Source organism: Grampus griseus (genome assembly GCF_964374135.1).
Source record: "Grampus griseus genome assembly, chromosome: 2".
Lineage (NCBI taxonomy): Eukaryota > Metazoa > Chordata > Mammalia > Artiodactyla > Delphinidae > Grampus > Grampus griseus.
The window spans coordinates 120913922-121202279 of NC_139018.1; the positions used below are offsets into that span (position 1 = coordinate 120913922).

The 288358-nt window shown below is 40.4% G+C and overlaps 1 protein-coding gene across 1 annotated transcript; it reads left to right on the forward strand.

Annotated features, from left to right (window-relative positions):
• Positions 1 to 30580: 30580 nt before the first annotated feature.
• On the forward strand, positions 30581 to 158025 carry CHRNA7 (cholinergic receptor nicotinic alpha 7 subunit; the record flags this gene model as incomplete). Its single annotated transcript, XM_082648143.1, has 10 exons — positions 30581 to 30626; positions 30900 to 31039; positions 74368 to 74412; positions 89030 to 89139; positions 140930 to 141009; positions 145223 to 145390; positions 146359 to 146553; positions 148162 to 148248; positions 151753 to 151862; positions 157507 to 158025. The coding sequence occupies 10 exons, from the start codon at positions 30581 to 30583 to the stop codon at positions 158023 to 158025; spliced, it is 1500 nt and encodes a 499-aa protein (XP_082504269.1).
• Between the last annotated feature and the right edge of the window lie 130333 nt (positions 158026 to 288358).

Sequence of the window (288358 nt, forward strand, 5' to 3'; positions counted from 1 at the left end):
ATCCGAATAAATGAGAGAATACAGCAAAATTGCCAAATAGTAGATCAACATATAAAAATGAATTTCATGCCTCTAAATCAGTAATAACTATTAAGAAAATGTAATAGACAGTAAGATTCAGTTTACAATAGGAAGAAAATCTGTAATATATTTTGGATATCCTAACAAAAAAATTCTTGAGATCTTTATAGAGAAAAAGAATCACTCTGAGGATGGTTTTCTTTTTTTTTTTTCTAGTTAAACTTTTTTTTTTTGCGGTACACGGGCGTCTCACTGTTGTGACCTCTCTCGTTGTGGAGCACAGGCCCCGGACGCGCAGGCTCAGCGGCCATGGCTCACGGGCCTAGCCGCTCCGTGGCATGTGGGATCTTCCCGGACCGGGGCACGAATCCGTATCCGCTGCATCGACAGGCGGACTCTCAACCACTGCGCCACCAGGGAAGCCCTAGTTAAACTTTTTAATTTGAGATAATTAAATATTCACATGCAATTGTAGGAAATAATACAGAGAGATTCTGGAGGCTGTGTTCTTTGCCCAATTTCCCGCAATAGTAACATCTACAAATGCTGCATTACATCATAACAATCAGACTTTGATGTAGTCCACCTACCTTATTCAGACTTGCCCAGTTTTAATTATTTATGTGTATGTGTATGTTTAGTTCTATGCAACTTTATGGCATGTGTAGGTTCATGCATCCACCACCATAGTCAAGATACAGAATAGATCCCTCGCCACAATGGCCATTCAACTTTCCCTTTTGTACCCCCACCTACCTGCCTTCTACCCTATACCCCCATCCCTGACCCCTGGCACCCACTAATAAGTTCTCCATTTCTACAATTCTGTCTTTTAAAGATGCGATATAAATGGAACAATATAGTATGTAGCTTTTTGGGACTGGCTTTTTAAGACTCAGCCTAATTCCCTTAAGATCACCTCAGGTTGCTGGGTGTTTACCAATTGGTTGTTTCTTTCTATTGCTGAGTAGTTGTCTGTGGAATGGATTTATCATAGTTTATTTAACCATTTACCCACTGAAGGATGTCTGCGTTGTTTCCAGTTTGGGGCTTTGAAAATAAAGTTACTACGAACGTGCCTGTGAGGTTTTTTGTGTGAACATGAGTTTTTATTTCCTGGGACAAATGCCCAAGAGGGCAATTGCTGGATCATATGGTAATCACATGTTTAGTTTTATAAGGAACTGCCAAGCTATTTTCCAGAGTCGCGGTACCATTCTACATTCCCACCAGAAATAAGGGCTAGTCTTAAAAATAAAAACACAATTAAAGGTATGTCAATAAAACTGCAAAAAGTATGAAAGGATACAAATGTCAAAGTCCTTCTCACCTCATTTCTAATGATTACAATTAATGCCTGCCTACAGTCATGTGACTGGCTTCCAGAACAGTCTTACTCAAATGAGGTCAGAGCATATCTACCAGTAAATTTTCTACTCTGTAGCTTCTTGTGTATATTTCCTAATCTGGAAGCATATCTCTATCCCATTCTTTTGAATGCTGCCAAGTATTCTAGTTTGTGGATATGCCATCCTTTATTCAACTTGTCTCTTAATGATTGGCTTTTAGGGAATTTGCAGTTCTTTGTGCTAATATAAACAATACTCTAATAAATATTTTTAAAGCAAATTTTAAGTGTATATATGGTTTGCATCTGTTAACCCCAAACTCCCAACCATTATATATAGAATGGATAAACAACAGGGCCCTACTGTATAGCACAGGGAACTACATTCAATATCCTGTGATAAACCATAATGGAAAAGAATTTTAAAAGGAATGTATATATATGTATAACTGAATCACTTTGCTGTACAGCAGAAATTAACACAACATTGTAAATCAACTGTACTTCAATTAAAAATTTTTTTAAATGTATACATGGCAACTGTATCCTGTAGGATAAATTAGGAAATCAGTGTATTCAATAGGATGCTAATTAAAACTTTGATATATATTCCCAAATTGCTCTCCTAAACAGTTGCACCTATTTATACTACCAAAGGCAGTATATTGGAGTGCATCTTTTCCCAAAACACCGCCCCCCAGACTTCGGACTTCATCAGAATTCTTAGTCTTCACTGATTTAGTAGGCTAAATATGGAATCTCAGCTTCAAGTCAGCATTGGAAGATAATGTTTTGAAGTTTTCCTCTTCTCCAATCATACAGGTAAAGTATACATGGAAATAAAACCCTAAAAATGTGCAGCTCTGCTGCAAGACAGGAAAACAACACCTGTGACTGAGAAACCTAGAAAAGCAGAAGCTAGAGAGCCAATAGAAGTGTCTGGCTCCCAGAGAAAGTGGGAAATGAGACATCCCAGTGTTTAAAATGAGAGTCTGCCTACAGCCTCCCTTCTTATGAAGCATGTGGAAAGAAGATGCTGCCTGGGACAGCTGCGAAGCACAGATCCAGCCAGAGGAGTCTGAGATAGGACTAGCTTTTTGCTGACCTTGGGATGACACATGAAAGTCCCCAGTTTTGCCTAGAAATGTGAAATGGGACTCAATAAGTAAAATGCAGTTTTGGACTGACAGTTCCAAGGAGGTAGGGATTGGCAATTGCAAAATCACTAGGCAGAGTAGGATGAGAGAGAGAGACAGAGACAGAGAGAGAGAGGTGGAAGTTTTCAAAAGAAAATGTGAAAACATATAAGGAATTCTAAAGCTAGGGAAGTCAACCCTCCTCTCACAAAATATCAATAAGTGGAACATATTTTCACTGAAGAAAACAATTAAAATAATGGCATCATAAAGATAAGCAAGAGGGACAACTTGTTCTGGACCAAAATGGAATAGAGGCACTCTTCCCTACTCCTGCAGCTGAACACAGCTAAAGCTCTGAACATTATGTATAAAGCAAACAAAGTTCTGAAAGGAAGAGACAACAGACCAGCTGGGGACCTTGGGACAGAGGAGGAGCACAGCGGTGATGTCCCTGGGCTCTCTTTCTTCCTCACAGATCCCAGACTGGTTACTGGAGAAATCGGCGTTTGAGATCTGCCAACAGGTGCAGACAGAAAAGTCGACAAAAAAGCCCACTCTCTTGAGCCAGTGACCAGGAAAGAAGCAACCTAGCAAGACAGAAAACTTTTAGAGAACTGCCCTGTGCCCACTTCATCAGCAAAGGCTGAGTTCTGCTCTCCAACTGTGAGTGGACACTGCTGGGGTCCATTGCCCCCTCCCCATCACATAAGAGGTTAAGCAGGGAGTTAGGACTTTCACCCGTACTTCTGGTACTGATACTCCCCATTTCACAGTGTCAGTGAGGGCCACGTGGGGTCCTGGACCTCTACCACCTCCCCAGTGGTAGCGGGCATCCCCCACCTCACAGTGCCAGAGGCTCCTCCTGCTCCAGACCAGGACGGAGCCTAGTGGAAACTGTATTCCACTTCAGTCCAGCAGAACCCTCTGGAATAATGTCATCAAAAGGATTGAATGTAAACAACTGTTAAAATCAAATTTTACATGCAGTTAAAATACCTTTTCAAGGACTCTGGGAAGACGGGGCAGGGAGCAGTATTTTTTCTGAATCTCTCCAAATCCTTGGTGAACACAAAGAGATGGGGATAGCAAAATCCAAATCCCATAGGTAATATCTACAATAAAGCTAGATAACCCAGTTTCTTAAGAACTCCAGAATACAAGGGGGTGGGGGAACCACTGGCTTCCAAAAGACACCCATAACTTCAGCAGAGGGCAACAGTGGGTGTCTGCAAGGCTGCGACCTCCAGTATAGCCACCAGGCAGGGCTGACCTCATGGGTATGTGACCAGCATATTCACACAGGGCCCCACACTCAGAAGGGGCTCACACTTGGAGAGGTTAAGGATCTGCAGTGGCTATCTAGAAATACTGAATAAGTTTTGAATTTTTATCCTGGGACAATGGAGCATGCACTGGGTGCTTGGAGACTCAGCTTGATACCGACCAGGGTTCTTGGCCTTCTCCAATCAACAGAAATTGATAAGAAGCCAGACAAGAAATTCAGGCAAAGCTTTATTGGGTCCCCTGCTGCAGCAGAGGGGAGTGAAAACAAGTAACAACTTCCCTTGCTCGCTCCCTGAGGGGGGGTGGTCTGGTTCCTTATATGGGGTGAGGGTAGGGGCAGGTCCAGGTGTTGGGCTGGAGGGGTGGCTTAGGTGGTTTGCCCACCCCTTAGGTGGTGGTGTGTGCAGGGGGCATGCACAATGCCCTGCTTTTGCTCCCTACAGCGTGGTTTTGCTCCCAGCACTTCAGAAGTGGCAGCTGGGTGGTTTTGGTCTTTTTGTATCTTGTTGTTTGCCCCAACTGCGTTTGAATGCAGTTATTTTTAGTCCCTTATAGTTTCTTTGTATTTTGTTGCTGGAGGAGGTGTTAGTCCAGGTGCAAGCACTGCAGCAAAGGGTCCCAGTTCCTGGGTTCCAGCCTGTCTCAAGCTCCCATGTAGTCTTACTTCCCACCACCTCCCCACCTCCCGAGCAAGCGTTCTCAGGAGTCTGCTTTCTCCATGTCCACCCCAAGATTGCAGCCAACGTCAACCCTGGTAGGGACTTGGCACAGGAGGGACTGGGGTTGGGCGTGTGTACCCTGTGAAGTGAATCATGGATGGGGCCCCAGGTACCTGTGAGGGTCTCACTCCTCTACAAGTATTCTTGTGCTCAAGCAAGTGCAATGTTAAATGTCAAAGAAAAAAACATCATGACAGATTGGGAAAGAGATTACAGAAAACAGGAAAAAAAACCCTTAAAACAAAGTTTTTTTGCAACAAAGCGTCCTCCATCTTCACTTTTCACTGGGCCTCCTCAAAGCATGTGGCAAGCCTTGCTAACAGTTACTTTCTGGAAATTCCAGCAGGCCAACTTTGAAAGCAGCTGAATTGGAAGGATATTCTCACTTTTAAAGCAAGTAAGCAAAAGAGGATGTCAGTAAGGTCTAAAGAAGCCAGTGCAGACTAGGTCCTCCAAACTCTCAGGAATAACGAGCAAGGCTCCCTTCCAGGACAGAGCCCCACTGAGAGGAAACTGTTAAGAGTCCAAATTGAGCTGGATAGGGACAATGGCGGCAAAGAAGAATGAGTGCTGATACAGATGGGGGAGGGGAACAGTTAGAATCTTTCAGAAAACACAACGCTATATTTTCTAACATGTCTCAAAAACAATCAAATGAGGTTACTTGTACCAGCAGCCAAGATTCAACCAGAGAAGCAGAACCTCTAGGGTGTGTGTGTGTGTGTCTGTGTGTGTGTGTGTGTGATCAAATACTGGGAGCTGGTTAAGCAGCCTTTGTAAGTCTAGCAACCTTGCACGTGAGTCTGAGGTTTGTAAGGCAGGCAGTCAGGAAGGGAGGACGAATGTGTTGTTGGGAGACAAAGAACCAGCTGGAACCTTGTCAGATGGGCTGAAACCCGTGCAGACCTTGTTGCCTTTGAAACTGCAGAGAGACTGGCATAAATACTGGTGGTATGAATTATTATTATTATACGTAGAACTAAGATTAAATATGAGATTCAAGGGAGATAGTATAGCATGTAATAGCTATAGGCTTTGACAATGTACATACAGTATAACTTTTTAAAATGAAAGAGAAAATGGAAAAAACACACAAAAAACAATTTTTAAAATATTTTTAGTAATCATGTTGGTGACAGTTGGATAAAGTGTTGGTATCTTCTGAATATTATTTTTTGTGTACATATGTTATTCTAATTTGATTATCCCTAGTGCTCTTGAGAACCAGGTTTCCTAGGAGCTGCAAATGAAAGATAGAAAATCTTAAGTAAACACCCCATAATCTTGAATTTGAACTTGAGGCATTTTACCATAGATATAGATAGATAGGTAGATAGATAGATAGTGATAGAGAGATGATAGGTAGATAGAGTATAGGTAGCTAGATGATAGAGAGACAGATAGCTAGATGATAGCTAGATGATAGATAGATAGATAAATGATAGATAGATGATAGACAGATAGGTAGATAGATGATAGATATATGATAGATGATAGGAAGAGAGAGTATAGATAGATAGATGATAGATACATAGATAGATAGATAAATAGATACCCTAAATATGTTCATTGAAGAAGCCTAAAAATAATATTTACAACTAAAAGACACCAGGGTTTCTTAGAGAAATGGTTGAAATTGCATTGCTGATTCCAGGTGTGGGACAGGAAAAGGAAAAGATGAGCAGATGAGCTTAGAATATTTTTTTGTAACAGAGAGCAAGGACATTATCAAAGACTAGTAAGGTTGTGTTAAAAAGACTTGGGTGTCGGGCTTCCCTGGTGGCGCAGTGGTTGAGAGTCTGCCTGCCGATGCAGGGAACATGGGTTCGTGCCCCGGTCCGGGAAGATCCCACATGCCGCGGAGCAGCTGGGCCCGTGAGCCATGGCCGCTGAGCCTGCGCGTCCAGAGCCTGTGCTCCGCAACGGGAGGGACCACAACAGTGAGAGGCCCGCATACTGCAAAAAAAAAAAAAAAGACTTGGGTGTCAAGCTGGAGAAACTCCCACTCAGCAAAGATAGGACAATTGGAGCATCAGTAAGGGTAATAATGCCTTAGATGGATGGAAACACACCAAAGAGGTGTACATCTGTGAGTTTATAATGATACATTGCATCATCTAGGTCCTCCAAGAAGCAGATGCTGAGGTTGAATGAAATGTGCAAGGCTTTTATTGGAGGAAATGGCTAAGTGATAGAAAATATGGAATGAAAGAGGAATCTTGGAGAGCTATCAAACTGCATTGTAAGTCTGATCCCAGGTGCAGGGAGAAGGGAGGAAAGTTGTGTGGCAGAGTCCTAGATGAACATTCAGGAAAGTTCAGCAAGGCCACTAAGAGAACTCAAGCCAAAGGTGGTTGTCAGAGGAGTTCAGTCTCCCAGGATAGGGTCTCCCAGGAATGAGGAACAGCCTATCAGGAACACGTCCTCAGCACAGACACGGAGTTGGGGTTCATAGCTCTTGTAGCTGGAACCCTTGGTGAATTATGCTACTTGATGTTGGAGGTCTGCATGCTCTCTCTCCCTCTCTATCTCTCTCAATCTCTCTCTCTCCATTTCTTTCTCTCTCACCTAATTAATTAAACTCTATAAAATACTAAGAAAACCAGTTCTTTGTTTTGCAAACTCATAAAAATAGGAAAGACTCTAACATCTATCCTGGCTTTCCTATGCAAACTACCTCTAGAAACTAAGTGGCAGATGTGGGAATATATTTAAACAAAGAAGGAACAATAGAATTAGAGCATCACCATTTTGCAACACATTCAAGATCTAAGCATGTCCAGCTAAGAATCTATGGTTGCCAACCACAAAAAATTAGATAACTAGACCACAATATGCCCCTTGACAATGAACTCAACAACACCTATGAAGTAATCTTCCTGCCACAGTAAAATCTGAGCCAGATTAAGTTTATACTCAATTACTACTTTGCAGAAAACCTAGAGGACAAATAAAAATATCAAACTAAACCATAGGAATGCAATCAGCAAAATCTTAGCTCCCCAGAATTGGCTTCTTCAGCAAAAAATGTTCAAGGTTAAAAATATACAGAGGGGTAACAGACATATTTTTGAAAATCAGGCTAAGCTATACTATCTATAGTGTTTAGTGTTCCTCAGTTAGGTAATAAAACTACAATTAAAAGTAATAAGAGGACATCCATAAAATCTAGAGAGATAGTTACTTTTGTCATGGGAAGTCAGTGCTTGCTTTGGGGAAGAGGCATGAGGCTTCTGGGGTTGCTGCCAATTTCTGTCTGATTTATGGGTGGAATTAAAAAGACATTCATCTGGGCTTCCCTGGTGGCTCAGTGGTTGCAAGTCTGCCTGCCGATGCAGGGGACACGGGTTCGTGCCCTGGTCCGGGAAGATCCCACATGACGTGGAGCAGCTGGGCCCGTGAGCCGTGGCCGCTGAGCCTATGCGTCCGGAGCCTGTGCTCCGCAATGGGAGAGGCCACAACAGTGAGAGGTCCGCGTGCCGCAAAAAACAAAACAAAAAAAGACATTCATCTTATAAAAACTCTTTAAGTGGTACCTTTTCTCTAAGCTGTTTTCTGTATTCGTGGTTTGATCAAAAAAATTCAAAAGTTGGTGGGAAAACAGAGACATTTATACATAACAACAGGAGCTTATCATACAAAGACACTCACTAAATTAAATACTAAAGATGTATATCCATAAGAATAGTAAACATAGAGGGAAAGCAATTGAACTAAGAAACAATATGTTGATAACATTAACTAAATATTGCTTACATAAATTATATTGTTAACCTTAACTAAATAGTAGGTGTGAAAATAAATTTTCCAGATCCAGCTCCAGGCAAGATGGAGTAAACACAGTCTCATCTTCCCATCTCTCTGAATACCAATTATAAACCTGAAACAGAATGAAGAGGCAGCAATCTGAGAACTCTGAAAAGTAAAAAACAGCAGGCAGATCAAAGGAAGCCTCCAGAATTCGAAGTACTAATAAACTGGCAGTGAATTTACCATTTTTCCTTGGATATTCCCCAGCCTGAATTGGATACAGTTGGAAAACCAGGTTTGAGCCCTATGGTGCAGACAGAGAGAGTCCAGCAGAAACCCTCTAGTTGGGCTCAAAGACCAGAAAACAGAAATGCATCATAGGGTTTAAAGAAGACCTAGGGTCTCATGAAACATTCAAAGTGTGCAGGATAAAATCCATAATTATTCAGCATGTGAAGAACCACACACACAAAAAAACTCAACTTGCATTAGAAAAGACAATCAACAGACAACAATAATGAGATGTTGGCATTATCTGATGAGTCTTCAAAGCAAGTATTAAAAAAATGCTCAGATGAGACAGATGAATGGATAAAGAAGATGTGGTACATATATACAATGGAATACCACTTAGCCAATAAAAGGAATGAAATAATGCCATTTGCAGCAACATGGATGGACCTAGAGATTATCATACTAAGCAAAGTAAGTCAGAAGGAGAAAGACAAATGCCATATGCTATCACTTATATGTGGAATTTAAAATATGACACAAATGAACTTATCTGTGAAAGAGAAACAGACTCACAGATATAGAGAACAGACTTGTGGTTGCCAAGCAGGGGGTGGGGTGGGAGAAGGGTGGATTGGGAGTTTGGGATTAGCAGATGCAAACTATTATACCTAAGGTGGATAAAAAACAAGGTCCTACTGTATAGTACAGGGAACGTTATTCAATATCCTGTGATTAAACCATAATGGAAAAGAATATGATAAAGAATGTATATACATCTATAACTGAATCACTTTTGTGGTACACCTGAAACTAACACAACATTGTAAATCAACTATACTTCGATAAAATAAATCTTAAAAAAAAGCTCAGATGATCAATCATAAGCTCTCTTGAAACAAGTTAAAACAGAAAATTTCTGCAAATAAATAGAAGATAAGAAGATAAGATAAGAAGAGTCAAATGGAAATTTTAAATGGAAAAATTCAGCAACTGAGATAAATTTACTGTTATAACTCAATAGTAGAATGGAGATAACAAAGGAAAGAATTTGTGAACTTGAACATTAATCGATAGAAATTATCCAACTTGAACAACACACAGAAACACACACACACACACAGAGACAACACTGCCTGAGGGACCAGTAGGGGAACAACAACAGGCCCAAATTTATGTCATCAGAATCCAAGAAAGAGAGGAGAAAGAGTGTGATGCTAAAAAAATAGTGAAGAAATAATGGCTGAAGACTTCCTCAGTTTGGCAAAAACAAAGCAAAACAAAACCCCATACACCTACAGATTCAAGTAGTTCAACAAACCTAAAAAGTATAAACTCAAAGCAACCCATGCCCAGACATGTCATAATCAAACTTCTGAAAACTAAACATGAAGAAAATAATCTTGACAGCAGCCACAGAAAAATGACACACACCTGTACAGAAACAATGATTTGAGTGACAGAAGATTTCTCATAGGAAACCATGAAGGCGGGTGGTGGGGCAAGGAGGTGGCATAGTGTTTTTAAAGTAAATTAAAGAAATAGCTATCAACCTAGAATTCTATATCCAATGAAATATTTTTCAAATATCAAGGCATGACAAAGAGTGGTTTCCTTTTACCCTGAAAGAGAGTTATTTCTTCACTGGATACAGGGTTATTGACTTACATTTACTTTATATCAGTAGACTGGAGATTATTCCTCTCTTAGAGTTTCCATTTAATATGTATACAGTTTATCATATGTAACTTATATCTCAAATTAAGAAAACAAGACACAAAACAAAAAGACCACAGAGACATACCCTCACATGCACTGTCATATGATGTAGGACAAAGTGAAATTGTAATTCTACAAAGAATAATGATCTTTTCCATAAATGGGGCTAAGATAATTAATTGTACATTAATACAGAAAAAATAATCTTGAACCCTGCCTTCTCTCAAAGCCTACACAAAAAATAATTACAGATGGATTACAGCTCTAAATACTAAAGATAACATGGCAAACCTTTTAGAAGAAAGCTTAGGAGAATATCTTTCTGAATTTAGAGTTGGAAAAGATTTATTTCATAGGACATCAAAAACACCATAAATGAAAAATACATAAATTGGACTCTATGAAGGTCAGTAAATTTTATTTGTCAAAATATGTCTTCAGAGAGTGAAAAGGAAGACACAGAGGGGGAGAAGATAATTGTAGTACATTTTTGGACAAAGGATTCATATCCAGAATAAATAGGAAACTCCTTCAAATAAATAGGAAAAAGTGCCTATTCAATAAAAATGGGCAAAAAGCTCTGAGCAGGTGCTTCACAAAAGAAGATATTTAAATGATCAATAAATAGATGAAAAGGTCCTAAACCTCATTAGTTAGCAGAGAAGCTGATAACTAATGCCACTAATACCATCCAAAATGTTTCAAATAAAAAGGGATAAAGTGCTCACAAGGAGATGGAGTAACCATATTCAATAGACATAAACCCATTCACTGAAAGATCAGTTATAAGAATGTTCACAGAAGCATTATTTTTAATTGCTCCAAACTGGAAAATACTCAGATGCCTGCCCAATTAACAGTAGCAGTGTATTTGGTATTCTCTCGATGAAATACTACACAGTCAAGAGAATCAATTAACTACAAGTGCATGCCAAAAAATGTGGATGAATATTACAAACATAAAATTGAGCAAAAATTGCCAGACAAAAAGAGTGCACTGTGTTATCACATTTATACAAAGTCCAATAATAGGCAAAACTATCTACGAAGTTAGAAGTCAAGATAATATTACCCTCTGAGGGATAGAAACTGGAATACAGCAGAAAAAATGTGCTTTTGGAGTGCTGGCAATATTCTTTTTCTTGATCTCAATGCAAGTTTCACAAACATGACTTTTTCTGTTTGTATTTTGTGCTTCCATAAAAATTACAAAATGAAATTCTCCCAGGAAAGGAAACACAAAATTTGATGGCTTCACCAGCTAATTTTTCTAATGATTTGTGGAGAAAATAACACAAAGCTTAGAAAACTCTTTCACAATACAGAAAATGGGGAATAATTCTTGACTTATTTCATGAGGCCGACATAATCTACATGCCAAAAACATGCAGCTTTACAAGAAAATCTCAGGTACGTTCCTTTAATAAACATAGATGCAAAATTCTAAAGAGAATATCCACTAAACAAATTCAATAATATTTAAAAAAATAATAATAACTAAGATCAAGTAGATGATTTTTCTGGACTAGAAGGTACGAAGGAACAGACTTTATAGACACATACCCTCCTACTTGTGAGGCAGCTTTAATTCTGTCCAAAACTCTTAGCAAAGAACAACTGATGAAATGCACCAACCATAAGATGAATAAGGATTCAACAGAGTGCTACAGGGGGTCCTGATTACTGATCTATGGGCACTTTTAGCATGCTATGCCTAGTTTGTCTATCATGCTTACTATAAATAAATCTGCAATTGATGGGCTGCCTCTGCATTGAACAATAGAAATTAGTCACATAGCCAGAACAGGGTCACCTGAGTTGCAGGATATAAAAGCTGAGTGATACACAGATGTTTCCCTGTGCTGACTTGTCCCTATTCATCACTCTGAAGCCAGAATTCATGCTATATGGGAAAAAAAGGAGCTCAGAGGGCTGAGTGTGAAGGAGTCAGGGCCTCCAGATATTGCTGCAGCATATATCATAGTTCTTGCTTTGCACCTTCATTAGTAAACTTGATGCTTGACAAGACTTCAATTTCATATAAGTTTGATCAGTAATGTGGGTCTTTGTATTAGGCACAAGGGTTAATTTAACAATAAAAAGTCAGTGTACTTCAAAATATTAGAAATAAAGGAGAAAACTATATCATCTTAATAAATGCTAAACAAAGAAATAATTCCATACCCACTTGTAATTTTAAAAAAAATCTTATCTGAGTAGGAATAGAAGGGAATTTTCTTCTTGTGTAAAAGATGATATATATGTGAAAAAAAAAGAAAAACAATAACACAAAAAAAATACAGCTAGCATTTTCCTTAGTGATTGTTGTAAGTTGAATTCTGTCCCTCAAAAAGATATGTTGAAATTCTATGCCCACTGCCCCTGTACCTGTGAATGTGGCCTTATTTGGAAATAGGGTCTTTGCAGATGTAACAAAGTTAAGATGAGAACATTACCGTAGGGCCTAATCCAATATGACTGGTATCCTTATAAGAAAAGGGAAATTTGGACACACACACACAGGATGATCATCATGTGATGATATGGGCAGAGATTGAAGTGATGCAGCTGCGGGCCAAGGGACATCAAGGTGGCCAGCCACCACCAACACCAAGAAGATGCAGGGAGGATTCTGTGCAGAACTTCAAAGGGAACGTGCCAACACCTCAATTTCAGGATTCCAGCCTCCAGAACTGTGAGACAATAAACTGTGTTTAAAGTCACCCACTTTTTGGTATTGTGTTATGAAAATCCCGGAAAACTAATGTGGTGGTAAATTATTGAAGGCCTTCTGCCTGAGATCAGGAATGAGACAAAACAGTGTGCTGCCCCTTCCATTAAATATTGAATTGGATGTCCCTACCTAGTGAAATAGGTCAAGAAAAAGACATAGAAGAGTATGGATTGGAAAGAAAAGTTTAAAACTGACTTGGCAGTTGTTATGTCTCTGTCTGTTTGAAAAAATAATCTACAGAAAAACTATCAGAGTCAATAAGGGAGCTTAGAATATTTCACTGAATATGAGACCAATATGCAGATATCAAATGTATTTCTAAACATGCAACAGTTATAAAATGAAATTTAAAAACATATTGTTTTAATAGAATAAAAACATCAGTGTTTACTATGAATGATTATTTTTTTTTAATTTATTTATTTAATTTATTTATTTTTGGCTGTGTTGGGTCTTCATTGCTGAGTGTGGGCTTTCTCTAGCTGTGACGAGCAGGGGCTACTCTTCATTACGGTGCGTGGGCTTCTCGTTGTGGTGGCTTCTCTTGTTGAGGAGCACGGGCTCTAGGTGTGCGGGTAGAGTAGTTGTGGCTCGCAGGCTCCAGACGCAGGCTCAGTGGTTGTGGCTCATGGGTTTAGTTGCTCTGCAGCATGTGGGATCTTCCCAGACTAGGGCTTGAACCCATGTTCCCTGCATTGGCAGGTGGATTCTTAACCACTGCGCCACCAGGGAAGCCCTATGAATGATTCTTGGAAAGTTTCCCAACATTTCTACACTGAGAATTATAAAATACAGTTGACATTTAAATAACATGTGTTTGAACTGTGCAGTCCATTGAGACACAATTTTTTTTCTTCAGTCCGGACTACAGTCCTACACGATCCATGGTTGGTTGAATCCTCAGTTGGGGAACTGTGGATATGGAGGAATGATTGTAAAGTTATGTATCAGTTTTTGACTGTGAGGAGGGTTGGCACCCCTAGCCCTCATGTTGTTCAAGGGTCACCTGTATTATTGAGAAAAATTAGAGAAGATCTATAATAAATGGAAGAAAACACCATGTTCACAGATTAAAGAATACAGTATCATAAGGCACCAGCTTGGTCTAAAAATTCCATAGAATTCCCCCCAAATTATAAAATGAATCATAATTATATAAAGGTAAAAAGGGTCAGGAATACCCAAGACTTATGGTTTTCTCAGGGTATATGCCCAGCAGTGGAATTCCTGGGTCATATGGTAGTTCTATTTTTAGTTTTTTAAGGAACCTCCATACTGTTCCCCATGATGACTGTATCAATTTACATTCCCACCAACAGTGCAAGAAGGTTCCATTTCCCCACACCCTCTCCAGCATTTATTGTTTGTAGATTTTTTGATGATGGCCGTTCTGACTGGTGTGAGGTGATACCTCATTGTAGTTTTGATTTGCATTTCTCTAATGATTAGTGATGTTGAGCATCCTTTCATGTGTTTGTTGGCAATCTGTATATCTTCTTTGGAGAAATGTCTATTTAGGTCTTCTGCCCATTTTTGGATTGAGTTGTTTGCTTTTTTGATATTGAGCTGCATTCAGAAAGAGTCATGTACCACAATGTTCATTGTAGCTCTATTTACAATAGGCAGGACATGGAAGCAACCTAAGTGTCCATCAACAGATGAATGGATAAAGAAGATGTGGCACATATATACAATGGAATATTACTCAACCATAAAACGAAACGAAATTGAGTTATTTGTAGTGAGTTGGATGGACCTAGAGTCTGTCATACAGAGTGAAGTAAGTCAGAAAGAGGAGAACAAATACCATATGCTAACACATATATATGGAATCTATTAAAAAAAAAAGGTTCTGAAGAACCTAGGGGCAGGACAGGAATAAAGATGCAGACGTAGAGAATGGACCTGAGGACACGGGGAGGGGGAAGGGTAAGTTGGGACGAAGTGAGAGAGTGGCATGGACATATATATACTACCAAGTGTAAAATAGATACCTAGTGGGAAGCAGCCACATAGCACAGGGAGATCAGCTCGGTGCTTTGTGACCACCTAGAAGGGTGGGATAGGGAGGGTGGGAGGGAGACGCAAGAGGGAGGAGATATGGGGATATATGTATATGGATAGCTGATTCACTTTGTTATAAAGCAGAAACTAACACACCACTGTAAAGCAATTATACTCCCAATAAAGATGTTAAAAAAAAAAAGAATACCCAAGACAATTTGAAGAAATTTTTAAAAGTGTAGAAAATTTATGCTACCAAGTACATAAACCTAGTTCAATGTTAGAGTAGTTGAGAAAGTGTGATATTGGTACAATATCAGACCCACACGTATATGCTATCATCTGATGCACAAAGGTGACGTGGCAATACAGGGAGAAAAAAATTACCTTTTCATTAAATGGTATTAGGTCAACTGAATATCCATATAAAATAATGAATCTTTATTCCTATCTTACCTCATAGTTAATTCCAAATGGGTAAAAAATCTCAATGTTAAATCATAAAACTCTTAAAAGAAAACATAGGACGGTATCTTTATGACCTTGGGATAGGCAAAGAAATCAAAAGGAGGGCACCCAAAATGCAAACTGTAGTTGGGAATATTAATAAATTGGACCACACTAAGATTAAGAACATCTGTTCCTCAAAAGATAACCTTAAGAAAGTAAAAACAAAGCCACAGACTTGTAAAAAACTGTTTGCAATATAGATGTCTGACAAAGGACTAATATCCTGAACAAAGAATGAATTCCTACAAGTAACTAAGAAAAAGGCAGACAATCCAATAGAAAAATGGGCAAAAGTCTGAGAAGTCACTTCACAAAAAAGGGTATTCAAAATACCAATAAATACATGAAAAGCTGTTCAACTGCCTTAGTCATAAAGGAAATGCAAATTAAACGCCGCAATGAGATCAATTTTCCATAAGCCAGAGTGTATGAAATTCTATCAAAGAAGGTGGATGAGTATGTAAAGCAAATCGATCACTCATACATTGTGGTGTGGTGGGAGTGTAATTAGAATAAGAACTTTGGGAAATTGACAGTATCTACTAAAGCTGAACGTTTGCAAATTCTGGGACCCAGCAGAACTCACATGAGAAACAGAATGAATAGGAGCTATCTTATACATATATCTACATCTATATCAATATCTGTATGCATATCTAATCATGTGAGCCTATATATGTATCATGTATCTCTATTATCTATCTATCTATCTATCTACTGAGTTTATATGTATCTATAAAGAGATCTATTATAAGGAATTGGCTCACGTGATTATGGAGGCTGACAGGTTCCAAGATCTGCAGGGTGATCCAGCAAACTGGAGCCCCCAGACAGCCAATGAGATAGCTGTAGTCCAAGGGCCTAAGAACTAGCAAAGCCAGAGGTAAGTTCCAATCCAAAGGCAGGAAAAAGCCAATGTCCCAGTTTGAAGGCAGTCAGGCAAGAGGAATTCTCTCTTACTGGGGGGGTGGGGGTCAGCCTTTTTATTCTACTCAGACCTTCAACTAATTGCATGAGTGTCACTCACGTTATGGAGGACAATCTGTGTCACTCAGTTTACCAATTTAAATCTTAATCTCATCCAAAAAACACCCTCATAGAAATACCCAGAATAATATTTGAAATATATCAAGAATCTGGGCATTTGCGGCCCAGTAAAGTTGACACATAAAATTTACTATCACAATATCCAATGGAAATGTGTACACATTTCTCCCAAAAGATATGTTCAAGAATATTCATGGCAGCATTATTCATAATAGCTTCACAATGGAAACAACCCAATTTTCATCAATAGTGGATACTGTGGTATACTACTATAATCAGATACGCTATGACAAATAAAATGAACAAACTAAAACAACATCTAACAACATGGATGGGTCTCAAACATAATGTTGAGTGAAAGAAGCCAGACCCAATAGAATACATCCTGTAAGATTCCAGTCATAAGAGAACAAAAACATTCAAACCTAATCTCTAATATTAGAAGTCAGGTTAATCATTACTTTGGTAGGGAGGGGCTAGAAACTGGAGAGGATCTTTCTGCTTGCTGTTAATATTTTGTATCTTGATCTAATTTCAAAGTGTTTTAATTTTGTATATTAACTGAGCTGTAATTTTTGATTTGTACCTTTTCTTTCTTATGTTTCCCCCCAAAAAGTTTATCTTAAAAATGGAGCTCCAATAAAGTATATTTAGAGAACAAGAGATGGAATAATTTTTAAATGATCTGATCTTAAGTGTGGTAACATCACAGAAAGGTTTCTAAAAAAGTGAAATAATCCTAGAGGATAGCCTGAGATGCAAAAAGAAATGGCATGTTTAAAAAAAAAGTAAACGTGGGAGAAACATAAACAAACATTTATGGATTATAACTATAACAATAAAATAATATCTAAACAATAATAACGATGCCTAAATTCAGGGGTAAAATGGCAAGAAAGAAACAAAATTTCCAATGATAATAACATATAATACTCATTGGGTTCAAAACATTTAAAGTGTCAAAAGCTCCTTGTATATGTTGAAGGAAGGCACATATAATGCTTAAAGTATGAACTATATCCAGAGAAAACGATAATTCAAAAAGATACATGCACCCCAATGTTCATTGTAGCACTCTTTACAATAGCCAGGACATGGAAGCCACCAAAGTGTCCATCGACAGATGAATGGATAAAGAATATGTATACATATGTGCAATGGAATATTGCTCAGCCATAAAAAGAATGAAATAATGCCATTTGCAGCAACATAGATGGACCTAGAGATTATCATACTAAGTGAAGTAAGCCAGATGGAGAAAGATAAACATCATATGATATCACTTATATGTGGAATCTACAAGAAAATGATGCAAGTGAATTTATATAAAAAACAGAAATAGGGGCTTCCCTGGTGGCGCAGTGGTTGAGAATCTGCCTGCCAATGCGGGGGACACGGGTTCGAGCCCTGATCTGGGAAGATCCCACATGCCGTGGAGCAACTAGGCCCGTGAGCCACAACTACTGAGCCTGCGCGTCTGGAGCTTGTGCTCCGCAACGAGAGGCCGCGACAGTGAGAGGCCCGCGCACCGCGATGAAGAGTGGCCCCCGCTCGCCGCAACTAGAGAAAGCCCACGCACAGAAACGATGACCCAACACAGCCATAAATAAATAAGTAAATAAATAAATAAATAAAATTAAAAAAAAAAAAAACAGAAATAGACCTACAGACATAGAAAACAAACTTATGGTTACCAAATGGGAAAGGAGAGGGATAAACTAGGAGTTTGGGATTAGCAGATATATAAAATAGATAAACAACGAGGACCTACTGTATATCACAGGGAACTATACTTAATATTTTATAATAACCTATAAGGGAAAAGAATCTGAAAAAAATAAATATATATGCATGTATAACTGAATCACTTTGCTGTACCCCTGAAACTAACACAACATTGTAAATCAACTATACTTCAATAAAAAAGAAAAAAAAAGGATAGAAAAAAAAGTATAGAATATTAAATACTTTTAAATGTTATAGGTAGGGAAGTTATCTGCTTCACACCATGAAAGAGTACCTTCCACCGTAAACAACTATAAAACTGGGTGACATATATCAGGCAACTCTTTTTAGATGTTTGACAACAGGCAGTATAGGACTGTGATCCCACAATAAAGAGGAAAAAAGGGAGCCCTGCCCTCCCCTTTGCTTTCTGCCTGAGGGAAATTTTGGGACCTTGGGTGGAGAGATGGCACCCAAGCAGAGCAAACTGGTGTTGCTGAGCTGAGGAGGCAAAGGTGGGATTTCTAGGCTGAATAAAGTGGCTGGAATTTGCGTTAGGATACCCAAGAGGAGGGTGTAATGTAAAGGGTGGTGGTTTAGAAAGTTATGAATTAACCATGAGCTTTTGGCCAAGAACTGGGCTGCACATGCATAAAAAAAGCAAAAGCAAAAGCCACACCCCCGCAACAAGGCCTAAGAGAGATTGCCTGTTATGGGGATAAAACCTGAATAGAGATGCCAAATATTGTGCTAAGTGATGTTGGTGTTTTAGACCAACCAGAGTGGAGATATCTTGCTGAGCACCATGGTTATTCATTCAAGATCCCAGAAAAGCCAAGGCCTAGGATTAAAGATCACGCCCTAGAGTGAGGGCTAGGCCCTGGACTAAGTTTATAACCAAAATAATACACCCAAAAAAGTGTAAAGCCAAGTTGGGCAGGACTAGAACAGTACCTATTAATAACTGCCTACCAGAACATGACTCAGTACTTTTTAAAGCATTCCCTACTATGTACCATCTGTGATGTTCAGCATACATTAAAAAATGACTAGACACATGACAAAGCAGAAAAAAATGAGGCCCATAGTTAAGGAAAAAAAAAAAAAGACAGTCAATAGAAACAGAATCCACAATGACCCAGATGTAGGAATTAACAGACATAGACATTAAAGCAACTATTTTGAGTTTTTTAAAAACATAATAAAAATATGTTCACAAGGAATGATCAAACTGGGAACATCAGGAGTGAAATTAAAACCACAAAAACTAATAAATATAAAATCTAGAAGTAAAAGTATATGAAAAATTTCACCAGATAGGCTTAATCACCAGATTGGAGTCTTCAGAGGAAAGGATTATGGAATTTAAGGACAGATGAATAGAAGTAATCCCACCTCAAGAACAGAGAGAAAACAGATTGTAAACAAAATAAGCAGAGCCTCAGTGGTACGTAGAATGATGGCAAGGAAACTAACATATATAAGCACATTTGTTGCCAGCAGATCTGTTCTATAAGAAGTTCTAAAAGGAAGTTCTACAGGGTGCAGGATATGAGATGGAAACTTGGATATGAAAATATAATGAGCTCCACAAATAGTAAACGTTAATTCTAAAAAATTACCCTTTTCCTAATCTTATTTTTTTAATTGAAGTATAGTTGATTTACAATATTATATTAGTTTCAGGTGTACAGCATAGTGATTCAGTACTTTTATAGATACTAATCTTATTTTTTTTAAAAATTCAACTCTCTGTTTAAATACAAAATTAATAACATTATGAGGTGGGGTTTATTACCCATGTAGTTGTAAAATATATGATAATAATTATACAAAGAATAGGAGAGGTTAAATAGAATTTTACTGTTAAAAGATTTTACATTTTACAGAGGTAGTACAATTACCACAGTAGACAGTCATAAGTTAATGAAGCATATTGTAATTCCTAGAACAAACACTTAATAAATGCAAAATAGTATAATTAATAAGGCAATAGAGAAATTAAAAGAAAAAATCAATCAATGCAGAAAAAGGGTTTCATGAAATTAGATACCCATTCATACTCAAATCAAGTGAATGTATAAAAAACCTACAACTAATATCATATTTAATGGTGAGAACTAAACACTTTTCCTTCTTTCCAGGAAGAAGACAAGGATGTCTGCTTTCATCACTTCTATTTATTATCATCCTGGAATACAAAAAGAAGAAATAAATGGTATACAGATTGGAAAGGATAAAATAAAACTATCTTTATTCTCAGATAATATGATTGTTTATGTAGAACACACCAAAGAATCCATACACACAAAAAACACCCCCACAAAACTTGTTAACTAATTAAATGAGTACAGCAAGAGTGCAGGATGTAAAGTCTATATACCAAAGTAAACTGCTTCCCTATATATAGCAATTGGAATTTAAATTTCAAAAAGCAAAACCATTTGTAACAGCACCAAAAGAAATGATGTGCTTTGGTATACATCTAACAAAATATGTTATGCAGAAAACTATAGAACATCAATGAGAGAAATCAAAGAAGGTCTAAATAAATGGAGAAATATTCCATGTTCATGAATTGGAAGGATCAATATTTTTAAGGTACCCATTCTTCCCAAATTGATCCATAGATTCAATGTAATCCCAAATAAAACCTCAGCAAGCTATAGGAGAAAACTATAAAATTATAGGAAAAAAATCTATGTGACCTTAGGTTTGGTCTCTTTTAGATACACACCACAAGCTCAATCCATGGAAAAAAAACATTAATAATCTGGATCTTATTAAAATTAAACCTTTTGTTCTGCAATGAACATTGTTAAGTGAATGAAAAGACAATCCACCAATAGGGAGAAAACATTTACAAATCACATGTCTGATAAAGGACATCTAGGCAAAATATACAAAGACTATTGATATTTAAAGCTTAACATTAAGAAAACAAAAAACTGAATTTAAAAATGGGCAAAAGATCTAAACGGACACCTCACCAAACAAGATATATAGATGGTAAACAGGCATATAAAAAGAGACTTAACATCATTTGTCATTAGAAAAAGACAAATTAAAACAACAATGAAGTACCACTCTTAGAATGGCAAATTTACAAAAAATGGTTAATACCGATTGCTGGCAAGGATATAATGCAACAGGGACTCTTCTAATTTCTGGATGAGAATGCAAAATGGTAAAGCCAGTTGGGAAGATAATTTGGCAAATTCTTAAAAAGCTAAAATGTTTTTTAAAACATTTAAAAAAACTAAAAAACTAAATGTCATGGGTTGAATTCCCCCAGTCCCCATCTCATGCTGAAGTCCTAAACTCCAGTACCTCAGAATATGACATTATTTGGAAATAGGGTCATTGCAGATATATAGTTATACTGGAGTTGTATACTGGAGCTATAATACTCCAGTATTAGTTATACTGGAGGATGATGGGCCCCTAATCCAATATGATTAGTGTTCTTGAGAAAAGGAAATTCAGAGACACGTACACAGAGACAGGCCACCATGCAGGCACGAAGGCAGAGATCAGGATCATGCTCCCACATGCCAGGGAATGCCAAAGATTGCCAGCAAACCACCAGAAGATAGGAGAGAAATAGAATAGATTCTCCCTCACAGCTCTCAGAAGGAACCAACTCTTGCCAACACTTTGATAATCAGGCTGTTAGTCTCCAGAATTGTGAGACAGTAAATGTTTATTGTTTAAGCAATTCTGTTTGTGGTTTTTGTTATGTCAGCCCTAGGAAACTAACACACTAAACATAGTCTGATCTTATGATAGTCAATCATCCTATGATAGTCAATCACATTTCTAGGTATTTATCCAATGATTTGAAACTTTATGTACACTCACACACACACACAAATCTGCACTTGAATGTTAATTACAGCTTTATTAATAATTACCCTAAGGGACTTCCCTGGCAGTCCAGTGCTAAAGAATCTGCCTTCCAATGCAGGGGATGTGGCTTCAATACCTGGTCGGGGAACTAAGATCCCACATGCCCGGGCAACTAAGCCTGCGCACCACAGCTACCGAGCTCGGATGCCTCAACGAGAGAGCCCATGTGCTGCAAACTACAGAGCCCATGCGCCCTGGACCCCGTGCACCATAACTACAGAGCCCACGCACCCTGGAGACCGTGCACCACTAGAGAGAGAAAACCCGCATACCACAATTAGAGAGAAGCCTGCGTGCCCCAACGAAGAGCCCACGCCCCGCAACTAAGAACCAGCACAGCCAAAACAAAAACAAAAACAGAAACAAAACCCAAAAAGTTAAAAAAAAATTACCCCAAACTGGAAGTAATCAAAATGCCCTTCAATAGATGAATGGGTAAATAAACCATGTTACATATTTGGAATGGAATAGTATTCAGCAATGAAAAGAAATAAGTTATCAAGCCATGCAAAAACATGGATGAATCTTAAAAGTATATTGCTACATGAAAGAAACCAGTCTTAAAAGGCTACATACTACATGATTCCATTTATATGACATTGTGGAAAAGACAAAACTATAATGATGATAAATGTATCCGTGGTTTCCAGGGATTTGGGAAGAGAGAGATAAATAGGTGAAGCACAGGGGAGTTTATAGGACAGAGAAACTATCCTGTATAATATTTTAATGGTAGAGATATTGAGGCAGGAGATAGATGGGCTCCAGGCTAGACAGTTACAACTGGCCTCTTGTTCACACTTCCTGGGGTGAGAAGAAGATGGGCTCCAGGCTGGACATTCATTATCAGCCCCCTGTTTACATTTCCTGAAGCAAGAGACAAACAGAGTCCGGACTACATATTTATGACCGGAATCCTGTCTGTATTTCGAGATCTGCACTTCCATTAAGAAACAACAACAGGAATAGTGTAGATAACTGGACATTTGACACTTTATGGCTGGGACAGAGAGGAGCTAAACTCTGTTAAAAGATCAAGAGGTCATACATTTCCCAACCTTGGGGCAAGAGAGACACTACACATGCACAAAAGTTTTCACGGGGTCAAAAAGGCAGGGGATGCCAGACCATAATAAGTCTTGCCATTGTCCCTCCCAGAGGCCTTTGCGATGAAATCCATCTTGACTGAGGGTTGCGTGACCACCCAGGGGAGAGTCCAGAGACAAATTAGCCATAGGGTCAAAATAATACGGTTGGCCAAGAAGAAGAAAAAGACCCAGAAGGCTGCCCCCTTATAAAGGATTTAAACTTCCCAAAGGTGCGGCTCTCTCTCTGAGTTTGCCCGTGCGTCTTTCCACATGTACTTTGCTTTTCCAATAAATGTTTACTTTTCTCTTTACCTTCTGCCTCCTCACCTGAATTCATTATTGACAAGGCAAGCAAGAACTGGGGGTTTAGGCCCTAGCAGCTGGCCTCTGTGGTCTAGCAGTTAGGACTCCCGGTCCGGGAAATAAGATCTTGCTTCCAGCTGCCGCTTACTGCTGCGTGCTTCCAAAATCAATATGACATTATGCTTTTTAAAAATCCACAGAACTTTATAGCAAGAAGAATGAGCTTCACTTGATGCAAATTTTTAAAAAATCACTTTGGGATTCAGGGGAATCCCATGATGGAATGTTGACTGTGACAAAAATATCTAACAGTATCAGAAATATCTAAATTAACCTCAGTGAAAGGGTTGAGTGAAAATGTACTGACCTAAGTAACTTTGGAAATGAATGGAGACTTAAAGGCAAAAAAGACTACATAAGCACTGTACTCCATTCAGCAAAGCACATGTACATCCCCCAAGGGTACAGGTTAAGAACAGGGAGATCAGCTCCGTGCTTTGTGACCACCTAGAGGGGTGGGATAGGGAGGGTGGGAGGGAGGGAGATGCAAGAGGGAAGAGATATGGGAACATATGTATATATATAACTGACTCACTTTGTTATAAAGCAGGAACTAACACACCATTGTAAAGCAATTATACTCCAATAAAGAGGTTAAAAAAAAAAGAATTCTGAAACCTTTATAGATGCATACTGAAGTTCAACCAGTAAGTAAATAGATGTAATGGTACGAGACAGGTTTCTCACTGTAGGAGATGGGGGTTACCCACAAGCAAGGGGGAGGGGGCTAAGATGATCCACGTTGCATTACAGTTGGAGAATTTAGTGTGGACTTATATGGAGTTTAGTATGGATATAGATGGGTTTGTGCATATATACATGGGTTATATAAACATATATCTCCTTCCTCTGAGAACTCCAGAGGTCCTAGAAGCAACCTCTCCCAGTAGCAACAAGCACACCCAGGATTCAGATGTTCACTTCTAATACCATTTTCAAACAAAAGGAACTAGGGATGCTTGGAGAAATGGCTGATTCTAGGACTGGGGCCAGAAATATTACAAGTCTGGAGAATCTCGTAGCGCTAGAAAGAATGCAGGTGCTCAAAGACAACCCACAAGGGAGGGTATCAAAGCAACACAGGAGCCAACTGAAAGAGCTCCCAATGACCAAAGCTGGAAGAATATGGGCAATAAAATAAAGTCAGGGGATTAGAACCCAAAGTAGAAAGTAAATGTCCATGAATCTACACTGACATAAATGACTGAATACATAAATAAATGTGGGAAGAGACATGAATCTCCCAAGAAGAATAATTTGAGATAATTTATGTAAAGACTTTAAGGAGTATTTAAAATGTATGTAAATATTTTAGTAGATAGAGTATAACTCCCCACTCCTTCAATGTGAGCTGCACATTTTGCCATCCTTCCAAAGACCACAGGACAGTGAGGGAGGTACAAAAGAGGAACTTCAGGGTACTTCCCTGGTGGTCCAGTGGTTAAGACTCCACACTTCCACTGCAGGGGGCATGGGTTTGATCTCTGGTCAGGGAACTAAGATGCTGCATGCTGCGTGGCATGGCCCAAAATTAATATAAAATAAAATTAAAGGATACCTATACTATCTCTGACATATATCAGTTCACAATTTAAAAAAAAGAGGAACTTCACAAAGGAGAAATCTGACAAACACTACATCAACACAATTGATCAAGGTCAACATGAGCAGTGATAAGTCATGTTAACAGTATGTACCCTTGAGATGATGTGATGAGAATGGCACTTTACCTCTGTGGTCTTCCTCCCCAAAACCCACAACCTCAGTCTAATACTGAGTAAACATCTGATAAACCCAAACTGAAGGACTTTCTACAAAATACCTGACAGGTACTCCTCAAAACTATCAAGATTATCAATAAACCGGCATGGCTGAGAATCTATCACAGCCAAGAGGAGCCCAAGGAGACATGATATCTAATGTGATGTGGTGTCCTGGATGGGATCCTGGAACAGAAAGATAGTGGGCAAAAACTAAGAAAATCTGAATAAAGTGGGGTCTTTAGTTAATAATAACGTATTCATATTCTTTCTCTAGTTGGAAAAATATAACATACTGATGTTAGATGTTAACAATAGTGGATCCTGGGTATTGGGTATATAAGAATTCTCTGTACATCTCCACAGCTTTTTTGGTAAAGCTAAAATTATTCTAAAAATAAAAATTTATTCAGAACAAAAACATGACACTTGCTGTAGGCTTTTTATAAGGCACACTTGATAAGGTTAAGATAGTTTTCTTCAAACCTAGGTTTGTTGTTTATCTTTTAGTCCTGAATGAGCATTGGATTTTACACAACACATTGAATTTTATTATGTCACTATATTTTGTTGACATGATATTTTTTATTAGCCTGTTAATGTGGTGATGAGTATTTTGCCTTCGTGGGATAAATTCTCTGTAGCATGCCATGCTGTTTAATAGCATTTTACCCACATTAGAACTTCTTTCAAAATTGGAGTCAATCCTCTCCAACCCTGCCACTGCTTTATCAACTAAGTTTATGCAACATTCTAAATCCTTTGTTGTCATTTCAACAATCTTCACAGCATCTTCACCAGGAGTAGCTTCCATCTCAAGAAACCACTTTCTTTGCTCATTCATAAGAAGCAACTCCTCATCCATTAAAGTTTTATCATGATATTGCAGCAATTCAGTCACATCTTCAGGCTCAACTTCTAAGTCTAGTTCTCTTTCTAAGTAATCTGCAGTTACTTCCCCCACTGAAGACTTGAACCCCTCAAAGTCATTCATCAGAGATGGAATCAACTTCTGCCAAATTTTTGTTAATGTTGTTATTTAGACCTATTCCCATGAATCACAAGTGTTCTTAATAGCATCTAGAATGGTGAATCCTTTCTAGAAGGTTTCAATTTACTTTGTCCAGATCCATCAGAGGAATCACTATCTATGGTAGCTGCAGCCTTGCAAAATGTATTTCTTCAATAATGACATTAAAGTTGAAAGTACTCTTTGATTCATGGGCCACAGAATGAATGTTGTGTTAGCAGGCATGAAAACAACATTAATCTCACTGTCCAGCTCCATCAGAGCTCTTGGGTGATTAGGTGCCTTGTCAATGAGCAGTAACATTTTGAAAGGGATTTTTTTTTTTTTTTCTGATCAGTATGTCTCAACGGAGGGCTTAAAATATTCAGTAAACCATGTTGTAAACAGATGTGTTGTCATCCAGGCTTTGTTGTTTTATTGAGAGCATAGGAAGAGCAGATTTAGCATAATTCTTAGGGCCCTAGGATTTTCAGAATGGCAAATGGCATTGGCTTCAACTTCAAGTTACCAGCTGCATTAGCCCCTAACAAGACAGTCAGCCTGTCCTTTGAAGCTTGGAAGCCAGGCATTGAGTTCTCCTCTCTAGCTATGAAAGTCCTGGATGGCATCTTCTTCCAACAGAATGCTGTTTCATCTACATTGAAAATCTTCTGTATAGTGTAGCCACCTTCATTGATTGTCTTAGCAAGATCTTCTGGATAACTTGCTGCAGCTTCTACACCAGCACTTGCTGCTTCACCTTGCACCTCTGTTATGGAGATGGCTTCTTTCCTTAAACCTCATGAACCAACTTCTGCTAGCTTCAGACATTTCTTCTGCAGCTTCCTCATCTCTCTCAGCCTTCACAAAATTGAAGAGAGTTAGGGTCTTCCTCTGGGTTAGACTTTGGCTTAAGGGAATGTTGTGGCTCGTTTTATATTCTATCCAGACCACTAAAACTTTCTCCATATCAATAAGAAGGCTGTTTCACGTTCTTATCATCCATGTGTTGACTGGAGTAGCACTTTCAATTTCCTTCAAGAACTTTTCTTTTGAATTCACAACTTGGCTAACTGTTTGGTGCAAGAGTTCTAGTTATCGGCCTATCTTGGTTTTCAACATGTCTTCCTCACTATGCTTAATCATTTTTAGCGTTTGATTAAAATGAGATACGTACAATTCTTCCTTTCACTTGAGCACTTAGAGGCCACTGGAGGGTATTAATTGGCCTAATTTCAATACTGTTGTGTCTCGGTGAGTAGGGAGGCCCTAGGAGAGGGAGAGAGACAGGGGAACAGCCAGTCAGTGGAGCAGTCAGAACACACCTTTACTGATTAAGTCTGCCATCTTATATGGGTGTGGTCTGTGGTGTCCCAGAACAACTACAATAGTAACGTCAAAGATCAGCCATTGATCACCATAAAGAACATAATTTTAATGGAAAAGTTTGAAATATGAGAACTACCAAAATGTGACCCAGAGGCATGAAGTGAGCAAATTGGAAAAATGACGTCAATAAACTTGCTCACTACAGAGTTGCTGCAAACCTTCACTTTGTAAAAAAACATCATATCTGTGAAGTGCAATAAAACGAGGTCTGCTCGTATAGCCAACCTCACAGACCTACTTATCGGCACAGCACAGACTGGAATTTATTTTCCACACTTACATTGGCTCTAAATTGTCAACTGAGTGAGTGGATTATTCTTGTTGCTGCTCCAGGCACCTAGCAGAGAACAGGGCATAAACCAATACAGACGGTCCCCAATTTAAGATGGTTCAACCTATGATTTTTTGACATCATGATGCTGTGAAAACAATATGCATTCAGAAGAAACTGTACTTCAAAGTTGGCATTTTTATCTTTTCCCAAGCTAGCAATATGTGGTACCATACTCTCGTGATGCTGGGCAGCAACTGTGAGCACAGACCCCAGTCAGCCACATGATCACGACAAGGATAAACAACTGATACCACCATTCTGTTTTTTACTTTCAGTACAGTGTCACAATAAGTTACATGAGATATTCAACACTTCATTATAAAGTGCTTTGTCTTAGATGATTTTGCCCAACTGTAGGCTGATGCACGGCTTCTGAGCACATTCAAGGTAGGCAAGGTTAAGCTTTGATGTTTGGTAGGTTAGGTTGTATTCAGTGCATTTTCGACTTAAAATATTTTCAACTTATGATGGGTTTATCAAGATGTAACCCTGTTGTAAGTCAAGGTAGATCTGTACTTACTGACCTGTTGTCCCACTGGAAAATGCTTTAATTTGAGGTTTCTGATATTATGGGGTACAAGGGAGGCAAGGAAGTAGTTATACTTTCAGAAACGTGATCCCCATGACCATATGCACATATATGAAGTCCCTTGGCCCCTCTGGGCTCATATACCTCTAGGATGGAAGGCACGGCTTGAAGGTACCTTCAGGAAATGTGTAGAAGAGTGGGTGCTGCATTCACAGGACCAGTGGAGGTGGTGTGCCAGTGGGAATCTTCCGACTGATGCTTCTTATGTCTCCTCTATTCTGTTGTTGGGTTTTATTTTCCTTGTCTGACTCCTTTTTTGCCAGTGGCCAATACTGTGTAGTTCATTCCTTCACCATATGCCAGCTCTGTGTGTATCCAGACGGCCCCAGATGGTGTGGAACTCAGGAGCCAGATGAAGTGATGAGCATGCCTGTCTGCTCACCAGGAATCCCTACTCTGGTGTTCCCGTCTCCCGGCAAACCCCTCCTTTGAGGCAAGCCCAGGTCAGCAGTCACCTCTTCTATGAACCCTTCTCCAGAAAGAATGAATCCTTCCTTCTTCTAGGATCCTGTTGCAGTTATCAAAGCCTATACGGATTATTTATTTATATGTGCATCAGTTAACAGGTGTGAATTTGCTACAGGACACTTCATTGCAAGGCTGACATAATTCTTTGTTTTTCCATATCAAATAACTGCCTTGGTTGCCCTTTACTGCTGCTGGGGTAAATTCAAGGGCAGTCACATTTTGGTAAGCCTTTCCCTAGTTTTTGGCGCCATCCAGGAATCCTGGGCCTTATGCAGTTCAGAGATGTGGGCATTGCCTCTGCTGGTCCACAGTGATCTCAGATCCTGGTGGAGCTCAGATTCTCTGGGGCCTGATGAAAGAGAGCTGCAGAACCCCCTAAGTGGGCACAGGGAACCCCTCTGCACTCAGCCTTCTGCAACATGCTTGCTGAGAGCAAAGGGGATAGTGTCTACACATCACTTTTGAAGGCCCTCGTCAGCATTCTCTCTCCCATCCTCTTCCAGAACCATGGCCCCTCCTCAATATCTAGGATGTAACTAAGCCCCTGACCCCTTTGACTGGTGTCTGCTCTGAGCTTCCTCTTGGCAATTAATTCTCTCGGCCTCAGAAAAAAAAACAATGCCTAGATCACACCAAGTTTTGACTGTCCTTCTGGCAAGCCGTGGGGAGTTAACTTTTCAACATTTTCAATCGCCTTTAAAAGAGAACGAGATATAAAGAGGATATACACTGGGAATTCCATCACACACTTTTACAGAGTCTCCTCCCTGTAGAACGCCTCCCTGGCGGACTTCGCCTCTCCTCTTGGCATCTCCAGAACTGGCTGAGAAGCAGGCTGGTGATGCCCAGCAAATGGATGCTGAAAGAACATCCACGACCGGCGGGAGGTAGGAGGGGCCTGTCTCAGGTCTGTCTCGTCTCCTTGGAGGGAGTCGCGAACCTGTGGGAGCCCGGTTCCCGGGCGCTGCACCCCGCCCCGGCGGGGGGTAGGAAGGGCCCTGGAGAACCGGACCCTTGAGGGTCCCGGCGTTCTCCCACCGACCCGGCGCAGCTTCTGAGAGCGTCAGCGAGCGGAGTGGGGACAAAGGACATAAGGGACCGGCAGAGCCCAGCCTTGGACAGCCTCTGGAGCGCGGGGACCGCTTGGTGGAGACAGAGGCGGGGCGCACCTCCCCGGGAGCGCTCGGGCTACTGTCCCCCACTGTGGCCGCCTAGGAGCCCGAGGGCCGGCGGGCGGGGTGGTGGGCCCGAAGGGACGGGTGGGAGGGGCGCGGGGGGGCGGGGGCGGGGCTCGTCACGTGGAGAGGCGCGCGGGGGTGGCCGGGGCGGGGGCGCGCGCTCGGCTCTTTAAAGGCGCGCGAGCCGAACCGCGAGAAGCGGCTCTGCGGCCGCAGGCGCAGGCCCGGGCCGACTTCCGAGACGCGCAGCTCCAGCCCCAAAATGCGGCGCTTACTGTGCCTGGTGCTGGCCGCGTCGCTCCTGCACGGTAAAGCCGCTGGTCTCCCCGCCCTCCACTCTTCGTCCGCGGAATCCCGGGCGCATCCCGGGTGGCTTGGGGCGCCCCGCGCCGGGCCCGGGTTTGGGGGTTCGCTCCCGCCGGGGACGGCGGGGGTCACTGTCGGCGGTGACGGGGGAAGGCGAGCCTTGCGCGTCTGGGCTGCGCTGCTTGGGCGGCCGGGGGTGCGGGCAGGGTGCGCGGAGCGCATCCCCTCTGGCCTTCCTTGAGCAGCCCGCCCGGTTCTTCTCTCCTCTCCTGAAGTGTCCCTGCAAGGCGAGTTCCAGAGGAAGCTCTACAAGGACCTGGTCAAGAACTACAATCCTTTGGAGAGGCCCGTGGCCAACGACTCGCAGCCGCTCACCGTCTACTTTTCTCTGAGCCTTCTGCAGATCATGGACGTGGTGAGTCCCGGCCCGGCCCTGCCCGCCGCCGCGTGCCTCGGTTTCCCCGGTCGCCTGGGAGGAGCCTGGCGCGCGCCCCGGCCACCTGTGCGCGGGTACTTCAGACCCGCCTTGCCCTCGGTTTAGAAACTCAGGACGAAAGTGTCTCCGTCCCGAGCCGGGAATCCTCAAGAACAGGTCTGAATGATCACGTATTAGTACCCCTTATGGTATAAGTATTGGCATGCAGTCCGACATTTGGAGTCAATTTAGACATTTCTAGGCTTTTCTGCTGCCCGTGGTATGCACCTTCTCTGGGTAGAGGCCTGGCCCTGGGCTTTGCAGCTGGTTCATCTGTCCAGGCAAAGGGCCAACTCTGAGCATTTAGACCCCCTCCCCAATTCCAGTAATGGGCATTCTTTGCCTTCCTGGTGAGGGTAGTGCGGGTCGTCTTGCTTTGAGGATGAGCAAAACTCCGCCGCCGGGATACACTCGTCTGCTCCTTCAGGCAGCTGCTTTCAGCCCCACGGGCTTGCGCACTTCAATTGGCAGATCTGTGTAATATCTGGGTAAGTTTGTTCTTTCGCTCTTCTAGACTGCTTTGGATATTCGGTTGTCACATATTAAATATGGATATTGGATATTCAGTTGGCACATCCTCATACGATATAAATATTTTACAAAAGTGTTTAAGTCATTATAAATGGATTTCAGTGTCTAGCTTGTACAAGGCATTCATTGGACTGTGCTCTGGAGAAGTGTACAGGTGTGACGCTGTTTCAGGGAGGGAAGAATGTGGTAGGAAGGGAGTGTGAGAATAGCTACAATAGGTAGAAAGTGCTAAGAGCCTCCAGAGGTGTGCAGATTAGAGGTGGAAAAAGACAGGTAAGATTTCATAGTCCTGAAAATAAAGAGTGCCCGTTCTCTTACACTGATGTATGTTGCATCACTTAACCTAGTTAAATTGCTGTGATGAATGGCTTGCTTTCCCACATGACACCTGTGTTAAATATGTACTTCCTTCTACAGATAGACCCTATGCTTCAAAATATTGAACGTGCGTGCGATGACGTGGGCAGGTTATCACAGAGGAGAGCTGTAAAGGCAGACAAGTGCTGTCTCGTGGGTTACCAGGGCAAAAATTCCTGTTTACAGAGCTTGGGCTTCAGGAAAGGGGAAAGGATGGAGATATGGGGTTAGGGGAAGAGGGGCTGGGAAAACTGCCCCGGTGTTAAGCGGAGCCGTGGTGGAGAAATGGAGTTACAGGGGCTTTGGAGCAGCACAGGCCTGCGGCATTTGGGGAGGCAAGTGCTTTATGGAGCAGCTTCTCTGTTACTTCAGAGAGCTCAGGATTTGTGCTTGGGACCTTTGGTAGGTTCTGGCTCTGCTCGTTTCTGGCTGGTTGTTCTGAGGAAAGTTTCTTAAACATCCTGAGTCTGTATTTTCCAGTTAATACATTGTTCTCACTGTGGATCTAGCCGGGAATGCATTTGACTTCCCAGCCCAGCAATCCTGTGAGCTCATGGAGTGGCCTTGAGCAAATTACTTTATCTTTCTAAGCCCTGTTTCCTCATGTGTAAAATGAGAATAATAATACTCACTTCACAGGGTTTTGAGAGGATTAAATAAGAGAAAGTGCTTGCCACACACTGGTGATTCACCGAAGGTTTGCTTGATCTTCATTATGTAGCTACTCAACTCAAGGGTTGGGATGTCAGTGCCTAGAAGGGTCTTGCCCAAGGTTGGTCTCTTGCCCAGGGTTGCTCATTGGTTAGAGGCAAGGCTGTGTGGAACATCCACATTTGCCTTGCAAGCCCTTTGCATCTCCTGCCTCCTTTAGAATCTGTAACTTCTTTTGCAGAAAGAAGTCAGCTTAATTTATTTAAACTGCCTGAGTGTAACTGACTGAATGTAACTATCCTGAGATCCTGGGTGAAAAGGAAGTCTCTCTATTAGAAATAATGAAATATGCAAACATTTGTATTCCAGCAGGACTCGGCTCTGTCTGGTTTTGAAGCAGAGCCAGGGCTTTCCAGCCAGACTCTTGAGACCCTGGACAGAGATACAGTGACTCATAAGTGATTCATGTGGCAGAGCCCTAACTGTTGTCAGGTTCTGTTTACAAATTTTGTTCCAGGGGTCCTTTGCCCATTCTGACTGGGCTGTTCTAGAGAACATTTTTTCTCCCAAATCTTGTTATTGTTGCCCTTTCTGCCAGCAGAGATTTCCTGGTGGGAGTAATAGGGAGATAATGTGTGATTCTACATATCTTATTTTCATGGAAGATCATTTACCTGTTTATCAACTTATTCCACACACACTTATTGAAGGACTTGTGGACGTTGCTAGGTTCTGGGAACTTATACCTGGTTAAGGGATTATTTCTACTTCTAGAATTCACAGTCTATCTAGGGAGACTGACGTGTAAATCCAAGATTACATCACGTGTAATTGAACACAAATGTCTGTAAAGTGGTACAGACACACATAGTAGGAAATATTTACTTCCAGCTAGGATGGCTAGGAATTAGATTTCTAAAGGGGAGTAGAAGTTTGCCAGTTGGAGAAAATAAGAAAGGCTTTCCAGGTGAGACGAACAGGGTGAGGAAAAATGAGAGTGGGGTGAGGACGGCACACCCTCAACAAGGTGTGTTCTGTGGAACACTGGCTCCCAGTTGATCTTCGCTGCGGGTTTTGCTGAAAAACTTTTCAGAAACTTGAATGTGCTATGTGTATTGAGAATGTTTTAAAGGAGGGATATCATACTAACAAAACTACTAACTTTCTCTTAGGTACCCTTTTGTAAGAATGATGTTCTAGAAACACACCTTGCAAGGATGGGGTTATCTTTTGGTGGGAGGCCTGAGGTGAGTTCATACTGTAGACAGAAGAGGTGTTGAATGTGAGGTGTGTCAAGTGGCTCTGCAGAGTTTACATTTTGCCCTGGACTCTCGCCTGGGTATCTCCCAGGACATGAGGCGGAGGTGGTGGTGTGCTAGAGGATTTGTGAAGCTGCAAGACCAGCTTGCCATTGCATATTTTCCTAGAAATGGAAACAGTCCAAACCATTATATTTGTATTCAATCCAACAAGTATGAATTATAGACTAGAATGAAAAAAATGTGCATAAATTTCTAAAGACAAAGCCTGTGTTTTTAGAGGGATAGTTTTACCAGGCCCCCTTGGTGAGGCACGAGGTGAAGCATGGGAAGGGGTGGTGGATTTTTAATCAAGAGGAGGGATGTTACTAGATCTGTGTTTAGATTGAGGATGCTAAGGGCAGTGTATGTGTGGGACAGATTAAAGAGAAGAGAAAGTGTAGGCAAAGGATGAAGAGGTCGAAACTAGAACGGTCACTGTGGGAATGTGGAGACGTGGACAGATTCCAGAGGCATTTTGGGTATACTATCTATGATATATAACTGTGTATGTGAACTTCATGTAGGTATATAGATAAATTTATTGAGTGAAAGTACCTAAATGCATACTCTGACTTATGGTGATTATTAATTTACCTCATGGGCTTGTATCTGGGCTGGGAATGAGATAATACCTAAGAAATCATTTTGAAGTGATGCAAGTGTAAGGTTCTTAAACTACCAACAGTTTCCATAATATTTCTCCTTTGTGCATGCCATTTAGTCATTCACCTGTACACATATATCTGAAGGCCATTCCGAGTGTTGATTTGCATAAAATAAATGTGTACAGTTATGAAAGCATGGCCAGAAGGCAAGGTATTTAAAATGAATAATAGGAATCAACACAATATTATACGGAAATGTATAACATATAATGATGCATGGATGATTTTTGTTCTTTTGTACATTTGGGATTGCAGAGTCAACTTTTTAGAAGCTTTAGTCACAAGACAGCAGAACAAAGTGGTTGTGCATTTGGGGTTTGCTACTGCAGAGGGCAGGCATGGGTGTGGAGCCCAGTGTCTGAGGGCTTGTGTGTTATCTGAAATCCCTTGGCCTCTGCTCTGGTTTGTCAGACTTATGATTTTATATTTACTGTTCACTATGTAAAATGCTACAACTCTAACTTAATATTACCAAATATTTGCTGTAAAAATTGCACACCTTGAAGACAGTTTATGAAGAAAACCCAAGGTGCAGTTATGTAATTATCCTAATAATGTTTTTATAAATGGTATTTCTTACAGCTACAGATACGTGTTTTGTGCAAGAAATCAAATTAAACAAAAAAAGGACTGCAGGGGGGAAAATCACCCAAATCACCATCACTCAAGGCCTTCTGGTGCAGTTCAGGCTGTCTTTTCTCTGTGTTTTGGGATGTTTAGAGAAATATTTAAAAATTGAAATAGCATAACACCATTATGGTGCCTTAAACAATATTAGCAGGCATTACTTTTAAAGTGACGTAAATAGGCCAAGTAATAAACTGAGTTTTAAAACAAAATTGTGTTCTTTCCCCACTATTACATAACTCTCACTATCACTGCATATTCAATCCCTGTTCCTATTTTTATTTTAGAAATCTCTCACAAAGTATTTATTGAAATGATTCATGATGTTACTTCTAAACCTGGATGCTTTTAAGTTTTATCCCAGATTTTGTATGTGAAAAATCACAGAGATAATTTGAAGATCTTGACACTGCCTCCCTCTAGTTTTATGTTTGCTTCTGACCAACACACAGGCTGTAGCTACCAGCAAGCACAAATCACCTTAATCCAGTTAGTGACTGAGTAGAGGAGGACCTGGGCTTCCGTTCCTGGGAGGGCTGGTTAGTTTCTGAATTTTGCATATATGTTTTAGGGTGTGCAAATAGAGAATTTAGCAGGGTCTTTCTTCTTTTCTGTGGACCCTGCACCCCTATTTGTCCTGCTAGCTGTTGAGTCTGCCAAGATCTGTTTAAACTTTTGGCATTGTAGGCGTTGCTTTAGAAATCATCACATGGCTCTGGAAAAATGGCCCCAGATCCTGTTATTTTCCTAAACTTCCCTTTTCTGGACCTTGGCCCTGCTGTTCATCATTGCCCTGCTAGTTATCTGGTGCCTTCATGCACATGATCATTGCATTTTTCTAATTATTCTCACCGGAGGGCTGGTGAGAACTACCTTGTTCATCATTGCTGGTAGCAGAACTGAAATTCTAAATTAAAACTTGTTTACCATGCACCTTTGTAATTGATCCAGATTTATTAAGGTAGAAATTGTATCCCTCTTAAACCTCTTTATGGCTCTGGAACATAAACGTACAAAATTCTTTTAGCTTTATAGGCTGGGGATTATGGGCACTTTTAATAAAGGAAGCTCTCTTGTAAATGTTGCCTTTCAAGTCTACCCCTGAAGATATTCCCCAGAGGCTCAGTTCTCTCAGAGCTCCTGATTCATCCTTGACATGCTGTTAAAGGAAGAGAAGTGGTCTTGTCATGGAGAGATGCCAGTGAAAATCTCTGCTCCCTTATTGATTTATCAGGATTAGGTAGTGTTTTACTTCTTAGAGAAGACGAAAGTAATTTGGAACTTTCTGATTCCCATGCTCTTTATTTCAGTGATTTCCTTATTCCCACTCTACATTAGCTATAAACTGTTTTAGCAAAAAGAGCCCTCAAAGTAAAAACCAAAACCATTGTAAAAAAGTTTGCATGTGCACATTTATTTGTGTATAAACACACACACACACACACACACACACACACCCCTATGACTCTTATCTCTCCTTTTTGAATATGTTTTTGGATATCATAAGACATCACATAATATGCTTAAGTTTCCAAGAGAAAAAGCTAGAAGTTACAGCAAAAGCCATGGAGTCATAGCTCCCAGAGAGCCAAATAATTGGCTGAAACTAACATGAAATTAAGTAAGGAATTGTTTAAAATCCTGCAGGGGAGGAGGCTGTGGGAGAGGCCTGGACACAGGGCTGACTCCATGCTCTGAGTCAGGTAGTCAGGTAGTAGAAGGAGGAGCTGACCCATCCCCCCTTGTGTGTGTGTGTCTGAGCAAGAATAAATGTGTTTGTTTTATTTTGTGGAGAGAAGGCAAGTGGTCAGGTTGAGTTCCAGGTGTTTTGAAACGTCAGAATCGTAAAATGGTTTTCTACTCTACTGCAGCCGTCTTTAGAAGCTCACACATACAGTGTGTCATATGGAGGGGCTCAGATTAAGCAAATTAATCCGAGGCTGCTCACTGATTGATTAAACTCAAATTGATAACATTTACAATTGAAATCACTGTTCTGGAAACATTCTTTTATTCACTGTTTTTTCTTAAGATGTTTTATTGACATTTGCAGTAACCTTTAATATGCTGGCTAGCTCTTAGGCAGATTTCATTTTTGAAGTCATCTTCAACTTTGAATTGCAGTGTAATATGTATCCACCGTGTAGCACAATATCAAAACCAACTTGGTGAATTATCACAGTGAACCCACGCAGGTAACCACCACCCAGGACGTCTCTTCCCCCCTTTTTTCCCACTGGAAAACCATTAACATGAAATCAAGTGCAAGGGTTTAGTTTTGCCCTTCTCCAGAACTTTATACAAGTGGAATCACACAGCACACAATATGTATTCTTTTGTTTTCTTTTACTCACTTTTATTTTTGTGAGAGTCACCCAAGTTCTTGCCTGTTGCTGCAGTTTATTCATTTTTATCAAGTGGATATAACATGATTTGTTATTCTGTTGATGGAGATTTAAGTTGTTTCTAGCTTTTGTCTTATGAAGGACACTGCCATGAATATTCTAATTGCTCATGTCTTTTGATGCACATGTATTTGTATTTCTATCACGTATGTATATATATAGGAGGGCACTAGCCAGGCCATAGGATGCCATATCTTTAACTTTTCCAGATGAAGCCAAACCCTTTTCAAAATGATTATACCAATTAACATTCTCACCAGCAGCGTCTGAAAAATTCTTCTTGTTCTACATAATCACCCACACTTTGGATTTTAGTCTTTTAAATTTACCATTCTGGTGGGTGGGGAGTGATACTTCCTTGTGATTTTAATTAGCAGTTTCCTGATTACCAATAAAGTCGAGGACATTTTCATTTGTTAATTTTCCACTTGGATATCATCTTCTCTTACAAAGTGTTACAAAGTGTTTATTCATATCTCTTGCCTATTTTTATCTTTGTGTGTGTTGTGTGTGTGTGTGTGTGTGTGTGGTTTTGTTTTTTCCTTATTGGTATTTGTATGAGTTTTTCTGTATTATGGACATGAGCCCTTTGTAAAATATTTTTGCAAGTATTTTCTTTGACTCTTTGGCTGGTCTTTTCACTCTTCATATTCTTTCCCTCTTTTGTAAACTTTTAATTGAAGTAGAATATGCTTACAGATAAATGGTATCTTTTGATGAACAGAAATTCTTAATTGCCTAATTTTGTAATTCGTTTCTTCTATGTTTAGGGCTTATGTTATCTTTAGAAAGTCCTACCCTTCCTCAAGCTCATGAAGATACTTTCCTATATATTTGCTTTTACAGGCTTTTTGTTGTTGTTGTTTTACCTTCACGTGGAAATCTCGACTGATGATTATTTTGTTTTTCAAGGATAATTTAAGGGTTGTTAGTGTAATGACTGCACAATTGGTGAACTTTCTCACATTTAGACATTGTCTTATCCACTGTGTCTGCCCCCAAACGGACATTTCAGTTATTTAGCGTGTGCATAATACGGAGAAAATGTAGGGGCTATGCCATTTTTAATATGACACAAATGAACCTATCTACAAAACAGAAAGAGACTCACAGACATAGAAAACAGACTTGTGGTTGCCAAGGAGGGGGTAGGGGAGGGATGGATTGGGAGTTTGGGGTTAGCAGATGCAAAGTAGTAAAAATGAATAAAGCAGGGATTACAAACTATAGCCCACAGATTAAAAATCTGCCCACTGCCTGTTTTTGTAAATAAAGTCTTACTGGAACACACACACACAAATAAATGTCAGCAGGGCACACACAGCATTTAAAGAGCTAACAGTAAAGGACTTCTGAAAAGTCCTGGGCCCTCTCCACATTTCCCATTGCTGACCATTTCCCAAAGACCTTCAGCTGCCTCTGTTTCTGATTATGACTCCTATTTTAATACTCTGTTTATAGTCCTCTTCCTGGATTGATCAACTTTACCCATTTTCTGTGAATTCCTGTTATGACAGATATGAACTTGGCTCATTCACAGCTCTCCGCACCTCCTCTCTTAACCTCTGTTCTCACTTCTTCCACTGCTCACTTTCGCATCTTCAGAAGGGCAAAACGGGTTAAGGGCATCAACAGGATGGTGACAGATGGAAATTAACCTTCTGGTGGTGAGCATGCTGCAGTGTGTACAGAAGTTGAAATGTAATGTATAGGTCAAACTTATATGATGTTATAAACCAATATTGTGATATCAATTATATGTGAAATCTAAAATATGACACAAACATATCTAGAACGAGAAACAGACTCGCAGACATAGGTTGCTAAGGGGAAGAGGGGTTGGCAGAGGGATAGATTGGGAATTTGGGATTAGCAGATGCAAACTATTACATATAGAATGGATAAATAACAAGGTCCTACTGTATAGCACAGGGAGCTATATTCAATATCCTGTGATAAACCATATGGAAAAGAATATGAAAAAGAATGTATATGTATAACTGAATCACTTTGTTGTATAGCAGAAACTAATACAACATTGTAAATCAACTCTACTTCAATAAAATAAATTTTAAAAAGTTACCTCAATAAAAAATTAAGAGTAATCTTAACTATATCTACAAACTAACTTGGTGAAAAATAAAAAAAGACAGTCTTAAAGCTTCTTGTTATTTCTGTCACCTGGAATTCAGTTTTCCTTTTCTGTAATCACTCCCGTTCTGTCCCTACTTCTCTCGAAGTCCTTCCATCTCCATGTTGGTAACATGTACATTCCATTCTTTAGCCATATTTAATTTCTTTGTAATTTAAAGTTGGCTTGATTCAACTTAAAAAGAAAAAAAAAAGCAGCCCTCACGATTCTGTGACAGTGTAAGCACTGTTCTCTGCAAAACCATTTTTCTAAGCCCCTGTTTCCTTCTGTGTGGGTTTAGTGCTGTGGCTTCCATGCCATTCAGTTGAGTGTTCCTGTTGTCAGCTGATCTGGGGTCAAGCTGAGACGCTCTCCCTTTTTATCTTCTTCACCAAACCTTATTGTACCTTCCTTTCCCGATGTCTTTGGTCACGCTGTCCGTCCTCTGTGTCTTCCTTTTGCTGTTCCCTCTGTCCTTTGTACATTTGCCCCTCTTTCTCTGAGGATACCGCTTGGAGGGTTGTCCTTTCCTTCTTTATTTTTGTAGTTCATTTGTTTTAAACCAAACAATGTTATTTCTTCTAGGGTAGGGTTACTTTTCTTCCTTTCTTTTAATTTTGCTTATTTGTCTTTCTGTTTATTTTTACTATTTGTTTGGCAAGACTTCCTAAAGTGCCTTCTGATTCTTAGTATTCTCTTCCTGTTTTTAAATTGGGAACAGAAACATTGATAGAAGTGCTATATCAGATGGGGGCTGTTACATTTTTGAGGACCCTAAATGCTCAAGGACTGAATGCTTTGCTTCAAGGCACCTCTTTTTTTTAATAGATCTTTATTGGCGTATAATTGCTTCATATTACTGTGTTAGTTTCTCTTCTTCGTTAGCTTCTTTGTTCCCTAATTCAGGGCTGTCCAATAGAAATGTAATATCAGCTCCAGATGTGATTTTAGATTTTCTGGTGGTCACATTTAAAAAGGAAAATGGTGCAGGGAACATTAATTTTAATAAGTATCTTACTTAGCCTAGTATTCCTAAATTATTAAAGTTGCAATGGGTAGCAAACATAAAAAATATTAATGAGATAGTTAATGCTTTTAGGGGAGGGCAGAGCTAAGCTGTGGAAATTCTGTGTGTTAGGCTCACAGCACTGGCCACACATCCACGACTCGAGCCACGTTTTGGAGTGGCTACCACATTGTACTGTACAGCGCTCACTGATCAGATCAGTTTGTTTGAGTTTTCACTCCGTGGAGTGAGGAGAAACCTGGTTGCTCATTATTGTCAGAAGGGAGTTGACAAAGCTTTCTCTGAATTCACCTGTGACAGCTCCACTCCATACGCCCTGCCCTCCTCCAGACTCAGGGCACTTCTGAACTCTATGGGTTTCTACATGGCAGACCTGCTACCTCCATCCTGAAGCCCCCTCCCCAGTGTTCAGCACAGGACTTCCTTCATCTGCTTTTGCAGTTACCAAACCTCCGTCTGTGTGTGTGTTCTCTTCTTGTAGTGTATTGAAATACCTTGTCTTTTTATGGCCCCATTCCCATTCTCTTTGTTTTGGGAAGTTCATACCTGTCGACTGAAAAAAATGCACAAGCTAAAAGTTGAGAATTATGTTTTATTTGGTGGACAGGACTGAGGACTTAGGCCTGGGAGGCAGCCTCTCAGGTAGCTCTGAGCGACGTCTCGTCTCTGAAGAGGGAAGGGAGGAGCCAGGGTATATGGGAGTTTTTGCAGCAAAGACCAAGTGGTCAGAACATCAGAAGATTACTGTTAATTAAAGAAAACCAGACATCTCAAGTTAAGGAATTCAGTGCTTTTCTATGTATGGGAAGATGCGAGAGTCTGGGCTCACTGAAATCATTCCTTTGATATGCACCTCAGCTCTCTGGGGCCAGTATCCTGTGCTTTCTCATCCTGAGTCCCCTCAGGGTGCATGTTTGGGGGTGGCTGCAGTGACCGACTGCTTGATGGCGGGCATCCTGTTTCCATCCCACGTTCCCTCAGGGCTCGCCACCCAGGGAGGCTGTAATATGATGGCTTGATGGCTGCAACATCCTCTGTTTCCTGATCTGGCAGGCAACATGTTTTCATTGACATACTGTTTCCCTTCTTTATTTTAATTTGAGTGGTCTTGGGGGGAAAGGGGAAATAGATCAGTATAAGCTGACATCTTAAGCTAGAAACTTAAAGGATACTCTTATCAGCAAATAAGCAAATGGGCAAAATATATGTTATTTTCTCTTTTTGATTTATTATTTGATTCACAAATCCATGTCAGTATTTCTGCAATATCATTTTGATATATTTTTTTAAATTTCTGAGATATACATTTTAAAGTAATAACTAGAATTATGACTTATAACATTATACCAAAACATATAAGATTTTTAGAGAATTCATGTGATGTTTGAAACATTTATATTAACATATTTCCATACAAATTACCCAAGGAAAGTTTAGTATTAGTTTTTTTATTTGTTTGCTTTTTTATACTGCAGGTTCTTATTAGTCATCAGTTTTATACACATCAGGGTATACATGTCAATCCCAATTGCCCAATTCAGCACACTACCATCCCCACCCCACCGCGGTTTTCCCCCCTTGGTGTCCATATGTGTGTTCTCTACATCTGTGTCTCAACTTCTGCCCTGCAAACCGGTTCATCTGTATCATTTTTCTAGGTTCCACACACATGCGTTAATATACAATATTTGTTTTTTCTCTTTCTCACTTACTTCACTTTGTATGACAGTCTCTAGATCCATCCACGTCTCAACAAATGACTCAATTTCGTTCCTTTTTATGGCTGAGTAATATTCCATTGTATATATGTACCATATCTTCTTTATCCATTCATCTGTTGATGGGCATTTAGGTTGCTTCCGTGACCTCGCTATTGTAAATAGTGCTGCAGTGAAGATCCGGGTGCATGTATGTTTTTGAATTATGGCTTTCTCTGGGTATATGCCCAGTAGTGGGATTGCTGGATCATATGGTAATTCTATTTTTAGTTTTTTAAGGAACCTCCAGTCTGTTCTTCATAGTGGCTGTATCAATTTACATTCCCACCAACCCTCTCCAGCATTTGTTGTTTGTAGATTTTCTGATGATGCCCATTCTAACTGGTGTGAGGTGATACCTCATTATAGTTTTGATTTCCATTTCTCTAGTAATTAGTGATGTTGAGCAGCTTTTCATGTGTTTCTTGGCCATCTGTATGTCTTCTTTGGAGAAATGTCTATTTAGGTCTTCTGCCCATTTTTGGATTGGGTTGTTTCTTTAATATTGAGCTGCATGAGCTGTTTATATATTTTGGAGATTAATCCTTTGTCCGTTGATTTGTTTGCAAATATTTTCTCCCATTCTGAGGGCTGTCTTTTCATCTTGTTTATGGTTTCCTTTGCTGAGTAAAAGCTTTGAAGTTTCATTAGGTCCCATTTGTTTATTTTTATTTTTATTTCCATTACTCTAGGAGTTGGATCAAAAAAGATCTTGCTGTGATTTATATCAAAGAGTGTTCTTCCTATGTTTTCCTCTAAGAGTTTTATAGTGTCCAGTCTTACATTTAGGTCTCTAATCCATTTTGAGTTCATTTTTGTGTATGGTGTTAGGGAGTGTTCTAATTTCATTCTTCTACATGTAGCTGTCCAGTTTTCCCAGCACCACTTATTGAAGAGACTGTCTTTTCGCCATTGTATATCTTTGTTTCCTTTGTCATAGATTAGTTGACCATAGGTGTGTGGGTTTATCTCTGGGCTTTCTATCTTGTTCCATTGATCTATGTTTCTGTTTTTGTGCCAGTACCATATTGTCTTGATTACTGTAGCTTTGTAGTATAGTCTGCAGTCGGGGAGTCTGATTCCTCCAGCTCCGTTTTTTTCCCTCAAGACTGCTTTGGCTATTCCTGGTCTTTTGTGTCTCCATACAAATTTTAAGGTGATTTGTGGTAGTTCTGTAAAAAATGCCATTGGTAATTTGATAGGGATGGCATTGAATCTGCAGATTGCTTTGGGTAGTATAGTCATTTTCACAATATTGATTCTTCCAATCCAAGAACATGGTATATCTCTCCATCTGTTTGTATCATCTTTAATTTCTTTCATCAGCGTCTTATAGTTTTCTGCATACAGGTCTTTTGTCACCCTAGGTAGGTTTATTCCTAGGTATTTTATTCTTTTTGTTGCAATGGTAAATGGGAGTGTTCCCTTAATTTCCCTTTCATTTTTCATCATTAGTGAATAGGAATGTAAGAGATTTCAGTGCATTAATTTTGTATCCTGCAACTTTACCAAATTCATTGATTAGCTCTAGTAGTTTTCTGGTGGCATTTTTAGGATTCTCTATGTATAGTATCATGTCATCTGCAAACAGTGACAGTTTTACTTCTTCTTTTCCGATTTGTATTCCTTTTATTTCTTTATCTTCTCTGATTGCCGTGGCTAGGACTTCCAAAACTATGTTGAATAATAGTGGTGAGAGTGGACATCCTTATCTTGTTCCTCATCTTAGAGGAAATGCTTTTAGTTTTTCACCTTTGAGAATGATGTTTGCTGTGGGTTTGTCGTATATGGCCTTTATTATGTTGAGGTAGGTTCCCTCTATGCCCACCTTCTGGAGAGTTTTTATCATAAATGGGTGTTGAATTTTGTCAAAAGCTTTTTCTGCATCTATTGAGATGATCATATGGTTTTTATTCTTCAATTTGTTAATATGGTGTATCACATTGATTTGCGTATATTGAAGAATCCTTGCATCCCTGGGATAAATCCCACTTGATCATGGTGTATGATCCTTTTAATGTGTTGTTGGATTCTGTTTGCTAGTATTTTGTTGAGGATTTTTGCATGTATATTCATCAGTGATATTGGTCTGTAATTTTCTTTTTTTGTAGTATCTTTGTCTGGTTTTGGTATCAGGGTGATGCTGGCCTCATAAAATGAGTTAGGGGTGTTCCTTCCTCTGCAATTTTTTTGGAGGAGTTTGAGAAGGGTGGGTGTTAGCTCTTCTCTAAATGTTTGATAGAATTCACCCATGAAGCCATCTAGTCTTGGACTTTTGTTTGTTGGAAGATTTTTAAACCCAGTTTCAATTTCATTACTTGTGATTGTTCTGTTCATATTTGTTTCTTCCTGGTTCAGTCTTGGGAGGTTATACCTTTCTAAGAATTTGTCCATTTCTTCCAGGTTGTCCATTTTATTGGCATAGAGTTGCTTGTAGTAGTCTCTTAGGATGCTTGTATTTCTGCAGTGTCTGTTGTAACTTCTCCTTTTTCATTTCTAAGTTTATTGATTTGAGTCCTTTCCCTCTTTTTCTTGATGATAAACAATTTTGTTTATCTTCTCAAACAACCGGCTTTTAGTTTTATTGATCTTTGCTATTGTGTTCTTTGTTTCTATTTCATTTATTTCTGCTCTGATCTTTATAATTTCTTTCCTTCTGCTAACTTTCGGTTTTGTTTGTTCTTCTTTCTCTAGGTCCTTTAGGTGTAAGGTTAGATTGTTTACTTGAGTTTTTTCTTGTTTCTTGAGGTAGGCTTGTATAGCCACAAACTTGCTTCTTAGAACTGCCCTTGCTGCATCCCATAGGTTTTGGATAGTCATGATTTCATTGTCATTTGTATCTAGGTATTTTTTGATTTCCTCTTTGATTTCTTCAGTGATCTTTTGGTTATTTAGTAATGTATTGTTTAGCCTCTATGTGTTTGTGTTTTTTACGTTTTTTTCCCTGTAATTTATTTCTAATCTCATAGCATTGTGGTCAGAAAAGATGCTTGATATGATTTCAATTTTCTTAAATTTACTGAGGCTGGATTTGTGACCCAAGATGTGATCTATCCTGGAGAATGTTCCATGCGCATTTGAGAAGAAAGAATCCTCTGCTGTTTTTGGATGGAATGTCTTATAAATATCAATTAAATCTATCTGGTCTATTGTGTCATTTAAAGCTTCTGTTTCCTTATTTATTTTCATTTTGGATGATCTGTCCATTGGTGTAAGTGAGGTGTTAAAGTCCCCCAATATTATTGTGTTACTGTTTGTTTCCTCTTTTATAGGTGTTAGCAGTTGCCTTATGTATTGAGGTGTTCCTATGTTGGGTGCATATATATTTATAATAGTTATATCTTCTTCTTGGATTGATCCCTTGATCATTATGTAGTGTCCTTCTTGTGTCTTGTAACATTCTTTATTTTTAAGTCTATTTTATCTGATATGGGTATAGCTAGTCCATCTTTCTTTTGATTTCCACTTGCATGGAATTTCTTTTTCCATCCCCTGACTTTCAGTCTGTATGTGTTCCTAGGTCTGAAGTGGGTCTCTTGTAGACAGCATATATATGGGTCTTGTTTTTGTATCCATTCAGTAAGCCTGTGTCTTTTGGTTGGATCATTTAATCCATTCACGTTTAAGCTGATTATCGATATGTATGTTTCTATTACCATTTTCTTAATTGTTTTGGGTTTATTTTTGTAGGTCCTTTTCTTCTCTTGTGTTTCCCACTTAGAGAAGTTCCTTTAGCATTTGTTGTAGAGCTGGTTTGGTGGTGCTGAATTCTCTTAGCTTTTGCTTGTCTGTAAAGCTTTTGATTTCTCTATCCAATCTGATGAGATCCTTTCTGGGTAGAGTAATCTTGGTTGTAGGTTCTTCCCTTTCATCACTTTAAGTAGATCATGCCACTCCCTTCTGGCTTGTAGAGTTTCTGCTGAGAAATCTGTTGTTAACCTTACGTGAGTTCCCTTGTATGTTATTTGTTGTTTTTCCCTAGCTGCATTCAATATTTTTTCTTTGCCTTTAATTTTTGCCAGTTTGATTACTATGTGTCTCGGCATGTTTTTCCTTTGGTTTATCCTTATGGGACTCGCTGCGCTTTCTGGACTTGGGTGGCTATTTCTTTTCCCATGTTAGGGAAGTTTTGGACTATAATCTCTTCAGATATTTTCTCTGGTCCTTTCTCTCTCTATTCTCCTTCTGGGACCCCTGTAATGCGAATGTTCTTAAGTTTAATGTTGTCCCAGAGGTCTCTTAGGCTGTCTTCATTTCTTTTCATTCTTTTTTCTTTATTCTGTTCTGCAGCAGTGAATTCCACCATATTGTCTTCCAGGTCACTTATCCATTCTTCTGCCTCAGTTATTCTGCTATTGATTCCTTCTAGTGTATTTTTCATTTCAGTTATTGTATTGTTCCTCTCTGTTTGTTTGTTCTTTAATTCTTCTAGGTCTTTGTTAAACATTTCTTGCATCTTCTCGGTCTTCGCTTCCATTCTTTTTCCGAGGTCCTGGAATATAGTCACTATCATTATTCTGAATTCTTTTTCTGGAAGGTTGCCTATCTCCACTTCATTTAGTTGTTTTTCTGGGGTTTTATCTTGTTCCTTCATCTGGTACATAGCCCTCTGCCTTTTCATCTTGTCTGTTTTTCTGTGGATGGGGTTTTTTTTCCACAGCCTGCAGGATTGTAGTTCTTCTTGCTTCTGCTGTTTGCCCTCTGGTGGATGAGGCTATCTAAGAGGCTTGTGTAAGTTTCCTGATGGGAGGGACTGGTGGTGGGTAGAGCTGACTGTTGCTCTGGTGGGCAGAGCTCAGTAAAACTTTAATCCACTTGACTGTTGATGGGTGGGGCTGGGTTCCCTCCCTGTTGGTTTTTTGGACTGAGGCAAGCCAACACTGGAGCCTACCTGGCCGCTTTTGTGGGGCTAATGACAGACTCTGGAACGGCTCACGCCAAGGAGTACTTCCCAGAACTTCTGCTGCCCCGACTTGTCCCCATGGTGAGCCATGACCCCCCTCCTGCCTCTGCAGGAGACCCTCCAACACTAGCAGGTAGGTCTGGTTCAGTCTCCTATGGGGTCACTGCTCCTTCCCGAGTCCCGATGCGCACACTACTTTGTGTGTGCTCTCCAAGAGTGGAGTCTCTGTTTCCCCCAGTCCTGTCGAAGTCCTGCAATCAATTCCCAGTAGGCCTCAACGTCTGATTCTCTAGGAATTCCTCCTCCCGTTGCCGGTCCCCCAGGTTGGGAAGCCTGACGTGTGGCTCTGAACTTTCACTTCAGTGGGTGGACTTCTGTGGTATGAATGTTCTCCAGTGTGTGAGTCACCCACCCAGCAGTTATGGGATTTGATTTTGCTGTGATTGCGCCTCTCCTACTGTCTCATTGTGCCTGCTCCTTTGTCTTTGGATGTGGGGTATCTTTTTTGGTGAGTTCCAGTGTCTTCCTGTCGATGATTGTCCAGCAGCTAGTTGTGATTCTGGTGTTCTCGCAAGAGGGAGTGAGAGCACGTCCTTCTACTCTGCCATCTTGGTTCCTCCCCCTCTCATTTTGATATTTAATGGGTTCCTTCAAACTGATAGTTTGGAGAAGACTTGGGCAAAATTGTGTCTGTCATTTTCTTAAATCAGTGCAGTTCCTTGGAAAGGTGTATGAGCGTGTCCTTCAAATGGTTTTTAGTGAATTGAATATATGCCTACAAGGTATTATCTAAAAAAAAATACAATTAGAAGTTGTAGTGTCCTAGTCCATGGCTACACCTTTGACTTAATCAAGAATGAGCATTTTACATACTTCTTACATTTATGATTTATTTAAATGTAAATGAATGTTTCCTTCAATGTAGCCCCTGTAGAAGGAGATGCAGTTATTCTAAGAAAGCTATTAAAATATCAAATAGTTTCGGACTCCTGTTAGGATTAAAGCCCGATTATTTGAAAATTTTTGGTAGAGATATTCTTCTTTTCAGAATGAGTTTATTTATTAGGACTGGCAGGTGTACCTCAAAGCAGGGTCTCATGATGGATGTTGATGGCTCACAAATGAGATGGAGATGGATTTTCTGTTTTTATTTTTGTTTTGGATGCTTATAATCTGACACTGGAGAAAAATAAAAATTCCCGTGTCCTAAGCAACTTAAAACAGTTCTGTACTGACTATTTTCAAAGACAGCCTTAATGAGGTAATGAACTTTTTGGTATGTTAGTTTGAAAAAATTATAGCTTATATATTAGTAAATGAAACATTTTATGGGTCTTAAAAATCAGTTGGTCCAAAACTTTAAAACTTGAGAAAACATTAAAAAACTATTTTACAAGGTTTTTTTTTTTAATCCAAAAACATTACTCTTAGATTTTTTTCATTAAATGTTGTAGCTATTCAGCAAATTATGACTGAATCGTTTAGAACAATATTTTATATTTGCCTAAAATATCTGGAGATTGAGGATCAACAGAATTCCTTGATGGCAACTAAAGAATAACAGGCATGTTGATAAAAAAACAGACAAAGCCCAGAGAATCCCGATATTTGCAGACATTCAAGTGCTTCTGGCTAGTCTTCAGGGGCACATTCTATAGACAAAATTGCATGCAGCATAGATATTTAGAAATAGGAGAATATCTCCGAATCAGGCTTATCCTCTGTATTAGTGGTCTTGTGTTTTTAAGTTTCAGAGTGAATGGAAACTGCACCAGAGGCTTTTCTCTGGAAGTCTTTATACCCGGGAGCAGTCTGTACTGACATCTGGTCTCAGGAATGAGAGGCATTGAAGGCAGCTCTCTGTCCAGGAGTTGGACTGATACCCAGCTGCAGGAAGGTCCCCCTTACCTCCTTTCTTTCCCTTGGAGGGCGTCAGGCCAGTTGGACCCCTCCTCCTGTTCCATGTATGGAACAATTAATGTGATGGCCATTGCCCAGGACGCTTCTTTGTCAATAACAATTGGGCATGCATTAGAGCAACAGTGTGCAGATGGCACCTTCATTGTCGATGACAGGAAAAATTATAGGCAGTGGATTAAATTAAAAACTGAAAGGGAATGAATACTCATGACAGGAAATGTGTTTCCTTTCCAGTGGTGGTTTGCATCTGCAGGGAGCAGCTGGTCATTGATGTGTCATCACAAACCAGCTTTCCACCGGCTCCCTCCATTTTTTTTTCAGATGTCACTTTAAAAGCACACAGGGGCTTCCCTGGTGGCGCAGTGGTTGAGAGTCCGCGTGCCGATGCAGGGGACACGGGTTCGTGCCCGGGTCTGGGAGGATCCCACATGCGGCGGAGCGACTGGGCCCATGAGCCATGGCTGCTGGGCCTGTGCGTCCGGAGCCTGTGCTCCGCAACGGGAGAGGCCACAGCAGTGAGAGGCCCACGTACCACACACACACACAAAAGCACACAGAATTAGACAGAAATACTTTTAAAGAGCTTGAAACTTAATCTCAAATAGAGGAAGGGAATAGTACGATGGGATATGTGATGTGGCTTTCTCTGGATTGGAAAGATTGCACCTATTTCAGAAAGGCTGCTCTTTTGGAGGAAAATGAGACTCTTTCTGAGTTTATCTTCATCGTTGTAGGAAATCTGGAAAGGGTGGTGGGTGTCGACCTGATCTCGGAGAGGCAGCATTGAGCGGTGGTGTGAAGAGAGATCTTAGTTCCCTGCCCAGGAATTGAACCTGGGTAGCCTGGATGAAAACCAGGAATCCTAGCCACCAGACCAGCAAGGGCTAGAGGTTAGAAGCTATTTTTTTCCCCTGGCTCTTGCCCCCAGTGAAAAATGCATTTCTCAGGGAGGCAAAAACTGTAAAAGCAGCTACAAAGTTTATTAGTAGAGACACAGCACGATGGGAGAGCACACAGAGAAACAGTTTGTTTAGTGAAGATAGGAGCAAGGCAGAGAGAGAGAAAGGGTGTGGGCGTCCTCCTTAATGAGGAGGAGCTGAGGAGGAGCACAGTGAAGAGGTGGTTAAATCATTCATATAGGGCAGTTCTTCAGGTCCTTGTTTACCTTTGGCCAATTATCTGGTTTCTTTTTCCACACTTGACCTGCCCTAGGGCCCTCCCCAACATGCGTGGGAAACTTTTTTCCCAGATGGATTCCAGCCCAGAGGCCTGTGTCGCTGCTGCCTTAGCATCACATATTATGGGGCGGTGCCTCCTTCCTGTTTGACCCCAAGGAGCCTTTCTGCCCATGTGTAGTGTCTCCTTTGCTCCAAGGAAGGGAAATATATGACCTATTGATCCTTTACTCAAACAAGGTTTAGCCCCTGTCTGTTCCTGCCATGACTTATCTTAAGGTGTCTGCAGGAGATAAAGCCTGGCTAGCTACCCTGTTTCTGTTGTTACTTTCATTTCGGAGAGCAAACAGGAGGCTGGTTGTAAATATCTAACCTGGAGCCCACCTATCTGCTGTCTCAGGAAATGCAAACAGGAGGCTAATTGTAAGTATCTGGCCTGAAGCCCACTTTTTTCTGGCCAGAAGAAATGTAAATAGGAGGCCAGTTGTAAATGCCTAGCCTGGAGCCCATCCATCTCCTGCCTCAGACCTGGGCTGGGGGGTGTTCAGGGCCTGTTTCCCCTGCTAATAGGTAGATTTTTAGGTGTATATCAGTGTCTGTATTTGAAAAGCGCCCTAAAATGGCATCATTTCTATGCGTGTAAATTTAAAGTTTTCAGACACTTTCACACACCTAATTTTTGTCTCTTCTTTGATCCTATGAATGAGGTGTTATATTATTAGGACCATTCTTGTATAGGCAGAGAAGATTTTGGGACTTGAACCCAGGCATTCTTCATATTTTTTGTTTGGGGATATTTTTGTTTGTTTTTTAATTTTTAAATATGTTATACAGTATTCAAGATAGCCAAATAGATGACCAATGAGATTTTATTATTATTTTGAATAATTTTGGGGGGTATTTGATGTGTCTTATTTCCTTCCAGTTATTTTTGTTTCTGATGCTCAGATTATCAAGGTGACTCCTGTCCTTTTGGTAGGGTCATTATGATCCTTGATAGCTGCTCTGCTTTCTAGAACAAAATAAAATGAGGTGTCCCAAGGCTGTCTTGTACCTCCCACGCCAGACCTGAATCTGATTTTATCAAGAAGCCTGTCAATGGGAAACTAGTTGGAAACCACGGATTGACAGCAGGCATTGGAATAAATTCTGACCTGAGCCTAGTAAGTATCTCAGAAAGAGATAACTGAGCAAATGGGAAGTAAAAATATAAATAAATGATCTTTTTAAAGAAGCTTCTAGAGTTCAAGGAAGACATGAAAACTTGATGTAAAAGACCCACTGAGCACTTCAATTTCAGCGCACCAAGGATAAGGGAAAAAAATCTTAAATTCATCCAGAACAGAGGGAAATCATTCGCCAAAGAATAATTGCCAAACTGGGTTTTGAGAAGACAGTAGGCTAGAATGTCAGAAATTGATAATTATCCCCAAATTTCTACAAAGCCAAGTAGAAAAATAAAATTTTCAAATATGCAAGGATCCATCCACATTTTACCACCCACAGATTATCTGAAAGCATTGCTAGATAATGTATTCCAGTTATGCAAAAACCAAAACAAACCCTAAACAAAGTAGGTGGGGTGTAAGAAAAACTAGTCAGAGGTCAGAAAAAAAATTCCATCAAGCTTAATTGTGTCAAACAACAACCATCCCTGAAATGTTAATAGCAATCTGTAACCCAAATATGTGTATTTCTCTCTCTCTCTCTGTATATATATAAATGAAAATATGTTTTCAGAATTTTTAAATAACCACTATATGAGCAGAAAGATGTTCTAACATTTTGAAATCTTGAGGGGAAACTGGAACAAAGAAACTTGAACATTCCAGTAATATTTAGAAATGGTTTTAAGAAGTACAACGAAATACTGTGGGAAAACAGCAGCACATGATGACAGAACAAGCCCAGTCTCATCCATAATCACTCTATTGTGAAATGGGTAGACACACTTATTTAAAACCAGCAGCCCCAGGTTCACTTTTAAAAAGTTCCAGATGTGTGCCACTTTCAAGAGAAGGACTTAAAAGTACTCAGAAAGGCAAAAATACGTAGACAGACAGACATACACACAGACAGTGAGTTTGGTAACACTGCAGTGAGCCTTGTCAAATGTACTGTTATTCACCTTATTCTGTTGATTGCACACCCACATTGGTGCAGTTTATGGGAGCTGTAATAGTGGGGCCACCAGGTGCTGAGAAATTGTAGATGGTTTACAGACTGTTGAGAGCTCACCAGACCCCCACATCAGGATCATGCGGTGGGTGGACTGCAGGAGCTCCATCCTTCCCCCACCCCAGACAGGAAGTCAGGTAGTGGCAGGAGAAGAGGGAGGAATATGGTCCAGGCACTTTCCCTGCCGGCAGGGAGCAGCCTGAGATGGCTCAAAGACTAGTTTAAAGGGTACTTTCTATAAAGAGATTTCCCAATCCCTGCCAATCAGAATTAATCTTTTTTACTCCTGTGATGTCAAAACACTTTACTTATTGACAGGTTGCTACTAGGAAGATTGAGAGAGAAACACAAGATTTGGAATCATAAGAACAGAGTTTCAAACTGGATCCAACCCTCCGTAATTGTGTGAGCTCAGGAACCCCGCCACATCTCTTGGGTTCTGCCCCTTAAATTATACTGCTTCCTGTGATAACATCACAGTGCTGTTGTGGGTAGTGATACTTTTTTAAAAAGTTGTATTTTTGTTAATATGATTCTTGTACATAGGTTAAACACTGAAATAGTTATACAAGACCTATTTATACGTCTCTTTCTGTTTACATTTTCCAGAAGCATCTGATTCCAGTTCTGGGTGTTTCTTTGAGATTTGCATCTGTGTCTCTAAATAAAATGCTTATAACAACTACTGCTTTTTGGTTTAAAGTTGTGGTCAATATCTAAGGACTTCCCAATACTGAAGGTGAGGATTTAGTTGTCCTTTCACCCCCCCCCCGCCACCACCAGATAAGTAATATACTTCCTTTTTTCATTCCTTATCCTCCCAATGAAGTTATATTATCATTTTTGGTTAAATTAATTTACAGTGTATATATTAAAATTGTTATGAAATCACTGTTCACACGAGCCAAGTAGTGGGCTATGATTGCATTTATCTTGTCGTATTACTTTTTATTTTTCTTCAGGGTTAATGCTATTTTCTTTTCCTAGTTGTTGAATTTTTCATATAACAATCATTGTTTCATCCCTAAACTTTCAAGTAGAAGTGTAAGTTGCTCTCCTTGGTTCAGACACATGTGGTTCTGTATCATCCACATTTTTAGTGACCTTATCTTTAGAAGCATTTGTCTTCGTGCTTGTAACTAAATTGGCAAACGTTGAACTGGTATTTTCCTTCACTATCGGGTTCTGTCAACAAATCTCAGACACCAACTGGTGTCTTACAGTTCAGTCCAATTCTGACCCTGACTACTCTGTTGGCATCAGACCCCACAAAGTAAAGGGCATGATTCCCAACGAGGTGCTCTTGCTTCAGACACCAGCTGCAAGTGGGGTCTTCAGGCTGTCTGCACGTCTGTCTGGCTGACTGCAAATTTGGGACTTCCCTAAATCCCAGTTTTTGATAATTCACTAGACTGACTCACACAACTCAGGAAAATGCTGTGCTTACAATGATCATTTTATTATGAAGGATGCAAATGAGCAGCCAGGTGAAGAGTATGTAGGGCAAGGTCGAGGAGGTCTCGGAGAACAGGAGCTGGTTTGTGCCACCCTCCTGGTATATGGTGCCACCCTTCCAGCCAGGAAGCTCTCCCAAGAGCTAATATAAACAAACAGAGTCAAAAATATAAGCAAGGCATAAAAGGGCTTTGAAGAAACAGACAGTACAGGGAGCTGATGAAAACTTCCAAAACTTAAAAAAAATAACTTCAGAAATGTAAGAGAAGCAGTTGCATCAATGTGAAAAGAACAAGGTGTATCAGGACGCAGATACTACCAAAAAGGAGCAGTCAGAGTGCAAAACAGAGTTCTTGGAAATTGGAACATTGGAAGGTAGAAGACAAAGAAACAACAAAATTCCAAGGAAAGAATTCTTTAGCTTATCCCCAACCAAACTAATCATCAAGTAGAAGGGACGAAGATAAAGCCACATAAAACCTGGAAAACATATTCTTCTATGCTCCCTTTCTCAGACTGCTCCTGATGGACACCATCCACCAGAATGAGGACATACATCTTGAAAGGAAATCACATGGGTCCCTGAAAAGGATATACCTGGAGAAAAGCAACAGGAGTTCTCTGCTTGAGTTGTGGTATAATAAAATATAAAAAAAACTGTAAAATATTATATATATATATTTTTTCCTTTGTCCCAAGTTCCTGACATAACACAAAGCTTCAGAAATGCTTGGAATTTCCTGATAGGAATGTCTTCATTATGCTAATAAGGTAACTTATGATGGGTTTTCCTGAATAGCTTCAGGATGGATGCTTTCATCAAAAAAACCCTAGAGGAGGTTAGAGGGCTGGAACTTTCAACTCAGCCTTCAGTGAGAGGAGGCAGTGCTGGAAATGGAGCCCAATAATGTGGCCAATAATCTAATCAACCGTGTTTACAAAAGAGAATTTCAATAAAAACTGTAGCTGGCAAAATTTGGGAAATAACTTCTGAAGTTATGTATTTTCTTTAAGTTTTGGAAGTTTTCATTTGCTCCCTGTTGTCTGTTTCCTGTTTTTTATGTTAGAGGCTTTCTCATAATGCTAGGTGATCCCTTGATTGGAGCTGTGTGTGTGTGTGTGTCCATGTCCATGAGGGTCTCAGAGAGAGTGGTAGTGTGGGCTTCACTATAGCATGATCTGGCTGGGAAGGTATCAGTATTATTTTGGAGACCTTAGTATGATTAGATCTTTTCTTTTAGGCTGATCAGTTTGCCCAGAGAAAATTTTTCTAGTTTGCCACCGGGGCAACCTGAGCCTGGCAATTGGAGTTCTGAGAGCCAAGAGGAGGCAGGGGCTGGAGGAGTTGGGTATTCTTAACCCCACCTCTATTTGTAGTGTGTTACTTCCGTTGTAGCTCTGCCTGTGTCTGGTGTACAGAATCCCCTGGTCTGTCTTCTCCAGAGAGTAAGATTCTAATATCCTGCCAGGCAGGGAGGAGCAGCTGCCACTCATGCATATGAGTATATTGGGGCATTTGAATGATTCTTATAAAGACTTGATGTCAGCCCTCCTGTTTTAACCTCATCTGCACTTCTGCTTTCATGGTTACCTGCTCCCTCCAACTTGTGAGCTGTTCTGGGCTTCATCTCAGTCTCCTCCGCGTGGACTTAGATCTGTACTTGGAAGACTCCGTCAGTCATCATTTCTTGTCCATTTACTTTTCAGATTCCAAGTTGTTTATGTTGTCTCCTTTCATGTTTGTTTTGGTAAGTTTGAAATTATTCCTTAACGCATTTCTTTGTCACGCACGTTTTTTTGAATTTTGGGAAGAAGAGGATGTATGCTTATGCCCAAATCACATTTTTAATAGGAATCCTCTGAATAGTGATTCTTAACCAGGACTCTGTACCAGAACCCCATGAAAAGCTTTGTCAAATATGACTGCTTGAGGGATGGAAGTGAAAATGGTGGGGTAAGGACCCCTAGAAATTCTCTCCTTCACAAAATCAAGGAGAAAACTTTTGTCAAAAATTTCCCAAACTTTTCCAAAACTTTGGAAATTAACCAAACGTATGCAGAAATCCAGGGGAACATTAATTCAAGAAAATTAGCTGACCTTTGGTAAGAACAGTGAGCTTTGTAACTTGCCCTCTATTCCATCCAGGGTACCAGCCACCACAGGGAAAAGAACTCATTGCCAGAGAAGAGTTTTCTTTGATCTGTATGATGCATCATTAGAAAACCCCACTTGCAAGGCTGTCTTTAACAGACCTAATCCAGTCCATAAAGCTTCTTCTAGTCCATAAAGCTTTTCCTGGGAGCATCTGTTGAATTTTTTCCCCACTCTGTCTCCCATTTCCATATTTCTTCTGTGTGACCATAATTTTTCTGTTTTCTCTTTTTTCTCTTTAACTTTTGACCCCCTTCACCCATTTCTTCCACCTCCCACCCTCCCTATCAGGTTTTTGTTTTGTTTTTTTAGATTCCACAGGTAAGAGAGATCATACACAGTATTTGTCTTTCTGTATCTGACTTATTTCACTTAGCATAATGCCGTTGAGGTTCATCCACATTGTCACAAATGGTAAGATTTCATTCTTTTTTATGATTGATATATGTATATATATAGTGAAATATACATATCACAATTTCTTTACTCATTCATCCATCAATGGATAGTTCAATTGCTTCCATATCTTGGCTGTTATAAACAATGCTACAGTGAACATGGGGATGCATATATCTTTGAGTTAGTGTTTTTGTTTTCTTTGGGTAAATACCCAGAAGTGGAATTTCAAATGGTAGTTCTATTTTTAGTTTTTTGAATAATCTCCATGCTGTTTTCCATAGTGGCTGTACCAATTTACATTCTTACCAACTGTGTACAAGAGCTCCCTTCTGTTCATCCTTGCCACTACTTGCTATTTCTTGCTTTTTTGATGATAGCCATTCTAACAGGTATGACGTGATATCTTATTGTGGTTTTGATTTGCATTTCCCTGATGATTAGTGATGGCACCTTTTCATGTACCTGTTGGCCATCTCTATGTCTTCTTTGGAAAAATGTGTATTTAGACCTCTGCCCACTTTTTAATTGGTGATGTATATATATTTGCTATTGTGTTGTACGTTTTTCGTGTTGAAAATTTACTTTTCCATTTTGAAAAGTAATTGCTTAAGCTTGGAGCTGCCTGAGGCAATGGATGACACTTGGGGAAAAAAGATTAAAAGGAAAAGTTGGGGAATTAGATGCCCATAGCGACTTTGAAAAAATCTCCAGAAAGCATGTGTAGGCTATGCACATGTTCAGGAAAAGACCTGAGAAGACCCTCACTTCTCACCTCTGATTGACCTTGAGGCCGCACACAAGCAAGAAGTAAATGCTAAAGCAATGTAGTCAACTGCCTGGCTGAGTGCTGAGGATGTGCCCCAGCACACACAGAAAATCCCATTGACAAAGACTGGGAGCCTTGTTGGTTCCAGGCATTTAAGGAAATTTCTGCTCATTCCATCATTATCTGAAAACTAAGCTAATCAAACAGAGACTTCAGTGGCCACACACAACAAAGAATACTCTTTACAGAATTAATTCAGAAAAATGACTACATAAATAAACAACAACAAGATCAAACCTAGGTGGAGAGAGAATATGATTTCCAGAGTTGTCATGTTATAGAATTATAAATGTCCATTTTCAGCAAAAATATATAACACATGCAGTGAAAGAAGAGTTTGATCCATACACAGAAATAAACAATAGAAACTATCCTGAGGAAGCCCACACATTGGATTTATTAGACAAAGACTTTAAATCAGCTATTTTATATCTTTTCAATGAATTAAAGGAGATCATCTATAAAGAACCAAAGGAAAGTTCAAGAATGATGTCTCATCAAATACAGAATATCAATAATGAGATATAAATTATAAAAAAGATATATATTCTGGCATAGAAAATTCCAAAAACTGAAAGGAAAACTCACTAGAGTGTTTCAACAGCAGATTTGAGTAGGTGGAAGAATGAAACTGGGAACTTGATCAATCAATGGGATTATCCAGTCTGAAGAACTTAAAAAAAAAGAATGAAGAAAAAGAAATCTCAGGGACCTGTTAGACACCAACAAATGCAAAATGGGAGTTCTAGACGGAGCGGAAAGAAAGGTGAAGAAAGAATATTTGAAGATATAATGGTTGGAAACTACCAAATTTGATGAAAAACATTAACCTACACATCCAGAGTGCTCAGTGAACTACAAGTAGGATAAACTCCAAGAGATCCACATACAGATGCTCATAATTAAACTGTTGGAAGACAAGTACAGAGAGAATCTTGAAAATAGTAGGGGAGAACTGACTCATCCCATTCAAAGAATCCTCAATCAGATTAACAGCTGATCTGTGAACAGAAGCAATGAAGGATAGAAGGCAGTGGGATGACATATTCAAAATGCTGAAAGAAAAGACTTTCAACCAAGAATTCTATGTCTAGCAAAACTACCTTTTAAAAATGAAGGATGAATTAATACACAGTCAGCCCTCTGTATCTGTGGGTTTCACATCTGCAGATTCAACCATCCTCAGATTGAAAACCTCAGGTTGAAAATGAGATTGAAAATCTGAAATAAAATTTCAGAGAGTTCCAAAAAGCAAAACTTGAATTTTCTACATGCTGGCAACTATTTATATAGCATTTACATTGTATTTACAAACATCTGCATAGTGTTTATGTTATATTAGATATTATAAGTATTCTAGCGATGAATTAAAGTATCTGGGAAGATGTATGTAGGTTATATGCAAATACTACACCATTTTTTATAAGAGACTTGAGCATCCTTGGATTTTGGTATCTGAGGGTGGTCCTAGAACCAGTTCCCCTGGATATCAAAGGACAACTGCATTCTCAAATTTTAAAACTCTGAGAGAATTCACGTCATATGTCATCAGGTAAATGCAAATTAAAACAACAGTGAGATACCAATAACACCTATGAAAATGGCCAAAATCCAGAACACCTACAACACCAAATACTGGCAAGGATGCGCCAACAGGAACTCTTATTCATTGCTGGTGGGAATGCAAAATGCTACAACCACTCTGGAAGACAGTTTGGTGATTTCTTATGGAACTAAACATACTCTTACCATAACATCCAGCAATCCCACTCCTTGGCATTAACTCAAAAGAATTGAAAACTTAGGTTCATACAAAAACTTGCACACAGGTGTTTAAAGCAGCCTCATTTAGTATTACTGACAAAATTTGGAAACAACCAAAATGTCCTTCAGTCAATGAATAGATAAACTGTGGTACATCCAGTCACTGGAATGTTATTCATCACCAAACAGAAATGAGCCATTAAGCCATGAAAAGGCATAGGAACCTTACATACATATTACTAAGTGAAACGTCAATCTGAAAAGTCTTCATACTGAATGATTCCAACCATATGACTTTCTGGAAAAGGCAAAACTGTAGAGATAATAATATCAGTGGTTTCCAAGAGTCAGGGGAGGGAGTGATGAATAGGCAGAGCACAGAGACTTTTTAGGGCAGTGAAACTACTCTGAATGATACTTAAATGATAGATATGTGTCATTATACATTTGTCCAAACTCATAGAATATACAACGCCAAGAGTGAACCGTAATGTAAACTATGGACTTTGGTTGGTAATGATGTGTCTATGTAGGTTCATCGGTTGTAATGATTCTAGCACTTAGGTGGGGGGGGGGGCGGTGTTGATAATGAGGGAGGCTATGTGTGTGGGGGCAGGTAAATCGCTGTACCTTCCCTTCAGTTTTGCCGTGAATCTAAAACTGCTCTAAAAAATAAAGTAAAAAAAAGCTGAGATAACTCTTGCTAGTAAACTTACTGTACAAGAAATACTAAAGGGAGTTCTTTAGGTGAAATGAAAGGTCAGTAGACAGTAACTTGTATCCGCATGAATAATAAAGAGCACCAGTAAGGTAACTACTTAGGTAAATATAAAAGACAATATAAATCTTTGTTTTGTTTATCACTTTTTTTCTTCCTATTTGACTTGAAAGGCAACCGAGTAAAGCAATAACTATAAATACGTGTTGATGTGCATACCATATACAAAGTTTGTGTGGTATAAAGAAAGAGGGGAGAGAAAGCAGAACTATAGAGGAGCAGAGTTTTTGTGTAATATTTATTTAAGTTAATGTCAATCCAAACAGGATTGTAATAAATTGTTAATTGTAATCCCCAGGAAAAATAGCTCAAAAAATATATGGTAAATGAAATGACGAGATTAAAACGGTAGTCTAGAAGGTTTTTTTTTTTTTTTTTTTTTTGCAGTACACGGGCCTCTCAATGTTGTGGCCTCTCCTGTCGCGGAGCACAGGCTCCGGACGCGCAGGCTCAGCGGCCATGGCTCATGGGCCAAGCCGCTCCGCGGCATGTGGGATCTTCCCGGACCAGGGCATGAACCCGTGTCCCCTGCGTCGTCAGGCGGACTCTCAACCACTGCGCCACCAGGGGAAGACCTGGAAGGTTTTGATTTAACACATCAGAAGGCAACAAGAGAGGGATTCAGGTAGAGGGAGCCACATAAGACATTGAAACAAATAGCAAAATGTGAACATAAATCCTCCTTTTATCAGAAATTACATTAAATTTAAATAAACATTCCAATTGAAAGACAGAGATTGACAGAATGGGTTAAAAAAAACGATCTGACTATATATCTCTACAGGAGTTACTCTTTAGATTCCAAGATGTAAATACACTACCATTTGAATTTCTTTTGCCCTATAGATAAGGTATTGTCTTTCTCTTGCTGTTTCAAAGATGTTTTCATTGTTTTTAGCTTCTGGAAGTTTGACTCTGATGTATCTTGGTAGGGATTTCTTTTTTTTTTTTTGGTAGGGATTTCTTTAGATTTATCTTCTTTGGGGTTTGCTCACTTCTTGAATCTATAGATTGTGTCTCTTATCAAATTTGGGAAGTGTCAGCCATTATTTCTTCATGTACTTTTTTAGTTTCACCTTCTTTTTCATCTAAGACTCCAATTATACAATTATTAGATATTTTAGTCCCATAGGTCCCTGAAACTATGTTAATTTTTTAGTTTTTTTCTCTGTTTTTCAAATTGGGTAATTTCTATTGTTCTATCTCCCAGTTCACTCATTCTTTGACCATTCTGCTGTTGAGTCCCTCCATTCAGTTATTTAGGTTATTTTGTTTTTCAGTTCTAAAATTTCCATTTGATTCTCCTGTATATCTTCTATTTCTCTGCTGAGACTTCCTATTTTTTCATTTATTTCTATTATGTTTGCAGTTGCTATTTGGAGCATTTTTTGATGTCTGCTTTCAAATCTCTATCGATAATTCTAACGTCTCTTGGTCGTCATCTTGTTGACATCCATTGATTGTCTTTTTTTTTTTTAATTCAGTTTTAGATCTTCCTGGCTCTTTTTCTGGTAAGTGATTTTCAGTAGGAACCTAAACACCATACTTATTTTGTTATGAGACTCTGGGTCTTATTTAAAATCTCTGTTTAAATAGGTGGGACCTTGGGAAACTCCTCCTGAGGGCAGAGGGGTAGGTGAGACTTATGGCATGAGGTTAGTCAGGGAAGGTTAGGGAAGGTAAGGTAAGGGCAGGTAAGAAGAGGTAGAGAATGACTCATTCTGGTACTCCATGAAAGTTCTTGAACTAGATTATAAGATGTCAAGAGGGTACTTCCTTCCCCAGGAATCTCTCCTTATTTCATAACCTAAGCCTCTCTAATAACCTGTATCTATGGAATCCAGGTTAGGGCAAATGCATTACTTCATTAAACTGAACAGAAACTGGTGGTTGTTCTAGATGATAATGAATATAAAAGTAGGTGCAGATTAATTTTGATCTACAAGTGAGACTGTGATCGTCTGTAGTCTGGGGTGAGGAGGTGGGGGGTTGTGGGATAGAAATTCAGCTGTAGCTGTTGTGTAGATATAAGCGCAGGCATCCCCTACATTGCATACTTTCTTCCTGTCTCCCAGCCCCCCCAGAGTTTATAATGAAATATTGTCCCTGACATGTTAAGTGGCTCACACTTAACCAAAGGAATGACTTGAGAACTTTATGTAAACTATTAAATCACCTGAATTATGAAAAAGTTCCCGAAGTAATTCCCTTCCTGATTTGGTGATAGGAACATTTTTCTTGGTAATTGTCATGTGCTTTATGGCCTGAGTCACTTCATTGTACTTCTCAGAAGCAAAGAGGTCTGTGAATAGTCTGAATTTGGGTTATTTAGCTCCTCATTGCTCCCTGTAAAACAGGAATCCGGATATGCTCTGGATTAGATGGGAAATGGACTTTGGGGCTGGGGAAGGTAGAGGTGTCGAATTTTCCTTTCTGAGTGTTAGAACTCTATGGTGATTAATTGTTGGTGAATTGCCAAATTATTTCTGGGCACCAGTAATTTATTAGCTTCCTACAAGTCTCTAAAAGATAGAGTCTAATGATCCCTAGGGGACTCGTTATTTATAGATTTTACAGAAAAAAAGGATTCTATAAACCCATTTAGGAAGCACAGGCTTAGTCAGATTCTCCAGGACCTCTTAGAGCCCTTGTGATAAATGGTGTGAGCTAGGAATCTGAGAGAGGACATGGTAGGTGCTTTCTCTTTGTTGATGTGTATTGTTTGGGCAGTACTCTTAGCCCAACAGGTTTCCAAGGTGACCCTGTCCTGATTTGACAAGGGGAGGACTTTATTTTTTTTTAATTTTATTTTATTGAAGTATAGTTGATTTACAGGGTTGTGTTGTGTTAATTTCTCCTGTACAGCAAAGTGATTGTTATAAATATATACTTCTTTTTCATATTCCTTTCCATTATGGCATATTACAGGATATTGAATATAGTTCCCTGTGCTATATGGTAGGTCCTTGTTATCTATTTTATATATAGTAGTTTGTATCTGTTAACCCAAATTTCCCAATTTATCCCCCATCCCTGCTATCCCCTTTGATAACCATAAGTTTGTTTTCTGTCTGTGAGTCTGTTTCTGCTTTGTAAATAAGTTCATTTGTATCCTATTTTAGATTCCAGATATAAGTGATATCATATGGTATTTGTCTTTCTCTTTCTGACTTCACTTAGTAGATTTGGTTTTTTAAATACATATTTTATTTTAGGACAGTTTTAGATTTAGGGAAAATTTGCAAAGATTTACTCATTTGCCCCACACCCAGTTTCCCCGGTTATTATCATCGTACATTTGTATGCTACCTTTTATTATAATTAATGAACATATATTGATTATTTTAACTCAAGTCCATGCTTTATTAGGATTTTCTTGATTTTTTACTTATTGTCATTTTTCTGTCCTAGGATCCCATCCGGGTACCACATTCCATTTAGTCATCTCTTTAGGCTCCTCTTGGTTGTGACAGTTTCTCAGACTTTCCTTGTTTTTGATGACTTTGACAGTTTTGAAGAGTGCTGGTCAGGCATTTTGTAGAATGTCCCTCCGTTGGAATTTGTTGGATGTTTTCCTCATAGTTAGACTGAGGTAATATGTTTCGGGGAGGAGGACCACAGAGCTAAAAGTACCATCCTCATCCTGTCATATCAAGGGCATATATCGTCAGTATGATTTGTCATTGTTGATGTTGACCTTCATCTTATGACTTTAGGTAGGTCAGGCCTCTCCACTGTACAGTTACGTTTTCCCCCCCACCCGTCTATACTGTAGTTTTTGCAAGGAAGTCACTCTGTGCAGCCCACATTTAAGTAGTGGGGAGGTAAGCTCCATCTCCTTAAAAAGTGGAGTATCTACATAAATTATTTGGAGTTCCTCTGCATGAGAGATTTGTCTGTTCTCTCCCTTTTATTTATTCAATTATTTATTTATGGCAGTGTGGACTCACGGATATTTATCTTATACTCTGGTTATACTTCAATACTACTTTATGGATTTTTGTTTCTCAAATTGTTCCAGCTTTGGCCACCTGGGTACTTGTTCTGTTTGTTCCTGTGACCCTTTGATGTACCCTCATCGTTGTGAATTTATGTATTTATTTTTTGACCACTTTCTTACTTTCTGGCACTCAAAGATGCTCCAGGTCATCTGTTTATTTCCTGCCCAACACCTGGAGTCAGCTGTTTCTGAAGGACACCTGATTCTTTTTACTGGAGAATGATTAGGAAACAAAATCTCGGTGCTTGGTGTGTGTGTTCATTGCTCCTGGGGCATGTTTCTAGGCCCTCTAAATTGACGGAGTAAGGGACAGGTGTATGTATACAGTATGTATACGAATGCATGTATATGCACATATCTATGGTATTTCTATATATAACACTGGAATCTATATTAAGCTAAATGTGAATTTTGCCTTATGTCTCCAACTCTAATCCATTACCATATAGGTAATTCTAACCTCCTCCCACCCCAGTGGTGAGAAATCTGACTCCCACGATCTTCCACCCACTTACGTAATTGTTCAATTCCAGTATACATGCAGTGGTTTTAGAATTGTTAGGCCAGACCTCTGTGGAGAACAGCTTCATCATCTAGAGTGCAGTGCTAGTGTACGGTGCCTTACAGACTCCCTTATTTTGGAATTTACTTAGGTCAGCACCCTTTTCCTCCAACTCCGTCAGGGAGGTTCATACTTTTGTGATGTATTTAGATCCATTTCTCACATTTTGCATTCCATCCTGGAGCCTCTGACTTCCTAAATGATCTTCTTTTAAATTTGCATACATTAAGGTTTACTCTTTGTGCTCTACAGTTATATGGGTTTTGACAAATGCTTTATGTCTTGTGTTCACTATTGCAATATCATACAAAATTGTTTCCCTGCTCTAAAAATCCCCTGTGCTCCATCTATTCATCCTTATAACCTCACACACAGCACAACTGATCCATCTGTTTACCATCCCTAGTTCTGCAGTGTCTTATAATTGAAATCATACGGTATGTTGCCTTTTCAGCCTGGCTTCTTTCACTTAGCAGTATATGTTTAAGGTTTATCTATATGTTTCGTGGTTTGATAGCTTATTTCATTTTATCCCTGAATAGTAGTAGTTCATCATAGGGAATGTAACGCAGTTTATCCATTCATCTACTGTAGGACATCTTGGTTGCTTCCAGGTTTTGCCAGTTATGAATAACCTGGCCATAAACATTAACACGAAGGCTTTTGTGTGGATAAAAATTTTCAAACCTTTGCGTAAATATCTAGGAGTGCATTTATCGGGTAGTCTGGTGATACTATGTTTAGTTTTATGAGAGACTGCCAAACCGTCTTCCAGACTGGCACACCATTTTGCATTCCCACCAGCAGTAAATGAGAGTTCTTACTGCTCCACATCCTCTCAGCAATTGGTATTGTCAGTTTTTTAGATATTAATCATTCTAATAGGTGTGTGGCAGTATCTCGCTGTTTTAATTTGTAATTCCTTAATGACATGTTGAGCATCTTTTTGTATGCTTTTTTACCATCTGTGTATCTTTGTTGTTCAGGTGTCTGTTCACATCTTTTGCCTATTTTTTAGTTAGGTTGTTTGTTTTCTTCATGTTGACTTTTCTTCCAATATTTCAGATCCAAGTCCTTTATCAGAGATGTTATTTTGAGAAACCATCTCCCAGTCTGTGGTTTGTTTTTTCATTCTGGTAACTGTCTTTCACAGAGCAGTTTTTAAGTTTAATAAAATCCAACCTAGCAATTTTAATGACTTTATTTTTTGCGTGGATCATCGTCCCTTTGGCATTGTATCCAAAAGCTCATCACCAAGCCTCAGATCACACATACGTTATCCTATGTTTTCTTCTAGTTTTACATTTAGTCTTATGATCCATTTTGATTTTATTTCTGTGATAGGTATTAGGTCCATGTCTATTTTTCTAGCTATTTATCCTGCTTGGTGTTCCCTCACTTTCCGGGATATGTGATTTGTGTCTGTCATTAATTTTGGAAAGTTCTCAGCCATTATTACTTCAATTATTCATCTGCTCTGCTCCTTTTTATTTTGGTAACACAACTATATAGAGTTATACATTTTGAAATCATCCCAGAGTTATTAGATGGTCTATTTTTTTCATTCTTTTTCCTTTTTTGCATTTCAGTTTCAAAAGTTTCTATGACATATTTTCAAGCATATTTTCTGCCAGTGAAGGGGCTTCCTAGTGTGTGGAAACTTTTCCTCCTTCACAGCTCCCTCCTAGAGGTGCAGGTCCTGTCCATATTCTTTTGTCTCTGTTTTTCCTTTTTTCTTTTGCCCTACCCAGGTACACAGGGAGTTTCTTGCCTTTTGGGAAGTCTGAGGTCTTCTGCCAGCGTTCAGTAGGTGTTCTGTAGGAGTTGTTCCACATGTAGATGTATTTTTGATATATTTGTGGGGAAGAAGATGATCTCCACTTCTTACTCCTCCGCCATCTTGAAGGTTCCCCCTACCCATCTGTTCTTGCATGTTGTTTATTTCTCCTTTAGAGCCCTTTAACATATTGATCATATTATCTTAAATTTAGTGTTTGATAATTTCAACATCTGTGTCATATTACAGTCTTTTTCTGATGCTTGCTTTGTCTCTTCATACTTTTTTTCTTGTCTTTTAGTTGCCTTGTAGTGTTCTGTTATAAATCAGAAATATCCTATAAGGTAATAGAAATTGAAATAAATACACCTTTAATGTGAGAATTTATGTTATTTTGGCTAGTAGTTGGGCTGTAATGTTTGCTGTAGCTTTCTGTGCCAGAGGTTTCAGATTCTTCTAGTGTCTGTTTTTGTCTCCCCTCTTGATTTTGGTCTTCGCTCAGTACCCCTCCTCAGAGAGAGTCTGCAGTTTTTTCAGTGGTTCCCACTGCCCTTATTCTGGAGTGTTAGTGTGGTGGGATGATGTGGGGGAGGGGAAATGTTCTATAGGTTCTGTAGTGTTAGGGTTAAACCTCAGCCTTTCAGTGGGCCTGTCTGTGCTCCTGGGCTGTGGCCTTTACAAGTGTTTCCCTCCTATGATGGCTTTCGTCCCCTCCTTCGCATGGGATAGAAAGGCTCCAGGGCACTGGTGTGGGAGGAATGGTGGAGATCAAGCTCTGGAAAGGTTGGAGAGTACCCTTTGCTATGGAGAAGGCTTTGGGTGGCCTGTTTCCTAAGTGTTACTCCTTCCATTCCTGTGCCAGAGTTACAAGGGGATCTTTCTTGCATATTTACCTTGAGAACTTGGTGGGGCTCCTGGAGATGAAATCCATGAGAGTGTAGGGTGTCCCCAAGGTTGTGGCTCCCTGGAGGTTTCTTATTCTCACTCAAGTTTATCCTCAGCAAACAGAGACTCATCAAAATGACCATGTGGGTGTTACTGCAAGTTTATGGCTCTAGTAGCCTCTGCCCCCGGTAAGCAGATCTTGTCTATGACTCTGTGAATTCGCCTGTTTTCAGATTTCAGTGTGGCACTTTACACTGCAACATCAAGCTCTCATGGGTCCAACCAAAGTCACTGATTTTCAGTATGTTCAGGTTTTTTTTTTTCTTGCTATAAGAGCTTAATTGTAAGCTCTTTACATATAGGAGCTGAAAAAAATGATTAAACTTTGATTTGTTTTTGAGTCATATTTATCTTCTTGAGTAACTTGTTGAGCTTCCTTAAACTGAGGGTTAGTTCAGCAATTCTGGAAATTTCAGTCATTATTTCTTTAAATTTTCTCCTTCTGAAGCTTTTTTATTTTATTTTTTTAAAGGTTATTTATTTATTTTTGGCTGTGTTGGGTCTTCTTTGCTGCCCGTGGGCTTTCTCTAGTTGCGGCGAGTGGGGGCTACTCTTCACTGTGGTGAGGGGGCTGCTTATTGCAGTGCCTTCTCTTGTTGTGGAGCATGGGCTCTAGGCACGTGGGCTTCAGTAGTTGTGGCACGTGGGCTCAGTAGTTGTAGCTTGCAGGCTCTAGAGCACAGGCTCAGTAGTTGTGGCTCATAGGCTTAGTTGCTCTGTGGCATGTGGGATCTTCCTGGACCAGGGATCGAACCCATGTCCCCTGCACTGGCAGGCAGATTCTTATTCACTGCACCACCAGTGCCCCTGACAGTGTTCTTTTTGGTTTCTTTGTTTTTGAAGATTTTGTTTTTGAAGATTTCTCTTCCATTTTTGTGAGCTTCCATTTGCATTTAAGAAGATATTTCTGTGATTTTCTCCAGCATTTCTAGGTGTTTGGTAGCAGGACAGTGTTCAGGTCATGGATTTTACTGTTTTGCTAGAACCAGAAGTGTGTCTCCTATGCATGGTCCCAGGACACTTTCTGTTTCCCACGTGCATGTTCTCCATTTCAGCTCAAGTTGTGCCCTCCTTGTGGCACTTCTGTGTCCACGTCCCTAATTGACTTAATCTCTTTGTGTTTTTCCTCTACATACTGTGGTTATCTCATGCCTTGCCTTCATGCCAGTAACTCAGTTTTCAGCTGGGTCTGTTTTGTTCCTTTCTGGCTCTAAGTTATTAGCCATGTAACCGTATTGTTTTGGTTCTCAGTTCATTTGTTTAGCTCTGCAGTCTCCCTTTTATTTCATTCGGTATTTTATAATCTCATATTTGAAATCATGTTTAATTTGATCCAAGGCTTTATTGAGTTATATAGTAGAAAGAATTCATGGGAAGCATGCTTGTCTTAATTGGGCTTTTTTCCAGATTATATTTTGTATTTTAGTTGTGTTTATCTGCTTGCCTTCCTTTCTTCCTTGCATTTTAAATTATTTATGTATTCATTCATTCATTCATTGCCAAACTATGTTTGTGAATCTGTCATTCCAATTTTTTCATCTTGCCCATGCCTTATGAGGGTGTGTCTACTCATAGTTTTTAATTTTCTGTGCTATAATTTTTTTCATATATATTCTTTCCTTTTATGTGATCTTTATTTTTGCTTAATTTATTAAACCAATTAATCTACATTGCTTGTAGAAATATTATAAATGTCAAATAACAAAAAAAGAAAACATTACTGCTTTCACTTCCAGCTCCTGCCTTCTTTCATGTATCTCATCCCTTTCCCTTCCCTTCGACCTTTTGAACCCACCTTGGCACCAGTTCCACACCGAGGGTTGTGTTGAGATCCCCTATCGCTAGCTCCTGTCTTCAGAGGACCTCGTTTTGATGGGACTTCCCACAGCCAGGTTCCCAAGAGAGTTTGTTGGAGAAGCCTGGTGCTGAAGCTCCAGCACTGGTTTCCATGACCCAGGCATTTGTAGAGTCCAGCTCTTGCGTGCAGTTGCTTACCTTGAGTCCTGCCAGAGATAACTTGTTATGTGTGCTGTGTTTGTGAAGGGGATGCTTAGACACTGATTCAGTCAGGATGATGGCTTCAGAATAAAGGGAAATTTATTGTTTCTGTCCAGAGAGAGTTCAGATGAAGCTTGAGTGTTGGTTTACCAGTGTGACTGGAGTCCACCTCTTTCCCCCTCTCTCCTACATCCATAATCCCCCGGCCCCTCCACCCTTCCTCCACTTTCCAGCGCTGCTGACTCAAGATAGAGTCTCTTCTCTGGTTCTGCTCTCATGATCCATGCCCCAGGCTTCGTTCTTCCAGATTTGGGTCCTCTTGGGGGAGACAGGGAGGCTCTTCCTCTAACAGAAGTGGAAAGAAGCCCTTTCAGTCCTAGTAAAAAGTGCACTCTCGAACCCCTTGCCCCTCCCTGGGGAGGCTGGGGCAGACTTTTCACACTGTACTTCCAAAACACAGACTCTGAGCAACCCCCAAATGAGAACAGAGATGGGGCTGGGCCCCTGGGTCCAAGAACCAGGAACGCCTTGTCTTAGGAACACCAAGCCTGCACCAGTGGCTCTCAAACTTCTAAGCTTCTGGACCCCTCTACTCTCATAACAGTTATTGCAGATCCCTGTCCCCCCCCCAAGTTTTTTTTACATGGGTTACATCTATCAATATTTATTACCATGTTTGAAATAAAAACTAAGAAAACATTTTCAAGTCCATGAATTCATTCGAAATAATAACCCCGTGCCTTGTTACCATAACTAATACTTTAAGAAAAACAACTATATTTTCCCAGGAAAAACACATTTAGTGAGAAAAGTAGCACTGTTTTATATTTTTGCAAATCTCCTTAATGCCCAGCTTCATAGAAGACAGCTGGATTCTCTGATCCACTTCTGCGGTCAGTCTGCTGCATCGTATGTCACGTGGTCTCTGCAAAGCTCTACCAACCGTTCATGAGTAAATGAGGGTGAAATAGGCTAATAACTTCTCATGATTGTGAAAAAGGTGTGGCTTCACTGATCCTCTGGAAGCATCTCAGAAACTCAGAGGTTCCCAGCCTGTAGTTTGAGAATGTCTGTGCTGTACAGATGCCAAAGGGAATCATTTTCTGTGACCATCACCAAAGTGTTTCCTTAGGACATTGGGAGCAGAGTCACCTGGCAGCTGAAACACTGGTGTTGAGCTATGAGATGAGAATAATAATAGTACTGACTTCGCTGTGTGGTTGTCACAAGACTGTAATGAATTTGAAAAAAAAGTGTGTGTGTGTGTGTGTGTGTGTATCACATTCAGAAGACTGCAAACTCTATTTAAGGTTTAGCTGTGTTATTTTCAAATATCATTTACTGTTATCCTCTGTAGTGAAAATCATGGGTTGGTTCACCTTTTGCCCATTTTTCTGTTGGATTGTCTGCCTTTTTCTTATTGACTTTTAGGCATTTATTTCTTATGCTGGATATGAGTCTTCTCTCAGCCCTAATATCTCGCTGACTCAGGGAAAATCACAGCCTCTCAATTTATTTTTCTGCCACCGTGGGTGGCAGGGTGGCGGGGACGAGGCTGGGAAGCTGTGGCAGGGGCACTGGGTGCGTGGGATCTGGCTCTGCAGACCTTGCAGGCCCTGGTCACCTGGCTTTGCCCTCAGGGGGCCAGCCCAGGGGTGGACCAGAAGGGTGGCCATCCTCTGTGCTTACAACTCAGGAACTGGTCGATAGGTCCCCTCTTTTTTTAAATGGAAAATAGATTTATTAAGCATTAAATAATGTTCAGCTAACTTGTTATCCTTGTGGATACATGTTAGGTCCCTTCTAAAGCAGCTGGACAATTGGCAGGAAGGTTCCTCCTTAGGTTGAATTGCACTCTCCTGTCCGAGGCCACAGGTCTGCCCAGGTTGCTGGCTCCCTCCCGGAGCCCCTGGGCTTGTGCAGGAGGAAGGAGGAGGGCATGGGGCAGGGCAGGCACTTGGGGGTTGAGTGGGGAGCAAGATCTAGAAGGGTAGGGGTGCACACAGTGGGCGTGAGGGGTTGTGGCTTTGGTGTTGCAGGGTCATAGGAAGTAAAGGTGATGTCTTTTCCTCAGGATCCCATCCCCATCACTCTGGTGAAGTCCTTCTTCCTGTCATCCTCTGAAGGGGCTCTGTTCCTGTCCTCTGTGACTTGTCACCATTTGTAATTATAGGTGTGTCATTGTCGAATTATGTTATCCCACCCTCCACCCATATTTTATATTCCATGAGCTCAGGGACCGTGTCTGTTCAGTTCCCACTGTGCATGTCAGGCTGGCATAATGCCCCAAACAGGAAGTGCTCCAGAAATATTTGTCAAATGAGTGAATGAATGAATACGCAAATGAACACTTGGCTGGACTGTGGGTTGTACAAAGGGCTGTGTGCTGCCCTAAGGACTTGAGACTGGATTGTTTGAACAGTACAGCTGGAGGAGGGCAGAGAGCCTGTCTGGAACTGAGCAGAGTTCAGACCCTGTGAGGGCCCTGCCTTCCATCAGCTCAGCTGCTGTAGCCAAAGTACCATAGACTGAGTGGCTTAATGACACACATTTATTTCTCACAATTCTGGAGGCTGGGGAGTACAGGATCAAGGTACCTGCAGCTTTGATGTCTGGTGAGAGCCTGCTTCCTGGTTCACAGATGGCTGTTTTCTGACTGGGTCTTCACATTGCAGAAGGCGTGAGGGAGCCCTCTGGGGTCCCTTTATTAAGGACAATAATCCTGGTCATGAGGGTGAACCCACCCTCATGACCTAAACACCTTCCAAAGGCCCCATCTCCTAATACCATCCCCATGCAGGGTAGGTTTCAACATAGGAAATTTGGGCAACACAGACATTCAGTCTTTGCGGGGAAGGACATTCTTCACAGGGGGGTGGGAAGGAGGTGGGACACCTTGTCACCATGCAGACTGAGAGCTGAGACTCAGCCAGTGGGTGGCCCTGGGATGGGGGTGGTGTGAGGGGCCCACCTTGGGAACACAGACAGTAGCCTCTCTGCTCTGCTGGTCCTGCAGGGTTTTCCCGCATCTCCGTGGAGGCTCCCCCACCCGCATTGCTGCTCCTTCCGTTGGAGGCTGGCTGCTGCTTTGCGTTGATTACAGTTTGAAATGCCTGCTCAGTCCCATGCTGCCACACACCACAGAAATCTCATTTCCCTCTAATGAGGTTTCAGCTAACATGTTGGAAAGAAGAAAGCCTTTTAATTAGATTGGTCGTAATTGAGCTCCCAAACCACAGAAGCCTTTCTCTCAGAAGATAAAGACATGGATGCAATTAAAAGAAAGCCACGTGAATGGAACACTGGCTAATTTTAAGTTGATTAAAAACAACTCCTTAATAAGTTGAGGCAAGGGACATATGTCCTATAAGAGTTTATCAGTGCTTTCAAATAGTACTGGAGACTGGACTGGAACTAGAGCCCTCTTGCAATTCAGATGCATGTCTCTGTCAGCGACTGTTATCTCTGCACAGAGGATGGAGAGAGGTTAGCTCCACAGCTTTTTCTACCAAAACCCCTGGCATGTGTTATTTTGAAAAAGGGGATGTATTTTTCTTGTACAAAATTGGCAGCTTCTTCTGGACACAGCCCCTAGCCTTGGACCCTTGGGACTTGGTCCCCTGTCTTTTCCTAGGCAGCCTGATCCCCTCTGTGAGATTTACACCCACCTTCCTGCCTCCAACTCTCACCTCTCAGAGGCACCCAGGGTGAGCTACTGGGACAGGGGCATTGATGCATCAAAGAATCTCTGCCAGCTTCTTACGCATTCAGCACATTGGTATTTGAAGGAGAAGCAGCATCCATTTCTCACTTGTGTCCCTGCCCTGAGACCATGCCCCAGTAGATGGTGTTCTTTCTGCCACTGGGTCTGTTTTTGTGACTGCCATCAGGGAGCCAGGCCAGGTAGTTCCTGCTGGAGGGGCTTATGGCCTCAGCCTCTGGGTATCTCAGCATTAATAAGTACTTTCTCCTGGAGAGGGTGAAAATTGCTAATTTACAGAGTCTTTTAGGTGGGAATTGAACACGAAATAGTGAACAGCAGTCTCAGCAGAACTATTGCATGAAATGGGCTTGTTTGTCTCCGTGTGTAGCGTGGCTTTTGCTAGGCCCTTTTGGGCTTTTCCAGCCATGCTAAAAAACCGGTTGCATCCCAGGTGGAAAGGCCCCATGTTGACTAGCATCTTCTTTGGGTGTCCAGTGCAGGGGCAAAGCCGCGGTCAATCTGCTCTCTGGAGCTTCCTGAAAAAAATGCAGACTTTGGCGCCCAGCTTGGAACCCACTCTCAGTTTGGAAATGTGGAAAGAGGGGCTGTTGACTCAGATCCAAGTGTGAATGGTTCCTTCATAAAGGAACCACCTTTCTGACCCTTAGTTTGCTCACCTAGACAGGATGTACCCTGCAGGTGTGTGTCGAGGGCCTGGGTGCTGCCAGGCTGATGGAGGATGGGAGGAAAGGCAGGCAGACCCTTGGGGCTCAGGGAGAAATGGGGCCCACGCAGCACTGTTAGCACAGGTGCCGCAGCTGTCACGGGGTGGGGCGGGGACTCCCTTCTCCGGGGGAGGGAAGCCTATTTCAATTTGCTTAAAACTCTATTCTGCTAATAAACTTGACTTTAAAAGATTGGAATCTGCATCCAGTCTTATTTTTTAAGTATACAAATGATAAATAATGTGTAAGGAAAAATAAGATAAACGATTAGCAGGTATCATCTTGGGATGGTGGGGTTGCAGGGTTTTAATTTTCTTCTCTATACTTTTCCATCTTTTGTAAGAGCTCTGTAATGAATGTGTATTACTTCAGCATAAATAGAAAAGCTGTGCTCTGGGGAAATGCTGGAGTATATTTGGAAGTGCTCCATGAATTCTATTTTCCACACATGCCAACCGTCCCAACCATCAGATTGGTATATGAATAAGGGTATCATTTCTTCTTATGTAAATCATATAAACCATATTTTTGACTTTTTTTTTTTTTTCCTTTAAAGGATGAGAAGAACCAAGTGTTGACCACCAACATTTGGCTGCAAATGGTAAGTTGCGACCATGGCTTCCTGCTCTTGCTTCCACGATGCCTGTGCTGGAATCACAGTGAAGGTCCCGTAGGACAAGCCAGGACTGTCCTCCCACCTTCATGTATGCAGTGAACCAGACCACCCCGCCTTTGCATGTCCTGCACTACACCCTGCAAGGCAGAAATATGCATAAGTTATAAGATGCAGGTCTGCATGTGCATGTCCACAGTCTGTACCCTAACTGGTCCCTAGGGCTAGGGAGTGTGTGCCCTGCTCCCCCTGGTTCCAGCCATGCACGTCTGAATGCGACAGAGTGACACCTAAGCCAGAGGCCTTCACACTTCCTGCTCCAGTGACACCCGCAAGAATTTTGAGAAGCTGTATTTTTTCATTCATGTATTTTAACCTTGACATCTAAAGTTCTAACCTCAGATTAATTAACTACAAATTATGTTACTTCCATCCAATTGTAAAATGGACATTTAAAAATAAAACTGTCAGTCTCTATTTTAAATTGAATCTATTTAAATGCCATATAATTTGACACCCATATCATTAATTAAAAAAAATATACACACAAGCCCTTCTTTAACTGGTTGGTATTTTACATAGTCCCATTTTCTCTCTGCACTTATATTTCTATTCCACTTTCCACACAGAATTTTATCCAAATGTGATATAACTTTATGTTTGAAACTCTATTATTAATCATTCTGCCTTGGTTTTCTCAAATGTAAATATTTACATAAAAATTATTCCTTCAGAAAATAAGTGTTAAGAATTTTTCGTCTGGATCGATTTAGGATTATAGTGATTAATGCTACATAATTCCTCAAGGTGACACTTAATTACAAATTTTAATAAATAATTATTAAACATAAAAAATTGGAAATCTACCTCTCTACAAAAGATGAGGCTTTGGAAGAGATTGGTTCAAGGTGGCGGAGTAGAAGGATGTGCTCTCACTCCTTCTTGTGAGAACACCAAAAGCACAACTAACTGCTGAACAATCATCGACAGGAAGACACTGGAACTCACAAAAAAAGATACCCCACATCCAAAGACAAAGGAGAAGCCACAGTGAGATGGTAGGAGGGACACAATCACAATAAAATCAAATCCCATAACTGCTGGTTGGGTGACTCACAAACTGGAGAACACTTATACCACAGAAGTCCACCCACTGGAGTGAAGGTTCTGAGCCTCACTTCAGGCTTCCAAACCTGGGCGTCTGGCAAGGGAGGAGGAATTCCTAGAGAATCAGACTTTGAAGGCTAGCAGGATTTGATTGCAGGACTTCAACAGGACTGGGGGAAACAGAGACTCCACCCTTGGGGGGCACACACAAAGTAGTGTGTGCGTCGGGACCCACGGAAAGGAGCAGTGACCCTGTAGGAGACTGAACCAGACCTACCTGCTGGTGTTGGAGGGTCTCCTGCAGAGGCAGGGGGGTGGCTCTGTCTCACCATTAGGACAAGGACACAGGCAGCAGAAGTTCTGGGAAGTACTCCTTGGTGTGCAACCTCCCAGAGTCTGCCATTAGCCCCACCAAAGAGCCCGGGTAGGCTCCAGTGTTGGGTCGCCTCAGGCCAAACAACCAGCAAGGAGGGAACCCAGCCCCACCCATCAGAAGACAAGTAGATTAAAGTTCTACTGAGCTCTTCCCACCAGAGAAACAGCCAGCTCTACCCACCACCAGTTCTTCCCATCAGGAAACTTGCACAGGCCTCTTAGGTAGCCTCATCCACCAGAGGGCAGACAGCAGAAGCAAGAAGAACTACAGTCCTGCAACCTGTGGAATAAAAACCACATTCACAGAAAGACAGACAAGATAAAAAGGCAGAGGGCTATGTACCCGATGAAGGAACAAGATAAAGCCCCAGGAAAACAACTAAATGAAGTGGAGATAGGCAACCTTCCAGAAAAAGAATACAGAATAATGATAGTGAATATGATCCAGGACCTCGGAAAAAGAATGGAGGCAAAGATCGAGAAGATGCAAAAAATATTTAACAAAGATCTAGAAGAATTAAAGAACAAACAAACAGAGATGAACAATTAAATAACTGAAATGAAAAATACACTAGAAGGAATCAATAGCAAAATAACTGAGGCAGAAGAACGGATAAGTGACCTGGAAGACAAAATGGTGGAATTCACTGTTACAGAACAGTATAAAGAAAAAAGAATGAAAAGAAATAAAGACGGCCTAAGAGACATCTGGGACAACATTAAACGCAACAACATTCACATTATAGCAGTTGCAGAAGGAGGAGAGAGAGAGAAAGGACCTGAGAAAATATTTGAAGAGATTATAGTCGAAAACTTCCCTAACATGGGAAAGGAAATAGCCACCCAAGTCCAGGAAGCGCAGCGAGTCCCATACAGGATAAACTGAAGGAGAAACACAGCGAGACACATAGTAATCAGATTGGCAAAAATAAAAGGCAAAGAAAAATTATTGAAAGCAGCTAGGGAAAAACAACAAATAACATACATGGGAACTCCCATAAGGTTAACAGCTGATTTCTCAGCAGAAACTCTACAAGCCAGAAGGGAGTGGCATGATCTACTTAAAGTGATGAAAGAGAAGAACCTACAACCAAGATTACTCTACCAGGCAAGGATCTCATTCAGATTCTATGGAGAAATCAAAAGCTTTACAGACAAGCAAAAGCTAAGAGAATTCACCACCAAACCAGCTCTACAACAAATGCTAAAGGAACTTCTCTAAGTGGGAAACACAGAGAAGAAAAGGGCCTAAGAAGCCAAACCCAACACAATTAAGAAAATGGTAATAGGAACATACATATTGATAATTACCTTAAACGTGAATGGATTAAATGCTCCAACCAAAAGACACAGGCTTGCTAAATAGATACAAAAACAAGACCCATATATATGCTGTTTACAAGAGATCCACTTCAGACCTAGGAACACATACAGACTGAAAGTCAGGGGTTGGAAAAAGATATTCCATGCAAGTGGAAATCAAAAGAAAGCTGGAGTAGCTATACTCATATCAGATAAAATAGACTTAAAAATAAAGAATGTTACAAGAGACAAGGAAGGGCACTACATAATGATCAAGGGATCAATCCAAGAAGAAGATAGAACTTATAAATGTGTATGCACCCAACATAAGAGCACCTCAATACATAAGACAACTGCTAACAGCTCTAAAAGAGGGAACCGACAATAACACACTAATAGTGGGAGACTTTAAAACCTCACTTAAACCAATGGACAGATCATCCAAACAGAAAATTAATAAGGAAACAGAAGCTTTAAGTGACACAATAGACCAGATAGATTTAATTGATATTTATAGGACATTCCATCCAAAAACGGCAGACTACACTTTCTTCTCAAGTGCGCATGGAACATTCTCCAGGATAGATCACATCTTGGGTCACAAATCCAGCCTCAGTAAATTTAAGAAAATTGAAATCATGTCAAGCATCTTTTCTGACCACTACGCTATGAGATTAGAAATAAATTACAGGGAAAAAAACGTAAAAAACACAAACACATAGAGGCTAAATAATACATTACTAAATAACCAAGAGATCACTGAAGAAATCAAAGAGGAAATCAAAAAATACCTAGAGACAAATGACAATGAAAACATGACTATCAAAAACCTATGGGATGCAGCAAAAGCAGTTCAAAGAGGGAAGTTTATAACTATACAAGCCTACCTTAGGAAACAAAATTTTCAAATACTCTAACTTTACATCTAAAGGAACTAGAGAAGGAAGAACAAACAAAACTCAAAGTTAGCAGAAGGAAAGAAATCATAAAGATCAGAGCAGAAATAAATGAAGTAGAAACAAAGAAAATAGCAAAGATCAATAAAAGTAAAAGCTGGTTCTTTGAGAAGATAAACAAAATTGATAAACCATTAGCCAGACTCATTAAGAAAAAGAGGGAGAGGACTCAAATCAATAAACTTAGAAATGAAAAAGGAGAAGTTACAGCAGACACTGCAGAAATACAAAGCATCCAAAGAGACTACTACAAGCAACCCTATGCCAATAAAATGGACAACCTGGAAGAAATGGATAAATTCTTAGAGAAGTATATCCTTCCAAGACTGAACGAGGAAGAAATAGAAAATATGAACAGACCAAACACAAGTAATGAAGTTGAAACTGTGGTTAAAAATCTTCCAACAAACAAAAGTCCAGGACCAGATGGCTTCACAGGCGAATTCTATCAAACATTTAGAGAAGAGCTAACACCCATCCTTCTCAAACTCTTCCAAAAAATTGCAGAAGAAGGAGCACTCCCAAACTCATTTTATGAGGCCAGCATCACCCTGATACCAAAACCAGGCAAAGATACTACAAAAAAAGAAAATTACAGACCAATATCACTGATGAATATAGATGCAAAAATCCTCAAAAAAATACTAACAGAATCCAACAACACATTAAAAGGATCATACACCATGGTCAAGTGGGATTTATCCCAGGGATGCAAGGATTTTTCAATATACTCAAGTCAATCAATGTGATACACCATATTAACAAATTGAAGAATAAAAACCATATGATCATCTCAATAGACACAGAAAAAGCTTTTAACAAAATTCAACACCTGTTTATGATAAAAGCTCTCCAGAAAGTGGGCATAGAGGGAACCTACTTCAACATAATAAAGGCCATATATGACAGATCCATAGCAAACATCATTATCAATGGTGAAAAACTAAAAGCATTTCCTGTAAGATCAGGAACAAGACAAGGGTGTCCACTCTCACCACTATTATTCAACATAGTTTCTGGAAGTCGTAGCCATGGCAATCAGAGAAGAAAAAGAAATAAAAGGAATACAAATTGGAAAAGGAGTAAAACTGTCACTGTTTTCAGATGACATGGTACTATACATAGAGAGTCCTAAAGATGCCACCAGAAAACTACTAGAGCTAATCAATGAATTTGGTAAAGTAGCAGGATACAAAATTAATGCACAGAAGTCTCTTGTATTCCTATACACTAATGATGAAAAATCTGAAAGAGAAATTAAGGGAACACTCCCATTTACCACTGCAACAAAAAAAATAAAATACCTAGGAATAAACCTACCTAGGGTGACAAAAGACCTGTACGCAGAAAACTATAAGATGCTGATGAAAGAAATTAAAGATGATACAAACAGCTGGAGAGATATACCATATTCTTGGATTGGAAGAATCAATATTGTGATAATGACTATACTACCCAAAGCAATCTGCAGATTCAATGCCATCCCTATCAAATTACCAATGGCATTTTTTTACTGAACTAGAACAAAAAATCTTTAAATTTGTATGGAGACACAAAAGACCCCGAATAGCCAAAGCACTCTTGAGGGAAAAAAACGGATCTGGAGGAATCAGAGTCCCTGACTTCAGACTATACCACAAAGCTACAGTAATCAAGACAATATGGTACTGGCACAGAAACAGAAATATAGATCAGTGGAACAAGATAGAAAGCCCAGAGATAAACCCAGGCACCTATGGTCAACTAATCTATGACAAAGGAGGCAAAGATATACAATGGCGAAAAGACAGTCTCTTCAATAAGTGGTGCAGGGAAAACTGGACAGCTACATGTGGAAGACTGAAATTAGAACACTCCCTAACACCATACACCAAAATAAACTCAAAATGAATTTGAGACCTAAATGTAAGACTGGACACTATAAAACTCTTAGAGGAAAACACAGGAAGAACACTCTTTGATATAAATCACAGCAAGATCTTTTTTGATCCACCTCTTAGAGTAATGGAAATAAAAACAAAAATAAACAAATGGTATCTAATGAAACTTCAAAGCTTTTGCACAGCAAAGGAAACCATAAACAAGATGAAAAGACAACCCTCAGAATGGGAGAAAATATTTGCAAACGAATCAACGGAGATAGGATTTATCTCCAAAATATATAAACAACTCATACAGCTCAATGTTAAAGAAATAAACAACCCAATCCAAAAATGGGCAGAAAACCTAAATAGACTTTTCTTCAAAGAATACAAACTGTTGGCCAAAAAGCACATGAAAAGCTGCTCAGCATCACTAATTATTAGAGAAATGCAAATCAAAACTACAATGAGGTATCACCTCACAGCAGTTAGAATGGGCATCATCAGAAAATCTACAGACAAGAAATGCTGGAGAGGGTGTGGAGAAAAGGGAACCCTTTTGTACTGTTTGTGGGAATGTAAATTGATACAGCCACTATGCAGAATAGTATTGAGGTTCCTTAAAAAACTAAAAATAGAATTACCGTATGACCCAGCAATCCCACTACTGGGCATATACCCAGAGAAAACCATAATTCAAAGAGACACATGCCCCCCAATGTTTATTGCAGCTCTATTTACAATAGCCAGTTCATGGAAGCAACCTCAATGCCCATCGACAGATGAATGGATAAAGGAGAAGTGGTACATATGTACAATGGAGTATTACTCAGCCATAAAAGGGAACGAAATTGGGTCATTTGTAGAGACGTGGATGGATCTAGAGACTGTCATACAGAGTGAAGTAAGTCAGAAAGAGAAAAACAAATATCGTATATTAATGCATATATGTGGAACCTAGAAAAATGGTACAGATGAACTGGTTTGCAGGGCAGAAACTGAGACACAGATGTAGAGAACAAACGTATGGACACCAACGGGGGAAAGTGGTGTGGTGGTGGTGGTGGTGATGTGATGAATTGGGAGATTGGGATTGACGTGTATACACTGATGCATATAAAATGGTTGACTAATAAGAGCCTGCTGTATAAAAAAAGAAAAAAAAAGAAAAAAAGATGGGGCTTTATTTTAAATTCATTAATGTATTCATAGATGACATTTTTATTGCTAAAACTGAGACATCGATACAGATTTCACTATCAATTCTATAACTTTTAAAAATAGATGTAGTAACGTATAGTTCAGAATGAAAGGTACTTTGTAACAACAGGTTTATTCAGTTCCTTGAACTTCTTACAGATTACATGCCAAAAATAATGAGTTTTCATCAACGTGTATCAGTGGACAACTTGATTAGTTTCTCCTTCAATTTTGCTGAAAACAAAGAATTTAAAGAATTAAAATGCATCTGACCTTTGAAAGTATTTGTCACCCAAATTTTTAACAAAATTGACATAGACACTGGTATTTTGAATGGACTTTTTCTTGCTTCTTGGGTCAGTGTCCCTAGGTAAGAGTTGAGAAAAGGGAAATAGGTCTTTATTTGTGAAGTGGGAGGGGGATACTTCAACATGGAGGCAAAGGATGCTCCCAGGCAATTCTTGGGCAGGTGAGTTTTAGTTGGCTACAAGTGGATATTGAGGGATAGAAAACAGAAAATGGATTTACTTCACACTGTCTGCTGTTTGTCCCAGGGGTACCCTTAGCTACGTCTCAGACCCCTTGCAGAACTTTCCTGTAGTGAATAAAGTAGGAACCTTTGAGAGTCTCCCCTGCAGGATTTAAAGCAACGTTCTTCAGTGTGTGGATCCCACCTGCACACCTGTGCCCGCCGACTCCAGCTTCCCTCCTTTTGCCAGGGGTACAGGGTCTGTGTTCCCCTGGAAGCCAGCCCTTCCTCAGTGGGCTTGGCTCTGTCTCCTGGCACCTGCTGAGAGCTGGGCTTTCACAACTGCCCCTATCGCCTGGAGCATCATAATAGTGTCTGTGAGCCACTCATTAGCATACAGACATGATGCAGTCTGTCCCCATAAATCCGCCCGGTGACTTCCTGGTTCCTCTTAACCTTTATGGCAAGGCTCCCCTGAGCAGTGACCCCTGCCCTACTGTCCTCAATCTCTCCACTTGCATTCTCACTTAAACTCACCTTCATCTGGCTGTGTGTAAGCAAAGCACTAACCCCCAGGTTACTACATATTATGAGTAATGTTTTTACCCAGTTTATTTTGATGAGAATTTTCAACTATACCAAGAAGTTGAATTTATAGCACGCACCCATATACCTGCCTCCTGGATTCTATAATTAGCATTTTACTATACTTGCTTTATCCCATATCTGGGAATCTATTCATCTAGTTTATTTTTAAATGCAGCTCAAAGTAGAATAGTGGACAGTGGTGCCCTTTCACCCACATATTTCATGGAGATCTCAAGAGTTCAGAGGGTTTTTTTTCTTTCTTTCAAGGTAAAGTATTTGCATACAATGCAATGCACAGATTCTAAGAGTGTATCTGTCAATAAATTGCCAGTAATGCCTTCAGGTCTGCAGCCCCCGCCCCCATCCCCTGCATTCAGGACTGTCATGTAAGGTATAGCTCTGGGAATCCTGGGGCATAATGCAAATGTTTCCTTTTTTACATAAAACTGCTTGTTTCCCAAGCCCTCTAAAGTGCAGAGCTGCTGTGGACAATTTTCTCATGGAGAGAGAGAGACACTGAATTTGCCCCTGGCATGTGAGGTCATGTTTCCCTGAGTCTCTGTTTCTTAGCCCTCAGTAAGTGATTGATCTTCAGCAATGTATATTATTTGGTGATTTTTACAAGGGTGTTGGTTTCCAGGAAAAATGTAACTGGATTATTACTTACTGCATTGAGTTCAGGTTCTCCATAAATAAACATCCTTGCTTTGGAGGATGTCACCAGAGGCCTCTAAATTTCTTTCAAGCACAGTGTATTTCTAATTAAGACTTGCATTTGCAGAGGCACCTGCAGCTTCATTTGTTTTAAAACTCACTTTTTAATCTCATGTACCTATTCAACTAATCTTTTCAAGCACCTGCTTTGTGGAAAGCATTGAACTAGGCCATGTAAGGGGGGCCCAGAAAAGGATGAGACCCAGTTTCTACTTGCAAACCATTTCCAATCCGGCTGTGTAATTTACGCTCTAAAGAAGATTCAAATATCAAGACCAAGTACCTCCCTAGAGAATTGGCAGGAGGCAGGCTAGCTGTGTAGACCGTGGAGTTGGCAGGTGGGAGAAATCTCTGCTTTACAGAAACGGGAGGGAGAGGAGGAAAGGCACAAACTCTTCTGAATGTGATGATCAGGGAGCCCGAGTGTCTCTAGGTGTGACCTTGCTAATTAGTGCTTCTTTTCCAGGTGGAAAACAAGTTGGGTGCCTTCGTAGCGCATGTCCTTATAAAGCTGGGTGGCACATTTATCTGGCACCTGTAGCTCATGGAGCAGTTGTAACAGTAGCTCCCAGCTGAATTTTAAGGAATCACAAGTATCTTGGATTTAGAGCAGACCTTAAAAGTTATCTAACCTCTGCCCTACCCAGTGTTTCCATCTGGAAAGCCATGGCATTCCTATTGTGGCCATAGCATGGCCAATGGGGAACTCAGATGTCACCCCGACAAGGCTTGGGAGCTGCCCCAGAGCCATGTGTAAGACGACCACCTTGATTCCTGCTCTTTGTGTTCTCCCAACTGGTGACCAGCCTCGCCTGCCCCAGCTATGGGGACAGACAAGAAGTGAGGCTCCATGCTGAAGACGGTCAAGGCCAGAGTCCCCAGGGAGGGAGGGCAGAAATGTGGACAGGAGGGGACAGAGGACCCAGGAAATTGCTCTCAGCAACTGGTTTTTCTCTCCTCTCATTTCATGTTGCTGAATTCCTGTTCTGAAAACCTGAATCCACATAATCTTTTCTCTAGGTATTTCAACTCTGAGGTCAATATTACACAAATGATGGATTTTCTATACATTCAAAAAGAGAAACAGAGAAAACATTCTCTTTGACCTACAGTTTGTTGATTGTGTTTTCCTTTCTCTTACCTGCCCTTGATTTGTAGGACTTTCCAGTTATTTAGATAACCTGAAGGAAGAGAACGTGTCTGATCTTTCTGTTTACCTCTATCTTCACAGGACGAGGAAGCAGTTAGTGTATTTTCTCGGCAGATTAGTTTTATCATTTGGGGAGGCCTGTCAGACATAATCTGATTTAATCTACGAGAAGCCATTTCAGTTTCTAAAGAGACATTTGAGCCATCCAGAGACTTGTAGTTGCTTTAAAAAAAAATCTGTTGTCTTTAATTTTGGAATTTTGACCATTCTTCTGGTTTCAGGTTTCCCATCCTTCTTATGCTTATCTTTTACCTCCTAATTCTAATGATGGATTAGATTCTAAACCATATTTATTTCTAAAATGCTTACTTCTTCATTTCTGCATTCTTTATCACTTTTCTCTGACAAATAGAAATGCCATACGTTATTCTCATAGATGAGATGTCGGTGGCTTGCTTAGGGCCATAAGAGTAACCCACAGGTAAGGGTGGTGTTTCAATCACTGTGTCCCACTGAAAGAAGAAAGTTTTAGGGCAGAAGGAAGGAGGAGGCCCACTCTCTTCCTCTGATCAAAACAGTTGACGGAAAGAATGTTCAGAGCATGTGTGTGTGAGGTGTTTCCTGACACCAGGCACTTGGCGTCTGCCCATCCAATAGCTGGTTCTGTGATTCTCGGGACTCGACCTTGGTGTCCAGCAGTTCAGTTTTATTCTGAGTTAGCGTGCAGTCCCTCGAGGTAAGGGCTCAGTCCCACAAACCGTCCCCACTTGAGACACAAACTGCAGATGGGGGAGCCAGGCAACCCACACTTCTGTCCAGCTGAGTTCAAATTGGACGTTCCCACCACACCCCGCTTGGGTACAGTATTTTCCTAGAACAGCTCCTGGAACTCAAGAGAAACCTTCATCTATGTTTCCAATTTATTATAAAGGATGCAGCTCATGCACAGCTGAAGGAGGAGATGCCAGGGCAGGTATGAGGCGAGAAGTAGAACTTCTGTCTCCCCTCCCCAGCCACTGTGTCCCTGCACCTTGATGTGGTCACCAGCCTTGTTTTTTGTTTTTTTTTTCCTGCTCCAACAGCATCATTTGTTTATTTATTTATTATTAATTTTTATTGGAGTATAGTTGCTTTACAATGTCAGCCTTATTGTTCAGAGTTTCATAACCCAGTCTCCAGCCTCTCTTCTCTTCCCAGAGATAGGGGTGGGGTGGGGATAAGGGTTCCCACCCTCTAATGCAGGGTTGATCTTTCCGGTGACCAGAGGCATTCTGCTGGCCTGAGGCTGACTAGGGGCCCCACCCTAAGACAACTCATTAGTATAAAAAATATGCTTAAAAGACATCTGATCACTCAGGAAGTTCCCAGGGTTTTAGGAGCTCTGTGCCAGGAACCAAGGAAAAAGACCAAATATATTTCTTATTATACCATACTGTATTTTTTTTTAATGAAGTAAACTTTCCCTTTCTTCTCTTTCATTCACTTGCTCTCACTCTCTGCTTTCTTTCTTTCTTGCATTAAATATTTCCATGCAAGTGTGCACACACACATTTAAAAAGAGTTTCCTGTGGGCCCAAGGCAGGTTGTAATAGGGCCAGTTCTCAGACCCCTGAAAGAGTGGGATTCTTACTGTGCATCTTAGATCAAGGGCCCCTTCCTCCCCTGCGTTTCCCCTTAAGCGTCCCATGTAATCGTATCTTGATGACTTAATGAGAAGGAATCACACAGAAATAGGGAGAGAATGCAAAGTGCAGCCTCTTCTGACGGGAAGCTCTGGGAGGGTTGGCGTTTCTAGGTTCATGCCTGTTTCCAGGTGCCCATGTGTGGAAGCCGTGCCAGCTGCTGTCTGTTTGCTCAGTGCCTCTGCCTTGCCGGGGCTTGCAATCTGAGTGGACAGTCAGTACTTTGGAGGATAGAAACTCCCCCCCACCCCACTTGTTTATGGGCCCCTTTCTACATCCATTCTTTTTTTTTTTTTTTTTTCTTTTGTGGTATGCGGACCTCTCACTGTTGTGGCCTCTCCCGTTGCGGAGCACAGGCTCCAGACACACAGGCCCAGTGGCCATGGCTCACAGGCCCAGCCGCTCCGCGGCACGTGGGATCTTCCCGGACTGGGGCATGAACCCGTGTTCCCTGCATCGGCAGGCGGACCCTCAACCACTGCACCACCAGGGAAGCCCCTCCACATCCATTCTTAAGAAATCTTCATGCAAATCCAGGACAACGCAGCACCAAGGTTCCTGCTCCATCCACCTCCTGACACTGAGCTGGCCCTTGCTCTCTCCACCTTTGGCTGCAGCTCAGTTATTACAGTTCTCATGTCCTCTGAGATTTTGTGAAAGGGAGGGTTCCCTCTTCCTTTTAAAGCCATCATGTATCACGTGCCTCCCAGGGCCATGTGACTTACCTGCTGTGACACTATCTCATTGCATCCTTACAGAGCCTGATGAGGTGTGACACATATGAGCAAACTGCAGCACAGAGAGGGTGGTTTACCTGCTAGAGCTCAGTTCTTCTCTGCCGGAACCTTGGTACAAACCCGCCTGTCTGATTCCAAAGCTCCCGGTAGCCCCCCTTTCTGCCGTGAGGGTGGGAGAGACCCAGCTTGGCTTTGGACTAAGGAAGAGCCCCAGAAGGGCAGTGCCTTCAGGGATGATGAGCAGCCCACCTTGTTGGGGTGCAGAATCTGCCTGTGCAGACAGATTGGATGGGAAGAACCAACCACGGTAGAGCCCAGGAGTCACCCAGCTTGAAGTCAAATAATGCCGTTCTGAATCCTGATCCAGTGACCAGCAAAAAATATATCACTTCTCTGGGCCTCAGATTTCTCTTGTAAATAGGGATAGTAATGCTGGCATCCTGGCATCCTGGTGAGCATGGTACACATAGCAGACACTGAGTGAGCAGGATGGCCGGGATACATGCCCTGGGGCACAGGGAGCTGGGGAGACAGGAGGGGTGAGGAATTGCCAGGGAGGCTTCCTGCAGCTCAGATCAGGTACCCTTAGGAGAGGTTTGAGTTTGACCAACAGAGTGCTCCCTCTTCCCTGCTTCCCCTTGCCCTGTGGCCATCATTTCAGCAGGCAGAGGAGATGGGTGTCTGCCTGTCACACCTACCTTCCTGGGCAGTTCTTGGGGCACTGGGGCCCTGAGCAGCATGGTGGGGAAGGTGACAGTGTAAGGCTCTGTGATAATCAGCTGCCAGAGAAGCATCCCAGGGCTGGATATGAGGACTTGGTCAGGAAAGCACAGATGTTGGGCACATAAAGGCTTATGCCCAGAGCAAGGGAGAGGAAAGAAGGGAGCGCTGGGCAAATGGGGCAGAGTTGGAGCTGCTGGAGTGGACACAGCATGGCTGGTACCCAGGCCTTCCTGCAAAACCGCTCGAACAGGTCTGGCTCTTTCTGGGTGCTGCGCTGTCCTGTCACAGCAGGGTGAGGGTGGGAGAGACCCTCCCCAGCTGCACATGTCTAATTAGAAACATCAGCCTGGTGGATCTCTATCCTAAATGCCCCAGATGATACTTCAGCACGTTAGGTAGCAATACACCCTCCTTTCCATGGTCCATGGCTGTGAAATGCTGTTACTTGCCTGCATATTCCTTCTTGCCTGACTTCAGGTAGGCCCAGAACTGGGATGCTTGCCTGCCCTTTCCAGAGGATGGTGGGATCTCTGGGACATGCCCTTTGACCCCTGCTGCAAGTTTCAGTAGCTCTAGACCCACAGCCCCTTGGCTGCAATTCTCAAATCTCAGCAACTCTGAACGTGACAGGATTTTTGGTTTGGTTTTGTTTTTATAACTTTACATCAAACTGATATTGATATGCATTTATTTTCTCAGTAAAAATATGCATGTTTTGCTGCAGAAATAATGATTGATTATAGGGAGCTGTCCCTGGACCAGCTTGGGGTGTTGCATCACATACCTTTTTAATCTGAGAAAGTTTGAGCTCCAGAGCAGGTGGCCCCAGGGGGACTGAATACAGGATGGGGGCCTTTACTGGGTCTGCTCTGATTATGCACACCTGTAGGAGCTGATGAGTCCAAACCCAGCAGCCCTGCGGTCCTGGCTGGGTGGTGCTGGTTGTCCAGCAGTGCAGGTGGGGTCCTACCTGGGCAGTCTTTACAGAGCTAGTGGACCCCAGGTAGCTCTGGGGTGCACAGTCCTGGCGCGGAGGACCCCAGACATGGGCCTTCATCTCACAAAGATCCCTCAAGAGCCAATTTCAGGCCTAGCCCCAAAGAGATGCACCTGTGTTCACGTGTTTATAAATATTTCCTGTACCCTCATGTGCTGATTCATTGTTTTACTGCCAGCACCCATGTTTGCATTTTTGAGTTGTGGTGTCAGAAGCACTATTCCTACATGAAAATAATAATTCAAATCCAAAAACAGTGCCTTAGAAATTTCTGAGAGGTACCCCCGCAGCTGCACGAAGTTGTTTCATGGAAATAAATATTCTTCATTTTTCCAGCTTGGTTCTTGTTCTAATTGCAATAATGAATTTATTTGTCCAAAGTGTCTTTACAATGGAAAACTTTGAAGGCAAAACAGTTCTTCATTTGGCTAGGAAAGAACCCATCTGCTATGGGAGGGGAAGGCTCGGGGGCATTCAGTGAACTGGAATTAACTTTAATGCTACCCTCTGACTGTGGTCATGGTGACAGCAGGATCTTAAATGTGATTTTTTTGCTATTCATGGTCATTTTGTAAGGGGTTATTTAATTCCCAGTTTCCATATATTTTACAGATAGCAACTCAATTATGTAAATAAGTGTCTGGAACTCTTTTTGGTTTTGAACTTATCTAATAATCTCTTATAAGATATATTAGCAGGCAAGGAAGCAAAGTGCTGCTAATGCCGCCCTCTGTGTTTGTCAGTCTTGGATGGATCACTATTTACAGTGGAATATGTCAGAGTATCCAGGCGTGAAGACGGTTCGTTTCCCAGATGGCCAGATTTGGAAGCCAGACATTCTCCTCTACAACAGGTAAGCACGGTGGACAAAGCAGAAAAATGAGTTTATTTTTGGACGTGTTTAACAATCAAACATATTTGAGTATTTTATAGCAATGCCAGTACATTATCTGTAACTTGGGACTGTGGATCCCCACGAGGCTTTGTAGGAAGCATCTCTGTCCCACGTCCAGCGTTCTCTGTCCTGGCACGCAGGCCTGCAGCACCCAGCACACTGCCCCCGACGGCCATGTCCACAGGGCTGTGCATTACAGGTGTGTAGGTACTTGTGTGCATGTTGGCACTGAGACATTTTTGCTTGTGGCCATACCTTTGCCCCTGAATGACAGCAGTTACAGTCACAGCATGAGAAGTTGCTGGTCAACGGGACTCATGGCTGGAGTCCACTTTCTGGGACCCAGGTCCTCATTTGATGCAGTGTCCTTTGGGCATTGGGAGAGCCCTGTGGGGCAGCTGAGCACAGGAGACTGTCATCTCTAGCCACACTCAGAAGCTTGTACCTGACAGAAGACAGACAGATAGCAGTCATGTTCTAATAAATGTAGTCCTTCTCCTGAGGTCAGGAAAGGAAGGATTCATTAGTCATCCAAAGCTGTCTGATTTGTAGAGTGGAAGCCCAGAAGGCAGATATCCAGGTAGGGTAAATTTCTAGAAGCATTAAATTATTTGCTAAACTGCATAGTCACAAAAGGGAACCCAGCACCTTTCTTTCTAATAAGGCTTAGGATGGGATAACCAGCTTAATATACAAGAAAGATATTTCCTAGTGATGGCTGCTGCCTCTGGTCCCACCTGGACAAGAAGGAAGCCAAGTACCCTTCTGACTCAGGAAACAGTGCTGCCATCGGCCACTGCCCCACGGTCACCCCCCCGGGACCAGCTGTTGTGTTTGTCCTGCACTGGCTCCTTCCAGAAGGCTGGGTATTCCGAGTCTTGTTTTCCCTTTTAATTGTTTTTCTTTCTTACTGACATCACATTTCATTTGAATCCTTGGGCCTGTCTCTAGAAGACTACACCTCTTCTGATTTGCTGCCACTCTTCAGTTTCTTAAATTAGTTCAGGCAGCTGAGCTTTGAAAGATGTCTCAGGTCAGAGTAAGTGATCCCAACTGAGTAGAAGCACAGGAGTCCCCATGCCTTCTCCTTGGCTCATCTGTTTCCTGGGGGTGGCTATGTTAGTTGCCCAGGGCTGCTAGAACAAAATACCGCAGACTGGTTGACTTAAACAACAGAAATTTATTTTCTCAGAGAAATTTATTTTCTCTTGGAGGCTGGAAGTCCCAGATCCAGGTGTCTGCAGGGTTGGTTTCTCCTGAGGCCTCTCTCCTTGGCTTGCAGATGGCCACCTTCTCCCTATGTCCTCACAAGGTCTTCCCTCTGTGTGTGTCTGTGTCCTCATCTCTTCTTATAAAGACATTAATCATGTTGGATTAGGGCCTATTCTAGTGACCTCATTTTAACTTAGTTACCTCTTTAAAGACTATCTCCAAATACAGTTTCGCTCAGAGATACTTGGGCATGTGGATTAGGACTTCAACCGATGACTTTTGGGGGAACACAATTCAGCCTATTACAGGGGCATTGCCGTTGACTGCTTAAGGACAAAGGGTTAGGATTGAACAAGTCTGGGTGTAAATCTTAACCATAATGTTTACTATGTCTGTAAGTCTCAGATTCCTCCTTTGCCCGGTGGGGGAAATGCCAGCCTCGCAGAGTTTGGAAGGATGACTGCAGATGTACATGGCATGCTTGGGTGGTACTTGGCAAAGAGTAAACATTCACTAATGGCAGTCATGTGCTCACAGGCCTGATGATGAGGATTTCTGCTTCAAGTAAGACGGGTTTGACAATTTAAAAAGAAATACCAATAATGTTTTCCATTATTCTCAATTCAGTTTTTTTATCTGAAATCAAGAATAAATACTATAATATGGTAGAATCTTAAGAATGAGGCTTTAAGAGATGGGTCTTATGGCTTATCTGTAAGACCTTAAACACCAATAAATAAAATGTTTGGAGTTCTGGGGCTTCCCTGGTGGCGCAGTGGTTGAGAGTCCGCCTGCCGATGCAGGGGACACGGGTTCATGCCCCGGTCCGGGAAGACCCCACATGCCACAGAGCGGCTGGGCCCGTGAGCCATGGCCGCTGAGCCTGCGTGTCCAGAGCCTGTGCTCCGCAATGGGAGAGGCCACAGCAGTGAGAGGCCCGCGTACCAAAAAAAAAAAAAAAATGTTTGGAGTTCCTAATATTTTGGCTAATGAAGAGTTACCGAGTATTCTATACATACCTGAATTTCAAGGAGCAAAGATACAGCGGTCTCCGTCTGATGGATGACACCTGGGACCCGGCCCCCAGGAGTAATGCTTCCCCTTCTTCCTCTCCTGTATCCCCTGAAGCTCCAAATAGCCATCTTCCTCCTGCCTCTCAGTCCCGTATCCCTATTGAATGAGTCTGCCAGCCTCTGCCACGGGATCTGTAGAGGCTGCCTCCTCTTCTGCGTTAGTTTTCTTCCGAGAAATGAGATACAGGATTTTTTACCTGAAGTAACTGCTAACTATATGGCTGCGCGTCCACGTGAGCGCAGCGAGGGCTAAGCAGGTTACGGAAGCTATTGAAGCCAGTCGTAGACACGGCGCCAGTTATCTTTTGCTGCTTAACAAATTAACACATGACCCTGAGCTTAGTGGCTTAAGGAAGAAACACAGCGCAGATAATTTCTCGCCATGCTGTGGGCTGGCTGGGCCCGCGTGGCTGCTTGTCTGCTCCGTGAGATGCGGCGGAAGGCAACGGGCCGGGGCTCAGATGAGCTGGGATGTGGGGAAGCACTGCCAGGGCTGGCAGTGGTGGTGATGGTGCCGTGGGTGGGGGCTCAGCCGGGGCTGCACCTGTGCCAGCTCGGCTGTCTCCTCCCTCCCCGAAGGTCTTCCACGTGCCTGGCAACACAGGAGAGGCAGGAAGTGGGGGCTCCAGGGCCCTTAGGGACTGAGCGTGAGAAACCAGTCAGCCCTTTACCTGGTGGTCCTGTTGGGCAGAGTAGATCTGGGCGCAGCCTGGAGGAGGGAGGAGAAATCAGCTGTCCCCTTATCCAGGGCACCAGGGAGGGAGGCGGGGAGGCTGCCCTGGGGAGACCAGCTGTCCAGGCTGAGAGGGGACAGTGATGACACAGGAAGGTCAGAGTAAAGACTGGGAGGAGTGGAAGGACCAAAACAGATGCGCATAATGAAGGAGCACTCAGCTCAGGGCGCCTTGTGGGGCTAGGAGGAGGGGGAGACGCAGGGTGACACCGTTATCCCTGCCTCCATGGGCTAGCCTCCCTCCGCTGCCACTCCTCCTGCCGCAGTTGTGTGTGGGCCCCCCGCCACCCCCCACCCCGCAGCCTCCTCTTCCACCTGCTGTCCGTCAGCTCAGGGATGTGCCCCGACTCCCACTGTTTACACGTGCCCCCTCTCGGCATGGGACAGTCACCCTTCTCTCTGCCCCCAGACCTCAACTCGACACCCCTTTGGCTCCAGACACCTCTCTCTGTCACCTGATCTCCTAGAAGGGCGTTCCTGTGCCCAGTAGCACGCAGGTTCTGCCCCCTCTCCTGGGCACCTGGAAAGCACCTGACTAATATTTGTGCACAGATGAGATGGAAGCACGGAGGGAGGGCCCAGGTGTGAGGAGGAGCAAAGGGGATGATCCTTGTGATGCCAGTGCCGCTAAGGACAGCAAAGGGAAGAAAGGAAGGAGAGAAATCATATTGGCAGCCTGGAAAATGTGAGACTGGGTGACTGAGTCCAGAAACTGACACAGGAAGTAGCAAAAACAGGCCTGAATTCAGTAAGATCCTAACCTTCCGATACTATTCTGTTATGGAGGATTTTGAGAGATGTTGAACTTGATGCTTTCCACCAGCCAGAGGGTCTCAGAATAGTACGTTTCCTCAGTGGGTGCATGTGATAGTTCATTATGTGTGTGTGATGGGGCTGGGCGTGCTTCCTTGAGGAGGGGACGTGCCGTCCTTCTGTGTGAGCCGTGATTTGGAAGGGAGCATTGATTCAGGTCAGGGGGAAACATCACCAACATGTATGTTACATTTCTGCTTCTATTCCAGCTCAATTTTGTAGTCCAAGTGCGAGCCCCACGTGGTTCTTGAGATAGAATACATTTCCTGTGCTTTGAAGAGGCTGGGTCACTGCAAAACAGCCATCTCTGCATCATTTCTGGGATGCACTGCTTTAGTTCCCTGAGGGATGGTGAACAAGTTACCACTGCTGTCCAGCTGGCTGGGTGGCTCTGAGGAGAGGATGGGCACTGATAAAACCATCCCTGCTAGATGCTGAGCCCAGTGGTTTCTTGGTTACTTTGTTCTGCTTTACTTTAAGCTTGCAGTTCAAGGATTTGTCTGAACACAGTCTTGCTCAAAGTGAGTAGCAACTGTGGATGGCTTGTTACGATTTCCTCCCCTTTTTTGGTTTTTATCTTCTGTATGATTACGCTTATTGATGTTCTAGAATAGGGGATACAAATCAATAAAATGGTTGCCTCTGGGAGGGACATTTGACTGGAAAGGGGCATGAGGGAACTTTCTGAGATAATGGGAGTGTCTGTATCTTGACTTCATGGAGATTATGGTCACATGAATGTAATCTGCATCAAAATTCAATGAACCAGGACCTCCCTGGCAGCGCAGTGGTTAAGAATCCGCCTGCCAGTGCAGGGGACATTGATTCGATCCCTGGGCCAGGAATGTCCCACATGCCGCAGAACATCTAAGCCTGTGTGCCACAACTACTGAGCCTGCACTCTAGAGCCTGCGAGCCACAACTGCTGAAGCCTGCGTGCCTAGAGCCCATGCTCTGCAACAAGAGAAACCACCGCAATGAGAAGCCTGTGCACTGCAACGAAGAGTAGCCCCCACTCGTCACAACTAGGGAAAGCCCACGCACAGCAACGAAGACCCAATACAGCCAAAAAAAAAAAACCAAAAAATAAAATTCAATGAACCACACACCAAAAATCTGTGCTTTCTTCTTGTAAATTATAGATCAATTTGAAACGTGTAATAGGTTGAATAGCAGATGGTTCACAAATAAAGAGAAGATCAGTGAACTGGAAGGCACATTTAAGTCATTTACACAGAATGTAGGAAAGGGATGCAAAAAGATGAAAAATAAGAGAAATGTCGCGACTTGGAGAATAGAGTGAGATGTCCTTAAAATGTTTAATTGAAGTCCAAGATAGAACTAATAGAGAAAATGAGGGAAAAGCAGTGTTTAAAGAAATAATGGCTGGGAATTCTCCAGAAATTATAAAAAATACGAACCATCAGGTAAAGGAACCCCAACCAATCCTAACTGGGACAAATGGTGTTTATTGCAGTTCCTGTCTTTGCAGAACAAATCATTCCAAAATTTAAAATAAGAATCCTTGTGACTTCCCCCCCTCACTGTGGGTCAGGGATCTGGGGAGGGGTCCAGCCCGGTACTCTGACTCCAGGTCTCATGAAGTATCAGCCCAGTGCTGGCTGGGGCAGCAGTCAGCGAGGAGCCTGACTGGGGCATCCCAACAACCAAGATGGCTGGCAAATTGATTTTGGCCCTCAGTTGGGAGCCTTAATTCTTATGCACATGGGCTTCTTAATGGACTGCATGTCCTCCTGGTGTGGTGGCTGGCTTCCCTCAGAATGAGTCATGCAAGAGACTGACCAAGGGAAAAGCTACAATGCCTTTGGGCGGAATGAAAGGCCTGACTGGTATCAGCATCGCTTTTCAGAGGAAAGCCTGAGCTCCAGCAACGTCTTGGCCACCCCTGCACTGTGCAACCATGGGCGGCTGCCTCAGCCTCTCCAGGCTTCTCAGTTCTTGAGCTGTTTCTTCAGAAAATCCCATGACAATAATGGAATCTTTGTTGATGAAGGTAATTTGCTGATGTTTTTGTTGGCTCTGTATTTTTAGGACAGCGAGGGGTGTCAACCATCTCTTTCTCACAGGCTGTGCAAAACCACATTTGCACGTCTGCAGGCACCTGTCTGGCTCTAAGGCTGCAGGCTTCTGGCTCCAGCCCTCTTTCTGTCACATGTTCCCTGACCCTGTGGCTGATGGCAGACCCTGGGGAGAGGGCAGTGCATGCAGTGTGATCCAGCCCAAGAGGGCTTGTAATTGTGCTGATCAGTGAGTCACCAGTGAAATAGAATTTATTCTCTTCCCAAGTGTCTTAAATTCCCTTAGAAATCAAGACAAGGATTCAAGTGCACATTGTCTGAGAGAGGACGTGAGACCAGGGAGGGAGGGAAACCAATATAGGATGCGTCAAAAAGCTACTACTGTGGGCAACAGGGCCCATTCCCACCGGGGACGTCCGGGATGTTTATCTGCCAACTGCCTTCTGTCCTAGATTGACAGCTGCTTCCAGGGGTATCATTCTGTTTGCCTGTCCCATGCACAAACCAGAGCCTCGGTCAGGGCTGCCGATTCTTGGCATGGGCAGCTGTCAGGGCCTCAGGCACGGGCAGGACAGCTGTCAGCATCGTCAGCTCAGTGCAGGTGAGTGGCCCACTGAAGTTCTAGTTGTCTTCACCTTGGCCTGATTGGAGGTCCAGTCCCAGCTCCTGGGGGAAGGGCAGCAGTGATGTGAGTGATGGGAAAGCATCTTGGGACTCAGGCAAAGTGGAGGAGGCAGGCAGGTGGCAAAGGTAACATAGACCAGCTGGGACCTGCATCCTTGTGAGTGGCAGTTGCTCCCCTGGGCAGCATGCGTTGTCATGGTATCACAGTGGTCCACATGTGGGATGGGATCTTGGGGAGTGAATCCCTTAGACTCAGTGCTGTCGCTGCTATTGGCTTCACAAGGAAGTTCCCAGGTTGATGCTCCCAGGCCCATCACACAGCCGTGGCTGGTCTGGGGGTGGGGATCAGGGCAGGAGGCATCACTGAAAGGACGTCAGTGGCAGCTCTTGTTACGGCAGGAAACTCCAGTTGAGCAAAGGTAATTTTCAGCTTTGGATCTTAGAGAAGGAGGCTTTAGGGTGTGCTGTGATAGCATCTGCATTATCAGATCTTCTGACCTAACCTGGAGGGAGGCTGTTTGTAGATAAGGTGAGGTGAGAAGAGGGCGGAGCAGTTTTTAGGAAGTGAGTGGAACCTGCCAACTTTGTCCATCCAAACCTCCCCCTTCTCACCCCTGCCACTGTTGATGTTTGTTTTTCGTTTGTCTCTTCACTCAACCAATATTTAATGAAGGCTTACATGCTGTTATCACCCAGTGTTCTAGGATCTGAGGACATCGCAGCGATCAAGATGGACAGCCCTCTAGGAGAAGGGAGAGAGGGAGGGGAGAGCATGCATCATGCTCTCATGATCAGCCCCAGGTTTTTGGGGCTTTGATAATTGGGGAGAGAGCCTCACATGTGCTGGAGCCAGAGGTGGGGTGTGAGACCAGCAGAATGGCTAGAGGGAGGCTGTGGAAGAAGTCAGAGCATCAGGGAGGCAAATGCTCTTGGCAGAAAGAACAGGTGCACAGGCCTGTCAGGAAAGGTTGTGAAAGGCTTTGAAATGCAAAACATCTTCATCATAAAATAAATAAAATGGTGAAGGAGAGAAAGATGAGTAGGAGTCTATGACATCTCCGTGTGAGGTCACCTGCACCCTCTAGGTTAGCAGATGCTCTAGTAGACTCAGTAGGTCATGGTCTTTGACTTACCTTTCACCTTTGTAAGTTCTAGAACCTGTAGTGGTGGAGATAATTCCAGTCCATAGAGAAGCAAATGGATTCTGTCTGGTGGACTCTTCTGTGAATAGACGGAATCAGCATTCCTGGTCACCAGTGTCCATGTCTGCTCTTTGGTTGCTCCTTAGAATTGGTCTTTGATGCCGTGCTGTTGCCCTCATTACCTAATGACTGAAAAAAAAAAAATCTTTGACACATGTTCATTTTATATTTGTGTAAGTATCATGATTTTATCTTTTTAAAATGTATCTTTTTTTGATCAACCTGAGGCGGGAACGTGTCATCTAGATCTGTCCTCGGAGCAGAAGGGGCCAGGGTGGCAGGAGTGGCAGGGGAGAGGCTCAGAGACACTGGAGGTGCCGCCCAAGTCTCCCAGGTCTTGGCTTTTACTTTGAATGAGACAGGAGAGCCTCTGAGCCTCTTGGTAGAATTGCATTTCCTTTTTTGCTCTGAATAACTGTCAAAATCCTAATTCATATTCTCCTTTTGACTTGCTAGCAGCTGATTCCCATCCCATGGTTATTTGTCTGGAAATTATTATCTGTTCTTCTCTGCTTGCACACTCCTCCCAGCTTACGGCAGTGGACGTGTTTGACCTCTGTCATTTCCTCCAGCATCTTGGTAAAATCAGGGGACGGAGGGCACGTGGACGTGCGTCCTCATTCAGCTGCTGGGATCCCAGAGACCCGGCTGCCTCATACTGACTTGGAGCCCAGCCTTTCTGCACAGCATGGACTGTCACTAGCCGACCTTTAGTGCCCCTGCTTTGCTCCACTCTTTCTGCAAAGGGCTGGGTGGCTTCAAAGTCTGTGTTAGCATCCACGTTTCTCAGGGCAGGAAACTGGTGCCTGGAGAGGTTCAGCCACTTGCCCGAGGTTACCCAGCAGGGCATGCTTGACTCTGGAGTGTGATGTACTTGCCTCTAGCTGTGCTTTTAGAGCTCTTGTGTTTTATTTTTCTACAAGTTAGACAAAGTGGAATCACTCCTCTCGCTTCCTGAGAATTAACTCCACTTTCAGACCTTCTCTGGCCACTCTGTCTCAGCCTTTTTTTCTTGCACTCTGGAAGGCGTGAGCCTGTCTCCTCCCAGTTTCAGAGCCGCTGGGGGATTTTCATACATCGCTTCTTGCTGATCTTTCCTCAGCATCCGACAACCGAATTTTCCTGGATCAAATCCCTTGCCAGCCAGTGTGGAATGACAAAATGCAAACTGCTGGGTGAGAGTTAGAGTAGAATTTCAAACAGAGAGCCGGGCGCTGCAGCCAGCTGGGTTTTCTAGGGATAGCTTTGTATCCAGGGCTGCCCCGGCAAGACTCTCTTCCTACCTGTGGCGCCAGGCCAGCCCATGGAGTCCCCCACCCCCTGCACCCTGAGGGCTGCAAGACCCATCCAGCCCAAGAGCCTGGCTTTGGGAGTTGAGCTTATTGATCTTCGTGATATCAGACATGGAGCCAACTCAGCTGTAAGGGTCTGTGTAGTAAGTGAGACAGGAATTCAATGGGGAGTTCAGTCATCCTCAGGAGCCTCCTGAGGGAAGGGAGAGGCCAAGGTCAGCCCTCACGCTGCCTCCCTCTCAGCCTGCTGTGGGGTCCCTGTGGGATCTCCACTGCCTACCCAGGCTGTGGGCCATCTGTACAGAGGAAGGAGAGCATAGGAAGTGGTGACTGACAGGGACAAGACATGGGGGCAGGGTGCTGGTCCTCCCCCGAAGCCCAGGACTTCAGCTGTGCAGGGGCTGGGTCAAGCTGAGTGTGCCTATGGCGTGTGTCAAAATCTGGAGGAACTGGGCTGTGGGGCAGGGTCTCTGGGCGGTGTGTAGCCGATGCTGTCTGTGCAGCTCAGGGGAATCTTCTGAGGACACACCTTCACTGCCCTTGAGTCGTTTGTAATCAGTTACACATTACTTCATCCTGGTGGGCTGATCTGATCTGATTCCTGATTGCAGTGAAGCCATGTGGAATTACTCTCCCTCACTCGCAATTAAGGAAACTGTTTCTGAGACACAGGACCAAGGCCTTGACTCCCAAACCTTTGACTTTTCCTGGCACTTGACAGTCTTGTCATGGGTGTAAGACAGGGGCTCAGAAGATCATCTTACAGAACAGATGATGTGAGTCAGGGGTCGGGCAAGATCTGGAGGAGAGAGACCCTCATCCAGTGGCGGGGGAAGAAGTTGTTCCTGGGAAGGGGGCCAGACTGGACCTGTCTGCCAGGGGCAGTCCTGGCGCAGCTGTTAACTGTGCCTCTTTCACTTCTAAGAGTGGCCCAGCTTAGATAATAATGTATGTGGTTCTCTCACTTAGGACAAGTGGCTACAGGGAGACAACAGTTAAATGAAGACCTGGAAGCCAACAGGATAGGGCACCTCAGGGGGAAACACTAGGTGAGGCCATGGCATGGAGCTCTTAGCGGGGGACCGTGGGTGACAGTCTTGAAAGGGAACAAATGTTGCAGGACCCTCAAAACATTGCTTTTATTTAATTCAAGGGAGGGGGTAAAGAACAGGATAATAGGCCAAGATGAAGTACAGTAAGGCATTCAGACCAGTCCAGCTGGGCTTCTCCTCCAGGACTCTGCCCTTGATGTCCAGTGCAGTTGTTGCCTCTGGGATGCTGTGGGCCTCAGAGGACTTGGTGGTTCTTAGCGTTACATCACGTGCAAATCCAGTTTAACACTCAGGTTCCTCCCCTCTGGCCAGAGAGCTCTGTCAAAAGAACCACGTACTATTCACATCTTTGATTCCTAAAAGTAAATGTGGCAAACAGCACATGGAAGGCATCAAATTAGAGCGAGTGGATGCAGTGTTGGGGGCTGTGACCCTGGTACAGTAGGGAATCACTGGAGGCCTTAGTGTTTGGCACTCGCAGCTCTGGATTAAGAGATCCATTCCCAACAGCAATAAACAAAAAATAAGTGAACTCTGGTTGTTTGGGGCAGGGGTGAGGGGTATGGGTCATAAAATGCAAATATCTAGAGTTTATCATTCTCTTATCTCCTTCACTTTCCCTATCAATCTATCATGAAGGATTATCCAATTTAAACTACTCAAGTTATCTTTTAGCATGATTTATGGTGTTTTATTGAAGATAGACTATACCTTCTTAATCAGATCTTTTTGTTACTCTCATTATGTATCACTGCGGCTTTGGGTTCCATACTGGAAGATTACACATGCATTCTATTCTAGTTTTTTCTCATGCTTTTTGCTTTTCTAATGCTTTTTGCTTTTCTAATGCTTTTTGCTTTTCATTTTGTGGGTTTTTTTTTTTTACTTAAATTTTTTTAATGGTGCAAGGTAAGGGTCTAACTTTACTTTTCTTTAAAGGGTAGAAAATGGTTCTAACATGATGTCCTAAACATTCTGTCTTTTTCCTCCTGAATTGAAATGGGATACTTGTATTCCTCTATTCAGTATCAGTAGCCTACTTAGTGCTAAGGAGAGAAACAAAAAGAGACATATATTTTGAATATCATGCTGAAATATTAAAATATCCAAAATACAGGGAAAACCTTTAGAATCCCTCAAAGTGAAAAACTACAGTAACAAGAAACAAATTTGGGCTAAGTTAATAAGGTCTTCCTCAAATATTAGAGGGAAATTATTATTATTTTTTAACATCTTTATTGGAGTATAATTGCTTTACATTGTTGTGTTAGTTGCTGCTGTATAACAAAGTGAATCAACTATACGTATACATATATCCTCATATCCCCTGCCTCTTGCGTCTCCCTCCCACCCTCCCTATCCCAGCCTTCTAGGTGGAAACAAAGCACCCAGCTGATCTCCTTGTACTGTGCGGTTGCTTCCCACTAGCTATCTGTTTTACATTTGATAGTGTATATATGTCAATGCTACTCTCTCACTTCATCCCAGCTTCCCCTACCCCCTCCCCATGTCCTCAAGTCCATTCTCTTCCTCTGCGTCTTTATTCCTGTCCTGCCCCTAGGTTCTTCATAACCATTTTTTTTTTTTTTTAGATTCCATATATATGTGTTAGCATACGGTATTTGTTTTTCTCTTTCTGACTTACTTCACTCGTATGACAGACTCTAGATCCATCCACCTCACTACAAAATAACTCAATTTTGTTTCTTTTTATGGCTGAATAATATTCTATTGTATATATGTGCCACACCTTCTTTATCCATTCATCTGTCAATGGACACTTAGGTTGCTTCCATGTCCCGGCTATTGTAAATAGTGCTACAATGAACATTGTGGTATATGTCTCTTTATGAATTTTGTTTTTTTCAGGGTATATGCCCAGTAGTGGGATTTCTGGGTCATATGGTAGTTATGTATTTAGTTTTTTAAGGAACCTCCATACTGTTCTCCATAGTGGCTGTATCAATTTACATTCCCACCAACAGTGCAAGAGGGTTCCCTCTTCTCCACACCCTTTCCAGCATTTATTGTTTCTAGATTTTTTGATGATGGCCATTCTGACCAGTGTGAGGTGATACCTCATTGTAGTTTTGATTTGCATTTCTCTAATGGTTAGTGATATTGAGCATCCTTTCATGTGTTTGTTGGCAATCTGTATATCTTCTTTGGAGAAATGTCCATTTAGGTCTTCTGCCCATTTTTGGATTGGGTTGTTTGTTTTTTGGATATTGAGCTGCATGAGCTGTTTGTATATTTTGGAGATTAATCCTTTGTCAGTTGCTTCCTTTGCAAATGTTTTCTCCCATCCTGAGGGTTGTCCTTTCGTCTTGTTTATGGTTTCCTTTGCTGTGCAAAAGCTTTTAAGTTTCCTTAGGTCCCATTAGTTTTATTTTTGTTTTTATTTCCATTTCTTTAGGAGGTGGGTCAAAAAGGATCTTGCTGTGATTTATATCATAGAGTGTTCTGCCTATGTTTTCCTCTAAGAGTTTTGATAGTGTCTGGCCTTACATTTAGGTCTTTAATCCATTTTGAGTTTATTTTTGTGAATGGTGTTAGGGAGTGTTCTAATTTCATTCTTTTACATGTAGCTGTCCAGCTTTCCCAGCACCACTTATTGAAGAGGCTGTCTTTTCTCCATTGTATATTCTTGTCTCCTTTATCAAAGATAAGGTGAGCATATGTGCGTGGGTTTATTTCTGGGCTTTCTATCCTGTTCCATTGATCTATATTTCTGTTCTTGTGCCAGTACCATACTGTCTTTTTTTTTTTTTTAATTAATTAATTAATTTATTTTTGGCTGTGTTGAGTCTTTGTTTCTGTGCGAGGGCTTTCTCTAGTTGCGGCAAGTAGGGACCACTCTTCATTGCGGTGTGCAGGCCTCTCACTATAGCGACCTCTCTTGTTGCAGAGCACAAGCTCCAGACGCGCAGACTCAGTAGTTGTGGTGCATGGACCCAGTAGCTCCGCGGCCTGTGAGATCTTCCCAGACCAGGGCTCGAACCCGTGTCCCCTGCATTGGCAGACAGATTCTCAACCACTGTGCCACCAGGGAAACCCCATACTGTCTTGATTACTTTAGCTTTGCAGTATAGTATGAAGTCTGGGAGCCAAATTCCTCCAGCTCCATTTTTCTTTCTCAAGATTGCTTTGGCTATTCAGGGCCTTTCGTGTTTCCATACAAATTGTGAAATTTTTTGTTCTAGTTCTGTGAAAAATGCCATTGGTAGTTTGATAGGGATGGCATTGAATCTGTAGATTGCTTTGGTTAGTATAGTCATTTTCAAGATGTTCATTCTTCCAATCTAAGAACATGGTATATCTCTCCATCTGTTTGTATCATCTTTAATTTCTTTCATCAGTGTCTTATAGTTTTCTGCATACAGGTCTTTTGTCCCCTTAGGTAGGTTTATTCCTAGGTATTTTATTCCTTTTGCTGCAGTGGTAAATGGGAGTCTTTCCTTAATTTCTCTTTCAGAGTTTTCATCATCATTAGTGTACAGAAATGCAAGAAATTTCTGTGCATTAATTTTGTATCCTGCTACTTTACCAAATTCATTGATTAGCTCTAGTAGCTTTCTGGTAGCATCTTTAGGATTCTCTATGTATAGTATCATGTCATCTGCAAACAGTGACAGCTTTACTTCTTTTCCGATTTGGATTCCTTGTATTTCTTTTTCACGTCTGATTGCCGTGGCTAAAACTTCCAAAACTATGTTGAATAATAGTGGTGAGAGTGGGCAACATTGTCTTGTTCCTGACCTTAGTGGAAATGTTTGCAGTTTTTCAGCATTGAGAATGATGTTGGCTGTGGGTTTGTCATATATGGCCTTTATTATGTTGAGTTAAGTTCCCTCTATGCCTACTTTCTGGAGAGTTTTTATCATAAATGGGTGTTGAACTTGTTAAAAGCTTTTTCTGCATCTATTGAGATTATCATATGGTTTTTCTCCTTCAGTTTGTTAATATGATATATCACATTGATTGTTTTGCATATATTGAAGAATCCTTGCATTCCTGGGATAAACCCCAGTTGGTCATGGTGTGTGATCCTTTCAATGTGCTGCTGGAATCTGTTTGCTAGTATTTTGTTGAGGATTTTTGCATCTATGTTTATCAGTGATATTGGCCTGTAGTTTTCTTTTTTGGTGACATTTCTGTCTGGTTTTGGTATCAGGGTGATGGTGGCCTCATAGAATGAGTTTGGGAATATTCCTCCCTTTGCTATATTTTGGAAGAGTTTGATAAGGATAGGTGTTAGCTCTTCTCTAAATGTTTGATAGAATTCGCCTGTGATGCCATCTGGTCCTGGGCTTTTGTTTGTTGGAAGATTTTTAATCACAGTTTCAATTTCAGTGCTTGTGATTCGTCTGTTCATATTTTCTATTTCTTCCTGATTCAGTCTTGGCAGGTTGTGCCTTTCTAAGAATTTGTCCATTTCTTCCAGGTTGTCCATTTTATTGGCATAGAGTTGCTTGTAGTAATCGCTCATGATCCTTTGTATTTCTGCAGTGTCAGTTGTTACTTCTCCTTTTTCATTTCTAATTCTATTGATTTGAGTCTTCTCCCTTTCTTTCTTGATGAGTCTGGCTAATGGTTTATCAGTTTTGTTTATCTTCTCAAAGAACCAGCTTTTAGTTTTATTGATCTTTGCTATCGTTTCCTTCATTTCTTTTTCATTTATTTCTGATCTGATCTTTATGATTTCTTTCCTTCTGCTAACTTTGGGTTTTTTGTTCTTCTCTCTCTTAAGTGCTTTAGGTGTAAGGTTAGGTTGTTTATTTGAGATATTTCTTGTTTCTTGAGGTAGGATTGTATTGCTGTAAACTCCTCTCTTAGAACTGCTTGTGCTGCATCACATAGGTTTTGGGCCGTCGTGTTTTTATTGTCATTTGTTTCCAGGTATTATTTGATTTCCTCTTTGATTTCTTCAGTGATCGCTTGCTTATTAAGTAGCGAATTGTTTAGCCTCCATGTGTTTGTATTTTTTACAGTTTTTTTCCTGTAATTGATATCTAGTTTCATAGTGTTGTGGTTGGAAAAGATACTTGATACGATTTCAATTTTTTTTAATTTACTGAGGCTTGTTTTGTGACCCTAGGTATGATCTATTCTGGAGAATGTTCCATGAACACTGAGAAGAAAGTGTATTCTATTGTTTTTGGATGGAATGTCCTATAAATATCAATTAAGTTCATCTTGTTCAATGTATCATTTAAATCTTGTGTTTCCTTGTTTATCTTCATTTTAGTTGATCTGTCCGTTGGGGAAAGTGGGGTGTTAAAGTCCCCTACTATGAATGTGTTACTGTCGATTTCCCCTTTTATGGCTGTTAGCATTTGCCTTATGTATTGAGGTGCTCTTATGTTGGGTGCATAAATATTTACAATTGTTATATCTTCTTCTTGGATTGATCCCTTGATCATTATGTAGTGTCCTTCTTTGTCTCTTGTAATAGTCTTTATTTTAAAGTTTATTTTGTCTGATATGAGAATTGCTACTCCAGCTTTCTTTTGATTTCCGTTTGCATGGAATATGTTTTTCCATCCCCTCACTTTCAGTCTGTATGTGTCCCTGGGTCTGAAGTGGGTCCCTTGTAGACAGCATATATACGGTTCCTGTTTTTGTATCCATTCAGACAGTCTATGTCTTTTGGTTGGAGCATTTAGTCCATTTACATTTAAGGTAATTATCGATATGTATTTTCCTATTAGCATTTTCTTAATTGTTTTGGGTTTGTTATTGTAGGTCTTCTCCTTCTCTTGTGTTTCCTGCCTAGAGAAGTTCCTTTAGCATTTGTCATAAAGCTGCTTTGGTGGTGATGAATTCTCTTAAACAGTTATGCACCCAGCACAGGAGCACCTCAATACATAAGGCAAATAATAATATCTAGTGTATTCCAAAATGTAGATATCACATGGCTTCTGTTCTCTCATCACAAAGCTCTAAAAGTGGAATTTATCAACAAAGCAATAGTAATACAGTAATATGTATATATGTATGTAAAATGTCCACTTAATTTTTTTAAGAAAACACTCTTAAATTAATCTTGGCTATAGGAACTTTTAAGAAGTGTCTTTTAAAGAATGAATAACAATGAGTATGAACATGTCAAGACCAGAGACAGATGCCAAAGTCGTGTCTAAAGATAAAAAAACAAGGAAGTTTGAAATTTGATTAATTAATCCTATACCTCAAAAAGTTAGCAAATGCATATCAGAAGAAACTGGAAGAAACTAGGATGAATTAGTAAAGACATACCAGAAATGATTTTTAAAAGGCATAAAACAAACACACATTTAAAAAAAAGAAAATTCAAAACTAAAATCTAGTTCTTTGAAAACGTCAAAAAAGTGAATGAATGAAAGAACATATGTATAAATTGAACATCTGGTTGAAATGGGTGCTTTTTGAGGGAAATAAAAATTACTAAATATACCTAAAAAGTAGAAAATCAGAATAGACTTAAAAATACATAAAAATGGAAAAGGTAGGCAAATATATACATTTAAAAGTTACATTTTTACATTTGAATTTTACATCTTCAAAGAATAGATAAATATACATTACATAAATTGTTCTAGAACATGATAAAAGATAGAAGATTTATAAAGCTAACAGATATTAAACATGACAAAGACATCTGAATAGAACTATTGACAAATCTTAAGTGTAAATATGAATGCAGATACCCTAAAAGAATACCGACAGATGAATTCCAGCAGTGCACTAAGTGAAAAATACCAAATAATTTTTATCCCAGGTAGGCAAGGATGGATTAACTTGGTAGAATTACTAATGTAAGTCACGTTAATTTGTATCCATGTTAAAGAAGGAAACAAATTAACGGACAGAAAAAATATTAAATTCAGCTCTAATTCTTGATTTAACACATTATAAACCAAGACTAGAAGAAAACTTTCATAATTGGATAAATACAATCCACAAGAAAACTGCAGTAAACATAAACTAATAGTTGAGAAGTTAGGTCCACATCCAAGTCAGACATAAGGCAAAGATGCCAGATATCCCTCCTGTCAGCAGTCTGCTGGAGGGTGTAGCCAGAGCACGACAAGAAAAAATTGAAAATAAGAGATCTAAATATAGCAGGAAGACACAACACTTCTGTAACTTCTAGTTGATTATTGACTTAAAAATAGAATCTGCTGACAAACTTGGAGCTAAATAGAGTTGAGCAAGGAAGACGAGATAATAGCTGAGCTACACATCAGTGACTAACAGAGAAGCAAAATGGAAAACAGGATCTCATTTACAATAGTGAGCATAACCGTGAAATACTAAGGGACAAATCTGGGACAAATGCACCAGCCCGTGAGAGCTGAATTTAACAATTATTCTGTCTCTGTTAAGATTACGTCTTTGCTTCCTTGTCTAACATGGATATGTAGTGAATTGCATTAGTAAGTCTACCTGTTTCATCCACCTTTGCCTATCCAGGATAAAAACTCACCAAAGCATCTGAAAGAGTGTGCAACCAGAAGTACCATTGCTGTGGGGGACCAGGTTTCGGGACCAGGGTCTAGATCCGCTCTGCCCCCATGTAAGCCATGTCTGCAGTCCTTCTGCACCAGGTCAGAGTGTTCATGAGGAGACATTCAATGGGCTTTAAAAACTCCCAGGCTGCTCAGAGGTTTCTTTGGTATGGTCCTCTGAGTCCTTGCAAACCATGTGGGTACTCTCAATCTTCCGGCTCATTTTGACTTTTCTGATTTGATTTTCTGGCTTCTGCTCTGCTTAAGAAACTCCCAAGTACTTGTTAGCAATGGGGGCTTCATCTCTACCTCCCTCAGGGTGCGATACAGCAGGTTTGGAGTACAGCTGAGGAATCTGCTACAAGTGGTCTATGGACCAAACTTTGAAAGACTCTGACCTGCTGGGCACAAATACCAACTTACATATCTTTAATTAGGTGGAAACTAGGAGGAATTTGGGGGGGGGGGTTGATGTCATGAATTTCAGCCCATACAATAACCTTAATTAAATTCTTGTCTCCCTCTTGCTGTCCAGAGAGAGAGACCAACTGAATGATGAAGGATGCTCACGACATTGGTGGCCTATGGCAAAAGAACAAATGGGAACTTGATTCTAACCATCTGAGTGCTTCTCCCTGGTACTTACCTAGGTATTCTCATTTTCCCAGGGTGCATTAATGCTTTAGGGAATTATTACAGGATTCCTTATGCATTTTGTAATCAACAGGCAGGATATGTTATGGCTGTAACATAGGTCCTTTGATGTTCTCAGTAAGCAGAACATAGGATGGGTTCCATTTTATAGACTTCCAGTGGGTGCCTCTAAAGGCTTGTGGCAGGTGGCATCTGGGTTTGAAGGTGATAGTTCTTCCTGACCTTCCAGTGGACATTGTCACATTCTTTTTATCTTGGCTTTGTTGACCCTTTAACCTCATTTATTGTGAAAGCCAACTTCAGATTGAGAGCAAAAAAAAAAAAAGTCTTCATGGTTCAAAAGAGCAGTATCGGACTTCCGGGAAGATGGCGGAAGAGTAAGACGCGGAGATCACGTTCCTCCCCACAGATACACCAGAAATACATCTACGCGTGGAACAACTCCTACAGAGCATCTACTGAACGCTGGCAGAAGACCTCAGACCTCCCAAAAGGCAAGAAACCCCCCACGTACCTGGGTAGGGCAAAAGAAAAAACTAAACAGAGACAAAAGGATAGGGACGGGTCCTGCACCAGCGGGAGAGAGCTGTGAAGGAGGAAAAGTGTCCACACACTAGGAAGCCCCTTCGCGGGTGGAGGCTTCGGGAGGCGGAGTGGGGGAGCTTGGGAGCCGCGGAGGAGAGCACAGCAACAGGAGTGCGGAGGGCAAAGCGGGCAGATTCCAGCGCAGAGGATCGGGCCGACCGGAACTCGCCAGCCGAGAGGCTTGTCTGCTCGCCCGCCGGGGCGGGCGGGACTGGGAGCTGAGGCTCCGGCTTTTGTCGGAGCGCCGGGAGAGGACTGAGGTTGGCGGCGTGAACACAGCCTGCAGGGCGTTAGTGCACCGCGGCTGGCCGGGAGAGAGTCCGGGGAGAAGTCTGGAACTGCCGAAGAGGCAAGAGACTTTTACGTCCCTCTTTGTTTCCTGGTGCACGAGGAGAGGGGATTAAGAACGCTGCTTGAGAGAGCTCCAGGGACGGGCGCGAGCCGCGGCTAAAAGTGCGGAGCCCAGAGACAGACATGAGACGCTAGGGCCGCTGCTGCCGCCACCGGGAGGCCTGTGTGCGAACACAGGTCACTAGCCACACGCCCTTCCGGGGAGCCTGTGCAGCCCGCCACTGCCAGGGTCCCGGGATCCAGGGACAACTCCCCCGGGAGAACGCACAGGCGCGCCTCAGGCTGCAACGTCACGCCGGCCTCTGCCGCCGCAGGCCCACCCCACACTCCGTGCCCCTCCCTACCCCCGGGCCTGAGTGAGCCAGAGCCTCCGAATCAGCGGCTCCTTTAACCCCGTCCTGTCTGAGCAAAGAACAGACGCCCTCCAGCGACCTACACGCACAGGCGGGGCCAAATCCAAAACTGAGCCCCTGGGAACTGTGAGAACAAAGAAGAGAAAGGGAAATCTCTCCCAGCAGCCTCAGAAGCAGCGGATTAAAGCTCCACAATCAACTTGATATACCCTGCATCTGTGGAATACCTGAATAGACAACCAATCATCCCAAATTAAGGAGCCCTGTGGATGAAAGGCTCTTGGTGCTGCAGCCAGGAGTCAGTGCTGTGCCTCTGAGGTGGGAGAGCCAACTTCAGGACACTGATCCACAAGAGACCTCCCAGCTGCACATAATATCAAACAGCAAAAATTTCCGAGAGATCTCCATCTCAACGCCAGCACCCAGCTTCACTCAACGACCAGCAAGCTACAGTGCTGGACATCCTGTGCCAAACAACTAGCAAGACAGGAACACAACCCCACCCATTAGCAGAGAGGCGGCCCAAAATCATAATAAGTCTACAGACACCCCAAAACACACCACCAGACGTGGACCTGCCCACCAGAAAGACAAGATCTAGCCTCATCCACCAGAACACAGGCACTAGTACCCTCCACCAGGAAGCCTACACAACCCACTGGACCAACCTTAGCCACTGGGGACAGACACAAAAAACAACAGGAACTACGAACCTTCAGCCTGCAAAAAAGGAGACCCCAAACACAGTAAGATAAGCAAAATGAAAAGACAGAAAAACACACCGCAGATGAAGGAGCAAGATAAAAACCCATCAGACCTAACAAATGAAGAGGAAATAGGCAGTCTACCTGAAAAAGAATTCAGAATAATGATAGTAAGGTTGATCCGAAATCTTGGAGATAGAATGGACAATAGAATGGACAAAATGCAAGAATCAGTTAACAAGGACCTAGAAGAACTAAAGATGAAACAAGCAACAATGAACAACACAATAAATGAAATTAAAAGTACTGTAGATGGGATCAATAGCAGAATAACTGAGGCAGAAGAACGGATAAGTGACCTGGAAGATAAAATAGTGGAAATAACTACTGCAGAGCAGAATAAAGAAAAAAGAATGAAAAGAACTGAGGACAGTCTCAGAGACCTCTGGGACAACATTAAACGTACCAACATTCGAATTATAGGGGTTCCAGAAGAAGAAGAGAAAAAGAAAGGGACTGAGAAAATATTTGAAGAGATTATAGTTGAAAACTTCCCTAATATGGGAAAGGAAATAGTTAATCAAGTCCAGGAAGCACAGAGAGTCCCATACAGGATAAATCCAAGGAGAAATACGCCAAGACACATATTAATCAAACTGTCAAAAATTAAATACAAAGAAAACATATTAAAAGCAGCAAGGGAAAAACAACAAATAACACACAAGGGAATCCCCATAAGGTTAACAGCTGATCTTTCAGCAGAAACTCTGCAAGCCAGAAGGGAGTGGCAGGACATATTGAAAGTGTTGAAGGAGAAAAACCTGCAACCAAGATTACTCTACCCAGCAAGGATCTCATTCAGATTTGATGGAGAAATTAAAACCTTTAGAGACAAGCAAAAGCTGAGAGAGTTCAGCACCACCAAACCAGCTCTACAACAACTGCTAAAGGAACTTCTCTAGGCAAGAAACACAAAAGAAGGAAAAGACCTACAATAACAAACCCAAAACAATTAAGAAAAAGGGAATGGGAACACACATACCAATAATTACCTTAAATGTAAATGGACTAAATGCTCCCACCAAAAGACACAGATTGGCTGAATGGATACAAAAACAAGACCCATATATTTGCTGTCTACAAGAGACCCACTTCAGACCTAGAGACACATACAGACTGAAAGTAAGGGGATGGAAAAAGGTATTTCATGCAAATGGAAACCAAAAGAAAGCTGGAGTAGCAATTCTCATATCAGACAAAATAGACTTTAAAACAAAGACTATTAGAAGAGACAAAGAAGGACACTACATAATGATCAAGGGATCGATCCAAGAGGAAGATATAACAATTGTAAATATTTATGCACCCAACATAGGTGCACCTCAATACATAAGGCAAATACTGACAACCATAAAAGGGGAAATCGACAGTAACACATTCATAGTAGGGGACTTTAACAGCCCACTTTCACCAATGGACAGATCATCCAAAATGAAAATAAATAAGGAAACACAAGCTTTAAATGATACATTAAATGAGATGGAGTTAATTGATATTTATAGGACATTCCATCCAAAAACAACAGAATACACATTTTTCTCAAGTGCTCATGGAACATTCTCCAGGATAGATCATATCTTGGGTCACAAATCAAGCCTTGGTAAATTTAAGAAAATTGAAATTGTATCAAGTATCTTTTCCGACCACAACGCTATGAGACTCGATATCAATTACAGGAGAAGATCTGTAAAAAATACAAACACATGGAGGCTAAACAATACACTACTTAATAACGAAGTGATCACTGAAGAAATCAAAGGGGAGATCAAAAAATACCTAGAAACAAATGACAATGGAGACACGATGACTCAAAATCTATGGGATGCAGCAAAAGCAGTTCTAAGAGGGAAGTTTATAGCAATACAATCTTACCTTAAGAAACAGGAAACATCTCGAATAAACAACCTAACCTTGCACCTAAAGCAATTAGAGAAAGAAGAACAAAAAAACCCCAAAGTTAGCAGGAGGAAAGAAATCATAAAAATCAGATCAGAAATAAATGAAAAAGAAATGAAGGAAACAATAGCAAAGATCAATAAAACTAAAAGCTGGTTCTTTGAAAGGATAAACAAAATTGATAAACCATTAGCCAGACTCATCAAGAAAAAAAGGGAGAAGACTCAAATCAATAGAATTAGAAATGAAAAAGGAGAAGTAACGACTGACACTGCAGAAATACAAAAGATCATGAGAGATTACTACAAGCAACTCTATGCCAATAAAATGGACAACCTGGAAGAAATGGACAAATTCTTAGAAAGGCACAACCTGCCAAGACTGAATCAGGAAGAAATAGAAAATATGAACAGACCAATCACAAGCACTGAAATTGAAACTGTGATTAAAAATCTTCCAACAAGCAAAAGCCCAGGACCAGATGGCTTCACAGGCGAATTCTATCAAACATTTAGAGAAGAGCTATCACCTATCCTTCTCAGACTCTTCCAGAATATAGCAGAGGGAGGAACACTCCCCAACTCATTCTACGAGGCCACCATCACCCTGATACCAAAACCAGACAAGGATGTCACAAAGAAAGAAAACTACAGGCCAATATCACTGATGAACATAGATGCAAAGATCCTCAACAAAATACTAGCAAACAGAATCCAACAGCACATTAAACGGATCATACACCATGATCAAGTGGGGTTTATTCCAGGAATGCAAGGATTCTTCAATATACGCAAATCAATCAACGTGATACACCATATTAACAAATTGAAGGAGAAAAACCATATGATCATCTCAATAGATGCAGAGAAAGCTTTTGACAAAATTCAACACCCATTTATGATAAAAACCCTGCAGAAGGTAGGCATAGAGGGAACTTTCCTCAACATAATAAAGGCCATATATGACAAACCCACAGCCAACATCGTCCTCAATGGTGAAAAACTGAAAGCATTTCCACTAAGATCAGGAACAAGACAAGGTTGCCCACTCTCACCACTCTTATTCAACATAGTTTTGGAAGTTTTAGCCACAGCAATCAGAGAAGAAAAGGAAATAAAAGGAATCCAAATCGGAAAAGAAGAAGTAAAGCTGTCACTGTTTGCAGATGACATGATACTATACATACAGAACCCTAAAGATGCTACCAGAAAACTACTAGAGCTAATCAATGAATTTGGTAAAGTAGCAGGATACAAAATTAATGCACAGAAATCTCTGGCATTCCTATACACTAAGGATGAAAAATCTGAAAGTGAAATCAAGAAAACACTCCCATTTACCATTGCAACAAAAAGAATAAAATACCTAGGAATAAACCTACCTAAGGAGAGAAAAGACCTGTATGCAGAAAATTATAAGACACTGATGAAAGAAATTAAAAATGATACAAATAGATGGAGAGATATACCATGTTCTTGTATTGGAAGAATCAACACTGTGAAAATGACTCTACTACCCAAAGCAATCTACAGATTCAATGCAATCCCTATCAAACTACCACTGGCATTTTTCACAGAACTAGAACAAAAAATCTCACAATTTGTATGGAAACACAAAAGACCCCGAATAGCCAAAGCAATTTTGAGAACGAAAAATGGAGCTGGAGGAATCAGGCTTCCTGACTTCAGACTATACTACAAAGCTACAGTAATCAAGACAGTATGGTACTGGCACAAAAACAGAAATATAGATCAATGGAACAGGATAGAAAGCCCAGAGATAAACCCACGTACATATGGTCACCTTATCTTTGACAAAGGAGGCAGAAATGTACAGTGGAGAAAGGACAGCCATTCAATAAGTGGTGCTGGGAAAACTGGACAGCTACATGTAAAAGTATGAGATTAGATCACTCCCTAACACCATACACAAAAATAAGCTCAAAATGGATTAAAGACCTAAATGTAAGGCCAGAAACTATCAAACTCTTAGAGGAAAACATAGGCAGAACACTCTATGACATAAATCACAGCAAGATCCTTTTTGACCCACCTCCTAGAGAAATGGAAATAAAAACAAAAGTAAACAAATGGGACCTAATGAAACTTAAAAGCTTTTGCGCAGCAAAGGAAACCATAAAGAAGACCAAAAGACAACCCTCAGAATGGGAGAAAATATTTGCAAATGAAGCAACTGACAAAGGATTAATCTCCAAAATTTATAAGCAGCTCATGCAGCTTAATAACAAAAGAACAAACAACCCAATCCAAAAATGGGCAGAAGACCTAAATAGACATTTCTCCAAAGAAGATATACAGAGTGCCAACAAACACATGAAAGAATGCTCAACATCACTAATCATTAGAGAAATGCAAATCAAAACTACAATGAGATATCATCTCACACCAGTCAGAATGGCCATCATCAAAAAATCTAGAAACAATAAATGCTGGAGAGGGTGTGGAGAAAAGGGAACCCTCTTACACTGTTGGTGGGAATGTAAATTGATACAGCCACTGTGGAGAACAGTATGGAGGTTCCTTAAAAAGCTACAAATAGAACTACCATATGACCCAGCAATCCCACTACTGGGCATATACCCTGAGAAAACCATAATTCAAAAAGAGTCATGTACCAAAATGTTCATTGCAGCGCTATTTACAATAGCCCAGAGATGGAAACAACCTAAGTGTCCATCATCGGATGAATGGATAAAGAAGATGTGGCACATATATACAATGGACTATTACTCAGCCATACAAAGAGACGAAATTGAGCTATTTGTAATGAGGTGGATAGACCTAGAGTCTGTCATACAGAGTGAAGTAAGTCAGAAAGAGAGAGACAAATACCGTATGCTAACACATATATATGGAATTTAAGAAAAAAAAAATGTCATGAAAAACCTAGGGGTGAAACAGGAATAAAGACACAGACTTACTAGAGAATGTACTTGTGGCTATGAGGAGGGGGAAGGGTAAACGGTGAGAAAGCAATAAAGAGGCATGGACATGTATACACTACCAAACGTAAGGTAGATAGCTAGTGGGAAGCAGCCACATAGCACAGGGAGATCAGCTCGGTGCTGTGTGACCGCCTGGAGGGGTGGGATAGGGAGGGTGGGAGGGAGGGTGACGCAAGCGGGAAGAGATATGGGAACATATGTATATATATAACTGATTCATTTTGTTGTGAAGCTGAAACTAACATACCATTGTAAAGCAATTATGCTCCAATAAAGATGTTTAAAAAAAAAAAAAACAAAAGAGCAGTATCATTGGCCATTACAAAGTCAAATTGCTTCATTTCTATCCTCCCTTCCCTAAACAGCTAAATGTCATTTTATATATCTGTCAGTCCATCCATTTAATACATTTTGATGTGGTTATAATGACTGCATTTTTCAGTAATTATAAACATTTTCTATGTTTCTATGGGCACTTCCTAATTATAATTTTCATGGTAACATAAGATTCCATTGAGATGATATATTTTAATTGACCATTATTGGATATTTGGTGTCTTAATTTTTTTAAAAAAAATTCTAAAATGGATGACTAATAACCTGCTGTATAAAAAAGTAAATAAAATAAAATTCAAAAAAATAAAGTGCTTATTAAGAATATTAAAAAACAAAAAAATAATTCTACTTTTTATTTTGAAATAATTATAGATTCACAAAAAAACAGAGAAAAATGTACAGGGAGGTACATCTTCCTATCCTTCCCAGTCTTCCCCAGTGGTAACATTTTAAATAAGTCCAGTAAAATGTCATAACTGAGAAATTGACATTGGTACAATCCACAGAGTTTATTCAGGTTTCACCCATTTTACATATGTGCATTTGTGTGTGTGCATAATTCTAAGCAATTTCATCACATGTGTAGATTTGTGTAACTCCTCCTACAGTTAAGCTCTGGCACATACTCATAGGATATCCATCTCTAGAATTATGGCATTTCAGTAATATTATGTAAATGGATCCATACAGTATGTAACCTCTTGAGAGTGGCTGAATAACATTCCATGGTATAGATGTACAACATTTGTTTAAATATTTATCGATTGAAGGACATTTGGGGAGTTTACAGTTTTTAGGTATTATAAATCTACCATGAAGATGCATGTACAGGTTTTTAGGTGAACATAAGTTTTTATTTTTCTGGTGTAAATTACACAAGAGTATAATTGCTGGGTTGTATAATACATAGATGTTTAGTTTTCTAAAAACACTGTCATACCCTTTTTCAGAGCACCTGTACCATTTACGTTCTCCTCAGAAATACGTGACTCAAATTACACTGCCTCTTCACAAGGATTTGATGTTTCCATTATTTATTACTTTGGTCATTCTGTTAGGTATGTAGTAATATCGCATTGTGGTTTTGCATTTCCACAAGGGCTAATGATGTTGAACATTTTCCATGTACTTATGCATATCCTCTTTAATCAAGTATCTGATCATTTCTTTTGCCTTTTTTCTAATTTGATTGTTGCTGGGTTTTATTATTATTTATTTTTTACTATTAGTTTTGAGAGTTCTTTATATATTCTGAGTCTTTCTTCAGATATGTGTTGAAAATATTTTTTATCCTTCTATAGCTTGTCTTTCCATATTATTTTTGTTTTTGAATTTTATTTTATTTATTTTTTATATGGCATCTTTTCATATTCTTAACTGGATTTTTCACAAAGCAAATTTTTTAAAAAATTATATACATGAAATCTACTTGATGGATTGTGTTTAGGTGTCAAGTCTAAGAAATCTTAGCCTACACCTATGTCCTGAAGATTTTCTCCTGTTTTCTTCTGAGTTTTATAGTTTTAAGAGTTACATTTAAGTCTGTGATTCATTCTGAGTTAACTTTTGTGAATTCTTGTATAATATGTGAGGCTTAGGTCAAAGTTCTTTTCACCTATGGTTTTCCAATTGCTCCAACTCCATTCTTTAAGAAGGCTATATTTCTCCTTTGAATTGCCTCAAATCCTTGATAAAGTCAGTTGCGCAGATCTGTGTGGGTTTACTCTTGGGTTCTCTGTTCTGTTCTATCGATCTGTGTCTGTCCCTCTACCAATGCAATACTGCCCTGTTTGCTTTAGCTTTAAGTAAGGCTTAACATTAAATAGAGTTTTTCCTCTTACTTTATTCTTCTTTTACAAAATTGTTTTAGATCGTTTAGTTTCTTTGCCTGTCTCTATAAATTGAGAATGACCTTGTCCATGTCTACAAAAATCTTACTGGAATTTTGATAGGAACTTTGTTAAACCTACAGATTATTTTGGGGAGAATTGACATACTATGTTGACTCTCCCAACGTGTGATTGTGTTTATCTCTTGTTTAAATCTTCTATGATTTCTTTCATGGGTATTTTGTAATTTTCAGCATACAGGTCCTGTTCATGTTTTGTTAGATTTATATTTAAGAGTTTCATTTTTTTAGCAATTATAAATGGTATTGAATATTCAGTTTCCATAGTTCCATTCAGTTTCCATAGTTACTAGTATATAGACATACTATATACTATATGTGTTTATTATATAAATTTTGGGTGTACATTATAATCTGACATCTGTATACACTTCAAAGTGATCACCACTACAAGTCTAGTTACCATCCATCGCCATACAGTTGACCCACTTCACTCATTTTGCCCATTCCCCAAGCCCCCTTTCCCTCTGGTAACCGCTAATCTGATCTCTGTACCTTTGAATTTGTTTTTGCTTTATTTTGTTTGTTTATTTATTTACTTTTTAGATTCCACACATGAGTGTAATCATACAGTATTTGTCTTTCTTTGTCTGACTTATTTCACTTAGCATAATACCTTCAAGGTCCATCCATGTTGTTGCAAATGGCAGGATTTCATTCTTTTTTAATGGCTGAGTAGTATTCCATTGTGTGTGTGTGTGTGTGTGTGTGTGTCTTCTTTATCCATTCATCCAGTGATGGACACTTAGGTTGTTAGGATATCTTGGCTATTGTAAATTATGCTGCAATGAACGTAGAAGTGCATGTATCTAATCAGATTAGTGTTCTTGTGTTATTTGAATAAATAGCCAGAAGTGGAATAGCTGGACCATATGATGGTTCTAGTCTTAAGTTTTTAAAGAGTCTCCTTACTGTTTTCCATAGTGGTTGTACCAATTTACAGTCCCACCAACAGTGTACAAAGATTGCCTTTCATCCACATCCTCTCCAACGTTAGTTATTTCTTGTCTTTTCAATGATGGCCATTCTGGCAGGTGTGAGATGATATGTCACTGTGGTTTTGATTTGCATTTCCCTAATAATTAGTGATGTTGAACATTTTTTCCATGTGCCTGTTGGCCATCCCTATGTTTTCCTTGGAAAAATGTCCATTCAGATCCACTGCCTATTTTTAATTGGGCTGTTTTGTTGTTGTTGATTTGTGTGAGTTCTTCATATATTTTTTGATATTAACCCCTTATCAGATATATGATTTGCAAATATCTTTTCCCATTCAGGAGGTTGCCTTTTTTATTTTGATGATGCTTTTCTTTGCTCTTCAGAAGCTTATTAGTTTGATGTAGTCCCATTTGTTTATTTTCACTTTTGTTCCTCTGGTCTTTGGAGTCAGATCCACAGAAACATCACTAAGACCAATGTTAATGAGGTTACCACCTATGTTTTTTGTTTGTTTTTAGTAATTTTATGGTTTCAGGTCCTACATTGAAGTCCTTAATCCATTTGAGTTAATTTTTGTTATGATGTAAGACAGTGGTCTAGTTTTATTGTTTTGCATGTGGCTGCTCAGGTTTTCCACCATTTATTGAAGAGACTATCATTTCTCCATTATATGTTCTTTGCTCCTCTGTTGTAAATCAATGGTCCATATATGTGTGAGTTTATTTTGGGGCTCTCAATTCAAGTTCCATTGACTTGTGTGTCTGTTTATGTACCAGTACCATACTGTTTTGATTACTATAGCTTTGTAGTATAGTTTGAAATCAGGGCTCATGATATCTCCAGCTTTCTTCTTCTTTCTCAAGATTGTTTTGGTTATTCATCATCTTTTGTGGTTCCATACAAATTTTAGAATTCTTTTTTCTAGTTCTGTGAAATATATTAGAATTTTGATAAAGATTGTATTGAATCTGTACATTGCTTTAGGTAATATGGACATTTAAACAATATTAATTTCTCCAATCCATGAACATGGAATAACTTTCCATTTATTTGTGTCTTCTTCAGTTTCTTTCATCAGTGTCTTATAGTTTTCAGTGTACAGGTTTTCATCTGCTTAGTTAAATTTATTCCTAGGTATATTATTCTTTTTGATGCAGTTGTAAATGGGGTTGTTCTTAATTTCTCTTTCTGGTAGTTTGTTATTAGTGTATAGAAATATCATGGATTTCTGTATATTGATTTTGTATCCTGTGACTTTACTAAATTCATTTATTAGTTCTAACAGTATTTTGGTGGGAACTTTAGAATTCTCTCTATATAGTATCATGTCATCTTCAAACAGTGACATTCTGATTTGGATGCCATCCATTCTGATTTGGATGCCTTTTATTTCTTTTTCTTGCCTAATTGCTCTAGGCTAGGACATCTGATACTATGTTGAATAAAAGTGGCAAGAGTGGGCATCCTTGTCTTATTACTGATCTTAGGGGAAAAGCTTTCAGCTTTTCACCATTGAGTATGATGTTACTTGTGGGTTTGTCATATGTGGCCTTTATTAGGTTGAGGTACACTCTCTCTATAGGCACTTTTTTGAGAATTTTTATCATAAATGGATGTTGAATTATATCAGATGCTTTTTTCTGCATCTATTGAGGTGATCATATGATTTTTATTCTTCATTTTATTAATATGATGTATCACATTGATTGATACATGGATTTGAACCATCCTTGCATCCCTGGAATAAATCCTGCTTGATCATGATATATGATCTTTTTAATGTATTGTTGGATTAAATTTGCTAATATTTTGTTGAGGATATTTACATCTGTCTTCATCAAGTATATTGACCTGTATTTTTCCTTCTTTTTCTTTTTAAAAATTTTTTTCTCTGTCATGACCTTATCTGGTTTTGGTATCAGGGTAATGCTGACTTTGTAAAATATATTTGGAAAGTTTCCCTTCTCTTCAGTTTTTGGAAGAGTTTGAGAAAGATGGGTATTAAATTTTCTTTAAATATTATATGCAATTCACCAGTGAAGCCATCTGGTCCTGGGATTTTGTTAGATTTTTGATTACTGTTTTAGTCTCTTTACTATTGATTGGTCTATTCAGATGTTCTATTTCTTCATGATTCAGTCTTAGAAGTTTGTATGTTTCTAGGAATTTATCCATTTCTTCTAGGTTATCCAATTTATTGGTGCATAATTGTTTGTAATAATCTCTTATGATCCTTTGTATTTCTGTGGTATTAGTGTAACTTTTCCTCTTTCATTTCTGATTTTATTTATTTGAGTCCTCTCTTTTTTTTCTGGTTAGTCTAGCTAAAGGTTTGTTAATTTTGTCTTTTCAATGAGCCATCTCTTAGATTTGTTGCTCTTTTCTATAGCTTTTTGTCTCTATTTCATTTATTTCTGCCTTAAGTTTTATTATTTCCTTTCTTCTACTAATTTTGGGCTTTGTTTATTCTTCTTTTTCTAGTTCTTTTAGGTGTAAAGTTACATTTTTTTGGGGGGGAATTTTCACGTTTTATGAGGTAGGCCTGTATTGATAAGAACTTTTCTCTTAAAGCCACTTTACTGTATCCCATAGATTTTGGTATGTCATATTTCTGTTTCATTCCTCTCTAGGTAATTTTTGATTTCTCCTTTGATTTCGTTGATGACCCATTGGTTTTCAGTAGCATGTTATTTAATATCCACATGTTGTGGGGTTTTTCCCCCATTTTTTTCTTGTGATTAATTTCTAATGACCCCATTATTATATAATACCTGTCTTTGTTTTTTATTTCACTGTTAGATTTAAATTCTGTTTTGTCTCATACGAGTATGGCTACTTCAGCTTTCTTTTCATTTCCCTTTGCATGGAATATCTTTTTCCATCTCTTCACTTTTAGTCTGTGCCTGTCCTTTCTTCTGAAGTGAGTCTCTTGTAGGCAACCTACTTACGAGTCTTGGGTTTTTTGTCCATGCATCTACTCTGTGTATTCTGATTGGCAAATTTAGTCCATTTACATTTAAAGTAAGTATTGATAGGTATGTATTGCCATTTTATTAATTGTTTTCTAGCTATTTTTGTAGTTCCTCTCTGTTTTATTCCTCTTCTCTTTTTCTCTTCCCTTGTGTTTTGTGGTTTTCTTTAGTGTTACGTTTAGGTTCCTTTCTTATTTTCTTTTGTGTATTTACTATAATTTTTTTCCTTTTGGCTACTGTGAGGTTCACATATCACATCCTGTGTAAGTAGTAGCCTGTTTTAAGTTAGTAGCAACTTAGGTTTGAACACATTCCAAAACTTTATCTTTTTAATACCACCCATGTTTTATACTTTTGATGACACATTTTATCTCTTTATTTTATGCATCCCTTAAGTAATTAAGTATTATAATTTTAGTTAATTTTATTGCTTTTATCTTTTAACCTTCATGCTTGTTTTATGTGATTAAGTTACTATATTTATTATTCACCTTTCCAGTGAGATTTTTACTTTTGTATGTTTTCTTATTATTAGTTAGTGCCATTTCTTTTCAGCTTAAAGAAGTCCCTTTAACATTTCTTACTGGGTCAGTTTAGTGGTGATGAACTCCTTTAGCTTTTACTTATCTTGGAATATCTTGATCTCTTCTTCAATTCTGAATGATAACCTTGCTGGGTAGAGAATTATTGGCTGGAAATTTTTTGGTTTTTTTTCCTTTCAGCACTTTGAATATGTCATGCCACTGCCCCTGGGCTGTACAGTTTCTGCTGAGAAATCTACTGATAGCCTTAGGGGTTTACCTTGTACATAACAAGTTGTTTTTCTCTTTCTGCTTTTAGGATTCTCTCTTTATCCTTAACTTTTATTATTTTAATTATAATATGTCTTGGTGTGTGACTCTATAGGTTCCTCTTATTTGGAACTTGCTGCACTTCCTGGACCTGGAAGTCTGTTTCCTTCCCCAGACTAGGGAAGTTTTCAGCCACTGTTTCTTCAAATAATTTTTCTGACCCTTTTTCTTTCTCCTCTTCTTCTGGAACCCCTATAATGCAAATGTAATGTTGTCCCAAAGGTCCCTTTAGGTATCTTTGCTTTTTAAGTTCTTTTTCATTTTACTGCCCTGTCTGGATGAGTTCCATTTTGTCTTCCAGCTTGTTGATTTGTTCTTCTATCTCATCCAGTCTGATGTTCAGCTCTTCTAGTGTATTTTTCAGTTTAGTTGTAACTTCTGTTTGGTACTTTCTTATATTTTCTGTCTTTGTTGAAGTTCTCACTGTGTCCATCCATTCTTCTCCTGAGCTTGGTGAGCATCTATATAACCATTACTTTTAACTCTTTGTCAGATAGATTGCTTATCTCCATTTCATTTAGTTATTTTTCTGAGGTTTTGACTTGTTCTTCCAATTGGAGCATATTCCTCTGTCTCCTCATTTTTCTTAATTCTTTGATTCTATGTATTAGGTGAATCAGCTATCCTTCCCAGTCTTGAAGGAGTGGCCTTATTTAGGAAATGTCTTGTGGGGCTCAGAGGTGCAATTCTGCCTGGACACTAGAGCCAGGCATTCAAGGGTTGTCCCCTATTGGGGCTGCATGCACCCTCCTCTATGGTGGGGCCACAGCTGCTTCTGTGGCATGCTGGTGGGCTGGGCTTCCCTCCAGGATGGCTGAGGGGCATAGCTACAGCTGCTGTGGTGTGCTGATGAGTGAGGCAGCCCCCCAGACTGGCTTGGAGGTCTACCTGTGATGGCTGCACTGACTGGTAGGTGGGGCTGATGTGGCAGGAGTGGGTGGGGCTCTCAGTGGGGCACACTGGTGCTAACAAGTTAGAGCAAGAATTTCAAAGTGGTGCCCACCAGCACCAGTATTAGCAAGGTAGTCTGAAATGGCAAAAAATGGTTCTTGGCACTGTCTTGCATTCCCCAGGAAGCATCTGAAATGGTTCTTGCCTCTCTGGTGATGCTTCAAGGTTAGTAAGTGGGTCCCCTTGACCTACAGTCTATATGCTTTTCAATCTGGTATTTTTATGCTGGCTTTTGGGTTGAGTGAGTCTGCATGTGGGCCCTTTAAGAATGAATTTTCTCTTCTCTCAGTTCTGTGGTTGCCCTGGATGTATTCCCTTTTGGTTTTTCTTATTACTGAAGTATAGTTGATTTACAATGTTGTGTTAATTTCAGGTGTATAGCAAAGTGATGCAGTTATATAAAATATATATATATTTTATTTTTCAGATTCTTTTCCATTATAGGTTATTACAAGATATTCAGTATAGTTCCCTGTGCTATACAGTAGGTTCTTGTTTATCTGTTTTATATATAATAGTGTGTATATGTTAATCCCAAACTTCTAATTTATCCCCTCCCTCCCCTTTTGGTAGCCATAAAACTGTTTTCTGTGTCTGTGAGTATATTTCTGTTTTGTAAATAAGTGCAAAAACTATGGAATGCTTCACAAGTTTGTGCATCATCCTCATGCAGGGGCCCTGCTAATCTTCTCTGTATTGCTCCAATTTTAGTATATGTGCTGCCAAAGTGAGCACTCTCTTTTGGCTTTTAAAATCAGGTGTTTTGGGGGCTTGTCTTTCCTGTGCAGGATCTAGGGGTCAGGGTGCCCGGTGTGGAGCTTGAATCCCTCACTCCTCAGAGAAGAGGTCTGGGCCTTTGTGATCCCTCCCGATTGTGGATCACCGCAGCCAGGGTGTGGTTTCCTCCTTGGTGACACATCTCTCTGCCTCTCCTCACCGTCTCAGTGTTGTCCTTTTACTCTTTGTTGTAGAGATTCTGTTCCTCCAGCTTTCGGGTTCTTTATGAGGGGATTATCCCATATGTAGTTGTGGATCTGCTGTGTCTGTGGAAGGAGGTGAGTTCAGGATCATCCTATGCCACCATCTTGAACCCTCCTTCACAATTTTTTTTAAATGTTAACCTTGTATCCTCTGACCTTGCTCCACTCATGTATTAGTTTTAGGAGTTGTTGTGGGGTTTTGTTGTTGTTGTTGTTAGAGATTTCTTGGGGTTTTCTACATAGTCATGCAAATGATTTCTATCATCACGTCAACTGCAAATAAAACAGTTTTTTTTCCTTCTGATCTCTATGCCTTTATTTCTTCTGCTTTCCTGGTGAGGACTCCAGTATTATGTTGAATAAGGGTGTTGAAAGATCAGGAATAAGATCTGCCTTGTTCCTGATCTTAGAGGGAAGGCATTCAGTCTTTTTACCATTATGTATGATACTAGCTGTGGTTTCTTTGGTAGATGTTCTTTATCAGGCTGAGGAAGTTCCCCTCTATTCCAGTATTCTGAAAGTTTTTATTCTGCATGAGTGTTGAATATTATCAGTGTCTTTTTCTGCACCAATTGGTATAAGCATCTGCTTTTTATTCTTCAGCCTCTTAATATGGTTGATTCATTGATCAGTTTTGAAATACTCCAACCAATGTTGTACTCATGGAATAAACCCCACTTGGTTATGTGTATAATTCTTTATATATGCTGCCAAATTGTATTTGCTAATTTTTTATTAAGGATTTTTGTGTCTATGAGGGAATGTACTCTATACGTTTCTATTTTTTTTCTTATTCTGTTTTTTTCAGTACTATCCTTGTGGTTTTGGTTTCAGAATAATATTAGCTTCTTAAAATGAGTTGATAGATATTCTCTCATCCTCTATTTTCTGGGAGAGAGTTATAGAATTGGTATTAATTCTTCTTAATTGTTGGTAGAATTTTCTAGTGAAACCATCAGGACCTAGAGGGTTCTTTTCAGGAATTTTAAAATTAGTAATTCAATTTGTTTAATAATTCTGTGACTATTCAGCTTATTTATATCCTCTTGTTTAAGTTTTAGTAGGTTGTGCTTTCCAAGGAACCAAGGAATTGGTGTATTTCATCTAAACTGTCAAATTTATATGTGAAGAGTTGTTTGTGACATCCTTTTGTCATTCTTTTGATGTGTGCAGGGCTTGTAGTGATATATTCAAATTCATTCCTGATATTGGCTTGTCAATTTTTTTTTCCCCTCTTTTTTTTGTGGTATGTGGGCCTCTCACTGTTGTGGCCTCTCTCGTTGCGGAGCACAGGCTCTGGACGCACAGGCTCAGCAGCCATGGCTCACGGACCCAGCCGCTCCGCGGCATGTGGGATTTTCCCGGACCGGGGCACGAACCCATGTCCCCTGCATTGGCAGGCGGACTCTCAACCACTGTGCCACCAGGTAAGCCCCGGCTTGTCAATTTAATTGATCTTTTCAAAGAAGTAGATTTTTGTTTCATTGATTTTCCCTATTGTTTTTCTTTTCTCACTTTCATTGATTTTTCTTCCTATATTTATTATTTCCCTCTCTCTACCTGTTATGAGTTTATTTTTCTCTTCATTTTTTTTTGTTACATGAGGAGTCAGCATAGAGTTACAGACTTGAGACTTTTTTCTAATGTAAGCATTTACTACTATACATCTCTTTCTCAGCACTCTACCTGTACCTCACAAATTTTGATAAGCTGTATTTTTAGTTTTTTCAGTTCACTTTATCTTTTGAGTTTCCAACCATAGACTTTCTCTTTGACTCATAGATTATTTAGAAATTTAGTGTTTAGATTCCAAGTGTTTAGAAATTCTCATGTTGTCTTCTTTTTACTTGTTTTTAATTTGATTCCATTGTGGAAAATCACACTCCACATGGTTTAAATTCTTTTAATATTGTTGAGGTTTTTATGGCACAGTTTGTGGTCTGTCTTAGTATATGCTCCATGGAGACTTGAAAACAATGTGTTTTTGCTGTGTTGGGGAAAGGGTTTTATGTCAGTTAGGCCATATTGGTTGATGGTGTGTGAAGTTCTGTGACTTTCCTGATTTTCCGTCTAGTTGTCCTCTCATCAAGTGTTGAGAGAGGAGTGTTGAAGAATGTAGATTTGTATATTTCTTTCTTTCTTTTTCTTTTTTTTTTACTTCCTTCTGATTTTATTCACATACTTTTCAGCTTTTCAGCTCGTTTGGGAAAGAATGTATGATTGTTGTGTCTTCTTGGTATGTGGAGTCTTTATCAGTATGTAAATTTATATCTGCCCTTTGTAATTTTCTTTCCTCTAAAGTCTAGTTTATCTGGTAATAATATAGTTGATCTTGCTTGTTTTGATAATATTTTCTTGGAATATGTAATTTGGTTGGTAGCCTACTAGGCCTCACCTCTCTGCTGATGGTTCCTTTGATGTTTAGCTGCGTTAGGACTATTACTTAAAAGTTTTCTGTCTCCCTGGCTGCCCTTTCCTGGTCATTTTGCTTTTCTCAGGACATTTTTGTTGTTGTTGTTTTTCTCTGCACCTGTTGATGCTTCTCCAGTACTCAGTTTGGAATATAAGAGACAAATGGAAAACCCAGGGACTGTGTCAGTCCTTCTGCCTTCTCTTCATTTTCACAGTGGTCCTATGTTTATTTATATTTTATGTTAAGAGTTTTAGGCATAGTTAATGGAAGTAATAGTGCTGCAAAACACTAATAACAAAATACCATACTCTGGGCATTTTTTTCCACTAAAGTAAATATTTATTTGGGGAAGAATCCCCAGGCCATTACATTTTATTTCTTATTTATTTATATACTGTGTTATTCCCAAGAAACTCTTAAAGTGACTGTAATGGGTACATAAAAATGGAGACGTTTATTTCTGCCAGCCAATTCGGTTCCTGGTGAACGATCCCATCCTGGCCCGTAGATGCCTGCCTTCACACTGTGTCCTCTATGGAAAAGAGAGAGAGAGAATATGAATATTAATTTCTTCCTATTCTTATAAGGCTACCAGTCCTATTGGATTACGGCCCCATCCTTATGGCTGCATGTAACCTTAATTACCTCCTTAAAGGTTCTGTTTCCAAATATATTCACATTGGGGGTTAGGACTTCAACATATGAATTGGGGGAGGTGCAGTTCAGTCCATGCAAATAGGTAAACGTGTCTATTCTCTCCCTAACTGAAAGTCTGAGCTCTAATTTTTGTTTTATTGAAATTGGTAATAAACATATTTGTGACTATAATTATTTTAATCTTATTTTCCAAGAATTTCTTAATTCCAAGAAACATGGAATTTTTAAGCTTCTTAAATCCTCTAATTACATTTTGTGAAATTTCTTTCCAAACACGTTATACCAGCTTGGTTCACTTGAAGCACTTCTTGCTTCAGTGTTTTGGTGGAAATACTTAATATAATTTTAGGCAGGAAATATTTAGATTAACTTCTTGAAGATAAAAACAATATTTCTGTTTTGTCATTTTTAGATTTTATTTATACTGTCATAGCAAGTGCATATGCTTAGTTTACTTAGATTTCATATTGATCAATTTCTTTACTATCTTCAATGTAAAGGGAAAAGCTCCCCTTCAGAAGATTAGTCTGGTCACTTTTCAGCCAGTTACTGGGGAACTTCAGGCATGGATTTGGTGGCCCCACTTATGTGGGAAGTTCCCATGGTGGCATACATGCCAGGTCAGAGGTCACTGAAACACAGGTGGGCAGAGTGCAAAGTCAGCACCTTTCCCTCTGTGTTTTCTACTCACCTTCTCTCACGTTTGAATTTCCACACCTGATTCACAGTCCTTGTGTGAAAAGTAACTAAGGGCACCAGTGGCAGAAATTCTCCCCTCCCCAGCAGGGGTGGCTAGCTTTCTTTTGTCCTCTTTGTTTCATGGCTCTGGAGAGAAAGGGCATCACAGGTTACACAGCTCAGAAATGGAAAACTCACTTTTACTTCATGGACTCATTCACATCCATGAAGTAGGCTGCCTGACCTCTGTGTTGGAGGGACTGCAGGGGCTCTGAGCAGCCCGGGAGGATGGAGGCCAGTGCTTTCCCCACATGGAGCCCTGGGAGCTCAGGCAGTTATCCTGGGTCCTGGGTCACCAAACAACTCGCCTAGGGAGGCAAGGGTGACACCTGGGCCCTACCCTCTTGCCCAGACCAGGTGGGCTGGAACCGACTGCTGTGGAAACACTGCCCTATCTGAGAAGGGGGCTGGAGGAGTATCTCCTTCTCAGTGCAGGAAGATGAAGCTTGCCTGTTTCTGGCTGTGTGGGGGAAGCTCCATGTCACAATCAGGGGGCTCGGAGGCTGAAGATTCATTCCATTTTTGGTGTCTGGAAGCTGAGGTGTGCCCTGTCCAAGCTCCATGGTGGTGCATCAGTGTTTGAACCCTGAGTTTTCTGCCACCTGACAAACAGCACAAACTACAGTGGTTGGTGTCCAAGAGTGGGGGCTGGAAAGCTGTGAGGCGACAGCCATAGGGCTCTGCTCTTCTACCCCCTCCCCCTTGTCATTTCGCTTCCACCAACACCGTGGCTGCATCTGTGTCCCCTGAGCTCTTGCTCTATATCACCCTTCATTAGATTTTATAGCAAACGTTACAAAGACTGTTTGTTAAAGGCAAACAAACATATGCAAATAGATGAGTTGAAAATTAAACTTACAAAAGATACATAAATAAATAGCACCTCCCTTGGAGAAAATATTATCAGACATAACAAACTGCAGATCTCGATCTAAACTTTAGATAATAGGAACTAATAAATAATGTTTAAATAATTAAACACAATTAAGAATTGAAAATGCAAGAAAAACGCAAAGCACTCTTTAAAAAACAGCTTTGAAAAAAAGACATAAAATTAATAGAGATGAGAAATATAGGCATCAAAATTAAAAACTCACCTTATCTACAAAACAGAAATAAATCCACAGACATAAAAAACAAACTTATGGTTACCAAAGGGGAAGGGTGAGGGAGGGATAAATTAGGAGATTGGGATTAACATATACACACTACAGTAGATAAAATAGATAAACAAGGACCCACTGTATAGCACAGGGAACTATACTCAATATTTTGTGATAACCTAAAAGGGAAAAGAATCTGAAAAAGAATATATATATATATATATATATATATATATATATATGTATAACTGAATCAGTGTGCTGTACACCTGAAGCTAACACAACATTGTAAATCTAAACATTGTAAAACTAACACAACATTGTAAAACTAACACAGCATTTCAATGAAATAAAAAATTAAAAACTCAGTAGAAGCATTGGGTGTCAGGTGAGACACGGTCAAAGGAGTAGAGGTAATTTCCTAGATGAACTATAGCCAGCTAAATAGGTGGAAAATATGAAAGAATGGTGAATGGATGCATTGGTGAATGGTGCTTCGATGTACCAGGTCCTGGTCCAAATGTTTTACATATATTTACAACCTTTTTGAGAAGGGTACTGTTATTATTTTGCAAATAAGTCAAAAATAGGAAGAGTCATCAAAATAATAGCACAGTGTGTCTGAGGTCATGCAGAAAACAGATGTGGATGCATGAACCCCATCCTGGATTGACCCCACATGTAACCTTGTGAGACAGGGCATATGAGTTCCTCTCTTGCGTAGGTGCTCCCACACGTGGTGGTTGGTATTGTAGAAGGAAATAATAGAAAGAACGTGGGAGAAGTGTTAGGAGATGATTTTTCAGAGGAAAGGTAAAATTGTGACCCATATACAGATATAAAAAACGAACACATGCTAAAGAATTTATTTTACTCACAAGACATGAGGGAACAAGGCAGATGTTAGATCCAATTAAAGGAAAAGTCAAACCAGGACAAATGTATATGAAGTAAAGGAATGTTGAGATGAATTGTAAGTGGACATAAAATGTGTTTATTTACAGGGCGCAGGAAGTCAAATCACCACCAGTGAAATCACTCCCAGACAACACATAATTTATGCATCTATCCTCTGCTTGCAGCTTCCAAAGAGCTTCCAAAGAGCTCAGACGTAGTCCCATGCCTTGCTCAGAGCTGTATGCTTTTAGAGGATGCAGTTTTCCGGTGAAATACGACTTTTTCCTCCAGAAGCCATGTTCCAAAAGAATGGCTGAGAATTTAATAATATTGATGAAAAACATAAATCCTCAGTTTCAGGAGATACAAGAAGTCTGAGAAAAGATAGATAATAAGAAACGGGCACCTAGACAACTTTGCTAAAAGCGGCAGAACGCCCAAAGCTAAGAAGATACTGGAAAAAATGAAAGAAAAAAAGATAGTTTGCTACAAAGGGATGATGATTAGACTGACTGCAGGCCTTTTAGAGGCAACAGTAGAAGACAGAAAAAAATAAGAGTAACTTTAAATTTTGAGAGAAAATAATCATCAATGTAGAATTCTGTCCTGGCTAAACCCTTCTTTACATGAGGGGCAAAATCAGGACATTTTCAGGAAAACAAAGACTAAAGTTACCATGAAGAGGTAAACTGCCATGATGAAATACCAGAAATACACGTATTAAAGAAACTACCAGAATATACATTTAGGAACAGGATATGAGAAGGAACGCAATTGTTAAAAATTCAGGTAAATATAAATAGTTTTGAACATATATAATAATAATGATGAACTTGAGGGTGAAAAACAAAGAGAGATTAAAATGATGGAAAATAGTAACATGAAAGGCAGTATTTGGATGGTACTTGTAGGTAAAGCACTTAGTTGGACTTAAGTTGCTCTGGCAGAACATGGAGCTGTCAACTCTGAGTAAAGTATACACGTTAAAAATGTAAAAATTGAAACTGTCTATGATGCATTGCTAAAGTGGGGAAAAAAAGCAAATTCTAAAGAGTATTGTATGTAAGATCTAAAATTTTGTTTAAAATATCTGTATGTATGCATGTGCATTATATACAACCGATGTATCCACATGCATAGAAAAAGGTCAGAAAAAAATGTTGAAGAGGTTACCTCTGAGTTACAGAATTGTGGGTAGTTTTAATTTTTGTTCCTTCAGTCACCTCATAATTATTGCGTCCCTACCAAGTGTTTTCTGTATTTCCCTTTTTGTGAATATGTTTTATTTCTGTAATTAGAAAAGAACAATAAATGTTTGTTTTAAAGGGATTAAAAAAATGTAAGAATAACCATCAGAAGCATAAGAATAATTTTTTAAACTTCCAGACAGGTAAGAAGTGAGTAGGGAAAGAATAAAGAAAATGTGAGAAGCCTATAGAAATGAGGGAAATGCAATCAAAGGACGGTGAAATAAAAAGCACAAAATTAAATAGTAGGAATAAAACCAAACATTGTAACAGACAAGATAAAGGATTAGGCAGCTAGTTAAAAAGACAGAGATCCCCCAACTATATATTTTTAAAAAATCCAACTGTACACCATTTGTGTGTGTATATATATATATACACACACATATATATGTGTGTGTGTGTATATACACACACACACACACCATTTGGATATATATTTGAACTAAAGCATAAGTACACAAGAGACAAAAAAAAAAAGGAAAAAGATACACTGGGCCAACAAGAATAAGATAAAATTAGAATGGCTATGTTTATAACAGGAAAATGTACACACACACGCACTCTCATGTGCACGCACACACGCTATAAGAAAAAAGGTGCAATTAAGGTTAAAGATCAAGTCATAATGATAAAAAAGAAACAATTTCTGAGAATATTTAACAAATTTCACATGTATGCACCTAATAAAATAGCTTTGAAACAAATGAAGAAAAATTGGCAGATAAATCCATAATTGTGGTAGAAGATTTTAATGTACTGGTTTTTTTTAGTAATTGATAGTTCAAGAAGGAAAAAATGTGTCAGGATATAGAACTTCATAATTAACAAGCCTCATCTAATGTAGAGAAATAGATACAGATAGACACATATAGAAAAACAGATGTGTCCTTGTTCTACTAAAAATACATATCTGGAGAACTAAGTACCCAAATGTGAATTAAAAAAAAAAAACTTTAGTGTGTGTGAATGTGTGTGTGCATGTGTGTATATATGTAGGGAGAAATCCATAGCCTTAAATGCTTACATTAGGCAAGATTTTAAAACTAAAATTTGTGAATTAATTACCAATCCCAAGAAGTTAGGAAAAAAATAATATTAAGTAAAGAGAAGGAAGAATAAAGAAAAGAGTAGAAATTTATTAAATGAGAAAAATAAGATAGAAATCAAGAAGGAATAAGTTGCTTTTAAAAAGAACTAATAAAATGAACACAACTTAGGGAATAATTATCAAGAAAGTAAAGAAGAGAGAATGTTATGGACAACTTTATGCCACTGAATATGGAAACTTAGCCAGAAATTATTTTTTCTAGAAAAATATAAGCTGGTTCTAGACAAAATAGAAAAATACACAAGATAATTGGATCTCTCTACCTATCTACCTATCATCTATCTATCTTTAAAATATGCTTTATTTTTTAGAGCAGTTTTAGATCCCCAGCATAGTTGAGAAGGTTCAGAGATTTCCCACATAGCCCTGCCCCCACAATGCACTGCCTCCCCGATTATGAACACCCTCACCAGAGTGGTATGTTTGTTACAATCGATGAGCCAACATTGACAAATAACGATCACCCAAAGTCCATAGTTTACACTAAGGGTTTGCTTTTTATGTTGTACATTCTATGGATGTGGACAAATGTATAATGACATGTATCCACCATTATAGTACATACTAGCTTCACTGCCCTAAAAATCCTCTGTGCTCCTCCCATTTATCCCTCTCTCCCCCTAACTCCTGGAAACCACTGAGCTTTACTGTCTCCATAGTTTTGCCTGGTCCAGAATGTCATATAGTTGGAATCATACAGTATGTAGCCCTCGGACTGGCTTCTTTCACTTAGTAGTATGCATTTAAGCTTCCTCCAGGTCTTTCATGGCTTAATAGCTCATTTCATTTTAAGACTAAATAACATTTCATTGTCTGGATATACCACAGTTTATTTATTTATTCATTCACCTACTCAAGAACATCTTGATTGCTTCAAAGTTTTGGCAATTATGAATAAAGCTGCTTTAAGCATCCATGTGCAGATTGCTGTCTGGACATAAGTTTTCAACTCCTTTTAGTAAACACCAAGGAGTGTGATTGGTGGATTGTATGGTAAGAGGATGTTTAGTTTTGTAAGAAGCTGCCAAAGTGTCTTTCAAAGTGGCTGTTCCATTTTGCGTACCCATCAGTAACGAATGAAAGCTCCTGTTGCTCTACATCCTTGCCAGATGTGGTGTTCTCATTGTTCTGCATTTTGACCATTTACTAGGTATGTGGTGGTATCTGGTTGTTTAAATTTGCAATTCCCTGATAACTTCTTTGTTGAGGTGTCTGTTCAAGGTTTTTTTGATTGGGTTGTTTTCTTACTGTTAAGTGTCATTTGTATATTTTGGATAGCAGTCTTTATCATGTATATCTTTTTTCAAATATTTTCTACCAGTCTGAAGCTTGCCTTTTCATTCTCTTGATTGATATGTTTTTAAAAAGAAATTCGAAAAAGTGGGTTTTGCAGGCAAGTTCCATCTAGCATACAGTATCACTTATGAGCATGTATGTATGCATCTTAACTAGAGTATTAACTCACTAAATCTAGCAATAATTTTAAAAAAATCATAACAAATTTAGTTTTCTAATGAAAAATAAGTTTTGTTTAACTTTAGAAAAATTCATTTATATAATTCATTCTATCAATATTAACAGAATGAAGGAGAAAAATCACACGATCATCTTGGTAGCTGGGGAAAAATCAGTTGATGGTATTTAATACCTATTTGTGAAATAGAAGAAAACTTGTGTAACCTGATGTAAGGTGTTTACCAAAAGTTCATTTAATGCTGAAACATTACAAGTTTCTGTATGTGGAACAAAATAAAGATACCTATTGTCATCACTTAAAAAATATCTTAAGAATGATAAGAATCTTAAATAGCAAGAAAAGTAAAAGAATGAAATATTAAAGATTAGAAAGGAATAAACTAAATTACCATCATTCATCAACTATATGACTTTTTTCCAGTATTTGCAGGTGTTAAAAAGTATCAATAAATAAATCTAAGACCAAAATAAATGGTGAGTTATATATTTATTTCTGGGAAAACTCAGTATCATAAAGATGTCAGAATTTCCCAAACTAGTCTGTAAATTTAATGTGATTCCAACTAAAGTCTCAGCTGGGTCTTCATGGGACTGGACAAGTAGATCCTAGAACTTAATGATGAGTAAAGGGCCAGGGGTAGGTAAGATAATTTTTAAACAAAAGAACAAAGTTGTCGGAGACTTGCCCTGCCAAATACCAACATTTCCACTAAGTTGTAGTGATTAAGATGATGTTGTACTGGATCAGGAACAGTCCTATTGATCAAGGAACAATATTGGGAGCCCAGAAACTTGACACAGGCTTTGATAACATTATCCCATATTATTTATAACATTGTTATAATTCATCCAATGTTACATCCAATTGTTATAATCCATGTTATATGCCATTTAACATATAAATTGGTGGGTAAAGAAAGGATCTTGAATAGATTCTTCTGGAAGCCTCCTGCTGATACCTGGATGTCTGCCTCCTGGGATCTCTGAAAGGTAGAAACGACCATGAAATTTCAGTTCTGCTCAAGACTTTTTGGTCATGGTCTGTGACAAGCCACCTTGCTATCATTTTAACATGTCCTTAACACTTTAGAATAAAATACATAACAAAATCAAAATATCCAGAGAAAGGACTTACTACTCTCTTTTGAAATAAAATTAATCTATCCTCTACAGACTTTTTTCCTCTGAAATCTGGGCATCAGCGGTATCTTAACATGTAATTGGCAGCTTTTTTTTTTTTTTTTTGCTGTTACCAATGTATTGTTTTTATTTTTATTTTTTTAACACCTTTATTGGAGTATAATTGCTTTACAATGGTGTGTTAGTTTCTGCTTTATAACAAAGTGAACCAACTATACATATACATATATCCCCATATCCCCTCCCTCTTGCGTCTCCCTCCCACACTCCCTATCCTACCCCTCTAGGTGGTCACAAAGCACCGAGCTGATCTCCCTGTGCTATGCGGCTGCTTCCCACTAACTATCTATTTTACATGTGGTAGTATATATAAGTCCATGCTTTTGTCTCCTTAGGTAGGTTTATTCCTAGGTATTTTATTCTTTTTGTTGCAATGGTAAATTTTTGTCTGGTTTTGGTATCGGGGAGATGGTGGCCTTGTAGAATGAGTTTGGGAGTGTTCTTCCCTCTGCTATATTTTGGAAGAGTTTGAGAAGGATAGGTGTTAGCCCTTCTGTAAATGTTTGATAGAGTTCGCCTATGAAGCCATCTGGTCCTGGGCTTTTGTTTGTTGGAAGATTTTTTTTTTTTTTTTTTTTTTCTGTACGCGGGCCTCTCACCGATGCGGCCTCTCCCGTTGCAGAGCACAGTCTCCAGACGCGCAGGCCCAGCGGCCATGGCTCACGGGTCCAGCCGCCCCGTGACATGTGGGATCCTCCCCGACCGGGGCACGAACCCACGTCCCCTGCATTGGCAGGCGGACTCTCAACCACTGCGCTACCAGGGAAGCCCTGTTGGAAGATTTTTAATCACAGTCTCAACTTCAGTGCTTTTGATTAGTCTGTTTACATTTTCTATTTCTTCCTGGTTCAGTCTTGGAAGGTTGTGCTTTTCTAAGAATTTGTCCATTTCTTCCAGGTTGTCCATTTTATTGGCATATAGTTGCTTGTAGTAATCTCTCGTGGTCCTTTTTATCTCTGCAGTGTCAGTTGTTACTTCTCCTTTTTCATTTCTAATTCTATTGATTTGAGTCTTCTCCCTTTTCTTCTTGATGAGTCTGGCTAATGGTTTATCAATTTTGTTTATCTTCACCAAGAACCAGCTTTTAGTTTTATTGATCTTATCTTTGATCCATGGCAGCTTTTATTCCTTAAAAGATTTAAGATAAATGGCACCTTAGATTGACAGTCTTTTGAGATAGATGGGTTTCCTCTTTCTTATTCATTTACTTTTTTTCTTACAATATTTTAAATTTTATTTTATTATTTTTATTGAGATACAATTGAGATATATATATACAACATTTTATGTTTACCGTGTACATTGTGTTGATTTGAAATACATATATATTGCAATATGATTACCATTGTAGCATTAGCTGACACCCCTATCCTCATCACATAATCATTATTTCTTTTTTGTGGTAGAGCAGTTAAGATCATTTTCGCCTTTTCTGCTCTTCCCTCTCTCTCTTTTGAGGACCATGTGAGCTCAGAGGGAATGGGTCTGATGGCGCCTGAGACCCTATTCATTACAGTCCTCACCTCATGAGCCCACAGTGTGCTCTCGACAGCAGTGCAGTGTACCTGGGGTTTTTTGCTCAGAGATGGGGGTCAGTGTTGCGGGGCAAGATGAGCAGGGGCTGCACCAAGCTGGGATCAGAGGGCTCTGCTTCCAGGGCCAGGAGCCCTTTGCAGGGCTGGGATCAGGCACTGTGTCAGACCCTGTGGATGGGGAGCAGGAAATAGTCTTAACCCAGACCACCAGGGTTCACCTGTGTCCCTTGGGCTCTGCCTGCCTGTGCTGCCATTGACGTCTGGAAGCACAGTTTGTAATCCTCCCCTAAGGATGGGCCCTTGGGTCCTGTAGGCATAGCCACCAGTGGTTAGCCCTCAAGCCCCTGTATTAGCCTTGCTGCTTGGGACAACATCTCATTCACCCCTGCTCCAGGCAAACCTCACCTTCATGAAGCTTCCCTCAGTCCAGCCTACCTCCAGGTGTGTGATCAGACTACGCTGTCTTCTGGGGACACACCCACCTTTCCTGGTAGGCTCACAGAACCTGTGAGCCTTCTGCCCATCCTTAGAGCCTGTCCAGATGTCCTCTGCTCCTGACTACTTGACAGATGACGTAGGACCTGCCCCTTCAATATTGGGGTTAAATATCCCTCCTCTCCATGGGCACTTCTCAGTGGGAGTGCCCAGAGCTCCCCTCACACCAAGTGCAGGCTCATCTGTCCATTACTACCTGGACGAGGACCAAGGCTGCTGGAGGGAAGAGGTTTTGAGGGGAGTGAAGGGCCACGTGCCAGGGTCATCAAAAGTTCTGAGGGTGTATCCTGTCCTCTAGTAGTCAAGAAAAAATATGTATGTTTGACTGTTTTCTAACAGTTTAATACAGAAAGTTTCAGGTGCACACCAGCACAGAGGGAAGAGTGAGCTGAGTTCTGTGAACCCACCCAGCCTCCAGGGTGACCAGAATCTGCTGGCTGCAAGGCTGTGATACCATGTGGCCTCAAGGTCACTGTCAGCTGGCACCCAATGGACATCACTGATATTGTCGCCTGGCAGGTCCTTGCAGTGGTTTTGGTCACTCATGTTTCACAGGGACTTCATCCCCTCCGTGTTTTCAGACTCAGATTTTAGCAACAGAACCCTTTTTCAAACAAACCTTATCTCCAGCCCTAATGGTCAAAACAGATGAAGTGGTATTAGCACATAATTATGACCAGAGTTTACTTTTATATCATTTACGTATAAAATCAATTTGCCCCTGGGGAAGAACCCTAAAACTTCCACAGTGAGTATTAAGATTTTGATAATGATGACAGTGGTACATTTATCTCAATATTCTATTTTGGTTGAACGGTATTCAGAAATCACTGAGTCACACAGCCATTAGCAACAGATTTTTATCTTGTTTTTACCCATTTGCCTTGTGATCTCAAGAGTCTTTTCAATTAAATTGCTCCAAATCCATGGAGAAAGAGCTGTATGAATTTTATTTTCTTTCGGAATTGAATCATTAACAGATGCCCACAGCCTTTATTATAAATATAAAAATCAGCCAGGATGACACCCAAGCTTAAAATAAGCAAAGCTATGGAAGCATCACACAGTGCTTTCTGCTGTTGCTGCTGCGGGGTCGGGGGTGGGGGAAGAGGTGCCAAGGCAGATGCAGGTTCTGTGCTGGAATTGTAGATTCAAATGTGAATTTTTTTTTAAAGAACAATCATGCAAAACTGAAATCTTACTGGGTGACTCATTTTCAAGAGTTTCAAATACATGCAGTATTCATGGCAAGAGGAGTTTTAGTTTCACGTCCACCAGAAAAGAAGTTAAACGGGCCACATGAATTAATACATTGGTAGTGTCTGAAGAGTTAAAATTTTGCAAACAATTATTTGAGTGTTTTTGGACTTTTATTCGCAGTTTTTTACATCTTTATTGGAGTATAATTGCTTTACAATGGTGTGTTAGTTTCTGCTTTATAACAAAGTGAATCAGTTATACATATACATATGTCGCCATATCTCTTCCCTCTTGCGTCTTCCTTCCTCCCACCCTCCCTATCCCACCACTCCAGGCGGTCACAAAGCACCGAGCTGATCTCCCTGTGCTATGCAGCTGCTTCCCACTAGCTAGCTACCTTACGTTTGGTAGTGTATACATGTCCATGCCTCTCTCTCGCTTTGTCACAGCTTACCCTTCCCCCTCCCCATATCCTCAAGTCCATTCTCTAGTAGGTCTGTGTCTTTATTCCTGTCTTACCCCTAGGTTCTTCATGATATTTTTTTTCTTAAATTCCATATATATGTGTTAGCCTATGGTATTTGTCTTTCTCTTTCTGACTTACTTCACTCTGTATGACAGACTCTAGGTCTATCCACCTCACTACAAATAGTTCAATTTTGTTTCTTTTTATGGCTGAGTAATATTCCATTGTATATGTGTGCCACATCTTCTTTATCCATTCATCTGATGATGCATTTTGAAACACAAGGAAAAGAAAATACTGGAATCAAACATTTGCAGAAATCTGAAGCACCTCCACAGAATCTTGGGGTTCCAGAGAACCTAATTTAAAAAGCAGGGTAAAATCCAGGGTGAGTTTGTGAAGGTCCACATCCTCAGATATTTGGTTCCCAGTCACTGTTTGTGTGTCATTAAGACAGTCAGGTACAGACTGCAGTGAAGCAAAGGATATTTACATCTTGAGCCTTCCTCCTCCTCTCTCTCCCTGAGTGTGTTTGGAAGTCAGGGGGTGGATGTGTCCTTTTTCATCTCAGAGGATTATCTTTTTATTGTAGCTTAGTCTTCCTCCCTTCCTTCTTTCTTTAAGCTTCATCACATTTTTGTTTCATATTCAAACCTTGGCTTTCTTGTACAGTTTTTTCCTGAAGTTTCTGGTGGCTTTTTTTAATTAAAGATTTTTGAAAACAATGTGCCCTTAGTCAAATCCACGGTGTTTTCCACCTTGTTGTTTCTTCTCTTCATTACTCTGAATCCACTTTACTCTCTTCAGAGACCCCTTATATCTTGCTGTAATTTGGACCCCGCCCCTTTTTCTAGACCCACTACACAGCTCATCATGAAAATTCCTTTTCCAGATCTTTAGGTTTGGTCTGAAAGTTTATTTCTTCTTCCTTAGTATTCACCCTCATTCTTCTGGAGCTGATGCTCAAGTCCATGACCAAGAAAATATACATAAGAAACAAGCTCTCTGGCAACTTAATGTTCTTAAAAACACCTTTCTTTGCCTTCACGTTGGAGGGGTTTCTTTCAGCTCTACAATTTCTCTGTGTGATTTCTCTCCCTCCCACTACCCACCCCCGCCCCCATGTCTCTTCCGCTTCCTTGGCCTTTACTCTGAGGCCCTCATCCTTTCGGTCTTACATTTCATCTCAGTGATTCTTATCAGCCAAACCTCCCACCTATTTATAAAGGTGTATTTCATAGATCATGTTTTAACTTCCATATTGCCATTTGTTTTTCTAAATGCAATATCCTCTTGAATTTTTGTGAGGCTATTACTTTTATAAGAGGTAATTTTTCATTCCTTTCGTTGACTGTTTCTTCTTGGATCTTTCTTGTTTCTGTCCTTGTCTCTCACAGTGAAGGCTGTTCTCAGATATCTCATGACGGTGAGTTTCCCCTTTAGAGGATTTTGGGAACAGAAAAGGCTGCAGAGCCTCTGTAGATGTGGGCAACCCTTAGCAGAGGTTCTCCAGTTGCTAAAATGAGGGAAACTTAACTCGAGGTGCTGGCATCTTGACTGGCTGGCTACGTTTTCTTGAGGCTGTTTACTTTTTTATTCACCTGTAGGGCGACTTTTTTTTTTTTAACATCTTTATTGGAGTATAATTGCTTTACAATAGTGTGTTAGTTTCTGCTTTATAACAAAGTGAATCAGTTATACATATACATATGTTCCCATATCTCTTCCCTCTTGCATCTCCCTCCCTCCCACCCTCCCTATCCCAGCCCTCTAGGTGGTCACAAAGCACCGAGCTGATCTCCCTGTGCTATGTGGCCGCTTCCCACTAGCTAGCTATTTTACATTTGGTAGAGTATATATGTCCATGCCACCTTCTCATGTCATCCCAGCTTACCCTTCCCACTCCCCGTGTCCTCAAGTCCATTCACTACATCTGACATTTTAAGGATATGTTTTAATCAGGCATGGTAAAATGCAGACACAGAAATGACTGGCAGGAAGGAAGGAAGTTTATCTTACAGTTCCCTGGAAACAGGAGGCATGCTCGCCATACAGGGCCACACAGGGAAGCACTAGGGACAGTCAGGAGGCAGAGGGCGTGAGGGGAAAATGTGGTCAAAAGCCTTTATTGTGGTTTCCATGGAATGGAACTGGTGAGGCAGGGTAAGCAGGGCTAGGACCCGGAATGCCTTCAGCAGGCTTGGGTACATATGGCCTGTCCCTGTTTGTCTGGTACCTGGTCCTGGGGTGATTAGGGCAGGTGGATGGTGGCCAGGAGGGTGAGATCTCCATAAAAGAGATGGTGGGGGTGTGGGCTCTGGATTGGTTCCTTTCCATTTGAGCGAGTTGTTTGCTATCTCTAGGAATTGGCTGACCTGGGATGGGGGTGGGGGTGGAGCAGTCCCTCCAGGATCAGCAAGGCCCCAGATGTCAAAGTGTCAGAACACAGAAAATGAAAGACCTGGATAATAAGGGCTGTTGGTCTTAATTGTTTTTCCTTTCCGTTTTGTGTGCCCCCTTTAACCAGGTTGGTAACTCCTGGCTGTAGGAGGTTCTGACCATGGGCAGGGGGTGGGGCTGGAGTGCATTCTTCTACACTTGAACCTAATTCTTCTGTCTCCACCGGTGCTCCTTCCTGTCATCACTAAGCCTGGAGCCCCGTACTCCTTGGGGCTGCCCAGCTCCCCCATGCACCTGCAGCCTCAGTCACTCAAACTGGATTTCTCAAGCACCAACCGAGCTTTGGACCCATTCAAGGGGCTGGAACTAGGGCCTTGAACACAGTGGGTCCAAATCCCACCCTTAAGGGCTGATAGAGGGGCGCTCTGCTTCCCCCCACTCTTTATCTCCTGCAGATGGATTGAAATGTCTCATCTGCCAATGTCCTCCTAAGTTGTCTTCAGGTTTCATTTTTGCTAAGAGCTTTGTTTTATATACATATGGAAAAAATAGGCATCCCTTTGAAATGGAGGTGGGCACTGGTCTCTTCCCCCTGTGCTCTGGGAAGACCTTCCAGGTCAACCACAGGTGGGGCTCTCAGACCGCTGCTGGCTGTCCCAACTGCAAGCAGCAGCCCCTCTCAGAGCTGCTCGGACTGCAGGAACAACTGCCCTAAGGGCATGGGGAACCCATTGCCCAGCTGGGCTGGCTCACGGATCCTTCTCCTGTTTCCAGTGCTGATGAGCGGTTTGACGCCACGTTCCACACCAACGTGTTAGTGAATTCTTCTGGGCACTGCCAGTACCTCCCTCCAGGTAAGTGCCGCTCCCTTTGTCCCCTGCAGTTAGACAGCGTGAAGGAGGTTGGGGTGCCCGACGGTGCCCGCAGGGGCAGCGGCTGGCTCTGAGCTCTGAGCATCCTTAGCCTCCACGCACGCCCAGCCCTCCTGACTTCTTCTCCTCTGTGCTTGCATGTATTCCCTGAGCGTGGCAATGCTGTCTTCCTCTTGGGATCATGGCTTAAGCTGTCTTTGCCAACACATGTCCTCTGTCCGTATTGTCTGTCCTGTGTTCTTTAAAGTTCATCCACAACTAAAACAAGTCTCCGTTGTCAGGTCATTTCTGTTCTCCTTATAGCCTGCAACCAACCTCCAGGTCATTTCCTCCTCACAGCCTGCGTTTTCCTTCCCACTGCACTGGGTACCTGGGTATGTGCTGCCCTCCAGTGTCGGGGTGAGACGGTGACCTTGCTGGGCTGGCTTCTTGAGTGCGTGCATTAAAGCCCACCTGCTTGTTAGAGGTGAGAACAGGTGGTTTCCAAGGGACTCATCAGTGATTTCTTCCTGAAAGAGCGTCTCTCCTTCTCAGGCAGCTGATGGGTAACTGCTGGGGTTGAATCTCCTCCCATCATTCCTGTCAGTTCACAGGGCCTTGGGCTGCTTGTGAGTGATCCATGCCATGGGAAACCCAGGCTTCGTGCCCTCAAGATATTAGCAGATTTCTTTAAATCTTCTAGATGATTTTTCACATGTTATTTTCCAGGGTTATTTCCCCCATTGCAACTGTTTGTTTAACTTTCTGTTCCCAGGCAGCCTGCAGCCACCTCCCTCCTCACCACCAACACCTACACCACACACACACACACACACACACACACACGTGCACACACACACACGTGCACACGTCACCCACTAATGCCATACATACACACCACACATATAGACACATCACACAAAAAACATACCACACACTATGCTCACACACACCACACACCCTCACAGACACACACACACACACACACCCTCCAGCAGTCAGCCCCATCTTGTGCCCTTGGATCCATCTCACAGCTCACAGCAAAGCTGGCTTTGCCTCCTGGGTGGTGGTTTACATTCTCTTTCTCATTAGCAGAGGATAAGAGTCCCAAGGGCAGGATCTGTGTTTATTCCCGTTAGAACCACCCTCATCAACCAGCGGCCTGGCCCACATGTAGGTAAACGAACGCGTCAGGGATTGAACCTGTCACAGGCAGATACCATCCATTATTGTCTGAGGAGATGGAAGGACTCCAGACTTTCAGGTTTTCTGTCTTAAACCTTGTGCTTCCTTGCTTCTTCCTCAGCCCCTCCTCTCCTCCCCCAGGGACGCAAGCCTTCCTCCTAACAAAGACAAAGGGATGGGTCTTCTATCACTGGTACACTCTTTTACACCAGGCCTAGAAGTTGCAGCTTCTAGCATGAGAACTATTTTGGAAAATGACCTCCAGCAGTCATCAGCATAGAAGAATACTGGGCTGCGGGTTGTTCTGAAGGCTGAGGCTATTTTCAGCCACGGGAGCAGTCCTCCTGACCCCCAAGCCCTCTGTGCAGCAGCCCCTTTGGGGCCAGTTCCTACATCCCAGCCTGCGTGGCCCCCGGAGTCTGTCAGGAGGGCACATGGAGCTTTGATTGTGGGAGTCTCCCCTACTCTGGACTAGAGAGTGTGGGGTTGTCTGGTTCAGGGCAGCAAGACTGTGCCTGGGGTCGTGTAGACCTGAACTGGGAAGCTGCTCTGCTCCAGCAACTAAACAGGCAAAAAGTGCTTCAGATGCAAGCTTTGAAATAGACTTGGTTATTAGGAAATGACTTCTTTCCCATGTCATATTTTTATTTTTTAACAGCATTATTGAAGTGTAAGTTACGTATTATACAATTGGCCCATCTTAAGTGCACAATTCAATGATTTTTAGTAAATTCACAGAGTTGTACGACCACGACTGCAATCTAGTTCTAGAACATTTTCCATCACCCCCCAAAGATCCCTTTTGCCTGTTTGCAGTTAGTCCCCACCCTCACTGCCGGCCCGCGGCAACAACCACTGACCTCCTTTCTGCCTCTAGAGAGTCTCTTTTTCTGGTCATTTGATAGAAATGGAATAATACAGTTACAGTTTCATTTTCTACCAGCAGTGAGAGTTTTGGGGGATTCAGCCCATTAATGGGAGGGCAGTGTCTGTAATGACTTCCAGATTCCTGTGGACATTGGATGTAATGCTGCAAATCCTGTTTAAAGGGACTTGAGGAGACAGGAAGTTTATTATCCTTTCCCAGTTTGACTGTGGGTGGGTGGGGGGTCCCTGTTAGCAAGTTGAGTCCCTCCATTCATTTTTTTTAAATTTGGAAGCAGAAATTTACAGAGTGTCTGCCTTGTCCCTGTGAGCACTGGGACCCTTAGCTATTTGTGCCATCACTGCCTTCTGGTCTTTCTCTGGGCAGCAAGGAGCACATGGGCATAAATGGCCGGTGTGGAATTATCTCAGTGACCTGTTGGCAAATTTACTCCCAACTTGTCCTGTCCCTCTTTTCAGTGGAAACTCTAGCTTTTGTCCAAACACTACCTCTTCAACTAATACCTATTAGGTTTTGTTCTGTTTATAATCTAGAATTCAGGCTAGTTAAAATTATCTTCCATTTATATTTCTAGATAACCAAGTATGTTCTCAATTTTTAACCTAAAGAAAATGTTTTTCCTGCTCCTCACCAAACACAGTCACACAGACCTTTCAGATTCTGTTTCTAAGCTCTTCATCATTTTTATCAGCTTCTATAGGATTTTTTTTACATTCTTTACATCTCTCTTACTGTTTAGAATTTGGAGATGCACATGCATGGCAAGAGCAAGTTTACAGAATGTTGAATTCTTTGCTCAGAACAGAAAATGTCGGTGTAGCCTTTGAAATGTAAAAGACAGTAAAGCTTCAACTGAACTCTTTTCTAGAAATTTTTCCAGAAAGACTCAGCTTGTCCTGGACAGGTCTAGTTTGGACGGGCAGGATGGGCTGAAGCCTCTCTGGTCACACCCAGGTGAGAGGCCCCGGTACTCACACTGCCTCCTCCTGAAGGGATCTCAAATGGTCCAGGGGATGTGTGCACAGCATTGATCATGAGACATGCAGAGCATCAGAAATGATGCATCGTTTAACCGGCCGATGCTTGATCAGGATAGCAAGCTTTTCACTCCATGAAGAGTAGGCTTTGTGTGTTACGAATAGTGTATGGGATGGAGACCAAGGGATTGCTGTGCATTTATTTTTATTTTTAATATTTTTTCCAGCATTACTGAGGTGTAGTTGACAAATGAAATTGTAACATATATATACACATACACATATATATGTATAATATATGTATGTATATACGTGATATATATGCATATGCATGTGTAGATATATATATACACACACACACGCACACACACACACACATGCATATGCATATATATTGTGAAATCATTTATTTCCACAATCAGGTTAATTAACACACCCATCACCTCACATAGTAAATTTCAAATATAAAATATTATTAACTGTAGTCACGATGCTGTACGTTAGATCCTCAAAATGAATCACCTTATAACTGAAAGTTTGTTCCCTTTTTGATCAACCTCTCTCCCATTTCCCCCACCCTCCAGCCCTTGGCAACCACCATTCTACTCTGTTTCTATGTTTCTATGAGTTAAACTTTTTTTAAAAAAATTCTTCATGTAAGTGATATTATACAGGATCTGTCTTTCTGTGTGTGGCTTATTTCACTTAGCATAAAGCCCTCCAGTTTCATCCATGTTGTTGCAAATGGCAGGATTTTCATCTTTTTAAAGGCTGAATAATATTCCATATAATCCACATAAATTTGATTTTATGTATACACACACACACACACACACACACACATATATATATATATATATATATAATATTTTATCTGTTTATCCATCAACAGAAACTTAGGTTGTTTCCATGTCTTGGCTATTGTGAGTAATGCTGCAGTGGGGTACAAATATCTTTGTGAGATACTGATTTTGTTTCCTTTCCATGTATACCCAGGAGTGGGATCGCTGGATCATTTTTAGTTCTTTTTGTAATTTTTTGAGGAGCCCCCGTACTGTTCCCATAGTGGCTGCACCAATTTACATTCCTACCAACTGTGTGAGACTGCCGTGTGTTTAAAGCAGGTCTCAGCCAGCTTTCATCTTGGTTTGTCTCATTGCCCATGTAGGCATCTTCAAGAGCTCCTGCTACATTGATGTGCGATGGTTCCCCTTTGATGTGCAGCAGTGCAAACTGAAGTTTGGGTCCTGGTCTTATGGAGGATGGTCCTTGGATCTGCAGATGCAGGAGGCAGACATCAGCGGCTATATCCCAAATGGAGAATGGGACCTTGTGGGTAAGCCCAGCAAAGACGTGATACTGGCAACATAGAAGGAAGCTGCTTTATTACTGTGCTGGCTTAAAAAGTTTGGGATTTTCCACTCTGCTTTTCAGCATGAGCAGTTATTGAACCCTGCAGCATTCTCCATGATTTACTGAGAGCTCTAGGATGAGAAACAAAAAACAATGAGAAAATTCAGTGCTTTCCATAAGGAACTTGCAGTTATGGTAAGGTCAGTGCTAGTATGGGCATCTCTACATTATTCAAATCTGCTTTATCCCTAAAATCAGGTGGAACAGCAAATTGCAGTTGATGGGAACCTATATTTGATGATTTTAAATAGAAAACAATAATTACATTTATAATGGTGTCGAGTTTACAGTGTATTATTTATAATCATGGTGTCTTAGTCCGTTCAGGCTGCTATAACAGAATGCCATAGACTGGGTAGCTTATAAACAACAGACAGTTATTTCTCATAGTTTGGAGGCTGGGAGTCCAAGATCAAGGTGCTGGCAGACTCAGCGTCTGGTGAGGACCTGCTTCCTGGTTCACAGACAGCTGTCTTCAGGCCGTGTCCTCACATGGCAGCAGGAATAGGGGAGCTCTCTGGGGTCCCTTTTATAAGGGCACTAATTCCATTCCCAAGGGCTCCCCCTCATGACCTAATCACCTCCCAAAGGCCTCACCTCCAAATAACCATCACTGTGGAGGTTAAGATTTCAACATATGAACCTTGCAGGGGACACATTCAGTCTAGAGCACATGTAATTTGAATACATAAAAAACCTGCCAATTTGTTCAAATATCACTAAGATACCCTTAAATAAATCTATAATAAACCTAAAGCATTTTTTCAGACAACAATTAGCCAGTGTTTTGCACTTAACAAATTCCATGGCTCTGTGTGTGTGTTATAACCCCTTAAAATAAACTGCATCCTTTTATTCAACGGTGGTTCCTTTCTTCCCCTGGAACCGAAGGGATCCCTGGCAAGCGGAGTGAGAAGTTCTATGAGTGCTGCAAAGAGCCATACCCGGATGTGACCTTCACTGTCACCATCCGCCGCAGGACCCTCTACTATGGCCTCAACCTTCTCATTCCCTGTGTGCTCATCTCTGCCCTGGCCCTCCTCGTGTTCTTGCTCCCTGCAGACTCTGGGGAGAAAATCTCCCTGGGTGAGTACCGGGTCTGAGCTGGGATGGGAGGGCCCTGCCTTGAGGATGGCAGTCTGGGCTCTAGGTGCAGAGATGTCCAGGGCCCACTCCATGCATCCCAGCCCAGGGTGGCTCCCTGATACCACAGCCCGCTGTGCAGGATGGCCAGGCCCTCTTGAGATTCCACAGGCTCCTCTGATCCTGAAAAGAGGATGGGGATGCCCAGGGAAGAACCAATTCTTCCCTGAGGGGCCTGTACCTTCTCCGCTTCTGCCACCCCACCCCACCCCTTGGTGGCAACCAGCTGGAATTCATTGTGGACAGGACACAGTTTAGTTTAATATAGTATCAGCTTGCATCTATATATGGCCACACACAGTGTAATTCCTGATTATCCTCCAATAGGAAGATAAGAAAACTATGATTTAGATTGGTGAAATGAGCTCCTCAGCATCTCAGAGAGTTACTAAAGATCCTATTTGGTACACATAGAAATCATTCTCAAACCTAGAACTTCTGACTGTGAGTGTCAACTGAAAAAAAATGTTCAACCGAAAAGTTAAGAATTATGTTTTATTTGGTGGACTTTCTGAGGACTTCAAGCCTGAGACATAGCATCTCAGATAGTTCTAGGGACGGCTCTGAAGAGGGAAGGGAGGAGCCAGGGTATATGGGAGTTTCTGCCACAAAGACCAGGTAGTCAAAACATCAAAAGATTACTGTTGATTAAAGAAAACCAAAGGGCTTCCCTGGTGGCGCAGTGATTGAGAGTCCGCCTGCCGATGCAGGGGACGTGGGTTCGTGCCCTGGTCTGGGAGGATCCCACATGCCATGGAGCGGCTGGGCCAGTGGGCCACGGCTGCTGAGCCTGCACGTCTGGAGCCTGTGCTCCGGGATGGGAGAGGCCACAACAGTGAGAGGTCCATGTACCGCAAAAAAAAAAAAAAAGAAAAAAGAAAACCAAACACCTCAAGTTAATGAATTTAGTGCTTTTCTGTGTATGGGAAGATGCAAGAGTCTGGGCTCACTGAAATCACTCCTTTGATATGCACCTCAGCTCTCTGGGGCCAGTATCCTGTGTTTTCTCATCCTGAGTCCCCTCAGGGTGCCCCACTGGGGAGGCTGTAATGTGATGGCTTGATGGCTGCAACATCCTTTGTTTACTGATATGGCAGGTGATATTTTTCATTCATACAAGAGCCTCAGGCACATTAAATGACCTATCCAAGGTCACACAGCTAGTAAGTAGAAAAGTCAAGAACAAAAGCCAGGTCTTCAAACTGTATGTTTTCTTTTTCCTGCTACATGAAACTACCTCTCGATACTAATGTAATAAAGAAAATGAGAGATACATGTGCTGAGGTCAATGATTTATTTTGAGTTGTTTTTCTAAAGTTCTGGCTCCTAAGTTTGTTTTCCCAGGGACTCCTCTGGGACTCCAGTAAATGGCACAGACTGTCCCCAGAAAGATGCCCATTCCCATCAATATAGAAAACCGTGCATTTGGTTTCAGGAATGTCATGGCCACCACCATCCCTCCCTCCACACCTCCTTTGACTCTTGGGCTGGATGGAGTTCAGGCCTTACCATCTGTTCTGTCTCAGGGACCACTGTATGTCTCTGTTCCAGGGATCACAGTTTTACTCTCTCTTACCGTCTTCATGCTGCTGGTGGCTGAGATCATGCCTGCGACCTCTGACTCAGTGCCCTTGATAGGTAAGCAAGCATCCAGCTCCTCTAAAGACATGGGCTTAGAGAGTGCCTGGGATTTTGCAGCACAGGCAGGGAGCAGAAACGTGTCCCGCAGGAGACTGGAGAGCTGCATGACCCCCCTTTTCTGCTGTGAGGAGATGACTTGCTGTAACTACTCAGAGTTGACCCATGGCCTCTGCTTACGTGGCACATAGAAGGGGAGGGGGAGTCTGGCTTCGTGGTTTGGCCTTGAGATGCAGAAATGCCCCCTTTTCTCCCACAATACCCCCCTCACACTTGTTATGGAGCCAGAGATTTTTACCATTAAAGATGCATTGTTTTAGCTTGAGTCACTGTTTTTCCACAAATTATTTGTTACACGTTAACTCTCAGCCATTGTTTCTTGAGATAACGCGATGTCTCTGTAGAAAGTTAACGATTGTGAGGGAAGGTGAACAGGACAAATATGTTTTGGCCACATGTTGGGCTGCAACTCGCAGGCCTGCAAGCCCTATACTTGCCCAGACTCAAGACTGAAGAAAGAGTCCAGAGACAGGACATCAGTTGTTTGGTAGATGGGAGATCTTACACATCTGAAGCAAAAGGGTCCTGGAGTGACACCCCACCAGTTATCTAGGGGAATTGAAGTCAGATTGGCCCATCGGTTACCAGGGAAACCAGCAGAGGGGCACAGCCCTCTTAGCCCCTTGGGCTAAGTACCTTCAAGGGGCAGAGGTCTTCCCTTTGTTAAACTATCAAAGGGGAGCCATTCTGAACTAAAGATTAAACAATCACTAGCTTCGGGGCAGCGGGACAAGGATGTAGGTATTTACTCTTTAGGCTCTGCAATTAGGGGGGAAAGTCAGTCATGTGAGTAGGGTGTAGGTGAAGCAGGGACTGGTCCAGCAGGGGATGCACAAACCACACACAAAGGCAGATGTAAGGATGACCTTCTGCCCAAGGAAGGATGACAGAGACAGGAGGCAGCATCACCTGTTGCTGTGAACCTCCCTGGACTGGACTGGAATTAGCAGGAGTGTGCCGAGGGGTGCTCAGTGGCCCAGAGGTTAGGACCCAGTACCCTGGCCACTGCAGCCAGGGTTCTATTCCTGGTCAGGGAACCAGACCTCCAAGCCAGTTGTGAGGACAGGAAGCAAACATTCTGCCAATAGATATTAGTTTTAATGAGAGTCCCCACTCCCATTTGGCAGTGGAGGTCAGAAACAGGAAAGCAGTATACGGGTGGCAATCCTGTGTGGTTAACCAGGGGTAAGTAGGAGTGGGGTGCCTTACACGATATCGCCAGGCTTCACGAATTAAGAAGCCAAGGCCCTTCTTATTGGAGGTTTCTGGATGTGTAATATTTTGACCAGACAGACTGTTGGTATAAAAAGCCTCTGAGGGTGTCATATTTCTCTCCGTACCATCCTGGAAGCAAGGAACCTTCTTTCAACCTGACATTCTGACCCCATCCTTTCTACCTTCTAGCACAATGCTTTCAATAGAGACCTGCAGCAGAAACCACCCTTAAAGGGGCAGTCGGCAGACCCTGTTGTGTCTGATGAACCCACAGGCTTGGTTGGTGCATAGCCCACATCTAGAAGGATGGGATGCTGTTGGCCTTTGACCTCTGTTGTTGAGATTTCAGCTATGGGATCCAGTCAGCCTGGATCCCTCCATAGGTCATTGTATTAGTCTGCTAAGGCTACCACAATAAAATTCCACAGACTGGGTGCCTTACACAGGAAAAATTTATGTGCTCACAGTTTTGGAGGCTGGAACCTCCAACCGGCAGGGTTGGTTTCTTCTGAGGTCTCTTTCTTTTTCTTGCAGATGGGCACCCTCTGCTGTGTCCCCACATGGTCTTTCCTTTGTATCTTCACATCCCTGTGCCTCCTTGTGTGTCCAAATTTCCCCTTCTTATAATAAGGATACCAGTCAGATTGGACCAGGTGCCACACTAACAATCTCATTTTAACTTAATTCCCTCTTTAAATGCCCTCTCTTCAAACACAGTCACATTCTAAGGTACTTGGGGTTTACAGCTTCAACATATAAATTTTAGGGGGACAGAGTATGCAGCCCATAACAGTCACAGTTTGGTTCCCCCTCCCTTCCCTCCCCAGAGGTCCCTGATGCTGATGATAAGTCTGGTAGCTCCTTGTAGGTTCCTCTTGGTCTCCCTGGGAGAGCAATGAGTTCCTGCCTGCCTGGAGGGCAGGAGGTGTTTTTAACCAAGTGTGTGGCTGCACACTTAGCCTCGTACCAAGATGCTTTCTTTAAGGGCCCAGCCCCTTGGTGGTTGGCCACACTGAGGCTTTGTTCGTTTGTTTGCATTTATGTTAGGATAATTTATTCTGTGGCTTAGAGAGGCATTGTGTGTATATATATTTTGTTTTGTTATTTTTTAATACTCTTTTTATACTTGAATCCATCTTTGCTTCTAATCCCTTTTTATTTTATTTATTTTATTGATTTACAATGTTGTGTTGGTTTCAGGTGTACAGCCTGATTCTTTTCCCTTATAGGTTTTTACAAATAACCTACAATTATTACAAAATATTGAGTATTGTTCCCTGTATAATACGGTAGGTCCTTGTTAGTTATCTATTTTATATATAGTCGTGTGTATGTTAATCCCAACCTCCTAATTTATGCCTCCCCCACACTGAAGGTTTACTAATCAGAGTTGGAAATTAAGGAATGCCCACCCATGCCAGCTTTCTCCTATACCCTTGGCCCATAAAATTGCTAATCCTTGTGCAAACCCTGCAGAGAAGGCATTTCCATCCCTGTTATACTGGTGAAGAAGCTGAGGCCCAGAGAGGCTGAGTGGTCTGTCCAGGCTCACAGACGGCCGCCAGTGGACTGGGGGGGAAACTCCATGCTGCTTCTCACCTGGTCCAAGGTGGAGAAATGCATCCTTGCCCATCAGAGCTGAAGCTGATGTTCTCAGCCTGAAAAGACACTGCAGCTGACCTCTTCTTCCGGCTGCACAGCTGGCACTCCCCACCCCTGTGGCTCTCAGTAAGTAGATGGGGGCAGACTCTATCATTAGTAGAGTCATTTTCCAGGTCTGATAAGTCAGCCAGTGGCACCCGGGTCTGCCCTTGCTAGATCCCCGAAGCCTGTCCGTGGCCTGCCGTCATCACAGTGGTGATCACACCCTCTGTGCCAGGTGGTTTCAGTTCTGACAATGGTGCTTTCTCATCGGACAACCTTATCACCATCCTGTGAGGTGCAGTTAGCTTTCACTGAAGGATGAGGCAGGCAGGGTTCCCAGCAGTGCAGTCAGCTGGTGAGGCCGCTCAGCAGGGTGGGAGGAGGAGGTCTGTGCGCTCTGGATTGGCATCTGCCCACCAGGAATGTGCGTGGTGGGCTACAGGCCTGGAGGAGGTCCTGCTCTGCTCTTGGGCATTGCTCCCCAGCCCCTGGTGGTCAAGACACAGTCTGGGTCCCCTGCACTGTGCCATGGTGACACGCTGTGACCTAGGCCCCAGGTCTCCCCTGCATCTGCTCTCTCTGCAGCCCAGTACTTCGCTAGCACCATGATCATCGTGGGCCTCTCCGTGGTCGTCACAGTGATCGTGCTACAGTACCACCACCACGACCCCGACGGTGGCAAGATGCCCAAGTGGGTGAGTTCCTCCCCAGCTCCTCCACCAGAGGGGGGGTCAGGGCCCCTCCCCAGAGGAGGCTCCGAGGATGACTTATCTATTTTAAAAATCCCACAAACAGCTAGCATTCCTAAACAAAAAGCTGCAATTTCTTACCTGTCTGCATATCTCTGCTTCCAGGGCAGTATGGTGAATGCTCTTAGGGTCCCATGGGGCTGTCCTTACAATCTGATATCCCAGAGCAGGGCTCAGGTCGAACACTCTGCACCTTTCACTGGACAGTGTTTCTAAACCTCCTTTTTGCACGTACACTGTTAGAAGCAACACACAAGATGAGCACACAGCTGCTGGTTGGATCTTCAAAACAGAACGGGGAGGGAAAAGAGTAAGAAATAGAGTGAACAGTGTACAAATATATACAATCAGTTGTCAATGAAAATAATCAATAAACTATCAATAAGAAGAATAGAAAAGAGTTTTATTTGAGTCAAACTGAGGACTAGCCTGGAAGCCGGCTTCCCAGATTAATCTGAGAAGCTGCTCTGGAGAAGCAGGGTTTTCAGCACAGTTTTATATCCTGTCAGAACAAAGAACATGAAATGAGTCGGGGTTACATTTCTTCAAGGTAAACAAAACAAAACAAAACAAAAACACAGATTAGCACGTACATGGCAAGTCGGCATGGCCTTGGCGCCTGAGAAGGGAGTCTTATCATTGGAGGACCAGCATTGGTGTTCCAGGAAGAGAGGCATTTAATCTTTATTTTTATTATGGACATTCTTTACTTCTGGTCAATGTGCCCTTTTCTCTAATAATTAAAGCAGATGTCTGTTTGATAGGCCACAAACAAGCTCTTTTAGTTAGCATCAAATTCAAGTTAACTCATGTATAAGCCAGAATGACTTCCCTATATCTCAGTATGTGAAACTTTCTTTTATCACAATACACATAGGAAAGTGATTTAGCCAAAAGCCTATAAAATAAATGTGTAAGTAGTTAACAGTGGGGAAGGAGGATGCGATAAAAGGAAATGGATGGATGGGACTTCCCTGGTGGTCCAATGGATAAGACTCTGTGCTCCCAGTGCAGGGGCCCGGGTTTGATCCCTGGTCAGGGAACTAGATCCCACATGCCGCAACTAAGAGTTCGCATGCCACAACTCAAGATCCCGCACACGGCAAAGAATATCCTGAGTGCCGCAACTATGACCTGGCGCAGCTAAATAAATAAATAAATATTAAAAAATAAAAAGGAAATGGATGGTAAATAAATGTTTGTCATCTGAGCCCAGGTCAGGCCACATGGTCCCAGTGCCTCCCAGCACTGATGTGTTGTGACGTGTGCTGATGCTTCCCCAGCCATGGGCCGTGCTCCACTGGAGTCCAATGTCCAAAGCTCTACACCACCCTCGCCGGGCTCTTGGGAAACCTTGCCTGGGGGACAAGCAGGGCCTGGACTTTCCCCGCCTCACTTGGTGTGACCAAACCCCCGGCAGGGCAGAGCTGCCCCCCCACCCCTCACCCCACTTCTTACTTGGGCCCCACAAACCCTCCAGTCTTCCCATCGAGAGAGCATGGCTTAGGGACAGTTGGGAGCTAAAGAAGCCCTCTCATGCCAAAACAAGCCTGTCTTTGCAGACCCATAAATCTTGCCTCCAAGTTCAGAGTCAATTTAGGACTCACCAGTGCACTAAATGTAACTGCAAGATGTAAGATGCATTCCCTTAATCTCCAGGAGCAGGGAGTTCCTGGCCCTTCTGAAAATATCCATTGTGCAATAATTTACAGTTACCCAAAAATTAAGTTAGGCAAGGCCACTTTTTTTTTAAGAAATTGGCTTTACAGAGTGACTGCCCTTGAATTCTTTTCCACAGCAAATCCTTACACTTAATAATTCTCTCGTGTTAGCATACAGTATTGGTCTTTCTCTTTCTGATTTACTTCACTCTGTATATATGGAATTTAAGAAAAAAAAATGTCATGAAGAACCTAGGGGTAAGACAGGAATAAAGACACAGACCTACTAGAGAATGGACTTGAGGATATGGGGAGGGGGAAGGGTAAGCTGTGACAAAGCGAGAGAGAGGCATGGACTTATATACACTCCCAAGCGTAAAGTGGATAGGTAGTTGGGAAGCAGCCGCGTAGCACAGGGAGATCAGCTAGGTGGTTTGTGACCACCTAGAGAGGTGGGATAGGGAGGGTGGGAGGGAGACGCAAGAGGGAAGAGATATGGGAACATATGTATATGTATAACTGATTCACTTTGTTATAAAGCAGAAACTAACACACCATTGTAAAGCAATTATACTGCAATAAAGATGTAAAAAAATAATAGTAATAATAATTCTCTCGTGGCATCAGCAGTGGGCTCCCCAAAATGGTGCCACCTCCCACATGGGTCACATCACCACAGTCTGTGGGCTTGTTTTGAGAAGTCCCTCCCCCCTCAAAAAAAGAAGCTGAGACACGTTTGCACACATTCACCTACATTCTCATCTGACTTCTCTATAACTCTAATATACTTTCTTGTCTATCCACCCATTTGTTTGAAATAACATTTACATGTTTCAGAAGTCAAAATCAAAGAATTATTCATGGGCTTCCCTGGTGGCGCAGTGGTTGAGAGTCCGCCTGCCGATGTAGGGGACACACGTTCGTGCCCCGGTCCGGGAGGATCCCACATGCCGCGGAGCGGCTGGGCCCGTGAGCCATGGCCGCTGAGCCTGCGTGTCCGGAGCCTGTGCTCCGCAACAGGAGAGGCCACGAGAGTGAGAGGCCTGCGTACCGCAAAAAAAAAAAAAAAGAATTATACATAAGGAACTCCTGCTCCCATTCCTGCCTCCCCCCTACTTCCACCACCAATTGATAACCATTTCAATTAATTTCTTTTTCCTTCCAGTGTTTATGCAGATGCCAAAATATAAACACATATTCTTATTTCTTCTGTTTTGACTGATGTAAAGACAAGGGGATTAAGGCAGTAAGATACAAAACCATTTTTAATGACCTGGTAGCACTTTACTGTTCCAGAAAAATCTGAATTAAGAGCATATGCTGATTTTTCACCTTTCAGTGCAAGAGCATGTTAAAGCCAATGGTGCAAAGCAGATATGAAACTTGTATTTCTCTTTCAGTTTATATAACACACTGCATTTTTTTTTCTTTCCAAGTGTATATGAAACATAAACAGCCTCCGAGGGGCTTTCATTGTGATCTGTTGCCATGAAGAAGACCCTGCCGGTGCGGTGGCATTATGTGACATTCACACAGCCAGAAACCAAACCATAACCTAACAGCAGACGTCACAAGCACAGTCTGAGACATGCCAAGAGGATAATCTCATCTTCTGAGATGTTTTAGCCTTGAAAGCTAATGATTTAGGCCATGAAATTCAAAATAGATTTAGCTTGAGCTATGCCCCAGGGGATGTGCAGACCCCCGCTTGGCAGGCACAGCCCTAGAGCTGAGGCTCAACTCTCCCTTCCAGACTGCCTCTGGGTTTGGACACACTCACTGCCCCATGTGCTCCCTTGAGCTCTGGCCCCAACTTTCTGGTGCCTTCTGAGTGGGGGTTTGGCTAAAGTCACAGGGGGCTTGCAGAGAACCTAGCTGACCCTTTTATAGATGAGGCTGCGGAAGTCTGAACACATTAGGTGACTCAAACTCACTGTGTGACCTTGACCCAATTTATTTGCCTCTTTGAGCCTCAGATTCTTTTTTTTTAATTTATTTTATTCAAGTATAGTTGATTTACAATGTTGTGTTAGTTTCTAGTGTACAGCAAAGTGATTCAGTTATACATATATATTCTTTTTCAGATTCTTTTCCATTATGGTTTATTACAGGATATTCAATACAGTTCCTTGTGCTATACAGTAGGACCTTGTTGTTTAACCATTCTATGTATAATGATTTGCATCTGCTCACCCCAAACTCCCCACCGCCTCCCCCTGAGCCTCAGCTTCTTTATCTGTAAAATGGGGGAATTATACTCACTTCACTGAACCCTGAGATGCCCAGGTGAGATGGCTTGTCTTGAGCCTCGTGTCCACGTGGGGCTGTGTGTTTCTGCTCCTTACTGATCCTGGAAAACAGGGTCTGCAGGCTGGCTCTTCCAGGCTCTGGAAGTATGTCCATAGGGTGTGGGCAGGATAAAAATTGCTGCCTATGATGGACAGAGGGTGATCTTTACAGCTGCTGCAAAACTGCTCTTACGCCTTCTTGTTCTTTTCATTGCTGTCTCCAGACCAGATAACTGCAGTTATCTTTGATAAGTGTCATAAAAATGGTTACCAAAAGAAGAGTGGCAGACACGAATTTCACAACTTGCTGCCTGCACTTACAGATGGGAAGCATACCTGCTACACTGCTGATGGAATTTGCCTACAATCATAAACCAAAATTCAAATCAGTATCTGGATCATTTCAGGGAAAGGGCTCACTTTTCTTGCACTTGTCTAAATAGGCTTGCAAGAATTTTTTAAAAGCTGGATTGAGGTTTCACAAGGCTCCCTTCTTTCTATTAGAAGGGAGAAACAAATCTCTCCAGCATCTTCTATGCATGCAGGTAATGTATGTTTATAAAACACTTTAGGCCAGAGGTCGGCGAACTATGGCCCTGGTGGCCAAATCCAACCTGCCAACTGCTTTTGCAAATAAAATTTTATTAGGAAAAAAAGCCTCTTTGCTCTTTTGCATGTATGGCTGATTTTGCACTATATCAGCAAAGCTAAAATATTTACTGTCTGGCCCTTTAAAGAAAGTCTGCCAACCCCAGCTTCAGACTTTTCACAGCATTTTGTCTCATATCATCTCCTTCAGTCTTCACTGCAGCCTAATGAGTTAGGTTAGAGGTTCCTAAACTCCCATGGTTCACAGCACCTTTCATGTCTCAGGGTTTTGGTGGGTTTTTTTTCCCCCACAGAGCACCTAGGACAAGAGGAATACCTAACGGTTCTATTATTTAAACAGGTCAAAACAACTTACTAAGTACTTATACCCCGACAGCTTAGCACCTGTTGGCACAGCAAACTTCTCTCATCTTGGGAGCTGCTACCCTCCTTGTCTGTTCCACGATGACTTTCTTGGCACTTGCCTTTTATCAGGACAAGTTCCAAAATCTACTTTGCAAGGATAGGACATCATGCAAGGAATGCAGTGATCTAATGTGACAGTCTGAACTGCTTCAGGCTAGGGGTGTCTGACACATGCCACAGGGTTGCCCTTGAAACTTTAACATCTCCAGGGGTGCCCTTGTGAGTTTGTCACCGCACACTGGCGTACCTCACAGGGAGTTAGAGTTGGTGGTCCCTAGTTCCAGATGAGGAAGGACCGGAGAGGGTGACTTGCTCTGTTCCCCAGCTCAGGGCTCTCTTTAGAAGACAGCCCTCTCCTCCCACACAGGCTGTCCTCCTTGAGATGGCAGTGTGCGTATAGTTCCTTCCCAGGGTGATTTTCTGTATTGCTTTGTCATTGTCTCACATTCGATTCAACCATTGTACCGCGTTGGCACTGCTTGCCTGTGTAAACTCGCCTGGGAAGGCCTGGGGACCTGTCACCCCTAGGGTCCACCCCCACGAAGTCTAGCTGGTATCACAGCATCCCCTTGGATGGATCAGCCGTGCGCCCTTCCCGGCCACCCTAACGGTGTGCTGTCTCTGCAGACGAGAGTCATCCTCCTGAACTGGTGTGCCTGGTTCCTGCGCATGAAGAGACCGGGGGAGGACAAGGTGCGGCCGGCCTGCCAGCACAAGCAGCGCCGCTGCAGCCTGGCCAGCGTGGAGATGAGCGCCATGGCGGGGCCGCCGGCTACCAACGGCAACCTGCTGTACATCGGCTTCCGTGGCCTGGACAGCGTGCACTGCGCGCCCACCCCTGACTCAGGGGTCGTGTGCGGCCGCGTGGCCTGCTCGCCCACGCACGACGAGCACCTGCTGCACTGCGGCCAGCCCTCGGAGGGGGACCCGGACCTGGCCAAGATTCTGGAGGAGGTACGCTACATCGCCCACCGCTTCCGCTGCCAGGACGAGAGCGAGGCCGTGTGCAGCGAGTGGAAGTTCGCGGCCTGTGTGGTGGACCGCCTGTGCCTCATGGCCTTCTCGGTCTTCACCATCCTCTGCACCATCGGCATCCTGATGTCGGCACCCAACTTCGTCGAGGCTGTGTCCAAAGACTTCGCTTGACTCCGTCCTGGCTCCCAGCATGTAGGAAACGCAGAGATGGGCGATGACGTTGGCTTAGGGAGAACTTTGGGGTGCTGATTCCACAGCACCGTTAAACCCGAGGACGCAGATGTACCCTATCGCTGTCATGTCGGTTTCAGTTTACTTGTTACTTTCAGTAATAGGATCTCAGCACGTTTCTGTTTAACCCTCTTTGATGGGCCACTCGATATCCTCCGAGCATCCTTACACTCAGCAGGACCCTGGAGAGGTCGTTTTGCCCATTCTCCACTGCCTGGTGTGCCCTTCAAAGAGGTTCGGGTAGCTCAGGGCTGACTGCCAGGTGAGGCCTGGGTAGCTGGTCTGCATGCCTGCATGTCACTTGCTGTGAGGGCTTACATGAAAATTCATATCTGCTTTGCCTGTGTACAAATCTAGATTGAAGCTAATCATCGTAATAAACCACACTCAGTAAATCCATCAGATAATTGGCTGACGAAACAAAACTAAACTAAAACTTAAAACCCAACTGCTTGGTTTTTCTTCAATTCAGACTTTAGTTTTCTCTACCAAAGACAGTTGGTAGAGAGAAACAGTTTTATGCTGTGTCTACATTTAAAAAAAGAGACAGTAATAGTTCGTCTTGTAAATTAACACTTTTTGCCAGCCTACCCTGTGAGGGGAACCAGGAGGGGCACAGGTGTGTGTTGATTCTGAACCAGGGCCAGACCCAGTCAAGTTAAGGGGATTTCTGTAGATCCCAGGCACTCCCAAGCTTTCTGTGCTGCCCCCAGACACTGGCAGGTTGAGTCGGTCTGTTCTAGTTGACAAAGCCCAAAGGACAAGTAGAATTCTATTAGAATTACCACCCAATGTAATAGTAGCTGAAGCTGATTTAAACCATCTATGTGTTTGTTTGTTTTTTTAATGTAAGTAATAGCTGAAGCTAAATTAAACCATATGTGTTTTTTTTTTTTTTAAATAATGCATTAGACACTTCACATGTATTGGAGTTGATTAGCCTTACAAATTTGTGGATCCATACAGATGCACAACATGAAGTCACCAAAGTATTCTATGCCTTTTCTCCATGTGTCAGGGCCAAGGGGCAGGGGTTTGGGCCTCTTCTGGCTCCCTCTGTGGCAGGAACTGGGGAGGGGGTGGCATGGCTGATGGCTTTCCTGAATGGCAGGCCAGTGGTGGTTAGCAGGAGGGGCTTACAGACTAACAGTGGCTGCACACCCAGTAATTCCAGTTTCTGGTTTGGGGGGATCTGCTTTCCCACAGTTCACACACACAGCTTCAGCCCAGAGAGCTGGCTGAATGGGTGGATTCATTGGAGATGTGTGCTTTGAAAGCTTGGGAAATTTTTATTTTAAATCCAGGTGGTGATGCAGTTCTCCACTGAGATTGTCTAGCTGACAATCATCCCTTTGCTTCTCCCATCCTTACTGTTTAATGTGATCAGAGGAAGACATAAGACACTCTCTCCTGTTCTGTTGTTTCATCTAGTAACTCTCAAAGCTCAAAACTGCAGAAGATGTCTGAGCTCCTGGGGATCTTTAATTTGCTTCTAACCCCTGAAATGGATACATCATGAGGGAAGATTTGATTTTCAGAGCAAAAGAAATGGCATGCACTTCTTCAGCCATTTATTTCGCTCATTTCTGGGTGGATCTGTGTGCACTGAAGAAGATGGAGGCTTGTGTATGGTGTGTGTGTATGTGTGAGAACACGTGTGTGTGAGCACCTTCAGAAAAGGCCCCTGGTTTACAGCAAGAAGGCTGATAAATAAGGGCATTCCAGCAACATACCATTTGGAGCAGGGTCGTCCTCAGAGTACACTCATTCTATGTGAAGTGGACAAAAAATGCACAATCATTTTTTTTTTTTTTGTCTATTAAAGTGTCTTTAGAAACAACTAGAAGTGTTTTGGTATATAAAGAGAGTGCTTCATTTCTTATTGCTATTCGAAGTTGATCCCTACTACATTTTCCTTTAATAAAAAACCTTTTTGGTTTTGTATTTTATACAGAAAAACGTAAAAGGGCAAACAAAAGGGGTTTGTATTTTGACTGCCCAAATAACTACTCTGCGATTTAAAAAGTAGTAATAAGGAAAAGATGCACACATAGGAAGACAAGTGTGAAAGGCTGAAAATAAGCCCCCACCCACCCCAGCCCCTGCCGTCTCTCCTCACAGGGGACCATCAGTGAGCTTCTGGGGAGGGATGGGCATTTCCAGAAAAAAAGGAAGGGAGAGAGGCTGAGCAGGGACGAAGAGGATGTGGAGAGACACCTTCCTTTTTTGTCTGTTTCTAGCGCCCTGCACTTTGCTTTTTTCACTTGGTGTTAAGAGATCTTTCCATAACAACATATAAAGATCTACCTCATTCTTAATAGCTGCTTAGTGTTCCATTGTCCCCGTGCACTATAATTTCTTTGATTAGTCTTTTATTAGTGAACCTATAGAGTATTTCCTGCCTTTATTTTTATACACAGATCTAAAATTAGCATCCTTGTACTTATATCATGGCATACTTTTGTGACTGTATCTTGATATCAATTCCAACTTGAAAATGGAGTTGCTGGATTTAAGGTTATGTGCATTTAACACTTTTGTCAATATTGCCAGATTATTCTTCAAAAATTGACCCGTGGCTACACTTAAGAGTATAATGAAAAGGTCGATTTCTCAGTTTTCTGGAACAACTTTTTTTTTCCAGTCTGGTGAAAAATGATATTACAGTATCATTCTGATTTAGTTCACTTTATTAGGAGTGAAGTTGAACATCTTTTCAAATGTTTCCTGGTAATTTTTTGGTAAATTTATGTCCTTTACACAATTTTGGCTTTTTCTTAATTAATTTGGCTGTGTATTTTGAAACTTTTCTGTCTTATGTCTTGAAATGTTTTTGTCTTTTGATGTTCTCTATTGATTGCTTATTAATGGTCATATATATATGTATATATATATATATATATATATATATATATATAAAGTTTAAAGTTTTATGTTGTCAACTTACTCATATTTTCCTTGTTAGATGCCAGAATTTGTTTCCAGTTCTAAAAGACCTTTCTCATTCTGAGATTATAAATAAATGTACTCATATTTTCTTCTAAATTCTTATGGTTTCATCTGTTTATATTTACATCTTCTAACTCCCAGAAATTCATTTATTGCAGGAAATGGAGGTAAAGATGTGTTTTTATTCCCTCGAAATGGTTGGTCAGTTGTGCCAGCAAAATACATGACAGTGCATTCTGGTATGTAATTGTTTTTTTCCCCATTTGTTCAAAATGACACCTTATCTGTAAACTAAATTCCTCCAAGTGTTTGGGTCTACTTCTGTTTTATTGATTTGTCTCCCTATGAATTCCTTGAATTTCTGAGGCTTCATTCCAATTAATATAAAATATTCATATTAATGTAAACATTTCAATCAAGGCTCTTCTCTACACTCTCTCCCTCTCTTCCCCTCTCTTTTTTTTTCTGTAACTCTTTCTTTCTAATAAACACACACACAACTTTTTAAAGAATTGGGATCACAATGAATTTCTAGATTGTCCTCCTATCAAAGAATACTGCAATCCAGGCTTGTATTCAAATCTAATTTTATATCACTTGTAGAGTTTTATGGTTTCAGATAGGTCCTACGAATTTGTTATTGTCTATTTCTACATGTCATTTGGCTACCATTTTTAATGCAATGAGTTTTTACATTTTGTATTCTCACTGAATATATAGGAAAGTAGTCGATTTTGCACATCAGTGTTATAATCAAACACCTAACTATGATTTCTTACTGTTTCTAAGATTTTCTTTTTCCTCCCCCTTTCCACTAATTTCCCTTATTTCTTTCTCTTAGCCAACTGCATTTGAGAACAGTGTTAAATAATAGTGACTCAGGTGGCATACCTGTCTTGTTCCTGACATCAATGGGATGGTTTAATGTCTCACTGTTTAACTTGTATGAAGACATGTATTTTCCTTGTCATAATAAAAAGTATCTGTGTATTCTCAAACTATTAAGGCTTTCTGGGGAAATGTAGATGTTAGTTTTTTGTCACAGCCTTCTCAGTATCCATGGAGATAATCAGAAGGGTTTCCGCTTTGCTCTAGTAGTATGTTGTATATTAATAGATTGCTTCAGACCAAACTACTATTATGTTCCTGAGATGATCTCTACTTACGATTTTTGCTATCAATTTCATATATGAGATGAATCATTCTGCAGCTTGCTTTGTGTGCAAAACCAAAAGAAACCAAAGAACGCTCTATATTCTGCAACCATTTACTTGGTTTTAGAATCATCTTCTACTTAAGTATCAAATGTCTCACCAGGGCTGGGGGCTGTCTGGGAATACACTGGGGTGCTTCTGAATTTCTCCCACTGGGCACATTAGGTCCTAGGGCACTTCTGGAGTCAATTTTAGTTACATATTTTTTAAGAAAATTAATTTTAATCCAATTTTCAGTATATTTATGTAGTTTTGCAATATGGGAACTTAGGATTTTAAAATTTCCTCTATATTCATGATTATGTCTCCATTTTTCATTTCTAATTGTGTGCATTTCTCCATTTGTCTTTATTGATTTGACTCACCAAGGATTTTATTTTTCTATATTTTCAGACACTGAAACCTTAGACTTATTCATCAGTTCGGGGACCTGGCTGCAGACCCTGTTGCCCCTGGGCTGATGCAACCCTTCCTGGGATAGCAGGCAAGCAGTACAGGGGGAGCCACAGCAGGGCTCCGGCACCAGGACTGCAGCTTCCCTTGGCAGTGAGAGCCAGAGGGTCAAACCAGGCCAGGCAGTGGGGATGTGTCCGACGAGGCTGGTCATGTCACCCCTGTGATCACAGTTAGTTGGAGAACAGACCCACCGAAGCTTTAACCAGAAGCTGTCTTGAGGCTCTGGACTCCCGGAAGCAATCCTTTCTCACATAATAATTTCTGTTCCCTGGTTACTTTGTTCTTTCTGGCCCAAACCTTCCTTTCCAGCCCAATCCTTCTTAGACCTGACCTTACTGCTCCTGGCTCCTTTTCAAATTATCACTTACTTCATTTGCATGTGGGTTTGTCTTTTTAATATCAGAGCTTATCATGCGATGGGGACTGTCTGCAGTTTCAGGCTTTCTGAACTCTTGTGGTCAAATCTTGCTGAGTCCGCAGTACACCCCACTTGGGGAATCACAGGAATGCAAAACATTCTAGCATTCTGCCCTGTTGTTTGCCCTTTCTAGTCTGTCTCTCCAATGTCTCATTTAAAAATTTACATTCTTTCCTAATTTTTTTCTTGCTAGAGCCTTATTGCCAGTCTCTCCTCTGCTGTGTTAGACTTCTGTAATTGTACCTTCTGACAAATACTGCCCATCAACAAATTCTGCTGTTGTATTTCTTAAATTTCTGCCTTGATTTTTAATATTTCAGTCCTCCTCTACTCTTATTTTTGTATTTTTTATTTTTAAGGCTTTATTTTTTAGAGCAGTTATAGATCCACAGCAAAATTGAGGAAGGTATGGAGATTTCCCAGGTACTCCCTGCCCCCCGCATGCCTACCCTCCCTCATGATGGACATTTGTTACAAGTGATGAACCTACACATAGTTATCAACCAAAGTCCATAGTTTACACAAGGGTTCACTCTTGATGTTGTGCATTCTGTGAGTTTGGACAAATGTATAAAGATGTGTACCCAGCGTTATAGTATCATACAGAGTAGTTTCACTGCCCTAAAAATCATCTGTGCTCCCATCTATTCATTCCCCAGCCCCTGGCAATGATGGATCTTGTCACTGTCTCCATAGTTTTGCCTTGTCTGGAAAGTCATATAGTTGGAATCACAAAGTATATGGCCTTTTCAGATTGACTTCTTTCACTTAATAATATGCATTTAAGGTTCCCCAGTGTCTTTTCATGGCTTGATAGCTCATTTTTTTTTTTAGCACTGAGTAACAGTTCATTATCTGTATCATCTATTTCATGATACGGATCTTTGCTCCTTTTCTAATTATTATTTACTATATTTACATGTGGGTTTGACTTTTTAATATCAGAGCTTATCATAAACATCTGCTATAAACATCTGCATGCAGATTTTTGTCTGGATATAAGTTTTCAACCCCTTTTAGTAAATACCAAGGGGTGTGATTACTAGATTGTATGGTAAAACTATGTTTAGTTTTTAAAGTAACTGTCTTCCAAAGTGGCTGTACCATTTTGCATTCCCACTGGTAATAAAAGACAGTTCCTGTTTCTTCCCTTCCTTGCCAGTATTTGGGGTTGTCCATCTAACAGATTTTGGCCATCTAATAGGTATGTACTAGTATCTCGTTGTTTTAATTTTAATTTCCCTGATGGCATATGATGTAGAGCATCTTTTCATATGCTTACTTGCCATCTATATATCTTCTTTGACAGGGTGTTTGTTAAGGTCTTTGGCCCATCTTTTAAATCAGGTTGTTTGTTTTCTTATTGTTGGGTTTTAAGAGTTCTTTGTATATATTGGATAACAATCCTTTATCAGATGTGTCTTTTTCAAATATTTTCTCCTAATCTGTGACTTGTCTTTTCATTTTCTTGGTATTGTCTTTCAAAGAGCAGAAGTTTTGCCTTTAAATAAAGTCTAGTCTATTATTTCTTTCTTTCACGGACATGCCTTTGCTGTTGTATCTAAAAAGTCATCTCCATACCCAAGGTCATCTAGACTTTCTCTTGTTATCTCCCAGGAGTTACATAATTCTGTGTTTTAGAGTTAGGTCTGTGATCCACTTTGAGTTAATTTTTTGGACAGTATATACTCTGTGTCTAGATTTATTTATTTATTTTTGCATGTGGATGTTTAGTTGCTCCAGCATTATTTGTTGAATAAATTATCCTTTCTCCATTGAACTGACTTTGCTTCTTTTCAAGAATCAGTTGACTATATTTATGTGAGTCTATTTCCGGGCTCTTTATTGTCTCCCATCGGGTACCATCTGGGTTCTCTATTCTGCTCTATTTGTCTATTCTTTTGTTAATACTACATTGTCATGATTACTATAGATCTATAGTAAGTCTTGAAGTCAAACCCCTATTTAAAAATATGTTATATATGTTTTTGAATTGTGGTAAAATATACAGAACATAAAATTTACCATCTTTAAGTGTACAGTTTGGTGGCATTAATTGCATTCACATTTTTGTACAACCATCACCACCGTCCATCACCAGAACTCTTTTCATCTTGCAAAATTGAACTCTGTATGCATTAAACACTAATTCCCCATTTTCCATCCCCCAGACCCTGGCAACCACAATTCTACTCTGTCTCTATGAATTTGATTACTCCAGGTACCTCACATCAGTGGAATCATGCAGGATTTATCATTCTGTGATTGGCTTATTTCACTTTGCATAAGGCCCTCAAGCTTCATCCAAGTGGGTGCTCCTCTTCTGCTTTTACTGTTTACTTTATTGTTGTTGTGGTTCTAACTTATGCAGTTGATACCTAGTTCATTTATCTCCATTTATTCTGATTTAATCGTATAAGTACTTTTGACTCTGAATTTTCTTCTCATTAGAGCTTTAACAGCAACCTATATGTTTTGATATGTAGCGTTTTTATCTTCACCTTCTAAATATTCTATAAATTCAGTTTTGAAATATTCTTTGAACTGATATTTTTTGAATATTTGAAAATTTCCCAAATTTTTAAAAGTTAAAAATTAATTTCCTATTGTATTACGTTGTGCTTTGAGCACCATGTATTCTGTACTACTTCTAATATTTATAATTTATTGATGTATATTTTGAGTTTTTTAATATAATCATTTTGTGCAAATGAGCACTTCCCAGAGTATGGCCTGGAGTTCTGGCCTTTGAGACTGACCAGTGGGAGCCAGGCAGGAGGGACTACACTCCTTACTAGCAGTATTTCTCCTTTAGTTTTCCTTCCTTTTACTATATGACATTTAACAATTGATATCATTTGTTGATTCTATATTTTCCTTGAATTCACACTTTAAAATCAGGGCCCCAGATTTTTTTTCTGAGCTTATGCCTAGTATATCCTTAACCATAATTTTATTTTTAACCTTTTTTGAGTCACTTTGTGATAAGTTTGTCTTGAATATGCATTTACATTTTAATATAACTGCTATGTTTGGTTCTAATATCATTTTTCCTTAAATAATTTCTGGGTATGAAGTTCATATTTCTTTTGCATCTTATGTTTTCGGTTTTCTTTCTTTTTCCTCCTTTGGTGTATATGTATTCCTTTTGTTAAAATGGAAGACATTATAGGTATGTGTTTCAAGTGGTCACCTATATACTTTTACATAGTATAATCAAACCTTTATTTCATGATTAATCAACCTGAACCTGTTCTCAGTGTTTCCACATGTTCTGAAATGGTGAGTTTTTGGTCCACTGTTTGTTTCCAAAGCTCTGCAACTTACCACTTATTTTATTTGTCCATCCTGTCTTTTAGCACTTATTTTATATAAATCAAGTTCTCGTTCTCATACAACATTTTGGAGAATTTTCTTCTGTTTGTTTGGTTCTTCCTTTGCAGAAGGGGAACTTCCCATCTCTGCCACATGCCAGGGTCCACACTTTCTCTTCTGTTCTCCCGTGGTGTGTTTGAGTGAATGCCTTCCCATTTATGTTCATCTTGCTTCTGCTTATTGGGCAGCTCTGTGCGGACCTTCTTTTTCCTCTAAGAGAAGGTCTCTGAACCTCTTCCCAAATTCTCTATCCTCCCATTCAAGCTGGAGATGAAGGCTCAGACCTCCCTCTTCTTTCTGCTCTTTTGCCCTGAGGTTCTGGAAGGAAGGTTGGAGGATTTGGGTTTGTATGTTTTTACTCTTTTGCTGCAGTTGTTTGTCTGTTAAGTGCCCCTAACACTCAGGTAGAGGAGACCTGCATTGGCATTTATTTCTCTAATTTAGCATGAAACCCTGGGGCCTCCCATCAGCTGGTTATTTTAGCTTCATCTCCCCAGCAGCATTGCCAACCCCTATCCTTAACCCACCTCCAGTCAGGACAGAAAGAAGGTAACCATGGATTGGGCACTGTGCTGGCAGTTCGTAGGATGGGGGAGCGTTATCTTTTGCTCTGATTGTGCCTTGAAAGTGGTTACAGTCATATCCCCATTTCTTTCTGCCCATCCGGGAAAGAAAGCACGAAGACCTTGGGTGGGTTTCCTGCTTCTGTGGAGACCCTTCAGGGCTCCATAGGGGATTCTGCACTCGTGAGATTTTTATAAACTTTCCCCTCCAGATTACAGCTTCCCTTCCCAGTCACCTCACTCCACATTGGCAGGGATGGGGTGGGGACAACGCAACCAGGTCCTTCAGTAGAATGTGTATGTAGGGGTGCCTCCCTGAGGCAGGGTTTTCCCCACCACGATTGACTCTCTTTTCTTGGCTGCAGCATTTTGAAGAGTGTGGCATGTGGCTCTGTCAAGTCACTTATTTCGCTGCTGCTGGTTAGTAGTTTTGTTGTTCGGGGCTGGAGCATCTCTGGCCCTGATTTCCTCCACCCATGATTTTTAAGGCCCTTGACCTATGTTAAAAAGGATGAGTATCAGTGGACAGTGATATACTCAAGCACCAAGGCTAGTGGTAAATTATATTATCAATAATTTGAGAGTATCATGGCAGATGTTTTCAACTTTATGTTGAAGCTGTTGATCTTTATGTTGAAGGAGCCTCTGTAGTTGTGAGCTTAGGATTTCTCCACCTATATTTGTCCATTTTTGTCTCTATGGTAGGTGAAAGTAACCAAGCATCAGCCATTTCTTTGTAGTACATATTTTTATGAATACTCTCTGCATAGCTGTTTTCTAAAGCATGTTGCTTTGAACTATCACTTAAGATAAGGATAGTCTGGCAGAAATAAATACTTTAGAGTTAAAATGAGTGTTATGTTTCTGCCTGTGCATTTTGGTAGTTACTATACATTAGGAACTGCTGTTACATTTTTCAAACATGATAAGGCTCAGAAAATTGCCACCCACTTGAAATGACAATCTGAGCTAGTCCCATCCATACTGCAGTGTGCTCCCTATATACTGTCATCCTCAGGCTCTGGCTCCTATGTGACAGTATTATATTCCCTTTAGCACCCTTATTTACAGAGCCCTGCATACTGAGACAGGCTGGGACCTGGGACCCTTTGCTGCAGTGCTTGCACCTGGACAAAGGTCTCCTCGAGCAACAGAATACAAAGAAACTATAATGGACTAAAAATTACTGCACACATGCGCAATTAGGGAAAATTATGAACAAGGTACAAAAAGACCAAAAATCCAACTGTCACTTCTGAAGAGCCAGGAACAAAAACAGGGGGTCGGGAGCAACAGCAGGGTGCTGCGCATGCCCCCTGCACACACCACCACCAAGGGGGTGGGCAGATCACCTAAGCCACCCCTCTGGCCTGACCCCTGGACACACCCCCACCCTCACCCCATATAAGGAATCAGCTCACCCCTCCCCTCAGGGAGCAAACAGGGGAATCTCTTACTTGTTTTAGCTCCCCCCTGCTGCAGCAGTAGTCCCAATAAAGCCTTGCCTGAATTTCTTGTCTGGTCTCTTATCAATTTCTATTGATTAAGGAGGCCAAGGATCCTGGTCGGTAACAATGCTGTTTACAGAGGGAGGCCTGGTGACTCATTTGAGGAGGCAGTGCCTCAAACCCTTCATGGATAGGGGCAAGTTCACTATATTCAATTAGATTCATAATTTCCAAAATAGACAAAAGCTTAGAGCTCATCTCTGCCATCCATTTCCAAACTTAAAAAAAAGAAGAGGGAAAGGGCTATTTCTTCAAACTGAAGAGAACAGACTCTCAGTTCCAGAGTGGGAGTCTGGGGGGCCTGGTTTGCCCCTAAAGAGAAGCTGTGAAGGAAACATTTTGAAAAGGGTCTTAGTAAACATTGGGGCATCAGCCAAAGCAATGTGGGCTCAGGAGGCGGTGGACCAGTGAGGGGTCACGGGGTCACTTCCAACTGCGTCTGTGTTTGGGGGAGGTGGGGACCCCACTCTCAGGATGGAGCAGTGGTGGTAGCCAACATTTGGTGCTTTGCTTCAAGGAGGCTTCCTGAACTCTCCTGAGGGTCCTCCAGACTCCTAGAAATAAACGGGCAGAGGAGAGCCAAAGCCACTGGCTGAGACTAACCTACCACTTAAATTCAGATTTCGTGACCCCACGGGAACCGTAGGCTGAGATTTAATACATTCACTTAAAGTACGTTGGGCCGTGTTACAGGCTGAATTGTGTCCCTCCACCCCACCAAATCCATATGTCGACGTCCTAACCACCCCAGTACCTCAGAACGTGACTGTATTTGAAGATGAGGCCTTTAAAGAAGTGATTAAGTTAAATGAGGTCATATGGGTGGGGCCTAATCCAATATGACTGGTGTCCTTACAAGAAGAGATTAGGACACAGATGTGCACAGAAGGAAGACCCCGTGAGGACACAGGGAGAAGATGGCTATTTGCAAACCAAGGAAAGTGGCCCCAGTCAAAAACTAACCCTGCTGACATCTTGATCTCAGATTTCCAGCCTCCAGAACTGTGAGCAAATAAACGTGTGTTTTTTAAATCACCCAGCCTATGGGACTTTATCGGCTGCCCTCGCAGACTAATGCACCGCCTACAACAGGGCATCCCCTCCACCAGGCACTGGGTGGGGTGCAGATACAGTCCCGTGAAAAAGAATGACTCCTCAGCTGCAATGAGCTCTTTCTCAGTAAGAGGCTTAGATACGTAAATAGACAAGGGCCACCCAGTGAGGAATCCCAGCCTTGAGAAATCCTGGCCAGCCTCCCAGAGATGGTGGTGCTTCAGCTAGAACCAGACAGCAGGATTGAGGCCCACACCAGCAGCTTGCTCCGTCTCTCACACATGGCTGTTTTTGAATGAGGATGAGAAAATGTCCCGACAGTGCTCTCATTTACTTCCAACATGTCTGCCCTCCAAACCCCTGTGGCAGTGGCAGGGAACTGCACGTGGAATCCTTAAATGATCAGGAATGAAAGGGAAACTGGAGAGGCTGCCTTGTTCACCCCAGCTTTGCTTTCATGCAAAATATTGTTTTTGTCACTGGTATGTGCTGTCTTCATTAGCTGTGAATGAAATTTTTGGCCAAAACAATTTTTCTTTGAAAGTTAATATTTCAATCCCATGATGGTGGAAGACACTTATGGTCCCTAAAACTGCCTTTAGCTGGGGCCTGGGCGGGGGGTGGGGGTGGGGGGGGCAGGTGAGAATGAATGTCCTGAGGACCAGGCAGTGAGAACTTCCTGAGCGTTTCAGGGCCCTGTGAACACATCACAAAGGAATAAGCTTGGAAAGGATGTATATATATGTATAACTGAATCACTTTGCTGTACAGCAGAAATTAACATTATAAATTAACATTATAAATTATATAACATAATTTATAAATGTTATAAATTAACATTATAAATGTTAATTTCTGTACAGCAGAAATTAACATTATAAATCAATGACACTTCAATAAAATAAATTTAAAAAGAAAAGAATAAGCTTGGGTGGGCAGTGATTAAGAAAACCTCTCCAAGATTTTCTTTAAGGTTGGCAAGTCTGTTCCCTCCACACACCTTCCCTCCTTTCTCTAGTGCAGAGATGAAAACTGGCCGCCCCAGGTTGGCTGCCACACCTGCAAACCCATTTCTGCCCCTACTGACCTCCAGCATGCTCCTCACCTTATCCAAACCTCAGTTTCCCCATCTTTTAAGAGCAAACAACTAATACTAGTACCCACTGAGGCAGGAGCCTGGAACAGCCCGGAACACGGGAAACACTCAGAAAATGTCGTTAAGTTAATTTCCATCAGGATCAAACCTCAGCCTTCCCACACAGGGAACACACTATTCTTCTCTTAAAAGGCTTTATGACAAACAGGCTGCCTGGTCCTGTCACAAGTGTCCCTTTCAAGTTTAGCAAACTCTTCCTACCACTGTTGCCAATGACATCAAGCAGCAAGTTCTCTGGTGAGAAAAAGGAAAGCTTAGAGAGACACTGTCAACTGTATCTTTCTAGGGATATTTTCTGGGACCCCAAACTGAAAAGCACAAGTCAAAAATGAAGAAAGGGGCTTTGGCAGTGAGTCCTGGGAGAATCTGGTGGAGTCCTTAGGGAGGGGCCATTACACTTGGAAACCAGCAGAGACCCTTCACAGAATGACTGTCTATTGAATGCCTTCTACATGCCTGGCATGTTCCCAAGATAAATGGGGAGAGACGCTTATCCACATGGAGCTGGAGTCTGGTAGAGAGGGTGGTAAATTAATAAACAGACATGGACACGAATGTGACAGCATGAGTGATGGGGTGAAGACCTGGGAGCAGGGGAATGGGTTCAGGCCAGCTTCCCCTGCAGGCAATGTGTGCAGCAGACAGTGAGAACTGATTAGAAGTTACCCAGCAGGAAGATTTGGAAGGGCAAGGGCAGCAGCCAGTTTCCCTGCCACTGTTCCTTCCTCCCTAGGGTCTCAAGCCAGCCCTCTGTCCTCCAGCCAGCTTTCAGAGTCCTCTGATTGCTGCTGGTGTTATTCGAGGTGTCCAGCTGTGCTTAGAGCAGCAGGCAGGGGTTCCCCTATCTTGCTGGGATGGACCAATGGTGAGATGGAGGCAGCTTTCATCTTTGTCATAGACTGTCCTTGAGGTGGGAGGATGCACTGCCAGGGGCAGCTGAGAAACACTCCAGAGTAAAGGAGGGTTACGTGGTGCACAGATATGTGTGGGGCTGTGGACAGAGAGACAGCAGAAGTGAGGGGGCTGCCTGCTGTGAGGAAAATGAGGGAGGTGCCTGGTCCGATGCGGACAGACTCGGCCTCCGTTGTCTCCTGGGGTTTGGTTTAGTGGCTGCCACAAGACCATTGCATCTTTGTATATGGCAATTCGGCTGTCTTTAGCCCAAGGCCTTTCTGTTACTTTTCCTTTCTGCATCCCATGATTTGAAATAGCATATCTACCCCATTAATGACTCTATTCCAGTGTTTCTAAAGAAAGGAATATGACGAAACATTATTCCATTATAACCCTGCAGTAAACAATGACAAAGCGAGTGCTAAACTTGGTCTTATTTTGCAGTGGTTATTATTGCTTCATAATGAGAAAGGGGAGAGCTGCCCCGACCAACCGGCCGAGCTGGCCTGGCGCTCACAGCTTGGTGTCTCCTGATGAACCTAAACAACTTCACAGAACATCATCAGGCAAGGCCACCCAGTGAAGGTGAGAGGTCAGAATGAGAGCAAGGTCACAATGTCATCACGTCTGAACACAGACGAAGCAGGAAGCCACACAAAGGGCCGAACATCCACCTTGCCGCAGGTAAAGGGAGAGGGGCTGCTTCTATACAGTGAAGACTGCCGCCTCGCTTTCATCTGCACGTCTTCTAGACATGATTTATTAAGATGTCCAAGCATAGGATTCCCCTCTTCCTGACAGCATCACAGCATCCAATCCAGAGCAAAGCCCAGCTTCCTGGACCCCTCTCCCCGAATCACCCAACACAAGCCTATAATGAGTCCCTTCTGGCTCCCTTTTACTGGGATGCCCCTGGCTCCCCCTCGGGTGACTTGTGTGTAGTCTCTCTTGCTCTGGCAAATAATAAGCCCAACTCGCTCAACTGCAGGGCTGTTCCTAGGGGTCTTCAGTTGGAGGACATTTCACATAGAATGGCATTCACGGGCTAATTTCCATGAGAGCTTTTGAAACACATAAAACATCTTATATATTCCACCCACAACTGGCCACCAACTCCATGATAGTATAATTTTTACTAAACCCTAGGATTCTGGAACACAGGATATTAAGTCTGAGCTGAGCACATCCTTGCATTTTTTTGTGGTGTCTAAATGACACCAGGAGTAACTTCATGAAAGTGGAGATCATATTTTCTACATTCATTCATCTAATGAGTCTACTAGTGACTAATGGGAACCACCCAGGCCTTTAAACTCTTCTTCCCAGCTCCCCTGCTGTCTGTTCCTTAGACGCACACTCTATTTGTTTTCAATGACTGTGTATCTGCTTTCAAAGAACATCTTTCAGAAAACCAAAAGAGACATTATAATGGATGTTTAGCACCAGTGTAGTTCATTGAATGGCATGAAAATTAACTTCTCACACAGTGACGTAAAGACATAAAAAATAAATAACTACAATCTACTTAAAGATTCTGGTTACAGACTTTTAGCAAAATGGCACTCAAAGTATATTCAAAGTCAGGGAGGCTTTGCATATAATATGGAGCCTTTGACCATACATCTGAGCGGCTTACGCGTCTCTTTGTCTGGAGTTGACGATGGAGTTTGGGAAGCTTCAAGGAGACATCTTGCTGAGATCTGCATAGCAATTCTTTTCACCCCTTTCAGGAGTATAAGACATGGCAGAGACGTATGATCTGAACCCATGCAATTCACACCATTGGATGACCCTGCCTTCATGGAATTCATGGTGTGGCCTGGCCCCCTAAATAGTTGCCACATTATTCCACTTTCCACGTCAATTTCAACAAATGAAAATCTTTTAATCAGGTTTTACTTATACTATACAATCTTGATAGGATTTTGGACAGTAGCTCCTTGGGTTCTGGGGAAAGGGAGTGGGGGAAGGTAGGGCTAGTATATTTATGAAATAAAAATAAAGAATGAAATAAATATTACATGAGACCTACTTCTACTCCCCAAAAGTTGTTTATCTGAAATTCAAATTTAACTGGGCATCCTGTGTTTTATCTCACCACCCCAGGGGGAAGGAGAGTGGGAAGGACATCACAAAAATTAAAGACTGGGTAGGTTGAAGCGGAGTTCTAAATTAAGAGAGGCTTGGTCTGGGATGGGATTCAAGGCATGCTCTGCCAATGACCTAGGGGCTTTGGGCATCTGTCTTAGGGACTGGGAACTTAGTGGATGGCCAAAAGAGGACTTGGGGACTGTGTGGGTAGCAGAGGATTGATGCTGTTGGGTTGTGGAGAAGTGCTGACTACAGAAGGTCTAGTTACAGACCAGAGCCTAGACCAGCCCCAGGAGGCTGGGCTACATGCTGGTCTCAACTGAGTCAAGTTCCCTGCCTGGGAAAGGAGCTGGCTCTGGTCCAAGTGATGTTCTAGGAGGAAGGGAATGAGGAAACCCATGTCCTGTTTCTCTACCCATCACTTCCCCAAGAAGTCTCTCTGCTCAGCCCTCAGGGCTTCTGGAAGGCTCTCCTGGAAACCCAAGACAGCCACAGGCTTGCATACTCCATGTGAACAAGAGAAGATGCGGGCCCCCACCTGCCCTTACTCTCCCTGCCTGACTGTTGTCCCACTCTGGGTGACAGTGCCACTGTCTGGTTGGAACTTGCCTGTTCCAACAGATACCCAGTCTCAAGTCAGCAATGCTGCTTTGAATGCAGGAGTGTCCTGCTGTGGCTGATAAATTATATGATCATCCTATTCTTAGCCCAGGGGCCTCTGTGCATTGAACTGGCTTCATCTGCTTTGTTTTAACCACAGAACCCAGCTTTACAGTCGGTTGGCAATAGGATTTTGGCAGACAGAGTGAGGATGAGGAAAAATGGAACAAAAAGGACACAGATTGAGAGAGCTAGCAGAGAAAATGATAGGGGTGGGGAGGAAAAAACCCTACCCTTCCTGCTGGGCCTTCTGACCTGGGCAGACCCCCTAAGGAACAGGAATGGACCCGAGAAAAGGATTACAGGAAGCTGTATCTGAAGACACTGCGACCCACCTCTGGAGGAGACTGAGCCTGCCTGGCTCTATCCTAGATCTGCATTTGGGATTCTTCCCAGAGATGCTTCGGGGTGAGGGGTGAAGGAAATGGGGACACACACGACCTTAGATTGTGTCAGACTGATATTGAGCTGCTCTGTGCCAGGCCCTTAGCGTGTGCCCTGTCAGTGCTGGTGGAGTAATGGATACGAGTCCAAACCACCTTATTAGAGTTTCAGATACTTCTGTATAAATTACTAAAGGATTTCCCTTACTTTCTTAGAAATATTTTTATTTAAAAACCCACCTGTATTAGTTTTCTATGGCTGATATAACAAAATACCATCAACGTGGGGACTTAAAACAATATGCATTATTCCCTTATAGTTCTAGTGGTCAGAAGTCTGCAATGAGTCTCATGGAGACAACACCAAGGTGTAGGTAGGACCCCAATGTTCATAGCAGCACTATTCACAATAGCCAAGACATGGAAGCAACCTAAATGTCCATCGACAGGTGAATGGATAAAGAAGCTGTGGTATATATATATAACTGAATATTATTCAGCCATAAAAAGAATGATATAATGTCATTTACAACAACAAGGATGGACCTAGAGGTGATCATACTAAGTGGAGTAAGTCAGAAGAGAAAGACAAATGCCATATGATATCACTTATATGTGGAATCTAAAATATGACACAAATGGACTTATTTATGAAACAGAAATAGACTCACAGACATAGAACACAAACTTATGGTTACCAAAGGGAAAAGGGTAGCGATGAATTAGGAGTTTGGGATTAGCAGATACAAACTACTATACATAAAATAGATAAACAACAAGGTCCTACTGTATAGCACAGGGATATATACTCAATATTTTGTAATAATCTATAAAGGAAAAGAATCTGAAAAAGAAAAAAATATATATATCACTTGGCCATACACCTGAAACTAACAAAACATTGTAAATCAACTATACTTTAAAAAAAAAAAAAGGTATAAGCAGGATTTGTTCCTTCTGGAGGCTCTAAGAGAGGAGCTGTTTCCTTGCCTTTTCTGGCTTCTGGAAGCTGCCTACATTGTTTGGATCTGATCCCTTCCTTGCACACATGGCTTTTTCGTCCCCTACTTCCTTGTCATATTGCCTCTGTCCTTTCATAGTCAAATCTCCTCTGCATCTCTCTTACAAGGACATTTATGATTACATTTAGGGCCCACCTGGATAATCCAAGATAACCTCCCCATCTCAAAATTTTTAATCCCATCTGCAAAGTCCCTTTTGCTGTGTGAGGTAACATACTTACAGGTTCCAGGGATTAGGACATGGACATCCTAGGGGCCCATTATTTGTCCAGTCGCACAACTCTTCTCTCAGACTGAACTGGTGGCCTTGTCTGTTCCTCTTTCAAGGCAGGGAAAGGAATTCAGGGCCCCCCGCTCTTCACAATGCTATCTGTAGAGAGTATCTTTAACGTGCATCTAACGTGATCTTCAAAACAACCCACAAGCCAGGGAGTGCTGTCATCATCTTGCAGGTAGGAAATTGGGAAGGGAGCTAACATGTACTGAGTTAAATCCAATATCAATGGAGCATCACCGTATACAAGATCCTGTACTTTCATCACTTCATTTAATCCTCTTGCAATCTGGGAAGCAATTTTTTTTTTCTGTGTTTACTCTCATTTTACAGGTAGAGAACTTGAAATTAGAGTGGTTAAGTGGTTAAGTGGTTAAGTAACTAAGACTGCAAAATCAGAAATGGAGGCACTGAACTTGAACCCAGATCCGTGATTTCCAGCCCTCATGTCTTCCCCAGCCCTATTGCACCCTGTGTGTTCTCCTGACCACAGTCCTGTGATGGTCTGAGGATGGGGTGGCTGATGGCTGCAGGGGACCCTATGGGTGCTCCTTTGTGGTGTACACTGACATCTTTAGATGTTTCCAAAGCCACAGAACATTAGGGCAGAGATGAGTCTCAGTGCAAACCTACCCCAAATGATTCTCAAAGTATAATACAGTGTGTACAGAACTATCTGGAATTTTATTAAAACGTAAAATTTCCTGATCCTCATTCTGGGAGATTTTAATTAGCAGGTCCGGGGTGAAGACCAGGAATCCAGCTTTTAATGTACACAGAAGCTGATTCTGATGCAATTGGGCAGAAAAGAAAGATACCTGGATGAGCAGGGTAATACATTTTCTCTGGATTGTAGGATTAGCCTTTCTTTCGGTGGGGCAGGGGGGTGGGGGTAGGTTTGTGCGTTAGGAAGCCAATCACGGTGGCCACACCATTAGAAAATGCCAAAGGATTCTTAACAGATTTCTGGTTCTTTCAGTAGATTTGGTCAGGTGAAGAATTTTGGTTCACTCTGGGCTCTGATTTGAGTGAGAGAAACAGTGAAAGGTGGATTCCATGCTGTGAAATGTAACATTTGGAGATGCCTACAGTCTCAGCTTGTGCATTTGCCAGAAAGAAATCCAGAGTGGTCCCTGTTATGTCTGTGTTACAATCTGTCTAACTGGATTTTCCAGAATATGGGATCTACTAACTACTAAGAAATATTCCAAATCCGGAAGTAGATGGGCAGCATGCATTCACCAGAGACGTTAACGCAGACTTAACTGAGGTTTGTTATTGCTTAGAATATTGAGAAATGGAGCATCAGAACGTATCATCAGCTGGGGGAGAGCATATTCAGACCAGGTGCCTGGACATCTGGTGGTCTCGGGCACATTTACCCCATAGGCCCCTGCTTTCTTCAGATTTATAAACTTAGCAAGTTGCCTGTTACGCTGTGTTACATTTCCCAAGCCAAATTACCAGGGACAGACGCACGGTGAATTTGCTTGTCTGGCATATTTGTCACATTACAAACAAAATGCTGCCTGAGTGATGATTCACAGCTTATCACAGATAATATAAGTGTTATCACACTGGGGTCTGGACTTTGCAGTTCACTTGGGCTTATTACCAGCTGATTTCCTAAAAGAGCTCAGATTCCTGGCTCAGCATGCCTTTGCTAGAAGAGTGTGCTCTGAATGGAAGAGAAACAATAATTACACATTTCTCTCAGTGGGTCACTTCTATAAAGTGAAGTCAGAGTTTTAACCAGGGTTCAGTGTCTCCCTTTAAAATCCCCCACTCTCCATTTTTCAGTGTGAAAGGATCCAGGCCCTGTTTTCTGCAGACAGTATTTTTTGATGGCATGGTCAGCAAATTGTGCTAAGTGTGTGTCCTGTGATCTCCATAAAAGGGAATCATTGAATTTTCTGTCCACTTAGTGATATCTTTTGTTAATCATAGGCAGGGGACTTGCATTACTTATGGGGCATTCGGACAACTCAGCAGTTTATGGAGTATAGTATATGAAGAAAGGGAGCTCTTTACCATCTAATAAAATGCTGCATTAGAACCTCAGTATTGAACTTCTCTAAAATAATTAATTAATTAATTAATTATTATTAATATATTTATTGGAGTATAATTGCTTTACAATGTGTGTTAGTTTCTGCTTTGTAACAAAGTGAATCAGTTATACATATACATATATTCCCATATCTCTTCCCTCTTGCGTCTCCCTCCCTCCCACCCTCCCTATCCCACCCCTCTAGGTGGTCACAAAGCACCTAGCTGATCTCCCTGTGCTATGCGGCTGCTTCCCACTAGCTATCTATTTTACGTTTGGTAGTGTATACATGTCCATGCCTCTCTCTCACTTTGTCACAGGAATCCTGGATTATTGTGTGCACAAGTTACAAAGGACATACTTTCGTCTCACATTCAAGCTAACCTACAACCTTTGTGACTCTATGTGTCTGCTGGCACAAGTGAGGTATTACTTCAAAGATAAGGAGATTTATTATAGATTCTTCCCAAAGCAAAGAGCCATCTTATTAAAATGCTGTAAGTTCATCCATGTGGGATTTGGGTGAAGGCAATTTTGGACAAGCCACTGTGTACCAGTAACGAAAACAGAAATGAATTCAACCTTCTAATGGGAAAGTGAAAAATAAATAAATTAGTCTCCAGGTTTTCCAACTTTAGAAAATTATCTAAGGTAAAATATGACCAAAAATTGAAATAGCAAGTTAAAATTGTTTCCAGGTTTCTGATGGATAATTTGTAATTTAAAATGATTGGGGCAGGGGTGCCCAGGGCAAATCTGAATATCAAGATTTGCCCCCAGCCTCTCTGATTGCTGCTTCTTACACTTTTACTGAACCTCTTCCTTTTCTACTTCCTCTTAAGTGTGGGAAGAATTCACATGTATCTTTTACCAGCATAAAGTAACATACTGTGCTTGCTGTCTGACACTGGCCAGAGAATGCCTTTGTTTTGTCTTTTACACCTCTGCTTAACCACAGGAAAAATAGATATTGTGTGTTTAGTCCAGGAAATGTGACTAGCATTAAGTTATATCTTAAGGAAAGGGACGGGGAACAGCCAGTCCTGGGCACAGTTAAGAACTCTCTTTTGCCTTTAGAATGGAGTTTCCTTGAAGAACTAAAAAAAATGGAGCTACCATATGATCCTGCAGTCCTACTCCTGGGCATATGGTTTCTGGAGAAAACGATAATTTGAAAAGATACATGCACCCCAATGTTCATAATAGCACTATTTACAGTAGCCAAGACATGGAAGTAACATAAATGTCCATTGACAGATGAATGGATAAAGAAGATGTGGTACATATATACAATAGAATATTCCTCAGCCATAAAAAAATGAAATAATGCCATTTGCAGCAACACAGATGGACCTGGAGATTATCATACTAAGTGAAGTAAGTCAGACAGAGAAAGACAAATATTATATGATATCACTTATATGTGGAATCTAAAAAATAATACAAATGAATCTATTTACATAGTAGAAACAGACTCATAGGCATTGAAAACAAACTTACGGTTACTGAAAGGGAAGCAAGGGGAAGGATAAATTAGGAGTATGGGATTAATAGAAGCACATACTGTATATAAAATAGCTAAACAACAAGGATGTACTGTATAACACAGGGAACAATATTCAATATCTTGTAATAACCTATAATGGAAAATAATCTGAAATATATATATGTGTATATATGTAATATAACTGAATCATTTTGCTGTACACCTGAAACTAATACAATATTGTAAAGCAACTATACTTCAATAAAAAAAAGAGCTCTCTTTTGCCTTGGTGCTCTCATACCTTTCTCTCTCCCATAATGTGTTGTTCTCCTGCCCTAAGATTCTGAGACACTCATGGTATCTTCTAGCTCTAAAAAGTCCTTCCCCAAGTCTCTCTTTCCTCAATGTGCAGCATGCCCCAGAATTGGAGCTTGACCCTCCTGCCCCGTACTCAGTCCTACTTCCTCATATAAGGCAGGCTTGTCAGAATGCCAGCCTCTCTGCACACCCTGGAGTGCTGGCTTCTACAAGTAGCATTATTGCTCTGGCCTTCATGACAACGTGAAGACAAGCACATAGAAAGGAGATGGATGTGGGGCTCCTGTAGGTCCCCAGCTCTTGCTCCAGAGCCGTGGCCCAATAAGCCATGTGAGGTCCTAGTTCTTAACTCAGGGGCTCAGCCCAGAATTTGTGTCTGGAGCTGGGCAGCTGAGACAAGGGTGAGCCAGGACTGAGCTTCGTTTTAAGATCCTTAAATCTCCCTCTTCCTGGCAATCTACAGCTTTAATGCAATCCTTATTAAAATACCAGTGGCATTTATTGAAGAGGCTTTCTTTTTCCCATTGTATATTCTCGCCTCCTTTATCGTCGATTAATTGACCATACAACTGTGGGTTCATTTCTGGGCTGTCTATCCTGTTCCATGAGCTATGTGTCTGTTTTTGTGCCAGTACCATACTGTTTGCAGTACCATAGCTTGGTGATGTAGTTTGAAATAAGGGAGCTTGATAACTCCAACTTTGTCCTTTGTTTTCAAGATTGTTTTGGCTATTCAGGGTGTTTTGTGTTCCCATAAAAATTTTAGAATTATTTGTTCTAGTTCTGTGAAAAAATGTCAAATGCTATATATGTATATGTCTATCATCTATCTATCTATCTAGAGATGGGGGAGGGGAAGAGAGAAGATATTTAAAATATAAGAAGATACTATATAAAATTATACCAACACATTTAAATATCTAGGGAAAATGGACATTTTTTGAAGATGCGATCTATGAATTATCAGTTCTAAGTCACAAAGAGACAAAATCCAAACAAACAAAGTATCAAAACCAAAACTGAAAGGGTAATAAAAAGAAAGAAAAATCTATCCATAAGAATGACACCAGGTTCAGATAGTTTCTTGAGTGAATTTTACTAAACCTTATTTGATAGATGATCATTGTATTATGGACACACTTGCATAGCATAGAGTGTGCGAGAAGCCTAATGCATATCAAATGGCATCTGTGTTACATTGCGCAGTTTTGATTGTACACAACCATATTTATACCAAACCATTTGATTACCCTCAGAAACCAACAATGCAGCTTCTGAGTCCTGCAGGAGTGATAAGATAGTTACCTCTACAGAAGGTTGTGGCTTACTGTCACCAGGTTCTGAACGTGACTGAACATGGGCAACCAACCCAGGAGAACTGCTGGCCAGCATCCCTGTGCCAGGGTTTTGGGATGACATACAACCCATTGCCCTCACCCCCAGCAGCACCCCTGGGCCCAGCACCCTGGGCACTACAGGTGGACATGGCCCATGGTCCTTAGGCTCAGCCCCTCCTCAAGAGGCACCACTGACAATGTCACAGATGCTGTAGCTGCCCTTCCAACCAAATGTGTGTTTACTGTGGGCTATATAACTTCTGGTTCCTTTAGTCAAGATGCTTAATCCAACTTTTGTTTCTTCAATTAATCCAATGTATAAATCCAACATTGCATGGCTCGTGCATAACTATTCTAAAGAATCTTATTTTATGTACTATATGTATCAGAATAGTGTTCATTGCCATGTAATGTGAAAAGAAAAGTCTACATAAATAATGTGGCCAACTATCCAAGTGTCCTACCAGATAAAATACCAACTAAACCTTGAACAGTGAAAAAACAAAACCAAACAAGAAAACCCCATTGTTTAACCACTTTGGACTGCCCTCCAGGGGCCATGCACAGGCAATGAAACCACCGGGGCCCAGGTCCCCCAGAGTGCTACACGCACATGCTGTTGGTCATAGAGGAGAAGGGCAAAGACATCCGGCCCCCTTGTGCCGACAGTAAGGGTGCCAGGGAGCCCCTGAAGGGAAGCATCATCACCACTCAGACCCTGGTTGGAGTGGAGAGTGCCTGGCAGACACGGTGCAGACGCCCTCCCCACCCCTGCAACAGGATGCACCTAGGCCTCAGCCACTGCAGAGCCCTTGCTTCCCCTGGCCACCACCCCAAGTTACACTTCCCATCCTGGGCTTCCTGGCCTGTGTCCCTCCAGGAACCAGGGGGCGACTCTCACTCCAGTCTGCAGCACTAACTGACACCCCCACCCCCCGAAGCAATAATTAGCAGTGAGATGACTGTGAGTCCCACCCATGACCTGACATCAGTGTGGATCCATCTGGACCTTTCTCCTCTCTGTGCCCCCCCTGACTCTGCTCTTACTCGGTACTGCTTCTCACTTTGTCCCAGCCCTCTCCTCCCCTAACAGGGCCTCCAAACACTTGTCACCTCCCTGCCTTGTCTCCTGGCCCATAGTGACTCTTATTTCAGTGTGCCTTTTGCTAAATATGCCCTTTTTTCTATAAATAAAAGAGAATTCCATGAGGCTAATATAATACTAACTCCCATACTATACAAGTCTGACAACAGAAATCTAAAAACTATCAACCAATCACACTAATACACAGATATGGACAAATTAAATACAAACTATCTCAGCAGATTTTACTCAGTAATGAATTTTGTGATTCACATATCAGGTCAAAACAATACTTAGAGTGAAAATGTGATTCAGTAGTTTCAAAATCTATTAATTCTCTGTATCTACAAATTAAAGTAGGAAAAGAAGATAATCTCAATAAATATTAAGAAAATATTTCCAAAATTCAACATCTATTTGTAATAAAAATATAAATAAAATAACACAGTAAAGTTAGAAATAAAGGTTTAACTTGATATAAAAACTATCTCCTAGAAAACTGAAGCAAACATAATAGCTAATGGTGAAATATCAGAAGTACTCATATTAAAATCATTAACAAGAAAAAGACACCGACTATTGTCATTTTTACTTACATTATTACATTATTGAATGTTTTGAATAGAAAATCTTAGTAATAAATTAAAAGAAAAAAGAAGTATAAGAAACGAAACTGAGTTATTTGTAGTGAGGTGGATGGACCTAGAGTCTGTCATACATAGTGAAGTTAGTCAGAAAGAGAAAAACAAATACGGTATGCTAACACACATATATGGAATTAAAAAAAAAAAAGTTCTGAAGAGCCTAGGGGCAAGACGGGAAAAAAGACACAGACCTACTAGAGAATGGACTTGAGGATACGGGGAGGGGGAAGGGTAACCTGGGACGAAGTGAGAGAGTGGCATGGACATATATACACTACCAAACATAAAATAGATAGCTAGTGGGAAGCAGCCCCATAGCACAGGGAGATCAGCTCGGTGCTTTGTGACCACCTAGAGGGGTGGGATAGGGAGGGTGGGAGGGAGGGAGATGCAAGAGGGAAGAGATATGGGGACATATGTATATGTATAACTGATTCACTTTGTTATAAAGCAGAAACTAACACACCATTGTAAAGCAATTATACTCCAATAAAGAAGTTAAAAAAATAAAATAATGGAATAAAAGAGACAAACCTGCCATTTAAAAAACTTTTATCTGATAATCTACCCCAAAACTCCAGAGAATTAATTGATAAAAAATATTAACTAAAAAGATCGTCTTGAAATGAAGCAGGACCCTATGGTCCTTCCCCCCCATGTCCTCTGCCTGCCTTTTGTCTGTGGAAAAACTTTAGCCAAAGAATAAGTTTAATCAGAGAAGTGAGAAAATGCAGAAGCAAAAAAAAAAAAAGCAGTCAAACAGGACAAAACAATAATAGGTTAGTCAGTAAGCAAAGTCAAGGACTTTTAGTTCCTCCTCAGGGGCTATAGATAATATTCTGAGCCATGTCCTGTGAGCTGTCTTATAGATACTGAAACCCCCACCAGGTAGAAGAAGTTAACTACATGATGACCAGACTGTAGCCACGACATAAACTGCCACAATTCCAACAACTGGCCTCAAGAAAATGGGAACAAACTGACTCTGGAACTGAAGACTAACTGTACCTAAAACAATCAAGATGATGCTGGTCAGACCACTGCATGACAGATTTCAAGATGACTGTCAGAGCTGACTGTGTTGTTTCTGCATGTAGCTCCCTCCCTCTGCCTATAAAAACTCTTGCCCCCTGATTGTTAGAGGGGAGTCAGCCTTTGGACAGGCATCTGCCCTCTCCGCTGGTTGCCGGCAGCCAAAATAAAGCAAACTTTCCATTCCACCAACCTGGCCTCTTTATTGGCTCTTGAGCGGCGAGCAGCCAGATCCCACTTTTGGTTAGAGTCTGATGTACAGTAAACATTTAAAACATACTTACCAATAATAACCAATCAGAAAATGCAATGGAAAAAAATGGATTCCATTATCAGTTGTTTAAGTTAACACAAAACACCATGAAATAAACTACATTTTCTGGGCGGGCCACAGGGCAGCCTTAACTAGGCCCAGATACCTAAAGTCTCACTTGAAAACGTGAGGTGGTTCCAGGGAAGTGCGGAGGTTCTGCTGCACCAGACATCCTGGTGCACAGGTAACCGTGACTCTGCTGTCTTCCACACCTGGCTTCCAAGCTGGCCGGAAGAGGAGAGGAGCACAGAAGAGTGTGCACTGAAGTGCTTTATGAGCTGGGCTGAAAGTGGCATTCACTCTCCAGCAGCCAGTGCTCAACCACACAGCCACGTGTGAGTGCAAGGCAGCCTGGGTAAGGAAGAGGAGGCACAGATTTTTAGGAACCTCTGCATTAATCTTGTCATGAAAATCTGTCTGCACCCTTCTTTCCACATACAGAACTCATTCAAGCCCTTCCCCAGGGGACCAACCCCAAGCTTCATCCAGCTCAGTCTGGGATCTGGGTGAAGTCTTCTCTTCTCCATCCATCTGGATGTGGCTCGCCATCATCCAGCTGCCTGTAAACTAAATGCTGTGGTGGAGCAGGCAGAGAGTAACCCCAATGCAACTGCCCTTAAAAGGGGGACGTACAGGGGGAGATACCAGAAGACGTACAGCAATCACCATCCCCAGCAAGAGTGGACTCCTACCGGGCCAGCATCTTGGAAGAAGGGCCTTGATTAGACGTTGGATTTGGGCTCCAGGAGAATCTCCTTTGCCCCTGGCTCTACCCTTTGGCAAGGTTTATTTTTTCCTTCCATTTTCTTTCATGACTATATTTGAAGTAGGCATTGGAAAATATGCCACCCTTGGGGTAGGGGTGTGTGTACAGTTTTTGTAGCAGTTTTCTTGCTGGTGCCCATTGGGGGCCCAAATTTATTTTACATTTCCAAGTTTGATTTTTTTTTAAGCTCATGGTTTCTTTGGTAATATAACTTCCTCAGAAATTTTGTAGACTTCTAATCTTCTGTCAGTCAATTTCACATGCCAGTAACCACATCCATACTTCCATGAAGTCTTATTCATTGTTTACCTGAAATTTAAATCTAACAGGGTGTCCTATATTTTTATTTGGTAAATCTGGAAAGCCTAAAGTTAGCAGAAAGAGTTGGACCAAATGCCCACCACTGCTGGCTGGGGCCTCTCTCTTTCCGGATCTTCCTGTGCCCAGCACCCAAGCACTAAGTTAGGCCATGAATTTCAATCCTTGTCTATGGCACTGACCCTCTTCAAGGTGGAGATTTCTATACTGATTATACAAGATTTAGCTGTGGTAACAGACTTAAACATCTAACAGTTCTACCCAAGAGAAGTTCATTTCTCACACATTTAACAGCCCCAGGCAGCAACCCACGTGCTCCATTCCATCACTCCGGGCCCCAGGGATCCCCTGACAGGGTTTTGCCATCCTCATCAATTTCTTCTAAGGACCCTCTGGGGATTACTATTCCAGGCAGGCAGGAGAGGGAGAGAGCTTAGGGGAAAGTGGGGGTGTGTTTTAGGGGTCTGGCTTGGAAGCAACACCCATTACTTCTGTTCACCTTCCAGTGGCTAAGACCTGAGTTATATGACCCAACCTAACTACAAAGATTGCTTTAAGTTTAGCTGCTTGCCCAAGAAGAAAAGTCAACTAGATTTTGAAGAACTGCTAGCAAATTCTGCCCCAGACCTAACAAAGAATGTACAAGCCTTATGTGAATAAAACTTCAAACTTTGTTAAAGGACATTAAAAAAAAAAAACTAAATAAAAGGAGAGACATATTATGTCCTGATATGGGAAGATATAGGCATGTAAAAATGTTAATTCTCCCCCATATTAATCTAAAAATTGCATAAAATCTTAGTCAAAATCGGAATGTTTCATGGAAGCTGATAAAATGATTTTAAATTTCAAGTGGTAGAGAATATCTAATTTTTTAAAGAGAACAGTATAGTGTGATTATCACTACAGATCAATTATAATTAAAACATGGTGGTATTGGTACAAAAGTAGATCAATAGAAGAGATAAACAAACTAGAGAATTCAGGAAATATTCTTCATAGTATTCACCCTTAAGAAAAAAAGGAAATCCTGTCACATGCTACAGCATGGATGAATCTTGAGGACATTAAGTGAAATTAGCTAGTCACACACACAAATACCATATGACACTGCTTGTATGAGGTACCTAGAGGAGTCAAATTTATAGAGACAGAAAGTAGATGGTGGTTGCCAGGGGCTTTGGGAGGAGGATGGGGAGTTGTTTAAGGAGGTACAGAGTTTCAGTTTTTCAAGATGAAGAAGTTTTGGAAATCTTTCCCACAACAATGTGAATATACTTAACACTACTGGACTCTACACTTAAAATGGTTTATGTTATTTTTTAACCACAATTGAAAATTTATTAAGTTAAAAAATATTTATATTATTGTATTAATAGGATAGTAGCTTATTAAAATTAAAAAAAATCAAGTTTCAAGTGTTTCAAGTCAGCGGTAAAGGATAGCGCATTCAAGAAATAATTTCCTTCTGGAAAAAAATAGGTTTCCTTACATTATAAAAACAATAAAATTTTGATAAAAAGCAGGACTGTGAACTTAGAAAAAATGTTAGAGTGTTTTCCTAATATTGAGGTGTTGCAAAGGCCAAATAAAAATCAAAATTGTACACTTAGAAAATATAGAGTTGCCTCATTATATTGGAATGGTGTAAAAGTATTTCTAAGCAAATTGTAAAACTCAGAATCCATAAATAAATCTAATGAAATGTTTGCCTTCATATAATCTGAAATCACCTTTAGAAAAAGAAAGTCACCATAAAGTTAAAAGGCAAGTAAGTGACTAGTAGAAGATATTGCAACATATTTAATCAATGAAGAGTTAATAACTAGAATATGTAAAGAGATCTAAAAATTAATAAGAAAGGAAAACATTTTAATAGAAAAATTTAAACTATGAACATGACCCTCACAGAAGAATGGAACATAGCCAATAAACATATGAAACAAGGTTAATTCTTACTCAAAATCAAGAAGTAGCAAAATAAAACCATACTGAAATTATTTTTCCTCATTTATTAGTTTGGGATTAATTTAAACGCTGCAGAATAGTGGATGTTCTCATTCATCACTCTTGGGAATTGCATGTTCTTTCTAGTTTTTCAGAAAAACTGGATGCATTTGTCAAAATTGTAAATGTGTATGTATTTTTACTCATGAACTCTCCACTAGGAATCTATCTTAAATATTCCCATATGTGAAAAGGGATGCATATATAAAAGTATTCACTGCAGCATTGTTGATTTGAGGAAAGAGCGGAAGTTAAATATTCATCAACAGGGTTTGGCTAAATAAATTGTATTACATCCATACCATGGAATACTATGTAGCCCTTACAAAGAATACTGTTGGCTTATAGGTACTGACACTGGAGGAACCCTAAGACATATCATTAAAAAACAAAAACAATGCATCCCACGTAATCAATTCTGTAGGTGCCTGATAAAATCATGGGAAAGATGCATACTGCCTTGGTTAGATATTGCCACAATTCTGTTGTGTCACAAACTCAGTGAACCTGAACAACCATCTCTTATTGTGATGACTCTCTGGGTCATGGAGCAGCTCTGCCTCAACATGTAAGCCGTGTTCTAGTCTCTTCTGCATGCTTCTCACCCTCCTTGGATCAGCAGGCTGGCCAGGACATGCAGTTCTCATGCTGGGGGCAGACCCTCAAGAGCCTAAACAGAAACATGTAAGACTTCTTAACGCCTGTCTTGGGACTGGAACACAATTGCTTCTGCTCTCTGCCCTTGGCCAAGGCAGGTCCCACAGCCCAGCCCAAAGTCAAGACACTCCGGCCAAAAGTCCATGCACAAAGGAGTGGACGGCTGAATAGTTATTCCTCAGGAGAAGATTTTGCATGATCATTTTATGCATTTATTTGTTAAATATTGACTAACCTTTACTAATTACGAAGCTCTGTTCTTGGCACTGGACCATGAGCAGTAAACAAAAGACACCACCCCAACAAACACCATTCCTGCATGGACCTTACATTCTAGTAGAGGAGACACCTTAAAGGAGGTAAATAAGGAAAACATGTAGTGTGTTAGATAGTGAAAAATGCTAAAGAAGAAAATAAAACAGAGAAAGGAGACATACATTTGGTCTGTAGGGAGAGGGAATATAAACATTCAGATCACGTGTCAGGGAAATCCACCAACTGAGAAGATGACTTTTAAGTGAAACTCTGAAGGAAGTGAGGAAATGAGCCATCTGGTTATTGGGGAAGGGCCTTCCAAGGGATGGAGAAACAACAAGTGCAAAGCCCTGAGACAGGAGCATGACCAGCAAGTTCAAAACAGAAGGGACCATAGTGGTTGGGGCAGAATGAACAAGGGAAGGAGGAGAAGGTTTTCTCCAGAGAGGCCACAGAACCCAGTCATGTCCCTGACAGGTGCCTCCCTAGGGACTGCAGACACCAGCCCAAGACCCACACCAAGTGAGTACTTGCCTGCTTTCCTGCTTTGGATTTTCAGAAACTCACTTCCTGTTCCTATGCTCTGGCACTTTTTCATGCCGGCTGAGTTGGACTTCTTCCAATGACAGGAGACCCCTCAGAACCATCTCCTGGGTTCCGTGGGTCTCTTGTCCCAGTTCCTGGCCCCATCCAACAGCCTCTTCTCCAGTTAACCAAAGTATGACAGACAGATCAAGAGCTCTGTGGAATATGCAATGACTGGCAAGGGGATGGGTCAAGGATCAGGAAAATTATGATCAAGATGATGCCTGAAAGGCCCAGTTAATTATAAAATGGATAGACAGTTTAAGTACCCCAGCCATGGCTCCCAATTCTAGACCTTGGAAGCCCCTTTCAGAGGACACAGAGGGATCGAACCCAAATAAGAAGAACCATTAAATCTATTGGGCACAGAATGGTACCTGTTATTTTCAATATCACAGAAATAGCCAGAAAACCAAAACCACTGGTGAAGCACATATCATGGAAAAAAATGAAGCTCTCTTGCTATAGAATTCAAACAAATTAAATTATATAGAAAATTACACACACACACACACACACACACACACACACACATACACACACACACACACACACCACATGGTCCAATGTAAAATATTTTTTCTCACTCTCTTAAGTATCAAAGAATTGGGAGTCAGTGGGGACAAGTTCCCTAAAAGACAAAATGTTTTCCCATTGCATTAATGATAGTGCATTTCAGCTAATTCCTTTAGTTACTATTGATGCAATAAATGGAGAAATCTATTAAGTCCTTGAATTTTAATAACCTCGATGTTACAAGTCACAGTAACAAATTAAGATTGCTTCTCTGAGCTAACACATTAATCAGGTTTGCCATTTTGGACCTCACACAGACCACAGGCTGCATCCAGCCAATATCATTAGGTAAGGACCCTGAAGATTAGACGTAGACAGGTTCCCAATACACAGCCACGAGCCCACAGGTGATGTGGTTGTGGTGTAGCCAGCCCTCTGGGTTACTTCCAGGATGTATGCTTCAAAGACGAGATGGGGATGAAGTCAAAAGAGCACTAATAGGTATTAATGATGAGTTTGTATGGCTGTGTACTTAGTAGTTATTGTCAGGAAGTCTACAATGACCAAAACATACCCCTACCCGTATCCAGGAAGTAGTATTTAAATACCTATTTTTTGAAGTTTAAAAATAAGCATGGACCCCATTAGCAATGGGGCTCCTCCCCCAGAGATGTCCCCCAGCCACCTGACTTTTTTAGGAGTGAAAAATATGTATAAAATACAGCCTGTTACTAATGTCTGATGTGGGATTTCAGGACTGATTTGATGATGTCCTTCACCTTGAATGCAATGCTGAGTAGAAAATGGGGTTCCAATAATCCACAGTGTGCAGTGGCATTAGGATTCAATTACCACCTGGGGTTGCTAAGGAAGCAATGCCTATTGATGCGAGTGCCTTGGGTGCTGTACTTGACATTCACAGTGGTGACAACAATGACAAGGCCGGCAGGGAGGCATGGGAAAGCCACATGTGACTGCACAGGAGGGCAGTCACAAGCCGGCATGACTGACTGACACGCTTTCAGTACTTTAACCCCTTGGCTCCTGTCACGATCAGAGAATCAGACAGCTTCTGCAGTGACACTCAAGACAAAATAAGATAAAACATTTTCTTTTCTTAAAGCAACAGGGCAGATATGGCTGTAACACAGACTCAGAATGTAACCGAGTAGGTGGTATCACTACAATGTAACTTGCCAATGCCCTTGTATACAAGTGAGGCTGGATTGTGGTGCAGGGGCACCCTGAGATTTGGAATAGGGACATGTGTGGATTCCGGAAAAGCTGGGAATTTTGAATTCTCCAAAATGAGAGAATTCTCCAAAATGAGAGAATTCAACCCTTGCTGGAAGAAGTGGCCCATGCACCCTGTGTGAAGAACCTTCCCTTATCTGAAGATCCGTTAATAACTTTTATGGGAGAGTCCCCTCACAAGGTGATGTTTATGATCCTCCAGCCCACCCCCTCAACTGATACTGCCTTGAGACTCATAATTAGGGTCGCAACTATCAAGTAGGGTTCACAGGGACGAATGCAAAATCTGATCCATGAAGAGATTTTTACACTTAGTGAGGGTGAGGGAGAGAGAGAGAGGGAGGGAGGGAGGGAGGGAGGGAGGGAGAGAGAGAGAGAGAGAGGGAGGGAGAGAGGGAGGGAGGGAGAGAGAGAGAGAAAGGGGAAGGGAAAAGATAAAAAGGGAAAGATTTGCTAATTCAAACCATCAGACACAGGTAAAATGGGCATGGATTTTAAGAAGGTTAAACCATGAAGTGCAGAATTCAGTACTAGATAAGGCTGAATTTACCCAGGCGAGGGCCCTTCCAGAGTGATAAAAGAAATGTTCACAATTGAGATATAGGGAAGTCATTCTGGCTTATACGTGAGTTAACTTGAATTTGATGCTAGCTAAAATAGACTCTTTGTAGCCTATCAAACATACATTGTACACCTGCTTTAATTATGAAAGAAAAGGGCACATTGGCCAGAAGTGAAGAATATCCACGTTAGAAATAAAAAGATTAAATGTCTCTCTTCCTGGGATATCAATGTTGGTCCTCCTTTGATGATAAGACTCCCTTCCCAGGTGCCAAGGCCATGCTGACTCACTGTTTACATGCTCGGCTGTTCTTTTTTTTTTTTGAAACCTTGAAGAAATGTAATCCTGACTTGTTTAATGTTCTTTGTTCTGACAAGATATAAAACTGTGCTGAAAACCCTGCTTCTCAGGAGCAGTTTCTCAGAGTCATATGGGAAGTGGGTTTCTGGGCTAGTCCTCAGTTTGACTCAAATAAAACTCTTTTCTATTTTTCTTATTGATTGTTTAGTGATTATTTTCATTGACAAGAGATTCAGGCCGAGTGGCTTAATGGAGCTCCTTAGGGGAGCTCTCAGCTTGCTTGGTTGCTGGGGTGAAATCCAAACTGGACGTTGGCCCATATCTGTTAAGGCTGTCTCTGCTCTCTGTGATGGGCTGTTTGCAGAAATCTTTGCATTCTACAGAAGACCATGCTCATCCACTACACCCATGATATCAAGATGATTGAACCTGGTGAGCAGGAACAGCAAGAGCTTTAAATGTCGTATTGAGACACGTGTGTGGCAGAGGGTGAGCAAGAAACCCCATGAAACTACAGGGCCCAGACGGTGGGGAGGTTTCCAAGGGCCAGGTGGTCTGAAGCATGTTGGAACATTCCTTCCAAAGTGAAAGAAAAGTTGCTATTTCTTCGATTGCCTACTGCTCAAAAATAGACAGTTTTGGGTGGGTCTCTTTGGAGGCAACGTATGCCATATTTGAAAGGGCTGCCCCAATCCATTTACTGAAAATCTTCAAAGCTCCAGATTTTGAGTGGGGCCTGGATGAGGTGTCTTGGGCCTTGTGCATCACGGTAATTGAAATGTCTGTTTCCCACAGGGATACTGTATATAACGATGAAAATATCTAGGTTTGGGGTGCAACGTTATTATTATTATTTATTATTATTATTTTTTTGCGGTACGTGGGCCTCTCACTGCTGTGGCCTCTCCCGTTGTGGAGCACAGGCTCCGGACGCGCAGGTTCAGCGGCCATGGCTCACGGGCCCAGCCACTCTGCTGCATGTGGGATCTTCCCGGACCGGGGCACGAACCCGTGTCCCCTGCATCGGCAGGCAGACTCTCAACCACTGCGCCACCAGGGGAGCCCCAAAGTTATTATTTTAAGAATCAGCTCTTGCTATGCAACTGAACTTTGTAGCAGAATGGGGATTCAGTGACCCTGTGACTGAAGCTGATCACCATGAATTGGCTATGCTCTGACACACAGAGCCACAGTGCAGAAGTTGTTTGTAAGAGAACAGGTTTGCAAGTCTGGGAAGCACAAGTATATTTCATGAGCAGGTGGCTCAGCCCCCTATCACATCTTCTGCTTCTCCATCTTCTTTCCCCACGATTTACATGTATGACCTCATGGGGAATTCCTTATGACAGGCTGGTTCACAGATGGTTCTGCCTGAGATGCTGGCACCAACTAACTCTAAGTGGACTGCTGGACCACAACAGCCTCACTCAAGGGAGTCCCTAAAGAACAGGTCAAGGGATATCCTCCAAGTGGGTAAAACCTTGAGCAGGACATTTAGTTTTTCACTTTGTCTGGAATGCCACATTTGCCATGGTGTTATTTCATACAATACTGCTTCTGATCAAGGCATTCACTTCACAATCAAAGGAACAGGGTAATAAGCTCATGAAATTCACACATCCTACTCTATTCTCTGTTACCCAGAAGCAGTGGTCATTATATGTTTGTAGGATGGCCTGAGAAGACTCCATTACGGTACCCATTGGGAGGCAGCACCCCATATGTGGTATATGCTTTGAACCAGCAAGCAATCATCAGAATACATGAGTCTAGAAATCAAAGAAGCATAATTGGAAACGTTTTTTCTCACTAGTATGCCTAATATCTCTTCTGCAGAATTGTTGCTTCCCATCCCTAGAACTGTGTGCTTTGCTGGTTTGGAGGTCCTAGTTCTAAGGGGAGGGATACTTCTGCCAGAGAACTCAACGATGTGTCCATTGGATTGGAAGCCGAGGCTGTATCCTGTCACGTGGGACTCTTTATTACACTGTAAAGAGGAGAGTTACTGTCCTGGCTGGGGCAAATGATTCTGATTACTACAGAGAAACTGGGTTTCTGCTACACAAAGGAGGTAGGGAGGACATACCTGGAAGATGCACTGGAGTGCCTCTCACATGCCTCTCCTATGTCCAATAGGAAATGTTAGTGGACAATCTTGTGGGTTAAATTGTGTCCCCCCAAAAGATCTGTTTAAGTCCTAAACTCTAGTACTTGTGAATGTGATCTTATTTGGAAATAGGGTCCTTGCAGTTGTAATCAAGTTAAGATTAGGTCACATTGGATTAGGGTGGGGGATCAATATGACCTCCAATATGACAGGTGCCCTTATAAGAAGTAGAGAAGAGACACAAACACACAGAGGAAGAATGCCACCTGACGACAGAGGCAGAGATTGGAGTTATGTAGGAACAAAGCAAGTAATGACAAGGTTTACAGCCACCACCAGAAGATAGTGTTACCGAATTAATACCTATGGATCCTAGCTTGGCTGAGGCCCTCTACCTTGGTGGGGGAGGGCTCTTTTCCCATTTGGGTTTGAATAGGTGAATAACAAAACTGAAGCTAATTTTAAACAGTAGAGACAAACGGAGGAGGAGTGAGGCTAATGATGGAAAAGCATATGCATTAGTCTACTGGGAAAGGAACATTTGAGGGAGTGGGAGGGTCACCCCCTTTTCATCCTCTTTTTGTCCTTAATGTTCAGTCATAGCCATTGGTTGGTGTGTCATTTAATATACTCATATGGCAAAATCAATGTATAATGAGACTCAGGGTCTGTTGGAGGTCCAATCCGTTGCCATCTTAGACCAGGATGGTGCCATCTGGGTTTTTGTTTGTTTGTTTGTAGCTTCCTTTTTTATCTCTGGACGCTTTTTTTAGTTTTCTCAGAAATGGGATTTATTTTAGATAGAGAAGTTCTATTGTCTTTTTATTTTTTAACATTTTTATTGGAGTATAATTGCTGTACAATGGTGCATTACTTTCTGCTTTATAACAAAATGAATCAGTTATACATGCACGTATATCCTCATATCTCTTGCCTCTTGCACCTCCCTCCCTCTCAGCCTCCCTATCACACCCTTCTAGCTGGTCACATGGCACTGGGGTGATCTCTCTGTGCTATGCGACTGCTTCTCACTAGCTATTTTACATTTGGTAGTGTATATATGTCCACTACCACTCTCTCACTTTGTCCCAGCTTACCCTTCCCCCTCCCCATATCCTCAAGTCCATTCTCTAGTAGGTCTGCATCTTTTTTCCCATCTTGCCCCTAGGTTCTTCATGACCTTTTTTTTTTTTTTAGATTCCATATATATGTGTTAACATACGGTATTTGTTTTTCTCTTTCTGACTTACTTCACTCTGTGTGACAGACTTAGATCCATCCATCTTACCACAAATAACTCAATTTTGTTTCTTTTTATGGCTGAGTAATATTCCATTGTATATATGTGCCACATCTTCTTTATCCATTCATCTGTTGATGGACACTTAGGTTGCTTCCATGTCCTGGCTATTGTAAATAGAGCTGCAATGAACATTGTGGTACCTGACTCTTTTTGAATTATGGTTTTCTCAGGGTATATGCCCAGTAGTGGGATTGCTGGGTCGTATGGCAGTTCTATTTTTCATTTTTTAAGGAAGCTCCATACTGTTCTCCACGGTGGATGTATCAATTTACATTCCCACCAACAGTGTATGAGGGTTCTCTTTTCTCCACACCCTCTCCAGCATTTATTGTTTGTAGATTTTTTGATGATGGCCATTCTGACCGGTGTGAGGTGATATCTCATTGTAGTTTTGATTTGCATTTCTCTAATGATTAATGATGTTGAGCATTCTTTCATGTGTTTGTTGGCAATCTGTATATCTTCTCTGGAGAAATGTCTATTTAGGTCTTCTGTCCATTTTTGGATTGGGTTGTTTGTTTTTTGGATATTGAGCTGCATGAGCTGCTGGTAAATTTTGGAGATTAATCCTTTGTCAGTTGCTTCATTTGCAAATTTTCTCTCCCATTCTGAGGGTTGTCTTTTCGTCGTGTTTATGGTTTCCTTTTTTGTGCAAAAGCTTTTAAGTTTCATTACATCCCATTAGTTTATTTTTGTTTCTATTTCCATTTCCCTAGGAGTTGGGTCAAAAAGGATCTTACTGTGATTTATGTCATAGGTGTGTTCTGGCTATGTTTTCCTCTAAGAGTTTAATAGTGCCTGGCCTTACATTTAGATCTTTAATCCATTATGAGTTTATTTTTGTGTATGCTGTTAGGGAGTATTCTAATTTCATTCTTTTACATGTAGCTGTCCAATTTTCCCAGCAGCAGTTATTGAAGAGGCTGTCTTTTCTCCATTGTATATTCTTGCATTCTTTGTTAAAGATAAGGTGACCATATGTGCGTGGGTTTATCTCTGGGCTTTCTATCCTGTTCCATTGATCTATATTTCTGTTCTTGTGCCAGTGCCATACTGTCTTGATTACTGTAGCTTTGTAGTATAGTGTGAAGTCCAGGAGCCTGATTCCTCCAATTCCCATTTTCTTTCTCAAGATTGCTTTGGCTATTTGGGGTCTTTTGTGTTTCCATACAAATTGTGAAAGTTTTTGTTCTAGTTCTGTGAAAAATGCCAGTGGTAGTTTGATAGGGATGGCATTCAATCTGTAGATTGCTTTGGGTAGTAGAGTCATTATCACAATGTTGATTCTTCCAATACAAGAACATGGTATATCTCTCCATCTATTTGTATCATCTTTAATTTCTTTCATCAGTGTCTTATAATTTTCTGCATACAGGTCTTTTTTCTCCTTAGGTAGGTTTATACCTGGATATTTTATTCTTTTTTTGCAATGGTAAATGGGAGTGTTTTCTTAATTTCTCTTTCAGATTTTTCATCATTAGTGTATAAGAATGCAAGAGATTTCTGAGCATTAATTTTGTATCCTGCTACATTTCCAAATTCATTGTTTAACTCTAGTAGTTTTCTGGTAGCATCTTTAGGATTCTCTATGTATAGTATCATGTAATCTGCAAACAATGACAGCTTTACTTCTTCTCTTCTGATTTGGATTCCTTTTATTTCTTTTTCTTCTCTGATTGCTGTGGCTAAAACTTCCAAAACTATGTTGAATAAGAGTGGTGAGAGTGGGCAACCTTGTCTTGTTCCTGATCTTAGTGGAAATGTTTTCAGTTTTTCACCATTGAGGACAATGTTGGCTGAGGGTTTGTCATATATGGCTTTTATTATGTTGAGGAAAGTTCCCGCTATGCCTACTTTCTGCAGGGTTTTTATCATAAATGGGTGTTGAATTTTGTTAAAAGCTTTCTCTGCATCTATTGAGATGATCATATGGTTATTCTCCTTCAATTTGTTAATATGGTGTATCACATTGATTTGCATATATTGAAGAATCCTTGCATTCCTGGAATAAACCCCACTTGATCATGGTGTATGATCCTTTTAATGTGCTGTTGGATTCTTTTTGCTAGTATTTTGTTCAGGATTTTTGCATCTATGTTTATCAGTGATATCGGCCTGTAGTTTTCTTTTTCTGTGACATCTTTGTCTGGTTTTGGTATCAGGGTAATGGTGGTCTCGTAGAATGAATTTGGGAGTGTTCCTCCCTCTGCTATATTTTGGAAGAGTTTGAGAATGATAGGTGTTAGCTCTTCTCTAAATGTTTGATAGAATTCGCCTGGGAAACCATCTGGTCCTGGGCTTTTGTTTTCTGGAAGATTTTTAATTACAATTTCAATTTCAGTGCTTGTGATTGGTCTTTTCATATTTTCTATTTCTTCCTGGTTCAGTCTCAGAAGGTTGTGCTTTTCTAAGAATTTGTCCGTTTCTTCCAGGTTGTCCATTTTATTGGCATAGAGTTGCTTGTAGTAATCTCTCATGATCTTTTGTATTTCTGCAGTGTCAGTTGTTACTTCTCCTTTTTCATTTCTAATTCTATTGATTTCAGTCTTCTTCCTTTTTTTCTTGTTGATTCTGGCTAATGGTTTATCAATTTTGTTTATCTTCTCAAAGAACCAGCTTTTCGTTTTATTGATCTTTGTTATCATTTCCTTCATTTCTCTTTCATTTATTTCTGAGCTGATCTTTATGATTTCTTTCCTTTTGCTAACTTTGGGTTTTTTTTTTCTTTCTCTAGTTGCTTTAGGTGTAAGTTTAGCTTGTTTATTTAAGATGTTTCTTGTTTCTTAAGGTAGGATTGTATTGCTATAAACTTCCATCTTAGAACTGTTTTGCTGCACTCCATAGGTTTCGGGTCATAGCGTTTTCATTATCATATTTTTCTAAGTATTATTTGATGTCCTTTTTGATTTCTTCACTGACCTCTTGGTTATTAAGTAGTGTATTGTTTAGGCTCCATGTGTTTGTATTTTTTACAGACTTTTTTCCTGTAATTGATATCTAGTCTCATAGCGTTGTGTTCAGAAAAGATGCTTGATATGATTTCAATTTTCTTAAATTTACGAAGGCTTGATTTGTGACCCAAGCTATGATCTATCCTGGAGAATGTTCCATGAGCACTTGAGAAGAAAGTGTATTCTGTTGTTTTTGGATGGAATGTCCTATAAATATCAATTAACTTCATCTTGCTTAATGTATCATTTAATGCTCGTGTTTCCTTATTTATTTTTCATTTTGGATGATCTGTCCTTTGGTTAATGTGGGGTGTTAAAGTCCACTACTATGATTGTGTTACAGTTGATTTTCCCTTTTATGGCTGTTAGTATTTGCCTTATGTATTGAGGTGCTCCTATGTTGGGTGCATAAATATTTATAATTCTTATATGTTCTTCTTGGAATGATCCCTTGATCATTATGTAGTGTCCTTCTTTGTCTCTTTTAATAGTCTTTGTTTTCAAGTCTATTTTGCCTGATTTGAGAATTGCTACTCCAGCTTTCCTTTGTGTTCCATTTGCATGGAATATCTTTTTCCATCCCCTCACTTTCAGTCTGTATGTGTCCCTAGGTCTGAAGTGGGTCTCTTGTAGACAGCATATATATGGGTCTTGTTTTTGTATCCATTCAGCCACTCTGTGTCTTTTGGTGGGAGCATTTAGTCCATTTACATTTCAGGTAATTATCGATATGTATGTTCCTATTTCCATTTTCTTAATTGTTTTGGGCTTATTATTGTAGGTCTTTTCCTTCTCTTGTGTTTCTTGCCTAGAGAAGTTCCTTTAGCATTTGTTGTAAAGCTGGTTTGGTGGTGCTGAATTCTCTTAGATTTTGCTTGTCTGTAAAGCTTTTAATTTCTCTGTCAAATCTGAATGAAATCCTTGCTGGGTACAGTAATCTTTGTTGTAGGTTTTTCTCCTTCATCACTTTAAATATGTCATGCCACTCCCTTCTGGCTTGCAGAGTTTCTGCTGATAGATCAGCTGTTAACCTTATGGGGATTCCCTTGTGTGTTATTTGTTGTTTTTTCCTTGCTGCTTTTAATATTTGTTCTTTGTATTTAATTTTTGATAGTTTGATTAATATGTGTCTTGGCATGTTTCTCCTTCCATTTATCCTGTATGGGACTCTCTGTTCTTCCTGGACTTGATTACCTATTTCCTTTCCCATATTAGGGAAGTTTTCAACTATAATCTCTTCAAATATTTTCTCAGTCCTTTTCTTTTTCTTGTCTTCTTCTGGGACCCATATAATTTGAATGTTGGTGCTTTTAATGTTGTCCCAGAAGTCTCTGAGACTATTCTCAATTCTTTTCATTCTTGTTTCTTTATTCTACTGTGCAATAGTTATTTCCACTATTTTATCTTGCAGGTCACTTATCCGTTCTTCTGCCTCAGTTATTCTGCTACTGATCCCTTCTAGAAAATTTTAAATTTCATTTATTGTGTTATTTGTCACTGTTTCTTTGCTCTTTATTTCTTCTAGGTCTTTGTGAAACGTTTCTTGTATTTTCTCCATTCTATTTCCACGATTTTGGATCATCTTTACTATCATTATTCTCAATTCTTTTTCAGGTAGACTGCCTATTTCCTCCTCATTTGTTAGGTGTGGTGAGTTTTTACCTTGCTCCTTCATCTGCTGTGTTTTCTCTGTCTTCTCATTTTGCTCAACTTATTGTGTTACGGGTCTCCTTTTCACAGCCTGCATGTTCGTAGTTTCTGTTGTTTTTGGTGTCTGCCCCCAGTGGCTAAAGTTGGTTCAGTGGGTTGTGTAGGCTTCCTGGTGGAGGGGACTAGTGCTTGTGTTCTGGTGGATGAAGCTGGATCTTGTCTTTCTGGTGGGCAGGTCCACGTCTGGTGGTGTGTTTGGGGTCTCTGTGGACTTATTATGATTTTAGGCAGCCTTTCTGCTAATAGGTGGGTTATGTTCCTGTCTTGCTAGTTGTTTAGCATAGGGTGTCCAGTACTTTAGCTTGCTGATCGTTGAGTGGAGCTGGGTGTTGGCGTTGAGATGGAGATCTCTGGGAGATTTTCACCATTTGATATTATGTGGAGCTGGGAGGTGTCTGGTGGACCAGTGTTATGACTTGGCTCTCCCATCTCAGAGGCACAGCCCTGATACCTGGTTGGAGCACCAAAACCCTGTCATCCACACGGCTCTGAATAAAAGGGAGAAAAAAAGAAAGAAAGGAAAACAAGATAAAATTAAATTAAATTAAACTTATTAAAATAAAATCCAGAAAATAATTGTTAAAATTTTTTTAATAATTTAAAAAAAAATGAAATAAGGAAGATAGAGAGCAACCAAACCAAAAAAAACAAATCCACCAATGATAACAAGAGCTGAAAACTATACTAAAGAAAAAAAAAAAAAAACAGAGAAAACGGACAGACAGAACCCTAGGACAAATGGTAAAAGCAAAGCTATACAGACAAAATCACACACAGAAGCATATGCATACACACTCACAAAAAAGAGAAAAAGGGGAAAAAAAAAAAATATATATATCATTGCTCCCAAAGTCCACCTCCTCAATTTGGGATGATTCGTTGTGCATTCAGGCATTCCACAGATGCATGTACATCAAGTTGATTGTGGAGATTTAATCCGCTGCTCCTGACTGAGGCCGCTGGGAGAGATTTCCTGTTCTCTTCTTTGTTCGCACAGCTCCTGGGATTCAGCTTTGGATTTGGCCCTGCCTCTGCATGTAGGTCACCTGAGGGCATCTGTTCTTCCCTCAGACAGGACAGGGTTAAAGGAGCAGCTGATTCGGGAGCTCTGGCTCACTCAGGCCTGGGGGAGGGAGGGGTGGATGCAGGGCGAGCCTGCGGCGGCAGAGGCCGGCGGGACGTTGCATCAGCTTGAGGCTCGCCGTGCGTTCTCCTGGGGAAGTTGTTCCTGCATCATGGGATCCTGGCAGTGGCAGGCTGCACAGGCTCCCAGGAGGGGAGGTGTGGAGAGGGACCTGTGTTTGCACAGAGACTTCTTGGTGGCTGCAGCAGCAGCCTTAGCGTCTCATGCCCATCTCTGGGGTTCACGCTGATAGCCGCAGCTCGTGCCCATCTCTGGAGCTCCTTTAAGCAGCACTCTTAATCCCCTCTCCTCACGCACTATGAAACAGAGGCAAGAAAATGTCTCTTGCCTCTTTGGCAGTTCCAGACCTTTTCCCGGACTCCCTCCTGGCTAGCTGTGGTGCACAGCCCTTCAGGCTGTGTTCATGCAGCTAACCCCAGTCCTCTCCCTGGGATCTGACCTCCGAAGCCCGAAGCCCGAGCCTCAGCTCCCAACCCCCACCCGCCCCGGCAGGTGAGCAGACACGTCCCGGCGGGTGAGTAGACAAGCCTCTCGGGCAGGTGAGTGCTGGTCAGCACCTATCCTCTGTGCGGGAATCTGTCCACTTTGCCCTCTGTTGCTGTGCTCTCCTCCGTGGCTCCGAAGCTGCCCCCCTCCACCACCCACAGTCTATGCCCACGAAGGGGCTTCCTAGTGTGTGGAAACCTTTTCTCCTTCACAGCTCCCTCCCAGAGGTGCAGGTCCCGTCCCTATTCTTTTGTCTCTCTTTTTTCTTTTGCCCTACCCAGGTATGTGGGGAGTTTCTTGCCTTTTGGGAGGTCTGAAGTCTTCTGCCAACTTTCAGTACGTGTTCTGTAGGAGTTTTTCCACGTGTAGATGTATTTCTGATGTACTTGTGGGGAGAAAGGTGATCTCCATGTCTTACTCTTCGGCCATCTTGAAGCTCCTCTATCTCTGAACCCTTTAACTTAAAGATTATGTTAACTCTTATGGAATTCCTTGGTGTCCAGTGGTTAGAGCTCTGCGCTTCCACTGCAAGGGGCATGGGTTTGATGCCTGGCCAGAGAACTAAGCTCATGTGGCTTAATATCATAAAAACAGATAACCCAATCAAAAGATGGGCAGAAGGCCTAAATAGACATTTCTCCAAAGAAGACATACAGATGGCCAAGATGCACATGAAAAGATCCCAACATCACTAATTATTAGAGAAATGGAAATCAAAACTACAATGAGATATCACTTCACACCAGTCAGAATGGTTATCATCAAAAAATCCACAAACAATAAATACTGGAGAGGGTGTGGATAGAAGGGAGCTATCCTACACTGTTGGTGGGAATGCAAATTGGTACAGCCACTGTGGAGAAACAATATGGAGGTTCCTTAAAAAACTAAAAATAGAGCTACCATATGATCCTGCAATCCCTCTCCTGGACATATACCTGGAGAAAAACATGGTCTGAAAGGATACATGCACCACAACGTTCATAGCAGCACTATTGACAATAGCCAAGACAAGGAAGCAACGTAAATGTCTATCTACAGATGAATGGATAAAGAATATGTGATACGTATATATAATGGAATATTACTCAGCCATAAAAAAACACAAAATAATGCCATTTGCAGCAACATGAATGGACCTAGAGATTATCATACTAAGTGAAGTAAGTCAGACAGAGAAAAACAAATATCTTATGATATCATATTGCTTATATGTGGAATCTAAAAAATGATACAAATGACCTTATTTACAAAACAGAAACAGACTCATAGACTTAGAGAACGAACTTATGGTTACTGGGGAGGGAGGGATAGTTAGGGAGTTTGGGATTGACATGTACACACTGTTCTATTTAAAATGGATAACCAGCAAGGGCCTATTGTATAGCACGGGGAACTCTGCTCAATATTATGTAACAACCTAAATGGGAAAAGAATTTGAAAAAGGATAGATACATGTATATGTATAATTGAATCACTTTGCTGTACACTTGAAACTAACACAACATTGTTAATCAACTATAGTCCAATATAAAATTAAAAACTTAAAAAAAATATTATGTTAACTCTTGCTAAAGGTAGAGGTTGGAGGGTGTTGAGCAAAGACCTGGAGCAGCCCTGGCAACACCAGGAAAGTGGCATGAGATGGATTCTCCCTCAGAACTTCCAGAAGAAACCGACCCTGCTGATGCATTGATTTCAGACTTCTGGCCTCCAGAACTGTGACAAAATAATTTTTTGTTGTTTTTAAGCCACCTGGTTTGTGGTAATTTGTTCCAGCAGCCCTTGGAAATGAAAAGAAATGACAATAGCAATTCCATAAAGGCAAGACAGCTAAGGACTCAGACCCTTCAGGAATTAAAGTTTGGGTCACCTCTTCCTTAGGGGCATGTATGTTTGTGTGTCCATTTAAACTTTTGGATGGAAGTGTGTTAGTGTTTAGTATGAGAATGTGGCATATGTTCAGTGTGAAGGTGACATGAATTACCATCAATTTTACCAGAAGGTGCCCACCCAACAGGGACCTAAAGAGAGAATCTCTGCCATTTCCATTGAGTCACTTGCTTGCCCTCTCATAGCAGATGCCGGGTGAGACCACTGCCCCCACTCACTCAGTCCCAAACTCAGTGGCAGAGTTCTCAACTCACTCAGAATGGGGTCCACATTCTTTCAGAAGGACAGAACCAGTCCCACCTCTTCACAGCCCTCCATACATTCCCCATAAAGAAGCTCCCGTGAGCTCCTTTCATCTTCTCACTGATCTCAATTACAAGCTGTCTTCCTCCCATTGCATGAACTCCTCCAGTCCCATGAATTCTGTGATCATCACAGCTTTGATCCTAGCCACATCTTTCCTCCCCCAATACTACCTTCCACTTACCTAGAAACCCACCAATTTCCAAAATGCTCTATTCATGTACCATACCTCCTGTGACATCCTCACATGGCTCTAACTCACTAGTATTGTGTAATGTGTGTTTAATTCCTCTCCATTCAGTTTATGAGCTTTTGTTTTGTCAATGAAAAGATATTGCCTGCCATATCAGTAAACAAAGAATGTTGCAGCCATCAAGCCATCACATTACAGCCACTCAGATGAATGGTGAGCCCTGAGGGAACTCAGGATGGAAGAGGACGCCCACCACCAAACCATCAGACACTGCAGCCACCCCCAATGGTGCACCCTGAGGAGACTCAGGATGAGAAAGCACAGGATACTGGCCCCAGAAAGCTGAGGTGCATATCAAAGGAATGATTTCAGTGAGCCCAGACTCTTGCATCTCCCCATACATAGAAAAGCACTAAATTCATTAACTTGAGATGTCTGCTTTTCTTTAATTAACAGTAATCTTTTGACCACCTGGTCTTTGCTGCAAAAACTCCTATATGTCCTGGCTCCTCCCTTACCTCTTTGGAGCAGTCCCTCAGAGTTACCTGAGAGGCTGTGTCCCAGGCTTAAGTCTTCAGTTTTGTCTGGAAAATAAAACATATTTCTCAACTTTTAGGTTGCGCATTTTTTTTTAGTCGACAGTTTCATTACCTCATGCTCCCAAATTCCTTAAGATTTCTTCCACCTGGCTTGAAATTCTTCCAATTGTCTCCTTTGCCTGCTAAAGTTGATAGGTCACTAAGTTATCTTTACTCTTTTTTTATTGTTGTCTGCTCTACTCTTACTGGTGTTGTCAGCACTAGTTCTACAATTACAAGAGCAATAATTGTAAAGATGATGACATACAGTAAGTGTTCACTGTCCTCCAGCACTGTGTGGAGTACTCTCCCTGGATCATCTCATAATCCTCACCCTAACCTCATGAAATAGGTGTTATCATTATTTTCAGTTTACTTATAAGGAAACTGAGGCTTTTGGAGGTTAAGCAATTTGCCCAAAGTCACAAAGCACAGAAAACTCTAATTCATTTGTGACAGAAAGAGCTTTAAACAGAGACCATCCACACCGAAGATATTTTGGGAGGTCCAAGGGTCCTAACTAAGGGTGTAGGATGTCCAAGCTCCAGAATCACTGAACTCATTGAATTCACTCACTGGTTCTTAAAGGAAGTTTGCTTTTTGACAAATTTAATCCCACCAAATTGAAGTAGTGTCCCATTTCCTTCAAGAGAATTTGGCCTCAGGCAGCACTGATTCATGTAAACGTCCACATTTTCAGATTTGCCAGCAAGCTGGTTGGTGGGAACAGGTCTTTGACTTTGTTTTTTTAAGATTTATTTATTTATTTATTTATGGCTGTGTTGGGTCTTGGTTGCAGCACGCGGGATCTTTTGTTGTGGCGCACAGGGCTCTTTATTGCGGCGTGTGGGCTCTGTAGTTGTGGCACGCAGGTTCCAGGGCACGTGTGCTCTTTAGTTGTGGCGAGCGTGTTCCAGAGCACATGGGCTCTGTAGTTTGTGGCACATGGGCTCTAGTGGAGACATTAGAGCTCAGTAGTTGTGGCGTGAGGGCTTAGTTACCTCTCTGCGTGTGGGATCTTAGTTCCATGACCAGGGATCTAACCCACATCCTCTTCACTGTAAGGCAGATTCTTTACCACTGGACCACCAGGGAAGTCCCCAGGCCTTTGACTTGGAATCATAAAACCTAGTGGCTTTAAAGCAGAGCTGGGTGGTGCCCAAGAGTTTTGTGATGGTGCCCAGGTGTCACCATGAAGGCCAGACTGGGAGGCAGGGGGGTAGAGACTGAGCTTCAACAACCACAGCTGCACTTTTGTATATGTATATGCATGTGTCTGTGTATATGTACATGTGTGTATGTGATATGATATGCACATGTGCATACACATAGGATATGTATATCCTATGTATATGTATATGGCTATGTATATGTATATGACATAGTGTATATGGCTACATGTACTTACATATGAAATGTACATGATATGCACGTGTATGTGTGCATTTATATGAATATACATGTGTATACGTAAATGTGTGTGTATATACTGGGTTAATTTTCACCTGGAAACAGCATTCAGATGCCTTAGAGACATAGTTTGAGATCCACAGCTTTAGGACTACCTACTCATTGTAACAGAAGACGACAATAAAAAAACAAAGAACTGAGGGTCAGAGAGATTAAATCTATAGCAAAAGAAACATGAATATTTAATGACAACTACTAAAATGTTTCCCCATTGTGATCAGATGATTGTTCCCTAGGGTCTTCTCTCTCAAAGGCCAAGAGTAGGAACTCCTTGAGGATAAGGATGAGTCATTGACACCCTTCAGGCCTGGGGCTGGCTGTGGCTCTTAGTCTGGGGCTCAAGAACTCGGAACTCATCAGCCAGTGAGGAGTGACCACAAGGCATGGAAAAGGTCAGAGCAGTGCTTCCTGATGCAGTGACTTTTCATACCCCCTCACTGGGGCAGGTGGGGGCTTGTACTATTTTTGTTGCTGATCTCCAGCTAGCCTGGGGATCACAGTGTCTAGGGACTTGATTGTATGATGTACCTTTTATCCTCTGGATAATTTTTATGATCCTGCTTGTTACTTTATAGGGTGAGTTCAGTGGCCCCTGTGAACCCAGCCATGGTCTGCAACTTTACTCTTAAATGATGATCTTATTAAGGGACAGGTACCACAGAACTAGCATAAGGATAACAGAAGCCATTATTTCAAATTAGTAAATGTTTAGTTTTTTTCCTCTCACCAAAATTTACCTCTCACAGACCCCAAGAGAAGAGAAAAAAAGAAATATGAAAAGATGCACCCAGCAATGAAAATTATTCTCTGACTTCAAATTATGCCTAGGATAATTTGACCTTTAGCTAGAAATGGCCAGTTCCATCTTCATTTAGGCTCAGAGAACCAAAAGGCAGGGGCTTCATGTGGGGAGGGAGGTGGGTGAACCTTGCCAAGGCTTGCCATCCCATCCAGGACTATGGGAGGTTCTGCCCTATGCTACAAATTAGCACACTGAGCTCCTGGATTCACTTGATTCTTCCTAGATTGAAGCATGCCAAGTGGTGTCCATAAAATGACACTCAGGCAATATGGCTTCCTTCACACTGTGGACAAAGAATGTCAGTAAACAAATAGCACTATGGCCATGGAGTTATCAGCTACTGCAGCTGCCCCCTAAGGTGCACCCTGAGAATTCAGGATGGAGAAAAACAGGATACTGGCCCTAGATAGTTAAGATGCATATCAAAGGAACAATTTCAATGAACCCAGAAACTTGCATCTTGTCATATGTAGAAAAGCACTAAAATCATTAATTTGAGATGTCTGAGGTTTTTTGTGATTAACAGTAATCTTTTGATATTAGACTACATGATTTTTTTTTTTTCAGCAAAAACATTTTTTGTTTTTTTTTGTGGTTCGCGGGTCTATCACTGTTGTGGCCTCTCCCGTTGTGGAGCATAGGCTCCAGACGTGCAGGCTCAGCGGCCATGGCTCATGGGCCCAGCTGCTCTGCGGCATGTGGGATCTTCCCAGACCGGGGCACAAACCCATGTCCCCTGCATCGGCAGGCAGACTCTCAACCACTGCGCCACCAGGGAAGCCCTCAGCAAAAACTTCTTTATGGCTCCTCCCTGACCTCTCTGTAACAGTTCCTCAGAGCTATCTGAGAGGCTGCCTTCCTGGGCTGTTGTCCTCAGTACTGTCCTCGAATAAAACATGATTCTCAACTTTCCGGTTGTACAGTTTTTTCAGTCAACAAGACTCAAAAGAGCAAACACAAATTAAAAGGCTAGTGCAGCTTTCTTTTTAGCCGATTACTAACAGAGACTTATGTTCTTTGCAAAGATTTATTTAAAAAAAAAATCTTGTTCTAGTCCTGATCTGGAACAGAACTTTTTGTGTGACATAATGCATAAATCTTATCCTAGGAAGAAATTAGCATTTTTACAAAGGATTTTAATGGACTAAGAATTCTTCCAAAATATGACATAAATGAACCTATCTACAAAAACAGAAACAGACTCACAGACATAGAGAACAGACTTGTGGTTTCCAAGGGGGAGGGAGGGTGGGGGAGGGATGGAGTGGGAGATTGGAATTAGTGGATGCAAACTGGTATATACAGAATGGATGAACAACAAGGTCCTACTGTATAGCACAGGGAACTGTATTCGATATCCTGTGATAAACCATAATGGAAAAGAGTATGAAAAATAACTTATATATGTATAACTGAATCACTAGGCTATACAGCAGAAATTAACACTACATTGTAAATCAACTATGCTTCAATAAAATTAAAAAAAAAGAATTCTTCTAGACATTAGCTGCACACCTGCTCTGCTGACCATCAGCTTTGAGAGGGATTGACAACTCTGACTGTGTTCCTAGGACTGGACAAAGACTCCACTCTGCTTTCAGCAGGTGTGCTGTTCCTTGCATCCACACCTTCAACCATTTAGCCATTATTTTCTATAAAATTTCTTACCAAAAGTCAGCCTTTGAATTGGCTTGCAGGAAGTCTTATCCCTTGTAGCATGCCTAACTAAAGTTATAAGAAATGTATGACATACTGAAAGGTGAGTGGAAGGCATAGTAGATGTAGATTACTTTTTCCCTGATGTTTTCAATTATTTGCATATGCCCATTCTCTCCTTTGACAGCATCCATGTATGGTAGGCATCACTGGCCCCATTTTAGGGGTGAGGAAGTATAGAGTTAAGAAGGTGAAGGTGAAGGGATCTGCCATAAAGTTCATGACAAAGAAAGGTTCAGGTTTTACTTAGACCCCCATTTGGCTTTTAACTGTGATGTTCTTGGGTCTTTCCTTGACACCAGAAGTGCATTCAGAAGGATGCTTATAAATCACCATTGACTGCTGGAGTGGAAAGAAAGGAGTGCAAAGACCAACATACAGATTTATGGGGAATCAAACTTGCCTGGAATATACAAACCTGCCCCGGAACTCTCTTTTTGCTCATGAGCCAAGGACAGATGCCAAGGCATCTCTGTGCCTATGGACACACAGCACCTGAAAGACACGTGATGTTGTGGGAATTTGAAAGTGAAAGCTTCCTTTGTTTTCCATCAGCAATAGCCATGAGGGTGCAATCGGGTTTGTCTTCTCTCCTCTCCCAGCAATCCCTCCATCTGCGGCCGCCCGCCTACCTCCTTATGGAAAAGAACTTGCAAAGGGTTGTAACCGAGCAGGACCCTATGAGGCCTTCCCAGAATAGACCCCCACCTCTTCCTGCCTTTTGTCTGTAGAAAAACTTTAGTCAAAGAATAAATTTAATCAGAGAAGTGAGAAAATGCAGAAAGAAAGGAATACAGTCAAGCAAAACAAAATAATAATACTTTAGCCATTAAACAAAGTCAAGGACCTTTAATTCCTCCTCAAGGACTACAGATAATATTCTGAGCCATGTCCTTTGAGCTGTTTTGCAGATACTGAAGCCCCCACCAGGTGGAAGAAGTAAACCGTATGCTGCTGACAAGCATGTAGACCTCAGACAAACTGGAGCCAGAAGGTTGATGATACTGACTCTGGATTACCTCACCACCAACCAATCAGAAGAATGTCCACAAGCTGACCACGCCCAGCTCCTTGAACACTGTTAGATGCCTCACTACCCCCTCCAGGGTGGGTCACACAGTCTTGAGGACATTAGCCCCCTGTAGCCCCCTTTGCCTGGCAAAGCAATAAAGCTATTCTTTTCTACTTCACTCAAAACTCTGTCTCTGCGTTTCTATTTGGCACTGTTGAACAGCGGCTGAATTTCAGCAACAGGGTTGCAGACTTTTTACTCTTTTTGTTAGTAGATGTATTAATAGCACATAATTTCTGAAGAATTGGCTCTGGAAATTCCAGAATAAGAGCACAGATACAATTAAGAAACTAAGTCTTCCAAACAAAATACTCTAAGAGATTTTTAACAGAGGAGAAAGACGTTGAGTCACCCTTTTCAAGGCTTTTCAATTTGTGCTTTGAACTTTATGCTGGTGGTGGAAAGGAGCACAATCTGCTAGAGAGGCAGAGTGAGCATATCTGATTCCCTTCCACAGACTTGGAAACTGAGAAGAAATGAACCAGACTTTGGAGACGCGATGTAATTGCAGTTTTCTGAGAACCATTTTTATATCCCCATCGTTTGTGTGCAGCCAAAGGGTGACAGCAGCAGGAAGGGCCTTTAAGGACCTTGATATTCAGGCTGGCCAACTTCATAGTAAGAATGCTGAATGAGGCAAAACTTCCTTGGAAAAGTGTTGAATCAGTGAATTTCAATGAAATGGCCTTCAGAAGCATAATATTTAATGATTTCAGCCTGCATTATTTATTGACTTGTGGGGAGTTTGTGGGTTTAACATTTTATTAATATGGCACCAGGTCATCTGAGAAAGTTGTAACCACTGGGAAATCTCCCCAGAAACACACTTTCATATTATCCACAGTGCACTTTGAGAACAGAACAGAAGCTCTTGTATGTCTCTGGGGACAGATATAAAGTGTCAGGTCTTCTATAAGCCTTCTCTTCTCCAAGGAAATCAAATGAGAGTGAGGAAAATTCACACCTACTTTTTCTCTCTTGATGACCTTGTGATTCTTTATTTTGTGCCTTCGAACCCATTAGGGCTGGGGAAGCTGCAATCTCTATCACCTAAGGTACCTTTGGCATCTAAGTGAGTCCTTTCTGTTATCATTCATTTAATGACCCCAGGGTATCAGGCATTATATAAAGCTTTCAGCATTGAGAATATAGCATCAAGAACAAACACAATCCATGTACAAGGGAATCTGAGAAGGGAGTCAATCTATAGCATGAGATTTAAATGAGGAACAATTCATTAATTTTCAGAACAAAAGGAAGACTCAATATTCAGAACTGTTCCCTCCGATATTACATTACATACTACTTTAAGAAAGTGACAAATACAGAACAAACCACTATCAGATATTCTCCCTAAAGAGACTTTTAGAGATGTGCTTTAGATATTTCATTGAATCTCCTCAACTGTTAACATTTCTATAAATTTATATTGATTAATAATACAACATTCTAAAATGCCATTTAAGCGATCAAGTGAGAAGTAAAGTTGTTAAGAGTGGTGAGAGTGGTTTTCTGTTTAATTAGTTAACATTTTTATACATATACATATTTAAACATATATATGTATGTATGTATATATATGGCTGCCAGAGCTAACACTGTGCCTGAAACACAGTAAGTGTTAAATGTGTATTTGTTATTATTTTCCTGTGTTCATGTGTTTATTAATTCTTTTTTGGACCTCAAGTGCAAAAATATCATATAGCTCACATCAGTACCCTTAGAGAACAGCATCTCTTTTGTTTTATACCCTTTATCCCCATCCCCTACTCCATTCCATCTGCCTACTGCAGGCCCCATTTTAATTACTCCCTTGTATGTGCTATTGTAAAACATGTAAACCTATTTTGTGTGCATATATTTTAAATCACATAAATGGGATGTTGCTATATATCCCATTCAGCTTCTCACTTTTTCCCTCCGATATGTGTCCTTACAGTATCCTTGTTGATATGTGCACATCTTGTCTGTAGCATGCATCTAACATATTTTTAACATATCTATTACTGAAGTTGTTGTTGATTGAATTGTGTCTCCCCCAGAAGATATGCTGTACCATGACTAGACCTTATTTAGAAGTAGGGTCTTTGCTGATGTAATCAAGCTAAGATTAGGTCAAACTGGATTAAGGTAGACCCTACTTCCAATGACTAGCATTCTTATTAGGAGAGAGATTTGAAGACACACACATACACAGGAAAAAATTATATGTGAAGACAGAGGCAGAGAATGGAGTCCTAGTGTCACAAAACAAAGAATGCCAAGGATTGCTGACAACTACCAGAAGCTACAAGGGGCAAGAAAGTATTCTTTTCTAGAGGCTTTAGAGGAAGCATTGCCCTGCTGACACCTTGATTTCAGACTTCTGGGTGCCACAACTGTGAAAAATTAAATGTATGTTGTTTTTAGCCACCCAGTTTGTGGTAATTTGTTACAGCAGCCATAGAAAACTAGTACAATTGTCTATTTCTTCCTTTAATTCTGTAAATGTTTGTTTCATACATTTTGGGACGCTGTTGTTTGACACATATTATGCTTATAATTGTCATATCATCTTGATGAATTGAAAATTCATACTTAAAAGTCTGTTCCTCTAGAACTGCTATCAGTACCAAAATCCATATTAGAGTTATCCAGAGAAACACAACCAATAAACGTGTGTATAGATTGAAAAAGTTTTATTATAAGGAATTGGCTCTCATTATTGTGGTGATTAGAATCCAAATCTGCAGTGTGGGCTGGTAGGCTCAAGACCCAGCAGAGCTGATGTTGCTGTTCTGGTCCTGAGGCTGGCAGACTGGAGATCCAGGATAACTGATGGCTCAACTGAAGTCTTAAGGCAATATACTGTAGAATTCTCTCTTACTCTGGGGCAGATTGGTCTTTTTATGTTAAGGCCTTCAACTGACTGGATGTGGTCCACCCACACTACAGAGGGCAGTCTGCTGCACTCTACTGTACCCTATTTTACTGATTAAAATGATAATCTCATCCAAATACACTTTGCAGAAACACCTAGTACAATGTTTGACCAAACATCTGGGCATCCTATGGCCCGGTGTGTTTCGTACATAAAATTAACCATCACATCACTCTTGCCGAGTCACCATGTCAGGATGCTGCCACTTCAGCTGCCAGCTCTAGGAGCACATGATGTAATAATGATGCTTCAGGGACTTCTAGTTTTAGCCTCAACATGTAAAGAGATTGGAAGTCAACAAAATTTACAATAAGGAAAAAGCTGAACAAACTTAAATTCAAAGACTTTTTTTGAACCCAAGAGAGAATTGAAGTCATGGGGAAAATTGTTCCCTGAAATCTAGAAATACAGGTGAATACAGAGAAAAAGAGTGCAGATAAATTTGCGAGGAACAAAAGTTTCTGGAAGCATAAACTGGTAGAATCTCATAAATAGTAATTTTGATTAATTTCTAGAGAATGAGTATACAGTAGCTTGAGAGCAAGAAGCTTCTGGGGGCCACAGTCTTAGAGGGTTTCTACACTTTTGTGAATTTTACCTCCAGGTACCTCATCAGGTTCTTATCATAAGGAGCCAAGAAAAATCACCTCATTGCCTAGGCAGGGAGAGGGGAAAAGTAACCATTTTGAAATATGCCCAGAATATTCTCTATAACAAAGATCTACTCTCCACAGAAAAAGACTTTATCTCACTTAGGTGGAAGGGCGATTATCCAATTCCAGCCCCCTCTAACCTTCCTGTCTCACTTAAAATAAATTACATTAAAGTTACTGCCAAGAGACTGAGGACCACTAAAAAAAAAAAAAAAAAACACTTGAGATTGAATCATAAGCTTATAGAACACTTCCCTGCCTGTCTGACCACTATGTCAACAGGGCTCCAATAAGTTAACAGTGGATTACAGCTAAAAGAGCTGCAAGACTCAGACTCTACTTAAGAAGTTCTTAGAGAAACTCAGACAACAGCAGAGACAAAAACAAGAAAACTAGAGGAATTTGAAGCCCCTGGCACCTACACCTACAATAAGCATTAAACACTTCTAGCCAGATTATTATAATACCTCAGAGTAAAGGCAAATTTATATCAGTTTTTATTAACCTATCATGTTCAGATATCAAGAAAAATAACATTATAAGGCATGTTAAAGGCAGGATAAAACAGAATGTGAAGCAAAGCAAATATCGGAACAAAACTCACATATGTCACATATTTTGGACTTATTAGAGAGGAAATTTAAGATAATTTTGATTAATTTGTTAGGAAATCTAATGAAAAGAAGTAAAATATGAAAGAATAGATGGATAATTAAGAGGTGAAAGCTCTAAGAAAATTAAAAGAAAATGATAGAAATAAACATACACACAAACTGTTAACAAAATGAAAAATGCCTTTGATCGATTGATGAATAGACTGGATGAAAACAACCAAGGAAAGAATCAGTAAGCTTGAAACTATGTCAGCAGAACCTTCCCAAATTGAAATGCAAAAAAAAAAAAAAAAAAAAAAGGGAAAAAAGAACAGTATATCCAAGAAAGAACTTTGAGAACTTTGGGACAATTTCAAAAGGTGTAACACATGTATGCAAAATGGAATACCAGTAAGAGAAAAAAGAAAGAATGGAGCAGAATAAATATTTGAAGTAATCATCACTAAAAGCCTTCCAGAGTTGATGATGGCCACCAAACCACAGATCTAAGAAGCTCAGAGAACACAAAGCAGGATAAATAACAAAGAATCTGCACCCAGGCATACCATAATATTCAAACTATTGAACAAACCCCCCCCCCACAAATATAAAATTCTATATCCAAAAAAATGAACCTATTTGTAGGGCAAGAATGATATTGAGAACAGACATGTGGACACGGTGGGGAAGAGGAGGGTGGGGCTAATTGGGAGATTAGGTTTGACATAAATACACTACCATGTGTAAAAAGATAGCTAGTGGGAACCTACTGTATAACACAGGGAGCTCAGCTCGGTGTTCTGTGATGACCTAGATTGGGGGGAAGGGGGAAGGGAGGTCCAAGATGGAGGGGATATAGGTATACATATAGCTGATTCACTTCATTGTACAGCAGAAACTAACACAACATTGTAAAGCAATTTTACTCCAATAAAAAAAGGAAAAAAAACCCACAAATATAAAATTCTATATCCAAAAAAAATTTTTCAAAAGAGAATATAAAGAATTTTTCAGATGAACAAAAACTGAATGAATTCATCCCCCCACAAGAAATGTTAAAAGAAGTTCTTCAAGGGAAGGAAAATGATAGAACAGAAACTTGGGTCTATATTTTTAAAATAAAAGGGAAACATTGGAGATGGAATAAATGAAGGTAAAATAAAATCTTTTAAAAAGTTCTTATTGATTCAATAGATACAAATTTGTTCAAAGCCATAATAGTAACAATGCATTATGTAATTATATAAAATAGACAAGTGAAATAAAACACAGCAATTTTATAAGAGGAGGCAGGGAGAGATTGGGAATATTCTGTTACAAGCTACCTGTACTACCAATGAAGTGGTATCATATTATTTGAAAGTAGACTTAGATTAGTTGTAAATGTATATAGAAAACTCTAGAGCAACCACTAAACATTTTTAAAGCATAATTGATATGCTAAGAAAGAAGAAAAATATAATTATATTTTGTGCTACAGTAGAACCAGAGAAGATAGAAAAAGAGGGGAAAAAAGAAGGAAGTGTATGAATAGAAAAACTGTTACAAATGTGGTAAATATTAGTCCAACTATATCAATAATCGCATTAAATGTAAAACTTTTAAATATACCAATTAAAGGGCATATATTGTCAGAATGGATGAAAGAAACAAGATCTAACTGTATGTTGTCTACAACTTACTCACTTTGAATACAAAGACACAGACACATTAATAGTAAATGGGTGGAGGAAGATGACAGAGAAGGAAGCATCAGGAAACTGTCTTCCCAACTAGACAACAATTGCACTGGCAGAATCTGTCCAATATAACTATTTTGGACCCCGGGAGTCTATTAAATGTTTGCAACAACCAGGAGAAGAGTTGAACAGTAAATTGCAGTTAACTTCAGATGATTTCAGCTTTCATCAGATTAGCAGCTACCCATCTCCTAACCCTTGTCCCATGCAGGCAGCTGTATACATGTTTCACCAGATATCTGCACATAATTTACAGGAACAAGAGTGGAAGAAAATAACACTGTTCTTCAAGTATAAGGAATCTGTGTTCTGATTGTTGCTTCTGATCACAGAAGTGCAGACAAAGAGGCAGGTGGCCACTGTTGTTGCACCTGCCCCATGTGTTGCAATCCCCTCCCCTTCTGGCTGAAATAACTTTCAGGGGATTTAAAGAGCTGACACCCTTTCCCCTTCCTATTAATTTTTTTTCTCCTTTTGGGACCCAAGTATTAAAGACTAGAACATTAAAAAACAAACAACAAAGCAACAACAATAAAACAACAACAACAACAACAAAAACTTCATAAATACAGAAAATTAAAAGGTAGATGAACCTGCTCAGGGAAAGATGCAGGCTTAGAAAAGATCTGACAAGACCTTAAGTCTACACCTCAGGCTGATCTTTAACACAGAGACAGACTTCAACAATTAAAAAAAATAAACAACAGCAATAATAAAACCCAGTGAACCCTGGGAAAGGGGGAGAATCTCATTTTCAGTGTTACCACATTATTAGATTCAAACGTCCATTTCTCAACCACAACAAATCATGAGGCATGCAAAGTTACAGGAATTTATAGCCCATCCAAAGGGAAAAAAATAAATCAATGAAAACTATCCTTGAAAAACACCTGATGGCAAATCTACTAGACAAAGAATGTAAAACAACTGTATGCAAGATGCTCAGAGTACCAAAGAAAGATGTGAAGAAAGTCAAGAAAATGATGTATGAACAAAATGGAAATATCAATAAAGAGACAGAAAACCTAAAAAGAAACAAAATTTCTGAGCCACAAAGTACAATAAATGAAATGAAAAATACACTAGAGGAATTAAAAGGCAGATGTGAGCAAGCAGAAGAAAGAAACAGTACCTTAGAAGACAGAACTATGGGAATTGTCCAGTCTAATGGACAGAAAGAAAAAAAAATAATTGAAGAAAAGTGAACAGAGCCTAAGGGACCTGTGGGACATCATGAAGCAGATCAACATATGCATTATGGGAGTCCCAGAAGGAGAAGAGGGAGCTAAAGGGGCTGAGAGATTATTTGAAGAAATAATGACTGAAAACTTCCTAAATTTTATGAAAGACATGAATATAAACATCTAAGAAACAACAAACTTCATGTAATATGCAAAAGCAGTACTAAAAGGGAAGTTTATAGCAATACACAGGCCTATCTTGAGGAACAAGAAAAATATCAAATAAACGGTCTAACCTTACATCTAAAGGAACTAGAAAAAGAATAACAAATGAAGTCCAAATCAGTAGAAGGAAGGAAATTATAAAGATCAGAGATGAAATAAATAAAATAGAGACTAAAAAGACAATAGAAAAGGTCAATAAAACTAACAGCTGGTTGTTTGAAAAGATAAACAAAATTGACAAACCTTTAGCTAGACTAAGAAAAAAAGAGACAAGGCTCAGATAAATAAAATCATAAGTGAAAGAGGAGAAATAATAATGGACACCACAGAAATGCAAAGGATTATAAGAGAATAAATATTGATACTATGAAAACTATATACCAACAAATTGGACAACCTAGAAGCAAATAAATTCTTAGAATCAAGGCAAACTTCTAAGACTTAATCCTTGAAAGAAGAATTGATAAGTTGGACTTTATTAAAATTAAACACTCTGCTCTTCAAAATACATTGTTCAGAGAATGAGAAGACAAACCACAGACTGGGAGAAAACATTTGCAAAACACATATCTGATAAAGGACTTATATTCAAAATATACAATTAACTTTATAATGCAACAGCAAGAAATCAATCAACCAAATAAAACAAAATTGGATAAAAGATCTGAACATAAATTTCATCAAAGAAAATATACTGATGGCAATATGAAATAATGTAAAAATGATTTTGTCAATTGCAAATTAAAACAACAATGAGATACTACTATACCTATATTAGAATAGCTGAGATTTATAAAAGTGATACTACCAGTTGCTGGAGAAGATGTGGAATCAGGAACTCACATCGTTGCTGGTGAGAGTAAAAAATGGTACAGCCACTTTGGAAGGCAGTTTGACATTTTCTTATGAAGCTAAAAATAGTCTCACCATAAACCCAGCAATCACATCCCTCAGTAATAGCTGATTTGAAAATTTATGCTCACACAAAAGCCTACATGCAAGTGATTTTAGCAGTTTTATTTATTAACACAAAAACCTGGAAGCAACTTAGATGTCCTTCAATAGGTGAATGGATAAAGAAACTGTAGAACATCCAGACAATGGAATATTATTTTGGCAATAAAAGAAATGAACCATCAAGCCAAGAGAGGCCATGAATGAATTTCAAATGCATATTGCTATGTGAAAGAAATCAATTTGAAAAGGTTAAATATTGTATGATTCTAATTGCATGGCATTCTCAAAAATGCACAATCAGAGTGGGTAAAAAGATCAGTGGTTGCCAGGGGCTGAGGATTGTGGGAAGGTTGACTAGGTGAAGCACAGGGGGATTTTAGAGTGGTGAAATTTTGGGTGTGCTTAAATCCCCAGTACTTAAGTGTGAGCTGAACATAGTGACTACATTACTAAAACTAAAGTATGGAAAGCAGGGGAAAAAAAGAGTAACTTGATAGTGAAGAACCCTGACAAACACTACTCCAGCCAGGTGGTCAAAGTCAACATTGACAGTGATTAGTGATGTTGGTAGAAATTACCCTTGATATGATGAGGTGAAAATGGCACTTTACCTCTGTGGTCCTTGTCCCCAAAACCTATAACCCCACTCCAATCATGAGAAAAATTTCAGACAAATTCTATTTGGGATGTATCCTACAAAATACTTGACCTCTACCCTTAGATATGTCGAGATTGTCAAAAACAAAGAATCTGTCACAGCCAAGAGGAGCCTAGGAGACATGACAAGTAAATATAATGGGACCCTGGATGAGATCCTGGAGCAGAAAAAGACATTCTGTAAAAACTAAGAAGATCTGAGTAAACTAAGGATTTTAGTTAACAATAATGATAGTAAAAAATCTTATTGGTTTATTCATTTTAACAAATGTTAAATGTTAAGATGGTAAAAATAGGGAAAACTGAGTATGTAAGTATTATGGGAGCTCTCTGTATTAGCTTCTCAATTTTTCTGTAAATATATTTCTGTAATGTAAAATTTTTAGAACAGAATTCTGTTCTAAAAGTTAAAATATTTTACTTAAAAAATGATGTTTTATGCTGCCTCTATCTCCTTTAACAGATATCCAAAGCCAAATCATACATGAGAGCTTCTAATTGGTGAACCTAAGTCATGTTTGTAACCAAAGGAGCCTAGAAAAATAAAGTTTCCAGATCTCCAGCCCCTGAAGTACAGGGAAACATACAAGAGGAACGTTGAAAATGATACTGACTGAGCCCGTCCACAGGAATGACCTACAGGTGGTTGTATTAACATTCATTAACCATCCTCTTATTGGTGGACCTCTGAGCCTTATCCAGTTTTTCTCTTTTATCAATAGTGCATCTAAGTAAAGGTTTCTAGAAGGTAAATAGAAGGCAATTAGAGGTCACAGGCTATGCATAGTTATCATCCAAAAAAACATCGATTTATATTTTCATCCAAACTATTGCCAACACTGGTTATTATTAGTTATTCATAATTTTGTGACTCTGTTGGGTAAAAATATTCCATATTATTGTTGTTTCACTTACTGTTTCTCTGATAGCCAATGAAGTGACGGTTCCGATCACCTCTTATGTTGGTGAGGGAGAGATCTCTTGCCCTAAATACAATGAGACACGTGACACCTGACACTGGGATGGCAAGATGTGCAGAAGTTTATTACTCACCAATGCTCACAATCTCGGGGAGGAGGACATGGCACACACACAGGTCCACACCGGAATTGCGCTTGGGAACAGAGTGAACAAACAGGGTCTGTGGGAGGCAGGCTTTGCAGTATCAAGGAGTTGGGGTGCCTCCCATCCCCACTGGAGGATGTGATTGGCTTGCTTGAATAACTTCATGGGCTGGCAGGGAAATCAAGCCGTTTAGGGTGAGAACCAGGTGGAATGCAGCTGGTCCTGCTGATAGGGGACTAGTAGGCAGTGGGGAGACTTTCCCACTAGGTGGGGGCATATCTGGAAGGCAGGAGAACTCATGCTTAGACCTAGGAGCCTGTGAGGCTCGAAGATGTCAAGATGGCACATTCAATTTTAGGCTTACAGTATGTTGACCATCTTTTCAATGTTTATCAGTCAATTATACCTCCTTTTCCTCTAAATTGCCTATTTATGTTTTCTAACCAATTTTATTTGTTTTGTTTTCAGGATTTTAAAAAAATTTCTGCTTACCAGTTCTGTTTTTTGTGATACTCATATTACCAGTATTTTTGCCCCATCTGCTGTTGTTTTCATTAAGAATGCCCTTAAAATTTTTTCTGCTCTCTCTTTTCCTTTCTTTTTTTAAAAAAAAATTTACTGAAATACAGTTAATTTACAATGTTGTGTTAGTTTCAGGTGTAAAACACAGTGATTCAGTTATATATATATATAATATATATGTATGTATGTATATATATATAAATAATATATATGTATGTGTGTATATATATATATATATATATTCTGTTTTACATTCCTTTCCATTATAGGTTATTACAAGATATTGAGTATAGTTCCCTGTGCTATATAGTAGGCTCTTGTTGGTTATCTATTTTATATACATTAGTTTGTATCTGTTAATCCCAAACTCCTAATTTATCCCTCACCCCTTTAGTAACCATAAGTTTGTTTTCTATGTCTGTGAGTCTATCTCTTTTTGTAAATAAGTTTATAGCATTTTTCTAGATTCCATGTATGAGTGAAATCATATGGTATTTATCTTTCTCTGTCTGACTTCACTTCGTATGATAATCTCTAGGTCCATCTATGTTGCTGCAAATGGAATTATTTCATTCTTTTTATGGCTGAGTAATATTCTATTGTATATATGTACCACATCTTCTTTATCCATTCATCTGTCAGTGGATATTTAGGTTGTTTCTATGTCTTGGGAATTGTAAATAATGTCCTTTAAAATTTTTAAATCTGACATTGTCACTGTGCTGGTTAGAACACTTCAATGACTTTTTAAGCAAATTCCAGAATTTGTGCTGTAGTAGTGTATCCTGCGTGAGCTCCCTTATTATCTGTTGCTTATGCTCTTTCTGTCTTTACTTCTTCCCATGCTCCAACCAGCTTCCTCTGCTCTTCACAGATTGGATTCTTCCACCTTGGGGCCCCTTGCTGGAGATTCTCTTCTCTTCCTGCATTGACATGAAAGACTCATGGACACACAGTGAAGAAGAAAGAGTAGCAGTTGCAGTAGAGCTAAGATGGTCGTAAACCCAAGTATTGTGGGACTTTACCATGTTTCTTTTCTTCTCCACTTAATTCTGAAATAGCCATTTAATTTATTAATTTTAAACTGGAAACACACATGCATGGTACAAAATTCAAAAGAATAGAGAATCTGTAGTGAAAAGAAAGTCATCCTTCCTCCCTGTGTTCCAGGCATTTCTTTTTCCAGGGGGCAACCTCTGTGATTGGTTTCTTGGTTCTTCAGGCTTACATCGTGCTTACACCAGATACATTGTCTTCCACCTCATCACTTTGCGGTTTTCACTTGTTTCATTCTTTTGTGGTGTATGTAGAGCTTTCTCCTTCTTTTCTTTTGCTGTATAATATTAAATTTCATGGATCCTTTGCAATTCGAGTCAACATCTCTCTAATGATGGATATTTATGCATTTCCAACATATTGCTGTTACAAACAATGTTGCTATAAGTAATTTTGTTCACACCTCATGTAGTCCGGTGTGAGTTTGTGAAAAGTAGATGTGTAATTTTATGTGAGATTATGTGAACTTTTAATTTCTGGTAAGACAGGACCTTACTGTTTCTTATAGTCGTTGCACCAAAGATCACTTCCACCAGCAATGTATGAACTATATCTTCTCCAATCACTTATCAAATCTGATAAGTAAAAACTATACTATTGGTTTTAGTCTGCATCTTTAAATGAAGAAAGGGGCATGACAGTTGTTCTTGTGTGCTTTTCTTATGCACTAAAATGTTTTCTTATCTTTTGCAGGTTTTTATTGGGGGTTTGGTCATTTTTCTCATTGATTTATAGATACTCTTTACATAGTATGGGAATATATAATCACTTTTTTAAATCACATAAGTTGCAAATATTTCATTTCTGTTTTTCATTTCTCTTTTGACTTTATTTTTTCAAGCAGAATTTATCATATTCATATAGTTAATTTCTCAATACTTTCATGGCTTTGGGTTTTGTGTAATAGTTTAAAATGAAGCCTTCCCCATTCCACTTGCTAATAAAAATGTCATTGCTTTTCTAATATTTTTATGGTTTTCTCTTAGAATTTGAGACTTCAATTGTTTAGGATTTATTTTGTGTGCCATTTCAGCTAGCGTTCCAACAATCATTTCAGATGGACACAAATTGTCAACATCATATTTTGAATAACCTAAAATGTTACCACAATAACTAACTGTCAAAAGTTCAGAAATAATGGAAGTAAAACCAATGAATCACTGAAGCAGTAAAAGTTTATTGTGTTCACACCAAAAAAAGGCAGTTCACAAACAAGGAGTCCTCAAACCAAAACATGGAATGAAGCTCAGGGGAATATTGTTACAAGGCAGCTTATATAGTGAGAAAGCAGTGACTGTTTATTCGTCACAGTAGTTGGTTACAATATTAGAATTTTCTTAAATGATAGGGAATTGGTTAGTGGTTATGTCATATCAATTTTGGGAAACAGGTTAAATTTTGTTTATGTTTTCCAGAAGCATAAATGAGAAATGACCCAGGTCAAGTTAGTTTTACAAAATAAGCTAAATTAAGCAGATAAATCTGGTTTCATCTGCTCAGGGAATTTTTACAGTTGGTCTCCATTTGTTTTAATTTTTAACATACCTGTTATTTTTATTTTTAACAATGTCTTTATATATATATATTGTGTGTATATATAAAAAGTATATATATATATATACTATATAGAATATATAGTATTCTATTTATGGACTTTTCAGTCTGTTTTGTTGATTTCTTGATTTTGTACCAGTACCACAATCTTGTATTCAGTGTACATTTATAGTATAGTTTAATATCTGAATGGGCTTCCCACCCTCATTATTCTTCACATGCAGAATTTTCCTAACTACTTTCCTTTTGTGCTTTTCTCTTTAGAATCTAAAATCAACTTATCTGGTTCCAAAGGGGGAAGAAAAAAAAAAAGATAAATCCTATTGGCACTTTTATTGGATCTCAAATACAGGTTAATGTAATTGACATCTAATTACTCTCATTCAATCCAAGAGTATTGTATGGTTTTCCATTTGTTTAAGGCTTTTTTAGATAAAAGTCTCTCAATAATATTTTATAGTTTTCCTAAAGGTCTTACAGATTTCTTACTTAAATCCAGGGTAATTCTTTTTTTTCATTCCTGTTGCTATCACTTCTGATTGTTGCGTGCAAGTTGATGGCTTTTATATATTATTATTCTTTACACAGTCCCTTTACTGAATTCTTTCACTTGTCTTATATCAGTTGATTCTCCTGGTTTATCCAGGTATACAATCATATTAACTGCAATCAAATATAACTTTACCTCTTCACTTCCAGTTTCCATATGTCTTACTTCTTCCTAAAATTTTCAGCTAGTACCACTATAGCAATGCTCAATGGTAATAATGATACTTGTCTGGTCCCTGCCTTTAATGGCAATGCTTCTGGTTTTCTTCCATCAAGCATAAGAATGGATTTGGGGTCAAGATATGTATATTCTCTCAGTCACAGATTTAATAAGTCTATTATTCAAACCAAGAATGGATATTGAAGGTTATTAAAATATCTTTTCTGTATTTGTAAAAGTGATTCTTTTTTTTCCATTTTTTACTTAATATAATGTGTCATGTGAATATATAATGAACTAGATAAATAGGTTTTGCAATATTAAACCACCCTGGTGTTACTGAGAAAATGCTACACTGCTGCCTTCTGTGTCTAAGGTGAACTTGTTTTCTCTTAGACCAGAGCCACGGCAGCCAGGGCGTTGATCAGTGTGGATGTGAAGCATGTCATGAAAGTGTCAGAGTGAAAACGCTGAGATCCCCTGGGGAATGCCATCCCGTGTGCTGTGTGGTCAGTGAGAGCAAGCGCGAGGTCAAAGGGGACTTGCCGATAACCACTGAACTGTGGGATTTAAAGGGGAAGGAAATTTAGAGATGAGTTGTTGTCACTGCAGCTGCTGAAGGCATGTGAATCAGAATTCATGAGGGAGGTTTCACAGAGAGAACTACACAAGAAAATATTTGGATAAAGCAAAGGATATTATATATCTGGCAGGGAGAGCAGGGAGGATGATTGCAGTCAAACAGCTTAACCCAAGGAAAGGTACAAAGTGATGGCGATGGGCCAGCATTTTCTTGCCCTGCCAAGGCCAGCGGTGTGAACGGTTAGGCTGGGGGTAGGGGTTAAAAGCAGCGGGGTGAGAGTTGTGTTACCCTTGCACGCCTGCCTCTCTGCCACCTTTTTTATAAACATATATTTTTAAATTCTCTAGTTCTTCTTAATACTTAAAAGATTTCCCCCATATCTGTCAATACTTAATTGTAGCATCTGCCTTTTTCCCCCTTCATATAGATTTTTCATTTCTGCAGTGTGCTTCCTCTTTTCCATTTTCTCCTGGACCCTGGCAGCTCTGCTCACATCCTTCCCCTTTGTCATATAGCCTCTTCTTTGAAAATCCTAACTCTCACGTGAGCTCTTGTTGCAGGGGTGGAATGCTGTCTGCTATATATATCTTTTGGCAGCAGTGAAGAATGATTGGTCACAATTCCCGTTCCCTTGAATAGTGCCTCTTGTGACATATGCCCTTGACTTGTCTTCTTGTCTTTCCTGCCTCCACTTGACTGCTTGATGGCAGTGGTTTTTGTTTTTTTTAAATTTTATTGGAGTATAGTTGATTTACAACCTTGTGTTAGTTTCAGGTGTACAGCAAAGTGATTCAGTTATACACATACATGTATTCATCTTTTTCAGATTCTTTTCTTATATATAGGTTATCACAGAATATTGAGTAGAGTTCCCTGTGGTATACAGTAGGTCCATGTTGGTTATATATCTTATATATTGCTATATTTATATAGTGTGTGTGTATGTTAATCCCATAACCCTGATTTATCCTTCCCCCAACCACATTTCCCTGTGGTAACCATAAGTTTGTAAGTCTGTTTTTGTTTTGTAAATAATTTGTATCTTTTTGCAGTGTTTACACTTAGGGCCAGGCTCTTTATTTCTGCATGACTCATTTTTGAAGGGGCCAGTGAGTAGCCCCATTCTGTTAGTGGGAGGATGGGGTGGAAGTGGGAAAGTGGCAGGAAGTGGGTAAGGGATCCTGTCTCCCACTTCCACATGCATTTTTCCTTCGAGGTCCTCCAATAAAATCTGCTTTTTTTTTGCCCTGAGGATCTTCCTCCCTGCAGGCATATCCTTTCAAGCCCTTTACAGGATGTCCACTTGATGCTGGCAATAGCTGTCACCGCCTTTGTGTCCTGTACACTTCTGACACTCTTCCAGTAGTGAAAACAGCTGGGGCAGGAACAGGCAGATGGACCATAGACGATGGACCCTCCCTTTTAGGAGCACCTCTGAGCTGGCCTCAGGTTCAGGTGGCAGAGGTTAACTTTTTATGTGATCTGTAACTCCTGTCAAGATGTCACAACTTTTCTTTTGAGATTGTGGCCATAATCTTATTTTATATGACGGATAGATCGTTTTCCCTATTTAAAATGGATATATCTTTTTCTGTATTTTTCTTTTATTGTTGTTGTTGTTTATATATTTTTGGGTGGACTTTGAGGGAGACTGAGAGCAAGGAGAGTCATCTGTAAACAGAAGTCAATTTATGCTTTTTAATGAGTAAATTCTTTTTTTAAAAAAATCTTTATTGGAGTATAATTGCTTTACAATGGTATGTTAGTTTCTGCTTTATAAAAAGGTGAATCAATTATACATATACATATGTTCCCACACCTCCTCCCTCTTGTGTCTCCCTCCCTCCCAACCTCCCTATCCCACCCGTCTAGGTGGTCACAAAGCACCGAGCTGATCTCCCTGTGCTACGCGGCTGCTTCCCACTAGCTATCTATTTTACGTTTGGTAGTGTATGTATGTCCATGCCACTCTCTCACTTTGTCACAGCTTATTCTTCCCCCTCCCCATATCCTCAAGTCCATTCTCTAGTAGGTCTGTGTCTTTATTCCCGTCTTGCCCCTATGTTATTCATGACAATTTTTTTCTCTTAAATTCCATATATATGTGTTAGCATATGGCATTTGTTTTTCTCTTTCTGACTGACTTCACTCTGTATGACAGACTCTAGGTCCATCCACCTCACTACAAATAACTCAATTTCCTTTTTTATGGCGGAGTAATATTCCATTGTATATATGTGCCACATCTTCTTTATCCATTCATCTGTTCATGGACACTTAGGTTGCTTCCATGTCCTGGCTATTGTAAATAGAGCTGCAATGAACATTTTGGTACCTGACTCTTTTTGAATTATGGTTTTCTCAGGGTATATGCCCAGTAGTGGGATTGCTGGGTCATATGGTAGTTCTATTTGTAGTTTCTTAAGGACCTCCATACTGTTCTCCGCAGTGCCTGTACCAATTCACATTCCCACCAGCAGTGCAACAGTGTTCCCTTTTTTCCACACCCTCTCCAGCATTTATTGTTTCTAGATTTTTTGATGATGGCCATACTGACTGGTGTGAGATGATATCTCATTGTGGTTTTGATTTGCATTTCTCTAATGATTAATGATGTTGAACATTCTTTCATGTGTTTGTTGGCAATCTGTATATCTTCTCTGGAGAAATGTCTATTTAGGTCTTCTGCCCATTTTTGAATTGGGTTGTTTGTTTTTTTGTTATTGAGCTGCAAGAGCCGCTTGTAAATTTTGGAGATTAATCCTTTGTCAGTTGCTTCATTTGAAAATATTTTCTCCCATTCTGAGGGTTGCCTTTTGGTCTTTTTTATGGATTCCTTTGCTGTGCAAAAGCTTTGAAGTTTCATTAGGTCCCATTTGTTTATTTTTGTTTTTATTTCCATTTGTCTAGGAGGTGGGTCAAAAAGGATCTTGCTGTGATTTATGTCATAGAGTGTTCTGCCTATGTTTTCCTCTAAGAGTTCGATAGTTTTCTACCTTACATTTAGTTCTTTAATCCATTTTGAGATTATTTTTGTGTATGGTGTTAGGTAGTGTTCTAATCTCATACTTTTACATGTACCTGTCCAGTTTTCCCAGCACCACTTATTGAAGAAGCTGTCCTTTCTCCATTGTACATTCCTGCTTCCTTTATCAAAGATAAGGTGACCATATGTGCATGGGTTTACCTCTGGGCTTTCTATCCTGTTCCATTGATCTGTATTTCTGTTTTTGTGCCAGTACAATAATTTCTTGATTACTGTAGCTTTGTAATATAGTCTGAAGTCAGGGAGCCTGATTCCTCCAGCTCCATTTTTCTTTCTCAAGATTGCTTTGGCTATTCGGGGTCTTTTGTGTTTCCATACAAATTGTGAAAGTTTTTGTTCTAGTTCTGTGAATAATGCCATTGGTAGTTTGATAGGGATGGCATTGAATCTGTAGATTGCTTTGGGTAGTAGAGTCATTTTCAAATTCTTGATTCTTCCAATACAAGAACATGGTATATCTCTCCATCTATTTGCATCATCTTTAATTTCTTTCATGAGTGTCTTATAATTTTATGCATACAGGTCTTTTGTCTCCTTAGGTAGGCTTATTCCTAGATATTTTTTTCTTTTTGTTGCAATGGTAAATGGGAGTGTTTTCTTGATTTCACTTTTAAATTTTTCATCATTAGTATATAGGAATGCCAGAGATTTCTGTGCATTAATTTTGTATCCTGCTACTTTTCCAAATTCATTGATTAACTCTAGTAGTTTTCTGGTAGCATCTTTAGGATTCTCTATGTATAGTATCATGTCATCTGCAAACAGTGACAGCTTTACTTCTTCTTTTTCGATTTGGATTCCTTTTATTTCCTTTTCTTCTCTGACTGCTGTGGCTAAAACTTCCAAAACTATGTTGAATAAGAGTGGTGAGAGTGGGCAACCTTGTCTTTTTCTGGATCTTAGTGGAAATGCTTTCAGTGTTTCACCATTGAGGACGATGTTGGCTGTGGGTTTGTCATATATGGCCTTTATTATGTTGAGGAAAGTTCCCTCTATGCCTACATTCTGCAGGGTTTTTTTCATAAATGGGTGTTGAATTTTGTCTAAAGCTTTCTCTGCATCTATTAAGATGATCATATGGTTATTCTCCTTCAACTTTTAATATGGTGTATCATGTTGATTGATTTGCATATATTGAAGAATCCTTGCATTCCTGGAATAAACCCCACTTGATCACAATGTATGATCCTTTTAATGTGCTGTTGGATTCTGTTTGCTAGTATTTTGTTGAGGATTTATGCATCAATGTTTCAGTGATATTGGCCTGTATTTTTCTTTCTTTGTGACATCCTTGTCTGGTTTTGGTATCACGGTGATGGTGGCCTCATAGAATGAGTTTGGGAGTGTTCCTCTCTCTGCTATATTTTGGAAGAATTTGAGAAGGATAGGTGTTAGCTCTTCTCTAAATGTTTGATAGAATTCGCCTGTGTAGCCATCTGGTCCTGGGCTTTTGTTTGTTGGAAGATTTTTAATCACAGTTTCAATTTCAGTGCTTGTGATTCATCTGTTCATATTTTCTATTTCTTCCTGATTCAGTCTTGGCAGGTTGTGCATTTCTAAGAATTTGTCCATTTCTTCCAGGTTGTCCATTTTATTGTCCTAGAGTTGCTTGTAGTAATCTCTCATGATCTTTTTTATTTCTGCAGTGTCAGTTGTTACTTCTCCTTTTTCATTTCTAGATGTATTGATTTGAGTCTTCTCCCTTTTTTTCTTGATGAGTCTGGCTAATGGCTTATCAATTTTGTTTATCTTCTCAAAGAACCAGCTTTTAGTTTTACTGATCTTTGCTATTGTTTCCTTCATTTCTTTTTCATTTATTTCTAATATGATCTTTATGATTTGTTTCCCACTGCTAACTTTGGGACACTACATAATGATCAAGGGATCGATCCAAGAAGAAGATATAACAATTGTAAATAGTTATGCACCCAACATAGGAGCACCTCAATACATAAGGCAAATGCTAACAGCCATAAAAGGGGGAATCGAAAGTAACACATTCATAGTATGGGACTTTAACACCCTACTTTCACCTATGGACAGATCATCCAAAATGAAAATAAATAAGGAAACACAAGCTTTAAATTATACATTAAACAGGATGGACTTAATTGATATTTATAGGACATTCCATCCAAAAACAACAGAATACACATTTTTCTCAAGTGCTCATGGAACATTCTCCAGGATAGATCATATCTTGGATCACAAATCAAGCCTTGGTAAATTTAAGAAAATTGAAATTGTATCAAGTATCTTTTCTGACCACAATGCTAGGAGACTAGATATCAATTACAGGAAAAGATCTGTATAAAATACAAACGCATGGAGGCTATACAATACACTACTTAATAACGAAGTGATCACTGAAGAAATCAAAGAGGAAATAAAAAAATACCTAGAAACAAATGACAATGGAGACACGACGAACCAAAACCTATGGGATGCAGCAAAAGCAGTTCTAAGAGGGAAGTTTATAGCAATACAATCCTACCTTAAGAAACCGGAAACATCTCGAATAAACAACCTAACCTTCCACCTAAAGCAACTAGAGAAATAAGAGCAAAAAAACCCCAACATTTAGTGAGTAAATTCTTATCCTCATCCCTGAATTTTCCTTCCATGAAATGGAAGGGGGATAAGATTGAAAGAAATCAGAGACACTCAAGTATCTTTACCCACTTTTAAAGGAGAATTTAAAGTTTATTTTTTAGGACATTACCTGTTTTGGGAAGAATATAGGATCTGTCAAGGACCTTTAGCTCAACATTCATGATCTATTAGAAATCTGAGTGACTTTTCAGATAGGTTTTACCCTCTGGGGCTACCTCATTGGGCAGGGAGATGATAAGGATAGAAGGAAATTGCCAGATTGGGAGAGAAACAGGGGTCAGAGTTCAGGAAAGGAGCTTAGGTATAAGTAGAGATAATAAGATGATCAAATTCATGGTTTTCCACTGGCAAAGTTATGAATTGCATTTATGACCTGCAACCTTCCTTTACTTTTTCTACTTAAACACAACAAGGGCTTCCTTGGTGGCACAGTGGTTGGGAATCTGCCTGCTAATGTAGGGGACACAGGTTTGAGCCCTGGTCTGGGAGGATCCCACCTGCTGCGGAGCAACTAGGCCCATGAGACACAACTACTGAGCCTGCGTGTCTGCAGCCTGTGCTCTGCAACAAGAGAGGCCGCGATAGTGAGAGACCCGTGCACTGTGATGAAGGGTGGCCCCCGCTTGCCACAACTAGAGAAAGCCCTCACATAGAAATGAAGACCCAATGCAGCATAAATAAATAAATTAATTAATAAACTCCTACCCCCCCAACAGCTTCTTTAAAAACAAAAAAACAAAAAATCCCACAACAATGGGGATGGAATATTTTGTCATGACGATGATTATCAGAATAATGACTCCGTAGTCATTAGGTAGTCAATATCAAGCTCTGGCTCCCTAGTTCAATTACAAGATATGATCCACCAGCTCCAGCACCTCATGGATGATAAAGCCCACGGATGATTTGTTGTTGTTCATTTGTTTCCTATAATGAGAACAAACTCTCTGCCACATTTAAATAAAAGCCCAATTATATTTCCATAGCTACAAATGCTATTATCTCTTTGTCTGGCTATAAAAGTTAACAAGTTTCCTATTGCTTTGCTTTGTAAAGTTTAGAAATAAAATGCTTCAGATGCATAACATGAGATTCACTCTACTTTGCTCTTTTGTTTTTGGAGGTGGGGAGAGAAGCAAAGCCTCAATTACTTTACCCTTTACTGCTTTCTATTTTAGAATATGGCCTGCTTTGCATTATTTTTCCTACTTTTTGAACATAAGTATAAAAAAGACATAACCAAATGGCACTGAAGGAAATTGCATCAAATCAGCTGAAGAGAACTGGAGTATGTTTTTATGATCTACATGTTTTTGGAGGAGATACACAAGGCTGACAGCCTAAAAAAGTTTTTAATAGTGTGTGCTCACCCACTTCTGTGGGCTCTCAAGGTCTTCTGCAACAAGGATGGGCCTGGGAACTTGAAGGCCAGACTCTCAACTATTAATCACCAACTAACCTTTGTGTGTTATCAGTCTCACTGACATGAACCTGAGTTTGGTTTTATTTCTCTGTGCAGAGCTAGATTTTTAAGAATTCAGTTATTCTAGGGGTGGAGAGCCAAAATAATTGTCTACAAACCTTGAGAATTTTTTTTTCATATTTTGAGACTCATTCTAAAAGTGAGATAGAATTTATGTTTTTTCCTCACTGCATTTGGTGAAGTCAGTTCACTTTACAGAATAGGAAGCTGAAGCCTAGAACCAATGCCAGGTTCCCAGGTGCAGGTCTGGGCACTGCACCATAGTGGCACCTCCTATGGACATCTGGAAGAATGGACTTGAACCTCACTGTGGAAAATGAGTCCACTTTCAGCGGACGTGTGCATCCAAAAACAAACAGGGCTTTGTCCGGGTTAAATGAGGGGCAAAAACACAATGCTTTTCACATGCAATGTTTCCTGACTCTCATGAAGGAACAGGCACAATTGCAGGGGTGGGAAGTTCAGAAACAAAGACTTTGACCCACTGTCCAGGGCCTCCCCTTCCAGAGATGGGCAGTGGAAGTCAAAAGCAGCAAGTGAACTTCTAAGACCAAGATAAGGAGTGGAACTTCCAGGAATCCCTCCTGGGGGCTTATGGCTGAGGAGAGATTTGAGGCTGAGTTGACAGTGGTGGGTGGGTGAGAGGGCAGGAGCCAGGAACAGGCTCACCGAGCTCCGTGCACTGAGGCTGGAGGGCCAGCTGCTGACTAGATGTCCTATGTGAGTCTGTGTCAGGGTGACAGCTGGTAAGGCCCAAGGTCAGACAAGTGGGCAAGGCACATTCATCAGCCTACATTTCTGGGTTTTGATGGTGTCTCATAGGGAATGGAGAGATGGGGAGGAATTTTAGTGGTGGGATCATGTAATTTGATTTACATTTTATCATCATCACCCTGACTGCAATTAGCAGAAAGATTGAAATATTTTAAGATGGAAAGCAGAAGACCTGGGAGGAATAAGCCAGACAAAAGTCTATGAGGTCATAGCAGAGAGGCTGGGAGAGAGAGAGATCGTTGTTAGGGAGCCTTTCTCTAGGTGTGCTGAGGTCATTGCTCTGCCCCCATCCTTGGTCAGGAACAGTGAGCCTCTAAGGACCAGCCATCTCCTTGACCTAGGTGTCCTCTCATTCTGCAATCAGGGCTGAGCCCAGGAATGCTCCTTTGCCATTTCCATCAGCTTCCCCATCACCTCCTGCCTTGCTTAGGCTCACCTGTGCAGAGACTGGTGAAAAGATAAACTTACCCTTAGTGAGAAGTCCCAGAGTCCACACCTAAAGCCTCTCCTCAGTGGTATGCACCCTGGCGCCAACCTCACACCTACCTCTGGGTCCTGGAGACCTTCCTTTAGGTGAAATGGGAATTTATCATGCAAATATTTACTGAAAACACACTCATGCACGTAAATCCTACTTCTGTCTCAAGACTGTTTTTCTCTATAAAAATTCAGTTTCCTCTAGACCTTTCTGAGTGATTGATCAAAAGATCATTTTATAATACTGTGGGGAAATCTGAGTTCAAGATTATTTTAAGTGTATGGGTTGGCATCAATGTCCTTTCTTTTTTAAAATTATTTTTAATTGTGGTAGAATACACATAACATAAAATTTACCATCATAACCATCTGTAAGTGTCCTGCAAAGTTCTGCAGCATTAAGTACATTCACATTGTTGATCCCATTCCTACCATCCATCTTTAAAACCCTGTCATCCTAGCACATTGAAACTCTGTCCTCATTAAACAGTAATCCCCCCACCCCTTACCCCAGGGGACCACCATTCTACTTTCTGTCACAATGAATTGAGTTACTCAAGAACTCATATAAGTGGAGTCATACGGTATTTGTCCTTTGGTGAATGGCTTATTCACTTAGCATGATGTCCTCAAGGTTATCAATGTTGTAGTTTGTGTCAGAATGTCCTCCCTTTTAAAGACTGATCAATATTGTATGGACAGACCGCACTTCCACACTTGGCTTATCCATTCATTCATGGATGGACACGTGGGTTGCTTCCTTCTTTTGGCTGTTGTAAACAGTGCTGGTATGAAGGAGGATTACCCTTCCTTTTCAAACACGGGTGTTGGTCCTCATCCTGGAGACTCATGAAATCCGTCTTCCTTATGTTTTTCTAGCACCTGTCCCTTTCTCTGTCCTTACCAGGAGTGGTATTTTGTCTCTGCTAAATAAGAAAGAATATTGGATATATTTCATTTAATGAAATGATAAACACAAACCTTGAGCAAAACACTTAATTTATTTACAGTATAGTCTTCTCATCTATAAAACAGAAATGCCATCACCTACTTCCTAGGTTTATGGGAGGATAAAAGGAGACAATATCTGTGGAGAGCTTACCACACAGCCTGTTACATAGTGAGTGCCCAGCACACGGAGGCTGGTACTTCCTTCCTTGCAGTTAGAGGCAGAAGGCAAGGCAGAACTCGTACATGTGGGGCAGGGGGAAAGGCCAGGGACACATGACCAGAGTCAGAGATACTGTAAGGGCCGGTGCATGCTTATAGATCCTCATGCAGAAAGACTAGCCTTTATCACTGGGTGCTGGGGGTCCCTGATGAATTGCAAAATTTATAGGGGGTATGTATAGCAAGAGAGAAATCCCAAGCTTGGCAAAAAAGTCCATGATTCCTCAGCTTCCTTAGCCCTGGTACCCTTCCTGGGATGGTTATGGGTAGCTCAGCCCCCAGAAGGGAATCCACTCTGTTATAGGTTGACTTTATACGTACCCCCACTCCAACTTCTTGTGTTAAAGTCTTAACTCCCTGTACCTCAGAATGTGACCTTATTTGGAGATGGGAGTGGAAAATGAGAACATTAGGAAGGACCTAATACAAATGGCTGTTGTCCTTAGAAAAAGGGACAATTTGGACACAGAAATACACACAAAGAGAGAAAGCAATGTGCAGAGATGCAGAGAGAAGATGGGCATCTACCATCTACCAGGCAAGAGAATCACAGTCCTCAGAAAGAAACCAAACCTGCTGCACCTTGATCTCAGACTTCCAGCCTCCATAACTGTGAGACAATAAATTTTTGTTGGTTAAGCCACCCAGTCTGTGGTACAACAGTCCTAGGAAACCAATACATACCCCAAAATCCTTTCAGGAACAACAAGGAAAACTCTGCTGAAAGAAACATCGAAGTCAGCAGAACTAAGGAGGCAAATTGACTGATATCAAGGACAGCTTAACGCTTGTTTGACATACAAGTAAATATGAAATTTTGGGGGAGGGGGAAAAAGCATTTTATTAAACTAAGTATGTGATTTGCAAATGGTTTTATAAGAAATTTTAAAAGCAGAGTTATAAAAAGTTCTCAATAAAACTGTACAGACCTGACAGCAAAATTACTTTGTCTTTATTGTACAAATAAAAACATTTTGTTTCTCATATGCTGGCTGAAAGTTTTGTAATATATTCTCCACAAGATACCTGCAATATTGCATTTTAATGAGTAGCCTCACAGTTAATTCAATCATTATTAAAAATGGGTTCACCATTTGAACCAGAAGAATCACTCAGTATAAAAAGAAAGATAAAAAAATTTGTCATATATAACGTGAAGTCATAAAGGGCTCTTCTGCATGCAGATGCATTCTGGCCCTGTTTCTTTACTAAATTCTTCATGCTTCTAAGTCAAGGATGTTTCTTTACTTTAGCAGGACTTTCCAGCAGCCTGGTCTAATTTCAGAGAGCCTGAAGCTGTGGTTGTAGATGTTTAACAGCGGCTGGCTTCCTGCCATCAACTATGCCCTGGCTGTTTTCCTTGGTCCATAATCACAGAGAGGCAAGACATACGAACATTCTCTTAAATTCTTCAGTGTGTGCTGTAATTCTGTCATCCAGTGTTCTCTAGCTTTGTCGCCATGCAGCCCATGGAGGTCTGGAACATTCTGTGTCAGCTGGGAGGAACGTCTTCTGAAAAATCTCTGCATTGGCAATGCAGCTGGCTTCATTCGTCTGCTCATGGACACTTCCCTGTGGGGCACAAAACATGGCAACACTCCCACCCCCCATTGGATGGGCTTCTTTGCCTTGTTGAAACCTTGCATCCTCTTCTGCTTGCAGCCATCCTACTCAGGGGAATGGACCACTTTGTTTATCTCCAGTCTTTCCTTTGTTTCTCTTTAGACTTCTACGCAGTAGAAGTGATGCTCACTTTTTAGTGAAGAACTCTTGTGCAACAACAGTTTTTTGTGGGTCTCCTTTAAGAACACAGTTTAAATGTGTGTCCCAAGAGATGGCTGTGGTCCTTGAAAATCTCCACGAGAGAATTTTGGGAATATCTTGGAGAGCTGAAGCTTCTTTAATTCAGTGACACAATCTTTTACAAACATTATGTGGCTCCCTTTTCAAATCATGTTCTTCCTGTGAGGCAATTTCTTCCGACATTATTTCTCTGAGTGATACTTTTTAAGTTTGAGTATTCCCTACAGATGACCAACAGGCACATGAAAAATGCTCAACATCACTAATTATTAGAGAAATTCAAATCCAAACTACAATAAAATATCACCTCACTCTGGTCAGAATGACCATCATCAAAAAGTCTACAGATAATAAATGCTGGAGAGGGTGTGGTGAAAAGGGAACCTTCCTACACTGTTGGTGGGAATGTAAATTGGTGCAGCCACTATGGAAAACAGTATGGAGGTTCCTTAAAATACTAGAGTTACCATATGATCCAGCAATCCTACTCCTGGGCATATATCCAGACAAAACTCTAATTCAAAAAGATACATGCATCCCTATGTTTATAGCAGAAATATTTACAATGGCCAAGACATGGAAACAACCTAAGAGTCCATTGATGGATGAATGGATAAAGAAGGTGTGGTACATATATATATACAATGGAATATTACTCAGCCATAAAAAAGAATGAAATAATGCCAATTTCAGCAACATGGATGGACTTAGTGATTATCATACTATGTGAAGTAAGCCAGACAGAGAAAGACAAATGTCATATGATATCACCTATATGTGAAATCTAAAAAAAAAGATACAAATGAACTTATTTATAAAACAAAAATAGAGCACAGATATAGAAAACAAACACATGGTTAGCAAAGGGGAAATGGGGGGGAAGGATATATAAGGAGTTTGGGATTAACATATATACACTACTATATATAAAATAGATAACCAACAAGGACCTACTACTGTACAGCACAGGGAACTCTACTCAGTATTTTGTAGTAGCCTATAAGGGAAAAGAATCTGAAAAAGAATATATATATATATATATATATTTAGCACAGTGATTCAGTTTTATATATATGTGTGGTATATATGTGTGTGTGTGTGTGTATATATATATATATATATATATATATATATATATATATATATATATATATATATATAACTGAATCACTGTACTGTACACTGGAAACTAACACAACATTGTAAATCAACTATACTTCAAAAAAAAGTTTGAGTATTCCAAAGATCCAATAAGAGTAGCACATCAGGGGCTGCTAAATTCTTCAATAATTTTTGGTTTTCTGTTCTCTGAGATGATGTTTGTTCAGGATTATCAGGATCAATATCCCCAACAAGGGGAGGGTCTCAAATTAGCATTTTACAGGACACTTCCTGTCCTTGATGCTTTTAAACACAAATCATGGGCAAGAAATTGGCAAAGCAGGGGTGCATTGGTAAATGCATTTATATTACTTTTGTCCAGAAATGATTTTGCCTTGTATAATTGTAGTCAAATTATTTGTAGTTAATCTAAATAAATAAATAAAGCTATATAAAAAAATTATAAAGTATGGCTGCATCCATATAATTTCTCCACTTACAGAGCTCTTCTGCTGCATCTTTTAAAAACTGATTTTAAAACTTAACTGGTGAAGATGGTGGAAGAGTAAGACGTGGAGATCACCTTCCTCACCACAAGTACATCAGAAATACATCTACATGTGGAACAACTCCTACAGAACACCTACTGAACGCAGGCAGAAGACCTCAGACCCCCCAAAAGGCAATAAACTCCCCACGTACCTGGGTAGGGCAAAAAAAGGAAAAAAGAAAAAAACAGAGACAAAAGAATAGGGATGGGACCTGCACCAGTGGGAGGGAGCTGTGAAGGAGGAAAGGTTTCCACACACTAGGAAGCCCCTTCACGGGTGGAGGCTGTGGGTGGCAGAGGGGGGAAGCTTTGGAGCCACAGAGGAGAGTGCAGCAACAGGGGTGCAGAGGGCAATGTGGAGAGATTCCCGCAGAGAAGATCGGTGCCGACCAGCACTCACCAGCCCAAGAGGCTTGTCTGCTCACCCTCCGCGGCGGGCGGGGGCTGGGAAATGAGGCTGGGGCTTCAGAGGTCAGACCCCAGGGAGAGGACTGGGGTTGGCTGCATGAACACAGCCTGACGGGGGCTAGTGCACCACAGCTAGCTGGGAGGGAGTCCGGGAAAGAGTCTGGAGCTACTGAAGAGGCAAGAGACTTTTTCTTACCCCTTTGTTTCCTGGTGTGCAAGGAGAGGGGATTAAGAGTGATGCTTATAGGACCTCCAGAGATGGGCACGAGCTGTGGCTATCAGCGCGGACCCCAGAGATGGGCATGGGATGCTAAGGCTTCTGCTGCCGCCACCAAGAAGCCTGTGTGCAAGCATAGGTCACCATCCACACCTCCCCACCTGGGAGCCTGTGCAGCCCACCACAGTTAGAGTCCCGCGATCCAGGGACAACTTCCCTGGGAGAACGCACTGTGCGCCTCAGGCTGGTGCAACGTCACGCTGGCCTCTGCTGCCACAGGCTCACCCCGCACTCCGTGCCCCTCGCTCGCCCCCACCCAAGTGAGCCAGAGCCCCCAAATCAGCCGCAGACACCCTCAGGCAAGCTACACACAGAGGCAGGGCCAAATCCAAGGCTGAACCCCAGGAGCTATGCGAACAAAAAAGAGAAAGGAAAATTTCTCCCAGCAACCTCAGGAGCAGCGGATTAAATCTCCACAATCAACTTGATGTTGACATGCATCTGTGGAATACCTGAATAGACAACTAATCATCCCAAATGGAGGAGGTAGACTTAGGGACCACCGATATATATTTTCTTCCCTCTTTTACACTTTTGTGAGAGTGTATATGTATGCTTCTGTGTGTGATTTAGTCTGTATAGCTTTGCTTTTACCATTTGTCCAAGGGTTCTGTCTGTCTGGTTTTTTTTTTTACTATACTTTTTAGAACTTCTTATATTGGTGGATATGTTTTCTGGTTTGGTTGCTCTCTTCTTTCCTTCCTTCCTTCTTTTTATATATTATTTAAAAATGTTTTTAATACTTTTTATTTTCATAACTTTTAATTTTATTTTATTTCATCGTCTTCTTTCTTTCTTTCTTTCATTTTCTGCCTTTTATTCAGAGCCGTGTGGATGACAGGCTCTTGCTGCTCCAGGCAGGCGTCAAGGCTGTGCCTCAGAGGTGGGAGAGCCAAGTCCAGGACATTGGTCCACAAGAGACCTCCCAGCTCCACATAATATCAAACAGCAAAAATCTCCCAGAGATCTCCATCTCAACACCAAACCCAGCTCCACTCAACGACCAGCAAGCTACAGTGCTGGACACCCTAGGACAAACAACTAGCAAGAGAGGAACAAAACCCCACCCATTAGCAGAGAGGCTGCCTAAAATCATAATAAGTCCACAGACACCCCAAAACACACCACCAGACGTGGACCTGCCCACCAGAAAGACAAGATCCAGCTTCATCCACCAGAACACAGGCACCACTCCCCTCCACCTGAAAGCCTACACAATCCACTGAACCAACTTTAGCCACTGGGGACAGACACCAACAACAATGGGAACTACAAACCTGCAGCCTGCAAAAAGGAGACCCCAAACACAGTAAGATAAGCAAAATGAGAAGACAGAAAAACACACAGCAGATGAAGGAGCAAAATAAAAACCCACCAGACCTAAAAATTGAAGAGGAAATAGGCAGTCTACCTGAAGAAGAATTCAGAATAATGATAGTAAAGATGATCCAAAATCTTGGAAATAGAGTAGAGGAAATGCAAGAAACATTTAACAAGGACCTAGAAGAAATAAACATGAAACAAGCAACGATGAACAACACAATAAATGAAATTAAAAATACTCTAGAAGGGATCAATAGCAGAATGACTGAGGCAGAGGAACGGATAAGTGACTTGGAAGATAAAATAGTAGAAATAACTACTGCAGAGCAGATTAAAGAAAAAAGAATGAAAAGAACTGAGGACAGGCTCAGAGAACTCTGGGACAACATTAAACGCACCAACATTCGAATTATAGGGGTTCCAGAAGAAGAAGAGAAAAAGAAAGGGACTGAGAAAATATTGGAAGTGATTATAGTTAAAAACTTCTCTAATATGGGAAGGGAAATAGTTAATTAAGTCCAGAAAGCACAGAGAGTCCCATAAAGGATATATCCAAGGAGAAACATGCCAAGACACATATTAATCAAACTGTCAAAAATTAAATACAAAGAAAACATATTAAAAGCAACAAGGGTAAAATAACACACAAGGGAATCCCCATAAGGTTAACAGCTGATCTTTCAGCAGAAACTCTGCAAGCCAGAAGGGACTGGCAGGATATATATAAAGTGATGAAGGAGAAAAACCTACAACCAAGATTTTTCTACCCAGTAGGGATCTCATTCAGATTTGATGGAGAAATTAAAACCCATACAGACAAACAAAAGCTGAGAGAGTTCAGCACCACCAAACCAGCTTTACAACAAATGCTAAAGGATCTTCTCTAGGCAAGAAACACAAGAGAAGGAAAAGACCTATAATAACAAACCCAAAACAATTAAGACAATGGGAATAGGGACATACATATCGATAATTACCTTAAATGTAAATGGATTAAATGCTCCCACCAAAAGACACAGACTGGCTGAATGGATACAAAAACAAGACCCATATATATGCTGTCTACAAGAGACACACTTCAGACCTAGAGACACATACAGACTGAAAGTGATGGGATGGAAAATGATATTCCATGCAAATGGAAACCAAAAGAAAGCTGGAGTAGAATTCTCATATCAGACAAAATAGACTTGAAAATAAAGACTCTTAGAAGAGACAAAGAAGGACACTACATAATGATCAAGGGATTGATCCAAGAAGAAGATATAACAATTGTAAATGTTTATGCACCTAACATAGGAGCACCTCAGTACATAAGGCAAATACTAACAGCCATAAAAGGGGAAATCGACAGTAACACAATCAGAGTAGGAGACTTTAACACCCCACTTTCACCAATGGACAGATCATCCAAAATGAAAATAAATAAGGAAACACAAGTTTTAAATGATACATTAAACAAGATGGACTTAATTGATATTTATAGGACATTCCATCCAAAAACAACAGAATACACATTTTTCTCAAGTGCTCATGGAACATTCTCCAGGATAGATCATATCTTGGGTCACAAATCAAGCATTGGAAAATTTAAGAAAATTGAAATCATATCAAGTATCTTTTCCGACCACAATGCTATGAGACTAGATATCAATTACAGAAAAATATCTGTAAAAAATACAAACACATGGAGTCTAAACAATACACTATTTAATAATGAAGTGATCCCTGAAGAAATCAAAGTGTAAATCAAAAAATACCTAGAAACAAATGACAATGGAGACACGACGACCCAAAACCTATGGGATGCAGCAAAAGCAGTCCTTAGAGGGAAGTTTACAGCAATACAATCCTACCTTAAGAAACAGGAAACATCTCAAATAAACAACCTAACCTTGCACTTAAAGCAATTAGAGAAAAAAGAACAAAAATACCCCAAAGTTAGCAGACGGAAAGATATCTTAAAGATCAGATCAGAAATAAATGAAAAAGAAATTAAAAAAATGATAGCAAAGATCAATAAAACTAAAAGCTGGTTCTTTGAGAAGATAAACAAAATTGATAAACCATTAGCCAGACTCATCAAGAAAAAAATGGAGAAGACTCAAATCACTAGAATTAGAAATGAAAAAGGAGAAGTAACAACTGACACTGCAGAAATACAAAACATCATGAGAGATTACTATAAGCAACTCTATGCCAATAAAATGGACAACCTGGAAGAAATGGACAAATTCTTAGAAATGCACAACCTGCCAAGACTGAATCAGGAAGAAATAGAAAATATGAACAGACCAATCACAAGCACTGAAATTGAAACGGTGATTAAGAATTACCAACAAACAAAAGTCCAGGACAAGATTGCTTCACAGGCAAACTCTATCAAACATTTAGAAAAGAGCTAACAGCTATCCTTCTCAAACTCTTCCAGACTATAGCAGAGAGAGGAACACTCCCAAACTCATTCTATGAGGCCACCATCACCCTGATACCAAAACCAGACAAGGATGTCACAAGGAAAGAAAACTGCAGGCCAATATCACTGATGAACATAGATGCAAAAATCCTTAACAAAATACTAGCAAACAGAATCCAACAGCACATTAAAAGGATCATACACCATGATCATGTGGGGTTTATTCCATGGATGCAAGGATTCCTCAATATACGCAAATCAATCAATGTGATACACCTTATTAACAATTAAAGGAGAAAAACCATATGGTCTTCTCAATAGGTGCAGAGAAAGTTTTTGACAAAATTCAACACCCATTTATGATAAATACACGGCAGAAAATAAGCATAGAGGGAAATTTCCTCAACATAATAAAGGCCATATATGACAAACCCACAGCCAACATCGTCCTCAATGGTGAAAAACTGAAAGCATTTCCACTAAGATCAGGAAGAAGACAAGGTTGCCCACTCACACCACTCTTATTCAACAGAGTTTTGGAAGTTTTAGCCACTGCAATCAGAGAAGAAAGGAAATAAAAGGAATCCAAATCGGAAAAGAAGAAGTAAAACTGTCACTGTTTGCAGATGACATGATACTATAAATAGAGAATCCTAAAGATGCTACCAGAAAACTACTAGAGCTATTCAATGAATTTGGTAAAGTAGCAGGATATAAAATTAATGCACAGAAATCTCTGGCATTCCTATACACTAATGATGAAAAATCTGAAAGTGAAATCAAGAAAACACTCCCATTTACCATTGCAAGAAAAAGAATAAAATATCCAGGAGTAAACCTACCTAAGGAGAAAAAAGACCTGTATGTAGAAAATTATAAGACACTGATGAAAGAAATTAAGTATGATACAAATAGGTGGAGAGATATACCATGTTCTTGTATTGGAAGAATCAACAATTTGAAAATGACTCTACTACCTAAAGCAATCTACAGATTCAATGCAATCCCTATCAAACTACCACTGGCATTTTTCACAGAACTAGAACAAAAAATGTCACAGTTTGTATGGAAACACAATAGACACTGAATAACCAAAGCAATCTTGAGAACAAAATATTCTCCTTCAGGGAGCTGGATGAATCAGGCTCCCTGACTTCAGACTATACTACAAAGCTACAGTAATCAAGACAGTATGGTACTGGCACAAAAACAGAAATATAGATCAATGGAACAGGATAGAAAGCCCAGAGATAAACCCACGCACATATGGTCACCTTATCTTTGATAAAGGAGGCAGGAATGTACAGTGGAGAAAGGACAGACTCTTCAATAAGTGGTACTGGGAAAACTGGACAGGTACATGTAAAAGTATGATATTAGATCACTCCCTAACACCATACAGAGAAATATGCTCAAAATGGATTAAAGAACTAAATGTAAGTTCAGAAACTATCAAACTCTTAGAGGAAAATATAAGCAGAACTCTATGACATAAATCACAGCAAGATCCTTTTTGACCCACCTCATAGAGAAATGGAAATAAAAACAAACAAACAAAAAAACAAGTGGAGGAGGAATTTCAAGATGGCAGTAGAGTAAGACGCAGAGATCACCTTCCTCCCCACCAATCCATGAGAAATACATCTACACGTGGAACAACTCCTACAGAACACCTACTGAATGCTGACAGAAGACCTCAGCCCTCCAAAAGGCAAGAAACTCCCCACATACCTGGGTAGGGCAAAAGAAAAAAGAAAAAGCAGAGACAAAAGAATAGGGACGGGACCTGCACCAGTGGGAGGGAGCTGTGAAGGAGGAAAGGTTTCCACACACTAGGAATCTCCTTCTAGGGCGGAGACTGCGGGTGGCGGAGGGGGAAACTTCGGAGCCACGGAAGAAAGTGCAGCAACAGGGTTGCGGAGGGCAAAGCCAAGAGATTCCTGCACAGAGGACTGGTGCCAACCAGCACTCACCAACCCGAGAGGCTTGTCTGCTCAACCACTGGGGCGTGTGGGGGCTGGGGAGCTGAGACTCAGGCTTCGGAGGTCGGATGCCAGGGAGAGGCCAGGGGTTGGCTACATGAACACAGCCTAAAGGGGGCTAGTGCACCACAGCTAGATGGGAGAGAGTCCGGGAAAAGGTCTAGAGCTGCCGAAGAGACAAGAGACTTTTTCTTGCCTCTTTGTTTCCTTGTGCACGAGGAGAGGGGATTAAGAGTGCCACTTAAAGAGCTCCAGAGATGGATGCGAGCCGCAGCTATCAGCGCAGACCCCTGAGACAGACATGAGACGCTAAGACTGCTGCTGCCGCCACCGCATAGCCTGTGTGCAAGAACAGGTCTCTATCCACACCGTCCCTCCTTGGAGCCTGTGCAGCACACCTCTGCCAGGGTCCCGTGATCAAAGGACAACTTCCCCGGGAGAACGCACCTTGCGCATCAGGCTGGTGCAATGTAAATTTGGTGTCTGCGGCCGCAGGCTCACCCCGGATTCCATACCCCTCCCTCCACCCGGCCTGAGTGAGCCAGAGCCCCCAATCAGCTGCTACTTTAACCCCATGCTGTCTGAGCGAGGAACAGGCGCCCTCAGGCAACCTACAGGCAGAGCCGGGGCCAAATCCAAAGGTGAACCGCAGGAGCTGTGAGAACAAAGAAGAAGAAGGGAAAATTCTCCCAGCGGCCTCAGGAGCAGCGGATTAATCTCCACAATCAACTTGCTGTAAACTGCATGTATGGAATATCTGAATAGACAACGAACCATCCCAAATTGAAGAGGTGAACTTTGGGAGAAACTATATATATATTTCCCTTATTTTCTTTCTGTGAGTGTGTATGTGTATGCTTCTGTGTGTGATTTTGTCAGTATAGCTTTGCTTTTACAATTTGTCTTAGAGCTCTCTCTGTCCGTTTTTTTTTTCATTACTTAACAAAAATTTTTTCTTAATTATTTTTTATATTTTATTTTAATAACTTCATTTTATTTTATCTTCTTCTTTCTTTCTTTCTTTTATCCCTTTTATTCTAAGCTCTGTGGAAGACAGGCTCTTGGTGCTCCAGCCAGGAATCAGGACTGTGCCACTGAGGTGAGAGAGCCAAGTTCAGCACACTGGTCCACAGGAGACCTCCCAGCTCCACGTAATTTCAAATGGCAAAAATCTCCCAGAGATCTCTATCTCAATCCCAAGACCCAGGTCCACTCAATGACCAGCAAGCTGGACACCCTAGGGCAAACATCTAGCAAGACAGGAACACAACCACATCTAATAGCACAGAGGCTGCCTAAATTCATAATAAGGCCACAGAAACCCTAAAACACACCACAAGATGTGCACCTGCACACCAGAAAAGAATATCCAGCCTCATCCACCAGAACACAGGCACTAGTCCCCTCCACCAGGAAGCCTACACAACCCACTGAACAAACCTTAGCCACTGGGGAAAAACACCAAAAACAACGGGAACTATGAACCTGCAGCCTGCAAAAAGGAAACCCCAAACACAGTAAGATAAGCAAAATGAGAAGACAGAAAAACACACAGAAGATGAAGGAGCAAGGCAAAACCCACCAGACCAAACAAATGAAGAGGAAATAGGCAGTCTACCTGAAGAAGAATTCAGAATAATGATAGTAAAGATGATCCAAAATCTTGGAAATAGAATGGAGAAAATACAAGAAACGTTTAACAAGGACCTAGAAGAACTAAGGAGCAAAGAAACTGTGATGAACAACACAATAAATGAAATTTAAAATTCTCTAGAAGGAATCAATAGCAGAATAACTGAGGCAGAAGAACGGATAAGTGACCTGGAAGATAAAATAGTGGAAATAATTACTGCAGAGCAGAATAAAGAAAAAAGAAAGAAAAGAACTAAGGACAGTCTCAGAGACCTCTGGGACAACATTAAACACACCAACATTCGAATTATAGGGGTCCCAAAAGAAGAAGAGAAAAAGAAAGGGACTGATAAAATATTTGAAGAGATTATAGTTGAAAATTTTCCTAATATGGGAAAGAAAATAGTTAATCAAGCTCAGGAAGCACAGGAGACCCATACAGGATAAATCTAAGGAGAATCAGGCCAAGACACATATTAATCAAACTATCAAAAATCAAATACAAAGAACAAATATTAAAAGCAGCAAGGGAAAAACAACAAATAACACTAAGGGAATCCCCATAAGGATAAGAGCTGATCCTTCAGAAGAAACTCTGCAAGATACAAGAGAGTGGCAGGACATTTTTAAAGTGATGAAGGAGAAAAGCCTACAACCAAGATTACTCTACCCAGCAAGTATCTCATTCAGATTTGACAGAGAAATTAAAAGCTTTACAGACAAGCAAAAGCTAAGAGAATTCAGCACCACCAAACCAGCTTTACAACAAATACTAAGGGAACTTCTCTAGACAGGAAACACAGAGAAGGAAAAGACCTACAATAATAAACCCCAAACAATTAAGTAAATAGTAATAGGATCATACATATCGATAATTACCTTAAATGTAAACAGATTAAATGCTCCAACCAAAAGACATAGATTGGCTGTATAGATACAAAAACAAGACTCGAATATATGCTGTCTACAAGAGACCAACTTCAGACCTAGGGACACATACAGACTGAAAGTGAGGGGATGGAAAAAGATATTGCATGCAAATGGAACACAAAGGAAAGCTGGAGTAGCAATTCTCATATCAGACAAAGTAGATGTTAAAACAAAGACTATTACAAGAGACAAAGAAGGACACTACATAATGATCAAGGGATTGATCCAAGAAGAAGATATAACAATTGTAAATATTTATGCATCCAACATAGGAACAACTCAATACATAAGGCAAATACTAACAGCCATAAAAGGGGAAATCAACAGTAACACAATCATAGTAGGGGACTTTAACACCACACTTTCACCAAAAAAACTTTTTTTTTTTTAGCCTCAAAAAATATCAACAATCACATTTGGTTCTATCACCAATTATATTATTCGGCCAATCTGGAAATAATCTAAAAAGTTTTAACAGGGACTATTATAGTTTATACATAAATTATATTTCAAAAACAAACAAATAAACAAACAAACTCAAAGAAAAAGACATGGGGTTTGTGCTTACCAGAGGTGGGGTTGGAAGAGGGGGAAATGGATGAAGCCAGTTGAAAAGTAACTTTTAGTTATAAGATAAATAAATACTTGGGATATAAGGTACAACATAATAAATGTGATTAACACTGCTCTATGTTATTTATGAAAGTAGTTAAGAGAGTAAATCCTAAGAATTCTCATCCCAAGGACAAAATATTTTTTATTTCTTTAGTGTATCTATATGAGATGATGGATGTTCACCAAACTTATTGTGATAATCATTTCATGACGTATGTAAGTCAAATCAGTATGCTGTACACCTTACACTTATACAGTGCTGTATGCCAATTATATCTCAATGTAACTGGAAGAAAAATAAGTTAAAAACAGCTGAAAAGAGGAGGAAAAATCAGCAACCTGTTAACCGGTAAAAGTTAATTCTCTCTCAAAATCAAATTCAATGGAATTATAGTATATAATGTGGTAGATTTTGTTCAAGAAGGAAGGTGACGAAACAGACACAAAAGGAGTTCTTCATAAAAAGAAGCCTGCTAACCATCACATATTCTTTTAATTTTTTTATGAATCACTTTTTCCAAACTCAGATCGATATGAAGCACATTCTCCTCAACTGTTAAAGACCCTGAATCAATGCCAACAGAGCCAAATACTTCATTATGCTGAAAAGCCATTTCAGCGGGTAATGGCAATTCCAGACAGTCTCTGATGAGAGACTGGCCATACCTGTCATGACAGTCAACATCACACTTCATCTTTTTTGCTTACTCCAGATGACAAAGCACTCCAGGCCATTAGAATAGTCTCTATTTCTTGTTCATCTTCATTCATAAATTATTCTGTGTTTATCTGAAATCTCACATAATCCTTTGGAAGATTTTTCTTTATTTCAAAAGCGTCAGTAAAATTAATTGTCTCATTTAGTTCAAGATATGTAGGAATTGATACAGGGTTTTCAAACATCAGACAAATTCGAAAATTATATACCAACTCCAGTGTCTATTGCTACTAGATTTTTTTCTCTATTTCATACTTGTCTTTAGCTGTTGTTGTAGCTTTCAGATAACTAGGAAAGATTGCTTGATGCTATGTAGAACTGAAAGTTCTGCCTAACTTTTAGGAAGTGGTTTGTTCGTATTCTTTACCTACACCTGTATTCTAGATCTACAGCAGTATCAGGGAATACATGTGCTATTAATTCAGGTTTTTCAGGAGTTACAGCTCTTGTTTCTGCCTGCTGAGTTTTCCCTGTCTGCATCATAGGTAGGCTGTGCACATATTAGTATTATTCAGTCAAAACTGAATGTAACTTAAGAAATTTAAATTTAATGAAGAGGCAGAACTTTCTAAATTTTCATTGTTCTAATCCATATTTTTTTGTAGAAAGAATGGGAGTCATAATACATGCTTGCTTGAGTCACTTAAATTATTAATATTCATAAAGGCAAAAATGAATTTATGTGGTCATTGGAAAAGTTCGATTGCTTAAAGACATTCTGTATTAAGGACTCCAATTTTTCAGTTAGCTACATGTCCAAAAATGAAACCATTTTTGAATCTTCATGCTCTTCTTAAGAAAGATACTTTCCATTATTTCACTTCTGATGCAATTTCTTGGTTCTCAAAATCACCTAAACTCTTGGAGAAGACTCTTCTTTCCAACAATCCCAATAGAAACTCCATTACATTTTCAACTCAGAGGATTGTTGTGAGTATTAAATGAGATAATCCATGGAAAAATGCTGTGCACAAGGCCTGGCATTTAGTAAGCACCCAGCTCTGTTCCCCATGAAATCATATTCAGAAAGCATCGGGTGCTCTATATCCAGGTCCAGGTCAGAAAATGTCTGTGAGACTGGTGAAGAGCTCCAGCTGACTGATTTCGTCTTGTTCATCCTAGGTTTTAGAAAGACTAGAGGTGGTTGCCTCCTCGTCACTAGCAAAACCTGCTTGATGACTTCCTTGGAGTTTGCAGTCTTCTAATAAGACTTTCTCCAAGATTCTTCCTTCTCTTTGGCATTCTGACTTCCAAAACCTAAAATGCTTCTCCCTTACTTATCTTTTCTTTTAACTGAAGTATAGTTGATTTACAATGTTGTGTTAATTTCTGCTGTACAGCAAAGTGATTCAGTAATACATATATATTCTTTTTTTAATATTATTTTCCATAGCGGTTTATCACAGGATCACTGTGTCCTTTCTTTCTTATGATGTTTCATACTGAAGACATACCTGAAAGAAAATAGATTTATATTGTTTTACAACCCAATGGTATTAGGACTTTTTAATTAAATGTGCTGCATCATATCTCTTTCCACCTTCTGAAACAGCAATGTCTAATATGGTAACCATTAGCCAGATGTGCCTTTATGGGAAAACATTCAGAAAATAATAAAATTCTACCTTCTCTCTGACATTGATGCCCTCAACATGCTAAATGAGACCACAGTGGTATCTGTAAATGTTACGATCCTTCCTGTTACACAACATAATATTTTTCTGTACCTGGAACACTCAGGTCTATATACAAGGAATCTTTTTTCCCATAAATAAAGTACCATGTGTCAGACACAGACATGATCTCATTTAATCTTCCCTTAAGCAAAACTGTTTTGTAGCAACAGGATACCATATCCTGGAATCATAGACTCCTAGAGACAGACAGGACCTTAGCAGCATCCTCAGTTTTCACAGTCAGTGGAGGAATTCCATCATGACCTCTCTGGCAGGTTTCCACCCAGAAGTGGAATTCCCACCTCAGTGACAGACAGCTCCACCTCTTGAAGTATTTCTTTCCCCTCTGCATGGTTCTTCTACTCTCCAACTTTCACATTATGTAATTTTCAAACATGGAGAAAAGTTGGAAGAATAGTACCTTGACAAACTCTATATTAGTTAATCATTAGAATCAACAATTGTGTTTTTCTTATGTTTTCTTGTATTTTCATCTTGCTGAGCTATTCAATGATCTCAATCACATAATCTCATAACCAAACAAAATTCAAAGTAATTCACTAATATCATCTAATACACAATCCATACTCAAATTTTTCAGTTGCTTTAAAAATGACTTTTACAAATTTTATTAAAAGTGCCCATCAACAGATGAATGAATAAAGAAGATGTGGCACATATATACAATGGAATATTACTCAGCCATAAAAAGAAACGAAATTGAGTTATTTGTAGTGAGGTGGATGGACCTAGAGTCTGTCATGCAGAGTGAAGTAAGTCAGAAAGAGAAAAACAAATACCGTATACTAACACATATATATGGAATCTAAGGGAAAAAAAGGTCATGAAGTACCTAGGGGTAAGATGGGAATAAAGACACAGACCTACTAGAGCATGGACTTGAGGATATGGGGAGGGGGAAGGGTAAGCTGTGACAAAGTGAGAGAATGGCATGGACATATATACACTACCAAATATAAAATAGATAGCTAGTGGGAAGCAGCCGCATAGCACAGGGAAATCAGCTAGGTGGTTTGTGACCACCTTAGAGGGGTGGGATAGGGAGGGTGGGAGGGAGGGAGATGCAAGAGGGAAGAGATATGGGAACATATGCATATGTATAACTGATTTACTTTGTTATAAAGCAGAAACTAACACACCATTGTAAAGCAATTATACTCCAATAAAGATGTTAAAAAAAAACCAGAAAACAATATATGTTCATGTATTACATTTTGTTATTACATCTCTTTAATATAGAGTGTGCTTCCTTTTCTCTTTTTCAGTTTTCCTTTTAATTTTTTTTTGCTTTATTGAGGTATAAATGACAAATAAAATTGTATATATTTAAAGGGTACACTGTCATTATTTGGTATATGAATACATAGTGAAATGATAATCACAATCAAATTAACACATCAATCACCTCACATAGTTACTTTCTTTCACCCCCCACCCCGTGGTGAGAATGCTTAAGATCTACTCTTAGCAAATTTTGACTACACAATACAGCATTATTAATTGTAGTCACCATGCTGTATATTTGATCCTCAGAACTAATTCTGAAAGTCTGTGCTCCTTGACCAATATCCCACTATTTCTCCCGCCATCCAATCCATGGCAACCAACATTCAACACTCTGTTTCTATGAGTTTGAAGGGTTTTTTGTTTTTTAGATTCCACATGTAACTGATAACAGGCAGTATTTGTCTTTGACATATTTTGCTTAGCATAATGAACTCAGTGTTCACCCATGTTTTCACAAATGGCAGATTTTCTTCTTTTGTATTGCTGAATAATATTGCATTCTTATATGAATCACACACATATATACATAATGATATATAAAATATATATAACATTTTCTTTATCCATTCATCTGTCCACAAACACTTAGGTTATTTCTATATCTTGGCTATTGTAAATAATACTGCAATAAATATGGGAGTGAAGATACCTCTTTGAGATACCGATTTCATTTCCTTCAGTTATACACCCAGAAGTGGGTTTGCTAGATCACATGATAGTTATATATTTAATTTTCTAATAAACCTCCATACCATTTTTCATAGTGGCATTACCAATTTTATTTTTATGCAGTTGTTAATGGGATATTTTCTTAATTTCTCTTTCTTTGTTATTAGTGTATAGAAATGCAGAAAGAATAGTCATTAATAATAGTGATGAGTCGATTGGAGATTCATGCAAAAAAATGAAAATTGATGCTTATTTCATGCCTTATATAGAAACACACACATGCAGACACTAATAATGCCCCATGTGGAATTTAAATCTATGTGTGAAAGGTAAACAGTAAACATTTTAGAATACATTCTAATGGAGTATATAATGACATAGGTGTAGAAAACGATTTCTTAAATACTATACAAAAAGCTTTGAACATAAAAAAGATTGAAGAATCAGATTACACTAAAGCTGTGAACATATCTTCAATGAAATATAGCACTAAAATAATGAAAATGTGAGTCACAATATGGGAGAAAGTATGTTAGGCACACACAACAGAGAAAGGCCCCCCCTCTAGATTATATAATGTGCTTCTACAAATCAATAAGAAAAAAACTCATTTAAAAAATTGGGAAGATGGGCTTCCCTGGTGGCACAGTGGTTGAGAGTCCACCTGCCGATGCAGGGGACACGGGTTCGTGCCCTGGTCCGGGAGGATCCCACATGCCGCGGAACGGCTGGGCCCGTGGGCCATGGCCGCTGAGCCTGCGCGTCCGGAGCCAGTGCTCTGCAATGGGAGAGGCCACAACAGTGAGAGGTCCGCGTACCAAAAAAAAAAAAAAAATTGGGAAGACATTTGTGCAAGCACTTCTCAAAAGGGAGGTTTTCGAATGGTTGATGTTTATATAAAAAGTTGCTCAACATCATTGGTCATCAGGAAATGTACATTTAAACAACCAAGAGACAACACTACATACCCATCATGATGGCTAAAACTTCAAGGCTGTCAGGAACTGCATTCTATTCCTGGTGCAAGTATAATTGGCACCACCATTTTGGAAAACTATTTTGCAGTATGCTGAGTTTAAACAAAAGTACATCCCTACGACCTGGCAATTTCAGCTCCAGGTCATGGGTACCAAAAGCCATATACAAGTTTTATTTCATTCACACCTGAAGATGTGGATTAAAAGTCAAACCTGCTACACAAAATTAGTAGTCAGAACGTTTCTTGGTGAGTCAAGAAGCAAAGCAGTGTGTCATCTTTCATTCCTCAGCAGTCTTGGATCAGTTGCCTCTGGAGGATGAGGCCGGTCAGCCAGTAGCTGAGAGGGGGCAGCTAAGAGGGCACAAGAGCAGTGGTCCAGCTGTCACTGCTGGAGGAATTCCAGTCTACTGAGCAGAACATCCTTTATCCAGAGAGAAATCAATATGTGGTAGCCTAACACTGTGATGGAGTACTGAGTTGGGGAGAGGATCTGATACCCCTTTATAGGGTTTCTCCAAAAGCAGTTGGAGCCTGGGATAAGCAATTAGGATGTTGAAAGGCTCAGCACTCCAGGCAAGAAGTCTGCATGGGGATGTCAGCCAGAAGAGAGGCTATGGAGGAGCGGTTGGAGTCTCTGAGCTTAGGGTCAGAGGTTCAGAACTCTTGACAGGAACTTGGCAAGAGAACAGCAACATTTACCAGAGAGGAATTAGGATTCCAAGAGAGAAACTCTGCCACATCTTTCAAATTGGGACCACTGGGTGAGGATTCGTTCAGTGAGAAAGTGGCCTCAAGCTGTGGTGGACTTTGTCATCATTCTCAGCTCTCCTCCCCATTCTCAGCTCAGGTCAGCATCCCCACAAGTGGGAACAGTTGCCTGCCCCATAACGCCTACCTGCTGATAAAATGAGAAGAGCAGGGGCAGAGTGCCAGGTATACATAAAGCTTTCCCTCTCCCAGCAGCATGGCATTTCCCATGAGGAGGCATCTCCTCCAGCCTGGATCCTGGAGCCCAGGAGACACGTGGGTCAGACCTGTAGCCAACATGTAGGCATCATATAACATGAGCAGGAATTACTGTTTGTTGGTGGAAGCCACTGAGATTTTAGGGTTGTCAGTTCCCACAGCAAAGCTGACTACACAACGCTGAATTCTTGCATGAGTGGGTGGACTGCCCCAACAGAACTGCCCTGAAAGTGCAGGGAAGCCTGGAGCACACGGTAGAGGGTGGAGGGCAGGTGACTGGGTTGGGGGGGGCCCTGGACACAGCGAGGTCCCGGGGAATTGTCTGCTTTCAGCACGTTCCGAGTGGATCATAACAATCTGGAAAATTATCCCAGATCCATGTGGGTACAGAGAACAAGACTACTGGCAAATCTTACTACCCAATTTCTATTTAATAAGTGTCAAATGCAACTTAATATCACAGTTGATTTTTATATTGGTAATGTTTTCCTGAGGTGGCTCTTTTCATATACTTGAGAGACCTCTAGTTTCATATCGTCTTTGTATTTGTGTAGATTACCTAACGATGCTGATGGTTTATTCCATTTTTATATTCCAAATCCTTCCTATCCTTTAAGGACCGGATCCAATGTCATTATCTTTGATAAAACCTCCTTCAGTATCCCTGGTTGGATGGAGAAAGTCTCTCTCCTTGAGTTCTAGTGCTACTAATTTCCTCCTTGCTTGAGGGTCTTGTGTTATAGGGATTTATGCCATCAACTTTTTAGGGGTATATGCATTTTATTATGCCCCTTCTTAGCTGGTATTATGTTTAGCTTTCTGTAGTAATCATTTAAGAATTATTTGTTTGTATTTTATAGGTCCTATAAAATATTTTTTGAGGGAAAATTCTCTCAACCTTGTTTACAAGTTCTGTTTGACTGTCAGGATTCTATTGCTCTCTGAGCCTGTAACATGAAACTGACTCTAAATAAAGTATGTTTCTTGAGATACTGCCAGGGTTTTTATTAAAATTATTTTTGCCCAAACAAAAATGAGTTGCAAAAACTGAGTAGTTCAAACCTTAAAAAAACAAGTAAAGGAGTTGTGGTAACTCAACTTCCCTCAAATTGATAGGAAATATATTTTGTCATAGGAAGAAAAAACACACTAATTACTGGATACACTGTTCTTTTTTCATTTACCAACCACAAAATTCATCTATTGCTACCAAAATTGAGAATTATCTATACAAATTAAGGAAAGCAGAATCTAAAACATTGTTAGAAGCCTCAGGCCATTTACACATTCCACAAGTTGCACTGATAGCAAGGAACACAGAAGTTGTCCAAATATTCCAATAGTTAGCCGAATTAACTTTGCAAATAAAAAAAAAATTTGGAATTGAGGTAGAGAGTCTTTCTCATGGGAAAGCACTCCCAGACAATAATATTTACCAGTGTCATACCCTTTAGTGTGATTGACCCCTTTATCATTATGTAATGCCCCTCTTTGTCTCTTATTACAGTCTTAGTTTTAGAGTTTATTTGTCTGATGTAAGTGTAGCTACCTCGGCTTTCTTTTGGTTTCCGTCTGCATGGAATATGTTTTTCCATCTCTTTACTGTCAGTGTGTGACCTTACATCTGGAGTGAGTCTTTTATAGGTAACATGTAGATGTTCTTGTTTTTTATCCATTCAGTCACTCTGTCTTTTGATTTGAGAATTTAGTCCATTTACATTCAAAGTAATTATTGATAGGCATGTACTTGTTGCCATTTTGTTAATTGTTTTCTGGCTGTTTTGTAATTCCTCTGGTCCTTTCTTCTCCTGCTCTAAACTTTTTTCAAGTTTTGAAGACTTTCTCTTTATGCTTAGATACCTTTCTTATTATCATGTGTGCATCTACTTTAGGTTTTCATTTTGTGGTTACCATGAGGCTCACATATAACAGCCTATATATATAAAAGTCTATTTTATGTCGATAACAACTTGAGTTTTAACACTTTCTAAAGGTCGACATTTTTACCCTCCCCCACCATACATTTTATGTTTTTCATGTCAATTTTTACTTTTTTTATCTTGTGTATCTCTTGATTAACTACTGTAGTTATATTTATTTTACTACTTTTGTCTTAACCTTCATGCTAGCTTTTTAAGTGATTAATCCTCTACCTGTAAAATATGTATTTACCTTTACCAGTGAGATTTATTTTTTTGTACGTTTTCTTGCTACTAATTACTGCCCTTTCCTTTCCACTTAAAGAAGTCTCTTTAACATTTCCTGTAAAGCCAGTTTAGTGGTGATTAACTCTTTTAATTTTAGCTCATCAGGAAAACTCTACCGCTCCTTCAATTCTTCAACCTTGCTGGCTAGAGTATCCTTGGCTGGATTTCTTTTTCTTTCAACACTTTGAATATATCATGCCACCCCCTTCTGGCCTGCAAAGTTTCCGCTGAAAAATCTGTTGATATTCTTATGGGGGTTCCCTTGTAAGTAACAAGTTGTTTTTCTTTTGCTGCTATTAAGATTCTCTCCTTGTTTTTAACTTTCAGCATTTTAATTATTATGTGTCCTGATGTGTGTCTCTTTGAGTTCATCTTATTTGAAACTCTCTGAATCTACATGTTTGTTTCCTTCTCTAGGTTATGGATGTTTTCAGCCATTATTTCTTCAAATAATTTTCTGCCTCTTTATCTCTTCTCCTTTTGGAAACCCTACAATGCAAATGTTAATCAGCTTGATGTTGTCCCATAAGTACCTTAATTTATCTCTCTTTCCTTCTTCCTTCCTTCCTTCTTCCCTCCCTCTCCCTCCCTTTCTCTCTCTCTCTCTCTTTCATCCTTTCTTTCTCTGCTATGATTGGTGAGTTCCTCTACTTTGTCCTTGAGTTCACCAATCCTTTCTTCTCTTCATCTAGTCTGTTGAATGCCTGTAGTGTATTTTTCAGTTAAGTAATTGTAATGTTCACCCCTGTGACTTCTATTTGGTACTTTCTTGTATTTTCTCTGTTTCTTGAAGTTCTCACTGTGTTCACCCATTCTTTCAAGGTTGGTGAGCATCTTTATAACCATGACTTTGAACATTTTATCAGGTGAATTACTTCTCTCTGTTTCAAGGCTTTTCCCCAAGGTTTATCGTCTTCTTTCATTTGGTATTTATTAATCTGTTTCTTCACTTTGCTTGACTCTGAATTTGATTCTATGTATTAGATGAAATACCACCTCTCCTAGTCTTGCAGGAGTTGCCTCATGTTGGAGATGATCCTTATAATTCAACCCTGTCCTAGCTTTTGGTTGTCTCTCAGACCTTTGTGCTTGTCCAAGCAGCCTATTTTATTTTTAATGGCTCCCAATAGCTGAGGGTGTGCCGAGACCTGTCAGTGTCCCAAAGGGGCAGATCTCAGTCAGCACCTAGATTCAGATTCATTGGAAGCCAAACCCTCAAAGAGCAGCTTTTAAAGTATGCAAATATGTACAGTCCTGTGGGACTGCAAATGTAAGCCATGCTGGGCACCAGACCAGGCAATCTGGAGCTGTCTCCTAGGTGGCAATCACAAATATTGAGGCTCCAGATGAGTGTGTAATCTCCTTTCTGGGTGAACTGTAGTGAGGCAGAGGGAGAGAGCAAAGATGGCATCCCCTGGCCCATGTTCCATGAGAGCATCTCTATAGGCCTCTAGGTATGTGCAGACCTGAATCCTACCCCTCAGGCTGAAGCTGCAGGACAAGCACACAGGCCTCTTCTACAGAGAGTCTTGGGGTGTGTCTGTGCAGTACCCTCGGTGTGGTAGCCTGCTGAGAACTGTCTCTCTGATTGTTAGAGTCCTGTGGGAATCAGGAACACAAGCCCCGCCTGCCACCAGAGCCAGGCATTCAAGGGTCATCCCCTGGGTGACAGCTGCCAAAACCCGGACACGAGGCATAAAAACCAGGGCACCAGACATGTGCAAAAGGTACCCCCTGAGAGATATTGGTGCTCTGGACCACTACAGAAGGAGAGCATGAATATAGCACCCATCTTCTGAGGTGTCTGATAGAATTTACAGTAAGCCCTTAAATGTGTATTTAACTAGAACCCTGCCCCTCAGGCTGCAGCTACAATGATGAGCTAATAGCCCTCTTTCCCAGAAAGACTGACTTCCTGGGTCAACAGATCCTCTTGCTCTGCCCTGAGAGTGGTAGCTGTTTGAGAACTCTTCTCTGTTGGTTACAGTTTTGTGGGACCTACAGGTGTAAGCCCAACTGGGCACTAGAACCGGACAACGTACCAGTGTCTCCTGATAGTAGCTGCAAAAAAAAAGCACACAAGGGTATAAGCTCCATTCTGGTAAATACCAGTGAGCTGGAGTGAGTCAGAGAGAGAGCTCAAAGATTGTGTCCACTGACCTCTGTTCCCTGAGAATCCCTCAGTAGGGATTTTTTCTTTCTTCCTGATATGATTTTTTCATGATAGTGATTTATTTTCTTTTTTTATGATATTGATCTATTGAAGAAACTGAGCTTATGGAATATTCCATATTCTGGATTTGTATGGTTGATTCTTCTATTTTCCATATTTCATGCAATTTGGAAATTAGACTTAGACTAAAGATTTTTAGCAAGAATACAGCTTCTGTGTATTTTATATCATATCATATCAGGAGGCATATAATGTTAGGAAGTCTCTGTTAGTGATGCTAATTTGATCACATAGCTAAGTGTAATGACCTGCGTGTTCCAACACAAAGGTATGCTTTTCTCTTTCTAATTAGCAAGCACTCTATGGGGTGATGTTTTGGACCTGCAGGACTGTGTCTTTCCTCATGTTTCTTCTAGTGCTTTTCAGCCTCCCTCAATGATCCTTGTCTGAATCACTTAGTTTACTAAAGTTTACAAAATGGTGATTTTTCTAATATGTTCTTTCCTTCTTTCTTTCTTTCTTGCTTGCTTGCTTTTTCTTTCTTTTCTTACTTTTTTTTTCATCTCTCTTTTTTCCCTCCTTATGACAGCTACTGAAATGCAGCTATTAAAATGTCAACTATCAAAATCTTTTAAACCTGAACTTTTCCACCCCAGGTTTGCTTTCCTGCACCCTAACAGTGAGTTTATGGGATAATCCATGTCCATGAGCATGGCTCTGTACACAGAAGCCTGGCTATGCTTCTAAACCTTGGTTCCAGAGACAACTTCTAAGTCACCACCCAATTTTAGTGGCAGTCTTGGACCCAGAATATAATGAATTTATATATTTTTTAACTTATTACTTTGAGATACTTATAGATTCATGTGCAGGCCTAAGAAATAATAAGGATTCTGTATATCCTTCACCAAATTCCTCAGTGATAACTTCTTGTTAACTTATGATGTCACAAGCAGGAGATTGGCATTTATGCAATCCAGAAAACTTGTTCAGATTTTATCTATTTTACATGCACTTACTTGTCTATGTGTGGATATTTAGTTCTACATAATTTTACCTTATTTATTTATAGATTTGTGTGACCATGGCCAAGATACAAAACAGGTCTATCTTGTTCAAAGTTTGTTAGCCTTTGTAGCCACAGCCCTCTCCCTCTCTTCCTAGCCAATGGCAACCACTAATCTGTTATCTGTGATTTTGTCATTTCAAGGATGCTGTATTAGTGGAATCATATAGTATATAGCCTTTTGAGATTGCTTCTTTTCTTTTCTTTTTTCATTCAGCACAATCTCCTTGAGATTCAACCAAGGTTTTTAGTATAAGAATAGTTTTTTCTTCTTTATTGCTAAAAGTATTCCATGGTATGGGTGGACTATAGTTTAACCTTTCACCTCCCGAGGGATATGTGAGTGATTTCTAGTGCTAGTAATTATTAATACAACTACTGTGAATATTTATATACAGGTTTTTCTGCTAACATATGTTTTTATTTCTCTGGGATAAGTGTCCAAGAGTGTAATTGCTGGGTTGTATAATAAGTATATTGTAAATGTTTTGTTAAGAAGCTTCTATACTCTTTTCCAGAGTGACTGTGCCATTGTAAATTTTTACATTTCCACCAGCAATGTATGAGTGATCCAATTACTCTGCATTCTTGCCAGAATTTGGTGTTATCACTGCTTTAGTTTGCATATTTGTTTGTTTTTGTTTTCACACCATTCTGATAAGTATGTAGTTATACTACATTGTGATTTGTATTTACATTTCCTTAATGGTTAATGATAATAATATCTTTGCAGGCACTTATTTGTCTTCTGAATATCCTCTTTAGTAAAATGTCTTTTGCCCTTTTTCTCATTGGATTGTTTTTGTCGCTCTTGAGTTTCGAGGATTCTTTATATATTATAAACACAAGTCATTTGATGGATATGTGGATTATGTATATGTTCTACCAGCTTTTCATCCTCTTCTTATGGGCTTTCACAAAGCAATAGTTTTGATGATGTCCAACTTATCAATTTTTATTTTTATAAATCATGCTTTTGATACCAAATCTTAGAAATCTTTGCCTAAACATATATCCTGATTTTCTCTTATGTACTATATATATATAAACACTCACACATACAAATGTATATATATTGCAGATATATTGAATTTATGGCTGTGATCCATTTTGAATTAGTTTTTGTATAAGCTGTGAGGTTTAAGTCAAATTCTTTTTGCGGGGGGGCTATGGATGTACAATTGCTCCGACACCGTTTGTTGAAAAGACTGTCTTTCCTCCATTGAATTGATCCAGCACCTTTTTCAAAACTCAGTCGGGCTTATTTGTGTGAGTCTATTTTGGGACCTCTATTCTGTTCCATTGATGTATGTGTCTATTCCTCTGTCAATACCATCATGTCGCTATATAATATTTCCTAACATATTGTGTGGTATAACAAAAGCATATATATTTGATATTTGTCCCCACTTCCTGGCAAAGGACCCCTAAAATCCTTGCAATTTCCTGAATGATAGAGTGTCTTTTGTTTTTCACAATGAACTTCTTTCAACCATACGTGAGACCTGAGTTTACACTAATGAGGTGATTCTTGGTCAGAGTGGGGGGTGATGGTAGTTTTGGGGTGGGGGTTGGTTGACAGAGGAACCAAACACTTGATTTAGGGGTTAGAACTATTAGCCCCATCTCTTGACTTCATGGAGAGGAGAGGAACTCAGCTTGAGTTCAATTCCCAATGGCCAATTATTTCATCAATTATTCCTGCATAACAAAACTTCAATAACAATTCTTGAACAGCAAGATTTGGGTAGCTTCTGGGTTGGTGAATACATCAATGTGTTGGGAAGGTGGTGCACCCAGAGCAGGCATGACTGTTAGCTTTATGCCAACCTTCCCCCTTGCATAACTTGTCTTACACATCTCTTCCATTTAGCTGTTCCTGAGTTGAATACATATATATATATATTTATATATGAATATATATATGAATATGTATATTCAAATACAGATTTATGGAAAGTTTGAACAACTAATCATTTTAGAGAAGACTGGTTTTTCTTAAATACTTTTTTGAAAAAAATACTATTTCATCAGGAAATAGCAAGTCCATTGTTCCACTCTCTCTTAGTTATTTCTCTTTAAAACTACCTTAAAGGCTATAACTACAAGAAATTAAAAGCTCACTTGAAAATATTATTCAGCTGAGATACTTGCCTAAGGAAATCACTTTGTAAAACAAACAATAATCTCATTGTTTTATATCATCTTTAAATATGCCCAATCATTTCTTTTCCCAGGAAACTTCCAACAACAAAATATATGGTCAACTCAATTTTACTTGCTAAAAATAATCAAGGAACAGACACAATTAGAAACCAAAACAACTTCCCAAGTCCCCAAGACATTAATTCCCCGCCCCCAAACTTTTTGCTGCTTATTGCAGGCCAAGTCCAGGTGAAAGGATGCTACCAGAGGGAAATGTGGGTGCCCATCCCAGACTGGCACTGTCCACAGAAGCCCTGAGTTGTGCCAAGCATTTCAGGGGCTGCTACCTCTCTTGCCACATCAAAACTTGATTTTCTCCAAAATCAGTCTCATAACTGAAGAAAACCCACAAAAACACACAGACAGGAAATGAATAAACAAAAGAAAATAATTATTCATTTTATAATAACAACACACTAACTACCACAGAATTGCATGTTTATTCATTTTTATTGCAGCATAGTAAATTTACAATGTCGTGTTAGTTTCAGGTGTACATCAAAGTGATTCAGATATATATATATATATATATATATATATACACACACACATATATGCACACATATATTCTTTTCCAGATTCTTTTTCACTATAGGTTATTACAGCATATTGAATATAGTTCTCTGTGCTATACAGAAGGTCTCTGTTTATCTATTTTATATTTAGTAGTGTGTATCTGTTAATCCCAAACTCCTAATTTATCCCTCCCCCTTTTCCCCTTTGGTAACCATAAGTTTGTTTTCTATGTCTGTCTGTGAGTCAATTTCTGTCTTGCAGATAAGTTCATTTGTATCATTTTTTTAAGATTCCACATGTAAGTGATATCATATGATATTGTCTTTCTCTGTCTGACTTACTTCATTTAGCATGATAATCTCTAGGTCCATCCACGTTGCTACAAATGGCATTATTGCATTCTTTTTTATGGCTAAGGAATATTCCATTGTATATGTGTACACATCTTTATCCATTCCTCTGTCAATGGACACTTAGGTTGCTTCCACATCTTGGCTATTGTAAACATAAACAGAACTGCACATTTAGATTGACTGAAGGAAAGTCAAACGATATCTAAAAGTTTTATGGTGAAAATGGAAAATCCATGCTGGACTCTCTCCTGAGTGACACATTATTCCTTCAGTGGATTGATACTATTGACTGGAATGCAGTGGTGTCTTGTTCTTGCCTGGAACTGGTCTTTTCCTTTAGTGTAACTTTGCATACTCATTCCTTAAGAGTGTAATTAATTAAACTTGCAAAACTCTGGGCTGCCTTTCTTTTATTTTTACTTATACTTGCTTCAGGTATGCTAAAAAAATCACATGATAATACATTTTCTCTCTGTGTTCATTTTTGCTTTTATAATCTGGAAGAACTAATGGCACAAAATGAAAAGCAGAAAGTAGAAGAGTAGAGGTGCTAACGACTTGGCCAAGTGGTGGTAATTTCCTCATCAGGGCTATGATGTCCAAATTCTTTGATGGGAATGGAGGTATGTTTAATAACAATAGATTTAAAATATCTAAAATGGTCAGGCTGTCCTCATGTCACTGGTATCATGTGCTCTAAGCCCTGTCAGAATAACTTTCTGATCAGCTTGTTAAGTGTCTCACCTCTTCCCACTTGGATTCATATCTTGAGATTGACTGCAGCTGCAGAATGAGTCTTGAAGAACTCCTGTGGCTATAACTCTCAGATTATTCCCTGTCTGATGAAGGCTGAGTCCTTGCCCTGTCTTTCAGTTCTAGTGGAATATCCAGTTCCTGCCCAGTCCTTGCATTGGTGGTCCAGCTATGTCCCTTTAGCCAGTTGTGTTAAGGTTAGATTTAAACTGAGTGTCATAGATTCTAATCATGTCTTTTTATTGTACCTGCTTTATTTAGCTCCTAGATAGTATTTTTAATCTCATCTGCTCTGCTCCTCCTGTGTATTAGTCGGCTCGGGCTGCCATAATAAAATACCACGGACTGGGTGGCTTAAAGAACAGAAATTTATTTTCTCATGGTTCTGGAGGCTAGAAGTCCAAGGCTAGGTGTTGGCAAGGTTGATTTCTAAAGCCATCTCATGCATCTTTTGTGAAAAAATTACTCCTGATGATGTACTACAGTAAGACTAATATAAACCCAGGATAGAAGAAGGCATAGAACTTGAGAGAGGGGAGCCCCATCCTGGAGACAAAGAAGGATGGTCTTAGATGACAGCTGAACAGCAGGCTTGGAGAGCAACTGGTCTACCAAAGAGCAAGGCTGGGAGTGCTGGGGAGAAATATTTTAAGAAGAAAGCAGATTCCTGAAATAAAAAGCATGATGATATTGATGGAAAATGTCGGTGATAAGTTGTAGTCAGGTTCCAAATGCAAAATGAGAAAGACGTTCAGTAACTCCAAGAAAATCCCAAATATATACAAGAGGGTGATGCTCTAGTGCAAAGCAGCAACCATGTGGCTTGGACCAACATCATCAAGGAGTGCCACCTGGGAACTTGTTAGAAATCCAGATCCTCAGACCCACCCCAGAACTGCTGAATCAGAAACTATGGGGGTGGCAAACCTCCCAGGGGATTCTGAAGCTCATTAAAATTAGAGGACCACTGCTTTAAACCAGGGATTGGCTGTGGCTAGTTTTAGATGACATTTTTTGTTTTCAGTATTTTGGACACAGCCACCCACATTTTATCGTGTAGTTTCTATGACACCTTCTGTGCTGCAACAGCAGAGGGTAGCAGCTCTGACAGAGACTACATAGCTTGCAAAGCCTAAATAGTTATTGTTTGGCTCTTTACAGAAAAACATTTGCTAAACTTTGCTTTAGAGCATTGAATAAGCTACACATTTTTTTGAGACTTCATTTGACCTTGCTTTTTGGTATGTACTTCCCAGATTTATAAATTCAGGAATCCTAGTTCCTTTTCTCTGCATCTAGCTGCACTGCTCATGTTTGCACTGACAGCCATTAAGGTCCCTCTGATATTGTGAAAGCTGCTTCTGAGTTTTTTGTCAACGTCTAGAGCAAACACAGATTCAGGACTAAGAAACAGAAGTATAAGTGTGAAAGTGTTGTAAACGTGAAAGTCATGTACAGCAGCAGAAGTTAGAGGTGGGAGGGAAGTGCAGGGATAAATATTTCTTCATCTCAGATGAAAGGGAGACCAATTGATGTGATCAGAAAAATAGGCTCACATAACTTACAAAGTTATAAAGGTAACCAGCAGGAGAACTAAAAACCATACCATTACTATGAAGAATAGGGAGAAAGTGGAAGGAGAGAATAGGTGAGGAGTCATAGGAAGTGCTTAAATCAAGAAATGTGGGATAATCAGATCCTTCAGAGGAATAAAATAAGGAGTAAATAATAGCTGCCTTTGGGCAGGTGTCCCGGAAGTTGGATAGATGTGGGGCAGACTTTTACTTTCACTTCATTCCTTTCTGCTGTATTTAATTTTTGGTGTAAATGTACATTTTACTTCAGAAATTATATATATATATATATATATATATATATATATATATATATATATATATATATATATATATATATAAAGTTGAGGAAAAAGCATTTGGGAGAATGTGGCCCACAGAATTAGGGGAACCTTGGTCCTCACCATCCTGCCCACCTTCCTCACAAGGCCCCTTTGGGTGAGCTTCCTCCTGTGGGCCTTTCCCCTTATTGTCTGCCCAGGTGTAGTTTTTTCCTGACCCCAGGGCTCAGCTGGCACTGTGATTCTGTGTGTGGACACTCTGCTGCCCTGCATCTCATCCACCCCATGCCCGGCACGATCCACACATTCCGAGGCTGTCTTTGTAGCTATGGCTCCCACGAAGCCCACACTGTCCCCAAAGGTTCCCTCTTAATTTCCCCATCATCTACTGTTCTCAATTTCACTGTAGTAAGAAAACAAAATAAAACCATGTGTGCCTACTCCAAAGCCTTACCCACGGCTGCACAGCTACCTGCCCATTCCACAGGGCCTCTGCTCCTGCCACCCAGCTTTCCATTTTCCAGTTACAAGTTTGCCCCACAGCAGGGACCAGTGCCCAGGGCTGTGCTCTCTGGCTGGCTCAGGTCCATCTCTCCCAGTACCATCTAAAATCTCACTTCCCTTAGATACCCTTTCTGGATACCCCACTTCCACCCCAGTCCAGGAAAATATCCTGGAATCTATTTTATTATAACACACACTTCTCTTTCCTGGTACTTATCACAAGTGTAGCTATTAATGACTTATGCAGTTATGTACTGAGTGGTCTCTAATGTAGCGAGACTGAAGACTAGGACCTGGGTCTGGCTCTGAGCCCCTGTACCTGCCATGCTTGTCCAATGCCTGTCATCAAGTGAATGATCAATCAAAACTTGTTACAGGAATGAGTGAAACCTGATGGCAGGTATCCACAAAGCCCCTGCCCTTCTCCTCTGCTGCAGGCTCAGTACCTGCACGGAAGCTCAGGGAGAGAGGTGGTCAGAGTGTTTGGGGGAAGATGATCTTTGAATGTCAGGATTAGCTTGTCAGGATTGCTAATAACTATGGCTGAGGAAAGGGGGGCTGCCGGCTGGCCTAACAAGGCTGGGTCTGTCTGCCTTCCTAGTAACATCTGCAGATGCCTCCTGTCACACCCTCCACATGGGCTGGGGAAACTGTAGTTTCCAGGGACATGCCAGAGGTGCTGTTTTGTAATTTAGTGAAAATTATCTCTGAGCTCCAATGCTGAGTTGAGAAATAATTTGACAAATATCAATGAGGACCAATGTGTCAGTGCTTCAATGACAAGTTAGATGGATCCCTGGAGCCTTAAAAGAAGAAGTAGCTGGGATGGGCCACACCAGCCCCCTGCTGTGCAGTGTGAATGCTGGGTGGTCCTAGTAAACAACACCTTAGCCTCATTTTAGAGATCTACTTGGGTAAAATTATGAAGGGAATGAGCTGGGAAGCTGCATAGACTTTCATTATGCAAACAGCATACGCAAACAGACCTTCCAACTCTATGCAGCATTGGTTACTGTTCTCATGCAGAGCTTTCTGCACACAGAGAGTTCAAACAAGGTTGCTGAAATGGCTTAGGAAAGACCAGTATCAAGCAGAAAAATTGATTTGAGGGTCACATGCAGAGGGAGGCGAGATTTAAGCCAGGAGAGAAGAAAAACTCTCAGAGAGAAAGGGGAGACAGAACCTTGAAAACTCCACCTGTGATCCTGGAGAACAGCAGCTCACCACATGTCCCAGACTGCTGAACACAAACCCCGGAACAAGGAAATGACAGTTTTTCTCAAATCACAGTGACTGCGAGGTTGAGGGTCCACATTTCCTTAGACAGAAGAGCACACTCCACCTTCCCGCTTCTGAAATGTAATGATTGATGATCCCAGGTAGGACTTAGCTCATCCTTTGGGCCTCACAATTTGACTGAAAGAGGTCGTAAAGCTAAAAAAAACCCAAAATTTCTTCAGCCTTTACAAACCTCCAAATCTTGCACTCAATCCAGCAAAGATAGGAACAAAAAAGTGAGAATTTGTGAGCGACTTTCTAAATCTGCTCAGTCAACCTCATAGCAAATTAACTGAATTCAAAATGGAAAAATGAGAAAGAGGTTCTCCCACATGACTCATAGATGCAGATTTTAAATGTGACTTTTAAAAAATTCGTAGAGAACTTCAAATGTTCTTTCTCACTTCTGTCAGCCACAGGTCTTTCAACACCAACTGACCTAATGCCACTTGATTTTTACAAGTCTGATCTCACATTTTTGGCAAATCCTGTGCCTTTGATGGATTTCTGATAAGTTTACTGTCCCTATGGTGACAAGAAAACTAAGATTCTTATGGGATTTTAAAGGAATGCCATTTGGAGGATATTTTGATTACCAAATATATTGTCATTGTAGAATGCCCTGATTGAAAAATAGCAAGCATGATCCCATGGTGACTAGAGCTAACCTCCTTAGCCACCAAAGGGAGGAGGTTGGAGAAGGAAGCACCTCTGTCCAAGTTAGCCCTTAAGCATAAACAATCCTTTAAAACAATTGAAGTAAACAAAATTAAATATTTTAGGTTGTTTTCTCCAACAGATGGTACTGTTTGGGTAAAATAAACAGACAAACCAATACAGTGAAACCACAGCAACCTCACCCTCACTGTGAAATCTATTCCCTTTCTGATGTTTTGCCCTTTCAGCAGTTCTGAGAGCCTCCTCTGGACCAGACAGGAACAGAGGTTTTAGGAATAAAGAGCTTGGTTGGGGTTAAGTTTTGCAGACAGGAGTGGCAGTGGGGAGTGCTCTCTGGTAGCAGCCACTGATGGTTCTGAGGTTGAGTGAACAGGGGAAATTGATCAAAGAAGCCTAGAAACTTCTTCCTTCCACCTCATCTTTTCAAGACAAAAGTAAAAGACGCATCACAATAGCACTGATAATCGGATCTGACACTTAGTAAGCACTACCACTGCCTACTTATTAAAAGACTGAGATTCCCTGGGACCCTCTGGTCTACCTGGCTTGCTTCAAGACCCCTCCTGACTAGACCCCACCCCAGTGGTCCAGAAGGGGTCCCTGGGACCTGGTTGGTGCCCTTTTTGATGTTGAGATTGGTGCATGTTCCATATGGTTAAGGACTTGGGGAGCTAGTCTGTTGGGGAGCTGGTGTTCAGATAAACTGAAGAGGAGGAGGTAAGGAAGGGAGGACAGAAGCATTAACAAGTAGAAAGGGATGGAATAGAAAAGTAAATGAGTTGAGAGCTCTGTAGGTTGAGTCGTTTGAGACCTGGACTCAGTCTTTGGTGCCAGCTTGTGCTTGCAGCCAAGGATGGTGAGGCCAGCAGAGGAGAAACTTGTTTTGTCATTCTCCAGAAAACATCCATCTATCCCACTTGTCTATGGTATAGCCCACATTGGGGTGGGGTATATCTATTTCTTTTTAAATTGAAGTATAGTTGATTTACAATATTCTGTTAGTTTCTGGTGTACAGCAAATTGATTCAGATATATAGATATATTCTTTTTCTTGTTCTTTTCCATAATGATTTTTTAAAAATAAATTTATTTATTTTATTTATTTATTTTTGGCCATGTTGGGTCTTTGTTGCCATGTGTGGGCTTTCTCTAATTGTAGCGAGTGGGGGCTACTCTTCATTGTGGTGCATGGGCTTCAGTAGTTGTGGCTCTAGGGCTCTGTAGCTGTGGTGCATGGGCTTAGTTGCTCCGCGGCATGTGGGATCTTCTCAGACCAGGGATTGAACCCGTGTCTCCTGCATTGGCAGGCAGATTCTTAACCACTGTGCTACCAGAGAAGCCCTCCATTATGTTTTATTACAGGATATTGAATATAGTTCCCTGTGCTATACAGTAGAACCTTATTGTTTATCTATTTTACATATAGTAGTCCAAACCACCTAATTTATTCCTCCCCCACCCTCTTTCTCCTCTGGTAACCATAAGTTTGTGTTCTATGTCTGTGAGACTATTTCTGTTTCAGAAATAAGTTCATTTGTGTCATAGTTCAGATTCCACATATAAGTGATATCATACGATTTTTATCTTTGACTTACTTCACTTAGTATGATAATCTCTAGGTCCATTCATGTTGCTGAAAATGGCATTATTTCATTCTTTTTTATAGCTGAGTAATATTCCGTTGTATATATGTACCATATCTTCTTTATCCATTCCTCTGTCAATGGATATTTAGGTTCCTTCTGTGTCTTGGCTATTGTAAAATGCTGCTATGAACATAGGGGTGCATGTATCTTTTCAAATTATGGTTTTGTATGGGTATATGCCCAGGAAATGGATTGTTGGATCATATGGCAACTCTATTTTTAGCTTTTTAAGGAACTTCTATACTGTTTTCCATAGTGGCTGCACCAATTTACATTTGAGGCTGGATATATATATCTAAATGTCTCCAAGTTACTGTATGCACAGCAGGTTCTCATGAAACCATCTGTAGGAAGGAATATGAGCCTCCTTCAAGATAGCTCCCCAGGGAGATAGGGAGACCCTGCCTGAACAGCACAAGACAGTGCAAGTGTGGAAATAACCTGAAAACACATAGATGCACAGGAAAGGTTCTCTCTACTGGGTTGTGTTGGGTAAACCTGTCAATGTCTGTGTCCATAGGCCTCTGTCTCCCACAATGAGGAGAAAGCTGCTAGGAGGGGAAGAGGAATGAGGAGAAAAGGCAATGACAGAAAAAGAAAACAGATTCTAGACAGAGGGACCTGAGGCATGGCCTTCTGGAATAGGGATGAGAACAAGTGCTAAGGAGGCTAAGGAAGGAAGGGGCATGATGTAGAAATGCAGGTGGGGTGGGGAGGTGGGAGAGAGAAACTTTAAAACTAGAATGGTGATTTTAACCACATGTTAAACTGTCCATCAGGTAGACAGCCCTAAATCTGTCTGTATCTGGGACACAGGAAAGACAGCCAGCATTTTGACAGAAGAAATTAAGTGAGGGAGCAGAAGCAAGTGCTGGGAAAAAGCACTGGATAGGGAGGTGAGGTTTGAGGGGAGCTCATGTTCACCTCTGCCTCTGACTAGAATCTTGCCTTGCTCCTGTCACATGGCTGTGGGCAGAATCACAGGAGACGTAGAAAAACAGTTCTTGCAAACAAATTGCTTATTATTATTTCCAACGTAGATTTTCCCAAATATATAAAAATCTCTGGATTCCTGGAATGTCATTTCTGTGATTCTACTACCCTTCCCCAAACATAACTCTCTCCTCCCTGTCAGGTTGAAGACCAGCATGTGACAGCTGCTAGCAGAGGCCACAGTTGCCCCTGGAGTACTAGCCACTTCTCCCAGGATGCTGTCTGAAAATGTTAGAAGAGCCATCATGGGGAAGGCAACTGTTTATTCTGGCAACTCCAGAGGCTGGGGCTAGGAGCCACGGGTCGAAATCACAGGGAGGAAATCTTTAGCTCCACACAGGCACAGCTTTGATTCTTGGAATTTTCCAGTCCTGGACAAGGAGGTCTCTGTAACTGATGAGCCCCATCTCAGGAAGGGTGTCACTTAGAGGATGCACAAGTCTATGGCCTGAGTTTCGTGTTCACACCATCAACAACAAAAGCTGATGGTAAGGTTTAGTGTTGGGGTGGTGGAAAAGAAATTTTCTGCACTTTCACCAATATTGTAAATGGTATTTTTTTTTTCAACAGAAGAAGGCTGACACGAATACTTCAAGACTGGGAAATAGAGTCTGGTTAATAATAGGGCCAAGGCAGTAGTGGGTGTGCAGGAACCAAGAGCTGCATTTGACTGCCTATTGTTCACCATCTGGGAGGCAATTGCAGGACATTTTGCTACATTCACTCTGGGTTTCTCATAACATGGGGTTCAAACAGCTTAATTTACAATGTTATTATAAGCTCAATTAAGATTATGCTTGCAAAAGCCCTAAGTAAATAATATAAAAGCTAAGTGTGCTTCATTTACCACCCAGTGCTCCTAGGATATGGAATATGCATACTGCATACTCACTTACAAAGGTCTCCTGATTAATGATTTTTATCAACTTGAGGTGATTCTCCTCTACTCTTAACCTACTGAAACTTTTTATCATGAATGGGTGTTACATCTTGTCAAAAGCTTTTTCTGCATCAATGGAAACAATCATACGATTTTTCTTTTTTAGCTTGGTGATATGGTGGATTATATTAATTTGATTTTCAAATGTTGGAACAGTCTTGCACACCTGGAACTAATCCTACATGATGATAGTATATAATCCATTTTACTCATTGTTGGATTCAGATTGCTAATATTTTGTTAAGAACTTTTATCTCTAATTTCATGAGAGATATTGGTGTTGGAGTTTTCTGTTTTTGTCCTGTCTTTGTTTGGTTGTAGTATCAGGGTAATACAGGTCACATAAAGGGTTTCAGGAAGTAGTCCCGCCTTTCCTATTTCCTGAAAGAGGTTGTAGAAAATTGGTGTTAATTCTTTTTCAATTGTTTGGTAGAATTCATCAGTGAAAATATCCGGGCTTAGACATTTCCTACTTATGAGCTTTTAAGTTATGAAATCATTTCTGTATGATCATTAGGGTTATTAAGATTTTTGATCTCATTTTGGCTCTTTAGGAATTAGTCCATTTCTTTGAAGTTGTTGAATTTAAGAGAGTAAAATCATTAGTAGAATTTCCTTAGTATTCATTTATTATCCTTTTGATGGCTTCAGGATCTATGGTAACATTCCTATTGCATTTCTGATATCAGTGCTGTGACTTTCCTTTTTTACTTTTGTCAGTCTTTCTAGGGTTTTATCATTTAAAAATTTTTTGAAGGACCAACTTTTTGCTTTATTTATTTTTCTATTGTTTTCTCATTTTAAATTTTATTTATTTATCTATTATTTTTCCTTATGATTTCTTCTGATGTATTTTGTTTTTCTTTTTAAAAATTTATTGAGGAAGAAAGACAGATTAATGATTTGAGACCTTCACTCTTTTCTAGTATAAGCATTTAGTGCTATAAACGTCCCTTCAGCAATTCTTTAACTGAATCCCACATAATTTGATATGTTGTATTTTCATTTCCATTCATTTATATGTAATTTTTAATTTCCTTTTATACTTCCTCTTTAACTCATGGATTCTATGGAAGCATATTATTTAATTTCCACATGTTTAGATAGGCTACTGTCTTTCTGCTATTGACTTTATTCGATTTCATTATGGTCAAAGGACACTCTATAATGGTATGTAGAGAATTATATTCTATCTGATTTCAATTCATTTACATTTTTTCAGGTGTGTTTTATGGCCCAGGATATGGTTTACCTTGTGAATGTTCCATGATCACTTGGGAAAAAAATGTATTCTTCTCTTATTTGGTGAAGTGTTTTATATATTTCAGTTAGATCTTACTGATTGTTTTTGTTTGTTTATTTGTTTGTTTGTTTTGCGGTACATGGGTCTCTCACTGTTGTGGCTTCTCCCATTGTGGAGCACAGGCTCCGGATGCGCAGGCTCAGCGGCCATGGCTCACAGGCCCAGCCACTCCGTGGCATATGGGATCTTCCCAGATCGGGGCACGAACCCATGTCCCCTGCATTGGCAGGTGGACTCGCAACCACTGTGCCACCAGGGAAACCCTGATTGTGTTGTTTTGATTTTCAGTGTCCTTGTTGATTTTATGTCTAGTAGTTCTGAGCTTCTGAGACAGAGTTGTTAATGTCTCCAATAATAATAATGAAATTATCTATTCATATATTTTAATCTATACCAATTCTTCTTTCTTTGTTTTGAGGTTCTGTTGCTTTTTGCACACATATTTAAGCTCACTATGTCTTCCTGGTGGATTGATTCTTTTATCATTATATAATATCCCTCTTTTGACTCAAGTTTATTTGTTCTGAAGTCATATATTAATATTTCTACTCATACTTTTATTGATTAAAATTTTCCTGGCACATATTTTGCCAAGCTTTACTTTTAATTGTCTATGTTGTTGACTTTGGAGTTTCTTGTAAGAAGTACATGGTTGGATTGTGTGTGTGTGTTTTAGTTCTCTCTGCCAACCTCTGACTTTAAAAATTGAGATATAATTCATATATCATAAAATTCACCCTATTAAAATGTACTTTAAAAAAATAAATCCAGGAGGTTTTGCATCCATCACCACTGTATAATTCTGGAACACCCTATTTTGGGGTTTCTAATCCCCAAAAGAAGCATCACATCCCTTAAGCAGTCAACAGCCCCTCTCCCAGACCCTGACAATTACTAATCTATTTTCTGTCTCTATGGATTTGACTATTATGGACTTGTCATGTACATAGCTTATGGACATATAAAAGGAATCAGACAATGTGTGGCCTTTGTTCATTGTAAGATGTCCTTCTATGTCTCTATTCACAATTTTTGTATTAGAGTCTATTTTCTTTTCTTATATTAGTTACCTGCTCCAACTCTTTTTCAGGTACTGTTTACCTAATATACATATATGTAGATATATATAGATATATAGATATATAGATATAGATATAGATAGATAGATATATAGCTGCTCCAACTCTTTTTCAGGTACTGTTTACCTAATATAGATATAGATAGATAGATAGATATAGATATAGATAGATAGATATAGATATCCTTTTATTTTCAACTTATTTGTTTTTTGATATGAAAGTGTGTTTCTTCTACACAAAATTTCATTGGCTCCTGTTTTTATAAAATCTATTTTACCAATTTCTGCTTTTTAACTGGAATTCTTAATCCTTAATGTAATTACTGTTAAGATAGGTTTGACATCTGTCATTCTGTTGATTTCTCTACATGTTTCTCTTATGTCTTAAGTGGTTTTTGTTCCTCTATTCCCCCATTACTGTTGTTCATTTTACTACACTTTTTGAGCTATAGTCATAGTGGTTATCCTGAGGATTGCAATTAACATCTTAACTTAAAAACATCTAGTTTGGTTTTTTTTCTTAAATTCCATATATATGTGTTAGCATATGGTATTTGTCTTTCTCTTTCTGACTTACTTCACTCTGTATGACAGACTCTAGGTCTATCCACCTCATTACAAATAGCTCAGTTTCATTTCTTTTTATGGCTGAGTAATATTTCATTGTATATATGTGCCACATCTTCTTTATCCATTCATCTGGTGATGGACACTTAGGTTGTTTCCATCTCCAGGCTATTGTAAATAGAGCTGAAATGAATATTTTGGTACATGACTCTTTTTGAATTATGGTTTTCTCAGGGTATGTGCCCAGTAGTGGGATTGCTGGGTCATATGGTAGTTCTATTTGTAGTTTCTTAAGGAACCTCCATACTGTTCTCCATAGTGGCTGTACCAATTCACATTCCCACCAGCAGTGCAAGAGTGTTCCCTTTTCTCCACACCTTCTCCAGCATTTATTGTTTCTAGATTTTTAGATGATGGCCATTCTGACTTGTGTGAGATGATATCTCATTGTAGTTTTGATTTGCATTTCTCTAATGATTAATGATGTTGAGCATTCTTTCATGTGTTTGTTGGCAGTCTGTATATCTTCTTTGGAGAAATGTCTATTTAGGTCTTCTGCTCAAAATGTCATGAAGAACCTAGGGGTAAAACAGGAATAAAGACACAGACCTACTAGAGAATGGACTTGAGGATACGGGGAGGGGGAAGGGTAAGCTGTGACAAAGCAAGAGAGAGGCATGGACATATATACACTACCAAACGTAAGGTAGATAGCTAGTGGGAAGCAGCTGCATAGCACAGGGAGATTAGCTCAGTGCTTTGTGACCACCTGGAGGGGTGGGATAGGAAGGGTGGGAAGGAGGGAGATGCAAGAGGGAAGAGATATGGGAACATATGTATATGTATAACTGATTCACTTTTTTATAAAGCAGAAACTAACACACAATTGTAAAGCAATTATACTCCAATAAAGATGTAAAAATTAAATAAAATAAATACAGCTCAAAAAAAAATTTAGTTTGAACAGTACCAACTTAATTTCAATAGTAATCTAAAACATTCTTTCTATATAGTCCCATTCCTTCTCCCCTATTTTTTTTTTGCTGTTACTGTCATAAAAATTACATTTTTGTACATCGTGTATCCATCAACATAGATATTATTCATTGTTTTGTGCAATTGTCTTTTAAATTATATATGAGAATAAATGGGTTACAAACAAAACTTAATTTACATTACTAATATTTTATCATGCACTTACCTTTACCAGTGTTCTTTAATTTTCATGTTAATTAAACTTACTGCCTAGTGTCCTTTCATTTCAAACTTCTAGTATTGCTTGTAGGATAGGTCTGCTTGTGATACATTCTCTTAGTTTTTCTTCATTTGGAGATATATTTCCCCCTCATTTATTGAAGTGTAATTCTGTTGGATATCAAATTCTTGGTTAATAATTATTTTCTGTGAGATATTTGAATATGTCATCTGGCCTCCATTGTTTGGGAGAGAAATCAGCTGTAAACCTTATTGATATTCTCTTGTGTGTGACAGCCACTTCTCTCTTGTTGCTTTTTACAATTTGATTTTAATGTGTTCATGTGAGGATCTCTGGGTTTATACTCCTAGGAGTTTGTTGAGTTTCTTGGATGTATAGATTATTTCTTCACTGAGTAGTTCTTCAAATATTCTTTCTCCCTCTTTCTCTCTTTCCTCTTCTAGGGCTCTCAATATGTGTATATTGGTATGCTTGCTTGGTAATGTTCTACAAGTCTTTGATCTCAGTTATGTTTTCTTCCTTTTTTTTCTTCTCAGTTCATCAACTGGATGGTATCAATTGACCTATCTTTACATTTACTGATTCTTTTTTGTGACTGTTCAAATCTTCTGTCAAGCCACCCCAGAGAATTTTTTAGTTCCATTTTTGTACTTTCAAACTCTAAAATTTCTGTTTGGTTTTTTTAAGATGTTGGGGGTAGGAGTTTTTATTAATTAATTAATTAATTTTTGCTGTGTTGGGTCTTCGTTTCTGTGCAAGGGCTTTCTCTAGTTGTGGCAAGCAGGGGCCACTCTTCATCGCAGTGCGCAGGCCTCTCACTATCATGGCCTCTCTTGTTGCAGAGCACAGGCTCCAGACGCACAGGCTCAGTAGTTGTGGTTCACGGACCTAGTTGCTCCATGGCATGTGGGATCCTCCCAGACCAGGGCTCGAACCCATGTCCCCTGCATTATCAGGCAGATTCTCAACCACTGCATCACCAGGGAAGCCCTCTGTTTGGTTTTTTTTAAAAAAAATAATATCTGGCTCTTTACTGATATTGTGTATTTTGTGAGATGTCATTCTCATACTTTCCTTAGGTCTTAAGACATGGTTTCCTTTCATTCTTTTAACATGTTTTAAAATAGCTGATTTAAATTCTTTGTCTAATAAGTCTAACTTCTGGGCTTCCTCCGGGCAGTTTCCATTAATCACATTTTTTTTCCTGTGTATGGGCAAGGCTTCTTTTTTTGTATGTCTCATTTTTTTTTGTTGTTGTTGAAAATTCGGCGTTTAAAATAATATAATGTGGCAATCCTGAAAATCATATTCTTCACCCTCCCCAAGGTTTGTTGTTTTTGCTGTTTGTTATTTTTGTTTGTTGGATTTATTTTTATGACCTCATTCTGTAATATTTGTTCACTGAAGTTGCTGCTCAGTTAGCTTAGTGGTCTGCTAATAATTGAATGGAGATTTCCTTAGATGCCTGGAACCAATACATCTCTTAGTCTTTACAAAGAGACTCTGTAAAGATTGGGACATATCTTAAACACTTAGCCAGGCAGTTGACAACTCTGCTTTAGCTTTCACTTCCTACTTGCAGACATCCTCAAGGCCAGTCAGAGATGAAAGTTTAGAACATTTGCAGGACTTTCCTGAGCATGTACATAACCCTGGGCATGCACAGAGTTCTATACATGCATATGGTCATCTAGATTCCTAGGTATATGTCAGAGATTCAAAGTCAGTAGAGAAATCTCACTACTTAGTTTTTCCTTTTAGGTATTTTAGTTAGACTATTGTTTTCCCCAAATGTTATCCTCTGCCTCAGGCATTCAAGAAGTTAAACTATTTTCTCTAATTATTTTCAACAATAACCCCTGGGAAAATGTTTTTCCCACTTTGTGAACTCCAGGTTAAGTCAAATAGAAACATCCTTGTGAATACAGTCTTCTGGGGAACCACTGGACAGGTCACATAAGGACAAATTCTCTGAGAACAGGGCTTTGAAGGCACTCCATCCACCTTTTATTCTTTTTTTTTTTTTTTGTCCATGCCTCTTTATCGCTTTGTCACTGTTTACCCTTCCCCCTCCCCATAGCCTCAAGTCCATTCTCTAGTAAGTCTGTGTCTTTATTCCTGTTTCACCCCTAGGTTTTTCATGACATTTTTTTTTCTTAAATTCCATATATATGTGTTAGCATACGGTATTTGTCTCTCTCTTTCTGACTTACTTCACTCTGTATGACAGACTCTAGGTCTATCCACCTCATTACAAATAGCTCAATTTCGTTTCTTTTTATGGCTGAGTAATATTCCATTGTATATATGTGCCACATCTTCTTTATCCATTCATCTGATGATGGACACTTAGGTTGTTTCCATCTCTGGGCTATTGTAAATAGAGCTGCAATGAACATTTTGGTACATGACTCTTTTTGAATGATGGTTTTCTCAGGGTATATGCCCAGTAGTGGGATTGCTGGGTCATATGGTAGTTCTATTTGTAGTTTTTTAAGGAACCTCCATACTGTTCTCCACAGTGGCTGTATCAATTTACATTCCCACCAACAGTGTAAGAGGGTTCCCTTTTCTCCACACCTTCTCCAGCATTTATTGTTTCTAGATTTTTTGATGATGGCCATTCTGACCGGTGTGAGGTGATATCTCATTGTAGTTTTGATTTGCATTTCTCTAATGATTAGTGATATTGAGCATTCTTTCATGTGTTTGTAGGCACTCAGTATATCTTCTTTGGAGAAATGTCTATTTAGGTCTTCTGCCCATTTTTGGATTGGGTTGTTTGTTTTTTTGTTATTAAGCTGCATGAGCTGCTTATAAACTTTGGAGATTAATCCTTTGTCAGTTGCTTCATTTGCAAATATTTTCTCCCATTCTGTGGGTTGTCTTTTGGTCTTCTTTATGGTTTCTTTTGCTGCGCAAAAGCTTTTAAGTTTCATTAGGTCCCATTTGTTTACTTTTGTTTTTATTTCCATTTCTCTAGGAGGTGGGTCAAAAAGGACCTTGCTGTGATTTATGTCATAGAGTGTTCTGCCTATGTTTTCCTCTAAGAGTTTGATAGTTTCTGGCCTTACATTTAGGTTTTTAATCCATTTTGAGCTTATTTTTGTGTATGGTGTTAGGGAGTGATCTAATCTCATACTTTTACATGTAGCTGTCCAGTTTTCCCAGCACCACTTATTGAATGGCTGTCCTTTCTCCACTGTACATTTCTGCCTCCTTTGTCAAAGATAAGGTGACCATATGTGCGTGGGTTTATCTCTGGGCTTTCTATCCTGTTCCATTGATCCATATTTCTGTTTTTGTGCCAGTACCATACTGTCTTGATTACTGTAACTTTGTAGTATAGTCTGAAGTCAGGAAGCCTGATTCCTCCAGCTTCATTTTTCGTTCTCAAGATTGCTTTGGCTATTCGGGGTCTTTTGTGTTTCCATACAAACTGTGAAATTTTTTGTTCTAGTTCTGTGAAAAATGCCAGTGGTAGTTTCATAGGGATTGCATTGAATCTGTAGATTGCTTTGGGTAGTAGAGTCATTTTCACAATGTTGATTCTTCCAATCCAAGAACATGGTATATCTCTCCATCTATTTGTATCATCTTTAATTTCTTTCATGAGTGTCTTATAATTTTATGCATACAGGTCTTTTGTCTCCTTAGGTAGGTTTATTCCTAGGTATTTTATTCTTTTTGTTGCAATGGTAAATGGGAGTGTTTTCTTGATTTCACTTCCAGATTTTTCATCCTTAGTGTATAGGAATGCCAGAGATTTCTGTGCATTAATTTTGTATCCTGCTACTTTACCAAATTCATTGATTAGCTCTAGTAGTTTTCTGGTAGCATCTTTAGGATTCTCTATGTATAGTATCATGTCATCTGCAAACAGTGACAGCTTTACTTCTTCTTTTACGATTTGGATTCCTTTTATTTCCTTCTCTTCTCTGATTGCTGGGGCTAAAACTTCCAAAACTATGTTGAATAAGAGTGGTGAGAGTGGGCAACCTTGTCTTGTTCCTGATCTTAGTGGAAATGCTTTCAGTTTTTCACCATTGAGGACAATGTTGGCTGTGGGTTTGTCATATATGGCCTTTATTATGTTGAGGAAAGTTCCCTCTATGCCTACTTTCTGCAGGGTTTTTATCATAAATGGGTGTTGAATTTTGTCAAAAGCTTTCTCTGCATCTATTGAGATGATCATATGGTTTTTCTCCTTCAATTTGTTAATATGGTGTATCACGTTGATTGATTTGCGTATATTGAAGAATCCTTGCATTCCTGGAATAAACCCCACTGAATCATGGTGTATGATCCGTTTAATGTGCTGTTGGATTCTGTTTGCTAGTATTTTGTTGAGTATCTTTGCATCTATGTTCATCAGTGATATTGGCCTGTAGTTTTCTTTCTTTGTGACATCCTTGTCTGGTTTTGGTATCAGGGTGATGGTGGCCTCGTAGAATGAGTTGGGGAGTGTTCCTCCCTTGCTATATTATGGAAGAGTCTGAGAAGGATAGGTGATAGCTCTTCTCTAAATGTTTGATAGAATTCGCCTGTGAAGCCATCTGGTCCTGGGCTTTTGCTTGTTGGAAGATTTTTAATCACAGTTTCAATTTCAGTGCTTGTGATTGGTCTGTTCATATTTTCTATTTCTTCCTGATTCAGTCTTGGCAGGTTGTGCCTTTCTAAGAATTTGTCCATTTCTTCCAGGTTGTCCATTTTATTGGCATAGAGTTGCTTGTAGTAATCTCTCATGATCTTTTGTATTTCTGCAGTGTCAGTCGTTACTTCTCCTTTTTCATTTCTAATTCTATTGATTTGAGTCTTCTCCCTTTTTTTCTTGATGAGTCTGGCTAATGGTTTATCAATTTTGTTTATCCTTTCAAAGAACCAGCTTTTAGTTTTATTGATCTTTGCTATTGTTTCCTTCATTTCTTTTTCATTTATTTCTGATCTGATTTTTATGATTTCTTTCCTCCTGCTAACTTTGGGGTTTTTTTGTTCTTCTTTCTCTAATTGCTTGAGGTGCAAGGTTAGGTTGTTTATTCGAGATGTTTCCTGTTTCTTAAGGTAAGATTGTATTGTTATAAACTTCCCTCTTAGAACTGCTTTTGCTGCATCCCATAGATTTTGAGTCATCGTGTCTCCATTGTCATTTGTTTCTAGGTATTTTTTGATTTCCTCTTTGATTTCTTCAGTGATGACTTCGTTATTAAGTAGTGTATTGTTTAGCCTCCATGTGTTTGTATTTTTTACAGATCTTCTCCTGTAATTGATATCGAGTCTCATAGCGTTGTGGTCGGAAAAGATACTTGATACAATTTCAATTTTCTTAAATTTACCAAGGCTTGATTTGTGACCCAAGATATGATCTATCCTGGAGAATGTTCCATGAGCACTTGAGAAAAATGTGTATTCTGTTGTTTTTGGATGGAATGTCCTATAAATATCAATTAACTCCATCTCGTTTAATGTATCATTTAAAGCTTGTGTTTCCTTATTTATTTTCATTTTGGATGATCTGTCCATTGGTGAAAATGGGCTGTTAAAGTCCCCTACTATGAATGTGTTACTGTCGATTGCCCCTTTTATGGTTGTCAGTATTTGCCTTATGTATTGAGGTGCACCTATGTTGGGTGCATAAATATTTACAATTGTTATATCTTCCTCTTGGATCGATCCCTTGATCATTATGTAGTGTCCTTCTTTGTCTCTTCTAATAGTCTTTGTTTTAAAGTCTATTTTGTCTGATATGAGAATTGCTACTCCCAAGTTTCTTTTGGTTTCCATTTGCATGAAATACCTTTTTCCATCCCCTTACTTTCAGTCTGTATGTGTCTCTAGGTCTGAAGTGGGTCTCTTGTAGACAGCAAATATATGGGTCTTGTTTTTGTATCCATTCAGCCAATCTGTGTCTTTTGGTGGGAGCATTTAGTCCATTTACATTTAAGGTAATTATTGGTATGTGTGTTCCCATTCCCTTTTTCTTAATTGTTTTGGGTTTGTTATTGTAGGTCTTTTCCTTCTTTTGTGTTTCTTGCCTAGAGAAGTTCCTTTAGCAGTTGTTGTAGAGCTGGTTTGGTGGTGCTGAACTCTCTCAGCTTTTGTTTGTCTGTATGGGTTTTAATTTCTCCATCAAATCTGAATGAGATCCTTGCTGGGTAGAGTAATCTTGGTTGCAGGTTCTTCTCCTTCAACACTCTCAATATGTCCTGCCACTCCCTTCTGGCTTGCAGAGTTTCTGCTGAAAGATCAGCTGTTAACCTTATGGGCATTCCCTTGTGTGTTATTTGTTGTTTTTCCCTTGCTGCTTTTAATATGTTTTCTTTGTATTTAATTTTTGACAGTTTGATTAATATGTGTCTTGGCGTATTTCTCCTTGGATTTATCCTGTATGGGACTCTCTGTGCTTCCTGGACTTGATTAACTATTTCCTTTCCCATATTAGGGAAGTTTTCAACTATAATCTCTTCAAATATTTTCTCAGTCCCTTTCTTTTTCTCTTCTTCTTCTGGAACCCCTATAATTCGAATGTTGGTGCATTTAATGTTGTCCCAGAGGTCTCTGAGACTGTCCTCAGTTCTTTTCATTCTTTTTTCTTCATTCTGCTCTGCAGTAGTTATTTCCACTATTTTATCTTCCAGGTCACTTATCCGTTCTTCTGCCTCAGTTATTCTGCTATTGATCCCATCTAGAGTACTTTTAATTTCATTTATTGTGTTGTTCATCATTGCTTGTTTCATCTTTAGTTCTTCTAGGTCCTTGTTAACTGATTCTTGCATTTTGTCCATTCTATTGTCCATTCTATCTCCAAGATTTCGGATCAACCTTACTATCATTATTCTGAATTCTTTTTCAGGTAGACTGCCTATTTCCTCTTCATTTGTTAGGTCTGGTGCATTTTTATCTTGCTCCTTTATCTGCTGTGTGTTTTTCTGTCTTTTCATTTTGCTTATCTTACTGTGTTTGGGGTCTCCTTTTTTGCAGGCTGAAGGTTCGTAGTTCCTGTTGTTTTTTGTGTCTGTCCCCAGTGGCTAAGGTTGGTTCAGTGGGTTGTGTAGGCTTCCTGGTGGAGGGTACTGGTGCCTGTGTTCTGGTGGATGAGGCTGGATCTTGTCTTTCTGGTGGACAGGTCCACGTCTGGTGGTGTGTTTTGGGGTGTCTGTAGACTTATTATGATTTTGGGCAGCCTCTCTGCTAATGGGTGGGGTTGTGTTCCTGTCTTGCTAGTTGTTTGGCATAGGATGTCCAGCACTGTAGCTTGCTGGTCGTTGAGTGAAGCTGTGTGCTGGCGTTGAGATGGAGATCTCTGGGAGATTTTTGCTGTTTGATATTATGTGCAGCTGGGAGGCCTCTTGTGGACCAGTGTCCTGAAGTTGGCTCTCCCACCTCAGAGGCACAGCACTGACTCCTGGCTGCAGCACCAAGAGCCTTTCATCCACAGGGCTCCTTAATTTGGGATGATTCGTTGTCTATTCAGGTATTCCACAGATGCAGGGTATATCAAGTTGATTGTGGAGCTTTAATCCGCTGCTTCTGAGGCTGCTGGGAGAGATTTCCCTTTCTCTTCTTTGTTCTCACAGTTCCCAGGGGCTCAGCTTTGGATTTGGCCCTGCCTGTGCGTGTAGGTCGCCGGAGGGCGTCTGTTCTTTGCTCAGACAGGACGGGGTTAAAGGAGCCGCTGATTCGGAGGCTCTGGCTCACTCAGGCCGGGGGGTAGGGAGGGTCACGGAGTGTGGGGTGGGCCTGCGGTGGTAGAGGCCGGCGTGACGTTGCAGCCTGAGGCGCGCCGTGCGTTCTCCCGGGGGAGTTGTCCCCGGATCCCGGGACCCTGGCAGTGGCGGGCTGCACAGGCTCCCCGGAAGGGCGTGTGGCTAGTGACCTGTGTTCGCACACAGGCCTCCTGGTGGCGGCAGCAGCGGCCTTAGCGTCTCATGTCTGTCTCTGGGCTCCGCACTTTTAGCCGCGGCTTGCGCCCGTCCCTGGAGCTCTCTCAAGCAGCGTTCTTAATCCCCTCTCCTCGTGCACCAGGAAACAAAGAGGGACGTAAAAGTCTCTTGCCTCTTCGGCAGGTCCAGACTTTTCCCCGGACTCTCTCCCGGCTAACCGCAGTGCACTAACGCCCTGCAGGCTGTGTTCACGCTGCCAACCTCGGTCCTCTCCCAGCGCTCCGACAAAAGCCGGAGCCTCAGCTCCCAGTCCCGCCCGCCCCGGCGGGCGAGCAGACATGCCTCTCGGCTGGTGAGTTCCGGTCGGCCCGATCCTCTGCGCTGGAATCTGTCCGCTTTGCCCTCCGCACCCCTGTTGCTGTGCTCTCTTCCGCGGCTCCCAAGCTCCCCCACTCCGCCTCCCGAAGTCTCCACCCGCGAAGGTGCTTCCTAGTGTGTGGACACTTTTCCTCCTTCACAGCTCTCTCCCGCTGGTGCAGGACCCGTCCCTATCCTTTTGTCTCTGTTTAGTTTTTTCTTTTGCCCTAACCAGGTACGTGGGGGGTTCCTTGCCTTTTGGGAGGTCTGAGGTCTTCTGCCAGCGTTCAGTAGGTGCTCCGTAGGAGTTGTTCCACGTGTAGATGTATTTCTGGTGTATCTGTGGGGAGGAAGGTGATCTCCGCGTCTTACTCTTCCGCCATCTTCCTGGAAGTCTCCCACCTTTTATTCTTACAGCAGTGCTGCCAAGCTGCTGCTTTTCATTGTGATTGTGGGCCATTTATTGTCAAGGCTACCACAAAGCTAGATAAGGTCAGAATGGGAATAGTACAAGTTAAAATACCACAAAACTCACTTTTCTTACTAATATTCATCTAATTTTCTTGAATAAACACTCCCCTAATTGGTTCAAGCATTTGACTAATTTCCAGAGTCCTGAAAAAGATGACTCTGACAAGTTTAATCTGTTTTCTCTTATTTTTATAAAGGAGAGAATTTTCAGAAGTCCTATTCCATTATTTTTATTACTGTCACTCTAACTTCTACCCTTTGGTTGGTCAATTAAACACTTAATATTTAAGGTAAATATTGATATATTAAGTCTTAAGTTTTCCATTTTACTCTTTGTTTTCTGTTTTTTTCTCTTCTTATTATTCCCTGTTTCTCTCTTCTTCCTGTGAGTTATTTGAAATCTCATTAGGATTTTTATCTTGATGTATTTATAGTATGTTTGAATGTATCTCTTTGTATACAGTTGATATTTTTTAAAATTATTGATCTGAGCATTACAGTATAGAAATGTGACTTTTTACAGCCTATGGTATTAACTCTGACCATTTCCAGGGAAGTATAGAAATCCACTTCCATTTAAGGCTCTTTACCTCCCACTTTTAAATGTTATTGTCTTGAGTATCAGATGATTTTATAATTTACTCTTCAATCATCAAACATAATTTTAAAACTCATGAGGAAATAGTCTTTTGTATATACTCATATTTCTTCCTTTTTGTGTTCTTTTTTCCTCCCTTCTTGATGCTCTGAGGTTTCTTCCTTCATCAGTTCCTGTTTGACAAGCATCCTTAGCCAAACTTTAAGGTAAGTTTGCAAGTAACAACCTCCTTTAGGTTCCTTTACTGAGGGTATCTTTATTTCTCCTTTATTTCTGAAGAATAATTTTGCCATATATAGAATATATGTTTGATAGTTTTTCTTTGAGCACTTGAAAAATATTGTGCTACTTCCTTCATGGTTTCATATGATAAACCTGCTGTTATATAAATTTGTGTTTTACTATAGGTAAACTGGTGGCTTTCACAATTTTTAATTTTCTTTATTTTTCAAAAGTTTAACTATAATGTGTCTTGGTGTGGATTTCTTTGGGTTTATTCTATTTGAATTTCATTAAGTTTCTTGGACTTAATGACTTGTATATTTTGATATACTTGTATCTTTTGCCAAATTTAAAAAGCTCTCAGCCATGATTTTAACTCTATTCTTTCTACCTTACTCTCTCCTCTCACTTTGGGGATCTAATTATATGAATTTTGAATCTTTTGCACTTACTGCAAGTTCATGAAGCTCTGTTAGATATTTTTCAGTGTTCTTAGAAAGAAAATTTTTTCTCTCTGTTGTTTACTTTCAGTGAATGTTATTGATCCATCCTCAAGTTCACTCCGTCATCTCCATTCAACTATTGGGCCCATTTGACAAGTTTTCTTTCTTTTTATATTTTAGTTTTATAATATACACTTTTAAAATAACTTCTATTTCTTTTATTTGTTTTCAGGGAATCTGTAATTATTGTTGAAGCTTAATTTATGAGATGCCTTGAAAATCCTTACTGGTGTCAGTTAATACATTTTTTTTTCATTTTGTATATTTCTTGGTTTTGGCTGATGGGTAAATTTTATCATGTCCTTTATATTTTGTCTGTTATGCTAGGAGTTTCTGGGTCCTGTGTATATCTTTCATTTTAGCAGGTAGTCATCCTGTGTCGGTTCAGAATGCAGGACTGTCTACTTATGTGGGATATGGTTCTAGTGGAAGTCTAATTTTCTTAAAAATGCCTGTATACATCGAATATTTATTGAGCACTAAAATTATAAGAGAGTAAATTTCCTGTCACAATAGGGATTCAACTGAAACAAAACAACCACTTGTCAGGGATACTATTAAAATTCTTCACACTTCAGCCAGGAATTAGCTCTAGGGGACTTTTAAATCCTCAGTCATACTGAGATTCTATGTTTGAAACATATTTTCTTTATCAAAGATGGAACCAATGAAAAAGGAATCACTTTTTGAAGAATCTCAGAACACCCCATCAGCTCTCTTTTAGTAGAGTCCTAAAAGGTGGTGTGAGCCTGTTTGGTCTGAGAGCTCTGACTGTCTTGTGCATGAAGAGGAATAAGATATTAGTGGGTGTAAAGGACATCATATTTCCTGGACAAAAGCAGCAACAATGACTGGGACCCAAAGATGATCCCCAACAGACCTACCTACAAGTTTGCTAACTGCCATGTTTTCAAAAGAGCCCCACTGGAAAGGCACACCAATGGTTGGATAGTATTTCCTGATCTTTAGCATCCAGTGGAATGAAACCCAACTCGTTTTGAATTGGAGGACAGAGCTAGACAGGAAGGGATGGGGCAGGGAGAAAAAGGAGGGTGGTTTGTTTCATGTACAATTTATTTATAATGCATCTGTGTGTATGGGAGTCCCTATGCTTTTCCAATAAAAGTTGGAGGAATACAAAAGTATAATTTCAGGCTGCTTGGAATGACTAAGCTAGTATTACAAAATTAATTGGATGTAATTATACTGTCTTCACAGCAACAATCACATGCATAGGATTTGGCAACGTGCAAAGCACTTCCATGTGTATTCTTTCATTTTACCTTCACTACCACCTTAGGGAGTAAGCTTAATTATGATTAGTTGTTATTATCTTCATATTAATGTCCAGGAAAGTGAGACATCAAGAGGTTAGCAGATTGGGTCATCTCAAAAGTGGAGGAACATAGACTGCAGCTCCAAAAACAAAAAGCATGTATATTCTATTTCACAATTAACCATGTGAATCTTAACAATAAAAAATTTAAAATTTATTACTATACAGTAAGACCAACACCCTGAGATGCGGTCCTTGCCTCTAATTCTTCTCCATATACTTCCCAGCACAAACTGCAAGGAGGTACCCTGACACCAATATCCTCAATATGAATTTTGGTCTAGTGTCAATTGTTTTTCTTGTAATTCCTTTGTACTCCTCCCATTGGTGCCATTTTTCTCATGTTGGCCATTTTCCTAGTACATATTTAATCCCTTTCTAAAACTTTTGGAGAATCACCTAATCTCTTCTCTCTCCATATTCTCAGAGAATTTATTTTTTAACCACTTTATTGGAGTATAATTGCTTTACAATTGTATGTTAATTTCTGCTGTATAACAGAGTGAATCAGCTATACATAAACATATATCCCCATATCACCTCCCTCTTGCGTCTCCCTCCCACCCTCCCTATCCCACCCCTCGAGGTGGACACAAAGCACTAAGCTGATCTCCCTCTGCTATGTGGCTGCTTCCCACTAGCTATCCATTTTACATTTGATAGTGTATATATATCCATGCCACTCTCTCACTTCATCCCAGCTTACACTCCCCCCCCCCATATCCTCAAGTCCATTCTCTACATCTGTGTTTTTATTCCTGTCCTGCCCCTAGGTCCTAGAGAATCATTTTTTTTCTTTTTTTAGATTCCAAGTATATGTGTTAGCCTACGGTATTTATTTTTCTCTTTCTGACTTACTTCACTCTGTATGACAGACTTTAGGTCCAACCACCTCACTACAAATAACTCAGTTTCCTTTGTTTTTATGGAAGAGTAATATTCCATTGTACATATGTGCCACACCTTCTTTATCCATTCATCTGTTGATGGACACATAGGTTGCTTCTATGTCCTGGTTATTGTAACTAGAGCTGCAATGAACATTGTGGTACATGACACTTTTTGAAATATGGTTTGCTCAGTGTATATGCCCAGTAGTGGGATGGCTGGGTAATATGGTAGTTCTATTTTTAGTTCTTTAAGGAACCTCCATACTGTTCTCCATAGTGGCCATATCAATTTACATTCCCACCAGAAGTGCAAGAGGGCTCCCTTTTCTCCACACCCTCTCCAGCATTTATTGTTTGTAAATTTTTTGATGATCACCATTCTGACTGGTGTGAAGTGATACTTCATTGGAGTTTTGATTGGCATTTCTCTAATGACTTGTGATGCTGAGCATCCTTTCATGTGTTTGTTGACAATCTGTATATCTTCTTTGGAGAAATGTCTATTTAGGTCTTCTGCCCATTTTTGGATTGGGTTGTTTGCTTTTTGATATTGAGCTTCAAGAGCTGCTTGTACATATTGGGAGATTAATCCTTTGTCAGTAGCTTCATTTGCAAATATTTTCTCCCATTCTGAGGGTTGTCTTTTCATCTTGTTTATGGTTTCCTTTACCGTGCAAAAGCTTTTAAGTTTCATTAGGTCCCATTAATTTATTTTTGTTTTTATTTTCATTTCTCTAGGAGGTGGGTCAAAAGGCACCTCTAGGAGGTGCTGTGATGTATGTCATAGAGTGTTCTGCCTATGTTTTCCTCTAAGAGTTTGATAGATTCGGGCCTTACATTTAGGTCTTTAATCCATTTTGAGCTTATTTTTGTGTATGGTGTTAGGGAGTGATCTAATCTCATACTTTTATATGTAGCTGTCCAGTTTTCCCAGCACCACTTATTGAAGAGGCTGTCCTTTCTCCACTGTACATTCCTGCCTCCTTTATCAAAGATAAGGTGACCATATGTGCGTGGGTTTATCTCTGGGCTTTCTATCCTGTTCCATTGATCTATATTTCTGTTTTTGTGCCAGTACCATACTGTCTTGATTACTGTAACTTTGTAGTATAGTCTGAAGTCAGGGAGCCTGATTCCTCCAGCTTCGTTTTTCGTTCTCAAGATTGCTTTGGCTACTTGGAGTCTTTTGTGTTTCATACAAATTGTGAAATATTTTGTTCTAGTTCTGTGAAAAATGCCAGTGGTAGTTTGATAGGGATTGCACTGAATCTGTAGATTGCTTTGGGTAGTAGATTCATTTTCACAATGTTGAGTCTTCATATCCAAGAACATGGTATATCTCTCCACCTATTTGTATCATCCTTAATTTCTTTCATCAGTGCCTTATAATTTTCTGCACACAGGTCTTTTGTCTCCTTAGGTAGTTTTATTCCTAGATATTTTATTCTTTTTGTTGCAATGGTAAATGGGAGTGTTTTCTTGATTTCACTTCCAGATTTTTCATCATTAGTGTATAGGAATGCAAAAGATTAATGTGCATTAATTTTGTATCCTGCTACTTTACCAAATTCATTGATTAGCTCTAGTAGTTTTCTGGTAGCATCTTTAGGTTTCTCTATGTATAGGATCATGTCATCTGCAAACAGTGACAGCTTTACTTCTTCTTTTCTGATTTGGATTCCTTTTATTTCCTTTTCTTCTCTGATTGCTGGGGCTAAAACTTCCAAAACTATGTTGAATAAGAGTTATGAGAGTGGGCAACCTTGTCTTGTTCCTGATCTTAGTGGAAATGCTTTCAGTTTTTCACCATTGAGGATGATGTTGGCTGTGGGTTTGTCATATATGGCCTTTATTATACTGAGGAAAGTTCCCTCTAGGCCTACTTTCTGCAGAGTTTTTATTATAAATGGGTGTTGAATTTTGTCAAAAGTTTTCTCTGCATCTATTGAGATGACCATAAGGTTTTCCTCCTTCAATTTCTTAATATGGTGTATCACATTGATTGATTTGCGTATATTGAAGAATCCATGCATTCCTGGAATAAACCCCACTTGATCATGGTATATGATCCTTTTCATGTGCTCTTGGATTCTGTTTGCTAGTATTTTGTTGAGGATTTTTGCATCT